Below are 274,346 nucleotides of genomic sequence, written 5' to 3' on the forward strand. Positions count from 1 at the left end.
ATCTCAAAGTCCTCTTGCCCCACATTGAATGCCAAAAAGGACTGTGGTGGGTTGTCCCCAGCTGGCAGCTCTAGTCCCCCACTCTGTCACTTGCCTTCTCCCCCTGACCCCTCCCACAGGCAGGGGGAAAGAATTGGAAGGGCAAAAGCAAGACAAACTAGTGGGCTGATATAAAGGCAGTTTAATAAGCGAAGCACAGCTGCATGTGCAAGCAAAGCAAAACAAGGAATTCATTCACCAATTCCTATCTGCAGGCAGGTGTTCAGCCACTGCCTGGCAAGCAGGGCCTCGGCACACCTCACAGTTACTTGGAAAGACAAACACCATAACACTCAAAAACCCCCCTTGCTTCTCTCCCTTTCCCCCAGCTTTTCTCGCTGAGCACGATGTCGCATGTCCCAGCTGTGTCCTCTCCCAGCTTCTTACGCACCAGCAGCCTGCTGCTGGTGGGGAAAAAAGAGAAGGCCTTGGCGCTGTGCAAATACTGTTCAGCAACAGCTAAAACATCGATGTGTTATCAACGCTGTTTTAGTCGTGAATCCAAAGCACGGCACCGTACGGACTGCTATGAAGAAAATTTACTCTGTCTCAGCCAGACCAGGTGCACAAAGTGTTTTCAAATGCAAATGGGGGAGCGAATTCTTGGTCCATGTTTACAGCAAGGAAGATGTGAAAACCTATCTGTACTAGGTCTGCTAAACGAAAGGTAAGTGAGGATTAGTGAGCTCACAGATGACTGGAAAACAAAGAATTTCTATCAATTTTATGAAGCAGCCAGCTTAGATTGACTCTGCTAATGCTCTTGGAAATTTGTAGTTAAACCAGTCTTGCACAACCTTTCCCACACTGTGGAATTAAATTCTGTATATGTTGAAATTATTTGCAAAATACACAAGGAGAGCAAGAATTCCTGCAGTTTTCTCAAACCAAAGAATAAAGACGTACATCACAGCATGAAGGTTAGCAAACGCAAGCTGGTTCGGACTGAGGGAGAAATGTGGTGCCAGTGTTCAGAGTATTCACATCTGGCCAATAATTTCTTCACTCGCAAATCTGGGTGGATGCCTTCACGCAGGCCTTTTGATCCAAAGGTCCAAAGTTAACTGCCTGTAGCCTCAAACAGCATTGTAATGGAGTTGCTGCCCTCTAATGCTCGTTCCAGCTTCCAGGAGGCCTCAGCGTGCCCAAAGCTGACTATCTGCAGATGACAATAGCATATGGATGGCTGTGCTTGAAGCCTCGTGCTTTACTCGCTAGGTGCCACAAAGCGTTTCCTTTTGCTTTCCAGAGGTGGTGGCTGTACTCCTTCGTGCAGAAGTTGTGAAACTGGTTGTGTCTGCGCTTGGATTGGAAGTGAGGTTGAAGTACACGTGAGGACAGTTGAGTGGCTCTAAAGTAGTTACTGACAGCAGCACCCACCACAGCAGTTTCTTCACACCCTGGTGCGTTAGTCCAGTACTCAGCCAGGTTTGTACAGACTGCCTTCTGAAGTCTAAAGCTGATTCAGGCAGGCTTATATGAATCAGGTAGCAAACCTCTTGCTTATAGAGAAGATGTAACCTCCGTTTTTGCTAATTTTTCTGCTTGTAGTCCTGACCATAAGGGCTGTTACTGCAGGGGTAGCTGGACTGAAGCTGAGTCAGCCCACCTTCACCAAGGTTTCCAGGAGTTTGCAAACTGGGTGGTTCCCGTCACACCACCGGCGTAGCAAAGCGTAATGGACACATGAAGCTGTTTAGTACCCATGGATTAAAGTCAACACGGATCATGTTTCTGTGCTCACTGTCTCAGAAACCTCCTGAGCTGTGTGCATCAAAAAGATGCAAAGGTGAATCTGGATCTTGGGGCACTTCACATACTAGATCAGTGAGCATGCATGGGAAAAGTACGCACGTGTAAAGCACCAGGAGAACTCTACAGAAAAAGCATCGAGTAGGAATCTGGTCAGGACTCCAGACAACTATCCAGTGTTTTGAGCACCCTCCAGCACCCTCTGACACGGCCATGAACAATGGTGAGTTGATCAGAGTTTTAGGACTGTGCTGAGACAAAAAGAGGGCTTGCAACCTCACAAGAAGTGATGCTCAGGAGGTATCTCTCATGACAGGAAAAGATCTTTTGGACAGATACCTGAAGGAGGAAGGTAAAGGCTGTGTGCATGGCCATATATGTGCTAGGAAAGACTGCTTATTAATATGTTACTGTTTAGCACCATAGGAATGAGATGCAACGCTGTCCTGGGGTGACTGACTGCCATTTCGTGTGAGTCAGTCGTGACACTTAATCAGTGTTGAATATTCCTCTTCTTGCTCTCACTCCTATGTTTCGTTTTGTTATGTTTAGTCACGCTAACTGTACATCATAACCTGTTTCTCCACCTACACTTTCCTATCATTGCTGTGCCCCGTTCTCCATTTGTTTGTTACACCCAGTACTTGCATCATGCTTTAACTACAATAATGTCCTCCAGGTAGGGACTCCATCTTCTTGAATGTTTGTACAGCACTCTCCAGAACAGGCCATGGGATCATTCTCAGCGTTCCTGGGCACATCTGTAATACCGTTCCTAATGGAAGCAATGCTACGTTAAGCCCACTGTGACCTAGATACGTCTAAAAGCACGAACTAATTCAGACCAACCTATGTGCTTCTACGTTTAATCAAACGACAGGATATGTTTCTTCTAGTCCAGTGGGAGGTGTCCGTGGCCATGGCAGGGGGGTTGGGACTAGATGATCTTCAAGGTCCCTTCAAACCTAAACCATTCTATGACAAGTCTACTTGATCCACTGCTTGCTTTTCTTTATAACACCGCTATTGTACTTTCTTTTAGCACTTCCCATGAAAATTTGTCCACCAGTGACCCCTATTTAGCAGACTTTTCCATTTTTTCCCTATGTAGCCTACTGCAAAATATTTTTAAATGCTACGTCCATAATGGAAATGTATAGTGCTGTAAAACATGATCCATCTTAGACCAAGAGTTAAACTGATATCCTATGGCAAGTGATTCCACAAATTCAGCCATAAATGCCTTATTTCCAATGGCTGTGTGCTTCAGCCTGCATTGTGCCAAACACAGAGCTTGCTATGGTGTGCAGGGCATGAAGAAATTCTCTGCCAGAGGTTTTTGGTAGCAGCCTGCCTCCTAATGACTCCTATAGTTTGGAGAGTTTTTCCTTAGGCTTCTGCAGGGCTTGATAGCTTGGATTTTACACTGGCTTCTCTATCAGCTATGTTCCAGTACGCTGCAGTACTGCTTTTTTTCCCCCCACGCACCACTCTCAGGACACACTTGATTTACCAGTCTTGTTGAACGCGAGAGCTAGCATGTATAGAGCTAGAGGTGATGAAAGCAGCGCTGGAGCAGATACGTGGTGGAACGCGTGGACATCAGGGCATGAGCTACAGGTAAAAAGCAGTGAAGTTTCTGAAAAATGAAAAAGATTAATTTGTGTTGAACTAGAGTACCAAAATACCTTGAACTTCCAGACTGTGTATAGTAAAATAGAAGCAGAAAATATGCTCTGCCCATGCTACAGAAAAGAGCTGTTGCATTCTTTTAGCAAGGGACCTTTTCATACAGGGCAAGGACAATCGATCAGATTATAGCCATACAGTTATGAAAAGGACTGATGACCTTCCCCTCACCTCTCTAAAATACAAAATTAGAACATACCCCTGAGAGTTTTCTTGCTTTCAAAAAGCTGGAATGGCTCCAGAATGGCTCCAAAAAAGCTGTGGCATTCAAAGAATATCCCAGCAGAATTTATACCTGTTTATTTTTTTAAGAAGGGAAGGAATTTTAAAGGAATTAACAAGAAGAGATCAGCGAGGAAACCGAGTCAATTCTGTTGTCTTTCTTAACGCTTTTTAAAAAACATTTTATAAATAGTTTTTTACTAAATTACATAAATAGTAATTTACTATTTTAGGAACTGATGTGGGAAAACACTGTATTCTTCCCTCCAGTGAAATTGCTTTGGTCAATTGACTTTGGTGCCAGGGGAACATAAGCTCTGTGCTTGCAGGACAGGGCTATCCTCTTGAAATTGGGTTCATATTTACGCAGCGTGTGGCATCATTGTCTGTCACAAACGAACCCTAGGAGAATAGGACGTAACAGAAATGAAGGCATACTATCTGAATAAATTAATCAGTGCCAGAGCCTTTAAATTAATCCTTTGTGGCTGCATGATATTTCTAAGTCTCCTTATGAGAGCCCCCAAATTATCAAAGGATCAATCAGAGGAACTAGAAAACAGACCTTCAAGGTTGTATCCAGTCTTCTGTTCTTACAGATAGCTACAATCTCAGGCTTTGATCTAAACTAATCATGTTTAATATCAGAAATAATATGGCTTTTGTTCTTACTACTTCTGTTGCATTTAATAGAGTCTACTTCCCCAAATTAATTACAAAAGGCTGTTATGGTTTGAAAAATCCATAACAATTTATTGTCGTTTAGACAATTATTCTATCACCCGATGACCCCTCCCCACCTGGGAAGGAGAATCAGGGAAAACAAGGAAACACGAGGGTTGAAATATAAATAGATTTAATAGGATAAGACAAAATAATTAACAATAATACTAAAGAACCAGTATTGATCCCGATAATAATATAAGATATACAAGGATTATACTCAGACAAATTCTATCAGCAGGAAACTGCACTCCCAGCAGTGGACAGCAAATGTCAGACACTGTGAGCACTACGGCTTCAGGAGGAAGGGAGTCCGGCACCGGGGCAGGGAGTTCTCTGGATCGCAGACATCAAGGGAGAGAGAGACCTTCTCAGCAAACTTTCTAATTTATATTGGATGTGACGTTCATGGTATGAAATAATCCTGTTGGCCAGCCTGGGTCAAATGCCCAGGCCTCGCTCCTCCTCATCCCCGCACCTGGCAAGGCTCGAAAACACTGAGACCTTGAATCCCGCATAGCCTAGTTGGCTATGAAGTAAATATTTTCACAAATTCAGACACCAGAGTCTTCTAAAAGTGCAGTTTTCCCAAGCACTAGAAGAGAAATTAGTCCTACGTGGCTCAAACTAGGACACAGCCAAAATCATAAGAACAAAGTTGCTGCCTTTTCTCACATTTATGTGCCTTTTTTCCTTCCACGCTCAGCAAAAGGCAAATTCTATTTTACTTTCCTTCTGGAGAGTTCCTGAGGTATTTGTACCATTTGAGTGCGCTCACATACTGAAAGCGCACTCTGAAGAATGGCCTCATGAGAGTGCAGAAAGTTTCTAGCTTACAGAAGCTTTTCTCCAAACAACTTGGCAAGATTTTAAAAGAACTTTTCTTGCACATGTTTTATAAATTTCTCCACGATAAACTGCAGGCCAGAACTTGTTAAAAATACTCCACTCTGGTGCATTTTTGAGTGAAACCTATCAGAGTTCATGGTGTGGATAAGGTGTGATGTTAAAATACTGTTGTCTCTGAGACTGAAGTGTGCATTTAGATGAGCTGCTTGAATCTCGTGCTGAATCAAACATCCTCCAGCGGTGATTCCACTCTAGATTCAGGCAAAAAGGGACTCGGTCATTAGCAGTAAGGAAAGCAGCAACAGTGCTGAAGGGCTTAGTGGCATCCTTTTCTTCCAAAGTGCCAGCGGTGATTTTTTGAGACTGATCTGAAAATCTGAAGAGTTCTGGGCAAGTACAGACAGATTTCAAGCTTCCCTTTTGCAACAGAGGAGCAGGAAAACACAGCCAGCGTGTCCCTTGGCCAGCAAGAGAGCCTTCTAGTGTACAACAGCCCTGAGTTGTACAAAGGTGAGGCTTTTGATAAAGAAGTTGTTTGAGGAAACTCATACCCTCTGAAGACTGCTTAGTGGTTAGTAACCCAGCACACAAGGGTTTTGTCCAGTACTACTGCATGAGCTGTGTCGTTATATAAAATGTTGTTCGTTGGGGTGTGTTCGGGAACATACAAGCGAGAGCTGCGTGTGAGGCCTGTCACTCGTTGAGTTCGGATCACACATGTGCAGGTGGTGCCTCTCTGGCAGACTTGCACTGACTGTTAAGATCTTGAAAGATTTTACAATTATTTCCATGTAATGTTATTTATGTGGAAGTGTTCAGAATGTGAGCAATCACTCAAATTGGTCAAATCTATCTGGTAAGAATGATTTTCTCTGGAAAATAGTTTCATCCTGTGTGGGAAGCAGTGATTTTCAAAATGCTTTTCACATCACCTGTCTAGGAAGCTAGACATGAACAAACACGTAGTTTTGGGATAAAACTAATTATTGTTTAATGCTAACGTAAAGTGTAAGGTTATTTTGGTTTTGGAATTTAAAAAATTGTAGTTGAAGGGTAGGATATTTTCCCCTTTTTCTTTCTTTTAAAACTTCCTATTACCCCTTTTTTCCACTGAAAAAGGTTTGTTCTTGTTGAGAGAGGTAGGGAGCAGGTAAGATTAATGGAAGAAAATGTGAGAAACCCTGCTTTTCACAGCTTATATCTTCTATCTTGGAAAAAAATATTGCAAGTTTTGAGGTTTTTCTATACTGTCAAACACCCTTAACCTTGCCTTTTTTTTCCTAATTGAGTGGTGAGATGGAGAGAGAAAATGAGGAGGAAGGCTAGGGAAGGAAAGTTAGAAGTAAAAATTCAGAGAATAAAATTTTATCTTGTTTCCAAAGGCTGAAAATGTTCCACGAAAACAAAATAAAATGAGTTCTTTTGAAGACAAACAAACCCTGAGCAAACCTGGAGTACTTAAATCAAAATGTTGCAGGTTCTTTTTCTTATGCAGTTTTTGGAGGAGAAATCTAGGTTGACTGACTGACTGTATCCGTTCAGGGAAACAGGTTGAGCTGACGTAACTCCTTCTACCCCAGCCAATTCCCTGGAAACAGCAGTTGGGCTCCAGGGGACAACTCTAGGGACTGCTGTTTTGGAAAGGACCAAGCCACGCATCAGATCCTGTGAGCAGCCTGGAACTGCTGCCCCTAGGCAGAGCGTGCCATGGGAACTCCAAGGTTTTACTTTTTCCTCCCACCTCTGCTCAGATCGGTAAGAAGATGCACTACGCCTCATTCTGGCAGGGATATCCTCTTATTACCTGCTACTGAGCCATGTGCCAGCGGTACTGAGGGGCTGCTAAGAGCTAAATGAGGGGGAACTGTGTGTTTCTGTTTGCTTCCCCATGGCAACTTGTCTATCGGTTGTTGTTTCGGCTCATTTCACTCTAACCATGCTATTTTAAGAGACGAGCAGTTCCTTGCAAATGGCTGAGATAGGTGCCAATATTAACGGGAGCCGATTCTTTCTACTTAGAGTTTTGCTTCAAGCTGAAGTGTGGTGAAATGGCAATTGTCATCTTTTTTTCTTCTTTTTTAGTAATAAACCTGCCAACAAAAGAGAACGTGGAGATGCTGAGGAGCGACAGCCTGAGAACAATTGAAAGGAAATTTTGCTAGACCCAGAAGATTACCAGAAAGCAGCAAACCACTGATGCCAAATAATAGGGGACCAAAATGTTTAGCTGCGTTTTACAGAGAGATGAGTAATGTTATAGCTTTTGTAGCTATGTTTATTAAGCTGTGATGATGAAGGCAGTAATAAAATTCTGTGGTTCAGGGAATCTGTCCTGGGGCTGAGAGGAACCCATCCTTGCCCACCCAACTGTGTGTAGCCAGATGCCTTCTGAGGGCTTTTATTTTGCGTCCTTGAGCGCTGACCCCGGCTAGGAGGCAGAATATACAATTGCACAGGTGGGAGGTGTGCATCAGGCCATTTGGAGAACAAACTGTAGGTGTAGAGTAGGAAGCCCTAGCAGTGATAGCAATGTGCTGGAGATGAAGGGAGTGGAGCACAGGGAAAGGGAAAGGCAAAGCAGGTAGATAGAAAGACAGTGTGGGATAGATTGAGTAGCAGAAGAGCAAATAGTTTAGAGAAGGATTGGCAAAGCTTTAAGAATAGTAGCCCTGAGTGAAGCTTTAGATAATTACTTGGAATGTAATAGTTTTATTTTCTCCTCCTGTTTAACATTTCTTCTGGCTGGACCGCAAAGTGCAGCTTTTATTAAACCACAGAAGTGGCTCCAGCTCTTATCTTGCTAGGGGAAAGAAAGTGGCAGAGGTCAGCAGCTGAATATGTTTGGGCCAGGAAATTAAAAATAAGGACAGCACTGCAGGTAAAGGATCTCTTTGTCAAGATGGTTTTCAGGAAAGGCTGGGGCCTGCCCCTCGAGGGTAGTGGCAATTGGGGAATTCTGTGGGGAGAGCAGCCTGTGGGGGGAATGGACACCTCAGCAGTGACTGGAGCTCTGCCACGCTGCTGCGAGTACACGGGAGGGGTGTCAGTCTTGCTCTCTGCGCCAGGTGCACTTGGGTCACAACAACACCATGCAGCGCTACAGGCTTGGGGAAGAGTGGCTGGAAAGCTGCCTGTCAGGAAAGGACCTGCGGGTGTTGGTCAAGCGTGCCCAAGGTGGCCAAGAAGGCCAGCAGCATCCTGGCCTCTATCAGGAACAGTGTGGTGAGTAGGACTAGGGAAGTGATCGTCCCCCTGTACTCAGCACTGGTGAGGCCCCACCTCGAGTACTGCGTTCAGTTTTGGGCCCCTCACTACAAGAAAGACATTGAGGTGCTGGAGTGAGTCTAGAGAAGGGCAATGAAGCTGGTGAGGGGTCTGGAGAACAAGTCTTAGGAGGAGCAGCTGAGGGAGCTGGGGTTGTTCAGCCTGGAGAAAAGGAGGCTGAGGGGAGACCTTATCACTCTCTACAACTACCTGAAAGGAGGCTGTAGCGAGGTGGGGGTTGGTCTCTTCTCCCAAGTAACAGGAGATAGGACAAGAGGAAACGGCATCAAGTTGTGCCAGGGGAGGAAAATTTCTTTGCCAAAAGGGTTATCTAACACTCTAACAGGCTGCCCAGGGAAGTCGTGGAATCGCCATCATGGGAAGTATTTAAAAGACGTGTAGACGGGGTGCTGAGGGACATGGTTAAGCGGTGGTTTTGTCAGAGTTAGGTTAATGTTTGGACTCGATGACCTGAAAGGTCCCTTCCGACCTAGGCCATTCTATGATTCTATAGCCCATAAAACACGCTGACCCTTCCTTTGAGGGGCCTCCCACTACACGCCCTTCAGGTAAGGAAGACAGCGCGCAAACTCAATGGAGAACCCCATTTCCAGGCGGCACTGCGGGACGGGGCAATGTCCCGCCGCACCTCCTCCCGCCCGCCCGCAGCTCCCGGGCCCTGCGCCCGCCGCCGCCTCCGCGCACGTGTGCTGCGCTCCCGCCGCAGCCCTCCCGCTGCCCACGCTCCCCCCCGCTCCTCATTGGGCCGGCTTTCCCGGGAGGAGGCGGCCACACCCAATCAAAGGGCAGGTCGCAGCCCCGCCTCCCGCCCGCCGGCGAATGGCCTTGAAGAGCAGCCCCGCGGGCCGGTGGCTGGAGGTGCCTTTCGGGAGCGGCGGGAGGTGACCCGGGACGGGCCTGCGGTCGCCATCCCCCGCCGGCCCGGCCCCGGGAGCGCCTCCGGCCGGGCCCCGGCGCAGCATGGCGGGGCCGTGGGGGGGCCGGCTGACTCGGCGCTCCTCCCAGGTTGGCGGCGGGTGCTGCTGGGCGCTGCCCACGGGGCTGCTGTGCGCCTACGGTTTCTTCTGCAGCGTGCGACCCTCGGAGCCCTTCCTCACCCGGTACCTGCTGGGGCCGCACAAAAACCTCTCCGAGACCCAGGTACTGCGTCCCGGGGCACCTCGCCCCCTTGGCCCGAGTGTTTTCCATTCGGTGCGTGGATTACCGCTGGCTCTTCCCTCCCCCAGGTGTTCAACGAGATTTACCCGGTGTGGACTTACTCCTACCTGGCGCTGCTGTTCCCGGTGTTCCTGGCCACGGACTACCTGCGGTACAAGCCCGTGATCCTGCTGCAAGGCCTGAGCCTCATCGTTACCTGGTTCATGCTGCTGTATGCCCAGGGGCTGTGGGCTGTCCAGTTCCTGGAGTTCTTCTATGGGATGGGGACCGCCACCGACATTGCTTATTACTCCTACATCTACAGCGTCGTCGATATCAACCTGTACCAGAAGGTCACCAGCTACTGCCGGAGTGCCACCCTGGTGGGCTACACAGTGGGCTCGGTGTCCGGGCAGGTCCTTGTGTCCGTGGCAGGGTGGTCCCTCTTCAGCTTGAACGTTATCTCCTTAACCAGCGTATCCATTGCCTTTGGCACAGCGTGGTTCCTGCCAATGCCACAAAAAAGCCTTTTCTTTCACCATGTCTCAAGTCAGCAGCTCGGTTGGGAAATGAAGGTCATGGACTGTAAAAATGGCTCTGCTGTCCAAGATCATCCTGCCGTGCAGAGGGCACCTGGCTGGGAGGATGAGACAAAAGTTCCCTTAAACGGGGAGGGTCATTCAGCAGAGAAACAGGTGAGATGTGCCCTGGGTTTACATAAGTAGGAGATACAATACTGATGTGGCTGTTGTGCATGCTTATGTGTGTATATGTGTGCATACATATATGTGCGCATATGTATGCGCATATGTGTACACAGCAGTAGAGGTGTAATATCCAGTAGTGAAAAGTATACTTTTGCTTATCCCGCTTCCTTATTTATAGCACAGGGAAACTTATTCCTGGCTTTGTTTTGCTGATGAAGTGTGATAGGCTGCTCCTTAGATTTATGAGGTTGTTCTGCATATCTCACAAGGCTGTGATTAAAATTCTCTGGGCATCAAATTGCCGTTCAATGGTACAAACCAAGGGACGTTTCTAGGGCACTAAAAATTGTTTATATGTTCAAATTCTGTATGTGGTTCTGGATGCGCCCTGTGACTTGCAGAAAAGAGGCAATTCTTCCTGCACTGGCATTTTGAAAATACTTGTTACTTCAACTGTTGTGCAAGTCATACACTAATAAGCTATGTAGTAATTGGGTTTTATCTTATGATCCTGGAAGGAAACTGGTCCAGGAAGCAAACTGCGGTAGTCCTTGAGGGCACTTAAAGGCTGACATTGATTAGTTATAAATGGATGGAATACGGATAAATTGCAGGAAACACCTTTGCGTAATAACAGCTTAATGCAGCCCATGAGGGCACCCTGACTCCTGGCTTTTGTTGGCTGCGTAACCTCTAACAAAGTCACTTGTGTGGAAACAAGCGTGCAGGTGCCTTTGTTCGGTGGCAGGATGCGTTGGGTCCCAGGAGGTGATGAGGGGGCAGCCTCCGATTTTGAGGCCTGATGCGTGTCTGTAGTCGCTTGCTGGGCAGGTCTCTGCCGCCCTGCTCCAGGTTGTGCAGATGTACGGAGAGCCTGTCACGGGAGGGGGATTCGGGGCCCTAGGGGAGAGGTCAGCTTTGCTCTTTGGTCAGGAGGAGGCTGTGCTCGTTCTGAGAACAAGCCAGAAGGCAAGTGTGGCTGTTGGTTTAGTCAGCTAATGGGTATTTCACTTAGCAAGTAAGCCCCAGTTAGCTCAGTTGGGGGAGGCTGCATCCGGCACTGCTTTCAGCTTCCTTTCGCTACAGCTGGGAATTAAAGGTATTAACATTCCAGGGACCTAATCCTGCCCCATCCAGCCCAGTCTTGTGTGGGCAAAAGTATCTTTAACCATGTTATACTTGCATACTGAACGGTATTTGTTAAGACAAATTCTGTACCAATAATGACTAAGGCATTAATATCATTTACCTGTCCCTTTTGTTTATCTTACTCCTATCCTGTGAGAGCAAGGGTGGTTCCAAACTCATGGTGAAAACTTTAAAAAAGGAGTGAGTACACTTGCATAACTATCCGGAGTTCAGTTAGACCAGGTGCTAAAGCTGAGAAGCACTGGAGTGTGATGATAGTCCTTCTTACTAACATAACTGCAGCCATATTTCACGAGCATAAATGAGTGGCTGTACGAATAATTGTACTGAAGAAGCATTGCCAGGTGGTGGGAGGGTGGACGGGCTTATCAGGCAAGTGCTTGGGTTGAATGTGGTAAATCAGTTTTTGCAGCATATGTGACAGTTCCTTTCCCTGGTTTTCCTGCGCCTAATCTTGAGCTTCGTGTGAAACCTTTGGTGTGGGAGTTAACATTGCTAAACTCACATTGCTGCAAGCTGACCTCTTCACAAGTTGTTCTGTTGGGCTTTGGAGGAGCGGCATCCACGCGCAGAGCAAGCCTTGTGCCATTGGCAAAGCACCAGCAGGACTGTCTGGTGTTTAATAAGGATGCTCAGAAACCAGTGACGCTTCAAGGGGTGGAAAAAAGGGTGTTCAGGACAGAGTTAGGTGATGGTCTTTGGGGATTTCAGTAGAAACGCCTTAAAATTAGTTTTATTGTTCACGGAGTATAGTCTTTCCCGTGCACTGCATGATTCCCTCAGGGAAAGGGCGCACTGCCAAGATCCCAAAGTTGCTACAGCTGTTTGGAAACTGCTCCAGAACTGGTGTGGAACAGCACAATGTGCAGTGGCTCAATCCCGTGACAGTGCTGTGTGTTTCCATGCAGGGAATCTAAGTTCACGGGTGCTAGAGGTGATGAGTGGGCCTTGGGGCCTCTGCCCAGTGTCACATGAAGTAACTGCTGCTCTGACTTAGACAAGAAGGGTCTTGCCTGTCTACAAAGACTCTGTACATGTGTACATGCATCTAATAAATATTTTTTTTTCAAACCACTTCAAGGGCGTGCCCCCTCCCACACTCTTTCTAGAAAGATTTGGAGGGGAAAGGTTCATTTTTATCTCATGCCATTTGTCAGAGGACATGTATATACGGGAGCTGCCGTTTGTGATAGCAGTGTGTGGTGGAAGAAGCTTCTATTTCTCCTCAGATCCCCAGGCAACATCTCTCACCTTCTCAGAGCCTTGGTGAACATTAACAGGAGTAGAGCAGGGCATAATGAGATTGCTTCCTTGAATATTTATAATCACTGAATGCTAGCACTAAAGAAAATTCAGTTATTTGTGGGGAAATATACTCATCAGGTGGCTTTCATGTTCTCTGCGTTACCAAAGTTGGTTGAATTTGGATCAGGACTTAAAAGTGTCAGTAATGCTTTTTGCCTTTAGGATTTGAATGACTGGCTTCTGATCCCATCTTGTTAAAGTGGATATCATGTCCCATTCTCCAGTGTCTCTTCTCACTGGTAGCCTCCAGTGGCTCACTTAGTACTTCTAGCATCTAGCAGTTACTGCTCTCTGCTTGAGAGACAGAGATCAAGGGGTGCTTGGGGCCGAACCCTTTCTCTGCGTGCATGGGGACAACCCTGCTTAGGGGAGAGCCCAGCTGCTGGGACCATGGGATGGGGAAGCTTTTTATTCATTATTCTGTGGAGGTCTGTGTCCAAGAGTGGTACTTCAGTCGCCAGTGATCAGAGCACTTGAAAGAGGCAATTTTGCAGAGCAGTGTGGAGTATTTATAACCAAAGACTAACATTTTTCTCGCCTTCCTTCTCCAATCTATGCAGGAGCAGAAAGTAGACATCGTAAAGGTGCTCAAAGATCTCTGGCGGGACTTCCTGCAGTGCTACTCCTCCCGTACCATGCTCTGCTGGTCCGTGTGGTGGGCACTGTCCACCTGTGGCTACTTCCAGGTCATCAACTATGCTCAGGGCCTGTGGGAGATGGTGCTGCCTTCTCACAACGCAGAGATCTACAATGGTGCCGTGGAGGCAGCCTCGACACTACTAGGTAAGCTGCTGGCATTGGCATCGCTCCCACTCTACTGTGAGAAATGCCTTGTGTCCCTCAAGGTCACCAGAGCGTGGTTTGCAAGTGTCTTGCATGCAGGAGAGGCGACCTCAGCATTCAGGATGAGTCTTCCCCGACACGCATGGGTACGGTACTCAGTATTGAGTTTGCTGATGCATGCAGCCCTCATTCCTGTAATCCCATGTGTAGGTGTTTAAAGGAGCTTCCCAAGTCAATCTTCATTCTGAAATATTTGGCAGAAGGCTCCAGGCATGTGGCTGAGTCTGTGTTCTTGGCTGTCACTATGGCAGTGGCATTATGCTTGTTTTAATCACTCAAAGTCAAACTAAGGTCCTGTGTGTTTATTGCTCTTTTTCTCTGGCAGCATAGGGAACACAGGAGGGTTTCCTGTATACATGTAGCGTGCAGTGAGCCACGCTTAGTCATTTCAGCACTGTTAAACAGAAAAGCTATTAAGATGAAAGAAGTTGCTTGACTTGAAAGGGCCAGGTAGGTCAGTCAACACAAACATTTTTTTTTTTTTTTTAAGTTGTTTAATACTGTTCCATTACCAGAACTAGGGCGATACCTTTCTAATATAGCTAACATACCCTTGCAGAGGCTCTCTAGGTGTTGCTGCAGTGTGTTCCTTTTCTTTGATGGAGTCATTGTTCCACTCTCCTCTGTGGGCATCACCTACTCGGGGACAAAAGAAACCAAGGTGCACAAACAAGGAAGGCTTAGTACTTTCTTGGGCATGCTCAGCCCGCTCTTGGAGTTCACTGGGAAGCCATGGATGTTTTATAGTTCTAAAAGCAGTCTGAATTCATTAAGGAGCAGTTTATTTATCTCTGACTTCATGCCAAGGTTGCATGTTAGCACAAAACTGTCTCATTCCAGCTGATCTATAGATATGTGTTCTTTCCTCTAGGCCAAAGAAGCCAAGCTTTTCTAGTTGTTCTTTGGTAAAGTTAAGCTCTTCATTCACTTTGTCATCTTACTAGCCCCTCTTTGTAGCAAAGCTGGTTTGAGCTGCATTCTTTTTGAAGACGGGTGACCAGAGCTGCACTCAGCTTTATACAGCGAGGCCTCAGACTTTGAAGAACAGACATAGAAGAACATTAACACTCTTTTCTCCCTTTACTAGAAATGCTTTTCCTGATGCATCCCAGATCTGATTTGCCATTTTCATGGCTCTTAGTCATTCTGTGCTCAGTTATGAGCAGTATTTGGCAGCATTCGGGTAAGATGCTGTTGCCATCCCTGCCTGTACCTGTGCTGCCCTGAGAAGGGTTTGAGTAGAGCGTGGTGACTCACGTGGCTGTCAGCTTCCTGTCCCAGGCAAGATAAACAGTATTGCTTCTAGTGAGGTCAACTGACTGTTAAGCTGCATCCCTGCACCTTCTTGGGAATGTGGCAATCCTTTATCAGGTTGGGATGTGGAACCACTGAGTCAGCTGTAGGTGTCTAATTGCAGGACACAGATTGTATATCTTGTCATAATTACGTGTCAGGCTGCTATAACCTTGAGACATAGGGGGAATGAGATCCCCAGAGAGTGATGTCTGTTCCCAAATTTCAGAATTGCTGAGACAGTAGAAAGAAGGCTCTAGGACTTAGCTTGATCTGAAAGGTCCCTTCCAACCTAGACAATTCCATGATTCAATTTGCATCTCAAGGTTTTGCTACTGGGGAGACAGCCTTTCAAAGAGCAAAATGTGAGTCAGGTAGTGTCACAGCAGGCACTGGAAAGAAGAGTTCGGTGAGGGGAAATAAATTCATTTCCCTTGGCATAGCACAAACTTCTTCACTGGTCTGCAAGATTGATGTGAGGTCTGACAGGGTTGCAGGCTTGTACACGCTGGTGCTTCATAAGGAGTCTTCGTGTTCTTGAAGGATTTTTAAGATAGCAGGCCAGCTGAGGGCTACAAAGAGCTTAGATGCTGCACTGTAGCACTTCTGTACAGTGGTCAAATGCTGAATACAATCCTGTTTTTCAGAGATCTCCAGTAAACCTCCCTTTGTCAGTATGCTGTTTGTGTAGTTTGCTGTGTACAGCACCATCGTTATGCTGTTAGTTGCTCTTTGACTTGTTCTGCAGAACAAGGCCTACTTCAAATGGGAATTTTCTTGTAATGTAACATGTATTTGGGCTTCTCAGTAGTTACAACTGTGATAGTGCACGAAACACCCTAGTCTGCTTGTTGACTTCCATGAAATATCACATGCCTTCCACCTTGTGATCTGTTTTCTCCTCTCCCCATCCCAGCTTTATAAAATCCAGCATGAGTTAGAGACCTGTTCTGCCTGTAAAGGATTGTTCTTGCACAACCAACAACACATGATTGTAGCTTGTGACTATGCATCCTGGGAGACATGGATTTGGACTCCTGCTCTTACTCTTACAGCCTCTCCTGGCAGAGAGCTCTAACAGCTGTTTATCAAAGTGGGTGGTGTCTTCCTCTATCCTAACCTCCTAAAGCACCACAAATTAATAAGCTGAGTGCTTTTGAGAACCATGGTTTGCATTTCTCTGTTGCCCAATTGACAACACTGCGAGGGTCAGGCGCAGAGGACTGAGTGGCAGTGGTCTGAGTGCCGGGATTGTTGTTCTTCTGAAGCCAGGGAGGAGACTTCAGAGGCAGTCAGCATTGACCTGTTTAGTTGTGGTTTTTGTCTGTTCCTGTAAAAGTGGAATTTATAGCAGGTTTCCAAGTTGAGGGAGAGGTCAGGAAGGAGAGCTGCTAAGGTGTGCGCATTAGTGTCCCCCACTTCAATCATGTTTGGCTGTTAGGGGCTGTACAGCTTCTAATACAGTCCCCAAATTGCTCCAGTTCTGATAACTAACAGCTATGCTTTCCTTCCCCTCACAGGAGCTGTTGCAGTGTTTGCTGTGGGTCACATAAAAACATCCTGGGCAATGTGGGGTGAGGTGGCACTTGCCCTGTTCTCCTTTCTTATTGCTGCTGCTGTATATATCATGGACACTGTTCGTAACATCTGGGTGTGCTATGCATCATATGTTGTCTTCAGAATTATCTACATGCTGCTAATCACAATAGCAACGTGAGTATCTTTTTAATGTAAATTGCTCTCAAGGTTACAGCTGGTGCGAAAGCTGGCATATTTTCCATGTAACTAGGGTCCTGCCTATCAGGAATTTGGAAATGTGTTGCAAGGGTTTGTGTTGTGTTTCAGGTTGGAAACTGAGGCACAGAGATCTGTTTGGCTGGCAGCCTCAACCAGGCTTAAAAGTCTTGTGATGCTGAAGTGACTATTTCTAAATACTAGATAGTGCTGCTTGCCAGGGGAATGTTTTTCGTAAACATGGCTGGAGTGAAGTGTTAACAGATGATGAAAGGATTATGCTTTGCCTGTAAAGTGTAAACTTTCCCTAACCTGTAAGGAGAAAAACTTTGGTGTTATTTGTCACTTTGGAGAGGAAAATACAGCTATTTCTGAACCATGCATAGATAACCGCTATAATACAGCTCAAGCACCATATGAGGAGAGATGCTGAAACTGGTAACTGCAAAGGCAGCTCTGGTCAGAAGGATGTGGGAGGTTACAGACCACACTGCAGTAGGCCGATGCTTTGAGATTGCCAACAGCTCTCCGGGATCAGTGAGCGCTGGATATTTGTGTGACGAGCACCTTTAGCTGCATTGGACAGGAGCACTGCTTCAGTAAGACTGAATCCCACAGAGCTCCTAAAGGGGTGTCTTTATCCTTTTGGATATTTCTGTGGGGGTCTCGTAGCCTCTACGCTAGTCTGTCGTGAATGTATTTAGAGAAGTACACTGTCAGTGTGAGGTGATCTAGCTGTGGAAAGTACTGGACCAGTCTACATAATTCTTCAGGTTGCACAGTCTTCTTGTCCAGGGATGTTCCTCTTATTCTTGCATTTCCCAGCTTTCTTTCCTGCTCTTATGTTTCTGGACATCCCTTTCTTTCCAGGTTCCAGATTGCTACAAATCTCAGTGTGGAGCGGTACGCCCTGGTGTTTGGGGTCAATACTTTCATTGCCTTAGCACTTCAGACGGTGCTCACTTTGATTGTTGTGGATGCCAGCGGGCTTGGGTTGGACATCTTCACCCAGGTATGACAGGCTCTCTTAGCTTTACTGATGGGAGGGAGGAAGGTAAACCAGTCTGTAAAGTTTCTCAGCCACCTGCTTCTGAGTCAAAGGTTTGCTGAACGAGAAATAATCGCTGATTCCTAATATTTTAGAAGAGGGAGTTCATGTATTGACCTTCTTACAAATTTGGTAACTGTTTGGTTTAACCACTCTTTTTTTTTTTTTTTTTTTCTCCCTCCTTCTCTGCAGTTCATGATTTATGCCTCTTATTTTGCGGCCATCTCACTGGTGTTCTTGGGCAGTGGCATATACAGTATTATGAGAGCTTACAGAAGACAAAAGCAGATGCGAAGTAGATCTCCTGAAAGCCAGTAGTGCGTGAAGTGAAGACTCACAGTGGCTACATATGAAGACGTAGGTCTGTTTTGGGGTTTGTGTTTTGGTTTTGTGGTTTTTTGTTTTTGTTTTTTTTTTTAAATCTCTGCCTTTTCTTCCCAAGGCAGTTACCTTAATGGTACTTGATCCATATTTATACTATATTAGTAGCACATTTTAGAAGGTAATTGTATTAGCTCTTACGTAAGTAAGAACAAATACCTTCTTTCTAAAATGCCTTTCATTTTTCTGTTGCGTATATGGGATGTGCAGCAAATAACAGTAAGCTTTCTCAAAGAATGAAAGCCTTGGGAGGTTTTAGTCCAAGGCTATGCATTTGGAGGCTGCCGTTGAAAAGGCAGCTTCATGATTGTCTAGTCAACTGCTACTCTTTGTCATTGAAGTGCTGCTGCAGGGCAGAAGTGAGGGCATGCTAACAGACCTCTATGCGGAAGAGCCCCAGGCCTGGGACAGGAGGTGGCCTTAGGCCTGTGCTCTGCAGCGTGGCTCTCCTCTGCCTGCCTCCTGATGCTGGATGATCCATTTTGAGGACTAGAAAACTTACATTTCTGCATCTGCACGTGCTTTCTTGAGTTGCTTGTAGTGTTTCTGCTGGTTCTTTCTGTCGCCCCTGCTGTCAGAGCTTTACGATAGCTGATCATGGTGCTTTCCCAAAAAACTAACTGTGTCCTGGGGCAACTTGTGACACTGGTGAATTGGCTACCAGCAGCGCTACTGGTGCCATGAAGGCCTGTGCCCAAGGGACTGCAAAGTTAGAGTGAAAACTTAGAGGGAGTTTAAGTAGACAAAATGCTAATCTGAGGGACCCTTGGACATCCCTGCCTTTGTCCTTTGGGACTGCAGATTCCTGTGATTACAGGAATCATCGCCTCACAGCCCTGGAGGCTGGGCTATTTCAGTGGGATGGTAGATGTTGGTATAGCACTGAGGAGGATTTTAGGCTATTCTTTGTGACCTCGGAGAATCGTAACTAAATAGACACCTTCGGTTATGGTAGTTAGCAGGTTGACTGCCTGAGGCTTTGAAAAATGCTGATTTCTGCTCTGTCAGTTTTTCCTCTTATTTTAAAATGCCTTTATGCCTCTGGTGAGTCTCTGTCCACTAGTTCTACCTCTGCTTTCCACCGAAGCAGGACAATGAATGTTTGGAGTGGGTAGTTCTTTTATTTTATTTTGTCCAGTCTAAGCAATTTGGGATTTGCCTCATACCTGGTTTTAAAAAATAATTCATTTTTTCCAAATTGCTTCAGCACTGGGAAGGAGTTGCACAGAGTTGTCCTGGGCTTGGGCACCTGGGTACTCATGCACCATGACCAGTACAGCAACGGATACCTATAGTACAATGTGTGGAAATGGCCTATGGGCTGTCCCTGTTGCTGTGCAGGTTGTGATGAGTTTAAGTGTACAGGAGAACCGGTACGGGAGAAGACGCAATGCAGCATACTTCCCCTCCACGCTTTCTCTCTGTGTACTGGTTAGAGCTTCTTCCAGTCGGAGCCTGAAGAAGAAGCTTCGGTTCATTGCTAGCTTTTAGTGCCACGGAGACTTCACAGCATTGGGGTTGGGAAGGCTTCTCTCCCCTGGCTGGGACAGGTACGGCCTTTCTCATCACTTCTGTGAGCCTCAGCCTTTACCAAGCAAGGTGAATGATTAATGTGTTTGGGATGTGCTGTCTGGGGAGCCCTTCCAGGCTGGCTGCTCAGGGGAACCCACTCCCCAGAGCTTCTCTGTGTTTGCAGCCTGCCTCCTAGAACATCCCCCTAAACGTAGGGGCTCAGTTGTACTGGCATTTACGCGTGTAAACTTAACTGCCTTATCCTGAAATGGAAACTTGAAGCCACCCGTGTATATATTCCTTTCTTTACTGTTTTTTGTTTTTCAAAAAAAAAATCAAATCTGAAGCCGTGAAACACTAGCTGACGAGCTGCCTTGGGAAAGGGATAGTAAGTGCACATCCTGCATGTCCTGTCCTTTGGGTTCCTTGGTGTGATGGCAGTTGCAGCAAGGCATGAGGAGTGGGTGTACAGCACTTGTGTCGAGCGACCAAAAGAAGCAGCTCAATTTTAATCACATTTTTCAAACAAAGAAAAAAAATCTTTGATGGGGAACAACCCGGTTATTTAAAAGCAAGTCAAAAATTAACTAATGAATTACAGCAATAATAATGATTTTTTTCTACCAAAGTAATTGAAACTGCAGCAACTGCAATAGAGAGGCATGCCACACTGTGTACTCCTTCAGGCCTGTTAATGCATGGAAGCCGGACCTGGATGTTGCTCAGGTTCCTACGCTGTGCTGTTGCTGTGGTGATGAGGTGACTATAGAGCCTGACTGGAGCTCTACGCGGAGTTACTGATGCCTATGAAATTCTGTAAACATGTTGACATCGGTGGTTTCTAACTGAATAATTATTTTTTTATTAAATAAAAACACTCTGAGAGATCCTGTGCGGCCAGTGTTTGTTCTGCGTTTTGATACCTTGCTAATCCACAGCACTGCTGATGCAGTTGACTGATGTAGGATGTTCAGAGCGTCTTTGTTAAAAAGAGAGAGAGAGGGGGAGAAATACAGGGTAAACCATGCAAAAAGAACCAAGTCTTAAAGATTATAGTCGTGGACTGTTTTGCGTAGGTTTGCAGAACTCTCTGCAAGTGTCTTGGTTCTTGCACTGAGGAACCTTAATTGCTGAGCAGTTCAGGAATACCACTCTATAGTTCCAGTGTGGACTGGCCCAACAGGGGAGAAAATTACTTACTCACTGGTGCAGGGTCACCCTGGTCAGGAAGCATCAGTCTCACTGACGGTGACTGTAAGGGAAAGCAGGTAGAGGTTTGTGATGCAGGAGGACCTTTCTATTTACATTGACCTAATTACAAAATTGAGGCCTTAAAGAAGAAACGCCGTAAACTTCCCCCTGCTGGCACACCCACACTCGACTGCCTTGGAAAGCTCTGTCTTGTGCATCTAGAAGAGGTGACCTGTGCCTGATGGTACAGGCTGGGCTGGAGGGGAAGGTGCTCTCTGAAGATCTGCTGCCAGTTTGATGTAGTTCAGCGTGGGCAGTACCTACCTAAGCCCAGTAGTGGGCTACTACCCAACAAGCCCTCTGCACAGCACCAAAACCAAGAGAAAATGGGTGGTCTGCGGTGGAAGGGAGGTCTAGGAAAAACTGCCGTTCTTGCAAGTGTTGCATTGGGAGTTTTATTGCTGAGGCAGAAATGATAGGACTGTCAGCATGTCAGGCTCGCTCTGAATTTCATTCATCTGCCTTTTCTGGGTGACCACAGGAGTCAGCTGTGTGGGGATGAGCTTCTTGACAGTGTGGGGGTTTAAAATCCCCCCGTGCATAGGGGATTATGCATTAATGCTTGCATAGGGCAGGAAGGTAACTAGTAGCTCATACAGGTATAGCGTTGCCCTTTAAGGCGGATTCAGGCATTTCACATCTCTGGTGCTGGTGAAAGCTGCTGTGACAAGAATCCTAAGCCTGCTCTTGCCTGCGAGCGAAGCAGGTCCACGTGAACCATGGCAATCCTCCTTGCTCCTCCCATCGCATCCTGCCACTCCATGTACAGCTGAGAGTGCTGTAAAGGGACACCCAGCTACTGTCAAGGATCTGAATTCCCACATCTGCAAAACAGTGCATGGTGCAGCTTGATGGAGGTGAGATAAATACTACGCGGGGCTGGGGTGCCTCCCTGGGATGCTGTGGCTGTTTCTTTGTTCCGGTTGATGCCGGGGGCTGCTGGAGGTGAGTGTTATCGCTGAATCTGTGTATCCTGCACTGGGCTTGCTATGATGCTGGTGAGACATGGCACAGTGTTAGGGGGAGAGGCCAGTTGCTGGGCTTGTTCTGTCCAAAAGGCGAGGGATAGTAAGAGCTACCAGAGGCTGTTTCAGGAGCAGCACCCACTGCTGTCCCTCTGGGCTAGCATGGGTTTTGACAGCCCACCAAGGCATGGCAGGGTTACTCCCAACCACGCTGTAGCTCTGTGTGTGTGTGTGAAACAGCCGACTGCTCTGGCAGTGCTCTTGGGGAAAGGGAAGGGCTCTGCGTGGATGTGATTATATTTTCTTCTCTACCAGTGTGATCGTAGCCAAGTACTGGGAAGGAAAGAGGGACTTTGGTTATGGAAGGGGCAGGAGACTGGGAGATGTGGACCCTGTTCCTAGCAACTACTCTTGACAGTGTCAACTGTTTCCTGCACAACAGGCAAAAGGTGTTAAGGTGCTTGTTTGACATCGCTCTGGAGGCGTTAGGCAGCCTTTCTCTGCCAAACATACTTGCTCTGAGTAAATCAGTGTTCCCTAGACAGTGTCTGAAGCATTAGTGACATAGAAAAGAGCAACATGTCGGGGCCTGTGCTCGGAGCCCTGTACTGCTCAGCTATTTCCATTGCATTTTTTCAAGACCGTGTTCTGTAGCTCCCTCACAGGTGGGGACATCTGAAAACCTAAATTTAATGACATACGGGTTAATGAATGCATGCATGGATTTAGTTTGACCTTAAGGTATCATTACATTATCATTATCAAGCACCACAGCTTGGTCTTCCAGCATCGGGGTCTAATCCTTGTCATACAATCACACGGATTTGTAATTAGTTGAACAAAGCATCTCTTGTGAATAAAAGGGGTGGCACTGACTTGCAAGATGAAGCATAAAAGCTGTAGGATAGAAGTGGAGCATAAAGCTTTGATACTGCGCCCAGCCCTCTTTGTTTCATTCTGCTATGAACTTGTCGAAGCCACCCGTCTGTGAAATGTGGAAAATCAGAAGTTCAGCAAATTGTCTTCCAGCAGAGGAGAACTGCGTGACCCTGGGTGAGGTTGCTGGTTGAAGTTTTCCCAGGTACAGCGGCAACCATTGCCAAGCAGGTACCTGAGAGTTACCTCAGGAAAATATCAGGGAGCGCTGGCAACCTGCCACAATCAATGTCAAACCCCGTTTCTCTTTCTGTCTGTAGGGTGTGGGATTAGCAGAAACCCCAAGGTCGTAGAGTCCAGCCTCCTCCTGTGATGTGTGGCCTATGACAACTGCCTTCAGAGACCTCCTGAACCCCACCTTGAAGGGGTTTAGCTTGCTGCCCCGCGTTACTTTGAGCGAAAGGGTGACTCTACCCGCGTTACTCTGAGGGTTATCAACGCCCTGGCTGAATGTATTCACGCCTATTTTCTGCACTTACTCTCATTATCGTTAACCCTTTAGCGCAGGGACCGTGCTGCCCTCTGAGGTGTGCGGCTTTCTGGTGCATTTGTAGGCTGCCACCCTTCGCTTTGCTGGGCCAGTGTATTCAAAACTGGGGGCCACAGCCGGGTGTGGGGTGGTGCTGCCAGCAAGGACGACTCCCTCCTTCCCCCCGGGAGCGCCCCCCTCTTGGAGACGCGGCGCTTGTCTTCACCCACGAAAGCTCAAATTTTGATGCCGCTGGCTCTCGCGCTGATCGAGTTGCTCGTTGCCAGCCCGAGCATGAATAATACAACACAACAACTGCCGATGCGCAGGCCGCTCCCAGGCAAGCGCATAATGTAAACAGCATCAAAAGGCTCTCGGCTGGCCCCGGGAACGGTGCCCCTCTCCCGGGCACTCACGGCCGTCGGGTCCCCGCCCGCCGTGATATGCTTTGCTTTAATTTCCGAGCGTTACGTGACATTTTCTAAGGCGATGGGAAAATAAAGCGCCTTCTGACGGGCCCTCACCCCTGAAAACGCAGGACAAAGACTGGCGGGGGGGGGGGGGGGTGGCCCCTGCGCGGAGGCCCGTCCCCATGGCAACAGGCTGTGCCGACCCGCCAGCGCGCGCGTGCCCGCGGCGGAGCGGGGTTTGGTCCTCGGGGGCCACCGTCGGCGGTGACCGGCGCTGCGGGAAGGTGAGCGGCGGCGCGGGGGGCCAGCCCCCACTGCTGCCATGGCAACGCCGCCGAACGCACCGGCGGGGCGGGCCTCGGCCGGCGGCGGCGGCGGCACCTCGGCCCCCGGGCCGGGGCGCGGCGAGACCGCGGTGAGCGGGGTGTCCGAGGCAGGCGGGGTCGGTTCCCGTGGGGAGCTGTTAGTGCCGGGTGAGGCGGCCGGCGGCCTCACCTGCCGGCTGTGCCTGGGGAGGCGGTCGCCGGGCCAGGTGAGAGGCTGCTCCGCCCGTATGGCGGTTGCTGGTAGTAGCGGCGGTGAGGCGGAGTGTGTGGGGCGGTGGGTGCCGTCCGCCGGTCTCCTCGCCTTAAAACGGGGAGCCGGGGCGGTGCCGGGCCCACCGGGCGGCGCTGAGGGCCGGCCGCGGGGCTGGGCGGCCCCCGCCCCAACAGGGCTGGGTTCGGTCTTCTGAGTCTGTCTGTGTGTGTAGATGTTGGTACGAAGAGGGCAAAGTAAGCAAAGTCCAGTCCATCACTTTGACCCTCTCCTTGTGACTGTGCCTGACCGGCGCCTGGGTATGACGGCGGAGAGGCGTTACTGAGCTTTGCACAACAATCCAGCCACAGCACACGCCCCCCCCTCCACCACCCCACCGCCCCCCCAGTTAGAATTAGAAGCAGGTGAAAACGAAGGCTTGGGATTTTCTGAATATTTTTTGGTCCCTGTTAAAACTGAAGCACTTTGTTCTTTACTTCCTAAGACCCTAAATAGAACAGGAGTTGATTCAGGATTTTCTGAAACAAGGTCATTAAACTGAAATTATCTCTTCAGCCATGACTACTTTATGTTACAATAGAAGAGGCTGATTTTTATGCTGCTCTCCTTTATTAGACATATCCAAAATAAATTGAACAGTTTTCTGGATTTGTGTTGAGTGTCACAGACTGATGTGAACGTGTTTTGTTAAAGGTGCAATTCAGCTTTGTAGCTTTTGCATCTGCTTACCATAATTATGAAGTTAAAACAAAGTACTTTTTTGTGCTGAATACGTACTAGAGCAAAGTAATCTCCACTAAGAACCCAGGTACATGTCACCACCCAAACCAAGGATATTTGTGAAGGAAGGGGCATTTCCAAGCAAAAAGGATGACATGTCGTATGAGAAGAGGTACAGAAAAAGCATGATGGAAATAGACATGGCGTGGAAAGCCAGGGCAACAGTCTGAACAAATTTGAAAATTTAAACTCAGAGAAATCTAGAGTGATTCTTGCGGCAGGTGATGGCTAAAAAATAAATTAACTAGGAGAAAAAAATGCCAGATTTTCTTGAACAAAATACGGATCAAACAAAAAGAAGAGCTTTTATAAAGTTTGCATACAAACAAGGTTGCAACAAAAGTGCCCAGCTTTATTACTGTTCTTTCCTCTTAAAAAAATCTTGACTAAATTTTGAGGTCTAACAGAGCAGCGCTCTTGTCAAGCATGAAACAGTTTTAAGAAGAGGAGCTGGTATTCATGTGAGTAAATAACTGAGAACTCCTGGATGCTCATCAGAATTTAAAACAAAAGCTTGAAGGAATTTAAGCAGCATCTTCTGGATGAAAGGGTTTTTACAAAATGTATGGCAAAGTGCTAGACAGATTGGGAAGTCCAGGTGCAACCCTTCTTGTCTGGAAGGGCAGGATCGTCACACAGCAAGTGCTGTCCTGCTGTTCCAGGGCCGTCCAGGGTCAGAGCTAACTCTTACATCCCGTATTGTGTTGCCATATGCTAATGCTCGTATCTGGTTCTTTTAGTATGTTGTAAATAACACAGATTTGTCCTACTAGAGAGACACTTAGAAGTGGCACCTTCTAGCCTAGGGCAGAGGGAACAAAGAGAACAGGAACTTTTGAATAATCAACATTTCCTTCTTTTAAGTTGCTTTTGTAAACAGTATTAAACAAACTAGTGAAAGAATGATGAGTGGCTGATCTAACACTTAGGAGATCATGAGTTCTAGTCTTAGCTGTGTCAGAGACACACTGCAAGACATTAAGTCACCTCGGTTTGCTTTGACTCAAATTTTGCCCTAGTAGTGGGAGCTGGAAGTGCCCAAACTTTTCGTGTTTATAAACCATTAGTGATCCTTAGTTGTGAGGTGCTGTGGCACTACCCAACATGGTTGTATTGATACTGCTCACAAGCTTGATGTGGGTGCCATAAGACATATCAATGTTCTATATTTATGTGTCACTAGAGTTTTAAAACAATCTTGTTTTCTCTTTATAGTATTGTTCTAACACATCGCCAAAATGAGTGAAAAGGAAGACCAAGGGGATCCAGCAGATATGGGTGATTTAACAGAAAGTGGAGAATATGAGGATGACTTTGAAAAAGACCTTGAATGGCTAATTAATGAAGACGAAAAAGAAGACCTTGGTGAAGGAGAGGTATTTGTTAAATTAAAGGCTAGTTGTCATATTTAGAAGACAAAAATGAGTACTATTTGGAATCATAAGCACAAAATTCAATATGGTTTGAAATGTGTAGGTATATTCACTGAATTTTGACAAGGAAGTTTATTTGAAATTATAGTGGAAAATAATTCAGTGAACTGGTTAGTTTGATTATAACTGTTTTAAACAGAAAATTCAGTGTTCATTGAAAATAATATGTTTGTTTCAAAAGTACTTCTGGGTTCCTTTAAGTGTCTGTGCAACACACGTTCTGTTTTTATGCTGTCATTGATTGCTGGTGGTTAGTTAAACTTTGTGCAGATGTGAATGTGGAGAAACTGTTAGTGCCAAAAAAAGCTATTAATTATGACATGCACTATTTGACAACCTTTTTAGAATTAGGGTAGTTAGTACTGCTCTTCTCTCTCGCTATTTCTTTTCTCTTTCTCTGATACTGTTCTTTGTTGGGAGAATAGACTAGTTTATTTTAATTTTTTTAGAATCCTGAAAAAAATGAAGAGGATACTGAAGCACAAATTGTTAAAGTTGTGGACAAGTTTGAGGAAGACAATGAGGAAATGGAAGAAAATCCAGATCAGCATTCAGAGGCAGATGTAGATGCCAAAGTGAGACCCTCTAATGAAGAGAGTTTGGAATCCAGGCCTGATACTAAACAGGGTGACCGTGTATCTGATACCGATAGTGAAAGCTCTATCCAGGAATCCAAGCTGGAAAACCAGCAGGAACTGGATGAGGAAGAGGATGAAGAAATAAAGCGTTACATCTTGGAAAAGATTGAAGAAGCAAACAAACTCCTGGAGAATCAGGCTCCTGTGGATCAGAACAGAGAACGAAAATTAAAATTTAAGGATAAGTTGGTGGATCTTGAAGTTCCTCCTCTAGAAGATGCTGAAGTTTGTAAAACTGACCTTGGAAGAGGAGATGATGTTTCAAATAGGCTATCTCGGTTGCACATTTCTAATGAAATGGGACAGGAAAGCACATCAATTTCACCACGTGCTGGCAAGGATGAGGAAAGGAAGGATGGCAAAATCCTAGTGGAAAAAGATGGGAAGTTTGAACTCTTAAGTTTACATGACATTGAAAGCGAGGGTTTTTTGCCCCCTATAAGTGTATCTTTTACTGATATTGAAACTCAACATACGTCTCCAAAATCTTCACACTACGGTCCTTTTGCCACTGTCTCTGGAATGAAGGAAGTACCTCCAGTAAGACCAGGAGCACATTCTGTTGCTCATGGTGGAGAAGAGTGTGTGTATTTCCCTAAGCCTCCATCTAACCCTAAGCGTCGACCAAATTCTGCTATCAGTGCTGCAAGAGGACTGGGAAGACGGAAGACTCCACAGAGAGTGCAGTCTGCAAATGTGCCTGTGAGAAGCTCCACTTACTGTCTTTCTCCCAGGCAAAAAGAATTGCGGAAGCAGCTAGAACAAAGGAAAGAAAAACTGAGGAAAGAGGTAAAGGCATAGAGGCAACAAGTAGATCACAGTGACCATACAGTTCCTCTGCTTCAGAGACCACATGTTCATGGCATTTACTCCGTTTTTCCATGATAAAAGAGGCAATAATAATAATAATTATCATTATTCTCCTCTGGAGTTTGTACAGAATCTGTCAAAACTCCTTTCCTTAAAAGAAAAAAAAAAAACCCACAGAGTGGCATAGGATCATGCCTTGCTTACAGGAGAAATCAAGTATTTATTCAATATATCCTTCATAAATAGGCTGCCTTCTGCTATATTGTACTTACTGCTTTTGCTTATTGACTCTTTTTCTACCTAGGTTCCGTTACAGCCCCACTGTTTACTGGAACGTAGCACATGGTATCGCATCTCCATAGATTACACTGCAATGTGGGAAGTTAACATTAACCACAGTAATGCAGGTGCTCATTTGGGTGCTCGTAAAGTATGTAATAGGCAATTATCATATGTGAGAGTGTTCAGTCATAAAATAAGATTTATACAGGAGGATGACTGTGAGAACTATGAACAAAGCGGGGTGTGTTTAACGTGTATGGAAGATACAGCTGACTTCAAAAGCGGCGTGCCTTGTTGCTTGCATAAGATGCATGCAGGTGAAGTCGTGTTGACCGATAATATAACTGGATACTTTTTTTCTCTAAAGGTTTTTGCATGGGTGAGCGTTGTAACTTTTCTCAATTAGTTTGTTGCAAAGTAGGTTATTCTCCCCTTTTTCTGCTAGTGGATACTACTTTTCCTTCTGATTTGGTTTAACTGGGCACTAGGGAGAGGAGAAAAAGAAGAAAATACTCCCAGTACTGCAGCTATTCTTCTTCTATCTATAAAGGGCAGTAATTTAAAAGAAAAAAAAAATTCTAGAAAATCAAATCAGTACCTTATGTATTACTGGGAAAAAACCCTTTTAATTCTTTCTCACCTCCTTATTAAGAAAAAAAAATATTTAATAGAGAGGCAGCCTCTGACAGCAGTAACAGGAACTTCAGAAATCTTTACCAAAGATTTAAAAAACTTAAACATTTGCTTAATTTCACATTATGATGATACAATTGCAAAAAGGTAGCTTACTATGCATGTTGCTCTATAAAAACAGCATGGAAACATCTACCATTTTTCTATGCCACAGCGTTCTAAGTAACCTGGATTAAGTGGCTTCAAAGTTGCTTTCTACCCATGGAAGCAGGTCTAGCCTGCTTTATTTAAAAATTTTGCTGAGCCTTAGCTCAGTAACCAGGGGTATGAAATGTGAAGAGTTACTGATGTGTTTTCTTTGTACACAAAAGACTTGATCTCTTCACACAATGCTCCGCCTATTTAAAGTAAAAAGGTAGCATGGTGGAGGTAAGGAAGGTTATTTTCCTAACAGTGTGTGCTAAATCTCTTCCTCTTGGCTGATTTACGAAAAGGTAAGAATGTATTACTGTATTTTCTTCATTCTTGAATGGAGTTCTTCCATTCTGTGATGGATTTCACAGGCATGAAACATTTCTTGACATTACTAGAATCCGTTTCCTTCATTTTGGTGGTGATTCTTTCATTTCAGTAGATCACAAATTGTAAATTTGGAGAGTAGTCTGAAAGTTGTGTGTAGGTGGGAGGAACATCATCTGTTTGCAAGAATAGATTTCTTTGAGTGCTGAAATTAGTGGGGATTGTAGCTTTTGTGTCAAAGAGAATCAAAACCTGGCAAAATGTCCTCATCAGCTTTCTGAACTTGTTTGAAGCCTTTCTCCTCTTTGTAGGTACTTGTCATTAGCTAAAATGTGAATAATATTTACAAAAAACTTTTTCAATTTTGTAAAAATAATTTTTGTAAACTTGAAAAAAGTGTTAAGCTGTTAACACTCCTTAAGTAAATACATTACAACTTTATGTCCAGAAAAAAAAATCCTTATTTATAAGGTAGTGCCTGCAGTCCATAGGTAGTTAAATATCCTTTAGGGTTTAGTGGTCCAACAAGCCTGAGAGTTTTGTTAATTTTTAAAATGCATCAGTTTAATCTGATTTTAAATCAATCAGAGCTATTGGGCAGGCTTAATTTAAAAAGTCTTCACCTGTTGCTATTCAAATATCTGTGAGTTGAGTTGTATCATGGAAATGGAGGTAATCACAAAAAGGGTTAAACAGAAAGTATGTGAACATAACCCGAACCGCAGAAGTGCTCAAACTTGTTTCTTCCTAAAAGTAGTATCAACTATGATGCAGTCATTGAATATTCTTGTTTCATCAGTATTTTTGTGTCTCTCTCATGTAACTCAAATGGCTTTTGTATTGTCTATTGTGACAATGAAGGCCTTTGCAAATTAAGACGATTCTCTTAAAAACTACCTTAATTCCATTCAAGGAAGAAGAAAGGAAAAGGGAACAAGAAGAACAGAAAAGAAGAGAGAATGAGATGGTTTTTAAAGCTTGGTTACAGAAGAAGAAAGAACAAGTGCAAGAAGAAAAGCGAATTCGTCGTGCAAAGGAGCTAGAAGACTTGAACAGCAAAGTAAGATATCCTTAGTGTAGGACTGGGATGTATAGTGCTCTTGTTAAATAGGAAAACCAAATTCTAAGCCTGTGTTCTTGGCTAAGTCTTATGGTTTAACCCCAGCCAGCAACTAGGACCATGCAGCCTCTCACTCACCCCTCTTCCTCCCCAGAAGGGTAGGGAGAAGAGGGAGAAAAGGAGGGGAAAGGGAAAAAACGCCTTGTCGGTTGAGATAAAGACAGTTTAACAGAATAACAGAAAAGGAAAATAACAATAATAATAATGGTAAAAGAATATTGTGGATTGGTTGCCCAGCCCAACCTAAGCAGAGATCGCGGATTCTGCCCCCCAGTCCCCAGCCAACCCCCATTTATATACTGAGCATGACATCTGTGGTACAGGATATTCCATTGGCCTTTCTATTGTTCGGTCTAGGCTCCTTCTCAGCTTCTATGGGAAGCTGAAAATAGTCTTTGACTAGTATACACATCACTTAGCAACAACTAAAACAATATGCATTATTGACATTCCTGTCCTACCAAATCTGAAAACACAGCAACCATTAGAAAGAAAATTAACTCTATCTGAGCTGAAACCTGACACTAAGCATATGACAATTTAGAGTTACACGAAATGTTTTTGTTACGTTAGTTTTAGTGAAGAACTAGATTGACTTGCATGTTTAGCGTTGTTCTGCTTGTCAGGGTGGCTTGCATCGTAGAAACTGCGTATATGAACTTAATAGCTATAAAATCACAGGAGATAGTGATGCTCCTTTTTATCAAGAGAATGACTTGATTGAATCCTGCAGTGAACAAGCAGCCAGAAAATCCTTTGAAGTGTGTTCCTTACATCAGAACTTCTTGACAAGCAGTTAATGCACATGACCTGACCAAAACCTGAGGGTTCAGATGCCCTTTTCTAAAGTTCCTCTGCCTTGCAGCAAAGGGCTTGAAAAACTAAATTCAGGATTTCTTAAAACATACCACTTTGAATGCTTGCTCATGTTTTGCTCTAGTTTGTTTATAAAGTATGTTTTGTGCATGGGAGATGCCAGCAGAGTTGAAAAAAGTATTGTAATGTGTTAAATATAAAGGTCATTTATTGATAAGCCTTGTGTATATATGTCTTTTTTTTTTTTTTTTTTTTAAATAGGAGCGGAGCAGGAATCCAGAAGAAGCCTTCAAGTTATGGCTTAAAAAAAAGCACCAAGAACACATGAAAGAAAAACAGATTGAAATTTTGAGACGCCAAGCTGAGGGAATTGCTTTTTTTCCTAGAACAGAGGAATGCAACAGAGCCTTTAAAGAGTGAGTAGGGTTACTCCTAGGGAATCATATTTGAAAATTTTGTAGTCTGTCAGCTTAAGACTGTGGTTATTTTATGGTACATCTTTACTGCTGAAGTCCTTATTGGTTTGGAATTTTTTTTTGCATAAACGTGCCCTCATGAACCTACACCCTATAGCAGAAATGCATCAATTCCTTGATGTTGTTTGTTCACTATTGTGAAATTACTTGTCAGAAGCTGAGCCAAAATAGTGAATTGCTTCTGCTGAAAATGGGAGATCCTTGTCCTCTACCCCCTTTTAGCCTGTTCTGGAGCTGGCTTGGGTTGATGCAGTTCATTAAACAAGCAGGAAGTTAATCCAATAAAATGGATTCACCTCGAGTCCATGAATTGAATGAGCTCAACAAAAAGGGTGGGGGGAAGGTGCAGAAGCAGGAGAATTGGGATAGAAAAGTGGTGCCTCCTGTGTTGAGGAGCAGCAGGTTTTTAGACTTGGCTCAGCCTAACTTTATCCTATAGGACAAGGTGACTCTAGTTAAATGGGAGCAAGTTGCCTTTGAAGAGATGAAGTAAAATTTTCAATTGCAACCGTACTTCTAGTCCTGTTTCTGTCTCCACAGATGGCTAAAAAGAAAGAGAGAAGAGAAACGAGCAGAAGAACTAGCTGCTAAAGAGAGAGCAAGGCAGCTTAGATTAGAAGCCAGAAGAGCAAAACAGATGCAAAACATCCACTGCATTAATTCAGAGCCTAAATCCTTTCGCTTCACAGACCATTACAGTTGAAAGTTTGATGTAACCTCAGAGTTCTTGGTGGCAAGCCTCTTAATTTTTATGGCTTGACCTTTTGCTCTTTACAGTTACTGACTTTTTGTGGTGTTTTTAAAGCTTTTGCGCAAGTTTAATAATTCCCTTCACTGACAATGATTTTACTATTTATTTGTAATTTTGCTGAAAAGCCTGCTTTTATGTATAACTCAGGGATCTTCTTGGTTTGACCAAATCTAGTGAGATCTATATGCGAGGGTGGCAAATAAATACACAGTTCATGTCTTTAAAAGGCACTTTATACTCAACTCCACCATGAATTCCTGGATGCAGGCTATTATGTAAAATGTTGAATTTTTGCTGGATTGATATTGCTATTTGCTGCTGCTTGTGATGAGGACTGTGCAAGGTGTTATGTTGTTGGAAAATGCTGTTTCTTGTACCACTTCTTATTGATCTGTTGACCAGCTGTTCATTCTGGCTAGACCAGAGGGCTATTTTATTTTAGTTCAGGGGAAGTGGTCACTGAAGGCTAACATGTCTGTGAACGTGCAATAGTTTTTGAAACTTATTTCTGTGAGTCATATTCAGTAGTTTTCTATTCCATGAAATTAGAAGTGTTGTGTGAATTAGGACCTTCACTAATATCAAGGAAGCTGGATTCCTTGTATACTTGTCCATGTTTGCTAAGTCTATTAAAATAAACTACATCACCTTACCCAGCTAAATTTTGAACTCTTGTCAGAAAATAGGCTGAGGTCACTCATAAAATCAGTAGAAGATGAGGAACATTTTGTCCAGCTATGTGTCCAACAGATTTGGCAGTGATCTGGCATTGTACTTCTACTTTTCCACATTCAAATCATTTTCTGGAAGTACTGTAACAGAAGGAAGCGTAATAAATGCAAAGCCAATTTGCCTTTGGTATTTTTCTTTTACCAGTTTGGAGATAGAGGCATATTGAGAGAACACTGGTGTTTGACTGGAGGGGGTGTGTTGCAGCTTTTATCAGCATAGATAAAGGGCATGGACATGAAATAAGAATTTCACATGCTAATAAGAAACATGAGTAACAAGTGCATTCCTCCTTCCTGTACCTTCCCCTGACATTCAAGGTCAAGAAATGCTTCGTGTATCTAGCAAGCAAAATGCAGGGGGAAAGTTTGCAAAAGTTCCTGCTATCCCCCTAATTTTAGTAAGGTACAAAGGAAGCATTTCTTGGTTCATTACCTCAGACCAGTACAATGAAGGATTTCACAGTTCAATGTCACGTAATTCCTTTTATGCTGCAGAGAAAACAATACAGCTATATTTAATCCAAAATTGTAACCTGAAAGCAAGCAAAGAAAGTTTATTGTAGTTTTCTTCATGCAAACCAAAGCACAACCAGCAACAGCAAGAACTTATAACTTAGATATTCTGATGATAGTATGAGATTCAAAGGAAAACTAGATAAAAGTAACCATTTCAGAAACACTTTTTCCAAACTAGACAGCTACATATGATAAGTTTGAGATTGAAACTAAGAAATTAAATGCACATTTGCATCCTCCTATCTTTCCCCTTTGCATTTGCAACGTAAATAGGCTTCTTTGGATTTAGCAGATTATCTGCTAAAATTTCTCTTCAAGCCTACATCAAGATTATAAAACCATACAAGTAAAAAAATATATTTTTTTTACCAGTACCTGTGCAAACTTAGTGCTTATCTTCAGCTTCCTCTAACACCCAGGAAAGACCTCCAGGAAGGACTGAGTTCTAATTCTAGGTCAGGTTTCAACACCACGTACTAAAGGAGGTGTATCAACCTATCTTTGCTGAGGATCAGCTATGCAACAGCTTCACTCTAGAAGCCGAAATAGATGGAAAAGCCATTATTTTGGCTTACGGAAACACAAGTACCTCACCCCACACAGTTTTCCAGAACCCATTTAAAACCAGTTACTATTTATATATTATAGCTAGAGTTCATTCAAGCTCTTCCACCTCCTTGCCAGGAGGGCCGCAACACTGCATATGCTCTTACTTTCAAAACTTACATCTATGAAAAATCATTGCACATATTCCATTTTATTACTAAATTTAAAAGGCTGAACATGGACTTGGGGACAGTTCATCACCTCGGCTAAGATTAAAAAAAAAAGAAACAAAAAACACATGGAGCTGACCATTTTCCATTGCCTTTTTTTTTTTTTAGCATAACCTATTAGCACTTCATTTAGAGTTACACTTTTGTCTCCCTCTAATGAGAAATTCATTGAGATTTGCTAATAAGACTGTAAACCTTAAGTAGTCAAGGACACCTCTATGCCCTACAAATTGGACCAGCGTAACATTTTTCGTCTTGCCTTTGTAGAAGACAAGAAGTAGCTTTCCAGACTGAGAAGTAGTAGAAGTATCCCAGAGGCTAAGGAAATCCTGTCAGTCCCTAACTTCAAGAGATAGAGAAGCAGAAACTGCATGATTTTCAGTGTTGAACCCAGCCATTATGGAAAGAAACAGGAAAAAGGGAAGCCTGCTGAACATCGACTAGCGTAATTCTTCAGAAAGAGTGCATGTGCGTTGCATTGGCAGTGCTTTTAAAGGGCTATCAGCTCTCCTTGACAGTGATTGCAACAATTGAAAGTTACATCTTCATATCTTGTATATGGGTGAAACCTTCCAATATTCTTCTTTGTGGAAAGGAAGGAAGATGGAGAAGTCTCAGAAAAAGAAACTTCTGCTGACGTTTCTGTACGTGCAGCTGGATCCAGTACACGTAGCACCTAAGGATAGAAAAGTTGAGAATGAAAATATATCTATTAAGTTTAATGGGGTTTATCCTTATCGAACAGCTATGAAGGATTTCTGTTCAAAAGCAAGTTTTGTCAATTTTTTTTTTTCAAGTTGAAAACTAAAAATCCATCTATCCAGACCCTCAATAGAAAGGCATTAAGTACTTTTAAAAAATTAGTAACGTCCATCAGAAATACAGAGTATTGTATTGAGAATTAAAAAAAAATAAATCTAATTGTTTTAGCAGAGTTGAGCAAAAACAGGCAAGAACACCACAGATAACCAGGCAACATGAGCCTCCCGCTGCTCAACTATTATTCAATTGCTTCCAGGCTAAACTGATAGTCTAGTTTGCTATTTAAATACCAAGCTTTCTGCAGTGGAACCCTATCTTGAAAGATAATCATACAGCTTCTGTGTTTCCACCCACTTTCAACAGAACCGATTTTTAGGGCAATAGAAACTACTGCTGAAGTGTCATGACTTATTTCTACCTGAACAAGATTTCTTCTCCCACTTTGTTTTTAAACTCAACTAAGTGTTTTCACTTGGCTTCCTCCTGACACAGTAATTCTAAACAAATTTTGACCCAGTTATTTGTGGTGCTAGGGAGAGAGAAGGAAACAGTAGGTATCATCATATTACTTATGTTGTTGTTCTTATTCTTCCAATTTTACTTTTTGGTGTTTTTTTTTAAGTTTTTGGTTTCTTTTTTTTAAACTTTTTTTTTAACAAGGGAAACAGCTCTATTTAGTATGTTTCCCCTGCATATAGTTTTAAAAAAAGGCATAATATTAAGCAGTTGGCACAAAGCAAGGAGTTTCTTTCTGGAAAGAAGACTCTGTTGACAGACTGAGACATATGAAGAGTTCTTACCATTTCAGCCATTTTCTCAGCAGGGGTACTGCAGAACTCCAGAGCTGTTGAAGTCTTTTTTGGACTGTTAGTGCCAACATCTCCAAGAAGACGCGAGCTTACAGCTTTGGCTAGCTTACAATTCACAGTTGCTAGCTCTGTTGTAGTGTAAGGCTGGGCACTGGGATAGTATGTCTGTTGTCTCCCCCACTGAAGAGAAACCATCAGCTCCTCCAGCAGCCTGTGCAGAAAGGAAAAAGGCACTAATAGTGGTTTTTTTTTTTTTTTGGTACTCGCTACCATCAGTACACAGCATACTTAAGAAGAATCATCTCCTCCAAAGACTTACTGCAAAAGCCAAATGTTAACCAAAAAAGGAAGTTTTAAGTGTTTAAAAACAAGGAGGCAAACAGGCTAGTCTCCAAGACAAGGCCTCACCAACACAGTATTTTAATACTGGTAAAATAATTTTACATCTGTCATGATAAGCGTTAAAAAGCCAGTGTGGGTAGAAGAAACTGTATGTTTTAGGAAGAGACAGGGGAGACATGAAGTCAAGACAGTAGTGATTGAATAGAGAAAGTCTGAGGATATGAGAGATGTCAGTTCCAAAGTATATGACCCCTAACACCTCCAGGGAACAACGAAGAAAGAAATACTGCTACTTTGTTTTTTTCAGCTCTGAGACTGAAGAGTGACCATACTATCCATCAGCATAACTGATTTTTGTTGAATATCACTGGAACAGGGGAAAGTTATTTGATTTTTCCCTGGGCCAGAATAAACTGGCAGAAATGAAAAGTTTGCACAGACGCAGTCTGGATTAGAAAAATCATACTTCTGTGTATCAATCATCTCTTGACGGAACTGATCGCGTTCATTCAGCAAGTCCTGGATTGCGCTTTGTGCATCCCTGGTTTGACGCTGAAGAATTGCTCTGGTATTGGTCAGCTCATCAGCCATAACCCTGCAAAAGAAATCTCCAGTCAGCAGTGTAAGAAGTGAGCAGTTTGAAAGTCACCTTTATTCTACTAAAGACCATAATTTGTCAACCCAAACTAAGTATTAGGTTGCTGTTCTCACCTCCCTTCCCCATGCAGGACCTATATCAACCTGATTACAAAGGACATGCATTAACAGCAATTTCTGTTCAACTGCAGTTAATACAAGTGCAAGATTGCGTTTTGACTTGCTGAGTTTAAGCAATCTTATGTCACTTAATACAAATCTAGTAACAGACATTTTAAAACACCTCGAGTACGTAAACATGGTAGACAAGCATCCAGACAGATAAAGCTAATTACATTTTGTTTTACTAACACAGTTCTCACAAGTATGCTGTAATCATGTCTTTTCCTAGTCATCTCTAAAGATGACAGCTATGGCTACAGACTGCATTCATTCACCTCTTTGCCTTTCTCAGGGGCAGAAACTAGACGTTGTAGCTGACAGATATGAGTATTGAAGAGCTACAAATGAGACAACTGTTGTCATATTTTGTTATGCCATGAGACTTGGCACGGACCCCTCAAGCAGATATTTCAAACGCCTGCAATACTGCAAATGCAAAAGCCGGAATGACCTTTAAAAAACAACCAGTTAGAAATCTGAGATCTCAACAAAACCAGAATGTTACAATATCGAAGGGTGTTACTCTAAGCATCATCACACTGTCATTCCTAGAAGAGACTTGTATCCCTGGTCTCAGAACTCCTATTAATGCTAAAGAAACAAGTTAAATTAGGATAGTAACAGTTGCCTATTTACATTCACTCAATACCCTGAAACTTTTTAAGACCAGCAAATTAGAGAGAGGACACCGTATTCTATTACCATCTCCTTCAAGCAGTAAGGCCTTTTTGTAATCTGTACTAAGCATCATAATTAAAATTAATTAGTTATATCCAAGTCCAGTAAAGGATTAAAAATCCTAGAACACTATTTACAAATCTGGTAAGTCAACTATACCTAACAAGTTAAAAGTCTAACCCGTTATCAAATGGGATTTTGACATTCAGACCAGCTTAAGATTTACTCCCTACTTTTGCTACCCATTATTTTATGGTTACAGAAGTAACAGTAAGATTCTTAGCAGGAACACAATCAGTGCTTAATGAAAAGGTGCCCTTACTCTTTCTTCCACACTGAGCTGCCCTTCCCAGTAGACCCCTGAATCACCGTAAGCAGAGTACTTAACCAAATCAACTTCTTCACACATTGACGATTGCATCATACTTGGGGGGTGGGGATGAAAATCAAACTAATTATCTTTAAGACAAGTCAAGACAGCTGTCCTGGAAGACATTTTTAAACCCTAAACTCCACACAGTCTGTTGGAGTTAGGAACTTCTCTTGCTATGTTGACAAGAGCTGTACCTAAGATTTTAGGAGGTTTAGGACCCACTATTATCTCTGAAAAGCAGAACTACTCAGATTTACGAGTAGCTTACTTTCTTTGTACCCTTTCTGTATTCTCAAATTTCATAGTAGATGTCAGTGTAGCTGCGTGGCTATCCTCTACATATATAAGCACATTGCCAGGCATTGTAATGGGTGTATGTAATAAAAAACTTAAGGAGAACGCTCTTTTAACAGTTCTGTAAGAGGGAGTACCTGCTTGCCAGGAATTTGCTTCGCCACACATCACACTGTATAGACATGCGCTCTAGTTGTTCAGACAACTGAGACATATTCCGGCCCAGGGCTTCATTTTCTAGGATTAGCTGATTTTTTTCACGAGCCATCCGTTCAAAGTGATACTGCAGATCATCCCCAACAGAGGCAACAAGCAATTTCTTCAGCTCCCGATTCACCTAGAATTAGACCAAACTGTCTTGTAATTACCAATATAGAATGCAACACCTGCTTCCAGAATGCAGTGCAAGTTATTGCAAATTGCTAACAATAAATTGCCTTTCCCGTTCCAGAATGGGACAAATCCAATGCAGAGACAATCCACTCCATTGAGCATAAACATTGCTTGAGACTAATGCACATTAAACACGTTTTTGTTAAAATTCTAACAGAGGCCAAAGAAGAAGAATGAAAGCCTGCTATAAGAAAAAGAAAAAGTTTCAGTAGTATTCACGTCCTGACTCAGTAATATAACACAGGATTAGACAAGACATCCACAAGTTATATGATGTAGAAAGTTACCGTCACCCCTTCTATGGCATAACATTTTGAACTTAGCAGTTGAGATGAGGAGCTTAAATCTTTTTCTCATGAAAGATACATTTCCCTGCATCCCTCCAATGTGTTTCTCTTGTCTTCAAGCCTTTGATACTTTTATCTGTTGTCAGAGAAGCACCACTGGATTACTTAGATGTACTTCTACTCTGTATCATAGCTAATAAATTCAAAAGGGAAACTATTTGTTTCAAGGCTAGTGTCATAACAGTTCTCTTTGGCTGCATTCACAAACTGTCAACATAAACCAAAGCAGCACAGCTGTGAGAGAAAAACACCCTTTCATTTCTTACCTCTGTCTGTACACGAAGCTGATTAGAGAGACCTTCTTTATCCTGTAACAACCGCTTTTCTGAATTCTTTAGCTTTTCAATTGCATTTTTCAGCTCTGTCTGTTCTTTCTTGGGATCTGCAGGTCCATCTGACTGATGGAACGTGTCTCCTTTATGTCCTACTGATTTAGCTACCTTAGCACTTTTAGTTGGAACAACATGGGTGATAGCTGCTTTGGGGACTAATATACGAATAGCTTCAATCTCCACTGATTTATCAGCAGGTACTTTCCCTAGCTGCAGAACTCCAGGACTCAGGGAAGAGACTGTCTTTTTATGTGGGCTGTGGTGGATGTGATTGTTCGTAGTGTTGGCTCCAGTGATTACTTCCACCGATTCAGCTGTCTGCTCTGTTTCCATGCCATCCCCAGGTCCTCGGATGGGTGATGAGGCATCATCAGCTAAAATTAAGAAACAGTGGAAGGGAAGTTTACCACCTTTCACTTTGTTATAGTCTCATTGTAACTCTTCACTTAATTTCTGTACTCCAAAGTTACAGATTTTAATTGCACACTGCATGGGTAAAATAGTCCTTTGCAGCAGCAATTATAAAGCACGCATTAGAAAAGTCCTTATTCAAGTGTGCATCGCTCATTAATACTAACAGTACAAGACACAAACATTGATCTGAATTGTATTAAACCTAATTTCCTGCAGATTAAATGCAGACACAAAAAAGAGCTAGTACAGAGAAAATTCTTGACAATGTTATTCATAGGTTGAAAGCAAAATCAGGTTTTGGGAGTTGACAGAATCAGAGCAGTCTAATTTTAAAAGCAAGAATTAAATGAAAAGCAGCTGTTAGCTACATAGCTACTAATATCTTAAGAAGTCTTGCAGACCTTTAGAGTACTATCTACCATGTGTTTTAGTTGTCCAAGTGAAGGTTTAAGAAAAGCCAAGAAGCCAGTTTGGCTTCATTTCTAATCAACAGACCCCAGTATTTCCAGTAATGCTGCTTTCTGCTCCGAATTCCCAATATGCATGATAATGTTTACTAAAATCAATTTTATTTAAGTTCACTAAGTTTTCAGCTGAATGAAATATTACTGTAGTAGTTTTCACACAATGGGTGAAAGCAAGAAAGTTTCTTAGAAATAGCTACACATACTGCTTTTTTCCTCATACTGCAGGCAGTAATGTGAGCCTGCATCCTCTATCCAAATAATGAATTTCAAAAATGTTGTAGTAGCACCATTACATTGGCCTACTTTCAAGTTGGCTGAACCAGTACCAACAGGTTCAAAATACTAGAGGAGGACTGACAGACAAGCATACAGACAGATTACAGTACCAGTGACAAACGTGGTTTTCAACACAAAGCTGGATTAGAAAACCACATTCAATTAACTGTTCCATCCAGGTGGCTCCGGTTTTCACTGCAATAAGTCACATAGCTACTTCCTAATAGCTGCATAAAAGGAATAAGTTTAAATGAATGGAGTCTGGCACACAGTGTAACTCCGGTCTTTAGAATTCAAATTAAAGTGCTGTTAATCCAGTCTGCTTAGATATCATGTGAACCACCTACCTTTTTCTACAGATGTCATTTTCTCTTTAGCAGCCAGCTCTTCCTATCTACATATGTCTGAGGAGAAAAGGAGAGGAGGGGAGAAAGAAAGTCTTTAACAAGGTAACAGTGATAATTAATCTTGGATTACCCTATTTTCTAGTACAACCTCTAGACTCCAGGTCAGTAGCATAGTGGAAAAAAAGCACACCAAAACAAACCCCAGAAAAAAACTCAGATTATAAAAACCACACCAGGAGTTAAAAGGAGAAGGCCTGCGAGCCTTCTGGCACTTGTTTCTTCTTTCATTAAGAGGTGGCCTTCAACTCCTATCTCTTGCTCCTCATCCAGTTCCATCTTCCATTCCTCAAATTTTTCTTTCTGGTCTCCCTCCATTTTTCAGTGAGCCTTCATCTTACTCTTTAAAACTCTGTGACACTCGTAGAGTACAACTGGAAGCTGTATCATGCCGTGCAGAGATAAACTAAGATCATCACAGAACCACAACAAAGGGAAATCCTACACTGTCCTTAAAGAAGACCAAGAGGTGCGGAGGAAACAGCAGCAACTGCACAGTTGCACAATTGCTTTAGCCCCACTTGCTAACACAACTTTTTTGCTAGAGCCAATTCCCCACCAAAGCAGGAGTCAGTGCCCTGAATAGCTGCATGTGCTTAGTTTAAGCCACCAGAAAAATTTTATCCTCAGTTTGGCCCAAACTGCCATCCTGGCCATTTTATCCCTTATCCACCAATACTATTGACCAGTGCCTCCTTTATCCAGAGGTCCATCCACATCCAACTCTCGAGGCTACTTTCCTCCCTCGTCCAGAGTCTGACACTAACTACTTTAGTTTGAGATAAGTACATCCCTGGTGGCTGGTTTTTTTCCCCTTCAGTTCTCACTGTGTCATTCATTTAGTGGCTAGTCCAGCCTAAACCCCAACAGGGAGAGATCAAGGGAGATCTCCCAAAGCCCTTGCTTCCTTTCATTATACCACTAACCAAAAAGATTTAACTACAACTTTTTTGACTTCCACTGCTACAGCTCTCTGCCCTGAAAAGATAAAGGTAGCAGCAAGCACATTACTGCCAGCTTTCCAGATTTTGTTTTTGTTTTGTTTCATAGAAGGTAGGTTTATCTTTTGTGATGACCAGAAGACAAAAGAAATTACTTCCCCTCAAGTTTTCTCAAACTACAACTGTAGAAACATCTTGCTATCTCTTGCTTCAAGAGTTATGTTTTTACTCATTTAATATCACGATGTGTTAATCATGACTACTGTTCATTCATTTCTGATTGAAGATTTCTACTCATTCAAGGAGAATGAAAATACGAGTATTCTTGCCTCTTCCTGAGCAGCTCAACAGAAGACCAATTATGAGCATTTGGTCTTATCCACTTCATGTAAGACCACCTGCTGATGATCCTGCACCTTCACTGTTCGTGTTACAATACTGTTCTTACTGTCCTGTTACTTGAAAAGTCTCAGTCACTTGAAAAAGCCTTTGCACGCCGCCACCCCTCCCCCCCCCACTTTATTACATCTCTATAGGCAAAAGTCCTTCACTGGTCGAATTGTTAACCGCTGCACTTCTCAGCTAACATTGTGCCATACAGAATCCCTCACATGACAAACAACGCAAGGAAATCCTGTATTAACACGGCTGAGTCACGACCCACGAAGGCCCCGGAAAACCAGCCCCAGCCAAGCCCCGGCCGCCCAGCCCCCGCCGCGCCTGAGCTACCAGGGGGGAGGAGGTGCTCCCCCCCACCTCAGCCCCGCAGCTTGCCAGTAAGAGAGGGCTGGACGTTACCCACCGCTCGGGAAAAGAGGTTCCTCACCCCACCGCGGCACCGGCCAACACGGACCAAGACCTCCCCCGGCCGCTCTCGGGCTCCGGTCCTGCTGCCACCAGGCCGGCCTCAACCCCCGGCCACCCCAACCCCCCTGCCCCGGCACCGAGAGACTGGGCCGCCCCCCGGGCCGGGCAGAGGGCCACAGCGGACGTTACCGGAGCGCGCAGCACCACTGTTGCAACAGTCCCTGCAACTGCCACAACCGCCACCTCCCCCAGCTTCCGCTTCCTGCGGCGGGTGGAGCAACGTCACATCCCCCTCTCCGTCTCACCCAATCGCTAGGCCGTGCGCCGGGGGGCGGGGCTTCGGTTGCCAGGGCGCGGCTTCGCGTGGCGTCACGTCGCGCTCGCGGCAGCAGAGTGAAGCGGGCTGTCAGCTGCCGCCGCCATCGCCATGGTGAGCGCCGCCGCTGGGGAGGGGGTGGGAGGTAGGGACGAGCGGGGTCGGGGCGGGGGGGGGTCAGTAGCCGTCACGCCGGCCCCCTTCCGCAAGGCGGCTGCCGAGGCGGGCGGCGGGGCGAAGCTCAGCCCCGGGGCGTGCGGTGCTGAGCTGCCGGAATAACGGCGGCGGGGCCCGCCCGGGGCTCCCCTCAGGGGCTGCGCTCCCGTGAGCGGGGAGGGGAGGGGGGTGCCGCCGCTGCCCCCCGCCTGCTCGCCCGGCCCGGTGTGCGCCGGTGAGGTTTGGTCTGGCCCTTCCCCTCGCTTTTTTTCTGAGGGATCTTGCGAGGCGCAATGCGCGGGTAAATTTAAACCGCCGTTAGGTCTCGTTGATGCCCAACTAGAAGGCGGTTCGCGCGTCCCAGCTGCCCTGAATTAGGAACAGGCCGGTTCGGAAGCTGGCGAGGGAGCCAGTGGGAAGGCAGATGGTGGATTTTTAGAAGGGAACGCGTTTCAGGTGCGACCGTCTTTATTCTTGCCCGGATCGTCTGTTTAGTAATGCAAAGAAGATGACAGGATGTGGTTGCCGGGGCACTAATGAAAACACAGTTTGCACTGATAAAACAACTGACTGAGTCCCCTTTGCCGAAGATGGTGTGTAAAACACCGTTTTCCAAAGCTGATTAAAACCCAACAACTTTGAATCAAATTTTGTACTCAAACACGATACATAAGAGCCTGGCTGACGCACCTGCTAGCGTGCTCAAGCAGCTCAGATTTGCCCCGGCTCCTCCAGCCTGTGTAGCAGCTTTGTGTGCACCTTGCTTTCAGAACATAAACTCAAGATCAGCATTTGCCACTTAAGGAGGATTGCCACTGTTCATTTTCAAATACAGGGTTTATAGGTCTTTTGTTTAATCCAGTCAAAATTGTAATTTTCTGTTCCCATGTCGAATTTTTTCACGTCGGTAGAAGTCATCCTTTGTGAGTTCACACAGGTGTCACTTAGGTAAAACATTCACTGTGTTGTAGTTGACTGTGACTATGAGTGTGATCTGTTTCTAACCTCCCTTTATTTCTGAGGTGACACCAAGTTAACCAATTCATTAAAGCAGTGTTGAATTTTACAGCAACCTCTAACAAAATGTTTCATGGCGAATTTGTTTAATTTGTTTTGGAAAGCCTTCAGTGACAGGAACTGCATGATCTGTTCACATAATGCCATTACATGATGATTTTTATAGTTCACTGAGTTTTTTTCCTAATATATGCTATGCTGCAAATGATGCAGTGATTACTTGTCCTGTCCTTGGTGGGTATGAAGATATTCCATTTTTGTCTTTTTATGTGCAGAACTTGAAGATTATAACTTTGCCCTCCTCCTTTCACATTATTCTACACTAAACAATTTTTGTTCTCCTAACATTTTCCTACTGATCATGTGTTTTTAAAGTTTAGATTTTTTTCCCACTGTCTGCAGATTTCTCTAAATGTGGTGTTTGACCTGTACATTGTTTGCCAACTGCTGTGTGTTTCACTGCTGCTGAACAGAGCAAAATACTTGTTTCTTGTGTCTTAGATCTTCATAGTGCCAAGTTTGCCATCCTTTTTTTCCCAACTGTACTTCATTGCACTCTCTAATGGTAGTCCACTGTAACTTTCGGGTTTTTTTCCTGTGTTTTTGTTGTCTGGCTAGTTTTTCCACTTGCATTTGAATTTGTTTTCTTGGTCATGATGGTCATCATTCGTGTCTGTCTCTATAGAATTTTCAGATCGTTATTTTGCGTCCTGCTTGTGTTTACTAAACTGCTTGCAATCTTTCCCACCTTAGTTATCAGCCCAGATTCTGAAAGTGTGCTTTCTCAGTTTCGTTGTCCGTGTAATAAGGACAATACGGAACAAAGCTAAGGTGCATAACAGATCATTGTGTAACCCCATTTGACTCCCAGTTTGCAAGAGAAGTATTCCTAATTACTTCTTCATATAGTAGTCATAACTGCTCTTCAGTTTAGGCCATAATTCCCTACTCAGCTTGTCAGACTCTCAGGTGACATAGATTAAAAGGCCGATCAAAGCCAAGTTTGTCACATCTGTGGCTTCTCCTGTGCTTACTGTGTCAGAAAAGGATTTGTTCTTGACAAAAATTTTGTTTTTGACAAATTCATGTTATCTGCTTTTTATTATCATACTGTCGTCTTAGATGTTCAATGACTGACTGCTTAATAACTCGTTCCATTATCTTCCCAAAGACTGCAGTTAGGTTCACTGTCTCTCTTGTGCTTCTCCAGTGTCCTGGGACCTCACTCTCTTTTGGTTTGCTCTGGCCTTTCAAGTGTTACAGAGTCCTGCTTGTTTCTTTCATACATACAAAGCCACCGATTTTCCCACTCATGTACACTTCCTCCTTCCGGTTTCCTAAAATACAGTAAGAATAATTTGGTAGCTAGAAGACGACGGGAAAATAGATATTTCAGGAAAGTGTGCTACCCAATTAGGTATGGACACAGCATCCCAGGAAAGGGATAAGTTACATGACTGTTGGACGGTACAACTTCACACACCTGATCCATCTCAAACATTTTCAAAACATTATTTCTCAGGAACAATGAATCAAAAATGGATTCCAATGGATTCAAATATTGATCTACAAGCTGTATTTTAGCCTCAGGAACCTAATTATCTTCTGAAAGTAATGAATTTTCTGCTAGAAAGCCTGGCCAACTCAGAAAAAAACTGTTACAAGTCATATCATGGCCACAGAAAGAAAAATGTAATAACTTCTAGTGGAGTCAGTTTGGAATGTATTTGTGTTAGACCCTGTACTTCAGTCATATGGAAGCAGCACACTGGAAGTAGTTGTGTGTACTGTAATAGTGGGTGCATAACTGTGGTGGAAGCTAAGGTAAGGGGAGAAATGTTCTGAAATATCCTTCAGTTATTTGTCTTTCTATGACAGCACTTTGGCTTAAAGGTCTGCTAATCATTGGAAAACAGTTTTCATTGTCATCAGATGACAGTATTTCAAATCAGCTCTCATGCATTCTGGTGTCTTGATTGTACATGTATGACACATGGCTGCTGTGCATGGTGAGCAGTAAATTCCCAAAGGGAAACTTGCTTATCTCCATCTGAGATGTGCTGTCTCACTTGGCTGCTGGAATGCATTATTCTGTAATGGTGCCTTTCATGTAATCACCTGCACAGACATATTGGACCGTGATGTTAACAATGTTATTTTCTTTTAATTAATGAGTTTTGTGCACCCTGACACTTGGAAGTGTTCCAGATACAGCATTTGCCAGAGAACAATGGCCTTGGTATGCAAGCAGCGTGTCACACAGATACAGAGCATTATTGCACTTGGAAAGGCTGTACATAGGTGCAGTTGGGTAATTTCCTTTCCTTCCACTCTTTAAAACAATTATTCTTGCCCCTGCACATCTGACAACTGCAGTCTACATTACAAAAACCCTTTAAACAACAGGATAGAGGAATATTATTTCCATCTTGCCCATAAGAAAATCAAAGCACATAAAAGCCAGGTGACTTGTCTAATATAATGCCATCTGGCTTTTATTTTGTTGATGTAGAAGTGCATGGTTAGTGGAATTTGAGTGTCTAACTATTTTAGTTATTTTTTCAAAGTTGGGGGAAAATATATATGAAGTAGAGTTTCCTGGGGTAGGTTGCCAGAGCTTGCAGTCATGCAATTTGGACCACAATCTTCAATATATCTGGAGATGAGCAGTTCAGCTCACTTCAACAGAAAATTTTGCAACTTATATGTTTATTGTTGTTATTATTATCATCAATTCATTGGTAAAATCCCCAGCCTAGGGAATAACAACATGGAAATCCTCAGCTTCAGGAGGAAAAATGAGGAATTTTTTAAAACTTCATTGTTGGAAAAGACTTATTTCATGTTTTGGAAAATGGAAACTTCACTAGAAAATGGGAAGTGAATCAGCCATTTCTAGAACTTGACAATGTTGAGTCCTGGGTTCCTCATGGTCCAGTATATCATGATGGGATCATATTTTCAGCTGAAGACTTTATAAAGGCAATACAGCTCATGGGGCAGCTGTGGAATATACCTTGGTTTATAGGAGTTTCATTTGGGAACCAGTAATCTCAACCATACTGGATTAGCTGGTAAAATGGGATAACTTTGGTGAAGAGCTGTCATTCAGAGCTGATCATATAAACTGACAATACTCTTTGCTGCTAATAGACTTTCCTGAACAAGTGCATTTTAAGCTCTTCCAGCAAAAGATGCAAATATCCCCAAAAGCCACTTTCCTAATGCTTGAGAAGATTTGCTTCTTTGGTCTTAAAACAAGACTCAGTCTCGCTAGAGTGCGAGCTGGTGATGACACTGATTTTTTTTTTTTTTTGAAGCTGCTAAGTGGCCCGACCCTTTCAGTTGTAAGCTTGCATGACAGAATCAATCACAAAGACAAATTTCCTTACTTAATGGCTGTCAGTTGCAGCATTTCATCACAGGGAAAAAAACCCAAACATTGTATGCAGGATGAGGAAAAAATAAACAAAACGCTGTCAGGTAGCCTTTAAATGCTGATTGCATAATGAGTTTTCCTATGAGCGTCAAAAATATGACATGGTTTCTTCTTGAACTAGTGTTCCCAAATACTGCTAATTTACTTCTTGAGCAGATAGGCTATGTACGTTGCAGAAGATGTAGCTGATAAAATAACAATCTTTGTCCCTCTGTCAGCCAAATGAAAATTGCTAAAAAAATAACTCCTTTGTTCCAGGAGCTTATTTTGGGTTTGACACTGCCATCTTTATGACACTACGTGCTATATAAAATACCACCCTGCAAATATAAAGTTGGCAGGTTCAGAATCCATGGGATAAACTACCTCCTACTCTAGCCAAGTCTTGGCTTTGGCTTGCAGGAAGTGCCACCTCTCTAAAAGTAATTTAAGATGCGTTATAGGTCTTCTGATGGAGTGGCTCAAATAGTTGACAGTATGATAGTCAAAGTTATCTAGCATTACCTAATGATAAATTTGACACGTCTCCCTTTATCACCTAGAGCTGTCTCTCCAGATTCAGTTCTTAATATCTTTGACACATCAGTTCTAATTGTTTGTTGTTTTTTTCTTTTTTTATATATTGTCAGAAACTGAAGAAATTCAGGAATTACTCAGTGAACCATTGCCAGGAATAAAGAAAAGTTACAAACTTTCCTTTCAGTTGGCAATAAAAAACCAATAGGATTTGATGACAGAGACAGTGGTTATTTAGAGAATTGTTCCAGGCAGATGTGATGTGGATAAAATTTATACTTAAGAATGTTGTGTCAGAGCTCTTGATTTTTCGAAAGGACATCTAGACTATTGTTAATATATGAACCCAACAGATCTGCGTAGGCTCTGGTGAAGCTTGGAAGGATGGACATTACCTTTGGGCAAGGAGTTGCCAAGCTATAGTAAGAATCATAAAGTTATCATTTGGGTTGGATGGGACCTCCAGCCTGCTCAAAACAGGTCTAACCAGACCAGGCTGCTCCAGGCCATGTCCAGGCAAGCCCAGAACATCTCCAAAGATGGAGATTGCACACCTCCTCTGGGCAGCCTGTGCCAGTGTTTGACAACCCTCTTGGTAATTTTTTTTTCCCTAATATGTAACTGGAATGTCCCATGTTTCAACTTGTGTCCTTTGCCTTTTTTGCTATCACCATGCACCTTCAAGAGGAGTCTAGCTCTGTCTTTTTGGTGTCTTTCAGTTAGGTAGTTGTAGACAGCAGTAAGGTCATCCTCAGCCTTCTCCTCTCCAAGCTGGCTACCAGCCTCATCTCACGTGTCGTGTTCTCCAGCTCCTGACTGGAGAGCCAGGTCTTGGTGGCCAGTGGCTAAACACTATGAACTGAACCTTTTGTCTTTTTCTGTTCAATAGTGTCTGTTTCATTTAAGCCAAGGGAATAGTGTGCCTCTGAAAAGTGTTTTTGGCTGTTCAGTTGAGCATTTTAGTGTTGGTTTATAGCATACCCAGGTGGGATACTCTGTTAATCATTAACTGGCTGGTGAGAAACAGTGGTAGTAGGGAACACCTATTGCTGTGAGTCTGAAGGTGGCTTTTCCCATGAACATTGACCTTTAACTGTAATTGTGGCTACCAGGAATAATCACCAAAAGTACTGCTTCCTGGAAGTAAGCACTATGCTTGGCCTAATCCTCCCAAACTATTTTATGTTCACTTGTGTCCTTACACAGATGGAAACCAGAGGCACTGGTGCCTAAGCGTCACACCAAGGTGTTTTGTGAGTGGAATCCAGTAGTTCTCTCCCAGCCAACAAGATGGAAAGAAAAAACAGTGTAAAGTTTGATAAAGGGAGTAGATTTTGTATTGCTGGGCTTTGGAACACAGTGCCACAGCTTAATACTAAGAATGAGAGCGTAGCCTGTACTTGCATTTATAACAATAAGAATATTCCCTGATCAGATGAGCACATACAAAAGGTAGAAATTCTTTTTTTCTCACGCTGATGCCTAATAAGTATGTTCCCAGTCTGAGAGAAACTCTGTGAGGTGGCCCTTGCAAGTTGTGCTGCAGTGAACTGCTCTGATATTCAATTAAAACATGAGTCATTGGCATTTTTGGAGGCTGGCTATCGAAGAGGGCCACGTGCCCCTGCATCAGCAGTTTTCCTACGTGGAAGGGCTTCATCACCCAGGCTGTGGTGACCTGTGCTTCATAATTTAATAATTTCTACCTCCTCTTACAAGTTTACTAATTTTGAGGCATAGTGCGCTAAGAAGAGATAGCAAACAGAGACGGCTTCTTACTGGTCGTTTCAGAAGTTAATTCTTGAGGTTTAAATAAGGTGCCCAACCTGTCTTTGGGCACCAGAGCGTGCTCCTGTATTTGCAAAGAAGTGGCTCTCTCCGGAGATGTGTTCCAGAGAGTCTGTTGCATGTTCTTTATTTGCATGGGATTCTTTAATAGTTATTGAAGACCTTAATTATTACCTTAATTTTTTTTTTTTAAAAATCACACTTTTTCTGCAGGATATTCTAACACACTTGGAAAGAGAGCCACATATAAGAGAGGTCTACACATGGGAAGGGAGGAGATGTGGGCATGCATGCTTGTGGCTGTGTGCCTGTTCTTCCATATGACCACATGCACATTTAAGTATGATCCTTCACTTAGTATCCCTGCTAATTTTATTCTTTATATATATTCTTTCTCTTACTGTAGTATCTAGGAGCAGGACTGTATTATGCTGTATGTTTTCTAGTTACATAGTAGCAATGCTGTCCTCACCCTGTCTGATGTTCTCTGTTTTGACACGCTCTTTGATAACCATGGCCTCTAAGTCTGAACATCCCCAAATCACTGGGGAGGAGGAGGAGGGGAACTGTGGTCTGGGTCCAATCCTTGCAGCTACTGATGTTCTGGACTAGCAGCGGTTCCTGGTGGCGACTGCGGAGGCCACAGGCTGGGCAGCGTTAGCAGCCCTGTTCTGACTCTTTACATGGGTGTCTTGTTCCTGTGCTGCAAGGAAGGGTCTCCAGAAGCAGGAAATGAGGATGAACTAACTGAGCTGCCTCTGGCGTGTTTTTGGCAAAACTAAGGGGGATTTATAATGCTTAAATAGCATGGATGATTTAGCTATTAAATCTTGCTCTCCTTCTGTGAAAGGAATGATGATGATTATTCCCATTTTACAAATGGATAAAGTGGTAAATACGACCTCCTTTTTCTAAAAGTGCTGAACATCAAATGCAGTAATGCAGGGGGCAGCTGTGAAGGTGGAACTAAGCAACTTCACCAAAACTGTGTATGGGACTGGAATCTCTTAGTCACTGTCTGCATCCAGCAGAGACCTTCGCATCTCTGGGGAATAACATAGCGTGCTCAAAACTGTGATGACAAAAGTCCCATGCTCTGGGAGAGAAATAAATCTTTGAATTGTAGAACAAATCTTCATAAGATGAACCTGTAAAAGCCTGTTAGGATTGGCAGAGTTTAAGAACATGATTATACTTACGTACTTCGGTTCCTCTACCCCACAGAAGTTTTTACTTTTTGACAACTTTACTAATAGGAAGTTGCTGAACAGTTTTTATCATGAGAACTTCTGCTCACATGTAACTTGTCATTAGCCTGACTTCAAAATAAAGGATATATGCCCATGACATCTGTACTAGCTGAAATCTGGATCTAGTCCAACTATCTGAAAATTAATATTCGACACAATCTGAGAAAAAATAGTATTTTAACATCAACATTTTGTTAAACAGTAATACAGACAAAATACTTGCTTGAAGTGTTTACAGTGGTGAAATAAGAAATGTGTCGGCAGAGTTTTATGTCTGCTTCATAGGATCATAAATTGTTACTTGACTGTTATAAACTCTGTTCAAGGTAGATGCAGCATGTGTGGTCTTTACAACATTCGCACAAACTCCTGGGCGCTAATGCTTGCAGTATCGACTGGCTGAAAAACCCTCTTTCTCTTATCTGTGATTCCAAGGCAACCAACCGGTTCTTGTTAAAAATGCTTTTCAGAAGATTATTATGATCTGAGATAATCTGAAGATGCTGTAGGCACTATACTACTTTGAAGGGCTGTTGACAGCTTGGTTCAGGATTTGTAGGTGTTTTCTTTCAAACTTCTACTTTCAGCTCCTCATAACTTTCTCAAATTTTAATCATTCTGCTTGAAATATTCCAGACAGATTCTACTGGAGATTGAAAATTTAATGGAAGACTTGAATAAGAATGTTTGGGGAAAAAAATTGAAAACATTTCATAATCCAAATTAAAAAAAAATAATAAAATTCAGTGTTCCTCTGAAGAGCTTTAGATCTGAAAAGGTTGGAAATTGAGAGCTGAAATTTTGCCAGAGGAACACTCTCTATAAAAGGAAACTACCTTTGAGTATTGCCATCAACTTTATTGTTGGGACAAGTTTTGAGCCTTTCAAAAATGTTTTTCCTGTAAGCACATTATAGGTTGAATTGTGTAATGGGATGTGCACAGCTCAATGTATGTATACCCCTGTTTCCTTTTCTGGGATCACATGCAGACCTAACCTCATAGTTCAAAGTCAGAGACCCAGCATTCAGCAGCTGACCATGGCAGCATTAGTTCTGCCACTATTGACTGATTAGGTGCAAAGCACCTAAACTTTATGCTCAGATGTAATTATGTGAGATGACTTGTGTTACAAATGCTGTTCTGAGTCAGGGAACAGCTCTGCTTTTGCTAAAATCACTGTCAGACTCTTCTTCAATTAGTGGAGGCAGATAGGCACGTGCTGAGCAGTACTGACTACTCTTAGAGGAATTACCTGTGATCATGTAATTAAGATTACAATAATATAGCTTATGATCTGCAGCTTTATAAAGCATATCTTGTAGCATGCATCAAATGGTCACATAATCCCTTAAAGGCAAGGCTTATCTGGTGTTTTAAAACTAAACCTGTCTTCACAGACCAGTAAACAGCAGTATGGCATCCTTCATGTGTTTTAGAGAAGTTATCTTCCATAATTAGAAAAATAACATGAATCCTGGAACTAAGTACTTAACTATAACATGTAATTGCAGAGGACTGAAGTTAATAGTTGAGGATTTGAATTCTGGATTCTCTTATATAAGAGACTGGGGAAAAAAAGGAATAGGTTACACTAATCATGCCTACACGCTTTGTAGGAAGCTTGCAGAATTTACATAATCTAGTAGTAAAAGAAGATTTCTTGCTTAGTAAACTGACAGAACAGCCAGGTAATTTCGCTGATGTGAGGTGGGATTGCAGATTTCTAAATCTGAGAAGAAAAATTCAACCTTCAGCTTTCTAGAGCTGTGTTCATCATGACCCCTGTGGAGATGATTTCCTCAACGGAGATCCCCATCCACAAGGAAGATTGACTTGGTTAGTGCTACAGAGACAGAAGTATCCCCATGTTACTTGGCAACAGGTGGTCCAGGCAGCAATAACCATATGAACGTATATAGTCCAAAAGGCATCTCTAGAAGCCTAGGTACCAATAACGTTAGGATTCAGATAACTGCGGATCTAAAAGAAGTAGCACCTATTTGCAGCAGGGAAAATATAAATGTAAAAATGTAAGTGTCTGACTCAGTAGATTTCCAAAGACGATAAAGAATTTTAATAATTTAACCAATACTTAATTAGTTTGAAATAGTTGTGTAGAATTTGTGTGAAATTTTCAATAGGCAGGATTTGTTTTCTACAAGGAGAGGATAAAAAGAGATATGCTTGCAAAATTCACCAGTGAGCTTCTGAATATGAAGTTTAGATTGAGAATCATCTGTAGACAAGACATTGTCATGGAAATTGCAGTTGCCAGATGCTTCTCCATTTGAACAGTGATCTTTTGATTTTTTTTATATTTTTTTCTTTTTGACTAAAGAAAAGCCTATTGAGAAAGTGGTGGGAGGTCCAAGAGCAGCGAGGGGGCTGCAAAATTGGAGTTCTAAAAATTATACCAGATCGTGTGTCAGAAACATGAATAGAAGAGGAGGAAGAAAATGAGTTTTAAGAGACAGAGCTAATTGAGTGCTCTATCTACACAGTGTTGTGGATTTAAGTTTTGCCTGGAAAATATCCTGTATTACAGGAACTGTGAAGGTAGAAAATGGGATGAATCACACAACTTAATAAGCATGCACTGCCGAGGATTCATTTTGGGATTTGAGGAGCATTACAATGCTGAAAAGGAGAGCACTTTCTGCCACTCAGAATGTTATTTGTTAAATACTACCAGTATGTCTGAAGTCTCTTGCTTCTGTCTTGCAAAATTGCTGATAACATTTAATGGCTTAGCTACTTCTGCACTTTTTTCCTTGCCTTTTCTTTCACAAATGGAGATTTTTCTTTTAAACAATTATTGGTGATGGAAGATTACTTGTCATGTGCAAATAGAATTTTTCATACAGCTGCTTTCAGCCAGTTTGCCTCAGAAAACCAAAGTTTGTGTGATCACAATCTGCTTGGGTGTATATGACCACTATCTTGTGTCCCAAGTTCCACACCCACCCACCCCAGTAAGTTTGTAATTTACAGACAAATTTCAGTCAGATTTGCAGAGCAGTAATGATGTTCCTCCAGGTTTCATGAGAATGCTCTAAAGCATCTTTCAAAAAAGACTTCAGTGTGAGCTCAACCCTAGTTAGACATCAGAGAATCCAGGTGGTTATGAGCCTTTATTCAATGCCTGAGCTGAAGAGGGGCTGTGGCCAAAACCGTCACAAAATAGAGAACCAAGCCTCATTATTTCTTGTGCTTGCAGAAGTACTTGTCATTTAGTAATGACAAGGAGTCCCAAAGAAAGGCAGAGAATAGTGGTTGGGAAGTGTATTTGTTTAAGATTGTTGCCTATTTTAGTTAAACATACTGTCCTTGTTCAGTCAGACTGAAGGGCATACAGTGCCTGGAAACTACAAAGATGGACATGTTTGATGAAAAAGCAAGTGGTTTGCTCAGTGATAAAGTGATACCGTACATTTCGCTAACCATTCCTTTGCTCTCTGAGATGCATCTCGCTGTAGCAGTCCAGGCATAGATTGTATAAAAGGAAGTTAAGCTGTGTATTTTGTATAAGCTAGAATTGCTTTACAGCTTTTGCAATGCCTTTTATTTACTAGTGCTCAGAGTGTGGCAAGCCCTCCCATAATAAGTATTTTGTTACAGCTGGAGAGGAGGAGGCACAAAATGTTAAATTGGCGTGTCAGAGATTGCACAGAAGTCCATGAAGAGCTGGGAATGCAGGAATCCCAGTCCCATTTTCTATTTTCCATCGACCTTTATTTAGCAAACCAGAAGGTCGTTCATGATTTCTGCTACCCCATCCCCCCCAGGTGAAAATTGATTGCACAAATGGAGAAGTGAAGCTCATTAAATATTTTGGCATTTATTAATGCCATTTAGCTTGACATGTCCTGTTTGATGTCTTGACTTCATCATTTCATGTAACTTTTTTTAGAGATACCAATTGTTTTAAGTGTTTTTTCCTCTTTTAGCTTTATAGACTTATCTGCAGGGGACTGTCATATTTAAGATATCCTTACATGACAGAAAAGGACTCCTAACCCACTGGTTGAGACAATCATTAAAGCAAATTGAAGTTACATTTTTTTTTATCTGATGTTCTGAGTTCGCGAGCACTCAGTGCTACTTGGAAAGCTGGGCATACTGCCGGGCCTGCGGTTCCCTAGACAGATGCACCTAAAAGCATTCAGCTGAAAATAAAGCAAAGCTAGCCAGACATTAGAGTGGGAGAACAGGAAGGCTAATAACAGTGAACCATTTAAAGCAATCGAAGTATTTCTGAGTCTTAAGAAAGCAGATGATACTGTGACAACGCTTTTACCTATGGCCTGCTGGGGCAGTATAAGACCGTGAGTAGCTGCTTTTGTGGACGGTGGAGATAGATCTGGCTGAAATTCGTGACTTTTGCTCCTCAGACTAGGAGTTTATCAGTGACTTTCTTTTCAGTTGTGCTGAAGTCCTCTCACAGTAGAGTTAAATCTGAGAAGTGGTGATTGGTCTGGAAGATGAGTGATCAGTGATTTGTGAGCTTTGAGGAACTGTTTCAAATAATTCTTAATGGGACTTAGGTACCTGCTGTTAGAGGTTGATCATGCATGTACAAGAATAACTTCTCGACTCAATTCTGAGAATAATGTTCTTGATGAAGGCAGCTGGTCAGGTCCCCCACTTCAGCCTACTGTCTGAAGAGCACGAGGCCAACATCTGCCTAAGGAATGCACCAACACATATGGCAACAGTTATTTTTTGGTAGAACCTACAAAGAGGAAAGACAAGGAGACAGATACCTGTTGACCAGCCATTTCAAGAAATTATATTTTTTGCCAAAGAGAGTGGTCGGCAAACTCATATGCCTTTGTGATTTTTTTTCTAAAAGATTTTTCTAAAAGATCTAAGATTTTTTTTTTTTATATTAGGAGAAATACCCATTCAGTGTGAGAATTGATCCTGTCTGCTGGTCCATCCTGTTCCCAGTAATTTTCATAGAAACAGCCTGATTCTTAACATCAGTGCTTCACTGCAGGTTTTCCCTGTGACGCACAGTTTTACAAAATATAGAATACGGATATCAAGATGGATCTTTTTGTCTCTGATTCAGCTTTTACTGAGGTTTGTGCAGTCTTTTTATTGCTTCGCTGGGAGTTGATTCCGGTCCTTTCATTCTTTTTCTTTCTGGTCTGATTTCAGAGTCACTGAGAAAATCGAAGGAGCAGCAGACACTAAGCTGCCCACTTAAAATGTAGCAATACTCTTCATGACTCCTAAACTCGTCCATATGTGGGCAACAGGCCAAGAGCCTGTGTCAAATATGTCATGCATACTGAAGTTCCTGGTAGCGTATATAAGCCTCATAGAGACCAGATTGCTAATAGCATGTAAAGATGCACTTTCTAGATAACTCAGGGCTTTACTAATTTTAAGAACTATTTTGATACTGTTTCATGTGGAGTTTCTTGAGTAGTAAGCTACAGGGGTTATGATACATTGCAGGCTGCTAACTAGTTTAAGTTACAGGTGGTTTTTTCCAGTCAATTACAGATCACAGAGATTACAGCTCAAAAGCATGAAGTGACACACTGGCAGAAAAAGATTAGCTTCAGGCTTACTGATGGGACAGAATTATTTGCATAATGGAAAAAAGAAACTCATGCAAACGGCCAGATCTTAGTAAAGATATGTTGCATGTATAATTGTGAGGGGAATAATCTAAACTACCCTTCCCTTAGACTGTGGTAAGTCTGAGAGTGCGTATGATCAGCAGAAAAAAATTCTCTAGCTTCTGATTCCCTGTGTTCTCCATTGTAAGGGAAACTCTAGGATGAAATTTCTAGTCAAAACTAGAGGAAGAGGACAGAAGTACTCACCCCAGAACAGTAAAATAGTGTGGCAGTCAGGAGGTGTCTTGAAGCTGGAAAAAACAAATCCATATGTATGTTATGCATGGCTCAGACCAGAGGGATAAAATTGTTTTTCTGCCTTCCCATGCAAGTTCCTTAGTCCCTGAGCTACTGTTCTGCTACTGTTGCTTCTCATGAAAAATGTTGGAAGATCTGCTTTTGTTTTATTGCAGAACAGAAGCCCTTTGGAAGTCTGAAAGGTTTACAGGACAGGACATTTTCTGTCCAGCTTGCTAAGCATCTGCTTTTTGGTTATGAGCTTCCTTGGCAGCTACGTTCCAGACAAACAGTTTCCCTCTACAGCAGTTTTTTGTGAGCACAGTTCTTTTATAAATGCTTGGATTTAGCTTCTAGAAATTAGTCTCATGCTAGCTAAAGATGACTGCTTCCCCCATCACTTTCAGAACTAAGTACAAAATTTAATTTTTTTAATTCAGCTGTACTTCAGTAAATGTTTCTCATGTGCACAGAGCCATCCTACTGCATATTAACACATGCTAACATAAACAAAAAAGCATAAGCTAGCAAAACCTACACATGCATGCAAATGTTTTTCTGTGACATTTGTAGAAGAAGGAAGAAAGAAAAAGGTTATTCTTTCCATATTCACAGTAGGTGAACTCTTGACATTACAGATTTCAGTGGCCCTAGATTTTACTATGGAGGGGGGCTGTAAAAATTGAGCTGAAGACACCTACTCTAAAACTATCATTATGTAAATATAAAGTGCACAGTCACTGATGGATTTTTAAGTGCTGATGATTTTTCCACTGATGTGAAAAGTTATGAAAAATTATTTCTCCCCCATTAGGTATTGCTTGGTTAACTGTGTAGTCATGAGAGCAGAGGCTATGTGTGATTTTAATGAGGGTACAGGATAGAAATTAATGGAAACTAATGCTTTAAAGTAAGAATTTTCTGAGTTATAATGTATTTATAGATTCATTTGATTTGTTATTACTCGAGCTGTGCACAGTGATGTGATTTCACTAGTGACTCGTGTGTTTCAGCCATTTCCTGGGGGAATGAGGTGCCGGGGCTCTCTGGTGAAGAGCTGTGAAATCTTCCTCTTTTGGGACTCAGTGCTGGTCTGGAGCGGTGTGGTGAATTGAACATCACACCACCTGACAGGTCATCGCTGGTCTCTAATCACTCTCTGCTCTGGACAGTTGTTTTCTCTCTGAGTTTCCTTTGTTAGGAGGATGCACAGGAGCCAAGGATGAAACGTAGCATGTCTCCCATAGATCTTTCTCATCCTTGAGACTCCTTCCCACATTGCAGTCTAGGGCACACTAGAGAAAGGGTATGTAAGAAAGTTGTTTGTCGTACCAGTTCCGTTGATTAAGCAATAAACTGATTGAAAGTAAATGTTCAGGAAAGATAATTTCAGGGCGGTGAAGACTTAAAATTTTATTGCAATCCTTACGATATTGATGGGAAATGGACAGGTTTTTATGTTTGGTTTTTGCCTTCAAAATCCTATTCCTGCATTAAATAAGTAAGTAAAAGTCTCAGTTTTCATTTAAAAAGATGTATTATGAGCTTCATATGTACTCATTTTTTAAAAATTATGATTTTAAATTGGTTGGTATTTTTGATGACTTGGAGTGGCAGTTTTACAGTGGTGCCTGGCAAGGGCTCACCAGAATATATTCACATTACTCCGTGTCAATGATTGTATTCAGGATTGCCTTCTGTCTGTTTTAAGACTATTTGCATGAATCGGCAATAGTAAAATTGCAGTCCTATTGTGTTTCACATTATAGTTGTTTGGCGGGGCCTTCAGTTTGCTTTTAATATTGAATTTCTTCACTCTCCAGTGTGCGCCTCTGAAACAATCTACCTGTTCACAAACATAATCCGTTTCCAATTAGTTTTACAGTATTTCCCATAAGCTCTTAAGTTTTCTTCTGATGTTGTTCTCTGCATTTAGAAATATTTATTGTGAAAATTTTATGTCCATAAAGCAGAGGAAGTTCTGGTTATGGCTAGGAGAAGCTTCACAGACTGTTTTGGTCATTTTCGAAAACTGTTAGCTCGCCATATTTTCCAGATTCAAAATGATAATCGATTCAAATTTTCCTGCTTACTGAAAACATTACTGGGTGTTTGGGGGTTACCTCTGCAGTGTTTTTCAAGTCTAAGTACCATTTATTACCTTGCCTTTGCTTACAGTGCTAAAAGAAGATAATACAGAATGGTCATTTCTGCCATTTGGCTGAATAAGAAACAGTGGCCAGCAGAGCTTGCTGAATAACAAATATGAATAGCTCAGACATTGAGTAAGATCTTATAAAATGGATTTCAAATGGATCTTAAAACCAAGGTTGCGTTAAAAGAAAAAATAGTCTGACCAATTCCTCACCAAACAAGACACACAATGTAATTTCTCACTGTAAACATGAAGGTGCTGGTGACTGATACTGGTGACTAAGCGAAAAATCTAGTGGTGTTTTCTTTGCTGGTTCACATAAATACATTACTTCCCTGAGACAAGTAAGCATTTGGAAATTTTGGAAGTTTTGCTTAAATGAAAATTAGCAGCTTCTCTGGCAACTGCTACCTAGAAAATATATTTTAAAGTGATGATACAGTATGAAATAAGTAGCATGAAGTAATGCAATTATATATGTCTTCATGTTATGAGGAGGCATTGATTAAGAATGGTGCATCTTTTTTTATTTCATATATCACTAGTCAAATTGTGGACGTAGTACTCTAGAAGCAGGGCTGTTTTTCTTTTTAGACAACTTCTTTGGTAGAGAACTTCCCTCTAACATCCATCCTTGACATGATGATGGTCAAATTAATCGATCAAATCTTTTGTCTTGTCTTCCAGCAGTATGAGTGTATTTAAGATCAAGGTTGAAACCAGTCATTTACTATTGTCTGCCAACCCCTATTATTGCTTGTTGCCAACAACATGCCTATATAGAGAAATTAAGGTGCGAGTTTTGAAATAAGAGAGTTTGTTCTGGCTTACATATCTCCGCAATGACAGCAGTAGCAATGAAGACACAAGCATGTCTAGCTTAAGTAAGGGCCAGAAACCAGGGTAAGTCCCCAGAGTGTTTTTGTGCTGGATGCAGCACCTAAAACATGAGTTTAAGTGTTGTCAAAGACTACAGTGTGTAGCGTGGAGATAACACAAAAGCTATAGTAGCTCATGTAAATAAAGTTTTCAGTGCTGTACAGACTTCTACAGTTAGAAATGAAAGCTTTGCATCCTCCACAGAGCCCTGTGCTGCCCCCACTGCCTTAGTCTTTCTGTGACTTTTTTGTGTGCAGTGTAGGGGTACCATAAGGGCTGACAGGAGGGTAGGGCACTTGCCATGATACTTTTAACTGAACAGGTACAAGTATTCATCACATTGTAAAATTCTGAAATTGTTCTTTACTATCTCGTTCTTTCCCGCTGCTGCTTGTGTTAGGACTTCAACCTGCAAAAGCACTTAGTCCTAAATCAGTTTTAAGCTGAAGGTGCTGAAAGAAAAAAATGCACCGACAACAAAAGCAAGATTACTCTTGTTGTTTTGTGTTGGGGTTGGTTGGTTGGTTTAGGGGTTTTTTGGTTTTTTTTTGTTTTGTTTTGGTTTTTTTTAATGTGTATATCTATAAGCTTGCACTCACTAGGAAAACGATTATGATTCTTTTCCTGCTGGTGTTCCAGAATAGTCATGGAAGCCCATGGGAACTCTTCTGTCCTTACTTGTTGAGCAGTCTTTGAAACAAGCTGAAATGCTGCTGTTTTCTAAAAGCTGAAGGATTAAAAAGGCCTACGTGGCTTCAACTTGAACCCCCAGTGATACCTAAATGTTTAAGATGAATGAGAAGAGTACAGATACATCTAAAGAGTGGAATCCTGTGACAAGACTTTGCTTACCCTCGGGAGTAGCAATCAGATTTAGAGGAGGTGTGAAAAATAAAAATTTAGAGCTCCATCTAACAGCTATCAAATAACTGATATTTCAGTATCAATAGCTAATGAACATATACCACTAAGAGGTGCTAGAACTGCACAACCACATGCGTTGCATTGCCTTTGTGCTTACTTTCTGGTAGGGGGTTATCCTCGGAAGGACGAGGAGTGGAGAGGAGCTATGCATGTAGCTACAGTTTTAGAATTATGGCAATCTAGCTTTCTTGTCACAGTCCTTAGGGTCAGAAAATGAGTTGTAAATGAGATTGGCCTATCTATGCTTAATGTAAATTTCAAGAAGTTAATTAGTGAATCAAACTAATGTCCTTAACTTGAATATGTTTATCTCATCATTAACAGGAGTTCAGGTATGACTGCTCAGGACAGGAAAGTGTTCTCGTTGTTGTGTGTCCTGTTCTTGTAGGATATGTAGAAAATGTGTTAAGATTCTATAATTTAGTTGTGAGCAAACATGTTCTTTTTAACAAATGAAAGCAAATCAAATACTTTCATAAAGTTAAGAAGTCCAACAACAACTTCCACAGCAGTCCATGTTTCATGACTGACGAAATCAGAATAAGTTGAATAAATGGAAAACTGCCATGCCGTTTCCATCATACTTAAAAGATGATAGCTAACAAGTGAAAAGATGCCACCAGCTGTGGTAAGCAGATGATAATATGCAGAGTATGCAAGTGCATTTACTACTGTTTTGTTTGTTGTTTTTTTTTAACTTTTCTGACAACAAATGCAAGGAAGTGTTTTATTTGTGTGTTTTTACATGTAACACACGTATACTTTCTGTAATAGCCCTTTCCCCTACACTTTTTCTTTCCAGAGTCAAGATGACAGATTTGCTTTCACTGCTGAATGGTATGACGCAAATGCTTCACTCTTTCGGCGTTATGAACTTCTGTATTATCCAAAAGATGGATCAGTAGAAATGGTAAGAATAAAAGAAAAAATCTATTGTCATAAGTGTAATATCCAATTAAACAGTTTGTAAAATGGTAAGACACTGACGATGCCTATTAATTTTCCAGGTAAGGAAAATGTACTTTGAGACGTATCTTGCTCTGTTTCTAAAACTAAAAGAAAAGCAAAAATACAAGTTCACAGTGAAACATGTGGAAGAGCTTCCATGTTTATGATTATTTTTTGTTCCTTAAAGCTTGCTTTGGCCTGGATTCATTTTCACAAATCTGTTTTCATTCAATCTTTACTTGGGTTTCAGAATTGAAGCTCAGCAGCACTGACCTACTGCTTGAGAAACATAAATTGAAGCTGAATTCAAACAGGGGAATAAGCTTTCGATGGAATTCCAGAAGACTCCAAAGAGTAAAATGTAAAAGAGTCTTATCAAAGTAGAGGAAATGGTAAATAGCTCTCAAATCGGTTTTAATGAAAGTAAGGATGTATCAGACAATGGGATCTAAATTTTTGCATTAGTAGTGATTGCACGGACCTTTCTGGCTTGTGGTTCGTACAACTAATACCCATTGTTTATTGATAGCAGGTTAAACTAAGCATTTTGCAGTAGCAAGCACATATATAAAAATGTAGTATGTACTGTAAAGATAATCCTAGTAAACCAACCAATGCCTTGTGCTTCCTTTTAGGAATGAGTGAATGGTTTGGACTAGTCTTTTCTGATTTTTAATGAAGACCTAAGGGTCTTAGAATAGCCTAGATTTGGATATTCACAGTTAGTAATTTGATTATTAAATTTTAGTTTTCCTGCTATAAATATCAAATGCAGAAATAAGAAAGCTAGTGGAATCTGCCCAGACTACTTTTCTTACCCAAACTACTACTCACTGAAACCATGGTATCCACCTGTGTGAGATGCACTTTGTACATTTTACTGATAGTCTCTTTAAAAAAACTCTGTCGTGATGTTTCCCCTGTTTAAGTTAGTTCTTTGTATCATGTCTGTGTGTGAGGATTTTTATTTTTTATTTCCCAGAGACAGTTTAGCTAATCAGTCAGGAGCTGTAATAATCTTCCTACACAACCATGTGTAGGCTGGCAAAATTGTTGTTCATTTCACCTACACGTCTCAAAACCAAGAGCTTTCAAGGTGTTCTTGAGCTTCATAATGCATTCAGCATGAAATACCTACAGCTTGGTAGAACTGCATTTTTCTAATGTGTTCTTAGGTTAAGATAGTACAGTGTGTACACAGTCATGAGCGTATATGGACTGAGTGTGATCACGACAGGAGTTAAAAAAGCAAAACCATATGTAACATCTCTATAGAAAGAATATCTCAAAATCACTTTTGGGGGTGAGTTTGTGGACAGAGATTAAATTTAGAATTCTTTTCTGGATTTTTTTTTAATTTCTGCAGAATTTGGTAATTTATTGCTGCCTAATTCTTCTGCATCTTTTGGTATTTTCCTGAGAATATGAGAGCACACTCTTTCCTCTAATGTATCTCAGGAGAAGGGAGGTAATGCGTTATGACCCAACTTCTCCCTGCTTATGAGAAAGATGATGAAACCCCTTTCCCACCTCCCTGACAACAGCTCTCCTTTAGCACACACCTCAGCTGAGGGTGAAGCAGAGCTGCTGAAGGCTTGTGTTACGTGAAGTGTTCAGCTTTCCTCTTCTTTTTCAGTCCTTCATGTCTTGGTTCCTGTGAAGAAAAATTACAGTGGGAATAATGAGACAAGTTTTCAGCTTGCTTTGCAGCTGGAAGAAGACAGCATAGGCTTTTCTCCAAGGACAGCAAGCAGCTCTTATGATCAAACTGGATCTCTTGACAAAGAGATGCCCCATTCTCTGAATTTTCCATAGTGGTTAACTCTCATGGGGAATTGTTAAAGCCTGAACAACTTTTCTTTCTACAGGAGATTTCCTAAACAGAGAGAAGAAATCTTTAAAAAGGACAGATTCTTAGCAGAGTACTATGTTGTTTTGGATAATTCACTTCTACATGTACATGGGCAGGAGGGGAACAGTCCAGACAGTCTTAGATTTCTTCTGCTGTGGCTTATCATTTGCTTTATAAAAGGGTATTTTAAACAGATCCAAAATTCCGCCCTAAAGAAGTATTCTTTAACACAGGTAGATGCCAACTCCCCCCCCATCCCTTTCTGCTTGAGAAGAGAGAAACAGCTTGGGGTGCCTTTCTAGCAACTGTTAGTGAAATAACCAGGTTTTTAGTCAAGTTATTGAAGAACTTGAATATGGTCAAGTCAGTTAATAGGCTTCCTGGCAAAGTCCAGGAAAAAATAAGTAACTGAATTCAAGTGATATTTTTTTTTTTGCATGTTGTCAGAGAAGGTTCCAGGAAGGCCTTACTTACAGACTTAAGTACCTTCCAGTACTTAAAGGGGGCCTACAGAAAAGGTGAAGAAGGGCTCAAGGATTGTAATGATAGGATGAGGGGTAACAGTTTTAAACTGAAAGAGGGTAGATTTAGATTAGATATTAGGAATATGAGGATGGTGAGACACTGGAACAGGCTCCCCAGGGCAGGTGCCCCATGCCTGGAAGTGTTCAAGACCAGGCTGGATGGGGCTTTGAGCAACCTGGTGTAGTGGAAGGTGTCCATGCCCATGGCAGGGGGGTTGGAACTAGATAATCTGTAAGGTCCCTTCCAACTCTAACCATTCTATGATTCTATGAGTTCATTCTCTACTGCACTTGAATAGAGGACACTTGGTAGGAGCACATATGAGGGGCTAAAAACATTTCATCAGGGAAGGATTCTTCCTTAGAAGCTGCCTCAGCAGAAAGAAGTAGCAAAATAATTTATATTCTCTGATCTGAAAAGTTCTGACTATTCTGGAAAAACTTACAATTCTTCCATCCTTCTAACAGGAGAGAAATGTATTCATACATTTCAGAACATGAAGGAGTATGTAATTTTGCTTTTAATTTTTTTTTCCTCCAAAGTTTGTGGGAATGATATTCTGTCTTTTAATGCTAGTCTAGTCTATATACCGTTGCAATGGAGGACAATACATGTAATTCAAGACAGAGAAGGGGAAGTTTGGCCTGAGGAGTACAAAACTCTTCCTAGGATTCCACTTCCCTAGGAAAATGAAGGCATCTGTAATATCTAAATGCAGTGAAGAAACTGTTCAGCAGGTTGCCTTTTATGCTTTGTCAGCCCACCCAGAAAGCTACACATTAACATCTTGCTTCTTGCTTGGAATGATGATATGTAGCTGAATTGTCTTGACAGGCTTTTGAGCTTGCAGCTCTAGGCAGTGAGAACGTCTCAACCTAGTGTCGCAGTCATCCATCCATCCATAATTCTGAGTTTTATGCAGTCAAATAAAGCATAGTATCACTGGAACAATGCCCTGAAGAGGAGACCTGCCACAGTATGTATCTTGACCACTCCTGGTGGGAGCCATTGGTCTGTGAAACAGCATAGATCTGATGTGCTAGGGGGAACTCTCAGTGAGACTGGGCAGAGGTATCCACTAGGCACCTGAAACATTTGTCACAGCCTGAATTAGCACAAGCAAACAATAAAATAAAAACTGCAAAGATAGCTGTAAGCCTGAGACTATTTGAATAGAATAAATTTGTAATTGTGGTTTGGTCTTCTAAGCTTTCCTGGTACGCCTGCAAGTTCAAAGGTTTAGGAATTAAATCGATTTAGTGATCAGATTCTATCCCACAGTGCTATGGACATTTCTGAAGGTAGAGTAAACATTATGTTGAGTTTGCCCACAACTTAAATTGCTTGTTATGGTAGGTTTAATCTTCTTTTCTCTCCAGTATGATGTGAAGAACCATCGCACCTTTCTGAAGCGCACCAAGTATGAGAGCTTACACCTTGAAGATTTATTTGTGGGCAACAAAATTACTGTTTTTTCCCGTCATCTATCCTTAGTGGACTATGGGGATCAATATACAGCCCGCAAGCTGGGGAGCCGCAAAGAGAGGTAAGAAAGCACATTCTTTGAAGTCTTCCTGTGTGGTTGGGGTTTCAAAGTAGTTGTTCCTGCTGGAAATAGGTTTCCTGTACTATGGGAAGAGGAGGACATAGCTACAAGTTTTTACACAGTTTGAAGGCATCTAGCATACTGACAGCTGGATAGAACCAAAGTGGTCCCTGCTTGTGGGCAAACCTATGATTGCCATTTTTACCTGATAAATCTTCAAGGCCAGCTTCTCCATGGTGTCAACTGTTGCCTCCTCTAGGCCTCTTGAGAGAGAAGAGGGGGAGGAGGAAAACAGGGGTTCCTGTTTGGCTTTGTTACTCCTCCAGGGCAGGCAGCAGTAGGATTCCTGTGATTTGTGGATACTCTTGGGGCAGAATTGTTATGGTAACTCTGATGTGTGCTATGTTCTTGAAAAACTAGCACCTGTGTCCCTGGGGTCTGTGCAGAAGCCTCGTGCCTTTCCAGTCAGATCTACTCTGTGTTAGTAGTAGTAACCGAAAACAGTAGGAACAGGAGTGAGAGCAGCCCATTCCCATTCTCCATTGTTTTTCCCACTATGGGGGATTTTTTCTGAGACTTTTTTCAGCATCTCCTAAACTCTGTATGCATAATAACAGGAATTATACAGTGAGAATGTCAATAAAGCTTACAAGCTTGTTTGTTAAGACAAATTTCATTTATAATGGAGGAAGATAAGACTCATCATCTCTTTTTGTCTGAAAGACTTGCTTTGGAAAAGATTTTAAGAGCCACTGCAAGAACAAAAATACCAGGAGAGACTTAATAAAATTACAATAAGATTAATTTACAAGGAATTTAAATCTGGTTTGACTTCAGTGCAGGTAATCTCTGAATTTGCAAATTAAGAAATTTTGATAATTTGCTCCATCTTTTTTTGAAAAGAGCACAGAATATTTTCTTAGGTATGATGTCCTAGTGAGCCCTATTCACCTTCTTTCTTGCTCCCTCCCACTAACTGGGCTTATTTTTAACTCTCTGTGGAGAGTTGTACGTAACCAGACGTACAGGAAGAGTTGAAAGTTTTAACACACGTCTTTGTCTTAACTTCACAAAAACATTGCCTTGGAAATGACTGCCATAACATCTTTCCAGAAGGATTTCTGCTGGTACTTTTTCTCCAAGCTGGGGTTGGGAATGGTGGAAGAGTAGCAAAGGAGAACATCGGAGGACGGCATATGAGTAGCATAAGTGGCTACTCTCTCTGTTCCTCGGTAGAGCCTTGGGTAGATTACGTCTGTCTTGTGTATGGTTCTTATACCAATGTAACTTTTTATAGTTGTGTATTTCCTGCTCTGCCTCAACCAGCATATGCCCTGGTGCTGATGCGGTTATACCAAGAAAAGGCAGCTTGTGAAAAAATGGCATTTTCTTCTTATGAGGGAGGTTGCTGTCTATACAGCAGCACTATAGTTACATCAATGAAGTTGTCCTGGGAGGGGGTGAGTTTTTGTACTACTCTACAAAAAGAAGGAAGGGAATTTATGACATGTCAGCTGTTTGGAAAACATTTTAGGAATGTTGGATGAAAGATAACACAGATATGCAAGTGGTGTTACATATTCAGAATAGCCCAAAGGAACACAGTGAAAGGTGTCTTAAACAGACAAAAGATCCTCAAAATCCAGTTTCTTTACAGAAGCTTTCACTGGGTAAGCAGGGTCATACTAAAGAGTCCTTGGGCAAAACAGTTGCATTGGAAGTATTTGTCTTTTTGGCCTGGTCTGACCAGTTTTTACAGCAGTTATTAGTTAAATATAGCAAGATTTCTGCAATATGTGATAATACCTAAAATAATCTGTAGTTGTAATTCTGTTGATAATTTTAAGGATGTTTGTATGAGGCAGAATGTTTCCATCTTTTTCTTGCCTTTGTGCTGTACAGGACTATCAGCAGTTTAGTTTGACTTTGGAAATGTGTTCTTTGATCACTGAATATGTATGCAGATGGACTGAGCAAAGGTCTTTGAGGGAGGCTGAGGACTGTCATCAAAAATCTTGAACATTTTGAATTAGGGACCTTTGTTTTTGCCAGTAAAGCAAGTGAATGTGACTCTAGGTACATGAGGTACAAAACAGATGTGTAAAAAGAGGCTACATTTGCACAGGCCCTTTCTAGAATTAGACTAAAATTATTAAGACAGTTCTATGGAGTTTCAATTTCTACACCTACTTTTCTTCTGTCTTAGGACAATTTTTAAATGTGGCCATATTTCAGTGTTGTTCTTCCCTGCTCCCCTCCCCGTGCACTGTAAGGAAACCGTCACAAACATGTGCTTACTTACAGTGTACCACTTAAGGAATCCCTGCCATGGGACAGGGATTTCTGTTTCACTAGTCTTTCACTTGTGATCCTGGGTGGTTGCAACCTGAGGTAAACGTTTGTCTGAGTAGTGTGTCCTGTCTAGGTAGACTATACTTAAGAGTCAGTTAATATCACTGGGTTTGAAAATGGTGTTAGGAAGCTTGTGTCTTGACCAGAAAGATTTGAATTCTTTTTTGATTGGATATGTTATTCTTATGCTTCCAGTCATTGACATAATCAGTGTTTCTTCTAGTACAAGACGTAAGCTACTGTACATGCAACAGTCCTATTATTAGAAATAAATAGATGTCACAAGCATAGCCGCAGCATGCTTTGTGCACCGTTCCTTTGATCAGTTCCCATCTTCTGATGTTTCAGTACTCATTGGAGAATTGTCGTACAGTCTCTCTGAAAATGTAAGCAAATGAGCTTAATTTTTGTTCTTTCTCCTTTGTTCCTAGACGTTAAAACTGTTTCAAAATGTACTTTGCAGACTGCATCATGTCAAACCGCAAGAAACATATTCCTAATTAAAACTAAAAATAGGGCACACGAATCAAAATCCAAGCTCAGAAACAGGCTTTAGCATCCTGCATACCACTGAGAAGCTCACACCGAAATGTTGAAGTTTATATATCAGTGTTAGAAAAAAGATGTTATGAGTTACTCATTGCAGTTTGTATTAATATCTTCTAAGTAAATTGCTTCATAATGCAATATTTCATTACATATAGCTAGGAATTACATTTTTACTAGAAAGCTTGAAATTAGCAAAGTAAGGGACAGTTTATTTCTTGCATTAGCAGTCTGTCTCAAATAGTCAGTGTAATAACGTAGATTCAAAAAAGTATTCCTCAAGGAAATGCAAACAGCACTGGAGATCTCGTTCCAGTGTTTCGATCCTTACCGTTCATGTTAAACGACAGAGTTGAGAACCTCTTGTTCCAGAATGCAGGTCATGCATTGTGTGACCGGTGGGTACGTGTCATCAGTCAAGCACGTAGCTGCTCCCCCCTCATGTGACTCAATGCATGTGGTACACCCTGTCATATGATAAATAATATCACAAAATGAGGTGGAGCTGTGAAATCCTTGGGGAAAAGGGGAACAGGCTATGGCCCATAGGCTGCATGGAGAATGCTGGCAAACTGTGCTGAATATTGGCCAGAGCTCAGCCCTTCCTAGTCTGAAGACAGGGCTAAACCAACTTTAGTTTGCACTGCAATGGACTCAAGCATAGGCTTGGTTGACTGTTGTGCAATTTCTGGCTACACCTTAGTCCATCAGTCTTTTTGTGTCATATTTCCCAATGGATCTGGGCCTAAGCTGGTCCATGTATATGAGCTTCCTGATGCTTGAGGGAATCTCTGTTTCTGAAGGTCATCTATGTCTCTCCCTTACTTTCAGATGAAATGTCACATGCTTTCAAATCTTCCTCTTTACATTTCCTGGTCCTAACACCTCCCTTCCTTTAGATTTGTTGTGAAATAGGTAAGTCTGTCTCTTCCCAAAACATCTGTCAATCCAGGGTCACTTAAAAGTTCAAAGTAAAGGTAGTGGGAGTTCATCCATGTCCTGTAACCTCAGCATATTTGCCCTGACTAGGATATATTGCTGCTAACCTAAAGGCTGCTTTCCGTGCCATGCTGGTGTATAAAATCAGAGATTTGCAATTATTTGCTTTATGTTTAGGGAAGTACTGCAATAAAAATCTGTCTTGGGTAGCCTTCATTATTGGAAACAGTGTAAAAGATGGAAAGAGCTCTTTAGGGTTGTCAGAGACGTGGAGTTTCTGAGATACAGGGTTGAATAAATCTGTTCATTTGTAAGCTGAGCACATTTGAAGCTGACTCACCACAAGATGAATGCAAATAGAAAATGCCATTTTACAGACCTCCTTTTTGTGCTTGTTATTTTTGATTAATAATATGTTTAGTGCTGATGGTGTACTTGGTGCTACGCAAAGCACACTAATAAAACAGTCCTGGCCTAGGGGATGTATAGTATAAAACGATAATTATCGAGAAGACAGGATGTACTTGGAAACAAAGATATGGGGGAGAGCGTAGAGAATTTTTTGATTGATCTCCCTTAGAATATAGCTGTCAGTCAGTATAAGAGACGTAATACCTCCTCTGCCAACCTTTTATTGTGTCTATTAACAGTGCCAGCTATTTGGCATGCATATTGTATAGCATGAAGTGTTTGTACTGTACCAAGCGCAACAGGATGTTCTTCTCACTAAGGCCTCCAACTATTTTAAAAGTAATAATAAACAATCATTTCACTTTGAATTGCATGGAAGAGGCACATGTTTAAGTAGTATTTTCAAACAGGGAATTCTAATTGCTTTGGTTTTATGTATATAATGATTAATATAAGGAAGAAAGGGAGCTGAGCAAGCAAAGGAAGACATTAACAAATCAGTTGTGTTCTAACCCCAAGCCGTGAGTGAGGAGCTGTAGAGATACATGCTAGCTAAGGAAGAAGTGGTCAAATTGTTTGCTCTGAGAGTGAAGGGAGAAGCCAGTAAATAATGACTGCTGGTGGAGCACTGTGGGCTGACTTGCGTTGGAAAGCTAAGGAAACTGTAATGTGAAAAGTTCCTTCTAATCAGAATAATGTCTTGTGCAGGCATTCAAGAACAGCGTGGAAATTGATGAGACACTGTGACTAGGATGTTTGTCTGTGGCAGAATTTCTCTTTTTGATGTAATGTTTTTTAGACTGAATATAAACTCAACATGCACACCAAATGCTCTAAGGAAAGTAGTGTTGGCTGTGTATCTCTACTTTTTTTATTTTTTTTTTCCCCAGAACGCTGGCTCTGATTAAACCTGATGCAATGCCCAAGATTGGAGAATTAATTGATACCATTATTAATGCAGGATTTACAATAACTAAGGCCAAAATGATGGTGCTTTCAAGGTAAGGAGTTTTTAAGGTTAGCTCTATTGTATCTAAATATTATTTTTGCAGTTAAGAACATTCTCTGAAGCTATGCTGTGTTGTTCCACACATCAAATACATCCCAGTGAGTAATAGAGGGAAGACTCATCTGTTTCATAATCATGTAGGTTTCTGAAAGCATGTAGAAAATTAAGCTAAGTATTAAAAAGTTCTGTGCAAGTGAGTATGGGTGATTAAATATGTAACATCTCTGTATGAATCCAAGGTGACTACCGTAAATTTAGCAATTCAGCAGTGTTTACTACTGACATGTCTGTATGTCCTCACCTCACGGCTTCCTGATACAAACCATATTGCTCATTTTAACAATGTTGTCTTTAAAGTAGCTGGTTTGTTCACTCTCAGTAAATCCATTGTCTTAATTTGTGCTCTCAGAACCCAAACTTGTTTACTTTTAAATGTCTGGAAGTCCTAGGCAAAGCAAATGATCTTCTGAATGTTGTTGCAGGGTTGGACAGATTTTATTCATTCATCTTCCTAATCCCCCCCAACCTTTGCTGTTCTCCACTTACCTCATTGAGCCACAAGATTTTAAAAAAGGCAGGCTGTAGTGGAAAGAAAACATACTTAATTTACCCTAGTGCAGTAACTTTGGGAAAGTCTTCTAGTTCTCTGTTGATGCTTTGCCAAACCTGTTCATATACAATGCGTCTTTGAAAAGAAAAGCTATCTGTCTTACATAATACCATATTCATGTGTTTTTATGGTTTCTGTGTAAGGCCAGGAAAAATTTTCCCCTACCTCAAAACCTTTTTGGCTTTCTGAAATACTGATAAAACAACTATGTGACTTCCTCCTCTTGTCTCTGCATTCACCTGCTGCAATGTTTGATTATACTGGTCCCAGATCCTCCTTCACACAACTCCACTTTGTGAGTTCAATCAGATTTCTAATACTGATTTACAGTTCACAATGTCTTTCAAGCCAGCTTTTTTTTGGCTTGCTCTCTTGCAGTCTGAGAGACTTGATCCTGAAGTGTTAACGTTGGGTGGTTCTTTATTTCAGCGTCTGTCTGAGAACTTGAAAAACTGTTGAGCCAAGTCATGTGCTTTAGAGTTGACTCACACTGAAGGGAATAAACTTTGAGACTTGAACTTTTATTGCCTATTGCTATATAAAAATTTATGCTTCTCTTGCATAATTAGAAATTATTATTTTTAAGCACAAGATTGGGCTGTGATACTGGATATATTTAAAATAATGTCTTGAGTATTTGTGGTTTCTCTGCATACTATATGCTCTGTTTCTTGGGACTGTTCCATTTTAAAATGATAGAACTATGGCTTTGCCAAAGTCTTCTACCCTTAGATCTCTGCAGGCAGGCTTGTTCAAACCAGCATCATCATCTACTGCTTTCTTTAAAGGGATTATACTGACATTTGTCCAGCAATCACTGTTAAATAGATTTATGCCTTCTGTAAAAATTGTAGCCAAGATATGAAAGTGAGGGCAGGCACCTACTTTGATGGGTCAGCTCTCTAGTTTCTTCATTTAATTATGTGTCAGTTTGGTCTATTATTCCCAGATGAAGACTGTTTTCCATTCTTTAAAAGCAGAGAACTAATGAAAGAGATGAAATGAAAAAGGAACTACATTGTACAGCACAACTGCAGTTTTATATTTATTGCAGTAGGAATTCTTAACTGAGTCGTAGAGCTCCATTTGTTTCAGAAGTATATCCATCAAATATTTCTTTGCATTCAGAAATGGTAATACTTAATCTGTTTTCATACTTTTTTCGTATTTGCTTTCCAAAATTATTTGGTAAATTAGTTTCAGAAGAGGATTTTCTGGTGAAACGGAATTGTAAACAAAAACTTTAGGCTATTTGCAGAGTGTAGGTTTGAAGCTGAGATTGCAAGAGTTCCTGTGACTAGCATCATTTTTAAATCATGTTTCTGCCTTATTTATGAAATGGAGGGAGAGCATATTAGTTGTATGGTCAATGAAAATCTTTTGAATTTTGAATGGCTCATACTTGAACTGAAAGCAACAAACCAGGAATTATTCAGTTTCAATGAGCAGGTGGTCATTTCTATTAAAAAGCTAGAGAAAGCTGTGACTGTTTAAATATTTGTCAAGGTTAGTAAAATTAAATTCTTCTTATGTTCTTCTAGAGGTTATTTCTTTCCTCTGGCAATATTTGGCTTAAATTGGGGCTGCAAATGGGAGAGAGATGTGAAAAGTTGTGTTGCGGATGACAGAACTGTGCCTTTGTTCAGACTTGGAATCTGTTATTTTAAAAACATGCAGGTAATTTCTTCCAGTAAAGAGGGCTGCTCAAAGTGAGCAGAATCAGAAGTCTGTTTCTGCATGTAAAAACAATTTTCCAAGTGGAAATCTTTCAGTCTGCCTGCAGCTCTGCTTTGATTATGAACTTTGTACCCAGACTAGAGGAGAGCAATATTGCTTGCTTTCACCTGTCAATGCTCCTGAAGAGCTTGTCCCTCTCCACAAATTCCAGCTTCAGAAAGTGGTACACACTGGGATTTGGAGCAAGCCAAGACCAAGCCTGCACTTCTGAACTGCAATTTTGAAGCTGCAAAATAACAGGGCTAGACTTGCAAACCCCCACGGATTTTCCTAGCTGCTGCCATGCTAAAAAAGCAGTGCAGTAAGCAAGAGTGAAACATGAGAAGCAGCTGGAGAAAAAAGCATGGAAGAGAGTAGGTTGGCTAGCTGCGGGGGGTGGTGGGGTGAAAAACCACAGAATGGTATGTCCTCTGGTCGAGGGATGGGGGGTCTGCACCGTGCTCCCTGAAACTTGTGTAGTTGGGTAGCTGAGCCCCGTGCTGCTAGCAGCATGGCTGTGACAATGCAGAGCTTGGAGAGGGCCACCTCCCTGTCTGAAAAGTGTATCTTTTTGCTTCCAGTGCCTGAGTAAATGCCTAAAAAAAGTAACAGCTGTGGTATGGACATACTGTGTATGCCTGGTGGCCTTTATTTGCCTGGCAATCTAAGGAGCCCTTCTCATTATGGGAAGCCCATTGCTTTGAGAGAAAGCAGTGTGTAGTATCTGCTGTGTTCCTCGAGGGAAAGTGCAAGACCAAATTGGGTTTTCAAGTGGGAAAGTATGGGAGAAAGCAAGTTTTAATTTTGAGGGCATTTTGCTGCCTATGTGACTTGTAACGTGTGAGGATACTGAATAGAAACCAGGTTATGCAATATTGTGTTATGCACCAGTATAAACACTAGCCTTCATAAGGAAATAAGTTCTAGCGAAGCAGATAAATTGTTTATTTATGCTTTAAAACCAAACTTCATTAACCAACATACACACAAATGTGTGTATGAGATCTTTGAGATGAAAGATGAAAACAACATAACAGCAAGTGGCTTGGCAAGAAGGTGACTCTGCTGCATTTATTTCTTAGCCTGAGAATGTGGGGACCATCAGTGACCCTGAAAGTTCATGCTACGGGCTTCAGTTAATTACTTCCTTCCCAGAGGAGGAGCATAAGGAGGAGTCAGCTACAAGCGACACCTGTAGCCACACAAAATATTACAGAAAGTTAAACGTAGTTTCTGTCATTGGACATGAACACCTCACAAGCTGTCCAGCTTGGGAAGACATTACCTGTAGAAACATGTTGATGATTGGTAGTTTGTGGTTTTCAGGGGGGGTTATATATATGTGTGTGTGTATATATTTGTATCTGTACATCTATATCTATGTCTTTTTGCTCTTTCAGAAAAGAAGCAGCTGATTTCTACATAGACCATCAATCAAAACCTTTTTATAAGTAGGTATATCAATTTCAATGTGACATGTATTAAGCTTATTGAATGCACAATATTCATTTACCATATTTGGTACTGCAGGACCATGGGAAAATCAGAACTTGTCTTAGTTGAGTGGAGCTCTTTGCAAAGTATGCACCCTGTTCATCTTCCTCCAGGGACAGATCCTTATTTCAGCTCTCCAGGGTTTTAACTCACATTCTTTACAGCCTGATGATATCAGGGGACTGTGTTTGATGTCTCAGAAGTGAAAAAGCAAGGTGAAACTTCAAAGCCAAGGGAAGGAGCATCTTCAGGATCAGGGTGGAGCTTGCAGATAATGAGAGTTAGGGAGGAACACTTATCTGTGAGAGTTGATTTGGTAGCAAGCACCCCAAATCATACATAACTTAAAGGATAGTGCATGGGGCAGTTTTTTACTGTACCGCAACCCTTGGACAAAACATGAAACGGCCATGATGCTAGACTGCACCACCTAACATGAAAAACCTTAGACTTTCCATAACTGACCAGATTGATGCTTATGACCCAGAGATTGTGTCATGGCTACTTTGCCTATAAGTGCCAACAAACAAAGTTTCCTCCCTCTGGACTTGGTAGTGTGCCTCTTCTAGGAAGAGGCTGGAGCCATGTTGGAATGTGGGTTTGCACTGGCTTGGTCAAAAGATGTGATTTCAGTAATGTCATGAAGTGCTTGAGTATTAGGATCTGCCAGCTGCTCTCCTGCAACAGCAAATGATTTTTTGTGGGTCCAAACTCAAGCCTTTCACAGAGACGTGTCCCCAGGCTATGTCTGACCATGTTGGAGATCAGAGGAAGATTTAGAATTGCCTTTTCTTTGCTGAGTAAGCCTGCTTGAATATGTTGATAAATAAGCAAGACTTTTGCCTGTAGTGTTATTTCACAGATGTATATCTACACTAATAGTAATTATCTGAGGAACTGTAACCATTGTCCACTGTGATGTGCCTGTTTCCCATCTTGCAGTCCTGTTGGCTACATCTTCTGTATAGGATTTTTCTCTAAATTAGAAGCAATTAGTTATAAAGCATTACAAATCAAGTAGAACAAGGATCTTCAAGGCAGTGAAATGTAAAATCTCTGACTCATTTTTATCTAGCCTTGTATTACTTGTCTTTAAATTCAGATTTAGTTTGCAAGTTCACTAGTCAGTGTAAGTCTAGTGAATAGTAGGGAAAAATAGCAATTCTGCTTGTTTGGAAAAAGTGTTTTTCTTATTAAAGAATTTAGTTTTAAAAACTTATTTAATATTCAGGATTAGTCTTCACAGTAAGCAGTGTTGTAGAAATTGCTTTTTTCTTGGACGCATGTATGTGTAAGCCATGTAACTGTATCATAAAAAGCAGTTTCTCACCTACAGAACCTGAGTTCCAATAGCTTTTCCCTGTGTAGTTTCTTTATGTTTATGTAACCTTTCATGGTTTTAATATCGTTCCTTTAGCAAAGAACTAGCAGGATTTCTTTTCTCTTCTTGCCCACTTATCATTGCATAAATGATCATTAGGAAGAAGATGGTTGGAAAAGTACACACATCTGCAATTATAATTGTGTAAAGCTCTTTTCTTAAGTAGTACAAAAAGCATGGAGTCAACTTTCTTCTTTGTTAGTTCTGTCCAGACTACACAGGGAAAAGGGAGGCTTGTTTGTATGCATGTTTTTTAAAGATACGGAATTACAGTTGTGGTGTTTTGTTTAGTTTTTAAGAAGCATGTTTGGGTTTTCAGTTTTGGATGGTTGTCTTCCATGTAAGTGAGGTGGTTGGGTAAGAAGGCAGGCCTGACAATTTCTTCTTCTTTCTCAGATTCAGCCCATTAAAATCACTTCACTTCTGCTTCAGCCAGGATATGATAACTCACTTTGTGGTTAAGTCCCCTCTCCCCTGCAAAATTTCCAAATCTTTCTTCTCCCTTCTCTCACACTTTGCATTTTGGCTGGGCAAAATCTGTGAGAGAGATCCATGGGGCAGTGGAGCAATCCATCCTGACAGCAGTGCTGAAGTTGTGTCAGTGGGGAACAGACACAGGGCACGTGTGAGGATCCTGAAATCCTGCTGCGCAGAAGAGGCATGTTTAGGAATCGTTCCTGTCAGACAAATAGTTAGCAGGGTCTCTTTAACTGTTGCCATTACTGATCTTTTAAATTATTTTTTTTTTAAATCTAACATACTACACAGTAGGCTGAGCGAGTTTGTACCATCTGGTTCTTTTTCTACAACGATAATAAGAGGGGAGTATCTGCACATGACTTAGTCCAACCTCCTCCTCTAAGCAGAGCCAACTTCAAAGTTAGATCAGGTTGCTCAAGGCCTTGCCGAGATGAGTTCTGAGCATCTCCACTGGATCGTATGTTTTTGTTGGTTTTAGTTTGTAGCGTGGATTACCATGTGCTGTTTCCATTTTGCAGTGAGCTACTCCACTTTATAACGAGTGGTCCCATTCTTGCTATGGAAATCCTAGGAGATGATGCAGTTTGTAAATGGAAAACATTACTGGGGCCAGCAAGCTCTTCAGTGGCTCAGACTGATGCACTAGACAGCATTAGAGCAAACTTTGGACATGATGGCCTAAGGAACGCAGCTCATGGCCCAGATTCGGTTGCTTCAGCTGCTCAAGTAAGTTTTTGACTGTGTTTCTTGACTTGAGGTTTATTTTTACTTTATCTGGTAACAGGGGGTCAGGAATTCATTATTTTTTCCCCAATTGTGTTCATAAGTAGTTTAGATATTCTTATGGATCCTTTTTAGCATGGAAAAATAAACTGTGTGAAAAAAGAAATCTTGTTCATCTCTGTCAGAAAGGGGAACCTTGGGCACTTTGTTTGGGAGAGCATGCCTGGTCATTTTTAATGTCTTCTGTGCATCACAAACGTTGAGTTAATTGCATATAGTCTGTGTAATCTACCTATAGTCTACCAATGTTGGTCATAAAAAGAAAGAAATTAAACGATTAAATCCTTTTGTGCCCTCCTGTGTTTCGCTTATCTTGTTCTCCTCCATAGTCCTCACTAGTCCTCTGCCTGCAGCCTGCTTTCTTCTGCTGTCATTGTTCAGAATGAATAATTATGAAAACAGGCCACTTTGTATTGCTTTGTGTTTTAAGAGGTAATACAGTGGACCTGGCTTTGGGGAGTTTGCTTCCCTTTTGCTTTGTTTGCAGTGTGTCTTTCCTTAGTGTTAAGAAAAAGCCCTGGGACTGAGTGATAAATATGACCAGCATTTCTGCAGAATTGGGGTGACTGTTTGTGTGTGTTGTTGTGGGGTAGAAATGCTGATGTATGATGGCAAGAATAAAGTTTACTTCATGATTGATTGGTATTGTGCTGTGGTGTCTTAGCTCTAGACCAGTGGGGAAAAGATACCAGTTGTTGCTTCCTTGATCGTAGTCTTTTCTCTATTTCAATTGGAATAGCTGCAATAACACAACTGGAGAGACCTGCCCCAGGATACCTAATAAGCTGACGAGTACTGTATACTAGAAAATATACATAAAGATTATATCCTAGTGGTGAGGGCAGAGTTGGTCAGCCTCTTCTGGCTGGCTGTTAGGCTGTGTGGCATAGCAAACTAACTGCAAAGTGTGGGTGGTTTTCTGCTGGTCAAGGACTCATCTCACTCACACCTGCACAGTGCCTGGACTGCTGGATCTTCTCCATGTGGCTCTGGTTTTGACAAGAAATCATATGCTGGACCCGAAATACTTTTTCTGCTGGCAAACTTCATGAAGATGGTACATAGTCAGAAGGAGTTTGGATGAAACTGATTTTTTCTGATGAAGGAGAATTTTAGTCAGAAAGGTCTTTGTAGTTCTGGTTAAATAGCTAGATGTTTTCATATATAAGGGTGAAAGTTTCTCTTTGTTCCTGTGTAGTGCCATGACAACTGTGCCAGCTTTTGAACTGAGAGTGTAGGAAAGAGTATCTATTAGCATAAAATTTTGATTAGAAGCATAAGGATGTGCTTTGGTTTAAGTTTGTTGGTCTTTTTACATTTCATTGTTTTTGAAATGCTGTTTGAAGGCCCCATTCATTTGCAGTATTTTTATGACTGTGGGATTACTTTGATCAGCTTTTGCAGGTGTGTGTATCTTTTGTGCTGTTACTGATGCCAATCTTCAGTAAATCAAACAAAACCGTGAATTTAATATCCCTGTGCCTATTTTAATTTGGTAGGCTCAGTATTTTATGGCTGTATAGCAGTTGCCATGGAAATTAGTTGGCTGCACCTTGCAGAAGCTTTGCTGAAAAGAAAGACACGTAAGATAAAGGGACCTAAATGAACTCTTCTGAAGGAAAACCGAAGTCCCAACCGCATCTAATGAATGTATTGTAAACTGAACAGTTAGAGTGGAAGACTGAATTGTTCTTTTGGAGGCTAAATGACAAATGAAAGTATGCCTCTGGTATGCTCTAAGCTGGTGTCTCTCTGCAGGCCAAATTTCGGAATTTCTTTAGATCAGGAATAAAGGGAAAGGAAAAGAATTCTCTTTTTAAGGCTCCGCTTGATTTTACGTTGGCATTTCTTCATCCTAGTCCTTCAGCATTATTTAGTTATTTTCCTTTTATGACTTTGAATGGATAAAACAAAGTGTTAAATATTGTAAATATTTTGCTGCCTTTTTCTGGCTGCTTCTTTTAGAGTAAGCATGAGCTAACAGATTGGGACAAGGTCTTTGAAGCATGAAGCATTTTATCAGTAGAAGGATGTAGGAAACGAACCCTTTTGTCTCAGATATGTCCACTTAAAGTGTGGATCATTTGCTAGGAGAAAAACAAAAAATGTTTTCCCTTCTATTGAAAGATCCATTATTTTGAATTGTATAATTGTTCAAGTAAGGATCACAGGAATCATCAGAGTGCTAAGGGCTAAAGACTGGAAGATAGCTAAGTCTGTTCCATCTGAATTGAGCTAGTAAATTAAACGAGACAATTTCAGTAAATGGCACTGCTACTGTTACACAGGAAGAAATCAGATAGATGCAGTAGTAGTATCCTCAGGATATTATTTCCCTTAAATAGAAATTCATCAATCCCCTTACTGAATTTGACCAATAGGTCTAAAATGGAATCTGTGTTTCGAGCATTTGATTAATGTTTATTGTCAGATTGTTTAACATATGTGAACAAATGGTATGGAAAAAGTGTGAAGCTTGCAGTGAAGAGTGAAAAAATATCACTGAGGAAAGAAGCCTGGCTGTCAAGCTCACCCGTGTATGGTCTAAGACCCAAGCTGTGTGATACCTGAATAGTGATGGTGGGAAGGAAGGAAGTGATCAGAGGAAAAGAGGTTCTTTTGATTCATCCCAGAAATCAGAGCACTTGAGTTGATCAACTTCAATTCAGTAAGATTAAAAAAAAATTATAAAATAATAGGGTCAACAAGGCATGAGGAGTGAGCCAACAATTCTAGACAGAGTTTAGTTGTTTAAGACAAAAGGAAAAAAACTTGTAAAGAAATGGGATGGAGGTCAGTTTTGTATATGGAAAGAAAGCATACTGAGAAATGGCTGGTAGTTGCATTTTTGCTCATGTAGTGGAAAAGATGATGTGAAAAGGGGGAAGATAAAATACATGTATATGGGAGTGGATTTGGGAAAGCTACTGAGGAGAGAGAGGGAGGGAATTCAGAGAGCTGGGAACACCTCTACCAACTGATTGTGGCAGCAGCATTTTGAATGCTGTGAATGGGAATGGGTTGCATTGTGGAAGTGAAAGGGAAGACATTGCAAGAAATATTCAAATCACGTTTTTATGATTGTAGCAGTGGTGCTAGAGAGGGAAAGACATATCTGAGAGAATATTATAGGGAAAAAGTATTTGCAGCACAAAAATCTATATCTAAGGTTTATCTTCTGTGTCTGTGGATACTTTGGATGTTGTTACTTATGATAAAAGCTGATGTATGCAATTACAATTGTTTGTATTCAATTACAATTGTTTTCAGGAGCTGGAGTTGTTCTTCCCCTCCAGTGGAGGTCGCGGACCAGTCAACAGTGCAAAATTCACAAACTGTACTTGTTGCATTATTAAGCCTCATGCAGTTAATGAAGGTAAGCAATGCAGAGAGTGGAGAGGAAAGCAGTGTGTGCTTCATTGTATCCGTGATCATTCCTGTGCACTCTTTTGGGAGAAGGAGTCTGCAAAAGCATAGGGTATATTTCATAGTACACACAAAAGTATGCAAATACGTTGTCTTTCATACATCTTTAGTATTTCTGTGGTTCAGTTCCATGAAGAGTGGGTCGTGTGCTTTCCATGTGGATACTTGTTAATTTCAGAATAAGAAGTGAGAGGTGAAAAAAAGAAGAATGATAAAAATATCCGTGAGATTTGTTGAATTTGATTCATCAGCTGTGACAGCTTACCATGTCCTTGCTCCTGTCTTCCCACCACCTCATCTGCTGGAGGCTGGCATCCTCACAGCAGGGTGAAAGCAGGACACCTGGCCATATTGCAGGGCCTTCCACTCACACACATTATTTAAAACTACTCACAAAGGGAGATATGTGCTGATAGGAATCTTGTTCTGCTGAATGCAGTGGGGACGGAAAGTAGGAAAGGCTTATTTGCTTTATGAAAGTGAGCCGAAGACCTAAAGCATTTGTTGGACTCCGTGATGCTTTCTGTGCTGGAGAATGCCCTGTGAGCTCACCATATGAGTGTTGCAAACGTTTAATGCAAAAATAATCTCACTTTTGTGTCCTGTACTTAGGTACAGGGCCATGTGTAGGAGAGTGAGTGCAGCAAAATATTTCAGCTCTGGCACTGCAACAGTATTTTTGAGTACAGAATAAATATTGTCATACCGAGAGCATTAGGATTTTTCTTAGTAAGATGCAGAGCACACTGCAACATTTTAATCGCTTTGCCCTGGATAGCTGAAATGGAAACGGAAGAAGTGGCTGTAGCCGTTTCCAGGCCTTTCACACCTCAAGTGGGATGTCTGGAGAGCTTTCTGAAAAAAAAAATGGCTTTCACAAGAAAGGGTCTCGCACTCGCTGCTGATAATACGCCTGTTATCTCTTTGAGGCCTTGCATGGTATCTGCTACTGATAAGTCTGCCATGTAACAAAGACAGTGATGTTCCTTTTACAGAAATATGGGCAGCAGCTGGGACTATGATCTTACCTAGCTAAACATTTGCAGAGGACAAATTTTTCCATGGCAGGATTGTTAGGGTCCTTAATTTGATTGTGAAAATAGCGAAGTGGATAGCTTGAGCTATGCTTTCTTATACTTAAGATATAATTTTTATTACATATGGGGGCTCAGACTCTCTCTTAGTGAGCTCAGGTTGTCCCTTCCTACCTTTAATTTTCTTCATTTCTGTGGATTTCATAGTGCCCTGTCTGTTACTTTCTTCCTTTTTCTTGAACTTCTCAGAATTTTTCTAAATCACCAAAGGACCTGGCCCTGTTTGCACTCCCCTCTGAGAGTAAGTGTCTGGGGGAGGTGGGGGTGGTGAGAGACAGGTACAGCTAAACAGAAAATGTAAGTGCACACCCAATGTGAGCACTAGAAAAACAGGACTGAAGTTGAGCTTAATATCCACTATATAATCCTTTTTCTCACACCACAGAAGGCTAGAAAGGCAGACCACAGCTGACAAACAGCAACTAAACTTTGAAAGACGAAGTGTACCTTGTGTGAGCATTCTCTGTCCATACAGCTTTCATTACTACCCTCAACAGAATGAAGAAATCAAAACTGAATTTTCTCTTTGAAGTCAGCAAAGCATTTTATCAATTTTAAATTAATATCAAGAATGATGGAATGGCTATGCTTTTACGTTACTAAGCTCTGTTGTTCCTACCTGTTCTCTCCAATGTTATTTTGAATGTTTCAAAAGCCACAAATGCTGCATCTCTAAAAGAGATTATGAGACTGAGGCAGTCTTGTAAAACTTTCCAGAAGTCTGTCTTCTGACGGGGAGTTGGGCTTAGGGAAGGGAAGAGTCAGTGTAGCTGGGCGGTGGCCTCCCTCTTTAGCTGAGAGCACCGGTGTGGCTTCGTATTGTAACTGGGCTGGTTCCAGTCTGCAGTGTGAGGCAAGGTGAATCCTTCTTCATAAGGGCTGCAGGAACTCTCCATCAACCCAATGGGCCAAGAGTGTTGCAGGGGAGAGGATTGGGCTTTCTTAGCCTGACCTCTTCTGTCTTCCTTAGTCTTTCTCGTATTTTTCTTCAGCCTATTTTTGTGAGTAACAACAAAAATATCACTGAGTGGCATCTCTTTTGGTATGCTTGGTCTTCTTATAAAGCACTTTGTGTCATCATACTTGAAAGAACCATGCACAACTGAACAAAGAGTAGCTTTGCATCAGTTTTTTGATGTCTTAATTCTGAAATTATTATCTTACAATCAAACTGCCTGTTTTAAAGTTTCAGGAATATAGCCTTTGCCTCCTATAGATTTTAAAGTTTTTCAAGTTCTGAGCATGCTGTGTATCCAGTGGCAGGCCATCTCTACAGAAGTGACACCATTCCTCCTTTCCCCTGCTGAGTGTTTTGGACTTATGGAACAGCACACTGAAAGGGTTTGGGGGGACCAAACAATCTGCTCAGGAGAATTCCCAGCTGCTGGCCTGAAATAGGCAGACAAGAAGGGATAAGCTTGGCTTTAGGGTTTAGAGAGCAGAGAGATGGCAGCGGAGCAGGCTGGCCCCATGGGATTGCACATCTGTAGGCAGAAAGTTTGAGAAAGGAAGGGATATGACCTATTTGGGCTCAGCGATATGCAACAGAGCGGGGAGGCCCTCCTCATCTCATCTCATCTCCTTTTTAATGGCTGATAGGAACTGCGTTCAGTGGTACCTGAGACATTCTGGTTATGCCAGCACCATCTCCTGTATCTCGGTTGAACAAGGTGCTGTAGCAACTAGTGAGCTGCCCTTTTGGCAGAATTGCATGTAGGAGACTGCGTGGTCTTAAAAATAAGCAACTTGCTTACCTGCAGCAACAGTGTTTCTGGCTGTGGCTGGCTACCTGCTGTTTCTCGGGGGGGAGAATGTGAGTGGAAACTTGGCAGCTGGAGAGAAAAGGAAATCCTGCGTGGCCATCACAGTGAGGAGGTGGTTTGGTGGAGGCATGGAGAGGAATTTTTGTGGGTCAAAGCAGCAGAGCCTCTTATGCATTGCAGATTTGATGTGTGCTCCACAAATTTTCAGTGTTGTATATCTAAAAATAAACCTTTTTGCAATTTCCTATGCACTGCTGAGGCTTTGAACTTGATTATCTAATTACCATGAATATAATCTGCTCATTACACATGTATAATTATGTGAAGTTTCACTTAGATGCTTGAGCTTACATGGAGCTTTAGTCTTTATTTCTGCAGAAACATTTGACTCAATTTGTGATTTGAATTTTGCTTTCCAGTCCTTTTCCCAGTGTTTATTTTTCCTTCAGAGTCCATTGCATAACTGATTCTTAGAAGGAAAAAATCTTTGATTTTTCCATCCTGGAAGATGGTTTGCTTTAACCACAGCTGTAAGCTAGGAAGCTTTTCAGCAAGTTTACCTGTCTGTCAAAAGGCTGGATCTGATCTCTAGTTTCTGCTAGTTAATTCTCGGACAGAGTCCTTTCTTAGAAACTGGCTTTGATTACCGTAGAGGGGTTTTATAGGGTTCCTATCCAGTGGCAAAGCAGTGGAAAATCACTGTTGGTTTTATCTCTGGCCTTGCTGACCCTCTCCTGACGGTTGTGCAGAAACATGTGTTGCTAGGCAGCCCCAGCAGCGCAGCTCCCACCACCTGCAGCAGGACCTGGCGCAGTGTTCACCCACCTGATAAGTCCTGTAAGGGAGAGTACTGAAAGCGTCTGCCAGGCTGCAGAGGAACCCTGGGGCCTGATAAAGGGTGTCGGGGGAGTTACGCGAAGTTTAACTTCAGCTGTCAAGGGTGCTGGTAATGCTGGAAGGGGTGGTATCACTGGCCCTCTAGGAATGTTTATCATACACGCCTCTTAAAGAAGTAAGGCAATAGCTATTTTGTCAGTCTGGTGTCAGCGTAATGTGTTCTGTGGAGGATCAGAGATGGGAAAACAGCTGGAAAGGCCACTGAAGCCAGTGTAGCCCAGCGCTCTGAACTAGACAGCCTTAGCTTATTCTCTAGCAGCTTCTCCCAGTGCAGATGAAGCACTTCCGTGGCTGGCTGGAAAGTTGGCAGTGGCGAGGTTGTTGTATTTTAACTCTGAAGAGGGTTTGCAAGAGCAGTCCAGTTCCTCTTTATTGGGAACTGAAAGAATGCGAAAGCAACCTGATGCTACTCCATGCAGACTTGTTCTGACCAGGGGTGTGTCGGGGAGACACAATGTGGTTTCACCCCTCTAGAATTTGCCGTGCTTTTCAGTGTCTTTTAGCTTCCTTCTTCTCTTCTCCTGAGATCGGTTTTCAGTTGAGCAGGGTAGTAACTAGTAAGCACAGCTCCTCAGTGTGTTGATTAGGATTGTAGGGCTTAGTTGTTTAATAATTGGAGAGTTTTAGTGTGGATCTGCATTCTGTAACTCACTTGCTTCTTGTTCTTGGAGCTTCTGATAATTCAGATGCAAGGTCACAGTTGCAATCATTTAGACATCCTCTTTTTGTAATTCCCCCCATGTTATTAGATCTGGGGGTATTAGCAGTAGTGCTCAGAAGCCAAAATTGTAAATGCACCAAAATGGATGAACTTCAGTTTCATGCCTTGAGGACAGTTATGACTCGACTGTTTTGTTGGCAGAAATAGCATTTTATAGATCACTGGGTGGGATTAACTTTAATGTATTTATGTGTAACAGTGTAGTCATGTTTGTTGTAGGAATTAGAATTTGGTATTTCATGACTGATTTAAAGTTTCTTTGGTGTGGCTTTTACTTCATTCCTTTGAAAAACGAGCAGGGGAAAAAATGATGAAAAAAGTGATGATCGGGCTACAAAGGCTGAGGTCAGAAGTGTGTTGTGTTTCACATTTTGTACTTAGGTTACAGCACAGAGCTTGAGAGATGAAATCCTGCCCTCCTTTTCTGTGTTCTGAAGCTGAGACATGGGTTCTCCTAACCTCAGAGTTTTGCCAAAACCAAATATGCGGCTAGAACTGTGCCAGAAACTTGAAAAGCAAAACTGCTAGTCAGGAAACTGAAAGGCCTGCCCCGACATAAGGAAGCCTCTATGGTCTTGAGGGCTCCTACATGAGAGACTGGCTACCCAGACAGGTTTGTTCTCCTGATAGGTGTTAAGCTTGAGGTTTTGTTCTAACATTGCTGGTAAGTTAAATCTTTGTCCTTCTTTTTCAAAAAAAAAAAAAAAAAAAAAAAAAAAGTGACGAGTGCTGTCTTCCACATTATTCTTCCAACTAACAGGAACAGGAGTGGATTCTTTGCAAATGGAAAAGATGTTCTGTGGAAATGTGGTTTTAGACATGTTCTGAGTGGATGATAAATCTTAGAGAGTGCTCCTATCTTAATACCAACTGGACTGCTTTAGAAATTCATTGACCTTTATATTGATTAACAAAATGCTGCATGACAGGTAACCACAAGAATCATATTTCCTTATTTATGCGAAGACTTAAAAAAATTTTACTTGAGAGCGTAGTTCCTTGCTGCAGAGACAAACCTAACTTGGACAAAAAGAATACCAAGGACAGTAGTTCAGTCTCAAGCAGGTATAGAAACAGGATAGCATGTGGGATCCAAATGAAGTGAAGAGAGTGGGGAGAGGAGGACTAAAATACAGCATTTTAGTATTATATGTCTGTCTGCAAACAACTGAAAAGCTGTTCCTGACACGACCTGTTACTCTTTGAAAGAGAGAAGGCATCACTGTGAAAATGTCCAATTGACCTCTGTAGCATGCTAAATATAGTTACATGTATGTAGTTAGGAAAGGAAATAAGCTGGAAAATAAAAAGAGGGTGGGATAGAAGAGGTGCAAGTTTGTCATCTTTCTCAGGACTAGATATCTGTATCATTGTTTTTTATCAAGATGATTTGTATTCATTAGATAAGATTTTTTTAAAATTGTAAAAAAAATCTGGACTCTTTTTTTCACCCTGGGGTTTTAGACCTAAGTTTAATTAACTCATTATTTTTATTTTCAGGAAACTTAGAAGTAGAACAAGTTTTTCAGAATGGTGTTTTCTCATACTTGAGAAAAAATGAGGAAAGCGATTTTCTCATAAGTAATCTGAAAGTATATTTTCTGTCTGTGATAAGTATGCATAATAGAAAGTTGAAGTGCAGAGGCTGTGGACTTCAACTTATCATAGGCAGAACTTTTCTTTGTATCTTGTCTACAAGGTTGAGCAGAAAAGGACATCAGTGATAGTCTTGATACACTTAATTAGAATCATAGAATCATAGAATCATTTAGGTTGGAAAAGACCCTTGGGATCATCGAGTCCAACCATCAACTCCACTCTACGAAGTTCTCCCTTACACCATATCCCTTAACACCACATCTAAACGAGTCTTAAATACATCCAGGGATGGTGACTCCACCACCTCCCTGGGCAGCCTATTCCAGTGTCTGACCACTCTTTCTGTGAAGAATTTTTTCCTAATGTCCAGCCTAAGCCTACCGGGCTGCAGCTTTAACCTATTCCCTCTTGTTCCATCACTAATTACCTGTGAGAAGAGACCAGCACCAACCTCTCTACAATGTCCTTTCAAGTAGTTGTAGAGAGTGATGAGGTCTCCCCTCAGCTTCCTCTTCCTCAAACTAAACAGTCCCAGCTCCTTCAATCGCTCCTCGTAAGATTTATTCTCCAGGCCTTTCACCAGCTTTGTTGCCCTCCTCTGCACTCGCTCCAGCACCTCGATATCTCTCTCATATTGAGGTGCCCAAAACTGGACACAATACTCAAGGTGTGGCCTCACCAGTGCTGAGTACAGGGGGACAATCACCTCCCTCCTTCTGCTGGTCACACTATTTCTAATACAAGCCAGGATGCCATTGGCCCTCTTGGCCACCTGGGCACACTGCTGGCAGTGTCCAGAAGTCTGGAAGGAACTATTTGAAGATAGAATCTGTGAAAAAAACAGTGCGATGAACACAAATCTTTGCAGATGCTTCAAAGAAGTAGAGTGGATTGTTTGAGATGTGACCATGTGACCTCTGGATATTCCCACATGCAATATGGCAATCTTAGTGCTGCAATTATGTGAAAACTACCTAGTAAAGCACTATCCTTTCACATGCAGGAGCTTTTTTGCAGACAGATTTGTCCAGGCAGAAGACATATTTATGCAAAATTGAATATGCTTTGTTTCTTATGTTTTGCTTGAATATATTATAGATAGGTTGTTGAAATGTTTGGTGGTGTCTGGTGGTGCAGGGTTGGTTGTTTTTTTTTGTTTATTTGTTTGCTTTTTTCTCTTTAGATAAGCTAGGAAAAATGATTAAAATAAAAGCAACCTACATTACCACTTTATCACCAGTTTTTAGAAAAAAATTTAGCTTTCATGAGTAGACCATCCACTTCCATCTGTGTTTTAAATTCTTTGCTGTAGTGTAATGATGAATATTCCTTGCTTGGGATGTTTGTTTTTGAAACCAAGCCTATGTTGTTTCTTGATTATTTCCTGCATGAAGTTTTAGCAGCTTGGCATTGGGTTCACAACTTAGACTGACTTTGGATTTCAGTGGCTAGTGGGGAAATGACATTTATTTTTTCGAAGTATGAAAAATATATTTTACATTTGAATTGATTAAGGTAGAGGGGGAGGTGAACTGAATCTGGAAATCCTTTCTGACAATTTGAGACTGAAAGGAAGAGGCGGCGGTATACTTCAGAGAAAAAAAGCAGATCAAATGGCACAACCAATCTTTGCTGAAGGTTATAAGTATCCTCAGACTTCTGGAAAGAGAGTGTTTCCCAATAGTGTTCAGTAGACTTACATTAGTGGTGCTCTTGCTGCTGAAAATCATCTCTGTGCAGGAACGATGGTGTTAACATTAAAAAAAACAAAACCAAAACAACCAACAAACAAAAACCAAAACCCAACATAGACATTAGGAATGAGTGTTTATTGCTGCATTTTGGGATTTTCATTCTTAAACAGCAAAAAGTTAATTCTCAGAGTGGTCTGCGGAATTTCAATCTGATGAAACTTCTTTCATATCAAGTAAACTGATGAATCAAGAAACTATAATTTCATTTAAACCACTTAGATAGTGGTGATATGATGGACGTTTACCAGCATGTCTTTTTTGGAGGAAAATATGCTTTGCTGATCTCTGAATTCTCTAAGTATGCTTTCCCTTGCTGTTACGAAACTAAAATTTTCCTTTAGTGAAGTAATTTGTACGTTTAGAGCTGTGCAGCACAAGCATCTGCGAAGCGTTAGATGCTTTCCTGAACATTGAACTGGATGTGAGCACGTCAAATTAAAAGGGCTTTACAAGTGAAGTCTTGTCATCCATCCTCAGGCCAGTTCCTGTCAATATTGTCAGTAATGACTCGGACAGGGAAAGACAGAGCATGCTTGCAGGGTTTGCAGATGGTACCGAGCACCCACTACAGTTTTGGAGGATGTGATTAGAATTCAGAATATTCCTGATGAACTGCAGAAATGAAGCAATGTGAAGAAAATGAAACTGAATATAAACAACTGCATAGCACTACCACGAAGGAGGGAAAATAAATGCACAAATATAAAATAGAGAAGAACTGTCAGGATATAAGTGAAAAATCTGTACAGAAATGGTTGGAATAGTGATATATCATAAGCACAATCAGTGTTCACAATGTTGGACACACACTTTATTTAGTTGGCGCTTTTTTTCAGTAACTAGTTCTACTCAGTGCTGGTGAGAACCCAGCTTGTGTACCATGTTGTTTCTGGGCACTCTGTTTCAAAAATAACATAATCAACAGAGAGCAAAAAGAATAAGAAATTTAGCCAATGAAGACTTGATGAAAACTTGAAGGGTTTCGTTTATTTAACCTGAGGTGGAGAAGACATGGATATACAACTTTCTATATGTAAATTTAGAAAATTTGTGCGTATTTACTAATTTAGATGAAAGAAGATTTAATCTAATCATTAAGGAAAACTTCAAAGTATGTCACTGGCCTGATATCTGGGGATGTAATGGAACCTTTGTTACCAGAAATTTCTGAGAACATTTTAGAAAAATTAAAAAAATACAGCTATGCATAGTCTTAACTTCACTGTACCTTGGAGCAAAAGCTAAATATCTTGAAGTCTCTTCTCTTACTGCCCTTTTCAAGGGAGAGCATAAGAGCATAAGGAGAAAGGCAGGTATTGAGTCTGAAAAGAGCCAAGACACAGAATGTAGGAATATGTGATAATATTTTGCCAAGTTGAAGATAAATGATAGAGCTTACAGTGTATTTCTATTGATCTACGACAGTGAGTTGGCAAACCTTCCACAGGAAGTAGACTATAAAATTAGTAAAGGCTGGAGGAGAGTATAGGGGATCTCCTGAGGGTTTTGTCTCCAGAGTTAAGTTAATTGACAGTGCAATAGTAGATTAAAATTATTGTTTATAATTATGGGCTAATGCACAGTACAAGGCATAATTTTAACCACTTCCTTTCTGTAACTGTAACCACTCATGAAAAGTCCCATGCACAGTGTTCAGTAGGGATAACCAGAAAAAAGGAAGAAGTATTAATAAGCAATGAATGGTTTGAATTATGATACTGAATGACATCATATAAACCAGTGGTACAGCCTCAACTGAAATATGTTTAGTTTTGTTCACACTCGAGAAAGAAGCAGAAATATATGAAAATCATTATAGCCATAGAAACGTTCTCCTAGCCAGAGTGATTGACAATAATCTTCTCAAGTGAAAAAAAATCAGAGTGGATGTGCTAAGGCAGTACAAAATAATGAACATCTTAAAAAAAAGAAATAAAAAGAAAAACAAACTGGATATTTCTTTTTAAGCTTTCTTTTAACACAAGAACAAAAAAAAGACAGAAAGACAGAAACCTAAGTCTTTCTAGGTTATTTTGTAAATATACAACCATCAGTTTGCATTCAGCATAACTGTTGCAGAGGTGTTGATCTTTCCTTCTTTATCTTTCTTTCTCCTCAAAGTCCCTTCTCAAATGGCACATGCTGCACAGCCAAATTGCTGGATACTTTCTGTAGCCTGGCTGTGATCTTTGACTTGAATTTCTGTATGGATTTTTGTATATGAATGTTAAGTGTACTCTTCTCATCTCTTCCCATGCATCAATTCTCAGAATATGGGGGTTTTTTCCTACAGATTTTCATCATTTTGTATCTTAATGCCCTGACTGGCTTTCGCAAGTGTGATCTTGCCTCGTTCATAGCGGTTTGGAAAGTTGCAAGTGGGATAGAGTAATTGAACCTTTCACCCCTTTTGAATCTTTCTATCGGTGCCTGTTCTCAGTCGCATCAGGTGCTTGGCCGTTTCAGTTTCAAGGTCCCCTAAGGTTTACTCTCTGTATGCATAATTTTTCTTATGCTAGCAAAATACTGACTTTTATTCTCCAGTAAAGCACTGGTGATATCCCTTGTCTTCACCCTTTCAGTATTTTCAAATGAGTATTGTTTGTAAAGATTTTCACCAGTGCTGCAGTGTTGATAGTTCTACATAAATATCTGTAAAGCCGCCCTTCAAACTTACTGATGTTCTCCCTTAATACAATGCCTAGAGAGAAATGGGGAATGATGGAAAACCTTGGATTCTGTCACTATGAACAATATTATGTCACATTTCCTTACATGTTCCTCTTTATCTTCTGTTTGCATCCACTTGTCTTTTTTTCTCCCTCATGGTTAGGCTGGATAGCTTTTGAGCTCCCATTCTCCTGTTGGCCCAGTGTGTGTTGCTCAGGAGACCCTCCATCCCTCTGTGACTCACTTCTTGGTGCTCCAGGCTACAAATACAAAAATGGTTGATTATCGTTTTTCATACAGTACACAGCAAGACTGGGAGATCAATCGTTGCAAATTATCACTATGGCCAAACTTTTGGGGAGTCTAGAAATGGTGTATTTATTTTCACAGTAAGAATGCCTAGAGTTGCATTATTTCTAAGTAGAAAAAAAAAAAACAAAAGAAAAGAGATAGTTAAACCTTGTTCTTCAGGGGATAGGTTGCCCAACTGAGAGGAAGAAGTACACTTTTTGAGGAGGACGTCTGTCAGCTTCCTACTGCATTGTGTTTTGCAATGTTGTCTGAATCAAAGATTAGTGAGAACTTCAACTGAAATACATTGCAGGAGGGCCCAGCTCTGAATCACACTTCTTCTTCTTTTGGAATCCAAAAAGGACTTTTCTTGCAGTCATTCTCCTGATCGTGATTCTCTGGAGTTTTGGGACAGGACCTTTAACGCTTGTCAATAAGGAAACAGATAATTTCATTATACTGTGAAGCAAAATTGTTTTTTAAAATGTCAAAAATAGATATGAAAGGAAATTGCTACTTATACCTAATGCTATAAGCATCTGGTACCAGTTACTTCTAGAAATATGTTACCGGACTAGGCGATCATTGATCTGATCAGTCACGGCAGTTTATGTACTCCTGTCAAAAAACAGTTATCATTCCAGAGGAATTATTTTTAATGATTGGAATGGCATTAAAAAAATGACATATAGAGGTTGATATGAGGAACCTAGTTCTTGACTTGCTTTGAAGGCAGTCTGCTGTCTTGCCTAATAAGCTTTTAATGGTGGAATGGTTAAATTGGGAAACAGGCCAAGAACAAAGGGAAGAGAACGTAACAGCCCTAATCACAGGGTTGGTGGTTTGCAGCGCACTGGGACTGGCAGGTCCCGGTAACACATCTGTTACATCCCGTTAATTAAAGTGCTGTTAGGTTAAAAGTGACTTTCCTGAACTGTTTTATTTTATTCCAATCCGTAATTCTGCAAACAGTTGTAACATTTTTCAGTCTGATATCTTCCCTGCTACTTTCTGCTTCTTAATGAAGTACAATTTTCAAATACTGTGTGTTGTAAAGCAAGAAATTATAGATCAATGTAACCAAGGAAGTCTTGATGCCTTATCATTTTATCTGATTAAAATATGTTGGAAGATTATTTGTCCTGTATTAGGTGTGTAGTAACATAATGCTGCCTAGGAAACATAAAGTGTGTGCATGCTTGTGCTCTGTCTCTCTCTCTCATATTTGTTAGGATTAGTATTAAATTCCTCCAGATGTATTTGGTAATGCTTGTGATTCTTTTGTGCTTTGTGACTGAAAATGTACCATAACTGGTGCCTAATCTGCAGCTTTGATTTGGGTTCTTACTTTAATCACATTTTAAACATGCACTGGCCCTGTTTGAAGGGTCCTTAAAAATTTGGTTTTTTCACTACAGATCTGGATTTTTAAATTGAAAACAAATTGTTGAAAGCTGCTGAAATAGCACTCTATCTAATTAGTTGTTCTTTTCCTCAGCCTTGTCTGCCCACAAAGGAGAGGACATGTCCCAGTTCAGTCATGCAACTGACTGAAAGTCTGAAACAGATCCCAAGCGGAGACTTGAGCTTCCACTGTTCTGTTGCTTGGGGATTGCCTCCATGCTTTTTGTTTCTATTTTGGTTCAGGTAGAATTAGAAAAGAAAGTATCCCTAGGAGAAGTGACACATGTATTGCCTAAACTGGGACAAGGGAGGCCAAGTCACTGGATTTGTAGATCTGCGCTGCCACTGGCAACGTGCTTATCCTCCTGTGCCCCAGTTGCCACATCTGGGAAGTGGAGCTAACATCCCACTTTGCAAAGATAAATGAAACCTCATGCCTCTTCCTTGAGGCATTATCCTTTGATAATTTTTTTTGCAGGGCTTCTATCTCTGTACAATGGTGACAATAATTCCTTTGGTTAAGTCTTTTGGGTGTTGCAGTCGCGGGCAATCTGTCTGGAGCAACAAGGTGCTCTGTTGCTCTGAGTGGGAATGAACTCAGGAGTACAATGTAGAGGAAAATCTTGATAAGTTTATCACAGTTAATTATTAAACAAACCTTGTATTAAAGACCTTTATGCAAAATACATTCCTACTTTGATTTCTATCATTAAAGGAGCCTGTCTCCTCTCTGCAGAGAAGAAAAATCTCAACAACTTTGGTAGAGAAACAGCCCAGAAAACTGAATATGAGTCCCCCTTTGTTCCTCTAAAACATGAATTTTGCTTACAGCTCATAAAACTGCCAAGGACAAAAGTTCTGTAAAAGGCATATCTCCATAGTACCCCAGAACCTGATACCTGATGAGTATTTTAATTAGATGTTTGCTGGCTGTGAAGGCCTATGCAAGTGTCCCGTTCTTGACTGATGAAGTGCAAAATGGATATCTGTCATGCAAAGCAGCTTTCTCCTACTAAGGTAGCTTTGTCCCTGCAGGTGGCCGTTGCCATTTGTCTGCTGCTGCCCTTCCTGCATCTTTGTTGGCTTCTGGTGAAGCAGTGGCTATCAACTGGAGTGTTGGCTCTGGAGGTCGAGAATGAGAAAATGTTTATGCTCTCTCACAGATTATTTATTCATTTATTTATTTCCTGAATGGTCCTCAGCCAGTCACTTAATCTCTTTATAAACTGGCGATTCACCTCTGAAGTGAAGACTGTAGGCTGACTGCCTCGCTGGAACCTGTGTGTGGAAGCGTCCGAGCTGCTCAGCCTTTCCAGCAATGTGGACAAAAAGAAACAAGAGCTCTGCTTTCTCTCTCTGACGTGGTCTTGCATCTTCTGGGCAAACCTGTCCAAGCCCTTCATTTTGCTGCTGCAATGATGTTTTTACATCTTGAAAAAAAGGGGGAAATGTATTTTCCCGGTTTCATAGGAGATTTATAAGGAAACTTTTATCCGTGCTAGCGAGCCATGGATAGTCCAGTATAGTGGACAGGAACTGCACCTGCCTCTCCTTTTTTCTGCATTCTGTAAGCTCAAAGAGCTACATGGCCTGAGTATGTATCAAAATGTCAGGTTTTCCCTTTAGTAATTTGAAGATTTTTGGAACAAACACACTCTGTTGTATATGGGGAAAGTTTTTCTACATAAACCTTAATGTGAAAGTACAGTGGGAGATACTTCAGGGACAGCTTTTTAATTTTCGCCTGTAAATACAATTTTTGAAAGCCCTCCAACTCTCCGTCTCATTTACTTAGAGCTTCCACTGATCTTTTAATATGGGAGGAAGCTCACCAATCCTATGCTACAGTTATTAGCAGACTGTGTACAATTCAGGTCTTGAGCATCCTAGAACCTAGATGCTAGCTTTGTTTTATTCTCATCTACGAAATTTATGCAGTGCTAAAAATTCCTGCGATTTAAAGACTAGTTAATAAAATTATTGAATGACCAGAACTCAAATCCTGCCGTTGTCATACATTATAGGGTATTCTTCTGTGCTTAATTCTGTTCTGAATAAATGTCCAGAAATTTGTAGTTTCTCACAAATTGTACTAGAGGACAGGCGTTTTCATTCTGTAAAAATGGTGATTCTATGAAAATCACTGACACAGAGTACTGTGCTTGGCTGACGTAATCTTCAAAATGGCCTGATCTTGTAAGCACAGGCAAATCTAACATACACATTCAGTGGAAAATCAGTGGTTCTTGTTCTCTGAGGTTTAGTGTTTTGTTTTACAATGTCATTCAGTCTTTGAGGATACATTCTGGAGAGAATAAAGCAAGCACTAAGATCACCAGTAACATATTTGTCAGTACGTTAGAAGCAGTAGGGTTTTTTTGCATTAATGTGCTTTTCCATAGAAGACGTGAACTTTAGTGCTGGTTTATTGGCAATATTTATTATCATCCTGCATTGTTTCTAGCTTAAAGTAGGACCAATGCTCTGGTGAACGCTGTATAAAACCAGCAAACTAGGCAGCCTGTGCCCTGAATTGATTACTGTTTAAGCATCAGTAGTGCCAGTGGAACTTCATTAAAAATATAAATCTTGATCTTGCATTAACCAGGTGTTTTGCAGTTGATGTGAGAAAAGCAAAGGCTTTGCTAATTACCTTTTTTTGGTAGAAATTCTTTTCAACAGCTGCTTGGAATGTAGTTATTTGAAACCATCAACATGTCGCTTTACATAGGACATGGAATATGTAAACTCAGCCCTGCTCTCTGCTTCCTCTCACAGCTTTACACAAACACTGGTGTTTTGGTTTGAAAATAAGTGATGTATTGGCATAAATACCGTCCCGTTGTAAGTTCTGCGTTTTAAAATTGATTACTGTCTTTTGTGTCTTTCTTCAGGCCTAGCTGGAAAGATTATAAAAGCCATCATCAGTGAAGGATTTCAGATCTCAGCTTTGCAGATGGTAGGTTTCCTTTTGTGTATGTTTTTCTGATAAACAGAAGTTGGAGAAGTGCCGTATGCTCTTCACAGCAATGCATGGGTGTCTTCCTGCAATATAAAACCCTTGTGCAGACTGTGTAGCAATGTTTTGGGATCAGCATTGTCCTTGTGATATTTGTGTTTTATTATTTGATTGATCAGGTGATCTGTTTCTCATTGCTAGGTGACCTTGAACCAAAACACTTTACCTCTCTGTATCTCAGTTTCCCTATAGTTGGAAGGGGGATAATGATATCTGTCTCTTCTAGAGCAATTTGAGATATCTTTACAAAATATACCATCTGAGATTAGAGAAATGATTGTTAATATCTTAATATCTTTCCTTAATTTTTAAAAAATATATATTTAGTATGAATTTAGGGGAAGGTTTTTAAAGATACTTAAACGATTTTGACACCCTGATCACCCTCAGCAGTTAAAGGAAGTTGGCCCAGAGACTGTTCCCAAGACTGGTGCTGTAAGTCCTGCCCTTTGATTTTTGGGAAAGTCTTGGGACCTGAAATCCCCTTTGACTCAAATCCCCACCACAAATGAAGAATAGCCCTGTTCCTTTACTAGGCAACAAACAGATCCTCTTGCACGTCTTAGTGGCATCAGCCAACATTACGTTGTCTACTTATATATAAGGTGGAAGAAGATACTGTGTGCTGTGTTGCCTGTGGTGTCATTGGCTAAGTTATTGACCAACTTCATGTTGCAGCTGTAAAGCCATTCCTTTTACCTAGTAAGCTTGAGTATTCTGAATGTTTGCTGCTTAAGAAGGGGTGCCTGTCTATTTGTTGTTGTTGTTTAAGGCAGACTGGCTAACATTTTTGTTTTCTTAGTTCAATATGGAACGTGCAAATGTGGAAGAATTTTATGAGATTTACAAAGGTGTTGTCGCTGAATATGTGGTAAGCATAAGTTTGAGAATAATCTGTTTAAAAATAAAATATGGTTAAACAAGGAAGTGGTCACACCTTTCTTCTTTTAGGATTGTGATAGGATTTCTTTTAGGAACCTGGTATTGACCAGTTCTAGCTTGTTCTTCAATAAACTACCTCATCTTGTTGTGCTATCCATGTTGTAAGAGAGTCTTTTGTGAAAATCGTTCACCCAAGGAATTTTTAAAATACAAGAGTGAAAAAAGACATCCTCAGATAAATTATTTTATTGCAGTAGAGCTATGAGAATGTGTCACATCTGTACCTTTGTTTGATTTGACATGGCTATAGTGGCTTGGAGCAGAATATATATTTATTATTTTGTTTACAATGGGGCTGCTCTATTTGAGTGCTTTCTTAATCACATTTTCAGTTATTCTGAAATTTATTGATCTGGCTTTTGTGGATCTTCAGAAAACTTAAGAAGTTTAAAATATGCTGTAATCCCAGTGGATATCTAAGACTGTATATTATTATGCCTTGTTGTACTGTCACATAAAACTTCCTGACTGCAGATAGAACAATGGGAATACAAGAAGGTGAGCAGGCATTTCTGTATCAACTTCTGGCAGGATTTTGGTTCATTTTACAACTAATAATGAGTTTAGCTTCTCTGCCATGTTATGTACTATGCAAATTAGCCTTAATTTTTAAATGGTTAAATTATTAAAGGTTTTCTGCAGAGTTACTAATATTACTCCAGACACTTACTAATATTACTCTGATAATGACTTCCCCCCCACACCTTTATGATTGTTTAGTCCAACTTACTTCAACAGGGTTTGTAGATTTGTCTTTAAATAGATTAGGAGTACTGACAGTTCACTCTCAGATTGGGGATTACTCTTAAAGTCTCCTCTGATAACACTGTTTTTGACAAGGACCAAAGGAAGATTGGACAGGCAGACTTGTAGGTACATGGCAGATTTCAAATATGGTAATATGTGACCAGTATATCAGGGCCCAAAGAATCCCATGGTACTGCAAAAGTCTCTACTTTGAACCAAATTGGAAATTCTCCGCCATCTTCTGCAGCTTCTGTACAATCTCTGACCCTCTAATAAATTGCAAATTTTAGTTACATAATTTAATTGGAGAGTTACTCAGAAGGGAAAGTGACATTTAAACAGAGTAAGTAAATAAAAAGGTATGTTTTATATGGGATTTGAAGAAAAGTGAGGATCTAGGGCTCTGTCCTGCAAGCCGTATGTGCTGGATGCACTCAGTTGAATTGAAATGAAATGAAATGAAACTAAATGAAATGAAATTAATCTCTCCTTGCACTCCGGATATCTGTGAAACAGGAAAACATGTGAAAACAAATCATGATGCTACAGGGATCCAGTGAAGGCACATATGGGAACAGCAATAGATACTGTCAGCGAAGGCCAAATAGGAAGAAGTATGTTGTGAAATAGGATATTGAAGAAAGAATATGACCTCTTAGATCTGTGACTCAGAACCGTCTGTTTTGATCTGAATTTTATTGATCATTCCAAAATAACTCAGCACAGAAGATACTTGGCATCCAGAAATCCTTTTCAAAAACTGTACTCCCGTTTCTTCTGGTTACCCCTTGTCAGTCAGATAAAGGCTTGACATTGTATGTAAAGCACTTCTCTCTGAAAGGAGAAAGATGAAAAATGGCGCAAAATTTTTAGCTTTGTTGGGATCTCCTGCAGGGGATTTTGCATACTATTGATTAGGTTTTATGCTGTTTTCTTTGTATTTCCTGCTGTAGCAAGAATAGAAAATGGGAAAAAAAGTAGGGAGATTATGTTAGGTCAACTCAGAATCCACTTCATTAATCAAAAATGATTGATCTTGATCCAGCTTCAGGAATGGTTTTGGTTGACCGCAAGCTATGTTATTTGATGAATAAACTATTTGCTAAAGAAAATTTCATTTAGCTGTAACTGGGAGTCTTAACAGAGAAACAGTGTCGGCTATTTGAATTCAACTCTGGACTTGATGAGGCTGCGTAAGGTAGGCCAAGCTTGTCTCACATTGTACCACATGCCTCCATGCTTTAGTTGATGGCAGCTGGTCTTCAGTCCTCAGCTTTGTGTTGTAATGAAGGAGCCAGGAGTAATTTTGCTCATGCTGTTTGCTGTTGCTGGTGGGATGTCGCTGCTGATATGGAAACAATAGAGAAGGAAGAAAGGAGCAAGAAAAAACACAGTTTGCAAGGAGGAACTGAGTTGATTCAACTAAAGTCAAAAGCCCATTTATTCTCCACTTTCCTGTTAACAGTTCTTTAGACGAAAGAATTCAGTGAAATTGTACAGAGTAGCGACTTTGTGGCAATTTATTGTTTCTCAACAGAATGAAACATATTGTACTTTGACCTGTTCTTAACCGAGGATCCATCAGTGATAAGACAGTTTTTGGAATTAAAATGTCTGCTCATGTTGTACAGCATGTCTGCACTCTTTTCGTGTCCTCTCAGGAATACTTCTACCTACATTTCGTAGATCGGGCTGATGATAGAGGCACTTGGCTAAAATTCTGTCCCGTTGACTTCAAAGTGGGGAAATAAAGCACATGCTCTCAGCATGGGATCCATTATGAAGATACTAGGTCTTTGGAACAATACCGCTTGACTTGGAGTCTTTGTTTTTAGTTTCCATCACAATTCATAAAAGGCAGAGAAGGACTTAATTTTTCTTTTCCTATTGCCTTTTTGCCCACTCTGCGTGCTCTTGTTCTTTGCCGTGGCTCATCCTTGACCTTGCCCATGAATGGTGGGTGCGATTGCAGTACTTGCTTATTCTTCCCTATCCTCCCTCATTTCCTGTGAATGTTTTACCCTTTCCCATTTCCTCATTTGTTTTGATTCTTTTAATTGTCCTGATTTGTTTAAAACTTGTCTGCTTGAATTTCTAGACAAGTATGCAGTTATAAGCGCATGTTTTAAAAAAGGAAGTCAGACTAGAACATCAAAATATGTTCTTTCTGCTTGTGAAACCTGTACCTCTAATTAACAAAGTCCAATTTGGCACTAATGCCCAGACTTAATTTAAGCTTATGAAAACTGAGACCCATCTTCCATCACCTGCTCAGAACTCACAATGTCTGTCTACTCTCCAGGAGGCTCTGGGGAAGCAGATGATTTCAACGTAACTGAGATTCTGGTAACAGTACACCACAAGAATGTTATCAGATCAAGGACCCTTTCCCTAACAGGTTGTGCCACAGGCCTGTTTCAATTCCACTCTGTTGGCTTGTGTGTTTCAGCTTCTGTAGTAATACCTGAGGAAAAGACAGTGAAAACCAAAGGCCAAAGAGACATTTTAATGACTTAAAGCCATCAAATGGGTGTATGTTTGGAAACAAATATAAGCTGTGTACCGTGCGCCCTGTAGGGAACACTGCAAAGTACATTGCTGCCTGTGGAACTGGCTGAACATAGTGTGATTTATTTTTTTTTTTTCAGGCTTGTACTCAACAAAGTGTGTTCCATTGAGTCAGTCTAGTTTGACAAGTTATGGGATACTTCTGTGAAATGCAGGTCAAGATCAATAAGGATGTACCCACAAAGAACTTAAAGTGTTGCGGATGCTGTTGCATGCTATTCAGTATCTTCTTGAAGCTGAATATACAATTTACTTCAATCTCCACCTTCTAAACCAAGTAGCAAAATGGAAAACAATTATTTTGTTGTGAACACTGATTACATCTTTGTTTCATGTCTTTACTTTCCTCAGTGCACCAGTATTTCTTAATTGTTACTGTCCTGTAAGTTTGGGTCTAGTTTTGGGGAGGAATACAACCCTTGCTAATGCCCAAAGAACCTCAAATTTGTTTCTGTCTTTTTTCTCTTCCAGGAGATGGTTACAGAGTTGTGTTCGGGCCCTTGCATAGCAATGGAGATTATACAACCTGAGCCTCCAAAAGTGTTCAGAGACTTCTGTGGTCCTTCTGACCCTGTAAGTACTTGCTTGAGTGATAAGGAATGCTTAAAGAGTTGATGTGCTGTCTATGTGAATTAAAATATCGCAGTGTGGTATGGCTGCCACGTACCTGCTGCGTTCCTTGGAAACATTTAAGCATTATCTTATGGAGGTCAAATGCTAGTCTTAGCGGACCAATTTGTAAATCCTCTAGCAACTCTTCTGATCTTACCTAAACTAGACGATAAAATACTGTTATATGAAAGGAAAGCTATCTAGGCAAAAACCTTTGTTGAAGATTCATAAATATTCTAACACAAGGCTTCAGAGCCCTGGAACAAATAGTTTCTGCTGGTGCATGCCAGTGTAAATCAAATGTTAGACTGCTGCAGTCTGTGGCATTCTCCTAGGGTGAAACTGTAAAAGGAGAATTGTTTCCTTTGTTTTTTAGAAAGAAGCAAACAAAAAAGGGTGTAGAAGTTCTTGTGCCTGTTTGCTATGCTAATGCTTCTGGCTTTAATTTTTCATTTCTTGAGGTAACTAATTGGATATGTATGATACTGTGTGCAATTTGGAGACAAGCGTAAGTGCTATCTCAAAAAGTTTGCAGTTTTTTGTTAAACAATGAAGCATACTATACCCCACAGAAGCCATGAGGTGAAATATCAAGATGGAAGCAATGAGGTCAGTGTTTGTACATTTTTTTGGTTGCGTTTTGATGTTTTAGTTGCAGACTGAGTGGGTTTACTAGTTTCCATAGAAAAAATTCACATAGATTAATATTTGAAGGGGAGAACAAGTTGTTGAGGATGTTTCTTCAGGTCCAGAGTTTCCATTACAGAAAGCACAAGTTAAGGGCATTATCCAAACCCTTTTTTCCCCCTTCTATTTAGTGACATTCAAATGTTTCTCTGCTGGGTTAGCATCATGTAAGCAGAGCGTAACCTGTTTATCTGATTTAGTTTTAACTGCAGGATGATGTATCAGTAGTAATGTACACAATATGGTGGTTTCAGTTTTGTTTCAAATTATATGTTTAAGGTTTCTGATCTTTAAAACTTTCAAAGATGCAGTTGTTTTATTTGGGCCTGTTCCATCCTTTTCACATTTCTGCTTGTTTAATGCCTGATACGTTAAAATCAAAACATGTTTGCAAACATCACAGCTGCTTTAGTTTGTTAAAGACAAGTGTACCTAGACGATGGAAATGTCTCTTTTCCCTTACTGCATCACATGAAAAGCCCTGTCATAGCCATACAACATGTGTGTGACCGAAGGAAGTGTTGATAAGCGGAGGAACTGACTGAGGGATGTATAAACTGATGGTTTCTCTGGGTAGCACAAGAAAACAGCAAAGGCAGGAAATAAATTCCTGTTCCCAGATCACTTGCTAGTACCTGTGCTGTTTGTGTTTCCTTTTTAATGGTTAGCTGTGTGATTTGTTAAGTGAGAATGAGTACCCACCTGCTTCTAATGGAAGTAGACGGCTGTAAGTTTTGGACACTGACTTCATAGTAGTTACACTAACAGTATGTTTGGAAGACAGGTAGCTATATTATATATATCTGTGAACTGTTTTCTGTAAGAATCGCAAATTAATTGCTTCTTCAGGAACATAAAGCATATATACAGTAACTACAGCTGCTCTCAAGAGTGCTCTTTGCTTGAAATTTTTCTGTCTCTTCAATCAGTGTTTGTAGCTTGTCCTTGAGGAAGAAGGGACTAAGGTACGTCAGTGGTCTTTTGTCGTTCCCAAACAGAATTGTCAGAGAAGCTAACTGAACTCTGTGGTTACAGTATCTTTCTCAAATAGGGGTAGCAGAAACCATAACAGCAGTTTCATTATCTAGCAAGGTTATATACAGACCATGAAGATACCATGGACTTGATATTCTAGTGGTTAAAGTAAATTTAAGTGTTGTGCAAGTAACGTGTTTGTTTGTTTATGTACGCTAGGTCCTGATGCGTGTACAGCCTGTTTACAAATGCAGGTGAAGAGCAAGTTTACTATAAAACGTACCTGATTGGGTCACTGGCCCCTGTTAAATAGTACCCTATTTGGCAAGTAATGCCATTGAAATCACTGTGATTACTCTCAAAGCAAGGTGCTGTTTGAAATGAGTAAAGGTGTTGGAATTTGACTTATATAATGAATCTCTCCCAGTCACGTGTGCTGTTAATTATATCTTAGATACATAGCAAATGTAATAATTACTTTGTGGCAAGTCAGATATCTAAACTGGGTATGAATGTTAACATCCCTTTTAGTCTCCTCTTGGTTTTGCAGGGAGGCAGTTGGGGTACACATCAGTAAAAGGCATCCAAAAAGAGGTGTCAAAAATTTTCCCAAATCAAAGCGAGATGTTAGCACTGCAGGTCAGTAAAGCTCTCTGCCAAAAACATCCTTCATTATTAACTAGCTTATAAATACTTTATTAAAACCTCTCATGTGGTAGTAGGGAAGACTACTAACCAAAAACCTGTTTTGAGCCTCTTTGTAGTAGTATACGGACAGCATATCAAATCTGGAAAGCAGGCAGTGGGTAAAGATATTTGTCTGTAAGGAGTTGTGCCGGACATGCTCACTCTCGAATTACTGTGACCTGATTGAAGGGCTCAGTGTCACAGATTGCAGGCTTGTGGAACGTTTGTCCCTGCTGGATAGCGTATACAGTCGGAGAAATGCTGTTCTGCACATCTTGCTGCTGCTGTTTGCATTCATCTTGTACACTGGTACTTTTCTAGGGAGTTGCAGGTGAGTCACTGCACTCTTGCTAAACTGTCAGCATCTTCACACTCGGCTTAAGCTCCTGGAGTGCAGCTGGATTTTTTTGTGTGTCATTGGTGGTATCATCTGAGGCCTTTCTGTAATCTTTCAGATCAGCCATGATGCTTGTTTTTCTTGTCTTCCAGTTGCAGCCTTTAGCTTAGCTGTTCCACACAGTCAGGTCACAAACTACTTGTATGACTTGCTCTTGGCGTTTCTCTGCACCTTGTTCTCTCTGTCCTGGAATGCCTCTACTTAGGGCTTTGAAGTGGAAAACTTTCTCCACGTCTACTATAATAAAACGGTATTTACACTTTACTTATTGTTGCAGCACCCCTATAAAAGTCCAGCAGTCATTCTAATGCCCTTGAAAATAATTTTTCTTTACAATGTTAAAAAGGGCTGTGTAAAAAAGGTCTCTGAATTCCACACAAGACTATAGCTTTTCAAGGAGGGGAAGCACCCACAGCCTCTGCTGTGCAACCAAAGCTAGGAGGTTTGAGATATTGAGATCCTTTGAGCAGCTGAGCAGTTTTATTTAGATATTTAAATTTCAAATAGGAATGGTATTTCTGAAATGACTTTGAGTTCCACTGATTTTCCATGGCAGCTCTGAATCATTTAAGCCTTTTTTCAAAATATGCTATCAAATCTTGTAATGCAGGTTGTTAAATTGCATTTTTTGTGCTGGGTGCTATTTCACTCAGTTTCTACTGGTGCAGTTCTGACATCGAAAGAAAAAAAATATTTCACCTATGGCAAAGAGGTAACTGCTCTAGAAAGCTAGGAAAGGAGTTAATTAAATCAGATTACTACAGAACACAAATCTTTTGAATGTCTGATGCACACTATCACTTAGAAATTGGAGTTGCTAACTGCAACCAAAGTTTAACAGAAAATAAGCTATGTTTCTTCTTCATTGTAAAGAAATAAAAGTGTTTGGAGGCATAAGGATAAATGCATCACAGTGTGCGTTATCGAAAAAGCTGTTTTGTTTAAGTGCCATAAGAAAAAAAATGTGCAACGTATTCTGCATTAATTTGACATTGTTTCACATGGATCAGGAAGTAAAGGCTACAGTGGAAAACCTTGGAACAGGGGGATGGTGGTCAGGGAATCCTGTCACGGCTTGAGCTTGCCGACACTGATGTTTCATTTGATTGTTTGTGTATTTTTGGCCTCTGGAACACTTGGAAGCCTTTTGTTATTACTTAGGTCTGAAGCTACAGCTTTGGTTTTCATTTCTTCTTTGTGCAGCTTCTGTGTTGATATAGCTGCTGGTAACGTCTTATCATGGAATTGTTGAAGTGATTACTTACTATTCGTAAGACATTTGAAAAATGCTGTAGAAATTAGATATATTGCATTTATTTTTTTTTATTTTTACTTTTCTTTTGAACTTTCTTCATACACAAATGAAAAAATTGGTTAGAACATGTAATTCCAGGAGGCTACATCAGCTACATGTTCCTGGCTGATTGCATAACCTTTAGTAGTCTTAAGAGCTTTTAGTTAGGATTGGCAGTACATTAAAAGTGACTCGAGTACCTTCTGCTGTGAGTTATTATTAAGGTGATGCTGCAATGTTTCCACATCCAGTGGGATGAAAAGGGATTTTTGTATACTTGCTTTAGATCCTAACCTTCATTCTTCAATTTTAAGGGTAACAGTGTATTAACAGCTTTTTGTACTTTTGCATTAATGCCAAAGAGCTAAAAGGGAGATGAGATGATTTAAAACAAAGCAGTGAACTGAAAGAGCTGGAGTCTGCTTTAGCTCCATTCCTGACCTCACTGTGTGACCTTGGACAGAAAGTTCAATATGTTTCCAGCTCAGTTATTACATCAGTTAAACAGGGATAACAGTGTGAGCCAAAGAGACGTTGCTGGCTGCTCTAAGAGTTTTGTCTGTATAGACCTCCTCTGAATCTCTAGCACTGAAAAATACCTACCTTTGAGGCCAAAAATGTTCATGCTCATTCCTAGAACTATATTAGCAGCACAACATCTTCATATTACATCACATAAAAAATAGTTCAGTGGAACATATAAAAAAATATAAAAGAAATATGGAAGACTATTTTTGAGCTCCCAAGTATTCACTTTCTGGTAACACCTTCATATCTGTTTCAGTGTGGATTCTGTCTATAGCCTAGTCAGCCTTGGTCAGAGTGTTGACAGCGAAGTACATAATGTGCTTCAAGAGAAGTAAGATTTATTAATCTAATTCTTTGATGAAGAAGATTTTCCTATAATTGATTATCTGCTCAGATAGCCTGAGTCATGTAATAATAATAACAATTTTCATTCAGTACCAGACCATTATCAGCTAGCGTAGCAAACAGATAGATCGATCAATACTAGTTACGATACCCTGCTGTCTAAGCCTGCAATGGGAAAGACATGATTGAATTGCTTGGATGTTATTTAGGGTCAGTCATCTGACTCTGTCCTTTCAGTTTTTAATTTCCACATCAGCCTCTGCAAGTCTGATGAAAATGTATTCTAAATAGTGCTCAGACCTCTTAGTTAGGGGACATAGAAACTTTTTGACTGTGTAAGTGTCTGTGGAGAGAGATTCTTCCTTCTAGTGCAGCCCCCTTTTGCTGAGCTGACACTGCGATTCATAAAGCCCAAAGTCTTGGTGGGTTCAGGACTTCTACCTTCTGTGTTCTGTGTCACCCCACTGTGCATGGGCAGGGGGCTTATTAAGACTGGATCTAGAAGAAAGGAAGTGTTAAGGCAGCTGTGCTCTAATGACCCACAGCTATAATGTGAGTTGCCACCACCACTTTAAACTGTTAATATGTTGGTGTATGGTTTGAAATTTACCTCCAAAAGTGTTACAGCTTGTTGTCAGAGACAAGCCTGTGTCTGTGCGGATGCCAAACACCACACCTGTGACAGTGAGTTTTCCCTGGTTTAAAGCGAATGGAGTCTGCACTGGCTGCGCAGGAAACGAGACTAGTACATAAAAGTCATATTCGTTCTTCTTGTGAAAGCTGTGTGCAGCCCTGGGAGCAGCCGAGAGTCAAGAATCCAATAATTAATTTTTACAGGCATGAATTGAGTGTTCATAGTAAGTTCTCCTGATGTGTTTCTCTTGCTTCTGAATGGGTATTACAGAGATCTGCCAGCCCCTGGCACCCTCCCTCTGCCACCCCGTTTGCTTTTGTCATGTGTGTGTATGTGCTTTGTAGTGGCATGTATGCATGATCTGGTTACAATTTTGAGGTCACCTGCCTAGAGCTCTGTTTCTTGCATACTGTCCTCTCCAAGCCACCCTTTGCAGGCAATGGGAAGTCCTTTGATAGGAAGAGGGACTTCAGCCTCGCTGAAACATGTCTTTTTGGGGAGATTACAACAAAAATCAGAGCACTAATAGTGGTGGAGGAGCCTTTTGCTTGCAAGTGGCTTGCTTTAAATGTGGCTTGTTATTGCCTGAAGGTTGCTGTCATATGATGTCTGTTCAATGTCATGTGGGGCTGGAATTTGTAGGCTCACTTTGATTCTTGATGGGTAGGTGCATATGCGCTGAAAAATGCTGTTATTAGTGCTGACTTGCATTCTCCACCAGGAGACTATATACTGACAGAGCCCTCAAGACTGAACTCTTTTTTTAAATCCAGTGTGATTGAGGCATGTTGGCAAGGTTACAGTTTGAAAAAACTTTTATCTGACACTCCTCGTCTGAGGCTCCAGAGCTACCAGACTTAATAGAGTCTGCCTAAATAAGTCCTGGGTGGGATTGAATTTAGATTCATTGGTCACAAATTACAATTTTTTGGTAAAGCAGGTAATAAAAGGTATTGTATTTCTGATATCGAGCCCACTACCACCACAGAGGCATGACACTACAGGAGTCTGCTGCTTTCATCCTCTGGAGAGAAGGTGCCGGGGACTTCTGAGAGAGGACTGAAACTGGAGTACATTTGCATCTTGTTTCTGGTTGCTGGAATGCTTTTTTTTTTATCCTCAGTTGACTCCCGAAGCCCCTCTAGCCTATGGAGGGCTTTTTTGTAGTTTCCTCTGCTTCCTGTCGCTATGATATTTTAGTATACCCTCGTGACAAGGCACCTTCTTAACTGCAATTTCTGGGCATTTTCAGGAAGTTATCAACATTTTGTCAAAAATCCTGTATGCCCTCCTGGAAAGTAGCATCAACTTCAGAAGCCTCAGGGTTCCCATCTGTGTTCCCATCTTTCCCTTATATCGGCTGTCTCTGGCTTTGAACTGGTTCTTCCTGGGCTCCTCGTGCCTGGTCCCAGGCTGGAATAGCTTGCCTTATTTTAGCAAGAGGAGAGAAGCTGAACGTGAGCCCAGAGACTGAAGGAAAGCAGAGATTTGCCACAAGGCATTAACAGCATTGGTTTGTGATCTTCCTTGACTTGCTGTGCTGCCACAGAGACCTCCTAGCTGCTCCCCAGAATGGATAACATGCTAGGGTATCCTGGAGCTAGATTTTTATGCCTTTGCCTGCAAAGCATCATAGGGCTAGCTATTTTTTGTAAGGTTTTAAGCCACACTTAGAACATTTACTTTTTAAGAAAACTCAATTTCTTGATCAAGGACTTTGTACTGTTCAGCTCTGCAGACACATGAAGACGTTTAGCCTAATCTGAAATCACAAAGACTAATTGTATCTATAGGTAGGTGTGAAAGAAGTCTGAAAGACTGGCTTAGGGATCATAAAGGCTTCCTTTGCACTCAGGCTGAGTGCATCCTGAAGTAGTAGGTGGGTGTTATTAAAAAGTGGTATTTAAAGCCTCAAAGATGAACACAAGATTCTTATAAATGCTATTTAGTTATAACTGTCCCTCTGCAGGTCTTGTTTTGCAAAATGAATGCTTCCATATCCTGTTTGTGTTGCATCTTCCTGTTTAGGTTCTCTCCAAACTTTGAATACATGCCGTGTTTTAGAGGGTGGTGTTACAGATTTAGTATCTCATATAGATAGATCATATTTTATTTAAAAGGTGACCACACAAAGTTTTAAAAGTGCTTGCTTGCCTGGTTTCTTTTAGCATTTCTCGGTTTGATTTTAAATAATGCTAGCTAATACTTTTCAAAATACCATATCTTTATTGTATCTCTGCTTACATATCTTAGATGGATTAAGCAGAAAAGTTTTGTTTCTCACTACTGTAGAAAAAGAGATAGGCTTCTAACATATCAGGTGATCATGCAATACCAGCCTGGTATAAACAAATACACAATGTAATTTTACACAGGTAGTCTGATCAAAGGTAAACTGCAGAGTTCTCTAGGGCTTGTTTCTCCCAGCTGCACTGGATTAAAATGCAATTTACCATGCCTATGGAAGGGTTTTAACACTTTTTAAAAATAAAAGTATTCTTCCCCCTTGTGAAAATACAGTCTTTGTCAGTAAAACACAGAGGTTGTAGTCTGCCTGCGGTCAGAGGAGGTCTACCTTCCTTGGTGATGCCCTTTCTTTGTCTTTTTTTTTTTTTCTCCCTCCTTCCTCCGTTGGACTGTTCTATTATGGTTTTGCTGTAGCTGATGAGGTTTCTGAGAATAGATTCATTAATATATTCAGTCCATAAAGGCACAAGGTAAGAGCCTTTTCAAGAACACAATGGTTCTGGGTTAATTTCAGTCTACATGGTTGTTTTCTCTGCTTCCCTTGTGTTCTGTTTGGTTACAGCAGATAGAAAATCACTCTTTTACGTTAGACAGTGATGTGTTTGAATATAGAAAAGTTAATCCGTGAAAAGAAGCATTCAGGCAAAACCCAAATTATCTATAGCTTCAGTCCTTCCCTGGGAAAAGGGAGCAGTGTTTCCAGAAGACATGGGAAGTGCTGAGGTCACTCTGTCTGGGAAAGAAAATGTTACCGTTACTGCACTAAACCACCATTTTCTCCTTCTGCAGTTTCCTAGCATCCTGGTCACACTGACCTTGTGTGTTTGCAGAATCGTAAAATCATAGAATAGTTTGGATTGGAAGCGTTCTTTAAAAGTCATCGAGTCCAACTCCCCTGCAACAAGCAGGGACACCTTAACTAGATCAGGTTGTTCAGAGTCCCCTCCAACCTGACCCTGAATGTTTGAATCTTTGATTTTAATATATTAAGAGCATTTGCTTACATGCCTGACTCAGATTTTTGTTGACTGTAGATAGCCTTGTCCTTCACTTGAATCTTCCTGACTTCTGATTGGAATATAGTACTTTTGTAGTGATGTTACATATATTTCAAGTTATGAAGTAATACAAATGATATCTCGGTAAAAAAATATTATGAAAATAATAAACCAAGGTAGAACTTGGAAAAACGGGCTGCAACGGCTTTTTCTAGAGCACTGTAGAAGGCAGTTAGCAAGAGTCAGCACACAAAGGTGCTCGTTGAAAATGTGCAATTGAGGAAGTTATAAACATGTACAAAAAGGGCAGTAGAGCACTTTCTTTTCCATATAACCATGATGATGTTGTGGTCTTGAGTATCCTGAAGTTGACTGTAGTTGTTCCAAAAAGTTTCATGTCTTTCAGTTGTCAGTTTATGAGTAGTCAGTTCTTGGGTGTGCGTTACTTTTTTCTCTTATCCCAATGGACTGCTTATTCAGGCTCTGCTTGGTTAATAAATTGGTGGCAGAGCTAATAACCAAACAGAAAAGGAGCTGCAGATCCCAGTGTATCTTACGTACTCTTGCTGATAAGAGATTGATCTGAGGGGAACTGATCACTGCTGGAAGATCTATCAGTTTCTCAAGTGGGTTTCCCCTAAGAGGGATCGGTTGGCTTTCTAGGTGGCTAGGTGGTATCCTTGTATTGTACATTGCAATAGGGTGTTCATGGACTGAAATTCCCTAGGTGCTTTGTATGCCATTGTAGTAATGCAAGAAATACATGCTGTGGCCAGAGCGTATCTGCAATTATTTTCTGCTTGAGCTATGTTATTGAAGGCCTCAAAGTGGGTGAAATCAAATACTGTGACCTAAGCCTTCCCTTCTGTAACAAAAAGAACTAAGTAGTCTGGATTTGCATTTCTGATGGTGATGATGGATTTTTTTACTTTTATTTTTCAAAATCCTCCTCTCTGCAATTGCTGACAACCAGGAGAACAGCTGTAGTAATAGTTTTCATTCTGTACCACTGGTCTGATTGTCTGTAGACACTATTAACTAAACAAAGGCATTTGAAAAACTGGATATAAAGGACTAATTCAAATGCTGAGAACCTGCTGAATAGTTTGAGATGCAGCTTGCTGGTCTGTTTGGTTTAGGCTGACATTCTCTGTTCTACTGCAGGGCCACCTGAGCAGAATTTTTAGCAGCTTCTTTCATTTACAGTATGATAGACTGCATATGATATGCACATGGGACTTCCCTTGGATACTCCTACTAAGAAGTTTTCCCTTTCTCTGCGACCCATGACCTCCCAGATCAAGGGACTAGAACAAGGTCAGGGTGGAGACGGGGGAGTAGCAGTTCTTCATGTTCCCAGTGCTGCTCTCAAGTTCCCATAGGTGACCTGGCGTGACCGGAGTTTTGCAGACAGTGGCTTATCGTAAAGAGTGATACACTCAAATTAAAGCAGCATTAAATCAGGGAAGGAGAATAGTTGAGGAACTGGTCTGGGATTCAAAAGATCTGAGATAAAAGTTAGACATTGAACTTGCTATCCTTGTGAAATGTGTATTTCTTTGTGCCCCTGGGAAATTACTGTCTCCGTGTCTTGGTTTCCCACTCTGAAAAATAGGGTCCATTCTGCTCCTATTTTCTGTTCTTTGTGACTCTTCCTGTAAGTTTTCCAGGCCAGGAACTGTCTATTAGTACATATAGGAACACTGAATAGTACAGCCAGTCCTGAACACAGCAGGGGCTTTTAAAAAACAGTTGTAACACAAATAATGAGTGATTCCTTCCGTCAGAGCAGGGCTGTTCACAACTGCGTGGGAAGAGATGGCAGCACTGCCGCCTCCAAGGAAAAGCTTGCTGTTGGGTTGGAGAGGCTTGAGGGCAGAGTGGAAGGGAAAGCTCTCTCCCATGCTAAGCCCTGAATGAGAAGGATATCTGGAGTTTGCAGCAGACTTGTGAGCTTTGTCTTTCAGTCCATCTGCATCTTCTGTTGAAATGGGTGGTCCAAGGTTGGTTCAGCTAGGGAAGTCTCGGTAGAATTCTTAAGCATTTTTTTCTGCTTTGCAAAGTGTAAGGCTCAGATATCTGGACTGCTTTTGCAAATGTAGAATTCCACCGTGAAATTTCAGAGGAAAATATAATTTATAATTATTGTTCTTACAGGGGAAAACTCAGCCAAGCTATCTGTAGACCAAAAATAACGTCTTGCAACTTCATAGTGACTTTCACTGGAGGCTCTCCAGATATTTTACTAACATGAATTAATGAAATCCCCAAATATCCCTTGCAGCTTAGTATTTTTTTATCCTTGTTTTATAGGTGAACTAATTAATGGATGAAATTTTGGATGCCTTGAAGGCACTGGAAAAGCATCACCTTTAGGTGATGGTAGAACCAGTAGTTCACCTTTAAAGCTTAAAGTAAAGCCACTAATAATCAAATTTACGTCTATACTGTGTTTTCTGATGTCTTGTGGGGTTAGTTGCTTTTCAGTTGTTAAATGCTTCCTTTTTCCAACTTGTCAAGTAATGTAAATATCCCTTATTGCGGCCAGGTAATACAACACGATAGCTAGATGTTTTATCTTTCTTCCTATTTTGTGACCAACTTACATTTGATATGTCAGTTATCCTCAAGACTTCACTATCCAATCTAGTTTACACTTAACTCAGAAGTGTGGCTGCTTGCTCTTATCTAAATTCATCCCATTGGCAATGGCAGATAGGCACACATATATGGCAGTAAAGAAGTTTCTGAGCAGGGCAGTTATCATTAGAATTGCTTAAGCATCAACCAGAAGCGCCAAGACCAGTAAAAATGCTATCTCAGGCTGGCAAATGTGCCACATTTGCTGCCCACAGCAGAGAGTCTGTGGAGAGTTGGTGCGTCACCTTTGGGCTGCCAGAGAGGAGGAGTGGTAGGGAATGGGTGGGAGTGAAGCAGAGGGAATCAAAGTGCCTCAGGGGATGGAGGGTGAGAAGGAGACAGTGTAACAACTTCTACAGACTTGTGAGCTTCCAAAAAGCTGCCAACACTAGAGTATGGAAGATAATTTTAGGTCCGTTAACAAAACTTCCAAAAGATACAGGGCTTGAGACTGGTAGTTCAGAGGTAGGCTGACTTTAAAATAAACAGAAAAGCAGACGAGTTTGGTGTTTTTTGGGGTTTTTTTTGTGTTTTGTTTGTTTTTTGTTTTTTTTTAACACAGATCAAAGTAGGCTTTTATAACAAAATTAACGATGGTTTGATTACTTGCTGCTACTGTTGCAAAACTATTTGGTTCTGGAGGGAGGTGAGGCTCAGATGCACTTTTTTACAGCCTTGCAATTGAAAATTTGGCTACTGTTGCCTGGATCAGATCACTTAGTTTGCTGAACAAACCTTTATAGGCATGCTGTTTCAAGTACGTAACTACATGCGCACAAAGTTGGCTCAGTTAAAGATATAAGAAACTTGTCAGGACGGCTAGTAAGTGATTGGAGGCATAAATATTTTACCATCAGTCAGGAGAAGGTAACCTGAATATCTAGGTCAAATGCACAGTGCTGAGGGGATAGAAGATTAGGCTAAATATTATAAAGACTTTCAATGCAACCTTTCCGGGTTCTTGAGAACCTGTGTATCAGTTTGTTTTGTGATAAGGACTAAAAGATGAGGGGTGTTTATTGTGTGTGTTTGGAGGGGGTTGTTTTGGTTTGATTATTTTTTTGCGATATACGGAAAGTACAAAAGACTTTGTGATAACTCTGGCTCCCTTGGAAGTGTGTGTAAGGCCGTTGATACTGACTCCATATTTGTACATGACGTTGCTGCAGCTCATGTGGAATGGAAAGAAAGAGAAAATATGTCACTGTCAACAAGAGACTTATGTTCTGGATTGGTTTGTGAAATGTAAGCCGAAGGAAACCTACTGCATTCTCTTTAGCCTTGACCTGGTTTTGTATTTAGAAGCTTTCTGAAGTACCTTTCAACAGGCAGGCCCCAGGTTTCAGGGCAAAATGTGTTCTTCCCCAGTTAAAGACTTTACAGTGGCAACAGCACCATCTTATGTAGATTTTTCTCTTTGTGATACAGGCAAAAGGCTTAGCGCTGCATTTAGTGATGATTAAACGGACCTCGGATTGATGCAGGAGCAGAAGATTGTTGTGTTCTGCAGCAGCTGATGCTGAGTGCAAGATGGCTTATTGTATGAAACTGGGGAGCATAAAGCAGGTCAGAGATGAGGTAACTAGAGGGGAAGCACACACATCAAAATTGGTTGGCTAGAGTTTGGAAGGAGTATGGGCTGCAAAAGAAAACATGTGAAGCAAGCTGAGGGAGCCAGCCCTTGTGGTATCGTGCACAAGATCATCCATAACCACAATTTTCATTTTGACAGTTAAGCCTTTGTCTTTGGATGGGAACTTCTGTGAAGGATATATCAGACTGATCAGCTGAGGTTGTTCCCACAGTAACAATAATGCTAAGGCGTTTCTTAGCTTGAATAAGCATTACAGGAGATGCTTGTCTAGTTTTGTATTCTGCATGACAAAGAATATGCTGCTTTTATCATTTTACCTCTTGCTGATGGCTTGTGTAGTAGGATTGAGTGTTTTGTGCAGCTCCCTGCTGCAACCAGCAGTGTGTGATGTGACTGGTGCTAAAATTCCCTGAAAATAACAGCCAACTGAAGAGCTGTGATGATGAGAAGAGAAGTGAGAGGCACTTGTCTTACCTACCTTACATAGCTGTTGTTTTGCAAAAGGGTCCTTTTTTTTTTTTTTTTTTTTTATTTCCTGAAAGGGCTTATCACCCTCTGCTAACTACAGAGGAAGCTCAGGTGCCTGGCTTAGCTTAGACCAGGCAGTCAGCTTTCCCATGGCTAAAGTTCAGCCAGATAAATTCCAAGGTGAGTGGTGGAATTTACATTATTTTGTTTGTTCACGGTTAATGTGTGTTCTGTTCTCTTGACAAGGGCGTAGGTTCTTAAAAGGAGAAAGGCACTTGCTTGTTTGCCTGGGGCTGACTACTGCCTTCTGAATCAGTTGGCACCCTCAAGGGGAAAGAGGAACCATGTCATGACAGCAGTGGAGCATGGCGAACTGCAGAAGAAAAAAGCTTTATGAGTGCAGGGTGGGGAAAGCAGAGGTGGGGAGACCAAGTCAACGTGAAGCCTTCAGAAAGAGTGATGAATGAGAAATGCCAGGAAGAGGAAGGAGCGAACATGCAGTCAGGGCTCGGACAGAGAAGAAAAACAAGGTGTTTTACTGGGGGTTTAGAGGGGACTGTGCAGAGTTTGTTGCAGCCCAAGAAGTCCTCTGAATGCTGCTGCCTGAAAGCAAACCTAAAAGAATGAACCTGCCCTGGGAGCACACTGTGGGTAGGAGAGGGGTTGATCACAAGCTCTCTTTTTTATTCTGCTTCTCTCAAGAGGGCCAGTAAAGAATTTTCGAGGTTCCTGTGTTCTAGTTCATGTTCAAGTAGAACAAAGTTTTAGGCTGTAAAAATTCCTTGGTGTGTTTTTGATCCATTCAGAGTTTGTGCTGTTTCCCATGGAGGAAGGAGGGAACAGTTGCTGCACAAAGTCCGTGGTCACCTCTTTGGCTTTTCCTTGAATGCCATTTAAACAACAACAAGACATGCAGAAGTGTTTAAGAGCGGTGTCTTTTTGGCCTTCCTAGATGCCCTATTAAGTATTCAGGGCAAATGCTTTTAAAAACCCAGAAAAATTTTATTGAAATCTGAAGTTTGGGCTGGAGTACATGTTTCTGTTCTATATAACTTCCCATCTAGCCCATGAAAAAACATCCATTTGAAGGAGAAACAGTTAATGAGCTTTGCTGATGAGTATGTTTATGAATTTTCAGTCTGATTTTGACATATTACTGGCATTGGTGACATTTTTGTTTCCCTTCACTTGTATAGAAATAGAAAGATCATAGAATGTGCTAAGTACTTCATATAGGCGGTGTTGCACTGCACACAGTTATATGATAGAGAGGAACATGAAATATATGCATCTGTATCTTGTGTAGGACAAGGATCTTCAAAGGGCTAGCTATAGATCAAAGCCCAGCCTGTAAGGTGCAATCAAATAGCCTGCTAAATAAGGCCAAAGAAGATGAAGCCTTTTGGTACAGCAGCCCTGGTTTGTTTTGCCACAGACAGTGTATTCTTTAAGTGAGGTGCAAGTTCATGGCATCCCCATTTACGCACGCATGTGAAGTTCCAGCGCACACATTTTACTCTCCTCTTAAGTGTATCGTAGAGCGGTAGCTGCTCTTAACTCCTCCATCATCCCACTCTCAACTCCTTTCAAAAAGGTTTTGAAAACCAGTACACAAAACACATACTCTGGAAACTAGACTCAGCAGAAATCTTAGGAAGAAGAGGTTTAAAAGGGGATGAAGGGTTGGGGAACCAACCCAAACCCCGCTATTATATTTGTGTCTCCCTGTTGTTTCAGATGAGGGCCTATAAATAAAATATTTGGCAAGCTTCCTGTCGTGGAGCATAAGAATGTATATTAATATGTGCTATGAGGAATAAGTTCTATAAGGAAGGAACTCTCCTTCTCCTTCCCTGAAGCTTCCCAAGATTTCCAGCCATACATACACAAGTACACCTATCTATGCAGCTCTTTGTATCTCCATCATCTACAGAGGCCTTGTTCCCTGAAGCTTCCTCAGTGGTGTAGTAAGAAAGCAACAGAATAGTAAACTTCAGAATTGACAATTGCTATCCTTTTTTGGCTATGTAAATATAAGCAGGACTGCTTTACTTCTCATCCTGTTTGTTAACTGGTGGCAAGAAACGCTTATTTAGATTCTTATTAATCAGGTGCTAACAATGTGAAGTGCTGGAGGACCAACCTTTGTGTACTTCTGATCTAATGCAATCCCAGGCAGAACAGAATGAGTCCCTTTTTGTGCCAGATGGCTGATGAGTTTTAAGAGGGCAGGAGAATGTGTGGCAAGCTGCATTGAAAAACTGAAGGAAGAACAGGAGATTGCATACAGCAACAGCAGGAGCTTTTGCCAATGTTAGTGAGAGAGAGTGAGTCCGAGAGAAGAAACATAAGGTCATCTGTTATGAAGTTGTGAAGTAGAAATGAAAGCTTAGGACAAGTGATAAGCCAGGAGGCCATAGCTGCTTTTAAAGAAAGAAAGAAAGAAAAAAAAAAAAAGGGAAAAAAAAAAGTGGGTTTGGTGACGAAGATGGGTCAAGGGAAAACTAGGGAAAGTTTCATAAAAAGCAGCATTTTTGGACCTGTTGGAGGATAAAACAGTTTGAGCAAAAGAGTTTGATGGGTAGGAAATAAACGGAATATGAAATGCCAGGCTTTAGCTTTTTGGATCTGAGCTGCTTCTTGCTAAAATGTTTCCAAAGGTTTCATGGTCACAATAATTTTTTCTAATATTCCCAAACTCTCCTAAAAAAATTGAAAGCCTAGTGCTATTGACGGCTTCCTGACAGCTAGTTGTTGCTGGAATCAACAGTTGTTTCAAGGAAGGCTTGATTAAACTGTCACATAGCTATAGTTAACTGGCATGTGACTTCTGTGCTCCAGCAGACTTTCTTATCGCAAGCCTTTAATGAGGACCGTGGAAAAGAGGGGTTTTTTTTCTCCTTGGGGCTTTTTTTTTTTTAAAGTGAAACTTTTGAACTTCCCTCTGAAGCAAAATTTGTTTAATGTTGAGTGTATCTTATTCAAATATCCTTAACATCCATATCTAAAGATCCTGTATAACCTGTGACATATATGCAGTAACAATGGGGAACTGAAACTTCTCGTAGCATGTTTTGAGTTAGACACACTGCAAGCGTTGAAGCAATTTAATAGTCTTTCATGTGGGTAACAGATCACCATAGGTAACAGATCTAGGTTACTAGGTAACAGATCGCCGTAAACGTTGATTGTTATTACAGGAAAATATCTAGGACTTGCCCTTAAAGTCCAATTGTCTTAGTATAGTAGTGAGACATGACAAGCGAGTGAAGCTGTAAAGTGGCTAAAGGGTATTTTCAGATAATGCTCTTGTGAGGTCTTTTGGGACTAGCTTAAAACATTCACTGCCATCCCAGAAGAGACTGTGCATCATGTGAGTGGTTCTCATATGTACCTGTGCAAAGTTTTCCAGGGCAGCCAAAGAGCCACTGCGAAGGTCACTTTGAACCCATTTGACACTGAAAGTTAAGAAATGCTTGGATGATCCAGTCTGGTGACTAGGCTGTGGGGGCAGTAACTTCCAGCTGTGACACCAAAACAAACACCTGGGAGTGGCACAGTGAAACTGTGTTGGCCGCTTCCAAAGTGATTACACCCTAATGTACCTGGTGCCTTTTCAGAAAGGGGCTGATGTAGGCTGTATTGGCAAGGAAGAATGCTTTTTTTTTTTTGTTCAGTAACTGTAGTTTGAGCTTGTCATCAGCCTGTCCCCTCACAGGCAGCAGTGCTCAGGATTCACTCATGGAAGAATGTCCAAAGGGTTTTAAGGAGGAAAAACTGGTTTAATGCCATCACTGCTGAATTTTAAAAGGAGGCACAGTGTGTATGAGACAGGCTTGGAGAAGAGCTCCAGGGTGCTGGGAATAGAGACCAAGAAGGTATAGCTCAGGTGGCGTAGGAAAGGGGTTAAAAGACAACACTGAAAGGTGGTAGTGCAGAGAAGTGCAGCAGGACTGCATTATGCCTTGAAAGAAAGAGCACGGTGGAGGGAAGAGCCAATGAAGGCAGTCCTCTGCGGTATAAGATGGGAGATTTATCATAGGAAAGAGGTAGGGGAAGAATGTTATCTTAGGACCTGAGTGGTATCTGCTGTATCAAGAGCAACACTCTGAGAGGCCAAGGAGGCGTTTGGCATTGTAGCTGAAGAAAAGTATTGAAATGTCAATTTCAAAGAATAGAGAGAAATGTAGAGAGAGTCTGGACTGATCCTCAGAGGCGATCAGATGTTGGCATTAGTTATGGTGTGAGAGAAGCACCACAGAGAAGATCAAGAGGCTAGATTCAGTATCTGCGCTTCACAAATGTCAGGTTCTGAGGCAAATAGTTCAGTGTTAGGGGAGGCAGTCTGCAAGGTGGTGTGCTTGCGTCTGCTCACTGGGTGCAGCACGTTCAGTGCTTGAGAACTGAACAGGTGTTAACATGAGCTAATATAAGAGCCAGGAAGGTGTATCTGTAATAAGAAGGGTCTTGCACTTCACCCGAGGTGGCTTTGTTGGCCCGATTTCAACCAGTTAGTTTTCACAGTCTTGGTCATGGTTTTTCAGCAGTTGTGTATGTGTGTAGTGCAAGCTGGAATTTCCCTCTTTGTTTTCTTTTATAGTGTGACACACATATATTAATGTTTTACTTTATAAGATTCTATTGCATCCACAATATAAAGGAACAATGTAGTTCACAAAGGTCTTCTGGTTTTCTTGTGTTCAATAGGAAATAGCCCGTCACCTCCGACCTGGAACCCTGCGTGCTGTCTTTGGGAAGAACAAGATTCAGAATGCTGTCCACTGCACAGACCTACCTGAAGATGGACTTTTGGAGGTAAGACCTGCTAGACAAACATGTGCTTTTATATCATAGGAAGTTTTAGAGTGAAAAGCTATACTTGACACTGTTTTAAGCTGTTTGAAGTGTTTTATATGTGGAGTACCTGTGTTGGAGACCAGTGATCAGGTAGAAACAAAAGCAAGGGCATTTAACTTCCTTAATTCTGATCCTGTAAAAAATTAATCCATGCAGTTTTCTTGAGTGAATATAGTACAATGAAGTATTTTGTGAAATGAAAGTCAAGGGTCTTCTCTTTGGCCGAACATGTCCTTGGGACTGTATATCAGGACCTAACAGTGCTTCTGCAGAGACACCTTCTTAGCCCTTTCTTGGATGACCACCATGACTCCTGGTCTGGATTGTCTCTACAGTGAGCTGGTGTGGGGCTTGGAATATTACAAGCACTAGGGATTCAAATTCAGATAGAGTCCAGGTTTATTTGTAGACAGTCATAATTATGCACATCAGGTGGTATTTCCTGTGTTTTGTGTTAACTTACTAATTATTATCTGACTTTGGCTTTGTATGCTTTCATTAAAGCCCAATAAAATGGGAAAACATTAAATTAAGGGTGTTTATAAAGACAGAAGTACTCACTATGAAACCAGAACAAGCTCACTCACTTAATTCCATGCCACAAAACTAAGGTCCTGTACAAGGGGGTTGAAACAGTGTGGAAGCACATCTTAGATGGATCTCTGCATCCATGCAGATGGTTTTTCCAGCACGTGCATATCTTCTGGTTTACTGTCTATATGTATTTGTGAGTGTTTTGCTGTCAGACTATAATAGAATGATGGAGCAGCAAGAGTTTTTGTAGCTTGGATTATTTTATGCTGCCAAAATGGTGTTTTCATTGAGGGGAGAGGAAGAGCTAACTGCGTCACCATCACCCTCATGAAATAAAATCAGATCTGTAGGTTAAAGTGCTGTTTGCCAGGGAATTGCGTCTAGTTTAAGGAATAGAGTGAAATTCAACACTGAGAATGACAGCCAGGATCAACAAAGTTCTAACTTTTTAAACCATTTCCAAGCTGTCATTAAAAGTTGGCAACTTCTACTTTCTGCCCAAAGGGACTGGATTTAAACAAGCAAACAGGTATTTGTCACCACATGCCTAAAATCCCTCAGTCGCGGCTTTTCAATGACAACAGAAAAAGGCATAGCCTGCAGAGAGAAATGAGTCTCACCGGCACTCAGAGAGCATTTTAGTACTTCAGCAGAATTCTCTCTCTCTCGTGTCCACAGTCTGTCTCCTTTATGCTGGCGCAAAGCAGGTCTAAATGCATTTTGCTGGTTATTTAAATTGAGTTTACAGCTTCTGCAAAACAAAAATTGAGGCTGGAGTTCTTTTTCAAGGTCTTCACTACATGCGTTTGTCCTTTGAATCCCATAGCTGAATCATAAGTGAAGTTCTTGATCTAGACTGCACACTAGACTCTGACTACACACTTTGCAGTTCCCATTGCAGACTGGTCATTTTAATAATCATTTATCAATTGTATTGTTTGGGGAGAGGTGTCTAAAATCTTTTTTTACCATAGGCATAATTGTACACAGAATGTGGCTCTTCATCTGTCTGTAAGTTTCTTCTGTAACAGTCCAGGTTAAGCCAGCAGTTGTAAAGGGCATCGGTCAATGTTCTTTAATGAGTAAATAAAGCAGTGAATGTTTCATTGTGATCGTTTGGCAAATAAGCATTATAATGTAAACTATAGAAACCTTTTTACTGCTAACACTTTAAGTCTTGGAGTGTCTTTAGATGTCTTCTGTAAGAAATGCAGTTGCCTGAAAACTTAGGTAAGCAAAATAAAAAATAACCTCTGGATTTGCTTAGGTGCAAGGGCGTGTCACAACTGATGAAAGAGAAACGATACAGTATACGTGGAGTCATCCTTGGGAAGGGCTTTTTCCTCAGTGAGCTTTTCTGTGAGAGGAGCTCAAAGCCAGTCACAGAGGCCCCATTTGCTGGCAAGCAGAAACCAGACCTTCCTCCCGCCTCAGCCCCAGTAACTGTAACAGCGCCGTTCGTGCTGGGCTAGAGCAGAGTGACTGCGTGGCGTGCGAGACAACCATAGGAGGAAACTGAGCCAAACTAATACTTTTAAGAAGTATGCTCTTCAGTAAATGGTAGTGAATATTTTCATTGTTTAATGGATAACTGAATATTTTTAATATACTGAGTTTAACTGAGCAATTATTTTCAGCCTTGGAGGAGGTGAATTCAGAGATAAGTAAGGCGCTTGTTATTGAGGAGAATGACCTTGGCTATGTTGGCACTGTGGAACTTGCTTCTTTCAATGTGGAGTTAGCCTATGTTCGTTATGTCCATGTTTCAGTAGGAGATGTTGCTGAGATGTTAATACTGCTGTTGCTTTAAAAGCTTTACAGTACCATTGTAGGACAACTGATTAGTAGAGGAGGAGTCTGGAGTAAATTTTAGGGAGAAATCTGACCTATTAGATTTATAGTACAAAGATGAAGGATCCTTTTTAAAACCCCAAAGAAAGTTAATTCACCCATAGCAGTCTCTTTCCTTTCTTCAGGTGGCATTGTTTTTTGTGCAGTGTTAATACTCTGCTGCAGTTACTACCCCAGTATAGCTCCAAAAACGAGCCTAAATGCAAATTCTTGCATTCCTGTTTTGCTGATGAAAGGTAAGTTTGGCAATCTGAATTCAGGCACAAGAGCTAGGAACTCCAGAGTTTCATTTCTAACTCTGGTGCTGATTTTGTCTGAGCTTGGCTAAGCCCCTTTTCACATTTTGGCATGCAAGTGTTTGGCTCTGAAATTCTACGTGACGATGTTCTGATTTATATTTCTCTTCTCCAAAATAAAATCCCAAATGCAGCAAATTTTAGAAGGCAAACTGCAGAATCTTTATTACAAATAATGGCACAAAATTTCTAGTACTATTTTTTCCCCCAATTCCCATTACATATATGTTGTTGGGGGTTTTTTAGTTTGGTTTGGTTTGTGGCTTTATCAAGCCTTTGGCTTGAGGTTGTTTTGGTTTTGGTGGTAGTTTGTAGGCTGCTGCTGTTGCCACTTCGTGGATGGGAAGCTGATTAGGTTGGTCCATGTGTTAAATGGTTTTGTGACTTCTGAACTTCCAGAACCAAATAGAGATGGAAAGGGGAGATACCTGGTTGACCTGCTACCCTATGATGGGCCTTACATGCACAGTATTTATGGAAGCACAATAAAGGCGTGTTCCTGTGTAGAAGGGAACACATTGGTGCTTTCCTGAGGACTCAGTTAAGTATCCTTAGTGCCAGATACTGCTTATTTTAAGATTTCTCCACCCTTCTCTGCAGTTTTCATCACCCACAGTTTAAGATCTAACTGAAAATTGAAGGGTGTTTGGAATGGCAGCTGCTGCCTGATAATCCACAAATGGAGGCTTCTTAGAGGAGATGAGATAGGTAATTGAGGGCTAGATCAAATGCTTGCTGAAGTTAATAGCCAAACTTTAGGTGACTTTGGTGGTTCATACTCAGTTGTCAGTCACTAGGAAGGGCAAGGTAGTGACCTTTCTCCCAGAAATCATGATCAAGGAGTACTCGGGGAAAGGAGAGAGAACAACACCGTCTCAGGAACAGCAAGGACTAATTAACTAAGTAAGGGTTAGCTTGTGCACCTAGTTTTAGAACACTGTATTTCATTAACGTAGTACAGTGTTTTTTCAGTGTTTTTTTTTTGTTAAACCTCTTTTCCATGGACCTGGAAAAAGGAAACTTCACTTTTAATCATAAAAACCGCTCAAACAAACAAACAAACAAACGCCAAAAGCAAATACCAGCACCTGCTTCCACCAGTTTGACCCTTAACTCCTATCTTTGTTCTACAAGCTAATTCACGTTTTAGGCAGTGACTAACGCATAGCAGAATTAATGAATAACTCACTTTGGCTGAAGAGGGGAGGGGAGATGCAGTTGAGCCTAAAACACAACTGGTAACAATGGAAAAAATCAGTGTATTTTCAGTTGTGAAGCTGTAACTGGTTTTTTTTTATTCCTAGTTTAGTGATACAGGAGGAGAGTGAACATTGCCCTGAAGCCTCTTGGATGAGCTCTTTGACTTACTGGGTCAGGCACTTATTTATTCACTTCATAGACTTCTGTGTCCTCATATCAGTACAAAATGTATTTTCACAAGTGACAACGAATAGACACGAATAGCTCAGAACAGTCCGTTTTCTCAGCCTTGTCATCAGTTTCCCATTTTAATGGGGAGAGGAAAGAAAGGAGGAAGTAGAGAAGGGAGTCTGAAAGCATTGGAGTATTTATGAGATAATGGGGTTTCATGAGTGAAGGCCAAACCAGCAGTTTCTTGATTTTTCTGATCAACTGATGGTGTGTAGGACATTCAGAGCAAGGGTTTGCATTTGTTTCCCACAACCAAAGCAGGTACTGCTCTACCTCTCATCAGGTTTTTTTTTCTATTTTATATAAAGCAGGTACTCTTTATATAAAGTTACTATATATATAAAAGTTATATAAGGTTTTATTTATATATATATGTAAAAGTTACTATGTATAAGCTATTATATACTGTCTATATAAAGCAAACAATTACAGTACTGACCTGCATTCACGTTCTTTCTGAGTCAGGTGGAGCAAAGACTGAAACATGCATGTTTATATGCCAAGTAAGTTCTCTATTTAATAGACTAGAGACAGTTTTGTGTTTGTGTCTTTCATGTACACGCGATGAAAGATGATTCTGTTTCTCAACTCACCGTCTTTGACCTGAAAAACATTTCTGATAAATATCTTGTTGAAATAGAAGCTTGCAAACCACTGGATCTAATGAATCATCATTCTCTAGACAAAACAAGTTTCCTTGAAATTAGTCATTCCTGTACTAGTTTTAGTCGAAGTACTTGACACAAGGTGGTGTGGCTACCAGGCTTCACGGTTTATGTGCCTCCTTAAAGAAATGAAGGCAAATTAAAAATCAGTCAGTGAAGGCCTTATTCAGTCATTGGAAGTACAGTGTGTAAAACTTTCCACAGGAGGTGGTGCTGTACACACACCTCACGTCGTTGGGTCTCAAGTGGCTGAGTACCTTTCAGATTATGCAGGAATCCACATAATCTGCAACCATTAAAAAAACCCATAGCCTAGACCTGCAGTTATAACAAAACCAGTGTTTCTGGGGTTTGGCACGCTCTGCCTATAAACGGTTGCTCATACTGTGTAGTTCAAGGCGGGTTTGGGGGAGATTTGGGGTTTTTTTTGGTGAGCAGTTCCATAAGGGCATTTGTACTGCAGCAAAACACCCTAGGGACGATAAACTGCACATGTCTGGGGTAACCTGAAAGGTCTCTCCTTTGAGGTGCAGCCTGCTGTGTCTGAGCCGTCCACGTTAGCTTTATGTTCCTATGCCATAGTGTTTGGGCAATCAGTCAGTCTCATGGGGTTTCTTTGCATGATTAAAAAATGCTTAATAATCATACACGTATATGTGTGTGTGTACTTATACATAGAGGGAGAGGATGCTGCCCTAAGTAAGATACGCATGAAAAAGGATTTGCTGTGGGATGGGTAAAATTTTAGTTCTGGGTAAAATAACCTTCTCTGTGTTGCCAAGGAAGACACTGTTATTAGGTGACTACTACTTCTAGTGGACAATAATGTGGCAATTGCTGTGGGAACGTGCTTACATGTACCTTTGCATGTCTGGTAGGCTATGTGTGAAACTGCAGAGTGGGATTGGCTTTTAAGCCAGTTTTCATGGGAGTGAAGGATGTGCCAACTGCCGCCTCAGTCTTGTGTCCCCACGGGCGCTCTTTCCACTGACTCCTCAGGGTGCTGCCTGTGTGCCTCCGCATGGCTGCTGGGTGCCGTCAGGCTCCGCCTTGGGCATTGGGACCGCAGAGGGAAATGTGTCAGTTTTCAGTGTTGGCGGCAGCTTTCCAGCCAGGCGGTAGCAAGGACCTCCTTAAGTATCATTTGCTGGCCTTCTCCCTTGCCTCAGAGCTATTTGTGGCATCCACAGACATGAAAATAACCGAATGAAGGAGGATGATTTTGCTGTTATCAAAGAGTGGGTTTTGTTTGTCTTCTGAGAGAGCTGTCATGATGGTTGGATTTTTTTCCTATCACTTCTTTGAATTTCAGCTGTGCAGTGGTGTTCAAGAGGAAGGCTGGGGACTGGCAGGCTGTGCAACATACTGCTGGAAGATCTTCTTTCCCTTGCTCAGCCTCGCACCAGTGAGACTGGCTTACTATTTCGAAGGCATTTAAGCAAACAAATAATATTGTCTAGCTGTACAAATCAGCTATGGCAGTCCAATGGATGGAGACTCGCACAAGTTCTGGCACTGGAAGTTCATCTGGCTGGATTCAGCCTTGGGGAGATGGGAGGTGATGTCGTGTGATAAGCGGCAACAGGACAGGCCAGTTCAGCAGATGTGTTTTGTCCAGACAAGTGCTGTGGGCGATGAAAACCAGCATCGTTTTCCTCAGATTTGGTATTAACTAAATGCTCTGACGAGTGTTGAGAGCTGTGCTGCTCCTGGGCTTTTGGTGCAGCACGTCTTCCACCTGCTAGAAGCCAGCTGTCCTTGGTCTGGCGTTCTAAGTAGTGCCAGGAGAAGCACGCCTTACGCCTCCTTTCCCTTTGCGTTTATTCAGGGAGGCTGGGGGGAGGGTGGTGTTTTAGCAAGCTGTTCAGAGCGGACAGGGGAGCCCTCGCCTTGCAGCGGGGGGGCACGACAAATGCTTCCCATAACTATTTCCATAAGAACAGAGCTCTCTTGCAGAAGTGCTCTGCTGGCTGCCAACTCGTGTTTTTGTGTTCGCAGCTTCCTTGCCCGCCCGCTGCCGTTGTCTCGACATGTGGGCGCGCTGCAAGGTGCTTTCTGTCATCCACCCTGGAAATGCCTTCGTACCAGTAGTGAGCTGATCCATGGGTTGAGGTTATAGTGCAACAGTTTAGGATGGAAGGCACCGGAGGGATGCAGCTCTGTTCAACTAATCTTGTTGGTGCATCAAGGTATAGTCCAAGCAATTTAATAAAGCATGTCAATGAGTAACTCTCAGAAGCGTCAATGTGCTTAGTGTGGAATTTGTGTATGTCACACTCGGAACAAAGGTCTCCTGCATTGCTTGTTACCGATTAACTTGTCTGGTATTATGCAAGCTGCCTCTACCAGCTGAGAACTAACTCTCCCCATTCACAGGGCAGCGCAGCTTGTAAAACATTACACAGCAGAAGTGCATAGCATGGCAATGAACCTTTCACTGAGGGCATTTCAGCTGTACAGCATTTCCCTCAGGAGTCTTTAAAATATTAATAAAGAAGCCATTGTTTCACTCAGTCATACGGCAATTTTGCAATGAAGTCTTTTATTAGGGGCCCATACTGAGCTGCATAATCCAGGGTAAGATGCTTTTAATCATCTCCAGTGAGAAGAAATAAAAAATAGGAGGGTTTGGGTGAGGTTGTTTTTTGGCGGGGTTTTTTGCAAGTTTTCATCAAAGCAATAGCTATTTTTGTCTGTCGGTTAGAAGTTTCAGTCTCTCCTGGTACAAAATGGTTTCTAGAAAGATGTGTCAGATAATGGTTATTATGATTCAAGGGCTTCTCCATTTTAACTTTCTGAGACTTTTTATTCAACAGCTGTGGGAACAGGTTGAAAAGAATCTGGAGTGTAGGAAAACTTCATCTTATTTGGTGCTGTTTTTGCATATCAGAGGATGTTAGCCAGCACTGGAATTCTGTCTCAAAATTTTTCCTGATGCTGTATATATACTTGTACAGAGAATTAAGTAATCTTTCAATCTGAAATTAAAATTAAAAACAGCAATAATAGAGGGATGGATTTTGGACACGTTGATGATTTCTCTTTTTAAAAAAGATTAAATTATGGTATTATTAGGTCACTTGCAGCCTGATTTTGAACACAGGTTGTATAATTATTATACTTGTGGGCCAGACAGGCAAACTAAACTAGAAACTTGTTTAAACAGAGTTGTGAAATAGTTCAGCTCTTGTGCTTCCACTTCTGGGTAAGATCAGAGGTCCAATCACCCCTTGTTCTGCCAAGTCTGAGGTTTATAAGTGCCAAAGAGAAGTTAACGAGTGTGAACCAAGCAGCTCCCAAAGCTCTTTAAGTTTCACCTGATCCCAAAGGTAACCTAACGTGATAAACAGGGTTTGGCTTTTGTCATGTGTTCGAGTTGCGCTGAGCGAGGTAATTTTGTGGAGGGGAGGTCAAGGCAGAGGGAAGGCGTGACACTTCTTGATAACTCATTTGAGGCCCAGTTTGCGTCTTTGAGGCTGCTGCCTTCTTTCTTTCCCTCGGCACGTTCTCACTTTGAACCAAAAAGCCCAGGTCCTCTTTCCTTTACCCCTCTTCATCTAGCTGAAGCATGGCAACAATTTAGCTGCAACTCAGCTGCATGATGGGCAGACTACAGCAATGAAGAGAAAAAAGCTCAGGGAAATAGCTTATACAGCAAAAGCAGTAAGAGGACACGGTAGTTACACAGTTATGTAGAAGCCCAGAATCTCCTTTCATTCCTTGAGCCAAGGGGTCCTGCACCTTTTCTGGGGTAAGAGAATCTCTGTTTTCCTGTGGCACACGCTGCTGTGTGATGCAAATACATTTTCACATGGCTTCCTATTATTAACCTCAGCCAGTTGTACCTCCCACCTCTCTCTCAGAGGTCAAATAGGCAAATGATTAGCTATATTGATACTTTCTGTGTAGGGTTTGCTCCTTCCCTCATCAGTGTAACCTCCTTGACTGACTGCTGTAAACTAGCAGGAATTAAGAGGAGATTTTAAGTCAGCTGTCTGCATACATGTGTTGAAATGTATGTGGAACATGGGAGGGAAAAAAACAAAGCCAAACATGTTAATATGGATAGAAGACTGAATAAGATTTCCTGTCTCTCATAGGTGCTAACACCATGCGATATCTTGAGTTAAGGGTTTATCAAGCTCTAGAAACCACTTCTTCTTTCACAGGTAAAGAATAACTGATTATTCGAAGTGTAGTGTCATATCAGTATTGGTTTGGTAGTGTGGTAATACTGAGGGCTTAGACACTGGCTGTGATGATTTGTGCTAGCAGCGGTGCCAACACAGAACTAGATGGCAGTTGTCACCTGAAAGGGTGTTGGCTGTAGTCTAGGGGTCCTCCAGATCACCAAGTATCTTCTGGTTTCAGTAAGAGCTGGATTCTCCCTCTTCATCTTTAACCCTAAGTGCATTGGCATTTAGGCAGGAAAGATATATCCACAAGTATATCTGAGAGATACTGAGATACGTAGGCAAGTCTCTGAGCAAGAGGCAATTCTCTTAAGTGGCCAGAGTTGCCGAGTGGGCAAGTTTCCTTCTGCATTGGTGTCAGTGGTAGTTACTGCTGTTCTGCTGGGGAGAGATGGTGTGCTGAGACTATCCAGCCACAAACCAGGAACTGTGGGATTTCTCTGGTAGCTACCTTATTCAGTCCAGCTATTGAATAGGAACTTGGTCAGTCAGGTGTCAGGAGTCTAGTCCGGTCATGGTGGTACATGGTTTAGCGCACAGCAAGAGCATTGAGATCACAGAGGACTGCTGAGATTTGAAACAAGCTCTTGGCCTCTTAACACTGACCCATTCCACAGGGGAATGGAGCTTTCTAAATTCAGTGACATTGCTCAGAAGGTACTTTGAGCACTGCGCTGGGGGAATTTATGCCATTAGTTTGGTGGGATGTTTCCTGTCGGCACAGGGAGCCACATTCTACACAGGGGCTTATGATGGTGCATGCAAGGCCACTACTTGTGGACTGGGTGGTGCTTTTGTGTGTGGTTTGGTTTTTTTTCAGGATATTTTGTTACTGTCTTACCTGTCATAACTTTTACCCTGCTGCCAGGTGTAGCCTGTTGGGTCCCCTGGCCCTGCAGAACATCTTCGTTGCTCAGGAAGAGCTTTAAATGCTGGCTGCCTTCTACTTCATTTATTTGCTTATAGTTTCCATCCTAGCTTGAGTCCCTGATGTGGGTGGAAACACGTTCTTGTTCTCTTTCTGTGACCACTTCCTCGTCTATTGGCCATAATCCGGTAGCTCGTGAGGACCGTGACTTTCAGTGCTCTCTGAGTAGGCTGGAGAGCCTTAGCTCAGCATTGGCAAGGAGCCCCCACAATGACTGTAACTTGTATGAACACATCCAAACCAGGCTTTACTTAGATATTTCAGGTACTAGCAGCAGGGGTCCTTTTCAGTGTTTTTATCCAGTGTTGGGGACATGTTTGCAGCTTGCATTGACATCTGTGGTGGTGCGCCTAGCATCTTGTCTCTGTATCTAAGATGACTGGTTCAAGGGCATCATACAAGGGCTCTGCAAGACCTCCTGACTTTGAGGCAGTCAAGTGTCCCTCAAGATAAGTGTGAAGTGCAGAGGCAGTGATCCTGGTGACTCAGCAAGCTGCTCGGGATCCTTGGGAAATCAGTGCTCACTGTCATGTTGGTTCTTCACGTGAGATGGGTGCCAGGACCTTTCACTCTGTTTCATTCCAGTGGCTCTACCAGGCCAGTGATCTCTTCTGGTGGCGACCAAAGATGTTCCTAAAGGAGGAGTAGAGCTCCTGGTGGGAAAGTCCTGGGCTAATATGTTCAGCCCCAACTACTGGGCAGTTGGCTTATGCCGTGGGGTGGGGAGATCCAATGAACCTGTAGTATCTGTACTTCAGAAATCAGTGGTCTGAGTCAGCACAGTAGTTATGTATGATGAAAAAACAACACTTTGTTATTTCAAATAAGGTTTTGGATTCACTTATTTTTCTTGTAGTGATACAGATTAAATAGCATAAAACTCACTTTCTTAGTGTTTTGATTGTGGTGTAACGGATTATTGTCTTGTCCTCTCATTTACATCCTGTTTGGAATTCAGATTTCTCTAATCTTTTATTTTATGGTGCAATTTCCAAATAGCTTCCATTGCCCTTCTCTACTGCTGTGTTTTCAGAGTTGATCGTAACCATACACAGTGTTTGAGGTGGCTGCGTTAACAGCATGTAACATAAAAGCAGAATATTCTCTATGTTATCCTGTAGCATTTCTTCAATAAAATCTTCCATTGCAAATTTTTATTTTTTGGCACATAGGGGTTTTTGTTCCAGCTGTACTTAGTAAATTAACTTGGACAGTTGAAGTGCATGTGTACAAATTGTTCTGCCTTGGGCAGCCTGACCGGCTTTATTTCTTACAGTGCGTGACGCTTGAGAGACAGGCAGGAGTTGACTAACTTTCCTTTTTTTTGAACAAACTTCCTGGGACTAAACCCTCTTCACGTTCATGTGGGAAAAAGAATTCTTTATTTTCAGACAAATAATACAGTGAGCAAGTAGACCCCCTTCTTTTGACGACCATTTTTATTTCTGGACTGCTTGTGGCTGGAAGGATGGTATGAATCCATGGGTTTTCAGTGTGTTGATCTAATGATTTAGCCTTGTGAGTCAGCTGAGCGAGCTGTGGCTGAAATGCGTTTTAGGTGTTAGCAAGTGCACTTGCTGACAGAGATGACACGTTCATGCTGATGTACAAACCAACATTAATGGCCAAAGAGAGATTTTTGGTTCCTACTAGTGACCTCAAACTGAGACACCTTGTAAAAAATTATGAGACCTAAGTGTTTAGGGAGAGTCTACTGATGCCAAAACTTTAGGTCAGCAAGGACTCTCTGGATCATGTGTCTGGATACCTACGCTGAAGCAAGGAGATCCAGTTAGTTCTGCTGGTTTTGGGGAGAGGGTGCTGGTGAGTATCTGTCCAGCTGCATGAAAAGCACTGAGATGACTGACAAGCTCTAAACGCATCCAGGGATGAAAAAGCTTTCCATCTCCCGGCTGGCAGTTTTGGTTCGGCAGAGCTGATGACAGACTGAAATTGCCGTCGTCTTTCTGGTGATGGATGAGCAGTGAATCTGTGATCTCAGCATATTTCCTGCACTGGTATGTCTCCCCGTCAGCCCCCTTGCTTCTGCCGCCAATGATAGGAACAGGGTCTCTTCTCAAAAACTGCCAGCCCAAGGGGACAAGGGGAACGGACCGTGAATGCTGAGGTACCCTTTCAGTGCCGGGCTTTTCTTTGAGGCGAGATGTAGGGAATGCTGCCTGTGTGACATGCTGGTACCATTCAAGGGGTACCGTGGTCTGTGCTTATGTAGACAAAAGCTCTGGCTCCAGAGCTGCCCAGCTGGCACCTCTCATCAGCACTGCTTTTTGCTTTGTGTTCTAGGCGGGAGGAGAATTTAATTGTAGGTGTCTGTAATTCTTACACTTGAAATCTTCAGGACACTTTGTGTCTGCGCTGGGTCCTGTGTTATTACCAAGATCTTTTGCTCTCCCTTAGAAGACTGGCTGTCTCACTTGGTTTGCTTCCTTCTTTGTTTTTTTTTTTACTTTTGCCTGGCCTCTCCATGCTCTTAAGGCACACGCTGTTCAGATGATAATCGTTTGCGCTCAGCCAGGGCATTGGACTGGATTTTGTTATTACCTCCTGAAACGTTCTGGTAACCTGTGGAAGAGCCCAGAGGGAGCAGCCGGCTTCATTAACGTGAGTTTTGTAGAGTGCGTGTGTGACTGAAGCAAAACTTCATGGAACTGAAGCAGCTTTCAGCTCCTCCTTGGCGAAGCATTTTGTAGGGTCAGAGCCAGAAGGTCACAGTTACTCACCTGTTATTACTTCCTGAGCATTATTGTTATTTGTCCCTGAACAGGAGCTAGAGCAGGCACAGCTGCGTGCTAGAAAGCAAGTAGATGGTTCCTGGGATCTGTAAGGAGAGTACTGATGTTAAATTTAATCCTGTTCCGCATGTGGTAAGGAGTGAGCACACCTGAATGTTAGTATCATTTGAAGGGCATTTGGGTGGCATTTGTGAAATGCATTTGGATGGTTTCAGATCAGTTCCTGGTGTGGGTTTGTCCTCTGCTGCCTTTGGGTCCTGTAAAGAGACCGGAGGTGTGCTTGGCTCAGGGAAGCTGACCTTGCCCTAGGTCAAATGTGAGGCTTGTTGAGAGGTTTTGTACAGGCACAGCTCCTTTTTCTGTGGTTTATACTGCACTCGGACCCTGGGGAAGAGGGAACTGTATTTCCTAAAATACAGTGTGATTTGGAATACCCGGCCCCCATCTGGATGGTTGGTGCGAGTACCTCCAAGTCCTGGATCTCCTTGGAAAAGGACCTGCTTCTTTTAGAATGGAGCTCTTCAAGCTGTGTCCAGCCAGGGTCTTATAAGATGGGGCACCCCGAATCTCCTGGTACTGCTGAAATCCTTGGTCTTGGTTCTTCTGCAAAACACTCTGTGTGTTGTCATGTGAGTGGGGTAACGGAATGGCCTGTATTTCTGGTGTTTCTCGTCCAGCACTGCCGTGCTCTCGAGGGTGAGGCTCTGGGAGAGAAGGATCATTTCTGCGTACCACAGGCATGCCAGCTCTTAACTGGTTTTACTGGGAGCTAGGTGGCAGCTGACCCACATAAAGATAATTATATATGAAGAGAACGTACCGGCACCTGGTTTTGCACCTTATACAATACATAGCGTGCTTGTTCTGATGTCCGAGCCTCGCCAGTACAGTCTGCGTGGATCTTTAGCAATCCAATAAAAGCTAATTGAGGAGGAAGATGTTTTCCGTAGGCTGTAAGCAAGCTGAGGTTGTTCAGCCTGGCCTGGGAAAATTGGTTGCACAAAATCAGGGGCTTTCAAGGACTGAAATAGCGCGATGCCTTTTGCTGCTAACACCAAGTGAGCGGGAGCTGGGTGAGGACAACACTCACCTGTGTCAGCGCGTGCTGTGGGGGGGGGATCGTCACCCACCCTCCAGGGAGGCCACGAAGCTCCGGCCAAGGCAGCCCAGGGGCGGCAGGAGTCGGGGCAGCTCTGCTGAACCTCAGCCTGCCCCAGCTCCGGGGAACGGGGCCGGCGGCAGCAGCAGCTCCATCAGCACCCCAGGCCAGGGCTGCACCCGCAGTTATTGCCCACAAAGGAGCAGAGGGCGCTGCCCTTGGCGTTTCTGTTTGCTCTGGGCACAGCTCCCCGCACACGCCGAGGGTCGTGCCTGACCCGCGCCGGCCAGTCGCCCTTGGCCACACTGGGGAGAGGAGCCCAGAAGTGCCAGCGCTCGGAGCTGTAAAACTGGCGGCGGGGGTGGGTTAGCGCAAGCATTCGTGCAGACACAGCCAGAAGTTCTTGTCCTTAAATGTCAGTGTGTGTCTGTCTCTGGTTTTTAGTTTATTTGCATTTTTGGGTGTCTCTCTAACCTTAAAGTCCAGATGTCCTATATCAACAAGAAGGGAGGAAAAAAGTTCACTTTAATGGCTGCAATTCTACTTAATTATGTTGAGCCAACCTGGCAGAAAGACCAACATGTTCAACGTGGCAGTTTATAATGTAGTGTCCTATTAGGCAGTAAGGAAAGCCGTACCTGAGGAGAATAGATTTTACATAGGCAATACAGCACAGATATTTTTTTTTGTTTTAGCAAAAAAAACATCTTGCAAGCAATGCAAATTTTAAATTGGGTTGATGAGATGTCACACCTTGAACCCCTGCTCCTCCCTCTCACCCCAGGGCTTTTGACCACTTAGTACAGCAAGGCCGGGGCCGAAGCGTTTTGTGAAACGTCATTGTTAGTATCAATGGTGCTGTCTACCAAAAGTTCTGGTGCCGGGGAGCTGGGGAGTGAGCGGGCTGGCGAGGAGGCTGCATGGGCTGGCCAGAAGGGGTTTTTTTTCGGTTTGATGGGGGTTTTGGTTTTTGTTTTGGGTTTTTTTTAACCATCCTGCAGCTATTTAATGCTGCATCTCTGTTCGGTCTGACAAATTACAGCAGCATTTCTCATGGGGGAGGGGGCATGCCCAGCCAGGTGGGTTGTGGGGGTTTTTTTCATTTGGGGAGGGGCGGAGGGTGCAGCCCGTTGGTAGCAGAGCTGTCATGAGACCTGTGACGAGTTGGGTCTTTTCAGTGGGTGGCTGCAGGGTGTATGGCCAGGGTAGCTACTGGGTTACTGCCTAGTTAATTAGTGATCACCACCCTGCTTTCACTGATTTGGTACTAGAAAGTGATTGGGGTGAGGTGGGGGGAGGGTGAAGGGTTTGGTTTTTTTTGCTTTAGTCCATATGCTGTTACTGAGTACATGACACCAGCTCCCTGAAGCCTGCACGGGCACCACAAGCTTTCTAGTGTTTGTCCCAATCCCTGGAATAAGCCATTATCTTTATTACCAGTTCACGCTTGGACTTTGCACTCATATAGTAAATCAAAACGAGATAAATTATCTAACTGCGCGTTGGTTCTTTTATAAATAAAGCAGTTCAGGGGAGGGTTTCATTATTGTATTGGGTTGGGTTTTTTTTTTTTGTTTTGTGTGGTTTTGGTTTTTTTTTTGTTTTTTTTTTTTAACCATCACAGGCTGTGTGTGCACCTGAGAATTTAATCATCAGGGTAGTCAATCCTACCAAACCATGAGCGGTGGCAACCTGTCCCAAACGGTGGCAGCAGCGCATCCGGCAATTGCTGGGAGCCAAAACGGCTCAGTTTTCCCGCAGCTCTTGTGCAGGTGGAGCTTCCTTCAGGCAGAATGGTAGCGCTTTAATCCCAGCGTCTCTGTTAAACCCTTGCCTTGCTATAAACATGCAGCAGCAAATGAAACAGTTGAAGGCGAGATTTCCACTAGCTCCTGTTCCTTGGGAATAGCAGGAAGAAGCCAAATGCATACACTGGCCGCCAGTGCATACCGTAACTATGATTTTCCTTCTAGCAGACGGCAAAATGTTTAGCAGCTTTTTCAGTATCGTGCATTCCAATTAGGAAGGCTTTATCAAGCAGCTTGCTCCAGGATAGTCATGTTTTGCGGCTTTACACAGAGAAACTCTCCCCGGTACTCTGCATCATGCAGCATAAAGTGATCTTGACTCCGGCAGGACGCCAGCTGCCACATGTTGTCACATCTGAGCAGCCCTGTTGGGCAGCGCCTGTTCTCAGGGCCGAGCTGTTGGCCCAGCAGCAACACAGCACCAGTCGCTGCCATGAAACACCGTTTCTTTTGCTTGTGACTTCAGCGTGTGCCCTCCCCGCCCCCAGGCCAGCTTTAACCAGCACTAAGGCTGAACCATTTTTACCAGTCGTCGCTGCTAGAATGTGTGGCCTGTGCCTCCAGAGGTGGAAAAGGTGTGGTAATGGTGACTACGTTGGAGATTTTTTTTGATTGCTGAGGTGCGATCAGGGGCATGTGTGCAGCAGCAGCCGCAGCTCAGCTCAGCTCAGGGAGAAAAAACAACTAACACCAAACCACGCTGTCCCAGAACTGGTGCGTGACACGTTTGCTCACAGATAGGAGCCGCTGCATGTTTCAGCTCCCTTCAGCTCAGACTTTCTGTGAATGACAAAGATGTATTTTCTGTTTGAAATAGGTGCAGTACTTCTTCAAGATACTGGACAGCTAACAGCCTCCGTCCTCACCCAACGCAAGAGACGTGCACACAGAACCGTGTGTTCATTCATTTATTTGTCCAATGTTTCAACCTGACTGAAATACAAGATCAACAAGAGCACTGTACTCCTGGCTATTATTACATGTTAGAACATAGAGTTTTGCACTTTAGACAACATTTAACACCATTCTATGGGGTACTGCATTGCTTTTATAAAGTTTAAAATAAAGATTTATTTTCAAACATGTGACTTTGGTTTATTTCATACATTACACTTTCTTGCAGAAAAAATAAAATTGTACAACTGCATAAATATAAAATTCTTCCACCATGAAAATGGTTAAAACATTCAATAAAGACATTAGCACCACAGTGTGCGATGCCTCCAGCAGGAAAAAAAAAAAAAAAAAAAGAAAAAGAAAATATACAAAGCAAAGAATTGTGCCTATCACCGAGGAGAGTGATAGTCTGACCCAGTCTTTCACACAACATACTGGAGGATGAGGGAAAAGGTGGAGAGAGAGAGAGAAAGACAGCATTCGCTACAAAGCACAGTACACAATCATCTATTCTCTTTAACTTCACTTAAGTTAGTTTCCCCTGCCACCCCTCCAAATAAAATACCCTAACACCACAGAAAAGTCAGAAGCCGTATGGAGTGCTGTTAAATAGAGTCTCACAGGTGGGCCTTTCTTTGAAAAGGAACAAAATAATGAGAAGTATCATGCCAGTTCCAGTCCCATTGAGTATTTACACCTTGGACAGCAAAAGTCTTTGCTCACAAGAAGTAGAAAACAGATACGATACATGGCTTGAAAAATGACCAGAGTATGCACCTATAGTACTGTACACTAAATAAAATACACAAGGCAGCAATACTTAGGGGCCAGAAACACTGCTTACTACAAGTCAGTTATGGAATCATAATTTACAGTAAAAATGGGCATGTCCCAAGGCTCAATTTTTGTTTTCTTTTGTCATTTACAGTAGAATAAATATTTGTCGCTATTGCTACACTTTGTTTACATTCTAACCTAGTAAATGCAGAAAGCTAGTGTAAAGCATATAGATTACGTGTAGGTCCCATACGTATGACAGTTTGTTCAAGACTAGTAGGTTTTCTTTTTTGTTCTTTTTTTTTTTTTTTTAACCTTTTTAAATGGCTAGGAGGAAGAGGAGGAGGAGGGGGGGAGGGGGAAGAGAGTTGTGCTTACAATCAGCTGCTTTTTATGTCAAATTTAATATCAAAGCGTCCCTGGAAGCGGTCTTTGTCGCTGTACAGGATGTTCTGCCCGTAGGCCCTGCATTCCACGCGCACCTCCATGTCGTAGGTCAGGTTGGTGAACTGCACGGCCACCAGCGGCTGCAGGTACCGCGGTTGCAGGAGCTTGCCGTAGTAGGGGTAGTACTGCAGGCCAAAGCCAGGGTTGCCGCCCATCCCGTAGTACTCCACGGTGCCTATTTTGTCAGCATCCTCCTCTCTCTAGGGAGGCAAGAAAAGGAAGACAAAACGATGACAAATGGCCCAAACTCTACCTTTGGCAGCCCTTTTCCCCAGCAGCACCTGTTTTTCCACCAAGATGCCAATCTCTCTTTGGTCATCCCTCAGCCTCGTCTTGCAGCGCACAGACGGTCCCCATGGCAGGAAGGACGCTTCAGCCCTGTCTAACCAGCAGCTACACAACAAGCGCCTCCCAGCATGCACCAGCCAGGAAAGGGGCTTTTTATTTAAAAATTCAACCACTTCTTTACGCATTTGGAAACCATCACAGCTTCCTGCTGTACTATCTTTGGACAAAATGAACTATCTTTGGGCTAAAAAAAAAAAAAAAAAAGAGTTTCCTGTTTCTCAGCTGCTTTACCATGCCTCAGCCACCCCTGCTAAGAGCTCCATCAGAGAACTTTGAAGGAAAATAGCTGCTTTTGAGGCTCCCCCCTTGCTATCTGGCCCTGCTTTTACCCCTCCCAGTGAGGGCAGTGCCAACTGTCATTTGTCACCAGTGGGATTTTGAGAAACCCCTGTCCCGAAGGGGGAGAGATCCCAAGTAAGAACCACCCCGGCTGCCAGCAGAAAAGCAGAGAGGGGTCACTACCCTTGGACAAAGACAGAGACAGTCGTCCCCTGCAGCTTCCCAACTCTGCTCGACTGTATTTCAACTTACCTTGGCAGTGCAGTGGACAGGGATCAGAAACGGGTTGTATTTTGCCATAATCTCTGGAGGAAGGCTCTCATTTGCCGGAGGCTAGAAGAAACCCAAAACAAGGGGACATTACACACCCGACACATCTCTGCAGACGGCTGCACCTTTGCAGCAGCAAAGCTCAATGGTGCCAAACACGTGCGGTTAAGCAGCATCCCTTCCAGATGCACCAGCTCTTGGCAGTGGTTCTTGGGACAGACACGCAGCTTAACACAATTAGAAGCCGGGGAGCTTAACCCAAGCAGAGAGAGCTGTTGTCTGTTCTTACAGCTTTACTGCTGCGGATACCAAGGCAAGCGCATCAGGCTATTTTTAATTTTGTGGTGTCACTGGGGACAGCGTTTCAGAGTGCTGGCGAGCGGGGCTTGTTTGTGCAAAGCCCCGGCAGCGGCAGGAAGAGACGCGCTGCTGGAGGATTTGCCACCTGCCTGCCAGGTGTGTGTAGCCAGAGCTGGAAACACACAAGAGAAAACAAAAAGCAGCCATCACACCCTGATGTTGCTGAACTTCGACACCACCTACAGGGAAGGACAAAGGCTCCAAGTATGCCAGGGAAAGGTGGGAGCGCCAACTCTGATGTCAGTCTTTGGTCTCCTAACAAGGGCACTAGTTTTGCTTCATGCCCTTGCAGGTCTCAGACGTGCTGTACACACCTTGCCCAACACAAGAGCTACAGGGTCTCTGCTGGAGCGCGGAACAAGGAAAGCAAGTACTGCCTTGGATACACACATCATTTCCAAATGAAGGGTGTAAACTCATTCCTTGACCAGACCCTGCTGTCTAGTGCAGCCGGGAGCTCTTCTGTGGCAGAGGGGAACACACCAAACCCTTCTCTTCCCCAGCCGTCAAACGTGCCCATTTTATGTCATTCCACAGCCACCACACACCAAGCACAGCACATTCCTCTTAAACACACCCACGGTTTCCACCCCGGATCAGATGAGCCAAAATTCAACTCATTTCTTTTAGCACAGGGCAGGCTCCCTTCAAAGAAAAACGTTCCCCAAAACACATTAGATAGACAGCACCGTTCCCCGGCCTCGACTGCACTGACGGATGGTGGCAAGGCTGGCTTAGCACACCACATGCGCTGTTTTTCATCCCAAAAATGGAGTGGCAGGTTTTGCACGCCACCTTATTCAATAATGTGTGCTCTGCCTCTGAATTCTTAGAGGATTTTTTAGCATTTAAATGTGTTGGGTGAAAACCTAGCCGTAAAAGCTGTTCCCATCCAGATTAACATCCTTCAGCATTACCGCAAACATGCCTTCAGGTGCAGCACAGAGCAAGCGGGTGACAGAGAGACCCTACGGCTGCATTAAATAACCTAAAGATCTCCTCGCCTTTCTTGCGGCGAGAGCTGCGCCTGACTCTCAGATGTAGTTTACACTTTATAGCCGATGTATCAGTCTGATAGTGAATATTAGCACTACTTCATTTAATTACGTGGTTTTAGCAAGGCAGGCAACTCTACACTGCCTGAGGAAAGAATGGAGTAGATCAGGGCATGACACCATGTACTGATCTTACTACAGACAGAGTCGGTCTGGGGCGCTCCCATGGAAGTACACAGGAACTTAAAATGGGTTTTAGCATTTGAAGAAAATACCCCGTTTGAGCAATTCGGTTAGCAGGCTCAGAAGTTACCAGACAAATAACCAGGAGTTTGCACTGTGAAGTTCATCGCTACTTGTTACCAACTTGCAGTGTGCAGTTTTCATTGCTTTTTAAATGAAAAGTATTTTTAAAGCCAGTTACTCAAAGCATCCCACAGTTTCTCCTCTGCAGAAGAGGTTTAACACTGATCTCTCTCAAGAGACAGAAAAACAGGCACAGCAAATCTGCAGCCCACTCCCCCTCCTTATCAGTAGCCTCTGCTAGAAAGGGGAGAGATACTTGCCTTAGGTTTGAAGCCGATAATTCTGTTGAGCTTGACGAGGATGCATGGTTTGCCATCCCTGTACCCAAAGGTGGGATCATTTATTCCAGAACAGTTTTCTAGCCATTCACGTTTGAATTTGCAGACCTTCTTCTGGCCCTGGGCATCATTATATGGTCCTCTCTCTTTGTAATCACTCGGTATTTCTGTCATGGTGGGGGAATGAAAAGACAACCGTATGCAACACAACCTTTTGCTTGTCAGGAACAGCAAGGCTTATGCTTCACTGTGTAGTTTGAATTTCCCCCTCGTCCAAACTGGTAAGTGATGCTGCCTTCTCGAGGCTGACAGCACGGACCTGCACCCAGCCACCCGCTACGTGTGGGCTGATGCCAGACCAGCAAGTTTGCAGGGGTTTTGTTTTTTAACTGAGGATTCTTCTCAGACTACAAGAGAACAAATGCCTTTGTAGTCCACTGGCTCAGAGATTATTTTTTTGGCAGCTTTTACAAGCAGGTTCTCCTCAGATTTTACATGCACGTATTATGAGGTGATAGCCATATTCCGCATGATTACATATACTCTATTAAAGGTTAATACCTCCCAGATGTTTTGCTGCATTGCATCAAGAGGATCAACACTGGCTTTAGCAAAGTCGGCAGTAAAACCCCTGTGGCTTTCAGAGCGGTTAAGATCAGCACCACCTCATTTTAGAGTCAACTGCAACTTTCTCCAAGTGAAATTTGGGAGTTCCCAACCATAGAACCTCTACAGTAAACTTCCAGGTACATCCCTGGCCAAGTCTGGTCTGTCCAAACTGATCATTTAATGAGCAGACGTATGACTGAAACCAGAGCCTACCAGTTTACCAACATGCCGTTGGTTATGACAGAAGGAACAAAGACGGAGGCCACCACTGCTCTCCCTCAGCTTCTGATGGACCTGACGCAGAGCCCTCAGCTGTGGGAAGCAATCGAGACTTACCCCCACAGTCCTGAAATACTATGTTTTCGGTTTGTTGATCAGCGCTGTAGTCCTTCAAGAACTTCTCAAGATTCTTCACATATGGCTCAAAACTTTTGGGATCAGAGGCAGAAAAGGAAATTTCTGTCTTCTGTACCTGGGGGATTTGAGTCAGTCCTAAAAAGAGCAAAATTGGGAAGAAAACATTTAAGTACATCTCAGAGTTGCACAGCCTCTGGGCAACACAATGCACACCAAGAACGTAACTCATTCTAATAATCTCTATTTTTCAGACTTCAGGGCTTGCACAAAACAGCTTAAGCTTACTAGAGGGGAGGCTCTGATGAGCTCGTATCTCCTCTTTCCAACAACTGTCTGGAATATTCATCGTGATGTTTGCATCACTAAGCAGATACAAATCACAGAATCCAGAACGGAGGCTGTAAATCAAAGTTTTTGTCAAGAAAAACGGCCAACCACAGGTCCCCTGCTCACTCCTGCCTCCTCCCCAAGGACAGAAGGGAAGCTGTCTGCCTGTGAGACCAACCACGCACAATAAAGTCCCACGGAAGCCTGCTCTTCGGTATGTATCCCCAGTAGGTCAAGCTGAAAGTCTGCAAAACACGCTGCGTGTTTAGGATAAAAAACCAGAGCTGCCCACTCGTGAACCCTCACAATAAAATGTGAGGGGTTCTCCAAGTCAGGTACGGTCACGCTCTGCTGGTTGTAATCCACAGTGCCTTTGCGTAGTCTCTCTGGTAGGATGCGGGGCAGGAGACATTTTCTCACTCAGTAACTTCATCAGCCCGATGGCTTTCTCTGGTCTTTCCCCTCCATAAGCAGGTATTTCTGAGCTCTCGAATCAGCAGCTCATCACTGAGTAGGAAATACCAGAGAGATGTTTAACGGACCATGCCAGATTCTGGGCTGTGTAACTAGCTCCACTTTTGACTTTAGGAGGATGAATAGAAAAAGAAGGCATGGGGAAGAGATGAGACAAGATACAAGTAATGCCTACAGATGATGAAAAGTGCCAACCCCTTCGCTTTTCATTACGAGGCTTGGAAATAGTTGCTCCTGTGTGATGTTTAGGTCACATTTTAATTGAACGCACTGATGCATGGCTAACATTTTAAATTTAAAGTAATGGGAACTGAGTTCATGCTGCTTTTGTGGTGGCCACTGTAATTATTGTGGTCTTGACTTCTGTTCCATTTGTCATCTTCATTTTAGCAAAAACAAGAAAAAGGAGCAGGGGAGCAGCGCTTGCTTTGACAGCTTTCAGAACAGGCCCGTTGCCAACAAGTTCCCCTGGTGCCAAACTCAGGCAGCTTAGCTTGGCTGGCCCCAACCCGCAGGAGCTTGTGACTCCAGCAATTTTTCCAAAGCCACTTGAGTGCTTCTGCTTAGTCCCTCCTCAAGCCAGCTCACCACCACCCCCCCCGCCCGCTACCCACCGAGTTGGAATTTGTAACCTAGGACAAAGATTAGCTTTGTTCCTCTAAACGCAGCTCCTGGTCGCCAAAGATAGCGAGACACCCAGCGAGCAGCTCAGGGTTTCAAGTTTTATTCCAGGAAGCAGCTTTAACCACTCAAAACTCCCTCTGGTGCAAACCGACCAGGTTGAGTGTGACAAGTTTAGAAGCAACTTACTGCTTCACGAGCAGAACTGCATCCTACTCTCCAAAAGTCAGTGGCTTTCAACCCCTTTTCGAGCAATAGTAATTGCTTTCTTGCTTCACAAATGGTTATAGTTAAATATATATACAATAAATAAGCTGGGTTCAATTTTAGTAAGGGACCTCAATCCCATCCTGCCAAACCCTCCTCATGTTACCAGCCAGCTGGGAAGCAAGAGGCTGAGTCACTTGAAGTGGCTAGCTGGAACTGCAGCAAAGGCAGACCTTGGTTCCTCTCCTGGGTCTGCCTCTTCCAGAGTTCAAGTTACAGGTGTGTCATTCAAGTGTATAAATATAAAATTCAAGAAAGCTTGCCCAGGCTTGTTAAGCCACAGTCGGGCAGTTAAGCTGTTACTTTTGCTGAGGACCTTTAAAATGAAAGAATTCTCCAGCCCTGTTTTTTGTCTTGTCCAAGGTGATGCATAAAGACACCCATGGAGGTGTGGCAAAGGTGGAGGGAAGGTCGGCAATATTCACCCTGTGCTGGGTAAAAGCCACCCACCCAGTAGAATACCCCTGTTCCCCGGTGAGGAGAGCCTGGCCCTGACAAGCACAGTCCAAAGCCACCCCTCTGCCCGTGAGACAAGTGACTCGGTTGGGAGAAGAGACTCCTCTCCCAAAGCATCCCTGCCTTGCAAAGCTTTGCAGAGCAGCACCAAAGCCACTCGGTGCAGCACCTCTGTACAGCTGCTGCGGTGGCCAGCCAAGAGAACAGCCGCTCCTGCCAGGTATACTCAGCTTGTGGCCACAGCTGGGCTGCTTTCAGCCAAACTTTGGGCTTTTACAGGTACTTGGATGAACCAGACTGGACTTTGCTACGGCAAGTGCTTTCTTTGTTTAGAACAAGAGCAAAGTAGACACCAGTCTTCCCACTTAAGAAGCAAGAAAGCAAATCTTTATGAAGATGAAAGGCTTGTTATGAAATTTTTTAATCAGGATAAAGCTGTTTTATTACTGGCTTCCGCCACAACCTCCATTCTCACATGCCTACAACTGGCCAAACACAAAGCCCTAAGCACAGATCTATCATTTACTTCTTTGTTTTCCAGCTGTACATCCCATAGCCAAAATAAAAGCTTCAATACTGTTATCAGAGCAGCACTATCACCAAACCCTTCTTAAGCAATCTTGGTTGTTGGATTTTTATTTTTTTTTTTTAAAGAAAAAGTGTGTTGATTTGGTATGACGAGAGGAAGTAAGCGCTGCAGAACACTTGTGTAACCCTTCTGAAACCTTCTCTCATCCCCGTTAGGGAAACCGTAGCAAGTAGGGACAAGAAGAAAAAAGTTAAAAGCTGTGCCATTCCAGTGCTGCCTACCATGGGTTGCTAGACACCTAGGGAAGTATGTGGCTCAAAGTACAGGCTGAATAAGCCTCTTAGGGGCTTCATGTACATGAAGAAGCCATTCATGAGCAAGCCCTATGGGGGAAAAGAAACAAAGCCTCAAGCGCTTTCATAACCAGGAGTCTAAACAACCCTCTTATCTTCAGACTACGATCTGTTTGCCACGGTTCTGTGTCTCACACTATTAACACAGCGATGCACCGTGGTGTCACATGTGGTGATGCTGTTCTTCACACATGGAAGAATCAAGTATTGCTAAGAAAATACCAACAAAATACTTTCAACAATTTACACAATTGGCTCTTAGAGCGCATTGCTAGGAAATAGGATTACTGTCTTCATTTGACTGACACTGTCCACATAAACGATGAGAGATGCCTTGACTTGGTAACAGACACCACCTTCTGTTGGCTTTCTAACTCTGTGGATGTACCAAGATAGATACCTAAAACAAAACAAAGTGTGTGAAGTAGATTTTTTTTTTTCAGCTACAGTTCCACTTCCAAAACAGCACTGCAGATTAAAATCACATTTATTCAACTTCATTTAAAACCAGATTTTTCACATAGGCTTTATCATTCTAACCTGCAGGAGCAAGACTTCAGGAAAAAGTGTCCTGAGGGTAAAGAGGAAGAAACTAGAAGTGGGAAGTCAGGCTTGTTACTAGGAATGGTTGTGTAAGTTCATAGTAACCACTGTTGCTTCATCATGCAATGTTCCTTTCCAAGTACCATGTAATCTTGGTTCAGAATGAGTCTGAACACTCCCCTGGGATGACTAGGATGGCAAATTCAGTGACCACTACACCATTTCTATTTACCACCCCCTCCAGCTCACTAGATGAGGATAGACTTTAAAAGCCTCCATACCAAGCGATGTCCTTCCAAGCTTCCAGTCACCCTCTACCTCACCCCCAAAGTGCAAAAAGCAGGTGCAAGTTTTCTACCAATGCAGCAAAATCTGCTTGGCAGATAACATTCCTGGAGCTTGAGATTCAAAGATTTCTTCCAAACATAGATGCTGAGATGACAAGAGACTGAAGCGGAAAAGGGCAGCTTCACAGGAGGTGGCACACACTCCTTGGGGCTTTCCTGCCACCTGCTATCCAAGCTAAAGCAGCCACGTAGAGAATACGCACCCCAGCAGCCTCTTCTACGGCACGCTCGCTGTCCAGGCACATCATGGCCAGGCAGCACTCGGAGCGGGGACACCTGAAATCCCCTGGCTTGAGCAGGGATTCTTCCTTCCAGCTGCCACTTAAAAAGAGCCTTCGGCAGCAGCAAGCTCTCTCATCCCTACACCAGCCCCAGTGACAGACAGGATGCTGCACTTCACAGGATGCACACCACAAGATGGCAGGATACACAGCCCAATTTATATTGGGGTGAGGAAGGAGAGGAGGAGGAGAATGGAACGTTTTTTATATTTTTTTTTTTTAATCACTCAGTACGTTGTGTTTAAGAGGCAACAGCCCCATCCTTCCCCATTAGCAGGATTAAGTCCTCTGTGCTTAAAGCAGAGTCCGAGCCTGCAGCACAGGTGGAACTGGGAAGCTGGGGCTGTCCTAATGCCAAGGCTGGAGGAGAAGGTCAACTGCACTGTCCCTTCCCCCACCTCAAGACAAAAGAGGAGGAGGAAAAAAAAAAAAGTATCATGGAAAGGTACAAAACTCAGCTTGCCCTGAAGCCCTATATAACATTCCTGTTGTGTTCAATGCAGAAACCAATTAGCATAGTAATGACACTTGGGTACAAAAATAGCACTTTATGGCTTTCAATGTTATACCCATGTCAATAACTCAATAAAACATCCTGTAGGTTCTGTTGCTGTTATGAAATCTGTTGTATTTCAGAACAAGAATGATATTATAGCAGCCCCTACAGCATTTTATCCTGCAAATCCTGAAGGGAAGCGTAGTTCCCTCTTTCCCAGCTGTTTTGGGCTGACACAGCAGTGATTTGCCCATGAAGGACAGAGCACTGTAACAAGAATAGAGCCAGGTTCTCTAGCTTCCTCAAGCATCCAGGACTCTATCAAGCTGCCAATATATTTACTTGGCTTGCAAATCTCCCCACAAGAACCAGGAATTAGAATTGCACAACACCCTATTTTATGTAGTTCATAGTCTGCAGGGGTCTCAGATCCCAAGAAATCGGAGTCTGATGCCCACCATGCGCAGGAGTGAGCATGCCCACACGGGTGTTTGTTGTCAGAAGCAGAAGAGCAGCTGTGCTTGCAGCGCAGGGGAACGCAGGGATTGCTGCCCTCCCAGGCACAGCAGTGCAGCAACTCACTACAGTGTCAACCTCTCTGAAAGCCTACATTAAAAGGCTACTTTTGACTTGATTGTGGTCTAATGGCTGCTGTGCTCCATACAGACCGAGGAAGAGATTTGACATTGACAGTCAACCTCCACTGTGCCTTACCCCCAGCTTGTCCGCATCTGTAGAAAGAGGTGTCACATGATGCCCTGAATAGGATCCTGGGCCATTAACTGGTAATTATTTCCTTGAAGTTGTATGCGTGCCGTTACAACTTGGTTCAAAACCCTTGTTTATTGGGCTGCCTGCCGTCCTGTATTTGAGGACCTGGATTTTGTTCCCCTTGATTTCAATATGTGTCCTGAAAGCCCATCACAAAGATCCCTGACGACCTTTTAATTCTTCCTCCATTTTGATTTATGTAGTACACACTACAAGAGCATCTCAAAATTCAGTTCCTTTTTTTTTGGTTAAAAAAAAAGATAAGCCCCAGAAAAACTGGTGCAATATACAAGTGATGAATAAAAATCCTCTGCAGGCTGAAATCTTACACAGAAATTTTACCACAGAGCTGCTTTTGAAATTTCTGCTATCACACAGAAAGCAAACAATTTACCTAGAATGAGTAATTATGTGACACCAGGCTAAACAGCAGGTCTATTTAGATACAACCCAAGATCCATGGGCTTCTTCACTAATTATTTCACTTCTGGTGAGACCACTGGTCTTCAGCCGGGGAGAAACACATTATTAAAATAACTACTCCACCGTTAGCCATGGTGGCTTTTCAGATGCAGCTAATGGCTCTGGGCAGTATCAGCGACAGTTCAGTCCTTCCTGCAAATGTCAGAGCCCATTGCAGAGACAGAAACAGCCATATTCAGTGCTTAAGACAGCGTTTACCCCAGCCATGCTGGTACATTAAGAAGTGCCGCACACTAACACAGCAATTCCAGTTTCTGTTCCCTCTTTAAAAAGTGACAGTGGAAAAACAGTTATCTGAAAAAGACTTTGCTGAGATATAACACCATTTGGTGATGGTAGCATTCCCTGTGTTGTTAGAGCAGGGAATAATCACAGCATAGGACTGCAGACAGCGGGGCTATAAGACGCCATGCGACACCAGAGCCAACTTCTGTAGCTACAAGCCATCAGCCTCACAATTGTCACTTAAATACCACTGTTATTAAAAGCTTCTGAACTGTTTTACAGAGCAACTGGAGACAGATCGTTACCATCCCCAGTGCCAAGCAGCCTCAAGGTCATTTGTAATGTGGGAAAGCAGCAGTTGCGCAGCTCCCCCCCACGCTCTGAGCTGCCGCTGGCTGCGGTGGGAATCGGATAGCGCGGCAGAGCCCAGACAGGCGGAGCGGGGAACCTGCGGCAAGGGCTACTTACTACATTTGTCCCTACCAAGGCAGGCTGGCCACAGACACTGCTCAAGCGGTCATTTTAATTTTGATCAGAGACTTATTTTGTCTAATAAACATAGGTCATGCGTCAGCAACTACAAGACCCATCTTTAACCTCCCACGACACATTCAATTGAAATACCCATTAGTAAAGTAAATGCTACTGTTGCCTCTAGATCACACAAGGAGTTCAAGTGTTGGCTAATACAATTCAGTAAGCACACCTAGAAATGGACCTGTCACCTTTCTCCTTGCGCACCCCAGTTTCACAGATAAAGCTAACATTTTACCTTTGTCCCTTCACTTACCCATGGGAACACAGTGGCTATGAATAAAGGGAAACTGAACCCAGCTTCTTCATACAGCTCATTGCCAAATGAAGCCTCTTAGCCTCACTCCATCGCTTCGGTATAGGGGAAGGGAAGAAGAGCAATCCAGGTTCGAGCTCCTCTCAGATAGGAGGCATATTTCATGTGATGCAACATTTAATTCTAGCAGGATTGCCTTCAAACCCCAGTACTGTTAACACAGAAGGCTGAGAACATACCCACCCCCTACAAATATGTGTTGCAGCAATGACATGCTTATTTCATCCTCCTTCTTGAGGTGAGTAACCAACCCGCCTCCCCCGAACAGCTTGCACCAAGTCAAACATGAGCCTCCTATTTAGTTACCTGGAGGTGCCACTCGATCCTGGTATTTGGGCTCAAATTCACTGACAGTGAGCAACATCACTTGGATGGTCCCAATGAATATACCTGCCAGGCAACCGTAGAAGATGACATAGAAGAGGAGGATCTTAACTGCAAGAGAAAACAAACAGAAAGAGGAATCAAATCAAGCCCTCAAGGCAGTCACATCTCAGGACAAAATTCCCAGCCTCTGCCACTTGCAAGGCAAAGCCCAATACACAGAATTCAGATGGCAAGCCCTGTTGCAGAGGCATATATTTAACAGTGAGATTATGCCCTGATGCAAACAGAAAAATATAAGTCACTCCAGTTGTTTGGGGGGCTGGAAGCACAAGCCCCTAAAACCTAGAAATCCATGAATCAGGATTTGGGATTGTAAAACATCACGATTAAACCATCTTCTCCCCTATTTTAAGGGCTCTCTTGGCTGACACAGCACTACCATCACATGCTACCACAGGTGACAGACTTTCTTTCAGTGAAGCAAGTGCCCAGCGGCAAGAAGCCACACTATGGGTGTGCTCTGAAGGACACCCGTTCCACAAAGCTCTGAGCCTCAAATTTCCAGGACAGTCTATCGTAAATGTTTCATTCAGGTTCACAAACAATGGTAAAGCCTGATCTCCCCTAGTAATTCAGGCTATCACCTCTATTAAAGGCAACAGGAGCAGAATTTGGGCCCAAATTAGCTCCAATACTCAACCTTAAATGTAGGAAAGTACTCAGACATGTCACAGTACCACACATTTAGCAGCCTTGTATGTCTACAGAGGCACTCCAGCACTGCTCATACCAATTAAAAAGTGAATTACATAATAATGAAAGACTGAATTTAGTTTTGGTCTAAAGGGAGATGCCTAGAATAATCTTGGAGGGGGTGGGAGGGTAGAGAAGAGCCTGGAGACGCAGCACAGCTCAGACTCTGGGTATCAGTTACCCGTTTACAAGGATTATCTCAACTGATTAACTGCACAGTAACATGCCGTACTAGGCATCACCAGGCCGCCTACGGGAAGGATAAGCCAGCCCATGCCAAGCAACTATATGCTAATCAGCTGCAGGAACCAGCAGGCCAGCACAGAGGCCAAAGAGAGCCTGCTTGATCTCGGACTGTCCTCATCTACTTGCCAAGAAAAAAGGAGGTGGTTTATTTGAAGGACTTGAAGTGATGAGCTACACAAAGGAAGGGGAGGAAGCAGTAGGTGGAAGTATTTCTCCTCGTTCCCCAGCCCCATCTTTAAGAAAAAACTCCATCACTGGAGAAGCCTCTGGATGAAAGCAGGCAGTTCTGGTTGTTTTCTTTTCACATCTATGAAAGACAGGCGAGCAGGTGGGACAGCCATTGACGTGGAGGTTGAAGGACACTGTCAGACAGGCACTCCATCCTTTTGTCTTCCTCGCGTGCACCAGAGGCAGGGGAAGTAACCAGGGCTGGAGGGCAAAGCTGGGTGCGGTAACGTGGTGCTCCAGGAGTTAAAGGCACTCTTCGGTATCCAGGCAGCGTAAAGCAAATGGCTGTGACGTCAGGGACGTGTGGAAATTTTTTCCAGAGCACGGTCATAGGAGGTGCTGTTGTAACAAACCAAACACTAATGCTGTTGTCTGCAGCGTAACGCCTTTTGAGTTTTGTAACATCAAAAGGCAAACACTGGGAGGTAGCTTATTTAATCAGGTTCCCAGCCAGGATGCTCTTAATGCCAAAGACACCTTAAAGGTCAAAACCACTCTGAGGTCTCAAAAAAAAAAAATCACACAGCAGGTCTAGCAACCAAGCACAACTGGGTTGAACAAGAAAGCTTCCTGCAACAGGTAGGTTTATGACAGATGAATCAGATCATCAGCCTGCAGATCGACTCCACAAATGGAAATCAGTCCTAGGCGGATAGGTATAGGCACTCTGGGAGAAGGACCTCGTTCAGCCTCTGCATTTGAAGCACTGCGCAGTTGCCTGGTGCCTCAGGAGCAGAAAATACCTATCCATGCGCACCCACAGCCCAATTCAGCTCACGTAAAGATACAGCAGAAGCCTGCTCTAGTCCGCCCGCCTGCCAGAGCTGAAGCCGGCAGCTCAGGATGTGACACCTCCGGCTTATCCATTACAGCAGGAACCGAATTCAACATCACAAGGGTGGCACACCAGCTGTGGTTGGCAGCAACTGGAAGACTGTCTATTTGCGTAAAGAAAATGTTAAAAGCCTCTTAGTCTAAGTGCTATTTGTACAGCACCTAATAAATACATCATGAGCATTTAATCACAAATGCACACATAGCCACTTCCTCCTTGCAGAGGCATTAAGAGCCAATTGTTCTCTCTCGACGAGGTAAAATTATCTCGGGTTCCTTCATCCAGAGAAAAGGGGGGAAAAAAGGAAAGCCACCCTGATGTCCAAGGCAGACGATGGTTGGGAGGGCAGGCTCCCCCGACGGCGATGCTCCCGGGCCGGGCCAGCCGCCGGGGAAGGAGACCCAAGGACGAGGCGCCCTCGCCAAGGTCGGCCCGCCCCACGCTCCATCCCGGTGCCGGGAGCCGACCCTGCCTCACCCCCGGACCCACCTGAAGTCACACCTACGCGGGCAGCGCCCCACGGACCCCGCCGGTGCCCCACAGGACACTGGGGGGAGGGGGGGGAAGAGGAACCCCCCCATCCTCATCCCGAGGGGAAGCGTCGCGCCAGCCCCAGCCCCGGGCCGTCGTCGCCGGGGGCCGCAGCCCCGCCGCAGCCGGCGGAAGGCGGGGCACCGGGGGCTGTGCTGCAGTGCCCGCCGCATCGCCGCCGCCGCCCCCCGACCCGGCCCCGCCGCCCCCCGTCCCGGCACTCACACCAGCTGCCCCCGGTGCGGCCCAGCAGCTCCTTCTTCTCCGAGTTCCAGATGAATTTCTTCCAGTTGCCGTCATCATCCTTGGCCTTCCCGCGGGCCATGGCGAGCGGGTGGTGGGGCGGGCGAGTGGCGGGGAGAGGACTAGCCCTGGGCGGGCGGCGCCGGCAGGCCCCGGCCGAGCTCCGCGCCCCGCCGCACCGGGAAGGTCTAGATGCGCCCGCCCACGCTGCGGGGCGAGCCGGCGGGGTGGGCTGCGGGGGCTGGAGGGAACCGGGAGCGGCGAAGGGGGAAAGCGAAGCGCAACCCACCGGGCACAGAGCAACCGCGCTCCCCGCCTGCCGCGCCCCTTCATATACACCGCCGGCTCCGCCCCCGCCGCCGGCTCCGCCAATGGGCGCCGCCACAGGGGCAGAGGGGGCGGGGCCCGGCGGGCGCGGGGGCGGGGCCTAGCGGGGCGCGGAGGGGGGGGCCGCCGCGGGGAGCGGCGGGGCTGCGGCAGACGGGCCGGGGCGGGCTGCGGCGGGCGCGGGGCGGGACACGCGGGCACACCTGCACGCGCGGGGAGGCGCACGCGCGGTACCGTAGACAGCGCCCCCCCGGCCCCCGACACACACACGCGGTTCCGCAGCGGAGGGTGGGTCGGGGTTGGGTCACGCGTGAACGCGGTTGCGTGTGGGTTTAAGGCAAAGCGACCGTGCCTGCAGCTCGGGCAACCGGTCCTGGCCTGTGTCACCGGGTGTCGTCGCCGTCGTCCCCTGCCTCATCAGTCCTCCTTTGTTGGAAAACGGGGGGGCGGGGGGGGGAAGGGAAAATGGTATAATGGTATTTAAGGCATTAAGGCATTTAAGGCATTAAGGTATTTAATCGTTAATCTGCGCTGCGATTGCAGGTAATTAGCGTGCCTTGATCCTGTGGTACCATGGCAGGACAGGTAAAATTACACGGATTTACCTCCAAATTTCCTATTTGGTTGCAATATTGTATTATTCCACATATTTTCTCCACCCTTTCCCACCCTGATACATTCTCTCAACTTTTAAATCCATCCTTTTTTTTTTTTTTTTTTTTTTTTTTTTCTTGGTCTGGGAATCGGGATGAACACCTATGTAAGATGGTCCTTTCCCTGGCACCACCTAGCAGGTCGCCCGCAGGAATGGCCTGGCCTGAACTTGAGGGCCACCCAACCCACCTCAGCATACTCTTCTCGGGTCTCAAGAAGAAGTAGTCTGGCCACCATCGCCTCCCACCCTCCCAACGCCATTAAGCTCGCCATCAGGGGACGAGTCACGACATGGCACCCTTCTCCAAGTGATCCATGGCTACCACCCAGAACCAGCCCCTGCTTTTTTAGGCCATCAGCCTTAGCTTGCTGGAGCCACACTGGGTCCACACAAGCCGGACACCCTCAAGGTAACGCCACCATTCGTGTCAGCGGCTGAGCGTGGCCTCCTGAGCTGTAGGCTTCTCAAAGCCTTGCGGGGTAGAAAGAGGAGGGGTATCATGCAGGAGGTGTGGAGAGCTCGTGTGCCTGGGAGGCTGCGTGTGTTTAACCGGGAGTGTCCAGTTTGCGAAAGGCTCCACGATACGTTGTGCACCATCAAAGGGAGCCAGCCAGGTGTCCCACATGGATTTTCATCCTAGGTTGGGAGAATCAGCTCCCAGTGGCATTTGTGTGATGGGAAAGGGCTGATCAGTGGGAAGGGAAGAGAGTAAATGGCATCTTTCTTCTCCTGGGTGTCTGGTCAGAGCTGGTCTTTTAAAGAGACCTGCTGATGGTGGGCGATAACAAAAGCAAACACAGACAGCAGTATCTGATACCCAGGAGAACATCATCTGCGCAGCAGGGAGGACAGTATCAGTTACAAGTTAAGGTGGTTGTGATTGCAATCAAGCCAATAAGTAGACGAGCACTGCTGGAGGAAAAAAAGCACCCATTTTTAACTCCCAGACCTCAGCGCAGTGTCCGCTGTGGCCAACTAGGCAGTTTCTCTCAGCCGCTGGGCCGCCAAGTCTGCACTGGCCACTGGGGAACTGGTCCTGCTCTCCTTCTAGTGCCCTGGGTGCAATTTATGGCCTAGGTATGCTACAGGGCAGCAGGTTGGGAGTTAGGTGTGGGTGCACAGTGGTGTCACCCACGCATGAAGTCTACTCACCGGGCAGCCTGCCCTTGGATGTGGTGGGCCAGGACTCAGCTCATCTGGTCTGCAGAGGAAAACAGCACACAGGTCAGGACAGGGCACGTGCAGCAGCAGTCGGTGCAGCCCTCCCCTCCTTGCCTTCTGCCCGAGCCAAAGTCAAACAGGCATGGGATATGCTGGCAGGTTCACGGCAACATTCCAACCCGGGAAGTTTTGAATGGGAGTCCACTCCCCCACAGCATTATGTCCTAATACCAGGGAGAATGAGTTTGGAGAAAGCGGCTAGAAAATATCTAAACAATTGTATCACGATTACACAGTAAATGGCCACCCAGAAACATCATCTTCCTCTGAGCATGTTCTCACTGTCGCTGTAGGCTCTAGTGGTGCTGGTGGAAGCTGAGCTGTAGGGGCTCCTGGTTTCATCGGTGTTTGTTTAAGGATCATCGTGAAACTCTCGCCTCTTCCTGCAAGCTTCTGTACTTCTGTATAAATACACAGAGAAGTCCCGTTGGGTTGGCCATGGCCAGCGATACCAAATCCCCATGACTGTACAGGATGGGGCATGCAGGATCCAGAATGGAGAAAAGGCCCTCCATGAGGGTTGGACACTATTCCTGCAAACTCTTCCAGACACCTGAAGCCTCAGCCCCATGCACACTCAGGACACACGCTTCACTTGGGGTTGGTGAATTATCCTCCCAGAAGCAGCAGAACTCATAGGCAACAGGGTGCCAAATTTTATTCAAATTTACTGTTTGTTTGGCTGCTCAGATATCAATCAGGCCGTCTCTAAGGCCACCACTATACGATCTGATTTTTTAAAGCGATAAGGGCCTGAGGCAACATTTGAAACTGCCAAGAACAAAATGTGCAAAGCTATCCATGTCCAGCAGATTAGCTGCGGGAGGAAGGACAGCGCTGGGGAAAAGTGAGCAGCACCACCTGGGAAGGAACAACCTGCAAGATGGAAGCTATTAAAGGTTTATCTCGCTGCCCTGAGGCGTTAGCATGTGAAGAGCACTCTGATTTTCTCCAGTGGGTTTGGGCATAGCCACCGGTGAGATCCCAGCGTCCTCTGGGTCTCCTGCCTTGCAGGCTTGGGACAAAGCCCCTAGGGCAAGGAGAGGTGTCCCACTACAGGGCAGGAGGGTGGACAATTCCTTTTGATGTAGGGTTGAAAGAGAAGGGCCTAGCACAGAGCAAAGCAAAGCGAGCATTTGTCCAGCTTCGTGACTCTTCTGTTCATTAATGCCATTTGTGGGGGAAAATGAGACAGTCACATGCCGGAACTTTGGGTGATGTGTGATCTAGAAACACCTCTGAAGGAGGCTGTGGATGATGCTGCGATACACAGCAGAGGAAGGGGAGAGGGACGCCGGGGCGGGGGGAGGGACTCTCACAGACTGTGGGACCGAGTGTTAATTATAAGATGACAGAAGTGTGCAAAATGGCCTCAAGTAGTTACTATTTGTGGGCTGCCACCGCAGACAAAGGGGGCTGGGCCTCCTGGGGCTGGCATGCCCAGGAACTGGAAAAGGGCAGCTGCTCAAGAGCTTGGCACCACGCCGGCATCACACACAACAGGTGAGAGAGGGAGAGGAACAAAACGGGCGGCGAGAGCTGCCACGGCCCTGCAGACTGTGAGCAGGGTGGCACACGGGCATCTTACACCACTCTGGGAGCGGCAAAGGGCTTTGAAGGGGAGAGGGAAGACCCTCGGGAACTGCCCTCATTGTCCCAGCGAGGCAAGTATGGTCCCCATACCGGCTTCCCAGACCCGCCTTCAGGACTGTCCTCCGATTTTCTCCCTGGGAGGTTCGGGAGAAACACAGCCCGCTCAGGGGCTGCGGCACATTACCCTGCCTCAAGCAAGGTCTGTAGTCTCCCAGAACACGGTATGACAAAAACAGCTTTCAAGTCTTCCTCTCCCCCTCCTTGTCCCTGCCACAGATGTGGGGCCTAGGCTTACAGACATGTGTGGTTGATCCTCTGAGCACAATGACTGCATTCAAACAGATTAATTGCATATGCGAGCTGAGGTAAGTAAGTTAAAAAAATCGTCAACTTGTAGGCACTGAGAAAGTAAATATGTATAGAAATAACCTCCCCCCAAATCCAGTCATGGGGCCAGTATTCTTTTCTTTAGTATCAATTTGATAGTTGTGTAATATAACTTGTGGAGATGCCTGCGCAGCTCACCCTTGGCAAAACAATGTGGAAAACAACAGCTGTTAAGATAGATAAGTGACTGTAAACAGCATTTGTGGATGGAAAACCCAAAAGTGTCTGAGAGGGCATTTGCCCAAAGCTGGTCTTGCTGAAGGAGGGAAACAACCATCAGTCCTCAACTGATCATGCTAAAGAGGATGGCAGCCATCAGCTGGATTAAAGGGTAACCAGGGAATGAGAAAGACAATTTTGAAACAAAGAATGAGCTGGTCTGTAAAGCTGTATAAAGAAGCCTAACAATTTGTAACAGAGCAGGGAGAGGCTTCAGCCTGGGACCAGAGCAGCAGTCGAAACCCAGTCTGGCACATCACGACCTCTGCCGAGACCAGATGCAGCAGCTTCCCCACCCATGAGACACTGTCAGCAGCCGGCACCCAGCGCGTGGCCTGACCCCGTGGGGTGCAGCATGTAGGGACCCACACTTTGGGTGGGTGTGGGTGACCTGCTGGGGTGCCTTCCCACCAGCAGGAGCATTAGCTGATTGTAGGGAGTAGCGTGGGCACTCCTAGAGCTGGAGTGTCCACAACCCCAGTGGGAGCAGGATGTAAGTGGGAGGACCCCCCATCCCTGAAGTGACCCCCTGCCAGTGAGACAAGGGTGGGTGCCTGCATCTGTGGGATGAGAACTTCTGGGGATTAGCTACAGAAGTGTGTTTAGGAGCTTGCAGGAATTCATTAGTGTTTCATAAGTGTCTAATGTTGCAGTTGAACTGCTGTATTGCTGACATAGATCCTGAATGTATAGTTCACTGATTGTCAGTTAATTACATGTCCTTAATAAATCAATAAAGCATTTCAATCCTGATTTGGTTTAACCTACATGAGCTGAGCTATTATTTCCTGCAACAACAACCAATTAATACAAGTTTTTGAGCAGTCCTCTCAGGAGAGGCCTATATCCTCAGTGATCAAGGAAGGACTCACTTCATGTTGAACTGGAGACTAGGTGCAGGACAAGGGATGGTTTTTGGGGTGAACTGGCTTGTAGATGGAGACAGTGTGCTGTGTGCCTGGTGTTCAGTAACTGAGATAAATACTTATGGTGGATGGTATAGAGTTCCTCTGGCTGACCACAGCCACCAGAAGTGAAGCCTTCCAGCTATCAACACTGTTCTGATGGAGGCAAAGACAACTTGTGAAGGCAGAAGTCAAAGTATATTGCCAGAATTTCTCTTTTTGCCTGATGCAGGAAAAATGACCCTCATCTCCTCACTGAAAATAGGATGAAAATACTTTCTTCCATGAAATCCACCCTGTTTTCCTTGGCACATCTGGAAGTGACCGCCACACAGGGACGCAGCATTACCCAGGAATTAGCGATGAAGCTGGCAAGAAGAGCACATGTTTTGTGACAACAGGCACGGCACCTGGAGCCCTTACTGGAGCGTCAGCCAGCTTGCTGGTACACAGCCACCGAGCTCAGGCAGCTCTGGGAGTTCCCGATGCAGGCAGCAGCTGCAAGTCTGGGGGACTGATTTGGCTTTACCCCTACTGGTCCAAATAAAATGGTCCCCATTCGGCTCCTACTGGATATAGCAGCACTATGCACCATTAAAACAGGATGTCATTGGTTTTCTATCTTGGCAGCAAGATCACAAGGCTTCACTCTCCACTCGCTCCTAACCATGGTTAGTAGGGGGTTTCTGATGGCAGGTTGTATTTGGGCACCAGCCTGCTCAGCTGCCCCAGTTAGAGCTCTGCTGTGTCCAGGGCCAGCCAGTCTGGGACGTCCAGCACGAAACCAAGTGGAAGAACAAGAACTAAATAAACTCCAAAACTATTTTCAGGCCTGCTCTAACAGAGTTTTAAAAGAAAAACAAAATCAGAGTGGAAAAACATTTCTATCTTTAGCCATCAGGAGCAAGACTTATCTAAGCAGCACCACACAGGAGCTGGCAATGGGAATGGTGAGTTAGGGTTTGACTTGTTCCTAAACATCTTTTAATTGTTCAGTCAGGGCCATAGTGGGATGCTACATGATTTACAGTGCCTGCCAGAGGCCTTTCTCATTCTCCTCATGGGAGGTCCTTTCCCTGAAACAACTCACAGATGTCTGATAATTTTAAAGATTACTGCAGCATTGTCCACACTACAAATTCTTACCAACTGAAGGTAGATGACACTGCAAACTGGGAAGCCTGCTGCGTACTGTGGGCTTCTTGGTGGTCTTTGATTTGGTTGTCTGGTTCCACTGTAACATCCTGCGATGACCAACACTGCACTCTCACCTGCAACACAGTAACACAACGTATGTAAAATAAAACACATTGTGACTGGAGGTTCTTTCTCCGGTCCTCAACATCCAGTTATGACAAAAGACATCAGGCAGCCATAATGGCAAGTGCCTGTCTTCATTACCCTGATGTAAATTTGGTGCTGTTGTCGCCACGCTGGAGTCCGAAATTCCCTTTTCTCTTTTAACAAGTCCTGTGCAGACTGCAGCACATCACACAGCCTGAGAGGCATTTGCATACAGGCCAAAGGAGGCAGACACGCATCCAAAAGGAGTTTAAAAAGCACTGAAGCCTTTCTCATTATAATCAGTAGTAGTTAAGGACCGGACCTGTGCAGATGATTTGAAAAGCTGGATGGGCCTCAGTTTGTATTTTTAGATGCTTGTGTACCTTGGAAAATCTGCTTTGAATTTCCACAGTTCAGCCTTTCTGCTCAGATAGCCAGGGTACATTTGACATGGACATTTGTACCAGACCTGCATCAAAGCAGATCCGCTCTGCAAAGGAGCTCAGCACTTGTGCCACTGGTGTCCACAGATCCATCACGTTTTTCTCAAAAACTATCAATACTGGCTGAATAAGACACCACAAGTTACGGGCAGAGGGAAGGGAAGACCATAAGCAAATCACTCCACCACGTCTGGTCTAACGATGGGACAGACAGAGGAAGACAGCGCATGCGGCAATGCTGCTATTATTTACATAAGGCGATACCTTTGTTTTTCTGTTATTCAAACCCTATATATCAGCTGAATAACACAAACCGTTGGAGGATATAATCGTGACAAGACCCGCAAGTCAGCTAGAGTTTTGAGTTGTACTTTTTTTTTTCCTCATGGGAAACATCCCCAAAATACCAACATGCAAATCTGTTCTTCTGCATGTTAAAAGTATTCCCCAGGCAACCAGGATCGGGAGCTGAACAGAAATTCCCTTTTCTCCCCACCCGTACTTCCTTTTGAAAAAGCAGTCGCTACTGGTAATCAGAGATCAGCTACTATCACCCGATGTTCTAAGCACTTCACAAATGAACACTCAATACCAAAATGGCCTTAGCTAACCAGTTTTATTACAAGCTTTTTTTGTCAATTGTAAGAACATAAGACCTGCAACGCACCAAAGGTCCATTTAGTTCACTATGTCATCTCCAGCTGTGGTCAGTAGCAAATATTTAGAAAAAGGGCCTACGAACAGGTCAAGTACAGAGTGACCGATGTGACCTTCCGGGTGCCAGCAGCCTGCTGCCTTGGCATTTCCCAAGCCAGGGAGTACAGTGACAGCTAAGTAAACTGGGCGTAGTCCCAAACCTAATCGGTGTCTCACTTTGGAGAAGCAGTTTGCATCCGGCACGTTGCACCTCACCCTCCAGCTCGGTGGCGTGACTGCAGCCTCTGAAAGTTCACCTGAGTGAGCTTTAGAGGCCAGCAACCGCACAGAGGCGAGAGCAGGTCTCAGTGCCAAACACGTGAACAGCTGTAGCCTGCGCTGGGCTTTGCACTAGTACTTTTCATCATGGTTCAGCAAGATGGTTTAAAGCTGCTTCTGGTCTTGCCAGGTAAGTCACCATCAGCCTCAGGGGACCCACAGATCAGCCCTCCCATGGGGTGTGCAGTAACAAGCGGACCATAGACTTCAGTTGGACACATGCTAGTGTCTCTGATGAGTGAGGTACCTAGCTCACCTAGAGGTACACCTAGAGGTGTTCATCTTACTGTCACGGTCGTATTTGAGCAGTCACCCACACGTCAACACCACCAAACAACATACTAGCCTACAACATATGAGTATATAGAGAGTTCTGAATCTTCAACTCTGAGATGCTTCTTTAGATGTGGCCTCCTAGCACATGGATACTGCCTCTCATTTTTCAGTCGAGATGACCAACTAACTGAGGTGGCCTGCCTGTCACCTGTGGTGACCCAGTGACTCATAGTCCTTCCTTGCTGCACTGTGAGAAGAGGCCTGCCACATGGATTGATGCACTCTGCTAGACACATACGTAATTTATAAGTGCTAATTAATTGAATAATGGGTTGGTTAGGAAAGGCCCTGGTCTACATTGTATTCAAAATGCCCTCTGGAAAAAGGCTGGTATGGTTAGTAACACGGGTACTCTGTTAAATCTGATACCTTTGTAAGAGAATCTGTCCCAGCATTACTGATGGGCCAGAATTTAACAATGAAGATGTATATTTTATTCTCCAGAAGAACATCTTTCAGATGGCAAACGTTTGGTCATTGGGAAGAGTGTGCTTCGTTCCCGTGACAAGCAGTGGGATGAATATCCTGTTATAAATGGAAAGCAAATAGTTTACTCGAAGGGCTTTATATGTCATCAGTCTCTTAGAAAATGCATGTCAGTAGGTCTCGTGACTCTGAAAGCAGCGTGGCTGTTCAATGTAACTTTTGCCTCCACCTAGGCCCACTGGGTGCCTATGATTGAGAAGAGCTATCTTTATACTGACAGCCTTGTTCCAGGTCAGGGAGGCTCTGGCCTGCCTCTGAACTGAAAGTCTGAAGCACTGGACAGATACCGCTGTTTCAGTTCTTCCATGTTTATCTCAGGGATCAGGTTTCCAGGAATCTGCTGCAGTTGAGTTCCCATAAGGAAATGGCACAGGAAAGTCACCCACATCAGGTGCTCACAACAGGCCTGCAAATCCCTCTCTCCCCTCTCGGCTTCAAAGCACATTAAAGATATAAAGCATATACATTGTTATGGTAGGTACATGTGGTGCACGGGAAGCTGGTGGCAGAAGAAAGAGTGGAACCAGTGCTTTGCCACCTCGGATATGGCTTCATGCAGGTGATGGCACCGTCCTTGCTAGTTGCAGGCGCCTGGGAGAGGGGCGCAGGTGGGAGCCTCGCACAGAGCCACGTGCAGCTGCCCAAAGCCTGTGTCTGCTGGGCTCACGAGAGAGAACTATGCACATCTTGCCTTGTGCCTCCCACAGAGCAAAGTGCCTTCTAGGTATTAATGAACTGAGTCTGGCAGCGTTGCTTTTCTAAGGTAGAAAGGCCCCCATTTCACCAGCGGGAGAAACTGTGGGTTTGCCTGCATGGAGATGCTCTGGAAACCTGATTTGAATGAACTTTGCAAGCTAACAAAACTTTAAAAAACTTAATTGAATCACATTAAAGCCCCACGTGGGCATTTTAAGTGAAAGGTATGTTTATTCTCTGCAGTATACTTCACCTCCAAAGCAAATTGAAGAACATTTAATTTCTTGCCCACCCTAATTTTTACTAAAGGCGTGCACTTTAATGCAGTTGGTTTACCTATTTGAAATTCACACTTGTAGTTCAATTAGATGACTTTACTCCTTAGTTTTCCTTTGTAAAGAAGCCCTTCAAGAGAGAGGAGAAGGGACTTGTTTAGGATCATCCAAAAGAAGCGCTGAGAGCAGAAGTGGGGGAGCCCAGACATGCACAAGTATTCAGGGAAGTGGCTTTCCTCGTCACTACCCTTCTATCACTGCTGGATATGTTTTCTGTGGACCTAGCCCTACTGCACTCTTCTTCTACCCCTACCACATCAGGCTTTGCAACAGACCCGAACAGCAGAGGCAGGACAGGAAGAGAGAGCTAGCAGGTGTCTTATCTGGCTGCAAGCAATGCTGCCTAGAAAATTCATGAAAATGCCACAGCCTTCAAGACTGCAAAGTCTGGGGATCATTTATTCTGCCCTTCCAGCACAACACAGACAGTATAATTTCATTCCATTACTTCTTCAGTCAGCCTGATAGCTTATCTTTGACTGAAGCATAAAGTCAGGTATTTGCTGCAGTCAAATTGTTCCAGGCATTTTGCTGGATGTGTTTTTTCCATTGAAACCAATTTTCCTTTTAGTAAACTACTTTTTTATAATCTTTTCCCCTCTGACAGACATGCCTTTTTGTGCAAATTCATAGTCATTGCTTTCTTGGGGATGCAGCTTTGTTCTATAGCAGTTAAAAAAAAAAAAAAAAAGGAGGAGAAAACCCCATTCCTTTCCAGAGGTCTGAAATTATTACACCAGCGTGAATGCAAATTCTCCTAACCTCAAATACATCTCTTACTGTCACTGCTATATCTAGCTTCTTGAGCACATACAGTGGCTTCGTTTGTCTACCTCACCATGTCAGTAATGAAGCTGGAGCAGGAACACCAAAGCCTGCGAGTTTTACAGCATGGTCCCAGCCTCAGGCACTCCACAGGAGCCAAAAGGAGAACCCAAGGAGGATTCTCATCTACCTTGAGGAGCTTCAAGGTAGTTACTTGAGCCATGAATTTAGCCTTTTCTCTTCCCCCAGCCCAATGGCAGTGTGAGGTTGGGCAGTGCAGAGAGATTCAAATACACATATGGATAAAGCATAAGAATGACCAAGACAGAAAAATGGAGAATAGCCTCTATAGCATAGATAATTCACCCACAAATATTTGAGTCTTATGGGACTAGACTTACCATGCTGCATTGTCTTAGCATTCTGGGATCATCAGTAACACTCAGAATATATATAAGAAGTTTTCCAGTGCTGGATTTTAACATGATATTAAGGACAAGAAGCACTGTTTCTTACCTTTTCCTGATGCAGAAACTGAGAGATGGGGAAAAGCAACTCGGCCTTGGTCACATTAGACAGATGTTTACTAGAGAACTGGGCACAACACCCAGAAGTCAAATGATAGTTACAGTATGTTTGGCACCCTGATTCATAGACCCATCTGTCCAAAGCTCATGGGGTCCACAGCAGAGCTGGGTGCAGTCATTAGGTAGAGATCTGTGGACGTGATCGTCTCTAGCAACATTCATAGACATCCACCCATCCCACTCTCTCTATACCAAGATCCCTTGGACCTGGACCTTTCCTCAGACTTAGAGTTCTCCATCTGGAAAACTACAGCGCTCTGACAAGCCCTGTAGAAACAATGTTGGAATCATCATTAACCTGTCAGGGACTTATGCCCAGACCTTTATTATAGTACCCTTACAGGAAGCTGAATAAAACATAGCGTATTCAACAGAGACTATGACAAATGCATCACGTTTGCCCATTTTCTCATTTGCCCCAGGAGAGAGTTAGAATTCTTTCTGAGCAAATGAGTTTTAGCTTTTCCCATTAGCTTTTCATAATCTTTAGTGCACAGATTGGGAGGAAAGGGCTTTCAGCAATTTTGGCTGAAAGTAAAATGACTAAAGGTTAAAACTGAGAGCAGGAGGGAAGGTGGCACTGTTCCAGAGAAGTTCCCAGCCTCCTTCTACTGGTCTTGACTGCATGAGGAGTTTAAAAATGGCAAAAAATGACAGAACCAGACAAATCCTTACCGAGGTAGTGGAATGGGCTGTTCAGGTCAGACACTGTGACTCACAGAGGCTGATCTAATGCAAATAGCCAACTTAAAAATGAAGAGCTTATCTGTACTGAACTGTCACTTTTAGCCTTGGTTAAGTCAATTTAGATCTCTCTGGTGAGTTAACCTTATGGTGACACTAGACCTGTGAAATCTCACACGATCTGAGGCAGGTAAAGGGGCATATTACATAGCATGGGGTATCCTGCGTACATGCTTGTATCTATCATCTGTCCTAAAGGACCATCCACTCTCCTCCAAACCACTGTGCCCTCCACGTTGGAATTGAAATAAGCAGAGGTGAACAAACACTGAGCACATGGATGCAGTCTCCTGCTGATTAAAAACGCTAAATTGGAGGCAGATCAGGAGCTTCTCGAGTGTTCTCCTCAAGCCTAGACTTTGCATAGATGCATGCCACTCCTAGGAGTTGCACCAAGGTCATCACACTACTACCTACATTGAGTAGCTGCCAGCACCATACAGCCTGAGTCACCGCCAAGCTGGACTGCATACCCTATCCTCTATCCCTTGCATGATCTACTCGAGATGGGGCTTGCCTGTACAGCAGTGGAAGCCTCAACGAAGAGCACCAAAGGAATGCGTCCCTCAAAAGGAAATTCATTATCTAGACACAAAAAATTTTTTTCTGACAAAACTGTGTCAACAGCAGGGCTTTCACAAGCTCTGTTTTTTTCACACTCCTATCCAGCTCAGCTTCACGAGGAATACAGTGAAATATAGGCTAAATGCTCTGAGCTAGCTAATCCTTTAGCATTTCTATGAGAGCAATCAAATACATATAATTGATCACGTGTCGAATGTTGCAGCACACAATAGCCCACGGCTAAAGGAAGCAGACCATACTTCATTTTGTGCTGTTTTCAGGGAAGTGGGAGGGAGGAGTGTTTGCTTCTCCACAACCCACAGCGTGGGCAGGGCTTCGGGAACTTGAAGGTCACCCTTACACACTTCCACACAGCATCGCCTGCCTTGCCCTAGTCTGCAGCTACGGGACACCGGCCCAGAGGACGTTGGTCGTGACTGAGGCAGACACACGAGGTGCACAAAGAGTGGGAGAGCGGTGGGGGAAGGAGAGGGCCTGTTGCAGCCCTTCCGCACAGAGGCACGTGCGGCACATGGGTGCCCGGACTGCTGTTTGTCACACCATGTATGAAGGAGAAAAATGAGACTTAAGGAAGGTGATGCCACTTGTGGTGTATATCCTATGGCAGATGAGCCGCAATTCTTTGTCTGTACGATGTTAGAAAGCGGGGGTGGTATTTTTAAAGATATTTTCTATACTGGAGCTAAGAACGGCAGGTTTCACAATGAAGCTGTTGTTCAATTAAACGTGAATCAGTGTGTTTGCAGACCTGACAGAGACAGGGAAGTAATAAAACAAAGACACTAAAACTTATCAGTATTTCTTGCCATTTCTTAATGATATTTCTAATCTATGCCTTTGACCCTTTGGTGATTCTACTTCGTTCTCTGCTGCTGTAACATTTAGAAAGTAACTGAAATTTTTATGCCAGTTGTTAGCTTATCATGTTTGCTTTATGACAGCACAAGACAAAGGCCAATATATCATAAAATAGAAGTCCAACTCCATATTTAGACTCCTGAGTAAATGGCTTGAATTTCAAATGAACAGATCTCACAATCTCTCTCACTGCTTTTAATAGAAACTCGAGGGTTCCTGAAAAATCAAGTATTTTATCAGACTGTCAGATATGGTCTGGGGACATAAATTTTTATGCAAATCATAGGCACAGGCCTTCAGTGAACATCGTGTCATTAGTACACTTATTGGGCGGGAAGACTCCTTAGTATAGGTAGGGACCTCATGAGGATATTTGTGCTTTTTCTTTCAAATGACTTGAGGGACAGCTTTGCGTCCTGTCAGGCTGGTTTAGCCCCAAAGGCTGGACCACCAAAGACTTCTGTTGGCCTACGTACCGGTCAGGACAGCAAAGGGGTGAGCTGCCTTTCTGGTGTCACTCTTGCAGCAAAGGCCTGTTTTCTGCCTGAGCACAGCCTTGACAACATGCCATCTCCACAGCAGAAACACCTCCCTGGTAAAACTCCCTAGTGCTGGAAAAGTTGCGGCTGACCAACCTGCTCTTTTGACTACGTTTGCTCACTGAGTGAGTGTGGTCACACTAATGTATGGGTGCTTTACATTGGCAAAGCTTTCACTTCCAAGAAGAGAGAAGAGTTAAATCAATGGCAGACCTATTCAGCCTATCGGAATTTAAATTTGGGAGTAACATTGGTATAGACTTGGTTAAGTGAAAAACAACCTCCCCTTGACACATACGCATAACCACAACAGTTGCGCAGGCATGCAGCTATACATCGGACATTAGCCTGAAAAGATTCTTGGTGACTGAAGAAAGACTTCATAGAATAGAATCATAGGATTTGTTTAGGATAGGACCTTTAAAGATCACCTAGTCCAACCCCCTGCAGTAAGCAGGGATATCTTTAACTATATCAGATTGCCCTCGTCAAGCCTGGCCTTGAATGTCTCCAGGGACGGGGCCTCCACTTCCATGCCATTTGGTCACGTGTCAGGATTATGCAGAAGAAATGGCATAAAATGAAGTTACAAGGTGGCAGATTCAAAGCTAACAAAAGGAAAGGCTTCATCAAATGCATAGTTAAATTCTGCAGCTTGCTGCCAACAGTCCTGTGGAAGCCAAAAATAGATTTCGAAAAATGATTTGACAAAGTTGCGGTCAGATCTATTAAGCGCTATAAAACAGCAAGATTTTAGGAAGCTTTCAGGAACCCACAGCCTGGCAAGTACACCAGAGAATGGTATAACATTACATGCCTGCCTTTCCATACAGTTTTCTCTAAATATCTGCTACTAACCACCAATGAAGAGAGGATGCTAGACTAGATGGACATTTAGAGTGATCCAATACAACCATTTTTCTTTTAAAACCCTCTATGCTGGTGCTAATTAACCTTAATGATGAAGGTTGTTAACCACAGTGGTTCACCAACTGCTTCATAAGCAGCTGAGCCACCCCCGCAGCCCAGGCAACGCCTTGAAGAGACAAGCTCTAAATCGATGGGGAGGTAGTCATGCCATGTTCTCCCTGGGTTAATTTATCCAGCTGCTGCCTACAAGAAGGTAGAACTTCTCAGGCACTTAGTTCACCTGGTGCAGACGAGCCCTAAGGGGTTTGCCCAGCTGAGAGGCAAAGGACTGTGGCGGGCAAAGATATTGATTCCAGGTCTCCCAAGTGCTTTTCCAGCACCCAAATACCTGATCTGTTGTGCTTCTCAACGCAGGAGACAAGTGCAGGACAGGGAGGAGGTGGTAAAATAGGCAAGAGATAATAATTATGCATTTGGTTAAAAGGATATTGCAAACTTTTATAGATCAGCACATCATTCCCCACTAAAGTTTACAGCGCACACCTCACTTTGGCAGCCTTCTTCATTGGTGTGAGCAGTCCTCCCTGTGCAGAAAACTGAACATGGCTGGGAACCCTGCTGCAATAGTGGTTATTACTGCTGGTACACATAAGGTCAAACTCTGTTTTGGTGAGGAATTTGTCCCCTGAGCTGTAACATGGATTGGACTTGCGTACACAGGTGAGGCAAAAACATGCAGTAACACAACATGGTTAGCAGAGAACTGGTCTGTAACACGACCCCTTGGCACAGAGATCTGCCTACGTAAATGCCATTCCATTTGGCATGGCAAATAGATGGGGGTGATAGATGGGGGAATGAAGTTTCTCATGCCGCTGCATTATGCTACTGCTCCCAAACCTAACAGAGCCCAGACCCTTGTGATTCCTAGTCTTTTGCCTGAACCACTGGGCCCTCTTACTATCTGCTACCAGCTATAGTCCTGTCACCATGGGCAGGAAACCCCTGAGGTACCTCCCTGAGGAACACCAATGGGAAACCCAGGTATAATTCCTGCTTCTGCCCCAGGATTTCTCATTGTTACTTAGGAAACTGAAAAGGTGACATCTCTGTACCTCCACTTCTCTTCTGTAAAGCAGGGTGTAAAGCAGTTTTAAACCCCTCAGGAACATGAGGGGAATGCAAGGATGCAAGGGAAGCTGAGACCACCGCAGCATGGGAGACAGGCAAGCCCTGTGGATGGTGCCTGGCGGACAGAACCTGGATGAGCTTCTTCCCTGACATGCAAGGCAGATGGCTGCAACCAAAGCTCACCCTGCCTATGGAAGACCTCCTGCATAAGTTGAGGTAAATTCAGACTTGTTTTCTTCTGGCCTGCTCAAGTTTTGTCTTAGGAGGCCAGCAGAACAGATGGCTGACCTGTGGAGCTTTGGGTCAACCAGTCAGGACCTCAACTAGAAGAGCACGCTCCACCTCCCATCCAGAAACCTCTTTGCGCCAGCATCACAAGCAGCTTGTCCTGGCACAGCTGCAGAGCCCAACACCAAAATCTCCCATCTCAACACCATTGCTGGGAAGAATCACAGTTTCTTAAGACTTCCCTGTATAGCCGTACAACTGCATATCCCAGAACAGCTTGTTCTACCTCAAGCCATGTGGTTATTTCATTAAGTGGTGGGCTTTGGGGTAGCTACTTTATCACCAGCTGCAGTGGGCTGAACGGTTTCCCGCCGTTGATTAAGGAAATAAAGGTCGTCAAGCACAGATTTTCCTGAAGTCCTTGTGTGAAGCTCTTCCCCTCTGCATGCTCTCCACTGATTGTATTGCTTTGCCAAGCCTTGTTAAGGCTTCTCCATTGTTCTTTGTATGCTGTCAATCAATTGCGGTTGCCGGTACACATTGGCAAGCTTTGCAAAGACCAATATGCAATTGAAATCCTTAATTAACGCCACGTAACATTCAGATGTATTCACTAGGGAAGGGACATGTGAAAGAAATCAAGCAAGAAACCTAGCAGAATGGGGGGAGGGGGGTGGACCTCTTCCAAGGATTTTATCTGCAGAAAGATCTAATTAAGCTAGAATAATATGCAAGCTCGCTTAAAAAGAAAATGAACATCAAGAGAAGCTGAAGCTAACAACCAGCTGTCTCGTCTTTGAGAGTTAAATGCATTAGCTCCAGAGGCAGAGAAGAAAGAGAAAAATAGGCTTAGGACTTGTGTATCTTAAAACAAGTGAAATCTACACCCACTGGTTTAACACTGCAAATCTTCCACTTCATTTGCATCACAGGGGCAGGTCTATTCACTAAAGGGTCCCTCTATTTGCCAGCTAAAAATCATAGGCTTTGCTGCCTGTTGTTGACAAATCTAGTCCTACCCTTCCACTTTCTCTCCAGACCAGCCCATCCCAGGCTTCCTACCTCAGCTTTGCTGCCTGGGGTATGTCTGAGAGGCAGCGCTGAAGGCAGGGTGACCAACAGGCAGGCTGGATTTGGGATTGAGGGAAGATGAGGCCATATTTCTCATAGAGACCTCATGGGGGTGGGGGGAACATGGAGAAATGTGTTAAAACATCATTTCAAAAGAGAAAAAATAGACTTTAGATAGTGATTTCAAATGCGTCTAAGAGAGTTAGGTACCTGGGTGACCTTCTCAGGGAGGTGGACGCCCAGTCCCTCTAGGGTGTGTCTGCACTAAAAGGAGTTTTCCAGCATATATATATATTGCTAGAGCCATGACAAAAATATTTCAGTAATGGAGATGCCATTCATACCACTGAAGGAGTTATTTTCTCAGTTACCTAAATAGACTAAGCTGTGTAATTTTTTTTTTTTTTTTTGCAAGCATAATTGAAATTATGTTAGGGCCAGCACTGATATGAGTTTGACGTGTATTCTCCCATGTGCTCCCAACTAGTATACCCCATCCAGACAGCAAAAATTTTCAATGCAGAATAATCCATATGCACATTATCAATATCTCCATGACCCTTTAGCAAGGGAAAAACAAACCCAGGGGAAAAGTATTCACTCTAGTGTGAGACGTCACACAGCTCTGCTGAAGAGCCACAGCAGTAACTCTGATTTTCCGGCCTTTTATTTAACTTTTCCATTCAGTGGTCTGTCCTCAGCTCTCAGGACCCTGAGGATGCCAAAGGTTCCTTTATGGTTGGGAAGTTTCTACCTCTCTCTAAGCATTACCAGAAAACAAACTTATACCCATCAACCAAAACCATCATGAAAGCACAATCCAATCTGCAAACTCTGCAGGACGATGGAGAAGCTGAGCAGCCTTCAGACCACAAACCAACACAAAGTGCCTGGACTCCCTAGCAGTGATTGTCAGCCATGCATAAATTTATTCCCAAGAAGATACAGTGTTGTTGGAATCCAGATGAAGAACTGGATCAAAGAGCTTTCCCTCACTGCTGTAGTTGTCTATTAAACAGACATGTAAAATATTACACTATTATAGACAGATTTGCTCAAATGTCTGTTCTCCCCTCTTCCTTAGCTGAAAGGTGGAAGGGAAAGTGTGCATTTCTATAGTCCAGGAATCAAGATACGTTTTGCCTAAATGTGGAGTGAATCAAAGATCTAGTTTTTCAGTAGACTGACCATTTTTCAAAGACCAAGCATGCATATATTTCTATGATTCGACTAAGACCAAAATGGGTGAAAGGCTATCATCCTGTGCCCTTGGAGACTCCACTTGAACCCTCTCAGCTCTGGCTGAGATTTAACCACTCTTTTGACAACTCTCCAGCCCATTCATGTGGGCAATCCACTGAGAACTCAACAGCAAATCAGGGAGTCAGAATTCCCAAATGCCAGTGTTGAGACCTGGTCTAACTAAAGACATGATCTATCACAATTTCCTCTTGTAGCGGGCAGTGAGAGTGGGCTGGTCAATATCCATCAGAACAGAGACAAAAATGAGATTAAAAATTTAGAGGTGTGGAGGTCTTAATTATTTTGAGAACAGGAGAGCCAAGCAGCTTTTGAATACAAGGATGAGGACTTACAAAGATGATGAGAGGGCTGGAGCACCTCTGCTATGAGGACAGGCTGAGAGAGTTGTGGTTGTTCAGCCTGGAGAAGAGAAGGCTCCAGGGAGACCTTACAGCAGCCTTCCAGTACCTGAAGGGGGCCTACAGGAAGGAAGGGGAGGGACTTTTTATCAGGGAGTGTAGTGATAGGATGAGGGGTAACAGTTTTAAACTGAAAGAGTGTAGATTTACATTAGATATTAGGAAGAAATTCTTTACTGTGAGGGTGGTGAGACACTGGCACGCATTGCCCAGGGAAGTTGTGGGCGCCCCTTCCCTGGAAGTGTCCAAGGCCAGGCTGGATGGGGCTTTGAGCAATGTGGTCTAGTGGGAGGTGTCCCTGCCCATGGCAGGGGGCCCATGGCAGGGGGGTTGGAACTAGATGATCTTTAAGGTCCCTTCCAACCCCAACCATTCTATGATTCTATGACTCCAAGTGCTGGAAGATTTTGAAATAGAAAATTAATAAAGGAAAAGCAGGATAACGATGCATTATCGTATACTTTATATGCACATGTATAACGACTGTGTTATTCTTTAAAAAGGGTCAAATAGCATATGAAGAAAATGAGCAGCTAAAAAGCAAGATCTGGATTCATAACTGATGCACCAAGACAATTACCTCCCCTTACCCCAGTTTTATTTGAGAAAAATGATTTAAAATTTCTTGAGTTTTTAATTGTGTTTTCTCAGGCATTTCTAATGGGTCATATTTCAGCTGCAGCATAGTGTCTCTAGCCTTCTATTTAAGTAATACTTTGTTTTGGTGAAGAGAATAAACATGGCCTGGGAACAGACTGCAACTTCCTCCAGTCAAATTCACAAATGTAATTCTAGGCTTTTACGTCCTGCTGCAGTCTTCTGCTGAAAAATATATATTATTATATATGTGATTATTAAGGTAATCATAAAACATGACGTATTGTTTGACTTTGTTACAATAACCCCCCCTTCTCTGATTGGCAAAAAACATCTTTGTCTACATCACATCTTTGTCAGCTCTCTGACTGGCAAAACACGTCTTTGTCATCAGTGGCATACCAGGCTACTTTATCCTGGATTTTACCCATATACTCAGGAATGTTTGACATGACTATAAATACTTCAGTGCTGACACATAGTTTTTAAAAAATATTTCATCTCGGTTATAATGCAAAATAAAGCCAAGTGCCTGGTAGAGGGGAGACAGCATGAGAACCACGGTCTAACCATTTTCTTTACCTGAGTGACTAAACCATGAAGATGGCACTTCTGAGACCGTGTCTTTGTGGGAAAATGCACCCAGCTGAGAAGCTGGAACAGGCAGAGCTGGTGGAAAATCCCCGGCACAGCACACAGCCCCTGATGGGAGAGCCAGCTCCAAACAGTTAACACATTCCTGGCCCAAAGAGATTTCCTTTCCACAAGTCCTGGCTTGTGGAGGGCAGCATGATCTGAGACATAGCGCTTACAGGACACATCTCTCACTGGAATGCATTGCGGAAACAGGGGTTAAAAAATACAGTCTGTGGTAAGAGGGTGTGAAGTTTGCCTGCTCTGGGGATACAAGCAACAGGCGAAAAAGCCCAAAGAGGAGCACAAGGGGAAGTTTCTTACTCTTGTCGACAGCATCAGGGCCTCGAGACAAAAGGAATTCACAAAAGAAAAGGAAATAATCCAGTCTGGCTTCGTCCTTACAGCCTGATAACGGTGAAGACCAAGTCTCAGCTCAAGGCTTAGGCTTCGGTATTTCTGCTTGTTCCAAGGAAGCTTCCTTGACTTATGACCTCCAGAGCAGGAATCTCCTGCTGAGACCTTGACTGGTAGAAGAGAGGGGCTAGCTGTCCTTGCCTGATGCCCTTTTCATCATTTCCTGCCAGTCCTCAGAGCAGGAGGAGCAGAAAAAGCTGTTAAGGCTAGGACCACCTATCTCCAGCCTCCTGTGTGATGTTTAGGCAAAATCCCTGTCAGCCACACAGAAATGCCTCAGTGGCGAAGCGCATTGCTGCATTTACAGCAACATCAGCTTTTGTTCTGCAGTTCAAGGAGAAAATGCTGCAGAACAGGACTCCCCTCTTGGCTTTTTCCGCTACCCTTAAGGGCAACTTGGGACAACAAAAGAGAGTGACTGTGAAAGTCATTTTTCTGCAAGGACACTGCTCCCTTGCAAACCAGCCCGTAGCACATGGTGGCGCCCGGGGCGGTGCCGTGCACTGACCCCGTGCACACATGGCCGGAGGCTGATGTAAAGCACCTCTGTCCTTCCACTCGGCCTTGCGGAGGCACCTAGCATGCGATAGCTGTGCTGCTGCTCGGCCAGTTGCCCAGGCTGACCCGTAGCTGGACCTGGGGCTGGTACATACTCTTTCCTGCTCGCTCTGATGCCCCCGCTGGCTTTCCACTGCCCACGTGCCAGCACGGGGCCCTTCATCAGTGGAAACCTGCTCCCTCGCCTTGTGTCCTAGCCTTGCTCCGAAAAGAGCCCAAGAAGGTGCAGGGTGCTGGTACCCTGCTGCTGCCGTGCCCTGGGGAGGCACCGGAGGAGCAGCCCCGGGGCTGGAGAAACGCTGTCTGGCACCAGCTCTGGTCCGGTATGCTGACCAAACCAGTTACACCAGCACCGCTGTCCTCCCAGCCCCCATGCCGAGCTGGCTGGGGACACAAGGAGGCTTCCAGGTGGACAGGGGTGGGGATAGGACCTGTGGAGCTGCTACAGCTCCTTCTTGGGTGTTAGCCAAGAAGGAAAGCCACGTAGCACCTCGACCCACGTGGTTTGGGGCCAGCCATTACAGCCACTTGCTAACATTGCAGGTTAAAGTTGTAGCATAAGCAGGGCTGTGCTATAAGTACTGGTACGCAGCATAATTAAGCAAGGGGCCACCTAAAGAAACAAATATGAAGCTCTCCATAGAGCCATAGTTATCCCTTATGCCTCCCGTTTTCCAAGATGAATACTGTTTTTTCTCCCTGCTTGTAACAGCCTTTTGACATCTCTTCAGCCTTGGAGACCTTTCCGGTAAAATTTCCCATGTCTCCCAATTAATTCCCTTAGAGCTTCTCTAGCATGTACAAAAGCCCCATCCCTTCCTTTCCTTCACATACGTACCCTGTAGGCTGGGATCACACATTGATCTCGTTTTTCCTGTCCATTTCTTTTGCTGCCTCCCTGCCCCATCATCTCCTCTCATTTCCCTTTTCTACTGCTCTACTTTTTCCCCAGTTCCAGGGAAGGCCAAACAGAGATTTCTGCTGTGGACTCTGTGGGGCTGCAACAAATGTGCTTCTGGCTGGGAACAAGGTCAAAAGAGAGAGAAAGAAGACATGAAGCCTGACTTACCAGGCTGATGACCAGGGCAAGCTTTTCTGAGGACTGACACCGTAGGTGGGTAGAAAGCAAATGACTTTCAGAGAAAAACACCCGGTGTTCCACCAAAGGTGACATGGATCATGCATGACTGGGCCAGGCCAGGTGTGTGGCTCCAAGCTCTCTCTTACATCCCAGCACTCGTCCACTCCACTGTGAGTCACACACCGGCACCGCAGGCTGGAAGACATCTGGTTTATAATACAGAAGGGTCTCCCCCAATCAGTTGTTGTGTTTGTCACTGTTTTTCCTCCTCATCCTTGCAAAAGAAAATATATTATTCTTCACTAGTACTTACATGTGATTAGAGCTTGTCTTGGGTGAGAGACCGCTGCTTGGGTCAGAGCTCCTGGGTAGATGTAGAGCAGACATCTGATATGAAGGGAAAATTTCCAAAATGCCATAATTTCACACCACCAGGTCAAAGCCCTTCTCTTAAAGCCATTTTCTTTCTACCCACCTACGGTGTCAGTCCTCAGAAAAGCTTTTTCTAGGTGGTGATCCACTTAGGAATTTTCTACAAACATAAAAGCAACATAAGCATTGCTGAATGAACTGACTTTACGCCAGGCACACATTCCCACTCATAACTGGTGTATTAAAGTCACAACCGTGCTTATCCCTCCCTCCCCTCCATTTTGACTCAGAAAGAGAAAATTGTCTTCTGGGTATGAATGACACAAAACGCCAATATCCTTTGCTCATCCTTGCAACACGTGTGGCAACACTGCTTTGACAATGCACCTGCCTCGGCCTGCAGCTCACCTAGTATCGGCTGTTGTGCAAGCGCCTTCTGGAAACCCCACAGCATTTTTCCTGTGAAGCCGGCAGGGGCTGAAATTGGGTCAAGTTCTGAACCTGAATCACTGCTTTGGTGGGCACAGTGTAAGCAGCTGCCCGAGCCAGCACAGCTCCGATGCTTGCCCTTTCCTTCCCACTCACCACTGATCTGTTCTGCTGAAGCGGCCGTCCCAAGCTCTCTGGGCAAGGGCCCCAGGCGGGCAGGTGTGTAGTGGAACATCTTGGTAGGGACATCTCAGTTCCAGTGAGCTTCTGCTTGATGCAATTCGGGTTACAGTGGGACCAAAGCTAAAGCCCTGCTCGCTGCCTGGGAGCTTCATCCAGCCGTTGCAGCCCACATTGCTGGCGTGCCTGGGACAGCCCTGGCTGCTCGCGAGACAGACCGTGCAAACATTGCAGACAAAAACGTGCTCCAAGCCGTAACTTGTTGCAACACTTTCAGGGTTATAACCTAAATCCATGGATGTGCATTGTGAAAACCGGGCAACAGAAGGGGAAGAAATCAAACCGCATGTGAGTGCCTGGGTGGCTCCTGGGTGCTGTAATAGCCTCTTCACCTCCCTGCACTACTCCCACTGACCTTGACTTCAGCAAGGTGGCTGCCAGCTTAAATCAAGCACAGACTAGCAGTGCTTAGCTGTCAAATTCCAGTCAGTGACCTCTGGCAGGCTGAGCAAAATGAGTTTTAGGCCTCCACGGCTGACATCTCACTTGCAATGAGCCCAAATTAGCTGTTCAGTTATGGGGCTGAGATGCAAACAGGCAACTGAAATTGCTCTAAACCGAGAAAAAGAGCAAGGACTTGGGAGGCGTTGGCATAACAGCTTGCCTTGCCGCAAACCTGTCACTTAACCATGCCCAAGTCACCTAGCTTTTAGTCCCCCACCTTGCTTCCCTGAACTCAGTGTAATGTAAGTGCTGTTTCAGCCAAGTACTAGGGGCTGGCACTCTGAGGCCTGTATGAAGTTTGGCCATTATAGGTGACAGGCACCCCAGAAGGGTCCACAAGGAAGAACTGGCTAGCCCCGACACCCACCCCTTTCTTGCAGGAGATCACATGCACTCTCATGGGCACAAGGTCCCAGTCCACTTAGAGCAAGTGCAGGACAGCCCTGCCTGTTCTTCATACCTCTGTGTGTAAAACAAGGCTTCAGGCTCCAGGGCTATGAACAAGTTACCCTCATCAATGCAAAATTCCCTTTAAAAGGAGCAGCAGCATTTTTTTTCTCACCTCCTCCCTCCCCACAAGTGCATGTACCTTTCAGGTAACAGGCCATACCCAAGGATTCCTCAAGAAGTTAACACAGGAAATGCTGGATTAGAGAAGGCTGCTGTTAGGACAACATGTATCAGAAATGCTTCCGTTGCTGCGTACTCCCTGCCTGGTCCCAACCACTCTCCTTATGCTTCACGGCCTCTCTCCCACTTGACAGGCTGCAAATGAGGTCAAAAGCTCTGGAAATGGTTTACAGCACTTTTTTCTGTATATAATAAAAAGCCCCAAATGAAAGGATTTCTCAAGTCAGCGCTATATGAGCAAAGATGCCTAAGCTGCAGCGCTGAATTAAAGGCGGTGTTGATCAAACTGCTGCAGTTGACTGGCTATGCAAGGACAAACCAGGCCAGCCAAGTCTGTGAGGCAGCCATTCATCTCTGGAAGGACTGAGGTGCCCTCCTCTCACACACCTGAACAGCAGATTCAGTTAATGATCGCTCACGACTTACATCTGCACGGCGCGCCCATTCCATAGCAGCTTTCTAGCTGCAAATAGCACAGCTACACGTCTGGCCCTGTACTGCTGTCTGGCAAAGGAGAAGGCTGTATATAACCTATCAGATATGCAACCAGAGGGCATGGAAGAATTGAGGACTAAGTCATAACATCTGGGACTTGGCAAGGGTGCAAGGTTAACACACTGCAAAGAAAATTAAATCCATGCGATTAGAACTAGTACACAAAACATCCAGTCCTCACTATTACACGTCTCACTGAAGACATGGACGGTAGCACAGATTTTTCTAGCACTGTGGGGGCCTTTCCTGCTTCAGATATAAGATTGCCACCTGCTGACCAATCGTCCCTACTTTGGGCAATAGCCTAAGACTCTCTGTTGCCCTCCCATCATCAGCAAGACTCCACTTTTTTAGTTTGTGATATCTGATCAGATTGCAACCAGAGGTCATATAACTGTACAGACCATTAAGCACCAGTTCACTTGGGCAGAAGCAAATGGCTCCATTACACTGAAGTCCCATTACTCACACAGCTCACCTTAAACACCGGGATATCTTCTGAGCAAGGCTGTGAAGGCAATAAAAATGCAATCTGCCCAAGACATGGTTCTTGCTGGGGAGATCTGGATGTGGGAAGTATTTCCAGATACTTCCAGATCTGTGCTGCTTAATGTACAATGGGAACACATTGCCAGCAGTTAGATTTACATATCTGGGATTTGAATATTTGGAGACGTGTTGTTGGTTTGTGGTATCCTGCCTCTACCTGCCAAATGCAGATCATAGGCTTTTAAATGACTTCTCATCCAAATACGTGTGGAAAAGTATCCCTGCTGGAAACTTCTCACTCTAGCACAGTTATGTTTGTGCTGGAAAACCCAGCTATCACCACCCAATAACCAGAGAGTGATCTTGGAGGGATTCTTCTCAGGAAATGTCCAAAAATAGCAGATCTTGCAAGAGGGTAGAAGGTCACGTAACACCCATACTACAGCGCTCTTCTGAGTCCCGTTTGTTACCTATGACAAGCCGGCCACTCCTTTTTTCTGCCTGCTAGGCAGTTTCTAATTCACGTAGTCTTTCTTTAGCTGCTATTTTGATGAGTATCTCACGTATTTTTTTGAGGCCCAGTTTCCCTTCACATAGCTGGGGTAGCCCCATTGGGCTAAAATCCGTGCATTTCCGAGTTTTCTCTTTCATTTCAGTCACAGCCTCTGCCTCTGACTCAGACTGGTGTTTCTGATAGGATCCCAGGGAGGGAGGAAATAAGAATAAATAGCATCACGCCCTCCTCACGTGGGTTGTGGTGCAGAGCTGAAAGAGAAGATGAGGAAGAGCCTGGGCCAGCGAGGGAGGGGGTTCAGCTGAAACTAACCCGCATTTTGAGGATTCCTTCACTTTAATGGGGCGCCGAAGCAGGGGTATTACCAGCCTCTCCTTCTCTCATACCAGGACTCAAACTGGCTATTACTAGTTCCTAACTATCGGAAGCATGAGCTGTCTGGCTTAACCTCCCAGAGCTGGCGACAAAGCTGCCCTAAGAGGCAATTAATGCTGTCGGGCAAGACGAGGGCAGGTTAGCATGGTAAAGGTCACAGATCCAGGGCACCCAGCCCTGACCGAGGTTTACGCTGTGTTTGCTTCTCTCTGGAGAGAAGCATTACGGAGGAGTCAAGCACAGGCCACTTTGAAAGAATAACGCTTTGAAACAGTGGCAGAAAGCTAAATAGCTTTACTGGCAAGGAGGGACAGAGAGCTTAAGGATTTTGATGATAAACAACTGATTCTCTGACCTGATTCGAGACCTGGTCTGGTGAGAATGGATAGTGACTCAGCCTCGGAGGACTGATTAGTACTCTGCATGCCAGGATATGCTGGCCTCAATTTGGTTCTTTGGAGATACCTGCATGGTGAAGAGCTCCTTATATCTGGCACACATTGAGAGTTTCAGGAGGCCACTAGGCTGATTACTATTACAGTCAGTACCTTTCAGCCAGAAAGGCCTGATGGTATCCCAACTGTGGATTCTTTGGTATCCCAACAGAGGCAAGCTGGGATGAGAAGCCACACACATAGAGTTTTGTGAAGCTCCCCTTAGAATGGCCCCAATTGCTCGTGGATGTCCTCAAAACATTATCAAATGCTTTTCTTAGGTGCCTACGACTTAGTTCCTTTGCTCCTCAGGGTGCTGCAGCTTTTAATAAAACACTTTACTGCCTCACTGGTTGCACAGTTTCAAATCTCCTTCTTTGCCTCCACCAAACAAGGTACAGCTACAGAGGCAATGTTGTAAGTAGCAAACCTCAATATTGCATTTGCAGCTTATTTTCTCAGAGAGTAATAATAAGGGCACACCAGTAAAAAGTCCCCTGTTGCTGCTTTTGCCTCCATCACTGCATTTACATTAAAGCTTGTGCTGATTGCCATTGACTGGTGGGAGGAGAGGGAGAGAAAAGGTATTTTCCGCATTCCTAATAGCTCTATAATTTCCTAGTACGAGATAAGGCTAGGTCATGTCACTGATCTCTGTAATGCAGGACATCCCAGGGCAGATAGGAGGTAGGTAGAGGCAGGCTGCCCATTCTGGGCGAGGGACAGGGCCTCGCAGAAGAAAGAAGAGCAACAGCTCACATAGGACCGAACCCACACCAGGAGATTGCTCTCCTCTTTTCAGCAGAGCTACTACGGTGGAAATGAGCTCCAGTATGAGGCAGGAACAGCTGTTTTTTACAGTGTGTGTTCATTAATATCTCTTCAATTGAAAGGACAAAATAAACTGTTGGAAAGAAATAAAGTCCCAGCTACTTTCTCCAAGAATTCAGAGATCTCCTGGTCAACATCTCGAATCCACCAAGAAAGACCTGCAAGAAACTGACTAAGTGTTTGTGACAGTTCTAAAGACAGAAAATATTTTTCAGAAACCTAAACATTTTCAGACTTTCCCTACATGCTCTAATGTGACAAAATAAGAGGAAATTTCTCCTTGCTTCTACATGACAATTCTCTGTCTCAAAAGGGGAATGAAACAAGGAGAGGAACACGAAATACAGTACATTGGGAAACACTGAATGTAATATTTACCTGTCTTTTTTCTTTCGATACTCTTTGCCACTTAGGCCTCTCTCTGCTGGTTAGCTTTCCGACTAAGTTCATGCACAGGAGAACTTGATTCTTGATTTGGGAGCCACAACTGTAGCATATTCTAGTTTTGCCAAGGCCCGCCTGGGGAAAAAGAAAAGGAACAGTGTGTCATTTTACACCTTTGCAGTATTTTTCTTGGGCTTTTACTATCTCAGCCTGTTGCACCTCACAGTTTGAATAACACTGATTGGCAGCGCAGTGCAGCCGTGGGGCAGGCACGTGCTCTCGAAGGGATTTTCCCTCTGCGCTTATGTGGACATCTGGGTGCCTCTTGGTTTACATAACTCTGAGATACATCTGGGGTTTAAAATTCCTAGTACCTCAATTTGTTATGGAAATAAAACACACGCTTGTTGGATAAGGATGCTGTTTGCAGCTTACACCACTTGTTGAGTCAGAGGGAGGAGGAAGAGAGGAGAGGCTGGGTTAACGTGTGCAGTTCTCTGTCCCAATTCTTTTGATAATGGTCCTGGGCAGCTGATTGCGCCCTTCCTGAAGTACACAGAAAACGCCAGGAGACTGCTTTCTGCCAGCCCAGCCGAGGCTCTCTGCATGGCTGTGTGCAGAGGAGGGCACGTTTCCGAGAAGTATTTTTAGTGCTGGGGAGCTGACAGACCTGGAGAGGGAAGGCACCTCTTCAGAAGCTGAGCTGGGCAAGTGCGGGACATCCACCCACCCCGTCCCCCTGCCAAAGCGCTCCTGATCTGGGAGGAAACTGCCTTCTTGCAGAGGTGAGCAAGCTGCTCGCCCGCCTTCCCAGGCTCCCCCTTCCCCAATGCCTCTCCACACCGCTGCAAAGCACCCTGCCCGTTTTTTGAGACACACATACCTGTCTGGCAGGAACCCAACCCAGCCCAGCTAAGCAGGAGGTGGCCCCGCAGCCGCAGGCGGCCACCCTCGCTGCCCCCCAGCCAGCCTGTGCAGGGCTCGCACCAGAAACCAGCTCCGGGTCACTGAGTAGCAACCATCCCTCCCAGGAAGAGAGTTAGTTTTTTTTAATACAGTTTCTATTGTTCGGGAGATTAAGGGCATAGTTGAGGCTGGTGGCTCTTTTCCTCTGGGATCTAATTAGGGAGGAGGAAAAATGAATCCTTATATTTATTAACTCTTCCAAATCCAAAATAAGACGTAAGAAAGGCCCCAGCAGAGCAGGGCAAAGGCTTATCTAGCCATTGCGCTGGCTCTGACAGTGGCTGCTACCACGTGTCCGGGGAGATGGTAAGACATAGGAAAATACACACTGATAATTGCTGAAGGCACCCAGTCAGCCTCCAGCACTACTCTGTGCCAGTGGCAGTGTGCCAGTAATTGGATGATAAATGTTACAAAAAAATCTGCATACTTTTATACAGGAAAGTTTTGCACTATTTTCCTTAAAGCTGCAGTTCCCGGTGTCAAGGGGTTGCATAGGTGCTTTGATCACAGGGAAACAGCATTCAAGCTGTCATGGTTGCATAGAAAAGCCTGAAAACAGAACTTCTCTGTACATCAATGGCACCCATATCTAGAGGGCATAAAAAAGGAAATTTTTTACTATTTATTTAATAATCCTTTGATTTCTAAATTTCTAAGGCCTCTTACTTGATGACTAAACACCCGAGATTAGTAGCAGTGCACAGAAATACTTTTTCTTTGCACAATGATAAGCATTTTTCTTGACATTCAAGGCACCCTGGCTCTTCTTTTCAGTGACAGCAAGCACATGGCACTCCCATGACCTCCGCTGAGCCCTCTGCCTACCTTATGAGCAAGTCTGGAAACACTCATATTCCAAAGCAGGTCCAGGAAAAAAATAAATTAAAAAAAAAGCTTTGTGGCCACCTACAGATGTATCTAAACCCAGCTAGAAGAAATATTGCTGACATGCTGTGCAGTAGATTTCTCTTTCATGGCCCTTAGCTAGCCAACTCACTATAGGTTAGATATAAAATGCAAGGTCTGTACAGAGAAGACTGCAATAAATTAGATTTCTCATGCACCTTGAACCATCTTATCTGTCCCAACTCTGGTAAGGACTGCTAACATTGTAAATCTTTTAATTAATACAAATGAACGTTTAGGAAGAACCAGCTGGCTAAAGAAAAGTTTCCGTTGTGTCCCCTTGCAAATCACACCGACATGTAGTGTTTGATCTTGTTCTACTAGCTGGTTTAGGGTACTTTGTCCCATGAGAATACAAACGGAGCTTCTGATCACAGGACATAGGCTATGCTTTTAAGATCACAGACTATAAAACCGCAAGGCATAGAGAGATATTTTACAGGACATTAGTACTACTAATTACTTTTCTTCTCCCGTAGCCTTTGATTTACCTGAGGGTTTTTTTTAAAAGGGAGGGAGTAAATCACAAGGATACATTTTGGAGTGCTCTACAGTAACCTTTGACAGAGAACACCTGCTAATGTACCAGCGAGATTCACTGATACTCAGTTGAGAGTAGCCACGTACATTATCTCCCATTTTGCCGTTTCTGAATGATGCAGTTACTCCCCTGCCCGCCCTCAGATCCCAGGACATACCAGTTTTCAAGCACCTGAATATAACCACACATTTTTCTCAGGGCGGGCTTTTGTGTATTTTAAAATGCATCTGGTTGAACCAGCACCAATCAAAAGCTCTTATTTCTTTCAGTAGATTTCTAGCTGGGTGCCCTTCTCTGTGACTGGGCTATTGGAAGCCAAGTGATCCCTGGAACTCAGAAATACTAGGGAACATGAGTGGGACAAAGAATTTTCTAATCTTAAAATCATTACATTCAGGATTCATTGATGCCTGAAGTTTATACTGGCCTGTATTTAAATATTAAAGCCTTAACTATGACCTTTTCCAAAACATGGCCAAAGTGAATGAGATTCTCCGCCCCCCGTGAAAAAGATGTGACATAAAACTTGAATATTATTTAGCTTAATTAACCTGAGTACCAAACTTTTTCCTTTCTAATTACATTGTCCAACTCTGGTTTTGCAAACTGCTGTTTAGATAAACCAACTTATATGCATATGTCTGCAGTGTCAAGAACTAGAAAGAGAATTAAAATTCTTTCTTTAAATTGTAGAAATGAGCTTTTACTATTTTTTTCTAGAAATCTTGTAAAAAAAATCTCGCATTGAAGAAAAGGCAAGAACATGTCTTCAAATAAATGCATTTATAATGAGAAATTCTTTTTGAGCATAAATACTCAAAAAATCTGCAAGTATTCTTTGTGCGAATGCGATACACAGGCAAATGAAAGAACACCTATTTGTGTTATCTCACATAACCTTAATTTAAGTAACAGTATCCTCCCTTATTAATATAGGAAGAGATTGGAGAGGAAGAGGTTAAACTTTTAATTGGTTGTTTACTGTTTCAGTTCCAGGCAGCATTTATGTATCTGCCCAACACTGGGATGGCTTAGGAATAATAGTGGGTGTACTGACTGTAAATAAGCTGCGAGTTACAAGCCCATGAACAAGCCACGATCTGATGTAATAAATCACAAGTCAGACGCTCTTGTGGTTTGTGACATCACAGGCACTCGAAGAGCTATTTATAAGCTCTACCGTGCACTGTCAAGAGTATTGCCAGTTCAGAAACGCCTGCGAATTAAAATGTTTAGGATTCTTTTCTTATGGTCCTTCTTAGATAGGGTGACCTATTTGCATCAAATTCAAACCAATACAAAGACAGGATCGCTTGGGGACACAGGTCAAGCAGGGCCAGACACTTGCATTGGAGGGGACCTAGCTTAGTTGAGTACACAGGAGACGTGCCGCTGAGCTGACTATCACTGTTGCTCTTTCAACAGTAGTTTTTCTTCCAGCTCCACTAAGGTGACCTGAAACACTGCAAAAAAATACTTGAGGAGTGCAATGAGGGAAACACAAAGAGGGTCAGTGAGGACAAGATGACGAGAGATGCGATGGAAAATCATCTGAAGGGTCACAAGGCTGGAAGTCACTCCTGCTATTGTCCTGCTATCAGACGACACAGTTTGTAAACGTTACCACCCACGCTGCTGCTTGTGGTGGCTTTTCAGGTGCAAGATGGTAACGGTCAAAGTCTTCCTCTGATACAGTACAGAGTTAATGGTTTTGCCTAAATCTGCTTTGGTTGTAGCACCTTAAGCTGCTCTGATGTTAACTGCAACAGCAGGTGAAGCACCTCCCTAATTCAGAGAAAAGCTGAGCCTTCATTCCTACGTGTTAGAAACTGCTTTATGAGTAGCAAAGCATCGGCTGCTTCTACTGACGAGCTTATTCATATCAGGATCAACTTATTTCCAGGATCAGTCGCTTCCACAGAGGTCAGGGCAGCAGCAGAGCAGAGCAGGCGGCTGCTGGTACAAGGGCACTTCTGAGGCAGACGAGGAACTTCTGCAGGAAAATTACCCTGTGTGTGCAAGGCTTTAGAAAGCAAGACAACACAAACATTTCTAAACTGACCAGAGAGAAACACTGCAAAACCCTCAGGCATAATAACTGATTGATAAAACAACAGGAAAAGAGATTTAAGCAAGAAAGGGAGAGAGAATAGTAGCAAGCCTTAGAGGCTTCTTACTATTTAATTCAATCAAAGAAAGGTAACAGCTGTTTAGTTAAAAGCAGAATCTCCGTAAAATTAGTGCAATTATGCAGAAATACATTATCTTGTGTACGTCAATTTGACTGCAACTTTCCTCAGTGTTCAACACATGTATACTGCTAAGCAAGAACGCAAGCGAAACACGTCACCAGCTGCTCCTCCCCACCTGCTATGCCAGCCCCGTTCTGAGGTCTCCGCTCCCCTGGAGGGGCTCTCACAATGGCCAACACATTGCTGTCGGTAAGAAATGGTCAAAAAGTCCCATTTTTAAATTCCTTAGGGAAAGTAGGGGGCCTTCCTGGTATTATGGTGCATGAAAGTTTACTGTAGTGTTTATTAGCAGTACTGCCATAACCAGGGTGATCTACTGTTATCAGCAAGGTAATCTTTGGATACCTACCAATACAGCTGGGGGAAAATGGACATCCCCAGGCACAAACGTTTTCTGTGTACTGAGGCTGTACTGACACAATGACCTATGCGTATTTTGTTTGCCTCTGATTTTCATAAGAACTGAGCTTGCCAGCAGACACTATTATTGTTAAGCTCTTCAGAAGAGGAAGCCCACTCCTCTGGTACAAAGGCACTGGTATTGCCAACTGAAATTACAGGCAAAAGGACTAACAGCAGGTGCCAAAGAGCTAAAACCCAGAATACTTAAGTAAATCCTGTATGAAATATGCATGATACAATTTCCTTCTGCTTTCAGGATCAGGTGACTAATTGTAATTTGTTGAATTGTTAAGGTAAAACCCATCTCCTAAAGGAAATTGCAAAGGATTTCCTAAAATAGCCCTCTGAAATTTCCAGGTCTCTTTTATGTCCTACCAAACAAAATTATAAAGCAGACAAATAGTCATGAACTGAAAAGTGTCTCCTCCCTTTTCCCGCTTCAGAACGGTGGAGATGGTGCTCTCTTGACCTGACTGACAGCTGCAGTTTTACCCTTGAAATGACCCCTGTATTTCCCTGGAAATAATGCTGGTGTAGAGCAGGAAGGAAGCAGGAGCAACTTGTGGCTGCTACGATAAAGAAACTCTTAATGAGCATCAATGCTGCAGGGAAGCTTTATCAAGGAGGTCTGCCCTGCTCTTGGGCTTGAACTCAGCCCGTCCTAGTTTCTGGTAAATGTTTCCAGTCGGGATTGAAGTCTTGAAGCTAAAATTCCCTGGTACCCAGCGGTGCTCGGTTTGGATTTGGCATTTGCTAAATGCATTCATCCTGGTAGAACAGACTCTGTTATCTCAAGGGCTCGAAAGGGAAAGCAAATGCCTGGGACCTGCAAGGTTGGCAGGTCAGGAGTCTTGTTAACAGGCTCCAATCGAGCACCGATGACTGGAGATAGTGACCAGAAGCGGTTCCCAGCTGGCAGGGGTTCAGCTTCCTGTGTGACATGAGTCAGTGGCGCCGGGCCAGGGACCAGCAAACAAAGTACCCTCAGTACAGCAGAGACGCCAGGGACTGCGTGGCTTATCAAAAGCTGGGCTCTTCTCTGGGTTTTTAGGGGCAGCCTCCTACACCTCTTAGTGCTGTTCAGGCTTATTAGCTACTGGGACCATGAGCAGAGGACTGTGTGGGTGTGAGGTTATTGGGAAATTTTCATTAGGGCTGAGGTGGACATACGGAGAAGCAAAACTCTACTCCCGGCTGCTGATACTGCTATCCCATCCTCCACGCAACTCCACCAGAGATTTATAAGCAAGTGTCACCACACTAGAGGCATCTGCCCCTCACCTCAGCAGGGAATCCCCTACAAGGCTTGTGTTTCGGCACGGGAACTCAGCACAGTCCTACAGAAAGCAGCAGAGCCACCTCTCTGGTCCAACTGCTTGTGCTCTCCTCTCTGTTATGCATGGGCAGAGAGTTCCAGGTCTGAACATGAGACCGGAGACACTTTCAACTTTAAGCAGCTTTCTCATTTTTCTGAAGTCTAAAATGCCACACCTAGAAATTTCTGAGACAGGAAGAGTTAGCATTTCAAATAAGCAACCTGATATTCAAAGCAGTTGTCTCTGACAGATTCCAAGTCTTTAAAACAAGGTTGTGCAGGCACACAAGTGAAGAGAAAATACTTGGATTAATGAAAGAAGTAAGTAACAATAGATTTAATTAATCAATAACCACAGACACCCTTCAGAACCACTGCCAGCCAGCTGGAAAGTTTCTCTCTTGCGTAACAAAGTCAAACTCTAAGTGTTTTATTGCTCAATGGAGACTTTTTTTTTTAAGCCTTAGGTTTGCATTTCATCTGGAATTAGTGACCTTTCAAAAACATTGACCCTTTTGTGTGCACTCAGGTGTTTTTTTTCTTCTGGTGAAAGGATGAGAGAAAATGTCAAATGACACTGAACTGACAGACGAGGCGTAGGTGTCTCAGAAATACCTATGGATGATTTCTTCAGAATGAACAATGTGTCCCAGAACACATTTTGAAACGCTGACTCTGAGTTGATAGCTCTCAAGGACATATCTGCTGCATGTGCTCATGAACACATGCTGGGAAATGTCCAAAAAAAATCTTTCCTTTTTCTCATGATCAGAGGCTGTTCCAAGGACTATACAGGAAGAGAGCTGGAGACAGAAAAACTGTCAACCTGAAGAGACAAAACCTGAAGAGACAAGATGGCCATGAAAAAGGAGAGTGAACAGTACTGAAGAGACCAGTCGTGGCAGGGCCGAGCTGAGCCAAGGCTCCTTCGCATATCACTGCAGGATGCTGCTACGCTGATGTACCAGATTGAATACGGATGCGGTGCAGCTACTTTTATGCACTGCTGGGACACAACATACTGCTTTCACACCTGATTTAGCCAGGGAAGGAGGTCATGGAAAAAACAAGAGGGAGACTAGGCAGCAGGGAGTAACAGTAAGTGTCATCCGAAGATAAACAGCAACATAGCTTATCCTTACAATAGTTACACCTGTGGTAAGAACATCTGCTGAAGGCACTTATGAAGTAGTTTCCTCATGATGACTCTACAGCTAAGAAGCCACATCAACTTGCTGTATCTCAGGGGATTTCTAGAAAAATATCATCTGTCTACTCACATAACAACGCAGGATGCAGGGAATCTGGAATTAAACTTGTAATCCTTAGCAGGCTAGCAGCCTTAGTACACTGCCTCACTTTAAAGTCTCCCAGCTTGAGAAGGTTTCCAGAATGAGTCCCTCACTCAGCAAGGATGTTCTTGTGGGGCAGCTATGGGATTGACCATTGTCTACCGTGAGCTGGACTGAGACTTATCAATTCACACAAACCTGGCTAAACAGTCCATCCTTCCAAGCCACTAACAATGGCAGCATGACAGAACCTGCTCCTTTTGCCACTCTGAGCTTTAGACATGACTTTTAGATGCTCCAAGCTTAATCTTCTTGGAGGAGATATGTTAATTAGGTTCCGTTAACTCAAAGATAAAGAATTTTTACAGAACCTGAGCAACTTCTTCCTGTCATAAACCAGTGATAAGTATCTATTATCTCAATTAACTGATGTTACTCTAAATGATAGAGATCATGTTGAAGGCTAGAATCTAAAGTGAGAAAGCATCTTATGGATCCAGATCCCATTTCACTTACCCTTACATACATCAGAGGAACTGCACCACAGACAAGGGGGGTACCATTGCTATGATTAGAACTACACTGATTGTCTTTAACCCAACAGGTCCTGATTTAACTGCTCTCCTTCCTGGTGCTGGGATTGGAGCATGCAAATAGTCCAGCTGAATCAGACTATGCCCAGGACAAATATAGTATGTTGGACTGGAGCCACAGTTCTTATCATCTTCCAGAGTTAAGCCCACAGTGTTTCAAGTCTTACGCATATACTTGAGAGCTTAAGGTAGGACCATCGGTCGTGGTCTGTCACTGTTTAAGAATCTCTATATTTAGCACAGAAAACCATTTAAAAAAAAAACAAAAACAAAAATATTGAGACTACAGAAATATGAATAATCAGCAAGTAACTTGGGATGAAGAAAGAAACCTAATGAAGCTATCTCAAAGCAAACAGATTCTCATGTATACAGTGGCAACTCATATGTAGTTTTATTAAGGAAGAGAACTTACACTTGAGTAAATCTAATGTTTCAATCTAATGTTTCAACTCAAGCCCAGGGGATGCTGTTTAAAAATACTGAACAACCTTAAATGTAGTTCTTATACCATAGGTTACTGATAAGGTAATTTAAAATCCATCTATTTTACCTGTGTGCTGTTCAGCTTTTCCCCCTGACTTTGGATAAGGAACACAGGCATCTTAATTTCAAATTCCACTCCTACTGCAGCTCTGAAATAGTGAATCACTTTAGCTATGTCAGGGTATTCCCATCAATAACATTTTGTTATTGTGAGTTTTGTTATTTGTACATCTGTGAGTGTAGTCACTGGGATGCAGGCCGGATCCCACAGCCAGCCCTGAAGTTGCCTGTTTAAACACAGGACAAGCCCATCTCCTCCAGTTCATTGCATCACAAAACTAAGGACAAGAAGTAGGGTTTTTTTCTCTCTTTAGCCCACTCAACGCAGGCCCCACTTCACTGATGCTCCTGAAACTACAGGGTCAAATTACACCTATAAATCTTCAAAGGTTCTTGTAGCACTTGTTTTCCCCAAACCTCCTGTTTTCCTTTCCAGGGTTGGTCATTGGGAACCCAATGGCGATTTCCATTTATCTTTATTTATAAAATGAGACTATAACTTGCAGCCCTGATGTTAGAACTGTAGACTTAGTAGAAATCATAGAAATATTGGGCTGTAAGGACCTCAGAGGTCCCTTCCTTACTACAAAGTAAATATGCCTAGACTGCCATTGACTGACAAAGCTTTGTTCTTGAAGGACTCCATAAACAGGGACTTCACAGCCTTCAAGGCTGCTTCTCTGCTTCTCTCTTCCTATTTTCAGAATAAATCTGCTTCTGACACTTAACCAAAATCTTTGTTTATGCAAACAAAGCTGGCCACTATTTGTTGCATGCTCCTCTTGCCATGGAAGCAGAGAACAATTAATCCCTGTTCTTTTTATAGCTCCATTAGAAGATAGTTTTTCATGTTCCTCCTCAATCTTCTTTCTGCTACACCAACAAACCCAATTCCTTCCATCATTCCACTTTGGCCAGGTTTTCTAGACCTGTGACAGTTTTCGTCACTCACTTTTAAACCCACTTCATTTTGTGCCTGTCACAGAGACATGCTCTAGATAGGCTGATGTTTTTTCTCTGATGTTAGCAGAGAGCTTCTTAAATATCTGAAATATGTCAGATGATACCACAAACTGGATCAGGTTTTCTCCAGCAAAGAGAACAATTATATATAGACAAATTCAGTAACTTTCTTTTTAGAAATGTTTTGGTATCATCATGAAAGCTTCCCAGTACTGCTGTATGTCCAGCACACCATCACTAAAATCATCAGAATGAAAATGCCACAGCTCTGCACATCATATTACTTTTGTTACCCTAAGTCTTGGTCTCATCTCTTTAGTCTATTTGCTTCATTCACTGGTTGTGTCTTGTCTTTGACACCTTGTGAGCATTTTGTGGGAATTACTGTCCTTTACTAGATCTGTAGAGTTGCTTAATACGTTGGGACTTCATGGTAAGACTACGTGGTAAGATTGTGGGCATTCAAATAATTTTTTTTTTAAAGTAACATAATAATGTATCAGATGACAAAGCACCCAGCAGCATAGAGGTCAAGGAGACGTAATCTATTAGCAAGACTAATGGGAGGAATTTAGACCAGAGAGGAGCAGAGCAGAGCACTTGGGACAGCAGGTCCTTTACCCTCCACTGGCTCAGAGGCCCAGGGAAGAGGAGGAGCTCAGGGAGATGCCTGCACACTAGCATGAAGAGCCCCATGAAATCATCTGGTAAGCCGGAAGGGGAAGAGGTGAGGTTATGTTCAGCACGCGGATGCAGGCCCCTTGACAGAAATGGCTTTGGTCTTGGATTCTCACTGAACCTCTTTGTTCTCCTCTGATTTTTTGAACAATGTGGTTCTGTTTCCCCCCATGAATGTAACTCCTTATGGGTAACTGCAGTTTTGTTTATTTTTTACATAAAACTTAGGAACTGGCTTTTTTTCTTTCTTTGTAGCAGATGAGCTTGTCAGCTCTTTCCTAATTGTCCTGTGGCTGTCCAGATCAGCAGAGATAGTTGGGTCGTTCTGGATCATTACCATAAAATATAGTCAGGAGGAAAGCTAAGGGAAGTCAGGTTGTTGTATATAATGCCATACAATGTAGGACAGCTATTTAGGTACTCACTTCTCCCCTCACAGGGGTTCATGTTGTCATCAGCCTGTTCTCTAGCTTGCCAACACAAAATCACCAGGTGCTACAGAAATTGCAGGCAAGCCTGAGTTTAACAACTGTTGTGCTTACGAACAGCATCTCAGTGAGATTCAGGGAGGCGAGTGATCTGTTTAACAGCAGAGGTGACAAGTCACTCCACAGTTAGTAGCCTGCCACACTTTTTCCCAGCAAGCCAGCTTTATAGGCCTCCTGTTCATCACTGTCAGAGAGGCTGGGAGAGTGTGTCAAAAATGTGTAATGGAAGTGTGACGGTCTGGGGGGACGATTAGGCCATTTAGTCCAATGTGCTTATCCATTTAAATATTCTGCTTCCACTCAGCCCTTCTTTCTTACTCTTTCCTGAGAGCCTGTGATTCTCCCCTTCTGCCTGCAGACGCAAAGCTCTAGCTGTTGCTTGATCTCATTTCTGTGACATTTCAGGCTCTCTTCCTGCTGACTTGTTCCATCTGGTTATTACCCTTTGAGTGAGAAGTAGCTCTGCCTGCATCTCTGCTGAGTCTCCTCGTCTGTGTGCTGAGTGTTTCGGCTCCTCCTTCCTGAACAAGCAAGCTTGAGCAGGTTTATAAATAGGAGTTTTCAAGCTAATGAGAGGGGGTGCGGGGGTGAGGAAGAGAAACTGCACTGAAGTCGCTTTGGAGGCAGATCCTGACGCGTTTCAGAACGACAGCTTTGTAGGTACAGTCACGGAAGGACATTTGGAGAGGGGATGGTTAAGCACTGAAAGGGGGAAGGGGTTTAATTCTTGGCTCTGCTACAAGTTTTAATATGACTTGGGAAAAGTCATACCTCCTCTCTGAGGTATCAGATGATACGAGCTGAATCCTTTTCCTGCTTTCCTCCCAGCAAATGTACTCTAATGCCTGTGGGGCAGGAATGGTCTATTCCTATGTATTTACTTGCATATCAGTAAAATAAGGTTTGCCTTTTGCTGGGATCTCCCGGTATCGCTATGATAATGCAAACTTCTATTTAGAGGCAGTGCCCTGGCTCCTACATACGACATCCCTCGCTGGGGCACAATATGCACCTTGCACTTTATGATTTTTTTTTCTGCCTTTGGTTTTATCATCCCCACTCAGGGCTGGTAAATAAAGCAGCACAAGTCCTGCTGGGACTAAAATCCTTGTACTGACTTCCAGCCCACTTTGCAGAAGGATAAGTCATTTCCCTTATCTGTACTACGAAGACAAAACAGCCAGTGTGACCTAATTTATACAGATGGCATGTGGGTCAGCAGCTTCATATCTGGACAATGCTCTGCATAGGCTACATGGTTTTGTAAATGCCAAGTGTCACTGTATTTGGTCTCTGAACCAAAAAGCAGGGACCTACACCAAAATGACAGCAGAGCAGTGGCTGTGAGGCAGTCCTCTAATGCCATATGAGTATGTGTGATAAAAGAGAGGTGGGGGCCAGACACACTAAAGGCAATATCAGACCCGAACAGCACGTCCTGCTCCCGAGAAGCCTTCCAGGAGTAACAAGATCGTTAGACAAGTACTCTCCACTTGCAAATCTTAGGACTCAGTGTGACATCTGCAGCGCTTAGCAGATATATGGAGAGGATGTGAGGTCAGACGTAGAATAAAAACTGCGTACAAATGCAGTGGGTCATGGGTTATTGTCTGTGATTGTCCCTGATTGCCTCCAAACATGAAGATTCAGCTGTAAACTGCAGGATGTTCTGTCTCTCTGTCTGCAGTGGAAAGAATCCAGATTCATTCTGGTGCAGGACAGCCTGAATGCAGACATTATGCTTGAAATACTCAGTGTACCTACAAAAGAAGTGATGCTCCTGCCTCCTTTACTTCTGGACCTCACACAGACTAAATCTCAAGCATGCTATTCTCTTCATCCAATAAATTAGGACTAATTCCTTGGAGAGATGATAGAACACAGTCCTCTCCTCCTTGGATCTCCTCATTCAGAAAGTCCTTTCTGAAGAGGTTTGGAAGCTTTCATTTCCAACCATGTAAATGGTTCAAGATATTCCTATATTGTCTCCCCTTCTGTAAGACACCCTTGTTTAGTCCACAGTTAAAACTGATCACTAATAACAAACTCTCTGCTTTCCAAACACACAGCTGCAAGAACTGGCCGTTCAGGACAGCAGCAAGAATCACTTAAAACATTCTGGCATCGTGCAATATGAAGAATTAGCGGCAGCTTTGCAGGAACGCGTTCAGCATTGTGAGGCATATCCAAACAGCAAGAAAGCAGCCCTCATTTACCTATCCCAGCTTGGAAAAGCAACATCCAAATCATCCCTATATTTCTATCCACCGGGCTGAAGGCATGTTTAGTAGGAAGATGAGACTTTCTCCTACTCCCATATATTCACTTCTCCACAAACCGCTTGCAAAAACTTTCACAACCTCTTACAGATAGCTTCAGCAGCCCAGTAGCTTACTGAGGAGATGTAAGATGTGGTAACGATGTCCTACCAGCAGGTTGTATTCAGACAGCAGTTTGGAAGGGGAATGGAAAATTTAGCCCTTGTATTTTATTAGCTGAATGCGATGCTCTTCCAAAGCCTATTGGCAAAGTTAAAAGGTTGATGGAATTTTGAACGAGCAGTCTGAACCGCAGCCAGCTCATGCAGTTTTAACTGGAGACGTACCGAACTTCTCAATGAAGTACTATGCTCCTACTTACTCCTGCAATACAGGAGAAACAGGTCCTTTACACACTGAAGAGGAAATTTGTTCTGGTGGCACTGGGACATGGAAACACAAAATCTTCAACACTATTACTGCTGTCATCACTCTAGGAAACCTGCTTTTGTTAACGTCCCAGAAAAATGTCTCTCTGTAGTAACACAGTATCTCAGGAAAGGTCCACTTCAGAACCTCTCCCATCCAACAACTATGCTTCATTACTTGCCCTTTTCAGAAGCCATTTTTACTATCCAATATTGCTTCTATGTCTCTAAAATATCGGGCTAAGTACCTGTCTCATCTCTCCACAAGCATCAACCATGCTTTCTGCTTTGCGGAGCATGTTGCACAACTATAGGTCCTGTTTGCTACCCAGTCTCCTGACTGCCAGCCCAGTGCCTTATCCACAAGAACACATTGCCTAACAACAAACAAATGAAACAGGACTAACTTCGCACCCTACTTCTGCACTACTTGCAACCAGGAATAGATCCGTTCATTTCACCAGTGGATCTGTTCACTGATGCAGTACTGTGATTTCCAACCCGCAGTATGTGAGAACCCAGGGGCCTGCGAATTATTTTTAAAGGAGTCCATGGATAAAGACCAAGAAAAGCAAGCTACTCTCCCCACAGGAGCCCACACCTCAGCTGGAATTTTCAGTGACTGGCAAATTGGAAAAAGGTTGAAAACCATTTGTCTGGTAACAAGAGACGATGTGTTTCCACAGGCATAAAATTTTGGGGAACTGCTGAGGAATTCTGCCAAGTTGTAACAGTTGCAGTGCCTAGTTGGCACCTGTCTATGAAAAGCAGTATTTGTGAAATAGCTAGGGGTGCACTGAGTATGCAGAAACTATTCCTTATTCCATGCCTGGATGAGACATCCCATACAACTGATAAGCTTTCCTTTGGGTCATTTTAAGCCAGTGCCAGAATCATATGATCATAGAATACCAGGTTGGAAGGGACCTCAAGGATCATCTGGTCCAACCTTTCTTGGCAAAAGCACGGTCTAGACAAAGTGGCCCAGCACCCTGCCCAGCCAAATCTTAAAAGTGTCCAATATTGGGGAATCCACCACTTCTCTGGGAAGATTATTCCAATGGCTGATTATTCTCATTGTGAAAAATTTTCCTCTTGTCTCCACCTGGAATCTCCCCAGGAGTAACTGGTACCCATTACCCCTCGTCTTTTCCATGCGACTCCTTGAAAAAAGGGAGTCTCCATGTTCTTTGTAGCCACCCTTTAAATACTGGAACATGGTGATAAGATCTCCCCTAAACCTTCTTTTCTCAAGGCTAAATAAACCCAGTTCTCTCAGCCTTTCCTCATGTGTCAGGCTTCCCAGTCCTTTGATCATCTTGGTGGCCCTTCTCTGGACCCTCTCCAGCTTGTCCACATCTTTTTTGCATAGCAGGGACTAAAATCGAACACAGTGTTCCAGTTATGACCTCACAAGTGCTGACTATAATGGGATAATGGCTTCTTTACCTCTGCTGGTGAAGCCCTTGTTGATGCAGCCCAGCATCCTGTTGGCTTGCTTTGCCGCAGCAGCACACTGTTCACTCATATGGAACTTGTTGTCCACCAGGACCCCCAGGTCCCTTTCCACAGAGCTCCTCCCCAGCCGGGTAGATCCCAGCCTGTGCTGCACTCCTGGATTATGTTATCCCAGGTGCAAGACCTTACACTTGTCCTTGTTGAACTCCGTAAGGTTCTTGTTAGCTCTCTCTTTCTGCCTATCCAGGTCTTCCTGCAGGGTGGCTCTCCCTTCTCAAATGTCCACTTCCCCGCTGAGTTTGGTATCATCAGCAAACTTCTTGATCCCAGCACCCAGATCACTTATGAAGACATTAAACAGCATTGGGCAGTATCAGTCCCTGGAGGACCCCACTTCTGACAGGTTGCCAGTTTGAAAAGGAGCTATTTACCACCACCCTCTGGGTGCAGCCTGTCAGCCAGTTTCCTACCGCTGCGCAGACGACTTGTCTAGACTGTAACACATCAGATTCTCTAGGAGGAGGCAGCAAATTGAATCACATGAAATCTCCCCAGTGCAGAAAACTGCTTGTTGCATGGGGAACTACCGCAGGCTCCTCTGACCCTTCCAGTTCCCCATAATGCAACCAAGCCTTTCACAGGGTGCGCACGAGCTGTTCACAGCAAAGTCACAAACATATTTCAGCAAAATGTTTTCCTTGGGAAAATACAAGGTAAAGTTGCACTTTCTCTGCAAGATCACACACTGATGATGACATTGTGTCTAGCAGAATGGAAAAAGAGGATTTTCCATTTTTAAAATTTCTCTGACGCAAAAGGTCAACAGTGAGAAGGAAAAGCACCCTGAGCCACTCCGGATGCTCCAAATGAACCTAAATAACACATTTGAGAAATTACACTTTAGGGAAAACATTATGGTTTTGTTCAAAAACCACACACGAAAATTAAAATGTTGCAGAATAAAATTTCTTTTTTACTCTACTCACCCCAGTTTTAGTAACAGGTTACTACCCCAGAAGTCTTTGCAGGATCACCCCTTAACTTGGCTGGTTCTCCTTCCCTTCACAAGTATGCTGCTCTTTGGTATAGCGCTGGATGCCCACTCAGCACCTTTTACATATGGATCTTCCTACCATGCCTGAAAGGTTTCCCCCATGCACACATAACCTCTGTCCCTTTTCATCATGGCCCTTTGCTTTGGCACAACTAGTCTGTGTCACCTTGGAGACAGAAACGCACACACCACAGTGAGGTACATGCCTTCCAGCAGGGCAGGTAGCTGGATGCAAAGGAGGACCTAGGAAGCCAGGGAGCTCTGCAGAGGAACAGCTTTTCTCTTATTAGGATAATACTGCAATCAACACCCAGTTGTTCAAGTCACAGAGTTAAAAATGAGCTGATTATAATACCCATGCTCTGTATAGGCCTCCTGAATGGTTTTGCTGGGCTGTCCAGACTATTCACTGTTTATATCTTTCTGCCTGGGGCAATTTTTGCCATTACAACGGGGGGGGGTGGGGGTGGGGGGAAGCGCTGATGAGGAACACTCCTCCTTCAAAATCCTGCCTGTATTTAGTTTTGCTCACACTCCAGGAGGTACCTGTTATCCGGAACACAGGAGACCTATTTTCTCTGTGGCAATGCACGTTTAGTAGTCTTTTGTGTCTGATGAAAAATGCACACACTAAAATATCATCAGATGATAAAAAAGCAAGAGAATACTACTAGGATAAATAGCTAGTTTCCAAGTTTATCCCTGCATTGTGGCACATTAAAGAAACACTAGATAGAATCCATACAAAGCCACTGGTACATAAAGGCACAGCAGCGAGAGAACCAAACCCAAGCTGCAAGCTGGTTTATGCAAAATCTAACTACGGATTGTGGTCGGAGTAAGGTATCTATCTTCCCTGCAGTGCCTGGTAGCAGCTTAAAGTCCTATTAAGTGCCTGTGTCTTTACATCACTATATGTCTTGAAAAAAATCTGGTCCTGCCTGTAAAGTCAGAGCTATTTCAAAATTGATACACATTCAGTGCCTTAATGAGGACTGTTTATCCTTACTTTCCCATCAGTTAAATTATCTGTCATAGTTTCTCAAGACTAACACAAAGAACCAAGCTTTACTAAATACCACAGTTGAGGATTTCCTCAGCAGTGTTTTCTCCAACAGACAACTCCTGCCATGTGCTATCAGTAGTCTGCAAGTATCTGGCCAGAGGGTATTGCTTCAGTTTTTTGGATGCATTTCCAAGGTCACAAGGATTTTCACACCTTTTACAGCTGGCTGCTCAATGGCAGGTAAAGGATGTTGCAGCTAATGGGAACACAGATTGGAGCTAATTATAGAGTGATTGACTTGCCATGGACTTAATTGCTTATTAGAAGTCACACTGATCTCTGAAATGGAGGCTATGAATATCATAATATGCAAAGAAATATCCACCATGTGAGGAATAAACATAAAAAGCTCATTCAGGTAGAAGGAACAGAGTTTGTAAGCAAGAGTTTGTAAGCAACTTCTTTCCGTGTGTCACATATTTCGGCATCAATGCTTGGAAGCCGAATCTAAGTGTTCAGGTGTAAATGTCAGCAAATGAATTTATACAAGAGCAGCTCTAGGGCCCCAGTCTTGCCAAGGACCGATACCAAGTCACAGTGCCAGCCAGTTACTGCTAAGTACTTGTATAGGGGGAGCACAGTTAGGAAGCTGCATTTTCAGGAAGCTCTACTTGTATTAAGCAACTCCGCAAGTTCTCCTTTCACTACAGGTCACCAACTCACACCACCCTCTCTTCCTGTCTTGCAGCATGTGTTGCTTGCTGAGCGCTACCCAAGCCAGAGACTGCACACCTGTATCAGCAGAAGTACCTGCAGAAGCCAACACAGAATCTGGGTCCTTGCTTAGAAAGCTTTTTATGCGCTTTTTAGGCTCTGCCTAGTTTCAGGACCTTTCCTTCAGTTTCCTTCCCTATTCTTGCCCACAGGCACCAGCTGTCTCCATTGCCTTTTCCACCATCTTCTCCTATTTCTCCATGGAGCCCTAGCAGGCCAAACTCAGTGCAGGCCTAAGATACTACAGTGGGTACCAACTGTAGTATCTTACCCACCTTGCAGTCTGGGCTCAAGAAGGTACCATGTTTGCAATGTACTGCAGTGCAGTTAACAAAGCATCCTTATTTTTTCCCTCCCAAGCATCCCTGTTCATATTTTTAACTCTGATAGTGGTGAGCTTTTTCTTTCATTTAGCATTCATGGCAGTTCTTTCCTCGGAAGGTCCCACTGTCTTGAACATCACATGGGAACTCCAGGCACTAACTTACATTCAGGGACAAATTTTGCATAGGTGTCTGACAGTTACACCACTTCAGCATCCAGTCCTGTCATTCAGAAGCAGGGGCATGTACCTGCTTTTCAGCTGCTGCATTTCACAGCTGAACACGTGAGTGCAAGTTTAAACTGAAACCAACCAGCTCAAGGTAATCATAGAGTCATAGGATCATTTAGGTTGGTAAAGATGCTTAAGATCATCAAGTCCAACCAAATGCATGTGTCTGTAAACTGCAGCAGCTCAGGAGCAGAAATGTGATACCTCACACGGAGGGGTAGACCCTGCTCTCTGCTCCCACTCGCTTGTTGGATGTCTTGCACCAAATCATAGCTGCGCTCCATTGGTTCCTTCTGTGTCCTCTGCCTTTGGACATTGGCCCTGCTTGCTCTCCCTCCTCTTCAACAGGCTCCAATTTGCTCCTTTGTCATAATTTCTCAATTCATACTTCGTCATAAACAAAAGTCATGCCAAAAGGGACAGCCTTTGTACCTTGCGCTGTACAAACACGAAGCTGTGGATAACATGGTTTCCCGCTTAAAAAAATACTCCTTTGTCTCTGAATGGGAGCTCTTTCCACTATGACGTGGTAGCACAATGAATTCCCTGCACTGAGACATTGCTCGCAGCCTTGAGACAAGGCACAAAGGGAGCGCAAATAAATGAACAATACGGTGGAAGAAACAAAGGGCAAAATAAAAGCAAGCAAGTGATAAAGAAAAAAAATAAAAGGAGCACCAGCCTGCAATGTTTAAAGCTGTGCCATGCAAAAACACCACCATACAAAATGATGCAGAATTTCTACAGAACTGGGCTAGCAAAAAGCCTATGGGGAGTCTAGTCAGAAGAGCATGCTGACTCCACAAGCAAGGACAGAGCTGGCAATTAAAGGACAAGTGCTGCACAATTTTCCGATGGGCCTAGTGCATTCCATCCCCCGGGATCCCACAGGGTGTTACAAGGACTTTTCCCACTTCTGAAACACAGCTGTATTTGGGGTAACAGGTTAGCAGTGTACAGCAGCAGCATGCAAGTAAAGAAAAAAAAAAAGAGAGATTTTTGCTCTTGCACGGGTCCTCCCTTCTTTCGTCCCCCCACTTCCAAAAGCTCCACTAAAAATATTCCTCCCACCCACCAGTAACTATACCAGATTGACTCCCTTTAGAGAGACATGGGGAGTCTTCTACCCTAGAGCCATACCAGCTTGTGTGGAAAAAAGAAAAAAAGAAAAGATAAAATACATATTGCAAAGACCCAGGTGCACAGGTCTTTATATTGGAGGTTGGCAGGAACTGACACATAACTGTATTGGTAAGCTCAAAGCTGTACTCACGATGTTATCCATATTCTCTACAATTTTAAATTAGGCATTTCTTCTTGAATAGCAGTTTGCTCCTACATCCTCTTTTCTGATCCCCTCAGACCAGCCTCCCTTCACAACTGTTTCTCACTTCTCTTCCCTCTTTTCTCCATATTCTTCCCCAATTCCTTCTAGTCATAAAAGCAACTCCCTCCTTACCCAGCTGCCATCTCAAATCCCCCCCAAAAGAGCATCAATGTCACTGCAGAGGAGTTCTTACCTGCTGGATGCCAAATGGTTCCTTGCAGATGATAACCTTTCCCACCATATCGGAGCTGTCTTTGGAGGCTTTAGAGGCTTTTCAGAATAGAGACACTCTACCTCAGTCTCACGTACAAAACATTTAATGCAACAATACAGTGATCTCAGTGTTTCTGTAAAATAGAGCTATTGCTTGGTTGTAATCATCTGCCTAGTATAATGTATAGTGCACTACATGGCCAACTGTGTTCACTAAACACTACCTTCTTGCTCCCACATTAGCTATCCTATGGGATGGGGAAAATATAAGTCTCTGATCTGCACCCTGGCCATTTCAGAGTTGGCTTAAACTCCTCAACCCCTGGGCTGCTGCATGGTTCAAGCCTTTCTTTTGTGCTAGATCTAGTGATTTCTACTGAGCAAGTTTTCAGCCAGATCAGGAAGGTGATCCCGAAGTAGAGCTGGGCTGCGCAGCAGTTGGTGCAGGGGTGCAATGGTGAATCTCTTCAGTGGGGGATAAAGAACTTTATGAAAGCAGTGAACTTGCAGGCAAATCAGGGGACCCACTGAAAGAAGGCTGCCTCTGTGTGTTCCTTTATAAGCAGATTTCTGCAACAGAAAATGTTTTTATAAGATCTTTCTGCTCAACTTGTTTATGTTTTCCCTGCCTCCTTTTCTCTCCTGGCTGTAATTAGCTGTCAAGTGTTGCTGCAGATTTTCTGTTCATTTGCCTTTTAAAAAGGCAAAAGCCAAGACTTCCAGAAGATAGGAAGAGCTCATTTCCCTTTTCCACTCTGGTTGGGCTGAGACACCACTGCTGCTTAACTCGGCTTAAAAAGCCGTGCTGTTTTTCACCTTTAATCATTCATTCATGCTCCTGCACCTCCCTCTTGCTTGAGCTGACCCCAGCATTTGTGCACCTGACTGCTGAATTAGCTCAGGATGAAAAATAAATTTCCCCTCAAAATGGCTATCTATCTGGTTCACTAGCACTAGAACTAGTGTTCACAGCACAGCCACAGCTGGAACACAGCACATAAATTCTTGTGCCAGCACCACAGAGAGGACAACTGAGTTGAGGGAGAAGAATGACAACAAACAACTATGGTGGAATGGGAGAATTATAACATTCCAGTTGGTAACTGCAAATTATAGCTTTATTGCTCTCAATAGTTGCAGACAAAAGTTTCTCAGCCCACTGCATACTGAATAGGGTCAAAAGCTTGACCCGTAGCTGTGAGTCTTCTCTCCACCTTCTCGCAATTAGACAACAGAAAAGTATCTGCAACCTAACAACCCCTCTTCCCTCTTTCTCAAAACATGTGATTCTTACAGAATCCAGGCATCTTCTTCCCAAGCGGGAGTTCAAGGCTAGCCATGACCTGCAGCGATTCTTGTTTGTTACTGTCTGCCTAGGAAATCATGAGGGTAAGAACAGAGATGTCTGTTCTTCAAGGACATTTCTCTGCAAGGTATTGGTAAGGATCTTAAAACACTTTGCAAACATCCTTTAGTGATGACTCACAGCACCTTCTCTCGTTGCTGTTTAATGCTGAAATGGAGGCCATAATTTGTCAATATGAAGAAGGTGATGGCAGCGAGGCCTTCAGCGACTACTGCTTCTGCCTCTTCCTCACTCCTTCCTTGTGCCGTGGCCACCTCCCAACAGGCTGACCCTCAACTGAGCACTACTGCATAAACCAGATGGTGTAACTATTCCAACTGAAAAACAAACAAACCTAACAAAGCTTTTGTTGTTGTTGTATTTTATAGTCTCAGCAGTTACGAGACAGTTACTGCTGGGAAAATGCTGAGTGATGATGAACACAGTAGTAACATGCAGTGGCACAGGAGCAGGAATGAGCTCTGGAGGAAGAAGAAAGTGAAGGAGAGGGTGATGATGATGGGAATTGAAGTAGCAATACCTGAAGCCTGTATTACCAAAGAAGACTCTGTGTCATCAAGACACCATCCCAGGCACAGAGAAACTAAATGACTTGTCCACAGCAAAAGAGCAAGTTATTGGTAGAGAGCATATGCCCTCTCTCAACTCCAGGCGTGCTTCTGCCCTGCTGGTCTTGTTTGAAATCGTAATGAGAAGGTAACGAGTACAAAGCCAAACTGCGGCTGTCCCACTCAAGCGTATTATCAATAGTTGGCAGCTCATAAAACTTTCTAGACCGGTTCCTAAAGAGAAAAGAAACATCAACATCCAAATGCCTAAGCCAGGCCTTGTTTCTAAAGGCAGCATGCACATACACACACAGGTGATCCACCTCTGCCCTCTTCCCTTCCTTTCTTCTCTTTGCCTCTGCTACCACAAGAAAATTGCACTAGTTAAGTTTGCAGTGGATTTTAAAAATAAATTTTTAAGTAATTTCTAAAGATTAGTTTTAAACCAGTGCAAAGAGCTGGGCAACCACCTTTTCATTTTCAGAGGGGTCTTTCAGTTTAGGGAAACTCAGTAGCGTACAATCTATCTCAGGTGTGGATGTAAACTGGCACAGTGGAACTGGTGAAAACATCAGCATGGATGCTCAGCTTTCTGCGATGAAAGCCTGTATGTATGAAGATGGAGGGAATCATTTGCAGTACCCAAGCTATTCCACACTTGCTCCCTGAGTGCAAGCACATGGTACCTTCTGTGTGGGAGGCTGCTTGGACAGCAGGGTGCACGGGAGCTGCAGGGGCACTGCTCCAATCCAGCCTGCCCACAACTCTCTGTGGGAAACTTCTCCCTGTTGTTCTTCCAGAGGATCAGAAACACCCCTCCTGCCTTTTATGAGATCCAAATAAGCCTACCAAATGTACTTTACATATTGGAAAATGGGGAGAGGATAGGAAGCTGCATTTAAAGCTTTGGAACTCATACTCAACAGCAAGGCCTAGCAATTTAGTAAGCAATTCTATGCAAGCCTATGATACAGTTAAACTATTTCTTGGGTTTTACTCTGTGAGCTGGCTTGGCTTCCTTTATTGCTGCACTTGTTAAGCCTAATATTCTTTCTAACCTTTGGGTCACAGAACACACTGCAATCTCCAAGCCAATGCCCTCAATAAGCTAGCACTGTCCCCAGGACAACTATTCCTGAACATCAACCACTTTCCCCAACATACGATACCCTCTCTGTTTCCATCTGCCAGTTCCTTTCTGTTCATCGTCTCACTCTGGATGATGCACATATTCCCTCACTCCTGCGGAAGCTCTGCCTTGGCTCCCAGCTGCAAACAGCTGGCAGGTCCCCAGGGTCCAGACGAAACTGTGGCTGCCCTGCTATCACATTGTCTGGGTCAGAGTCGGTGTTGATCTGCCGCTAGGGACAAAAGTGATGCTGCTCACTTTTCTTGTGCCTTGCTGCCGCTGTTGAAACACAGCTGCAGCTTCCACGCCAGGGATATCTGGGGCACCAGCCTTCTGGCCACACTTCCCTCTTTTGCTAGTTTGCCACCCCCCTCTCTCAACACTTCTAGCATGAAGCTTGTGTAGCAGGCGTGTGCTGTGCTGGAAGAAAGTGGGTTTGGCTGCAACATGGGGGAAAATCCTTCCCTTGCCCTCCTGGATTGCGGCACATGGGTTGTTTCCCAGTCAGCATGGCCTCAGCAGTTAGCAGACAAGAACTAAAGATGATGCAGCAACACTGAAATTATGTGCTGGCATGAAAAAGAGAGAAATTCCCACTAATGAAGCTAATATTTACCCTTGTTGGCAGTTTGGGGGAATGCTTATTGTCCTTTCATATGCTTCAGCCATGCCTGCTGCGAGACAAACCATCATGTTACTGTTAGACCTGAAATGTGTACAGTAGCCCACCCTGCAGAGGTAGGCAGGAGGAGATGGAAACAAAGACGTTCAGTACAACCACACAGACGGCTACCATTTGAATTAAAAGAGCATCCTTGTTACAAAAGGGCACTGGTAAGGTCTTTCCCTCTCAATGGGCCACACACAAGAATGGGCAGGGATTTAGCAGTGAGCGCGAAAGAGCAGTGCAATGCAAACATAAAGAGAAATAATCGAGGCCATGCGCAGACAGGTGCAGGGCTGGCTCTAGGAATCAATTAAGCACTTAGCTTCCCACAGCAGGAAACCAAAGCACACAAACCAGCTATGACCCAGCTGCCTATTTTGCCTATTTCAGGGTGCTGGAGAGCCGGATTGTCTTCTGCTGCCGCCACGTCTGGTTGACTGGGGTCAGAGTGCATGGACAGCTGCTATTTCCAGCATCAGGGCTAGCAGCATGATCTGTCCTCGCTCCTCTGATCTCTGCACAGGGTCACCACCACTGCTCCTCCCAGCCATACTGCATCCCTTCCTTCCCTTTTCTGTCATAGCAGATCTCAGTATCTGTTCCTCATACAGCAGCTAAATTCACTTTTGCTATGTTGCTGGAAAACCTGACACTCCTCTGGAGAGGTGCCGCATTTATTTAGAAGTGCACTCAATTTGCAGCGTGAAGGTTTTTCATCTTACCAAGGGCAAGCTCCCCTTTGAAAATCAGGTTAGCTGCTGTAGCTCCTAATGGGACGACAGCCACCAGCAGTTCTGGTTAGGGACACAGGGAGCAGCCTCACAGCGAGGAAGGCTGCTCATCCCTTCCTGGCAGAGGCATGAAAGCAGCCCCACTTCCAAGAGCCCTGTAACAACCCAGCTCAGTATTCATTCCAGGTTGGCCCCAGCACCTGGCATCTGACACAGTACGTAACTGAACTGCATTCTGGTGAAAGTCACCCTCAAGTTCAGACGCAAAACTGGCTTCTAACACAGCTGCGTTATTAATTTGTTGAATGACAAAGAGAATCGCTAGGGATGCAGGTAATAAAGGAAGCAGTATGTTTTGAAACTTAACAAAAAATACTGATATGAGATTTCAGTAACTTCCAGGATGAATCCATCACAAAGAAAGCTCTGTTTACAGCGGCTCCTCAATGCCAAAACATCTAGTCTCATTATTGTAGATGCTTAAGCAATCATGTCTTAGGCGGCTTTCTTTCACAGCAGAATTGATCACTAAAGATTATAAACAGAGTAGTGGCAGAAGTTCTGCAAAGGAAGACACAAAAGCACACTGTTAAAGAGTAACAGACAAAATATCCAAGTATTGAGTGGAAAACGCTCACAAGCGTAGACTTACGATCGTATGACACACAAAAAGAACATCACCAAGGGCACAAAATCACGCACTCACAGGTAGGAAACGCCAGGATTAGAACTGCCTATGAAACCTTTGTTCCCTGTTGGAGGTAAGGCACTGTATCCTCCAATCGCAGGATCACAAGCTGTTTTGCCTGAGGAACCCATACCACGCACTGCACAGGGAACTGATGAACCTGAACAGCGATTCTACAATCATTGATATGTGGCCTGTGCGCTACTGGGTCACTGCGCTACAAATTTCATCTGGACCAGATACATGCATACAATCCCATTTTAATAATCTCTTCAGCTCAACCTCACAAGATGGCATTCAGGAAGCTTTATATTCATATAGGGGACTTACACCAGCTGTGGAAGGACAGACCATACTTGACTCATCGTGAATTCAGTGAAGCACAGGCAGACTGTGCATGATATACAGTCTGCCAGAACAGAGTGTCCCTTCACTTCTTTAAAAAGCATTTGACACACAGCAGAGTAAGTATGTACTGTTTCACCACTGTGCACCATGCGGCCATGGTACGTTTGCTCTGGTCCTAGAATTGGACTTACCATCTCATACGGCCATGGATCAAATAAACAAACATGTTCATCCTTACTGACCTCATTGCACATGAGTCTCTGCACCTTGTCTCCTGCCCACAAGCTGAATCCTGCACTGAATGCACACCTGGTATTTTCCCTGGACGTATTTCTCCCCACTACTCTCAGCACAGTATCATAGTCCGCAGGTCTCCACGGCACAATGAAGCACTAGGCCAACTTACCGTGGGCAGCTCTGAACAATGCATGTGTCCTAAACCCATGTTATATCCAACTAAGTAGTCTTAAGTTGTGCCATGAAAAAACACTTTTTCTCTGTTACCACTTAACGGACATATCCTCAGAACAACTCTGAGAGATGGTGGGGAAAGGATATTAACCCTGCTTTGCACACGTAGGATTGAGTCTTAGAAATCACAAGCTCTAACTCTTTCTATCTGGCCAGTCTAAGATCTAAAGGAAATTACTTTTTTTTCCACAGTCCTTCCAATAAAATTGGTCAATCAATGCAATTTGTAATCTTCCACAAAGTGGAATTCCTTAAGAAAAAACCCCACAGTCTGTTATAGCTTCATTTAGCTATTTAGCTGGCACACAACTTCTATCAGCAATGCTTGTCCCTCTGACGCAATTCTTTTCTTAGACTAGGATAGTGGTGGGGCCTGTGTCTCACAGCTGTGCCACCAGCTCCCAGGAGCAGGTGAAACCATTTGACAGCAGGTGGCTGATTGGATTTTATTCCTGATTTCTCTTCTGCTTTGTTTCTCTGCAGCTGAGAGCCTTAAATTGAGGGGGTGGTAAACATTAGCTTTTGCTTCTTTTGACATGATTTTCACAGCTCACTGTGGGACTAGTCCCTGGCACTTGTGTCTCTGTATAGGAGATATTGTGTCCTTTCTTCTCCAGACCTCCCCATTAACCTGCTGACATATATCTGCAAATAACAGAGGATAAATCTGCCTTCAAAATTCAGCCATGAGTCTCAGAGAGAAGTCCTGCCTGATGTCTGCAGGGAGAAAAGTAAAGAAATCCAAGGGATGCTTTGAGAACTAATAAGTATCTTTGCTGGAAAGGAGATTTACTTCATGGAAATCACAGCTGGTCTCCCTCTTCCAATTCTCACATCAGACTTAAAATGACTGCAAGGCCAATAGCTGTGAGGGCAGAAAACAGCCCACTCCACTCTGGAAGATGCTCTCATTTACCTCAGCTTCAAGAGGTGAGTGGTATCATCCAGTCTTTGCAAATGAGAAGCAGAGGTTTAACGAGAGAGATCATCCGGTCTCGGATGCAGGCATGGACAAAAAGTACCCTCCTGACCTGTAAGTCTTCTGTATTTATAATTAGCAGGTTATTTCAAGCTCCATTAATTATTTGAACTGGAATAACCCTTAAAAAATATCTTGAGTCATCTTTTGAATCTCCTCCTCAATCCTAAACTGAGGTCAAGCTAAGAACAAGTCTGCACTTTTTTCTTGTCTTAGCCCAAGTTTCAATTAGAAAACCCTTTTGATTCTGAGATCACTTTCTTTGCCTTGGAGATTTATTCCAAGATCCACAATTTCAACCCAAGAATGATCACTAAATATTCATGTTCAGAAGAATTTGTTCAGCACTGGGATAAATCCTCACATCTCCTCCTAGGTTTCCCTGTCCTCTGGACCTAGTTTTGACTTCTCTTACTTTTTCCTTCCAGCACTGCCTCTTAGACTGCCTGTTTTTCTCCGTCTTTCCTCTTGGTGGCAAGAAAGGTAGTTCAGAAGACCACCACATTTGCACAACCGCCTTTGATTCTCCCACTTTCTCCAGGCTCTTCGATAAAAGACAGACAAATCTCATCTGTCACCCAGGCAATGTGCTGACCTCATCACTGACTTCACAGTTTTATAAAGACAGGCTGACATCACAGACCAACTGAAGATTCTGGGTCTGACATGTTTTTTCTCTTTGATGGCGATCTTATTCCTTCACCTTTTGATGGAGACTAATTCTTTACTAAATCCCTGTTGTCTCAAACAACAGAGCAGAAAAACCTTTTCTGAGCTTTAAATTTTCTTCCTTCACGTTAATTGCACAGGTATTTTTCTCTAGATTCCCAGTGTGCTTTCCATTTTTGTTCTGCAATTCCAGATATGTTTTTTGGTGTGCCTTTCTTTGGTTCCTGCGTGACTTCCCATAATTAGGGATCTTGCTGGGACAATTAGGAACCAGCAGAACAGGGTAGGTAGTTTGAATTTCTGGTCCCTCTCACCCATTAGCTCTTTAGAAAACCTTGACCCAGGCTACAAATACACAAATCACCCCCTCTCTGTCCTTTTTATAAGCTGTTCTGTGACTTCTTACAAAATTGCTGGATGTAGTAAGATTGCTACTGCATTCTGTCCCAGCACTGATTGCACCTTTATGTCAGGTAAACTTGGATATGCAACCCAGAGCATTTGGCAATAAAGTGTGGCTATCTAAAGGCAACAATTAACATTTGAAATTTAAAGAGTTAATGACTGTTTTTTCTCAATTCTGATCTAACACAAAGGATCAGATTTCTATGTGTGCTTTTATTCTGCAGATTTTCAAGCTTGTTAGGAGCATTGAGGCATCCTCTGCTGAAGTTCTGTGGCCTTTAAAAAAGGCTAGAACTTGGGAGATGCAGGTTCAACTCCCTGACTTGTCCAGATTTTCAGTGTACCCTTGGCTAAACCACTTAATACTCTTGTCACTCAGTTTCCCATGCATCACATGGGTACAATAACAGTCTCTTTCCTCACAAGGCAGCAGGGAAGGTATTTATAATGTAAAGTGCTGAAGTGAAGATGGTGCTGAAGGACTTGGAATGACTGGTGAAAGGGCAGCAGGGGAATCTTCCCAGTCTCATTCTAAGAAGACAGAAGTGAGGCAGAGCCTGGAAGACACGTCATGTGTGCCTGTGACTAATGCAGCTGTGCCTGATACGCTCAAAAACTAAATCAAAGGCCACAGGAACACAACTGGCACTGTCTTATTTTTTTGTTATTCAGCTGTATTTCTTATCCTCTTAAGTGTTTCTGTGGTGTTATCTGAAAATTAGGAACATATAAACGTTATCTCTTCAGCACAAATGCAAACAGACCCTATCTTTTCATCAGAGCTTGTGGCACTAGCAAAAAGGATTTTTTAACTCAAAGCTGTCCCCAGCAAAGGATTTTCCTGAAACTGCCCCAGGATGAATGGACAGCTGTAATGTTTTACTCGTCTTGCTTTTTTTCTCTTCTGTGTTTGTAAAGATCTTTACTAGAGAGACAGTATTACTGTTATTATTAGTGAAGTATTCCTAGCAGCGTGCCAAGCATCTTCCAGACATAAATATTCACTCAGCAAGGTCCGTTCTTACATTTGCGACTGAATCAATGGCAGAGCAATCTCTCCTTGGAGGAGCTTGCTGCCAATGAGCAAATAAACTCTCAGCAGGAGTAAGGAGTTGTGACAGGAAGATGAGGCGAATCACCCCGCCGTGGACCCCTTCAACACTAGACAAGAATCACAGGGCTGCAACCCTTCATTGCAGCTTGAGCTCCAGCAAACCTTTCAGCAGAACAGTGCTAATGCAGAATGTAATTATAATCAATTGGTGCTGGCAAAAGCTAGGCTATACAGATGATGATTAGCAAAGCTAGCATGTTCCAACACACAGCCACAGGGCTTGTGCTCAGCGTCACCAACTTCAGGGCCCTCTGTGTTCCCTGCCCAACCCAGGTCTTTGCTGCCCTTTCTCTTCTATGTGCCCTGAGTCTCTTCCTGACGCAAAGGATGGTCATCTGCCTTTGCCTCTCTCACAAACGCTTCCAGGCAGGCTGCTAGTCTGCCAGCTCTTCTAGATTCATGCCTTGGTACGCAAAGGATGGTCATCTGCCTTTGCCTCTCTCACAGACGCTTCCAGGCAGGCTGCTAGTCTGCCAGCTCTTCTAGATTCACGCCTTGGTTCAGCCTTGTTTTATGGAACAGTGAGTTCCCTCCCCAGGGGGAAAGGAGAGGCACTGGTGTCTTCTTACTTCTTACTATGTCCGGGTGAAAACAAAGTAGCTGTTGCAAGCCTCTAAAAGTTTTGTCAACTGCCTGTCTTCAAATTGGAACAGGCAATGCAAACAGCCACTTCAACGAGCAGATAAGAAGCCCTACTTAAGAGCTAAGCATTATTTCAATGATCTACTCCTGGGCAAAAATCCTAAGACATCAGTGACAAATCAAAAATAAGTAACATGCCAAATTACAGAGGCCAAAGAGCACTGCAATATCATTTTAGATTTTCAGATCAACTTTTAGTTCCAGAGTTAATATTTGGGAACATCCTTACTGTCAGGAAATTCACATCTGCCCTGAACCTCAATGCTGCAAAGCCTCTATTTTCATGTATGATAGTCCTCTATTTAAAAGAAAAATCAGGAAAAAAGCCTGAAAATTATGACCTCTTCCAAATGTTGAACTTTCATCAGAGCTGAACTATATGTCTTGACACTAGCTGACTATACACTGCTTTAATCAGGATCCCTCAACCCTATGAACCATGACTGGCACAACTATAAGTTAAACTGCTTAAATCAGTCTAAGCCTTTAGAGCAGTTTAAGATAACTAAGCCACTTAAAACTCATTAGTACTAAGAGTTAAGCAACTTCAACAGAATATCAGAGATCTCTGTTGAGATTACAGCCGCTCCAGTACTGTAACTTTCTCAAACACGCGCTCTTCCAGCTTCATGAACTCATTGCAAGTTTTTGTAAGTTGAGTGCATCTGGAGATCTGCCTTGCGATCTTGCCTTGATGATCAGTCCTGATGTAGTTCACAATACAAGACAAATTTGAAGCTGCTGTGGTTATCCATCTTTTAGTATTTATCCCAAGAGCCAGTCTGACCAGAAAATATGGAAAACTGTCTTGCTGGTTTTGTTCATATACTTTAAAAAGTTAGATGTATATTATTTCTTGACATCACTTGTCTCTGCATGTTTTATAACTTTTTACATAAGTGTGTTGGAGAGAGAATTAAAGAGCATGTATGATGGTGTGAGACCCGTGAGATGGCTTAAGGTTGATATGACTGCATTACTCATGAGCGGCAAAGCCTCAGTCACGTATGTAGCTCATTCCTAGAACTCAGTGTTCTGCATCTTATTGGAAAAACTCTTAAATATTTTTAAATAAGTAAGTGAAGCATTTTTCAAGAATCTAATTCTAGTATTTCTTCAGCAGTAACCCCATCTTCCCTTACAGAACAAATTAGCTGAGCAGCACAGGCAAAGTTACCGCTGCTGCTTGGAGAGGAGAGGCAGGTGTCGGGGCAGAAGGAGGGAAGGAAGAAAGAAGAGAACAGGGGCTGAATCTGCCGAGGCCCTGTCCTTATGCACTGGGGCCTACGGCAGATGTCGGGGAAGGACCCTGGCCCCTTCTGCAACAGCAACAGCTCCAGCAGTAGCCAAAGCTTTTGTACTGGCCAAGCAGGCACTGTGGCAGTTGTCACTTTGCAGCCCGTAGCAGTCTGCTGCCCCAGGCAGACCTGCACTGTCTGTGCTTGCACTAGACCTGTCTCCAGCTGCTCTGGACTTGTGGCAGTGTCACAGACCTGCTCCTACAGCTTCAGTCAGAAGAGGAAACATGTCAGACAGACAGTATATGCACCTCAAAAAACGCACTTTTGCCTTTTCTTTCTGACACCTAGTTGCTATGACAAAAGGTCTGACATCTGGCCATAACACTTGCTTTTAGCCACATATGTGCTCTTCATTCACAGTGTAGTAATACTTTCATTAACATAAGCCAGAAGGAGAGGGGATGAGAGGGAGAAGACTGACATAAAGAAAACGGCAATACTTTGAAGCTTCTTATAAGGAAGAGTCATAAGTCGCAGAGGAAACAGTTTAATGAGCAGAGTCTGGAGGTGGATGTATCTCTCCAGTCAGTCAACTTGAATCGTCATTTCTCAACTGTTTCTCTATACTCTTCACACCATTCTCATGCCATAAAGGGGAGATGAATACGATTGCAAGGACAGTCATGGCTTCTGAATGGCTGCAATGTTAATGGTGTCGTATGAATTACATTCCACATTGCTTTCGAAGTATTAAAAGAAAGCTAAACGGCAACATCAAAATTTCACCTTAGTCCTCACAAGGTTTATCATATATAGCTGGAACATCAGCTCCTCATCAGTCTTTCCCGACCTGAAATAACAGAGATACTACTCATGGCAAAAAACTCATATCCACAGACTTACCCTAAGAAGAACCCCCAAGTTTGTCAGGGAATTTCGAAATCATGTGCTGAACATGAACAACAGATCCAAAACTAAGTTCTGTATCTGGAGAGGAAAATCCTCTGCCTGTAGCCGACCATCTTCTCTCTGGTGCCTGTGCTCTTTGCCTGAGGCCCGGCAGGTGCTGCCACTGCTGTGACACTTCAGGCTATGCTGGTTTCCACGTGAAAGGCTGGCACATTTTTACAGAATTTAGTTTCCAAATTCTAGGTCCCTTCTAACCAGGCACAGCCTGAGTGCTTCAGTCCTACAATTTTTTCAGATTCCAAGAAATACCACAGTAATGACAAAGGCACTTCTAAAAAGCAGGGCAGCTTTGTATTGACCTCAAAACAAGAGGAAGGAGTGAATGCACCAGAGCTTTTCAACTGACAGTAAGATTTCTAATGTGGGCAGATGTACACATTTTGCATCATCTTGTTCTCAGAAATGGGTGATATTTAAGTTGGTGGATTTTTTTTCAAGTTAAGCAAAAGAGGCCTGAGGTAGACACCTGGCATGGAAAATTTCAGCCTGAATGACGAGAGTTTAGCAAAGTTGCAAGGAATTCCAGAAAAAAAAGGTGGGGGGGACAAAAAAAAAAAGAAAAGACTCTTGTAATGGAAATGATCGTGCAACCTTAACTGCGGGTGAAGGTAGCGATCGCTGCCTAAGACGAGTACTTTTGAGAGGCTACCTTCTCATATAAAAGCTGCAGAGCAGTAATAGGGCGTTGTTTGGCACTGCATTCTTGAATAGCTTTAGCAAACACAGAAGACCAAAGACCAGGAAAAACAAGGTAGATAAAAAGCAAAACAAAACAAAGGCCTACATAAGTTCAGAGAACCCTTGTATTTTCCACACAAACTGTATGACTGGACATTATAATTTCTGGAGCAGGGCAGGGCTATGTTTCTGGGTTTGGTGCGGAACGGTTATAAAAATGGAGTGACTGAGTTTCTAGGTCATAATGCAAGCTGTCACATATTCCTCTTTCTGCCTTTCAAAGTGTGATGCTCTCCAGTTTCACACAAGTTTTACTGAACTCCTTTTAACTCTCTGGGCATGCTCTTCATCTGGGTTAAGTAAGTGCAATACCACTCAGAAAAGGTCAGGATCTAGTCCTACTTACCATCCTCTTCACTGATAGTTTACAAATAAAATCTGGAGTTTAAGTCACTCAATATGTGCACTCTATCACTCTCCATCCAAGTTGCCATAACTGGATAATTAAACAGGACTGGAGATTAAAATGTTCTTGAATTAAAAGGTTTGGACTCTTTGCTACAGTTTTGTCATTAAATGACTCATTTACTATTGATCAAGGCCTGCAATTACTATAATACTTTTCCCTAAGACATAAAAAAGATGGATAATTGGTCACCCTAGGCATGAATGCTGCACTTAAAACATTTAAAATTACAAAATCTCTGTTGTGTGTGTGCAGTAGGGTTTGGATTTTTCTTTTTTTTTTTTTCCAGTAGCTATACATATGTGAAGGTTCTTTCTATTTCTGGTTTTTTTCTCCCTCTCTCAAAAAGACATGTACTCCTGTTCAAGCTTACTGTTATAATGGAAATCCTGACATGTCACAATGAATTAAATAATATTGTTCCTTCTCACGAAGAAAAAATTTATGTGTCTCTTTAGAGCACATCCACTTCTGGAAGCTGGGTGCACATCAAAGCTTGAACTTGCTAATCTTACTTCAGCAAAACTTCTGTTCAACCTGCCTAGCTAGGTTTACAGTCAAGTTGTTTCACAGGAGCCACGAATGAAGTGAAGGTCTGTGGCAAGTCAGGAGGCAAAATTGCTGAATTTATTGTTGGCTGTGCTCCTGGGAGCTGGAAAGGTTTGTTGCTGGCCCAACCCTGGACACTGTGTATCAAAGCGATACAAAGTCCACTGTGGATCACGAAAGGTGGGATTCAAGAAAGTGCAAGTCTCAGGTTGCACTGCCATCAAGACTAACCTTCTAGATATCTGAAGAGGGGCTGAACAAATCCTCTTTGCTCTGTCCCTGCCCCGGGGAAGATTCATTTCTTGTGCAATGTTTTTCTGCACCTGAGTGTTGGTCTGAAAGGCCTTCCACATAGAGTAGTGAAGTGTTGTGGTTTAACCCCAGCCATCAACTAGGACCACGCAGCCACTCGCTCACTCCCCCCAGGTTGGGACGGGGGAGAGAAGCAGAAGAGTATAAGTGAGAGAACTTGTGGGTTGAGATAAAGACAGTTTAATGAGTAAAGCAAAAGCCACGCACATAAACAAAGCAAAACAAGGATTTCATTCACTACTTTCCATTGGCAGGCAGGTGTTCAGCCATCTCCAGGAAAGCAGGGCTCCATCATGAGTAATGGTTACTTGGGAAGACAAAACATCTTAACTCCAAACATCCCCCCTTCCTTCTGCTTCCCCCAGCTTTATATAGTGAGCATGATGTCATACGGTATGGGATATCCCTTTGGTCAGTTGGGGTCAGCTGTCCTGGCTGTGTGTCTTCCAAACATTTTGAGCACTCCCAGCCTACTCACTGGCGGGGCAGCATGAGGAGCAGAAAAGGCCATGACTGTTTAGCAACAACCAAAACCATCAGTGTTTTATTAACTCTATTTTCATCCCAAATCCAAAACATAGCACTATATCAGCTGCAAGTAAGAAAGTCAACTCTATCCCAGGTGAAACCATGACAAGAAGGAACAGCACAGAAAAGAAGGTACTGTACAAGGATTTTGCTTGCATGGTACGTGTGTTCCCAGAAATAAGAGGACAGTGGTGCCACCTGGAAGAGACATGGCCTGTGAAGGCCACACAACTCTTGGGGAACTCTGCATGTGTGGTGGATACTGGGGGAAGCTTGGCTTGTCAACTCCTAAATCAAAGCCATATATGCTGCTATTCAGTAGACTGCTTCACCCATGCTTAGATCTGCTGCATTCCTAAATCTCTGTAAAAGGCAATATTTTTCATTCAGATTGTATTTTCTTGCCTCAAGGATTGCGAGGGATGTGCATTTGGTTTAGTGGCCTCTGAGGGCTTCTGCAAGGATACAAAGAAACTCACAGGTACAACGCTCCCTGGTATTTCATTCCTTCCATGCCCTGGTTTTATTTAGGAAACCTGGGGCACCTAGGACGCCTGTGCAAGACATTCAGAGCCACCAGTGCACTGGCTCCATTTGCCCTGGGACTAGTTTTCATCTCTTGGTTGTATCTGCTGCATCACTGGCACAGCTGCCATCAACAAGCCGTGAGGCATCCCTGCATACGCTCCAGCATTCACTATCATCCTCCATCCAGCAACACAGCAGGGCCAAAGGACTGTGAACTCAGTGCAACCCATCTGCATGTTGGGTAGTCTAAGATTGCCCCGGGCTCTTTAACCATCTTTGCCAGGACTCTCCTTTCTGCACTGCTGCCCAGTTTGCCCACGGCTCTTAAAAACACACCATTTCTTTATTCTGTGTGAAAATAAGAAAGCTTTTGAACTTTGGTATGTTAATCCTAAAAGACAAAAGAAAATACAGGACCAGTCACCTGAAGAAATGAAAGCCACTGCCTGTCAGAGATCAGTAAGAGTGCCTATATTCCTTCTTGGACTTGGCCATTTGCCTGACAGCGCTTACCATCAGACTTAGTTTTTCACCAACTGTTTCCTGCAGCTCACAGTGAAAGCAGACTCCCACAGACTTCCACAAGGGTTCTGCCAGCGTAAGGCCATCCTTTTTCAGAGCAATCCTCCAGCAACGGTGAGAAGGGATTTGGTAGAAAGCCTAGGCTGGGGAATTTCTTCCTTGAATAATTAGATAATTTGCAATAGCGTTCTTAGTGTTGTTATTAAAATGCCAAGACTCAGATATAAGTGTGAGAATGTTAAGGATCTGATCCATTTTTCTGTTAGTAGAGCTGATTTGTGTGCTTGGGATTTTCTCTTTGCAGGGTCAGAACAATTCAGAGTCTTTATCTTCACCATTGCCTCTAGCCAGGTTCATTTTTTGCTCTCCACAGTAGCGGAATAGTTTTAAATTAACACATAATATACTCAAATTGAGAAGAAAAGCATACTGGATTTTCTTTATTTTCAGAATCTTAGATAAATTACAGTGAAGTTTTGACCTTGCATTTAGGATAGTTCTGTAAACAAATGGATGGACACATGCATGATCTTAGCAAACAGCTGCTTTAAATATATTTTGGGCCTCAATGTGACGTTGTGGGGTGCTGACTAGCTTGTCAAAAACTGGATTACCTGAATCAGCACTCATTTGCAAATTCAGAGCCTGAGCCCTGATCCTTAAGGGCTCTCTTTTGCTGGTGAGCACATAATTTATTTTTTTAAACTGACACAAATTTTCCTGCATTTTACCTCAGAAGACGTATTAGGTCAATGGTTTGGGCTGATGAGAGATAAAAATAGTAACACGTTCTAGCTAAAATAATACAGATCTGAAAAAGCTTGGTATGGAAGAAAAACCAACCAACTAAAACCAGACCACACCTAGAAAAATGATCACCCTAGCTCTAACAGCTTAACTCCTGTTTTTCCATAGGAAAAACTGTATTTCTTCTCTGTCCCACTGGCAAAAAAAAAAATAAGGTGATTCTGGCTGATTTGCAGTATTCTGGCCAACCACAGGAGAACATAATTTGAAACTTCCACAATTCAAATGCCAGAAAAGCATGGCAATACCATGAAGCCGTAAGGCACTCATAAGAATGAGGAGCCAGCGAGATTTCAAGGAGAATGGGATGGGTGTTTCTTTCTCTGCCTCTACCAGTTTCATGCCACTTCTCTGCCTTCTTAAGATCAAGCTGCCTTGTCCTTTAGTGAGCCTGCTGCCCTTCCTAGTCTTCTGCAATCACCTGCTCTGACAAGCATATAGCCACTTGCTGCACCACCTTGTGTGTTAATATAGTCAAGAGTGGTTAACCCAGCGGTGACATTTCTGGACCAGCTCCATTTGATACCACTGATACCGCTTCCCAGCCTGAACATCAACTGGCACGGTGGTGTGCCCTCTGTAGCCGAAACTCACAGAAACCTGACAGAAGTGCTGAAGTCCCCACTGCTGCCTGCAAAGCCACCTGTGCAACACCAGGCAGAACTGGAGTGAAGAGGCATTGTCTTGCAAATACTTGGACTCCTCCACCCTCCCCTTAACCCATTCCCACCCACTCAGCCACCACTGAAGGTCCATTGCCCCGATTCACTCCCCCAGTCACTCTTCATCAGCTCGGTATACATTCAAGGAGATCTCAGTTGCTTCTGGTCTCCCTGTGGTGGGTCAGTGCTTGTGTGCTCCCCTGTGAGAACCCCTGGGGCAATCCCCACAACCGAGCAGGACTCAGGACCTTGCCCCTAACTTGGCATTCAATCTCTTCTGCTCCTTTGGAAAGATCAAGGCATGTACATATAAAACTATGGCAACGGCATCAGCTACAAGACTTTGTCCTCTCATTCCCTATGAGTAAGAGCTTCCTATCCTCTTGTCACAAATCTGAGTTTAGTTTGTTGCATGCTGTTAGACAGTAACTACGATTGATTCCTGCAATTGCTCCATATCAGAGGTGGGTAAGTGAATGTTTACCAAATACTGGTACTTTGGAGTTTGCACAATATTATTAGATAGATCAGCATAATAAAACACTTAGGGATCCTTTGATCCAAAGGCTGCGCGTGTATTGCAGATCTGAAATGTCCATGGTACCAGAATATTTGCTTAGGTGCACAATTCCAGATTACCATGCACGGCACATATTCTTCCTGGCTTTCCCTTCAGCTCTGCTAAGTCAGACATTTTAGAATTCAGTGTCACCTGGCTTTGCCCTACACATTGCCACAATCTATTAGTGAAGAAAAAAGCCTACTAACTTTTTACTTAAATAACAGATTAGAATTTAAACAAAGCAGCACTTCCAGCAATACCATGTACAGTACGGATCTTCAAGGATCTTTAATGTACTTGCTTCAAGGTGATCGTAGTTGTCCTCAGAGAGGAAGTTCCATGTAGACTATGATATTACACATCACCAGCTATTACCTTTGAACCAGGCTGGACCTGCTGTTACAGGAAACAAGTACTTGTACTAACTGGATAGTTAGTTCTCAGAACAGAGATTTTATAACTAGGGAGAGTACTCAGACTGCAGCCTTTCAAATCTCTGAATATATTATAATTTAACTACTTGGCAGCATTCAGGGGACAAAAAAAAAATCTGAGTGCCACCTTAATGAGTTCTTACTAGCGATACAAATATTTGGGCTTCTGGACAAAAGACAATTATAGGTTAAATGATATTTGGATAGCATCATGTGGCTGATTAAAAATGGAATAAACTGCTAATGCAGTGAAGAATGCGTCTGTTTACAGGCCTGAAACAACTTCTAAAACAAAAGAAGAAAAAATTCTGAAAAGTTTTCTCATTTTATGTGCTACTGTGTACAAGTGACACATATGGTTTCCAGTAGGCATTTTTCCAAAGGAAAATGAAAGGAAAAAAGACAACAAAGGTGAAATACATCTTACTTTAAACACAGCAATTATTATTAAGGGTTGGGGTTTTTTTTTGGAATTGCAGTTCTAGTATGAAAAACTGTTATGCAAAAATACTACTAACTCAACAGAACTGCTGCCATGGAAATGGTTCTCCAGGAACTCTTCTCACTTCAGTGAAACGCAGTAGGGTTTGTCGCTCCCCCATCCCTTCTGCCCTTGCCTGCATTTATTCTGCACCATGAAGGCAATATAATAGACTTCCCTTGTCAGGCATCATCACTATGGTGTTTGCCTTCCAAATTAGCCATACAGTCTGAGGCCCACCAAAACCTATGGGGAAAAGCATTGAGGAGGCAGGATTTGACTTGCATAGCCTTTAAGAAGGTTTATGTGGAAGACTTGATTCAAATCGAGTAAGGGTTTTAAAGAACTGTAGGACCATCTTATTTTTTTAAAGATATAATATAGACTTCAGTGACAGAGGCCAATGCAGCTGTGCTCCCATAATGATATCCCAGAAATCAATCTGACATGATGTTACTTTTGGCGTGAGGTGACAGACTGAGAGGTCTGGCAAAGAGGAAAGCTCTGCACACCCATGGGGCCAGGCACAGTGCAGTGCGAAGGGGCTCCGCCTTTCTTCCTGCCCTGCACTGGATAATAGAGGAAAAGGAGATGGTGTGGAGCACCTGGGAGCACTGTTCTGTCTCTGGTCTGCCATTTCTTTCACAAGCCAAGTCACATCTTCAACCTCAGCCTGCACAAACATGAACAAGGAAGTTTTAAACTGGCCAACAAAGCTACAGAAAAAGGCAGGGTGATGGAATTGTACTACCGAGTACCCTGCTGCCTCATCTAAAAGTGGCCTACGTCCATCTCTATGAGCCAGTGTTTTCTCCTTGGCTTCACCTTTAGCCCCACCTTTGTGTTGTACAGAAAATGTCCTCTTTACCTCTCTGTCTTTCAATCTCTTATTCAGAAATCAAGTACCTTGTCTACTAATACTGCTGTGGAGAAAAATGCTTGAAACAGGTAATGTACCTTGGATGGGGGAAAACCTGGCACTTAGCTGAAATGAAATGTGAGCGCGTTCTGTCCTTCCGTCCTTTACTCTTACTGCCTTTCAAGTGCTCATTTTATTATGTGATCCCCCACAGTTTTCCCCACAAAAGAGAAAGACAGAGTGACATTTCCCACCCTTCCGCTTTCCAAACTGGCAGCAGTTCACCTCCATAGTGACTTGTTTTTCCCCCTTGTAACCGGACAAGTACTTTACAAACAACAGAATATGTGGTCTGGGCAAGTGATGAACAAGCACCACAGTGGTCAGAGGAAACATCCGAAACTCTAGATACCATTCTGAGTTTCAGAGGGCATCCATCTCTCTTTCTAGCAAAAATAGGCCAGTAAGAATAGACCTCTCTCATGGGGTTTTGGTACATCAGCTCCTGTTTGAGGCCAGAGCTGCCTGAAAATTTGGAAGAGAAGGTTAAAAGAAATTGTGGTGCTCATAGGAGAGGAGATTGAAAAAGGAGAAGAAGAAGGGAAGGGAAGGGAAGGGAAGGGAAGGGAAGGGAAGGGAAGGGAAGGGAAGGGAAGGGAAGGGAAGGGAAAAGGAAAAAAGGAAAAGGAAAAGGAAAAGGAAAAGGAAAAGGAAAAGGAAAAGGAAAAGGAAAAGGAAAAGGAAAAGGAAAAGGAAAAGGAAAAGGAAAAGGAAAAGGAAAAGGAAAAGGAAAAGGAAAAGGAAAAGAGCTTGGTGTTTTAAAGAAGAATGTGGTTTATTTTCTTTGGATTTATTTGTTTATGCCCAAGAGCTAGTAAGTCTCAGTGATCAGGACAAGCACTTCCCAAGGCCCTAGCAATCCTCCTCACTGTCCTGCATCACATGCAGTCCCCTACAGAACTAAATAAGGTACAAAGGTGTGGCAAAATACGTGAAATGAGAATGGCAGGACCTTGTACTCCCAATGTTATGCTACAGCAAAAGGATTACACACAGCACAGGGAAATGAGACAAAAATCTCCTCTAGCCTCAACACAGGAAGGAGATCCCTGCTGAGGGATCTGATGCTGCCATTGGCAAAAAGTATCAGCACCCAGTAAAACTGGTGGGAGTTTAGGGCATGCAAAAGAAAAGAAAGTAGGACTGGCCCTGGACATTCATGTAGAGCCCTTTGACAACAGCGGGAATCCCTTCCTGAGTTCAGCTGTTCCAGACCAGACTGGAAATACCAGCCAGGAAACAAAGCAAAGAGATGCTACTATTGCCCTTCATTTATTTAGCCTTATTGCAGTGTAAACAGAGATGAAACCTGAGAAAGCAAAAGCTCAGAGCACACAATATGCTTTGGGGATGTTTACAAACTGCCAGCCCTTTATGAAAAGAACAAGCAGGAATTAAGAAAAAAAAATCCCTTGAAGATATTTCCTGGTTCCTGCTTAAGCATATGAAGGAAAAAGGAAGACTTACTCAATCTGGACAAGTTCCAGGTGCACACTCTCACCTCCACATGGAGCTTTGCTTTTGGTAATGCTTGTATCTACGTTTGCCATTCAAACTGACGGAGCCATGAACAGCTGCAGCAAGGCAAAAGAAAAGGTTGTCTAGTGCAGATGGTGGAAAACCAGGCTTGGCAGCTAGTGGGCTACGGACAGCCCTGAGTAGTGCATGTGAGGTGCAAAGGGAGGAGGAGCTTTCACCAAGATGGCTTGGTGGCACGGGTCCTCAACCAGAGCTGGTAAGAGCCATGTTTCTCTGCCTTTTGTCAGCTTTTGATGGAAAAATAACAGCTCTTACCCAAAATCTATTTGGGACTGGTCTGCAAAGTCAATTGCTCTTTATGAAAAGCTGTCATTCACTCAATAGCATGGCATTTATGAGAGGTTCCTTTTTCGATATGCTTTCCTCATGCTTGTGGTGGTGTAAATCTAGGGGCACACGAGGGCAGGAATTTCCAAGCAGATGGTTGCCAGGGTTTTCCCTTCAACACACCACAAGATCTGCTAGGCCAGGTTGCATTAGCAACCACCAAGTGTAATATCTTGTCTGAGCCATCAGGCAATGCCTGCTTCTCAAGAGGCAAATTCAGAATGCCGTGGATGGTGCAGCGCTGGCTATGAGGGAGAAAAATTCCTTTCTCTTAAATAAATCAACTACCCAGTGTCCCATATCTACTGCCATCAAATTCCATTTTCTCTTCTGCTTTGTGCTTCACATACACTTCCCCAATCACATGATGGCTTTCCTTTCCAAATCTTGGGCAAACTCTATCTCATGGGAGCCCACACTCTTTCTAAAAGGATCTACCAGATCCCCTGCCTTTGGTATTCCACACACCACAGGGCACAGCCCAACAGTCCATACCAAACTGCAGCCAGAAGCCAGGCATGTTCAGCCACCCTGGGGAGAAAGTAGGCAAGGGAATGGATAGTCCTACTGTCTTAGAATTCGAACAGGATTTGAAATGTTGCAGGACCTGCCAAACAAGTGAATGTAGCCCTTCCTGAAGGTGATGTGGAGCAAGTTGATTGGACTTGTGAATAGCACAGAGCTTTGCAGGAGACACAAATGCTTTGATGGCTTCTACTGGGACTATGTAAACATATCACACTTGATTTTCCAGACAAACCCAGGCACCTAAATGTCTGTTGAAATCAATGACAGCTCACCATTGCATGACTGGAATCATGCAATTCAGCAATTTTGTTCAGCATTTCATTCCTACCCAGTTATTTTCCTTCTGATTTATCTACATTAAAAACTTATGAAATGGACCCAGAAAATACCCAATACATGCAAAGTTGGGGTTAAGAATAGCCAAGGAAGAGGGATCAACTTGCATAAATACCTTCTGGAGAGGGATCCAGCAGCCACCACACTCCAGTTTCTCATTCATGATGAGAAATGGCAATGCCTGTCCTGCTCATTCCTGGCCCTCGCAAAAAGCCAATACTAAGGGTCTGAAGGACTAAAAGGCAAGTCCTGAGACTTGGCAGCCCCTTCTGCTCACAGATTTTCCCACTTTTCCTGGGGCTAGTGTGACATACCTACCAGCTGGTGCAGCTGACTCTGACTGCCCTCTAGTGCAGGGATCAAACTTGCTGAATAATTTAAAAGACAGGGATAGCTTTCAATGGTGCGCCAGCTCTTGCTCAACTACAGGAGGTTTAAGGCTGTCAAGGAGACTCCCGAGTTGTATTCCAGGTGGCACACTGGCTATGAATACGAGTCTACCAATCTGCTTTAAAAGTGCTGAGCAACCAATTACCCACTCTGCTGCCTCAGGCAGAAATTCTCACTCAAACCACAGGTAAATCAGTAAAGTATCACCAAAACAAAAGCATCACGTCATAATTTTACATTTTAGAAGTGTCAGAAATGGCCTCTGTAGGTGATATGTTTAAGAGAATACTTGGCTAGTTCAGTCTCTGTCTCACATGTCGGTAGTTGACTACTGAACCAATTCATGAACCTTCTCATCTTACAGGAGGTTTTAGAACTTCTTTTCCATAAAAGAAGAAAATATAGTTTTGAACTACTGAAGTCCATGAAAGCCAAAAAAAGAAAATATCCTTCTGTGCAACACTGGAATCACTCAGGACAACTTTAAATAATCTTGATTTTTCTCATTGCTTCAGACTCTAGAGATATTGTTAAGACAGAAAACAGAGCAACCTCATCATTAGATTCAGCAACTACCTGCAATTAGATACAGCAAGATAAAATTACATTACTGGAGAGAAAAGATCTACTTACAGTGGTTCCAAATAGACATCTGAACTATTTATCTTCTTCTGTACAGCTGGTGTATTCCGGCTATGGTTTTTATCGTGAGATAAATGAATTTGAATGAGCTGGGTCAGAATGGCCACATTCTTCGGATCCATTTGATAGCTTCCTGTTGAAAAGAGGCATTATAATGAGATGAATTTAATAATGTGAAAGATTCAGAAGAATGGTAATGGACTACAGAGCCCTTTATCTTTCAAAGTCTTTTGTAGCAGATCAGTTCATGCAAGATCATCCAGCCCATGGTCCTTTCTCTATGAGAGGCCAAGCTCTGGGCAAAATACAAGAAATGGTATAAATTTGTCCTTTAATCCATAATAGATAGAACTTATTTCAAAAGTATGGTGCTAAGGAAGAACCATTAGACAGTCAGTGGTAGTAAGCACCTTGGCTCTGTGACTGCATTTAATTCATATGGAAGTCCCTACCTGCCTTTAGCTCCCCAGTAGTTACTAATACGCATGCATACTTGCACAGATTGGCCAGCCTGCTGCCCATCCACTTACCGTTGGCTATATCCCTGTGAAGATTCTCACTCTTTGAAGATTTATCTAGCCTAAAAAAACTAATTATCTATCTGCAAACATTACCGTCTCAAACCCATCGTTCTTCCCAGCTCTTCTTACACATATAAATGGGACCCACCATGCTTTCACCTAACTAAAAATCAGCCAAAGGTACTGCGGCCAAAACTTATTTTCATTTCAACAGGCAATTAGAAGTCTGCAGAGCAAATTAACATCCTCATCTGGTTCCTGATGGAGAGTTATCCATATAAAGCCACATTGCTACAACCTGCATACCACGACACAGAGTCTAGTTATGGTCAGAGCTTGAACACATTGGTAGAAATTGTTACCACTGCTGCACCTATTGTGTGACTAGTTAGAAGATTTACTTTCAAGGGCACTTTTTAACCTGCAATAAATGCATCTGAGCAGCTCCTGGTCACCTGAGTAACTACTTCTTTTGAGAGTACTATCTGTACCAGTCTTGCTGGTGTATCTTTTGTGATGCCTCCACCAACTACAGTCAAATGATCAGGCTTCAGCAGCAGACCCAGGAAAAGAATCCCAGTTTTATAATTGTTTCTTGCTTTCAGCACTACACATCCATATTTTCAAGTTAACAGCTGCAACTTCTGCACACAGATAGTGTAACTTCCCAGTAATAAAGACATGCTGACTTCTCAGTGCTAGTTCCCACTGGCTGAAAAGAGCTGGGGACACAGGGACAGACACTCAGGGCATGGAGGTGAATGTTTACCACTGGGTCAGCAAACTGACTGACAGCAGACAAATAAGGTGAATTCTTTTAGCAGTTCTTTCTTAAAATGAATCTCTTGCCAAGCTCAAGAGGTCTGGTTAAACCTTTGCAGAATCAGACAGAAGGATCTTCAACTAACGCTGCTATTTTCCAGCTTAGTTGTCTTATTTCCTCAATTCCTTTGGGAGGAGTGTCAGTGTGCAAAGTGATACATACAAGCATACTTGCTCTTCCTCTCTCTTCCAGAGGTATTCTTAACAAATACCCGCTGTTGCTGCCACTGCTTCTGCCATTGAGAAAGAGAGATCATTTCAGACCTATTGGGCTTTTTGTCCCTATATATGCAGTCATATAAGAGCATAACAAATGAGCAGTTGTGTAACAATTCAGTGTATTTGACAACAACTGGAGGAGGAAGATCATCTGCAAGGACAAACCACCAAAAATGCCACCTCCCTGAGAAAAAAAGAGAGGTCCCACTGTAAATGGGCTTGAAACAAGCCAACTCGTACATCTGAGAGAACAATCTTAAGCGTAACACTGCCCAGAGCTGTAAAAGTTTCTCTTAAGCCCTCCTCCAAAATTGCATTTCAACTCTATTCTGCAGGGACACTTTCTAAGAAGTATGCATAAATTTCACACCAAAATATGGCTCTATCTAGCTTCAAATCAGTGTCATGGGAAAGACTCACACTGGCTTCAGTAAAGTTAGCTCAAGCCCTCCATCTAACCTACGTCTGATAGTTATGTGTGTCCCTAAATGGCCCAGGTGTCCCGCACTGATAGCATGTGAACAGTATATCATGCTGATCATAGTATGGAGCAATAACTTGACTGTCATTAAACTACCCATTATAACGAGGAATGCAGAGATAAGCACAGCACATGGTACTTTCACATGGGTCTAAGGGAACTTCATGAGCTAGTAGGTCCTGTCCCCGCTCCATGCCCTGTTGAAAACTCCAGTCTGTGGATCCCAGTCTCATCTCCTTTACTCTCAGGACTAGGCATTGCTCTTCTGAAGTCCGTGCAGTGCTGCTATTGCACAAGCACAGGAATAAGTTAATATTATCTATTTTCTTAATTTTGTGCTCTTATGCAGCAGCACATAAAAGCCTGAAGTAGCTTACACTTAGTGAAAAGGGAGCAAGCTGGCCAGGGTCAGAGCATGCACACAGGCTAGTACTCCTGCTAGCAAACGAGCTCCTTCCCTAGCTACCCTGCTATAACATCTGCACGTATCTAGAGACAAACAAGGGAACAGTCTACTAACATTACTATTTCAGAACAATAAACGTAAATATAACACGACACAACTGCTTTTCAATTACAATTACTGTTTCATAGAATTGTGCAAGATAAATGATCCCTCTCCACCCTCCCACTTACCCAATATAGTATTTGTTAAGATTAAGATTCAGATTTAGTAAATCAGACAATCTTAAATGCAGTTTTCCACAGCACTATTAACCCCACCCAACAGGGCTAGTCAGACAGCAGGATGTGACAGACTATAAATCTGGCAAATAATTTAACACTGTACTGTTATTTTGCCTTTCACTTTAGGAGTACACTCACATTTATGCCAATGGGAATACAAAAGCAGAACTCAAAGGAGAATTCGCTAATGTAACTGTTTTAAAAAAATCTACTTATACCACTAATTAACTCATAATTATTCTTTACAAGCCCAGTTCTATGCAGGTAGTATCCCATCAACCAATACCTTCCATCAAATGTATCTACATTTAGGTATTTCCTACATAATTGCTTTCAGTAGGCTCTAGCAGTTCTTACTCCCCCATGTTTTAATTACTTAGCCATCACCAGGATTTTTAATATAGAACATTGTGACTTTAAAGATGCCTCAGTCACATTGTAGTTACGTTGCAAGCACGCTGTGACGTTGAACAGCATAGTCACAAACTTTCCCCACTCCTCTGCTGGGCTAGGAACTATGCTACTGAAATCCGTGCTACATTATTGCCCTGAAACTGTCCTGGAGTTCCACCTCCTCCAATATCTTGTAACTAAAAATGGAGCTCTCAGCTCACCCCCAAGAGGTCGCTAATTAAAATGAGTATTTTTAGATTCTAGGTATAGATAGATACACTGCAAGTGATACTATAAATATTTTGTGGGTTTATTTTATTATACATCTAGTCTCTAGAAAAAGGACAGAAATTTTACCTTCAATGTAATGACAGCCCAACTTATGAAAATATATACTGGATATAAAACAGAGGAAAGAATAAATCAGAAGGCATTCAATGACTTCAGTGGTTAGCCTTTCAACTACATTAGTGGGTGATGGCAGAAACAAACAACTGCAAAGCAGCAACTGAGTGGCTAAATTTACTGCATCACTGGCTCTGACTACATTTTAAACGTAAGTTTATTTTCCCACTTTTTGCCTTCCCTTTTTATCTTCCTTCCCAATGAAGAAAGCATTCTTTGCTATCTCAGCTATGGCTAAGAGAGAGGCTTCTGGGAAGAGGAGACGAGGATATCTGCAATTTCATCATGCTCCTAAAAGCTTAATGTGAGAAACATATCCAGAACTCCAATGCTTTGAGTTTCCTACAGCAGACCAGGTGGACAGAGACATCAGGTGGAATTTCCTCCCCCTTCATGGGTCTGTGCAACACTTTCTCACCACCTCTTCACCATGTCCTGATGCCTTACATCCCATGTGCAAGGCAAAGAAGGCACACCTGAGTCACCTTCTGGCTTGAGAAGGAACCTGAAAGGTCTACAGAATGCTACAGAAATTGCTAAAATCCTGGGAATCAATGGAAGGGGAAAATCACACTACTCCATCATTTCTAAGACTCATAGTTTTTAATATGGCATATGGAAAAAATGGTTTGTTCAATACACTGTTCAATACATTGCTTAGATTAATAGCTTACACAGCTGTATTGTACCTAGACATTTTCCTGATGCTGATGCATCCACTTTCATAAGACATCCCAAAGAGAAAGGCTACAGCTATTAAAAGTGTTTTACACTGAGAGACTGAAATTACATGACAGCTAAGAACGGAATGCAGGTCTTTCTTTGAATCCTGGACTAATGCTTAAATTATATCTTCCTTGCCTTTTCATCTGTAATTCTGATTGTTAAGTATCCACTGTGACACAGAGTAGCATTAAGAAATGCATTAAGATTTAGATCTGTGTATTTCTGCTGTTCTTCTCTGCTAAATTCCTCAAACATCAGAATAAGCTTAAGTAAGAAAGGGCCAGTGGACAGGCAATTTTAATGCAAGATCTTTGAACTCATTTTCTGCAATGGACCCTGTTTTTATGCATTGCACAAAATGAGGTTTTGTATTCAATGATGCACAAGGGCTGACCTGCTCTCTAAAGAAGGAAGAAGCAGTAAAGAGACCTAAAGAAGGAAATAAGTTGAAATGCACATTAATCAATTGGGAAGCCCTTGGTAGCCATTCTAAGCTGTAGTAAATGTATTTTGCTCCGCTGTAGTTTTGCAGAGGATAGGTGCTTTTATAGGGATGAATGCATAAATATTTCAGATGATGAGCTGCTTATTTTGTGGACTTCACTTTTCCTAGTGCAAGCAAGAGAGCTGCTCTTAACCTTTACAATTATAGCAGCTGCCTGTCATTCAGAAAACTGTAAGCCCTTGACAGGAGCAGGTCTGGTCTCATTACAGGGAAGAAACTGAGGCACAGATGCTACAGTCAAACACAGCAATTCTTTGTGGGAGAGTTAAGCTATATTTCTTTTCCTGCATGTAGGTTACTCAGCTACACAGATCCTTGTTGTTCAATATAAAACCAGAATAATGTACAGTTATTGGCTTCCACACTCAGACTAATACATAACATCCTTTTAAGTAACACAGGCTAGAGGAGAGATCTGGATAAATTTAGTAGCATTACTGTAAACTGGTTGCAACTTTGCTAAAGTAATACAGGTTTAAGAAAGATGAAATTTAGCGACTATACAGGTGGGGTGGAGAATGGCTTGAGAGCAGCCCTGAGGAGAAGGACTTGGGGGTGCTGGTGGACGAGAAGCTCAACATGAGCAGGCAATGCACACTTGCAGCCCAGAAAGCCAACTGCATCCTGGGCTGCATCAAAAGAAGTGTGGCCAGCAGGTCGAGGGAGGGGATTCTGCCCCTCTACTCTGCTCTTGTGAGACCCCGCCTGGAGTACTGCATCCAGCTCTGGAGTCCTCAGCACAAGAAGGACACGGAGACGTTGGAATGGGTCCAGCGGAGGGCCATAAAGATGATGAGAGGGCTGGAGCACCTCTGCTATGAGGACAGGCTGAGAGAGTTGGGGTTGTTCAGCCTGGAGAAGAGGAGGCTCCGGGGAGACCTTACAGCAGCCTTCCAGTACCTAAAGGGGGCCTACAGGAAGGATGGGGAGGGACTCTTTATCAGGGAGTGTAGTGATAAGACAAGGGGTAACGGCCTCAAACTGAAAGAGGGTAGATTTAGATTGGATATCAGGAAGAAATTCTTTACTGTGAGGGTGGTGAGGCACTGGAACAGGTTGCCCAGGGAAGCTGAGGATGCCCCATCCCTGGAAATGTTCAAGGCCAGGCTGGATGAGGCTTTAAGCAGCCTGGTCTAGTGGGAGGTGTCCCTGCCCAGGGCAGGGGGGTTGGAACTAGGTGATCTTTAAGGTCCCTTCCAACCCGAACCATTCCATGATTCTGTGACTATTTAGTGACTTTACATATTTGTGTGTTTTATGAAAGGTGTGGAAACATCATGGAGAAGCAATACTGAAACTCTTTGTTCACCTGTTAACCAGACAAGGAAACTGACAGTCAGGCAGTCAAAGCTTCCCTTTCAGAATACCAGCAACTGCACCAGCTGAATTATCTATTCGGAGACCTCTACCCATTCTACTCATAAAGCGTGATTCAGTCACTCAGCCAGTCACTCATCTGAATTTTTTCCCCTCTTCTGTTAGGTCCTTGTGGGACACTATTCTTTTTCAGGGCAGCTAACTCTGTAACATCTATTTGTAGGAGATATCCTCCCCTGCACCCCTAGATGATGGCACGTGGAAGTCCCTTGCTGTCACTGCTGCCTAGAATAATGTTTTCTGAATTATATTTGGAATGAGGAAAATGAAGTCAATACCAGCTAAACTAGGAATCTGCTGAAACTCCATTATCAGCTGATACGTCACTGAAGTGGAGCCCAAGCCCACGTCCCCATGGCAAGTGGCTAATAGATATGTATCTACAGAAAGGCATATACCTCTAGAAACTCACACCATCTATCCCCAGAAAAGCTGCTTCAGTTCAGAAGATCTAAGAAAATCCAGAATCAGCTCATGGTCACATGAGAAGCCAAGGGACTTGAGCAAAAGTGCTAAGAAGTTTATCTGGGTAACTTTCAACCTAACAAAATCCACTTCCATGTGAATTATCAAAGTTACTATATATCAAGTTGCCAATAACAAATTCCACAGCTGTGGCTGCTGAGAGGCTGGAAAAATTGGGAAATAATCCCTCCTTCAGGCCAGTTTCCTCCAGCCCCTTAGTGCTAGCAGCTGTAGCAGAAGCCAGGAGAAGGGATAGAATCAGTTTACTCCAGTCTCAAGTCTAGTCTTAGTCAAGGATATAAACTTCGTCTCCTAATGACTATAATGCAGCCTTTTGGAGCTCTCTGGTATGATCCACATATTCTGCTTAAGTTGTTTCAAGCCATGTTTTTCTACAGGCATAACTATTCCAGTTGGGAGTGTGTTTTCTTTTTTCTTTTTTTCCACATACAGAAATGGTTGTATTGGCATCATACACCTTTATACAAATATAATGTTCATTCACAGTAAAGGAGAGATCACAGAGCTTTAACTCCATCAGGATATTTAAAGCCCCTGCAATTTCTCTCTGTAGACAAACCTCATAATTTCCAACACTTGGAGATTCATCTATCACAGTTCTTGAGATTTGGCTTGTCACAGTTTTGGAGAGCTTCCCAAAACTCGCCGTCCTGAAATACTGTCACAATATGCAGGATTCTTCCCTGCAGTCCCACTTCATAAAAGCAGGCAGAAGTTACACCAGGAGCCACCAGCCTTCACGGTCTACAGCCTTTTGTTTCTCTTCCACAAGCTGACCTTGAAATGTACTTGCTGCAGTTATTCTCTCTCTGCTTTTGCACTGAAGAGCTTGCTCTGCTGTGTCTGCCTGACATTCCTGAGTCATTATCTGTGTCTCAACAGCCATCTCTGACTGTCTCATGTGCAAATTAAATGACAGAAATAAAAAGCTCCACTTCTAATAACAGATCTTAGCAAAAAAGATCCAAAACTGCCCTGCAACGACCTTCTTACAGACTTGTGTTTTCTCTGTTGTGAGAAGCTGGAATGCACTGCATCAGGTTTCAAAGACCTGACTGCCTGTGGAAGATGCTAATCTCCTCTCAGCAGAGAGAGAATTACACTAATTTGCAGTGCTATCAATTATTTTGGAACAGACAGTCAGTGAATCCAGTCCCAATGGCTCAAAACTGCTCCCACGTGCTTTGATCCTTTAACCCTGGACCTTGCAATGGCACTTCTGCTGCCTCCATCTGCTGAGGACTCCTTTCCACAGCCTTGAGGAGGAGCTCAGCTAGGATAAATGCTGAAAGCAGGTGGGCAGTAAATGGGCTGGGATGAGCTCTGAAGCATCTGCTCCTGCCAGCTCTTCGTTAGCCATGGGGGAGATGCGTGAGCCACAGCCACCTCTCTCCACAGCAGCCAGAGCAACAGTTACTGTCACATTCCTTCACTTTTCTGCTGGGACTCACCTTATCAATCTTCCCTGACGTATTGCTACAAGCTGACAGCTAGGACCACATGGAAAATTTGAAGCTCAGCAATTCCACAGATGGGCAAAAACGTCCGTGCATCTCCCCAGAAGGTTATAGAAAAGGTTTAGCAATCAAAAAAGTAACTTCTCCTCTTGACTACTGGTATAAATCTGACAACATCTCTATTGTCTCTTTTTTTTTTTTTCTTTTTTTAAACTGGTCTCTCCTATCAGTGTGTCCTTGAAATGCACAACCTCCCTACCTAGTTTTGCCAGATCTGGACCTGAAAAAAAAACCCCAAGCATGATGTAGACTGTGTCTTAGAGCTCATCCTATCCAAAAGTTTCTGGCTAAGGAAAGAGTAATCCCATAAGGGCAGAAGGTAAAAGGATGACCTGCCCCAGCAGAAGTTTGAGGACGGAGGTGCACTGGGACCTCAAGACCTTCAGAAGCAGAAAAAACACAGGTGTGCCTGCTATAATGAAGCAATGCCTGAAAGGCCTTCTCCTTGTCCTCCTCCTCTTCAGAGGCAACCACTGTCCAGTGGCATTTTCCTGAAACCATGTCTGGTCTTCTCAGTTTGCATGATCCACTTGTACACCAGAACCAAGACCATTATCATCCTGAGGAGTGACACAAGAAACAGCAGAGATTTACAAAGAGGCTAAAACATTAGAAGAGGTGGAAAACACATAGTGGAAGATAGACCCAAGGGAACTTGATACAACAGTCCCACAGTTTACTGAGTGTTGCAACAGCCTCTACAATTGCTCTGCAAAGATGTTCCGCAGGGCACTGTATCAGGCTCTGAGGACAGCGCTGGCTGACCTTCCACTGGGCACTTTGACTTCAGCCGACAAGCCACACTTGGGGAGACAAGTACCATCTTTGGTGATATGATAAAGGCACTGCTTGCAAACCAAGAAATCTAACAGCTGCAGAACTTCTGACTGTAGGCATGGCACAGATTGCTTAGGAGCCTAATTTTGCACTAAATGGCAATTAGGCTCTTAGATCACTCGAACTGGAAAAATTCACAGTGGACCATCTGTAATGCACAGGAGCAGTAGTCCTAAGCCACAGATTTTTTTTGCTCACCTGTAGAAACTCAATTGTCTGGGAGCAGGGTCTCCCTTGCTGTTCTATAGGGAGAAGCTGCTTGTGACTTTCACATTCCAGTGATGACCTCACACTGGCTCTATACCAGTGATTTCTATGGAATTATTCCTGGTTTACCACACCGTAGAGAGGAGAATCTGGCTCACTGACATGAAAGTGTGAAAACTGGCAACCCTGAGAAGATGCCACCATGCCTTGCCCCCTGCATCTCCTACGCCTGAGAGACAAGCCCTTAAGGAGAATACCTGCCAAAGAGCCTCCACCTCACATCACGTACCATAATAAAAAACTCTGGTGTTTTATTTATGTTGCCAAATTAACAGAAACGGTCATCAAAAAATTATCTTGGCAGCGTCTAATAACAAGTTTTTTAGAGGCCTATATTTTTCCATAGCTGCAACTCTTCAAAAATGTAATGCTTTGTTTTGACTTGACTAAGGGCTGGGGTGGGTAGGTGGGTGGTCTGAAATCCATATGGGCCGCTTTAATTACCTTAGTCACACCAGCAGCTTCAAGTTACCACAGCATCCTCTCTGTTTTTTCCTGTTAGTAATGAGAGAACCTTAAATTGAAAAAAATAATTTTTTTTCCAGCTTAATTAGTTACAAAACACTTTTATACCACAATTCCCTTTCTAGAGATCCTCAGCTTATGAGGTGTTTGCTGCCTGGTGACTGGTTTCTCCAACTAAGTTTTTAGAAATAAAGAGCTCAGCATGTTTTGTTTAGTTATTCTCTCACTGACTTGAAATAATACTTTTTTATTCCACTTTTTTGTGGTCTTGCTTGTTCATTCTTATTGAGTTACACCTTTGAGTACTTGGATGGGAGACCTTAAAGAAAACCCTGCTCAAGGGTTGATCCAATACCCTCACATGGTATCATGCAGTCTCACACGTCTGAAGATGCTCTCTGATGCACTGCAAAAGCAACAACAGACCAGCTCTTTAAAGATGCCTTTTCTAGAGGGTCACTATTGGAAATGGTGTACCTCAATCAAAATTCCTAGTACTTCCTCCCACCATGAATGTCCTAGCAGCATCTGCTTGACTGTTTTCCATTTCCTGAAAGGATTTGGTAGATCATGGTGTCACAGAGTACCCAACAGCTGCTGCTGAACACAGAAGTAGATATAGCTCCGCAGTGGGTGAAGTTTGTTTTGTGCAACCCTGGAATCACCACATTCTTGCAGTCCTGAATAGGGTTTCCTGTCCTACAGGATGTATCACTTTCTTTTGATTACTGAAGTCAAACTTTTGCCAGGCAGGCAGCATTTTAAGACTCCAGGACTGCACAAAAACCAATTGGGAATGCTTGAGAACAGAGTGAGATTTACTTGGGTGCAGTACAGCCCCATTATTCATGCAAATCCACTGCCAAGGGAGTCTTGTCATAATATACAGCCTATGTGGGAACAAAAAAATGAGGAAAATAGTCCACCTTTCTCATAACTGGTGGGACATCATAAATCCTGGGTTCCAAGAGCTTCAGCTCTACATCATATGACTGCCAATTCCTTTATGCCTTCCCTCTCTTTACTGAGGCTTCTGTATACCCACCAGGCGCTGTCGCTCCCTCTCTCTCTCCAGGCTTGGATGGCTGCACTCCTCCCCCTTCTTTCAGGCCACCACTGCACTCTCTGTGGTGGCAGCTCTCACATGCACCAAGGGGAGCCAGAAAAACACCAGAACGGGCCAGATAAGCATCTGCAGGGAATTAGTGTGGATGGCTGTAGGGCTTCAGTCAAGCACATAGCAAGATGACCATTTAGATCTGTCCTCATATCCCCTTTAGGCCATAAATCACCTTTGTCTCGCTGGTAGAGCCTTTTTTAACCATTTTTTTCTCTGCTGGCCAGCCTTTTACTAAGGCTGGAGACGACGTGAAATGAGAGAGATGCTGTTATTACTGCACTGCAGCCTGTAAAGCCTGGAAAGAAGCCACCAGAATGACCACTTTGTCCTGACTACAGCTTGTGTGAATGCTATTGCGATGGAGACTGCACATGGTGCAAACTAACCTGGGGAACAGCGTCCAACAGATGAACCCCTCAAACTTCAGGCTGGCAAAGTGGAGTTACCATGCATTTTGTCACAAGGGGCCACTCCGTCTAAGAGGTCGCCGTCAGCCAGGTCCTTCATACACCTCCTTCAGCCAGCTTCAAGGCATACGTTAAACTCAATACGCTGAATTATGAAGACAGCTCACAGAGGAATTGGAAGCTTGGGGGACTTAAGTTTCTTTGAAAAGTACTTTACTTCATGGGCTGAAGCAGAAAGACTCCCATGAAACTTCTTTGTTGACCTGCATGTATTTTAGCATGGTATAAATACTTGTGTGAGTGCATATTTACTTGGCAGGGTTGGTGAGGTGGAGGCTGCAGGATGCCCTGTGTGGGATGAGATCAGGGACTGCCCAGTGCCAATCCCAGGAAGGTCCAGCCAACCCAGCAATGGGGGACACCAACCCACCATGTCCCAATGACACAGCTAGTCAGAAGAGGATATGGAGACTCTGTGAAAATATATTTAAGAAAGGGCAGTAGCTGCTCCTGGAGCAGGAGATACCCGAGAGAGAGAAGGAGGCACAAGTGAAGATATACCAGGAAACACCCATGCAGGAGCACAAGACACTCAGGCAGGGGTAGAGCAAGATATGTGTCACAGCAAAAGGAGGCACAAGAGGAGACATACCTCTGAAGGGACTGCACTCCATGGAGAAACCCAAGCTGGAGCAGTTGAGTAAGAAACAAGGAGCAGCAAAAGCAAAGGAATCACAATACACCGACTCCAACCTCCTGTGCCACCCCTTGCCTCATGGAGGAGAGCAAGCATAGTGTGTGGCTAGGGGACTGGAGACCAACAAGGAGGAGGAGGGGTATCCAGAGGGAAGCTGGGATATGTTCCTTATTTGTCTTCTTTATTTCTCAATCCCAGAAACAGTAATTAAAAGTTTATGTTAATTGGCAATATTTGTTGTTAAATTCCCCAGTCCAAGACTGGTTTTGCCCACAACTGCATGCCACTTCACAATAGCTAAGTTTATACTTATGTCTACATGCAAGTGAATGTATGATTGTGTGCTGTAGGACACACACTTGCACATGGCGTACATAGATAAGGTTTTGATATATGGACATGACTTTGAAAATAATGCAGTTCTTCTTTGCTAGTGGATGTAGTCTTCTAGCTGAGCAACTATATCTATTTTTGCTGCCCAGTGGGTTTAATTTGTAGTTTTGCAGACTGCACAGCCATACTGGCTATGGGTTCTTCATAGATGTGGAGTATTTGATGTGGTGCCTGACCATCTACAGTGACCTCTGCACAAACAGTGAAACAAGAGAGAATACTGTGTTGTCTATATTGTGGAACAGGAGAGGGTGACAGGGAAAACAGACATACAGGACAGATTATTTTTGTACCCCTGCTGTTCTGGGAAGTCCCTTCTATTGCTTATATTACCATACACTTGATGTTAGAGGGAAGGAGAAAGTGCCAGCCTTCATCAGCCTTGTGTTCAGAGGCTGGTATGTTTTTATCAGAAACCAGATGGAAGTGGAAGAGAAGCCTTTGAGAACTTATATGCAGGAGAAATAGTAACACAGCAGTCAACTTGCCCTTGCATCAAGGGCAGCTAAGCTTCCCTGATTGTGTTAGCAAAATAAGAAAGGCTCTGCCGGGCCAAGTGCCCCAGTATCGCAACGTCCCAGCTCTATGCCTCCACTACGCTGCAATGTCCCCGTCTGACAGCACTTCACGCCTGCCCCAGGGCTCATGGCTGAACACTGTGGCAGCAATAGGAGAACTGCCCCTGGGCTGCTGGCAGGTTGCAGGCAGGTGAGAAGCCATCGGCTGGCTGCTCCCGGGGGCTCAGTGGGACTGCTGATGTGTCTGTGGGGGGAAACTATGAGAGTTCCTCGACACTGTCTGAATTTGAAGCCAGGCTATATTAGGTGTGGTGGACAGAGCCAGGACTCAAGTTATATGCAAGATTGTTGTTCTGCACTTGTATTTCCATAATCTGTCTGCAGTGTAGCCTGTACTAGCCAGTGGGGTGCTTTGATAGAGAAGGCTCTTAAGGGTTATTAACGAATTATGTTGTGGCAAAATCAACAGTAAATAGAAGTTGCTAATTTAGTTGAGGAAGTAATTTTAGGGTCTGATTGGTTTTGCTACCACACTCGAAGATTAAATTAAAGAATTGGGGTTGAGCATTGTTGCTTGTCTGGAAGGTCAAGGAAAATGCCTGCATGTGTCGAGCAATGTTGTTGTGCGTTACCAGGGGACTCGGCAGGAATCAGAGGCAAAGGTGACTCCCAGGGCTGGGCAGCACAATTTCTGACACTGTCACAGCATACCACAACGTTTTAAGGCTTGTTTAAATGTGGAGGTGAACCAATGGAAATGCCAGAACACATGTGCAATCCCCATGTGATCCATTCTGACAACTTTATAATGTAGTTTTTATCTATGCAGATTGCCTAATGCTAAGAGGCCCCCGGCTTCACGTCCATTAGCGAGTTACCTTTGTGAAGTTTCGCCCTTGTTTCGGCCACTCTGTTTCAAAAGGCACAACTTTTGAGAAGAAAATACACTGAAAGAAATTTACCTCACAGTTTGCATCGCACCTTTCTTGCCTGAGCTATCTTAAAATCCTGCAGAAATTTATTACACAAATGCACTGGCTACCATGTCATTTTCCCTTTTCAGAATCTCTGAAAAACTCAATCTGTTAAAAAATCACAAATGAGGCAACTAGTAATGATATTCATATAAAAACAATTTTTTCAAAATCAGGAATTCTTTTAAAAACTTTTTTTGTAGTTTTTAAACCTCTAACTTTCACATTTTAAAGCTCTTCTCAGCAACCATCAGGGAAACACACTCTAACTAAATAAAAAGAAAGCTGACCCTTGCTTAAACCCATAACTCTGGCACAAAACCTCTGACTGCTGAGAAACTCCCCAGAAAATAAGGAAAGCTGGTGGTAACTTCCATAGCGAGCTCTTGAGGAATCAGTGACGGCTGGTCTGGGAGAAAGGCTGAAGCAAAGAATAGCTTCACACTAGATCTAAGCCAGCACTGAGTCTCAAACTGGCCTACCGAAATAACAGGAAGAGACCGTAAAGTTATTTCCTGATGAAAGAAGACCTCCTTCAGGGCCTAGGATATCTCTGTAAAACTGTCTCATTCCCTAAATCTGCCTTTGCTGTCAGCAAGGTATACCTGAAATCACATAGTTTTGAAGGGATTATTCGAATCAGAGACAGGAGTTTAAGGAATTCCAGGCACTGAAAAAATGTTACTCTTTATAAGTGTGTTTGGAAAACAGCTTGATTTTAGCTTGCTCTGATCCTCGGGGATCCTAAAGAAGAGGTCTGAGCCTTAGTAATATTTTTCTCCCCACCTGGATCAAAAGGTAAGAGGAAAGTATAAGACATTCCTCTCCAAGGCCTACCAGGAGGGCCACAGATATATCATTCAAGGTGTGCTCCAAGGTACACCTGGCTCAACAAATGCGTCACCACATGCCCGCTAAAAATCTTCTGCCCTTTCATCTCCCCTCAATTTTCTTTCATCTTTCCTGTTTCTTTCCCAAACACTCACTAACTCCCCCATTTCGTTCCTTCACCCTGTTCTCTCAAACCTCCTCCTATTTCTTTTTTCCATCTATTTTCTTCACAAGATCCTTCTCTGTTGTTCCTCCCTCAATTTCTCCTTCACAATTCACCTTGTCCCACCCCAAAGCTCTTGTTCTGCTCAGGATGTAGAACTGTTGACCCAGGTTTGGATTCTGAAGCAGGATCTTACAGGACTGCATCCTCAAACTATTTTTTCTGGTGCCCATTTATACAGGGCTTTACCCTCCTGTTGGTTTCTGGCAGCATCAAGTCATTCTCAATAGCTGATTTAACTTGGGATCATATGGCCCAAGAAAAGAGCCCACCAATAGGTATGTTCTATTGCGGAAATGTCTCTTCTGCATGGGCATATATTCTCCCTTCATCTCCCACGTGACTTCTGTGTGCTCTCTGTCTTGCAGAAGTGGCTTCCATTTTTTAGACATGCCGCTATACAATTATAGGCATTTTACATATAATTTCCAAAACAGCCATTGCTTTGCTGCAGTCATCTCCTTTCCAAATACTGTCAGGCATTTGGCACTTCTGTGGCCTTCCAAATGATGGCACACAAGCCTCTGTCATGAGGGTTATGTAGCTTGATTTAGCTTAGCTCCTCAAGTCTGTGTCAGCAGAACTGAGAGCACATCTTGACATGCTGGATGAGGTATCCAAAGTAGGTTAACTATCTGCCTTCACTTACAATGCAGCATCTGACAGTGAATGTTTAGCATCTGGTGTTTATCCATTTGAGGCTGTGGTAGTTATTTGTAGCTCAGACCAAGGGGTTCACGCTCAAGAGACTGTGACAGCCTTTACTGAGTCAAAATGTGCCAAGACAACAGGACCAGCAAGAAGCTGTCGGGATCAGTGCATTGCCCACGCATGCCCTAGGCTCCACTCCTGTTCCTACTCAGGGATATCATAATAGCACCTAAAGACTCACCCGGAGTGAAGGGCTAACTGTGCTAGATGACACACAAGCATATTGTTGAGGACAGTCTGGCACAAAAAGTTAAGGACTGACACAGATTAGACAAAGGAAAAAGGAAGCAGTATCTTCCCCAGATCAAAGATGGGAACTGAAACAGTAGCTGTGACTTGTCAAGGTCACTCAAGAATTGAGCAACAGAGATGAGAACAGAAATTTTTATTTTTCTGAGTCACAGCTCAGTTTTTCAGTCACAAGACCATCCTTCATCTTTCACTCTTATCCCAAGGGAAGAACATGTCATTCCTATTTGCTTACCTAGCAGCGGTCCTATCTACAGGCGATAGGGTCCTTCTAAGCGAGCAGGGTACCAGCAAGAGCAGAGTCTGAAGTAATAGGGAGACATGAGAGCTTGCCTCCCTGCTGGAGGCACATGACACAGCTGCTGTGCATTAGAAAGGCCGCCTGATTCATACTGCACCCTCAGATTTCGTGCCTCATGAAGCCAACGGAGACAAGGAGAATTCGCAGCCTGATCCCCCTCAGATTAGGTTTCTGAACATTTCCTTTATGGCATGTGGAGAGAATCTGAAGGAGAGCTCAACAGCACAGATATTTTCCTGGCAAGGGGACGGACCTTTGAAGCTCTCAAGTGGTCCCAGAATAAACTTCATGACTTGGGAATGAACGCTATGTGCTGACAACGTCATCAGTTCACAGCTTTAAAGGCAACCTTCAGGGCAGCTTTTCTTGTGCCCACTGCAGTGCTGTGATCCAGACAGATTTTCTGGAAAGAATGAAAAGGGTTGGGTGGGATGCCTCCCTGGGATGCCTCCATGGGCATGCACAGTTGTGGGGACATCAGGTAGGGCATCAAGGGATGGGTGGCACTCACCATTGAGAGGCAGATGTGAGTCAGGGCTTTCTGGTAGGCATAATCCTGTCAGGTTTAGTGCCTCTAGATGGGTACCCCTGAGAAACCTGGAATCTCACTGCAAAGGGAATGGAGGGATAAGGAAATCACTGGGGCACAATATGGGAGAGGAGTTGCAACAAAATTGACACAGTTTAGGCTGCTATAGCATAGACAGACAGATTATGGAAGGCCTTACAGGTACCTAAATAACAGCATAATGAAAAAGCAGTAACTCATATAAAACAATTATTTGCAGAAGATGGACAGAGACTTAAATGGGAAGAAGGCACTGGACAGATCGATGGTTTGGGATGCATGCTGGCTAAGCAGCAGTGTGCAGGACTAAAAAAGGTTATTCTGATGAAAGTAGATGTGGGTGCAAAATCCTGGCTCTACTGAAATCCAAGACAGAAAGATTTTACTGGAATCTAAGTCTGGCTGTGGAGATCTGTTGTGCTTGTGAGTCTGCAGGAACCATTTTTGCTCATAGTCTCAGCATGGTGGATGTACTGTACTGCTGTGTACTTCAATGCCATCTAGACCCGTTGATGAGGAAAACCTCTGCTAGCTAGAAAGTATAAACCTCTAGTTACATCATACACCCCATCTCCAAAATCTTTGAAATCTTGGAGGAGTTCCTGGTTTCAGACAGATAAGCTGAACAAGCACAGGTTCCCCTGTTCCTTCACGTGATCCTGCAAACAGTTTCTTAAATATCTTGAAACAAAGCTTTTTTCTGCATGAGAACAGGCACCAGCCCATTCGAGACCAAGTTTCATGATCCGCCCTTCTACTGTAATGGAAGCTTCACTTCACACTCCTACCAGATCCCAAGCAGCGGCTGTGCAGCAGAAGCAATAGCAGGAACTAGTGTCTGCCTGCAGGGATGTTCCTGGGCTCAGGACATTTTCTGACAGTGGGAGAGCAGAAGCAGACAGTCTGTCTTCAACAGCGAGCCACACTCAGCTCCTGGCCTTGCCCGGTTGGATCTCCAAGTTCGTGACCATTTTTCCTTCCTACAGGGGGAAGAGGAGTAAAGGCATTATTACTGTCTTACTCATATCTGCCCCCAGTTTTAGGAACAGATCAGTAATTGTGATCAAGGCTACAAGCAAAAAGCTGGTGACAGATGAGCTGGGTAGGTTTTGTAATTGATAGAGAGAAATCCCGGGGTCTCCCCACTGAGATTAGCTTTTATCCTTGCAGATTCTCCCACCTGGTGGAAAGCCGTGTAGGAGAGAATGACAGAGGAGCCACACATAACTACAGACAAACACATGTTGCAGCTGCCTGCCACCACATCCTCGAGCAGACACAACCTTTCCTGGAGTTCAGTTCACTACTTGTTCCCTTCCACTTTCTTATGCTGTGTCCCCATACTGTAAGGTGATGCATTGCCACATCACCACATACTCATTAAAGCCTGTGATGACAGTCCCCAGAGCCAGTGAACTCCCACAGCTACTTTAATCACACGTCAGAGAAGGGGAAGCAGGAAACCGTCAGCTGGAAATCACTGACGGAGAAGGGGACGTGACAGCTAGGCCGCCTGATGAAAAAGGCCAGGCAGGAAAACACATGCAAGGGAGAGAGGATCACATCATGGAATCACCGCTTTCGACCACTGGACCATAGGGTTAGAATCTCTTGCTGTTATTACGATGTGGTGCCTCAGACAAAAGGGGATGAGCCCACACCAGTCATTTGGCTAACAGGGAAAAGGAAGAATCCTCCTGAACAAAGCAGAAAGCTTTGCATGAAGCTTTGCAAAGGAGCAGCTGATGTATGAAGTGGGCTTCCCTTTAATTATCTTGCCAATAAAGAAAGTGATAACTCTTCAGCAGGTAAGATTGAGACACGGTAGTGGAGATAGTGAGATCTGAGCCCTCAAGTTTTCAGTGTGAGCTCCTTAGCTAGGAGAGGGGATGGAGAGAAAAGGGAGAGAGCGGGACAGATCTGTGGCCCAGGTTTATCAAGAAGTCTGTGGTACAAAGCAGGCAGAAAGCTGACCAAAAGGATTGCTCTGAGGCAGAGTATAGCAGCATTTCTTAGCAATCCAGTTGTTATGAAAAAAAAAAAAAAGACACAGTGCACTGCTTTTCCTTTATAATCAACTAAAAATTAGACTAAAATTTTGTATATGCCTTTATTTTTTCCTCCTGTTTATATAAATTAAGTAGCATTTACTTTCTCCCTCTCCTTTTTGTTGTTGCTTGCAAGCAGGAATGTAGGTGTGTATTTTTTTTCAGTGTGTATTTTTACAGTATTTTGTAGAAAACCTTTCATGTCTTACCAAGCACCTGTGATCTTTGGACAACAAGTTCATAAGCGCTGACATGAAAGACCCAGCTTTATGTATCTTTCTTCTCTTGTTATTTAGGAGCAGATAGGGGAGAGCACATACAAATCTCTGACCACTATAGCAGTCTCCAAGGAACACATACCTGTGGCATTGGTAGAGCAAACCCTACATTTCTTTTGATTACATTCTCTTTGGATCCATTTTAATATCTCTCTCTCTGTTAGCTGGGTAAAATGTTAGCTTCTGTCATCTTGCCCTGCACGCTTTTCTCTGAGACAAATATTAACTTCATTCATCTGAAGATCTGGTCCATTATGACGAATAATTTCTCAAGACACTTACGGCACTAACCACATTTATACATAACTGAGTCGTTTCCCTTGTAAGCAATTGCTGCAATTGCACCAAAAGTTACATCCATATAAATGGGACAGTGACAGGAAGATTGTGAAAGGCAAGAATCTCTGTACTTAGCTGTATAGTCCGATATCGTGTTCACCATATCACAGTTGCTTTTGAGACTCCCTGCTTGGAAAGACACACATATGAAGAGAAAGGTCTCCATTCTCATCACAACTCAAACACATAAAAGTTCTGATATTTCAGAGACACTCTCCCTACTCAAAACACCAGGCTCGTACAAGCTCACTCACCCAAAGGGCTGCAGTGGCATTGACAGGCCCTTTCAACAGTGCACATAAATTTTGCTTCTGGAGACACAATAATTATAATAGAGTGTGAATGATATATAATTAGCTGTTTTTCCAAATGAAAGCACATGTAGAGATGAGCTGCAGCTCACTCTGCCTGTTGAAGGATGCACACATGTGAGTTTCCTTGCATTATAGATCCCCCCAGAATAGCCATTTCAGATCATTTCAACAGTCTTGCATAGCAACTGCTGTATCCACTGTCTTTGCTTTCTTCTCTGCCAACCTTTTTCTCTTCCCTGCATTATACTGATGGGATTTGCATGTGGCCGACTGGCTCACATGACAGTGAGCCACTGTCACATCATGTCACTGTCATGTCAGTGAGCCATGAGAGGTCTGTGTCCTGCTCTGTGGCACCCCTGTTCTCCCAGATGGTCTTCAGTGGATCACACTCACCAGCTGTGCTTGGCATGGGAGGTGGGACACAGGGGAGACAGAGGCTGCAATGCTTCAGAGAAAACACAGAGCAAAAGCTGTCTGCTGAGGGGAGTGTGAGGTGGGAATTAATTGCATGAGTTTTACCTTTGATGAGCAAGATCTGGCAAGTCTGTCATATTAGCTTCTATCCACTGTATAAACCAAGAAACCTGCCCAGGGCTCTCCCAAAGCCCTGCTTCCCATTTGTACGTGCATATTGCCTCAGTTGGAGTCACAATAACTCATTTCTTTTAAGTTCATCCCAACCACCCCTGTGCTGTTGCTGTGGTGATCTAAAACTGCGAGAGCCGTGAGAGCAATGGATGGACCAAATGGAGAACCATGAGCAATCAGAGGGCAAAGGCTTGCAGTGGGGCACCCGAGCCATGTGCTTCAGCCGGCAAGAAGAAGGGAGTGAAGAGCACATGAGTGAGCTTGACGGAAGCAGACTAAAATTGAAGGGGAAAATGAGACAAGGAAGAAAGCGGTAGCAGAAGCACTGGCTTTGTGGTTAGGCAGGGAGTAGGGATTTGGTAGACAATCTGTTCTACTATGGACTTCCCAAGTGACTTCAAGCAAGTCATCCCATTGGATTGAACATCAGTTCCTCTTCTGTAAAAAGCTACTGTGAGAGGAACTGTCACAAAATGTCATGAGGAGCATAAATACAGCATGGCAACCACCTTGTAAGTGATAAAAACCAGGCTGAACAACGTCTAGGAAAAAAGAAGGCTTCAACAAAGTCACAGTTCCTGGGGGAAAGCAAACAGAAACAGACTGCGAGAGAGTTGGGTCTGTTTTTGACTGTCTCCATGGTTCTATACACAGTGTATGCAGTTACTATATTTTTAGGAAGCTATTTTGGCTCACCTGTTGGCTTCAGCATCGCAGGACTGTATCCCCAGTCTGCAAATGTGGTGTTATCTCATGCCCCTCAATACCAAGGAAGGATAATGGCTTTCTGCTGAATAGTATTTTCCTTTCCCTGCTGTCATTCTCTTCCCACCAAGTGTTTTCCAGCGAATGATTGTTTTGCACCCTGAGTTGTACTGGTATGGCTGAAAGTATAGACTTGAATCTAGGTAAAGTGGAGACCTCTCGGACATGGGTGCCCTCAAATTGATTTGTGGTTAGGCAAATAAAAGCCCTAGAAACCTCTCTGTCACTGAGTGCTATCACAGGACGCCACGGCACAAAATGTCTTTCATTTGAGTGAAATCGTCTTAAAGCGTGCTGGCCTCCTTTCCTCGCCTCTCCCGTTAGAGACCGTTCCTGAACCTAATTGCTCTGATGGCTAGAATCTTTCTTCTAATTTCCACGATAAATTCCTTTATGGTCAGTTTATATCCACTTGTTCTTGGGATACAATTGTCCTTCAGCTTTAATAACTTCCTCTTCTGATTTTTACATGCCGATCTCATCCTTCGCTTTGCTGGCTGTAAAAGCCAGTCTCTCTTATTCTCTCCACGTAGGTTACGAGTCTCCCTGCTCCTGGTATCATCTGCTCGCTCTTCTCTTCACCTGGTCCCATTGGAATACATATTTCTAGTAAGTAGGCGACAATAATTGCACTCCATTTTTCAGAAGAGATCTCTCCTGAGTCATGCATACCACTATTCACTCTCCCTTCACTCTCTGGATGCACTGTAGGGTATTATTTGCCTTTTCACAGTTGCAACATGTTGGGGCTCACAGTCACCGTGTGATGACTGTGTAATATATTACTAAGTACAAACTTGTGTCCTTCTCTGGCATTTCCAGTTGTTGAGCCACCACAGTGTTGCTGTTATGGATGCCTATACATTTCTGCATATTAAAGCTAATGCATTAGCAAAGCCAATTAATGAATTCCATTCTTCCAACCTGATACCTTCCCTTTCCATACAACCTACCTTTGTCTCCCCATCAGCCAGCTCTTTATCTGCTTTCTAACTTTTTCATAGCTTCTATTTTAGCTATTAATTTCACATATGGCACTGTGTCAAGTACTTTATTGTAGTCTGGACAGATAAGATGTCTATCATTTCCCCTATCCAAAACAGTTATCTTATCAAAGAGAAATATCAAGTTATTCTGGCATGCTCTGCCTTCTACAAACTAATATTGCATTGCACCTCAGTGTTCATTTGCCTCTGTGGGTTTTTTTTATTATTACCTCCTACAGATTGGCTCTAAAGTTGTATGTACTGTGGAGGTCAGAAGAATGGGTCTGCATTTCCCTAGATTACACCCTTTTTTTTTTTCTTAGAGATAACAGAAGCACTGCATCTGTTATTCTGCAGTCAGACAGTGCCACCACCAACTTGATAGATTAATTAAAAATCCGCCCTGGAAGACTTGCCATTTCATGTGCCAGCTATCTCAATATTCTGAGATATTCTGGTCCCTGTGACTGGAGCTGCTCAAGATGCTTACGTTCTTGATTCATCTCAAATGCAGTCATTTCCTTTTCTATACACATAGCACTTGCCCTGTGTTCCCCATTGTCAGAACTACTGAAAACTGAAGTGTTACTCCTTTAATTCACGCTGGCCTCAGGTCACACCTATGATCCTCTCATTACTGTCCCCAAGCATGCACAGGTCCTTTCCACATCATGTCACAAAGGAATCTGCTGTTTCTTTTACTTGCCTTCACAAGGCCTGTCTCAGGTTGGCCTTTGGTCATTCTTAATTAATCCCTACAGTTTTAGCCCCCCTGCCCCCCAACACACAGCAACCATTGCTGTGACCTGCTGCTTACTTCTGATGCAATCTGTGCTTTCTGGGCTCACATTGCTCTAAATGTACCATCGACAGAATCAGTTTGGAGCCAATATAAAAGAGATGTCACAGGGGCTTGCATGGGTTTAACATTAGTCATGTTCTAAACTATTAAAAATTAAACTTATGCAACAAGTGTATACAGATACAACCTAAGTTAAGTTCTTCACTGAGATTTAAATAAAAGCATTTCATGCCCACAACCCAGTCGCCCTGGGTCAGGGAGAAAGAAGTATTTTCTCTCCTTGCCTGTTCTACACGTTCACTTATTTTGTAAATTGTCTCTTTTGTATTTTTAGAAGTGGATGTTGCTAAGGCAACCAAACTAGCTGAACATTTTGTTTCCCTAAGAACAATACATGTTTAAATATTCAGGCAATTTTCCATTGTTCGGCAGCAATGGTGAGATCAGTCAGATTATCCAGACCAGATGAGGGAAGTTTAGGTTGGCTTTCTATTATATTTAAAAGCCTTCAGTGTGCTGACAGCCATTCAACAGCTCTGTCCAAGGAGGAACAATATACAGGAGACATATTGACTACCCTCCATAAATGGGAGAAATGTTTAGTTTTATTCAGTTCTATTACACTCCCCACAATAATCCAAAGCACATATGTATTTCCTGGTAGCTGAGCTACAGTCACGTTTGTGCTGAGGCTGACACAAGGCCTGCTCATGCTCTGAAAGCACAGCATCAGATAATGTAATATCATACAGGTCAGAAGGGGCAAATAAAAGATCTATCCAATTTATCATATCCTTCCCTCTTGCCTAATCCGTGGCTTTCAGGCACGTGTTTCAAGCATGTGGAAAAGATTTAGAATATTCCTGCAGAGCCAGCTGCCTGCTGGTATCCCCAAAACTGGGATGGTCATGGGATACTGTGAATGACTCTCACCTACCTGTACAAAGCTCACCAGCCTGGCTTCCCGTCTGACTTTGCACTGGAGCAGATTATAAGGGGCTGGCACAGCCCATCCCACTGGTTGATATGTGATGGTGGGAACTGTTACCTCATGAGTGGCTTGGAGCAGAGTGCGGTGTCCGTGCCCTGCAAGAGAGCCAGAAACATGCACTGAGACTGAGATACCTTGAAGTCTGCTTCTGATTTTGACATGAAAATTTTCTGGGATGACCACTAAGTGTGCTAGCTTCACTTTCCCCACTGCCATTGTGAGATGGCTAAAAATATAAAAACCTGAAGAAAATGTGATTATCGCTTAAAAATGTTTTTCAAAGAAGTGCCAAATACTATTATAATGCTGAAAACAGCAGGGGGAGAAGAGGGCAGAGAAGAAATAAAGGAGATTAAAAGTGTGAAAGTGGTCAGCATGTGAGACTGCAAAAAGCACAGAGGCACAAAAAGCATGGCGCAGTCAAGAAAGCGGACGTACTCCCAGAGCTGATTGCTAATACAGAAGCAGGGAGCAGCCTGATACTAAAGGATGGAAGGTGCAGAGGAGAGTCACGACGGCAAGATAAGTGAGGAATACAGGACTGAAGCTACTGTCAGCGACAGTAGAGATGCTGTGCAGTGGAGCAGGCACTCCTCCACTGAGTGACACAGCACATGCCTGACTGACTAGTGTTACTATGGGATGGAACTATTTATCCTTTCCAATACATCTAGCTCCGGAAATGTGCAACTCCCTCTTCTTTCTAGATATCTTTTCTGGAGATGTGAGCAATATGCTGTTAACACTGGATTGCAAGTTATCAATCTGAAAAGAACTGTAGAAACCTCCTTGGTTTTCATCATTTGGTAGTTTCTGTGCGTGTATTTGTGCTCTTTTCTGTCTTTGTTTTTTTAAAAGTGGAGCATATCACCTACAGCATTCAAATACTTTAGCCTAACAGCTGATCAGTGCAAAGTGGGTTGTGCTGTTCAAAGAGTCTTCTAGTTTATCTATGCCAGATCCAAGCATACCAAACAGTCAGAGGAGTGTCCTAGTATTGCCAAAGATACTGGGTTGAAATGGCAGTGCTGGCAGGGAGAATTAGTTTTCAGGAAACTAGCTGGTTCCTAGGATGATGAACAGCTAGGCAAAGTCTGAATAACTAGATAAGTAAGTCAATGAATTGTGGGTTTGCCTGACATAGCCATATGAGCCATAGAAGAGCCATACGAGCCGTAAAAGTCCTATCCCCAACACAAGCTAATCTGTTTGTCTCTTTTCTACCCCATGATTTTTCCTGAAAGACAAGAAGAACTGGCAGATTAGATGTGGCCCAGGATGGGTACACATCACATCATGGGTAATTAAACTGCTGCCAAAACTAAACTGCTGCCAAAACTATCATTTGGGATGATTTCCATTGCGTCTCTCCTTTACAGCCCTCACTCTCCCTCCAGACTGGAATGCCTATCTGACCAGTCTCCTCAAGCTCGGGGCCTGGCCAAGCTGGAGAACTAGGAGGAAAGTCAAAGTCCAAAACAGGGCTCATGGGTGAGAATATTCTTTAGTGAGAGACAGGGGTCTAGCAGATGCTTAGACTTTGGCAAATGGAAAAAAGAAATTGGGCAGAAAATTACTCAGAGGTCTAGGAATGAGGCAGACTGGTCCACCTGAGGCTCCCAGTTAGAAGAGAGAGAGCCCCAATCCATCACACTGCGATACATCTGCAAAAAAGGTGATAGTTTCAACTTTTGCCCATGGTTTACTGAAAACTCTGTGCAACCAGGGCATGGAGCACATAAGCTTCACACTCCCGTGAGGCAGACAATTGTAAGGAGTGAAGGAGGGAAGAAAAAAGTGGAAATTGCAGACTGGAGAGGATTGGGAGGGGGACCAAAGGGACCAAAGGGGAAGAGGGGAAATACAAGGTTTGCTTGCTCTCAGTGCAGCCTGTTCTTGAAGCATCAGCAAACAACAAAGCCTTTGTTTCATCCTTACTGACTCTTTAAATGTCAGTGTCTCTGCTCCTGCCAGGTGGTACCTATAAATTATTCAGTCACCCAACTACATCATGTGCCCAAAAAGGGAAGACTGAGCTGAACAGGACCAAGACCCAGAAGGGATTTTTTTAATTTAAGAAAGAGCACCTATTGTGTAAAGAATAAGCTACTTTCTCACCATAGACACCCTCAGGAGAAAGAAAGAGGAAGATGCCCCAGTGGTGGCACCCTCAGGAGAAAGAAAGAAAGAAAGAAGAAGGTGCACTGTGGTGCAACCACAGCGTCAGCTGCAGCCAGCCATCTGCAGTGAGTCTCTCTGGGGCGAGAGCGGGGATCCCAGGGATGTTGCAGTCCAGTTTATTCCACATTACACAGAACCTGGCCTGAGCCAGGATTAGTTTCAAGACTGGGCATTGCCAGTGATATTACTCATACCACTTTGAGCAATTCACTTGCCTTCCATCTGTCTCAGTTTCTTCACCTGTGAAACAGAGCCCGATAGTGGCTTTGCAACACGTGACTGCTTTTCTGGCCCTGGCTTCTTCTCCTGTTCTACAGCTGCCAGTACAGCAGTCTGCAGGTGGGTCTGCTTTCAAGTCTGTAGTCTTAAGGGAGGCAGCTTTCGCTACGGGAGTCGACGGTTGTATGAATAAATGAACAGTGCAGTCGGTGCTACTATGATTATTACAGACAGCAGTAGTGGCTGATACAACCTCTCAGAAAAGGTGATTATGGCCCAGAGAAGGCAGATGGTGCAGACATGCCTACCACACGCCTACCACTTTCAAATCCTATTTGCATTCATATATGTGAGCTCACTGCAAAGTGGTTTACCCCTACCTTTCTGTTACCCAGGTAAAATCCCGTCTCCGAATATGACAGAAAAATATCTGAATAGTCCTCTTGTGACCATTCCCCAGTGTACCTGTCCCAGGATGAGGCTCTGCGGCCTCTGCACATGGCTGTGAGTCCTCCATCTCACCTGGGAGAATCACCTCTGTCACGGTGCTTTCCATAAAGGAACAACCTGAAACTGCACTGAGAACAGACATTGTTCTGCACTGAGCAGTGAGCCTCCCAAATGATTTTTATTATCTGTTTTCTGAGGACAGCAGCTTTCTATTTGGTTGACAGAAGAAACACAGCCATGGGTTTAGGGGGTTGTATGGATGAGATGATTGCCTCTTTCTCTTTTTTACACACCTTCTCTTCCAACTATTGCTCTTAATAAGCATTTAGGGAGCAGGAGGAAGGGGACCAGAAGAGGGGATGGAACAAACAAGCTGAAGGCAGATGCTCATGTTAGTCTTGTGAAGCATCTAATCGGACTTTCTTTCTTCACAGTAACTTGATTTTTGCAATGCAAAAGCAAGAAGTTAAAAATAAAGCTGTGACCTTATTGTTCCCACCAATGGACCAAGTTGTCTGCAAATCACATTAATAAAAAAAAAAGTTGCAAACTTAAATATGAACAAAAAGTTTTTCAAGAGTGAACAAAAAGGGAGATTTGGATTTGTCTCTGAATTTCACCTCACTACACGGACATACTCCTGATTTCGGTGCAGTGAGTAAGAGGCGTTGCATAACTATGCAAAATGCCAGAGATAGTGGGGGCAAGAATCCTGTCGGGGCTCAGGTATTAGACTGGGACTCTGAAAATATTGCCGTGATTTCCATCACAAATCCACAGAGTCACATAAATGTTAGGGATTAATCACAGTGCGGGAGGAGCCAAGGGAACACAGATCTGGAAGGACACCTTTCGCACAAGCCAGCTTCTGCTTAAGGCAAGCAGGGAGCACTTTCTGGTCTACCTGCAAATAGCGTAAATGTCCTTTTAACATTACACACCACAAACAAATGTTTTCACACATAGACCCCCACCCTTCTATCCTATGTAGCTGTGTACAAGGATTCCTTTGGTATCACCCCAAGCTATTCAATCAGTTTGGCTCTCCTAGAGCTTTTATATACTACACTGATGCAAAGAATTGGCAGCAGATTTATCCGTACATTGGCCAACCAGACTGGAACTTCTTGACAGCAGGCCCAGAGCTGAGGACACAGACAGACGAGAGAGGATCTCCATACATGAGGGGATCTCCACACAGGCACAAACGAGCAGCCCGTTGCTTTGATTTCAGAGCAATAATAATCTTCTCTTCAAAATGACAGCTTAGAGCTCAGCTGCTGCAACACTGTTTTTGGAATCAAATTACTAGAAAGGTCAAAATCATTAACATGTGCTTTAGGAAGAGGGAAAATACCAGGCAAAACCTGTAAGCTTCCACTGCTGAAAGATGCCCCCTGGACTCGCAGATGCTATTATTTGCTTCATTTCACTGTAGGCAGAAGGGTGTCCTCTCACCAAGGGAACAGAGAAGGAGGTCAATCTGCTTGGAGGTCTTTCAAAAATGTGCATAGCGGAAGGAGCCTCTTGTGACTTTGCAGAATTTAAAAGGCAAAAAACAGTGTTAGAGGGAGAGAATGAATAGATTATGTCCCTCTTACGTGGCACAGCCCTAACCTGTACACTCTCCATAGAGCCCCTTTTGTATTCTGCACTGTTGGGGATGGTTGTTCCAGTGTTAACAACATATGAACTTATTCTTGCTCCCACATGCAGCAGGAGAAAGTGAATATGGAATTGGTGCTACGCTCAAAGGACAAGACCCAAGAAGACAATTTTGCTCATGCCTCGATTACTTGGGTTGGGGCAAAAGCATGATAATTATTACACTACAATAGTTCTTCAACAAGAAGTGTTAATGAATTAGAGAAAAAGAGCAGGCAAAGGTTTCCACAATGTTTGAGCTACAGCTTTTTCTTTCTTGTTTACCAGACACCTCTGTGAGGCCACCTGAAGACACCCAGGGCCTCAGCAGTGCATTAATCATTGAGGTAGCCAGCAGATCAGGGGCGTTCAAATGAAAATTTAAAACATCTACCAGGAAACAGTGTAGGGTTTTTACAAGAAGATGAATTTTGGGTGCTTCATGCACTATTTGCCTCCTTGAGCTGGGCCTCACTAAGTAGAAGCCAACCCTACATTCTCCAAAATATGACAAAGACAACACTGAACACAAGACAGAGACAATCTCTGCCCTAAACTCTTAAAGTTTAACAAGTCAGGCTTCTCTCCCACTCATGCCTTTAACCATCTCCTCCCATGTAAGCAAGCTGCCTCTACATTTCATGCTCCAGTGGTGCTCTCATATTTGTCATATATACTCCTGGATGGATAATAGGATTCACCTTGATATGATAGTGCCAATGTCTCTAAAGTAATCTGGCCCATGAAAAATCATCTTTCTAATCCTTGAAAATGTCATGTGTATTAGCTGCAGCCTTTCTGGTATGAATCCTCTAGAGTGGATTCAATTTCACACAAGTCCTAGCAAGACGGACCATCCTAGACCAGGAACTCATACCCCCTATAGCCTCTACTCTTCTGAGAGGCAAGCAACCACTGCTTTTCCCATAGGATACACCTTTAAACCAGAGCACGGAGGTTCGATCTGGGAATTTGTATGCCAAATGCTTTGGACTATCTCCCTTTTGTATTTGTACACCTTTTTGTGCAGCACTGCTTGTTCACATTCAGTGTTCACCTTCATCTGCAGCATTAAGTTAAGCTTTTCCACAGCGTTTTTCCTTATCCATTTCCCCTTGACCCACAAAAGCCTATCGCCTGAGTTTAACGAGCCATTCAACTTGGCTTGGACTCAGGTTGTTAGCCACAGTGTTCAAAACTGCTAGTTTTCCAGTGCTTTTCCATAACTTCCCTTGGGCTGCGTATTCTTGGTCAGTTACCTACTCACCACTTCCACATCAGAAATAAACCCTCTCTAAGACAGTATATACCAGGTTTAAATCCACCTGCAATGCAGTCTCACGGGCAGGCAATATTTCTAGTATTTCTATGGAGACAACCAGCTTCCAGCTACCCAGAAGAAAATGTATCCCCAGGGTACTGCAGGGCTGAGGACCTGGGCGGTGACTGCAGAAGTCCTACAGCCTCACCTGAGTGAGCACACCTTTTCAAAGGACATGCTCCAGCACAGCTTGAGACACTTGTATTTGCTTGGCCTGGCTTAATCTGACCCAAGGTCATGCAACAGCAAAAATGTACCCTTCATGCAGTGTACTCTTGTGAGCATTCACCTTTGCTGTATGCTTCGTGTGCTCCTTGTTGCAGTTGCCACACGATTATTCTCACATTCATCATAGACCACTGTGGCACAGTCTGACTTTTTTGTGGCTTTTATCACTGCTTTGCATTGCCTTCTGTTGGCTACAACACTGTCACTGAAATCAAGTATTTTGGTTCAGAGCAGAATAAATGTTTGAAGATATGAATAATTACTCTAATTTACCCTATTAACCCTGTACACAAAACTTAAAGGCTCTTGCAAGCATCCCCACTGAGAGAAAAGATATGTCAGAAACAGAAAATATTAGGGAAAATGTTGCTCTGTGCTCAGGAAAGGCAATTCAGGAAGGTTGCCTAGAGGTCACATTTAGTTTGCCTTTAATGTTTTGGAAGGGGAGAGTGTTTTAAACTTTCAGAATTGGGTAGCGGCCTCGGGACAGTGCCTCCTTGACCCCACTCTCTCTAGTGAAGACCCCTCACTCTTTAGACCCGGACAGTTGTTTGGGCCAGAGTGAAATAGCTGCAGTCATGACCTTGCTCTCACCTTTCCCTGAACCACAGATTTCTTTGACAGCTAGTACTTTTGGGGGCGTGAGGGCAGTGGAAGGATTGTGCTCACCCGATGATGAAGTCAGGACTTGCCTTTGTGCAGAAATAGAACAGATGTAGTGAAAACATGAATTCTCTGCTCCTCTGGGGACTCTGGCATCCAGCACCTCCATGCAGAATTTCCTCAAGGGATGGGAAGGGCTCAAAAATGAAAGAACTGGCTTCAGGCCAGCACTTGGTCCTTGGCTTGTTCAGGCAAACTCCTGAGATGCCCTATATGTGAAATGAGTTGCAGACCGCTACCTCTGAGGGAATTAGAGTTAATAGCTTAATGTTCTCATAGGAAAAAAAAAAAAAGCCATGCAGGCATTTTGAGCAGCCTCACTGCTGGGCTGTGTATTTCTTTAATGCGGTTTCAGGAGAGATGGTTGTTAGGGAGAGGGAACAGGATCCCATTTTGTATGCAGATTTCAGTGCTGAACTGAAGGTCTTACAGTCTCATGATGCCGGGCAACAGCAGCAGTATCTGGCCATTCCTTTTGCAGTGATCATCAGATGACCTTGAGATTTACCCAACTGGGGCAGTACAGTTTCTATAAATATCCCATTTTTCCAAGATCGTGTTTTCAGCTGTATCAGAGACAATCCTAGTGAAGAGTAGATTCCGTTGGGCATACCCTCCCTTCTCTCTTGCCCTTCCCCTCCCCCCCAGCCCTCCCTTACTCTGGGTTGTAAAAAAAGCCTCTGAGATTTCTCTTTTAGCACTGACCTTCCGAGCTATCTAATGATGAAGATAGGAAGAGGCTGCAACCAGACAGTGAAAAAAGAAAAGCCTTTTGCTAGCAGGGAAATGTGTGAGTAATATACACACCGTTGGACAGTGGCCAAATCACTCTAGTAACGGCTGTTAGTTCCCCTTACCAAGAAAATGATAAAATGAGAAAGAGAAGCTGCAGTCGGATGTCAGAAATGCTGAGTCGCAACAGGAGAGTGCCGCATCCGATGGAAATTTACCCAGGAGCCAGTGACCTTCACACGCTGGGGACGAGGACCGAGGGCTTGCAGGGATATCCCGCCCTCACTCACACGCTGCTGTATGACCTCCATGTCACCGCCCAGGCACAAAATACCCTGAAAAAGGAGGCCAGGAGATGAGCTCGGGAGCTGTGCAAGCTTCAAGACAGAATGGGCTGCTAGGACAGCCTTCACAGCACAGAACAGTGTACTGCTTACATGGCGTGCGAGGATGTCTGGCCCCACAGCACTGCCTGGTCTATGGCTATTACTTGCCTCAGGTGATAGCTTGCTGCTCATCTGGCCCTTCCCCTGCTGCTTTGGACACGTGGTCTTGAAATGAGACAGTTGGGTCCAGCTGACCCAAGTCTGGGGCTACCCCACCTGGAGGCAGCAGGTAGCAAAGGTGACTTTGCAGCTCCCTGCTTTTTGGGGCTCATGGACTGTGCCTTGTGTCAAGCGGGAGCTTCCCCAGGAGCTGCTTCAACGCGTGCCCTGTAGCCATTTTCACGGCGTTTCAGGCACTTAGTGTAAGCAGAGCACAAGAATACTCCTGTTTCACCCTTGTCAGAGGGTCTGAGGTTTGGGATATCACCCTTCCTCCTCACTCCCAAGTACTGGGACATAGTCAATGGCTTTGCCCACAAGTTTGCAGCCTCTCTCTGAAAGACAATGGGGAGTGGGGAGGATGTGCAATAATGCCCGAGCACAAAGGATACGATGCAGTAAATAAGAGCTGTAGCTGAAAATAGAGGACAACTACTTGCATCAGCTGGAAGATGAAAAAAAAAAGGGGAGAAAGAGGTAACTGGTGATGCAATGATGGGGATGCTGGCTAGATGGTGCTAGCACATACTCCTGTGGTTTTGTCAGGGACTAATACAACACTGTTACTGTTTTTCCTTTAGATGGGGGTTTCATTTCGATTGCAAGAGCCAGAGAAACTACTGTCTGTTGATGGTACTGCTGATAGAGAAGTGGTAGTCCCCAATGAAGTTCTTGTGCCTTTCAAAGACGAAGGGCTTCTGGAATATATGAAAGATAATGCTGTATTTGCAGCACAGGGGAATGATAAACAGCCAACTGTCTCAATCCAGTACTCCTGTGTTGGCTAAACATGACAGAAAATACGATATCTGCCTCACGTCATCCTTGAAATGACCCCTTCTCATGCTGTGCTGCAGGGACTCGTTCTTAATCCTCTGGACTATACTGGATTAGCCTCTCCTGGTTGTGCTAATAGAGCCGGCTCCAGTCACCAAGGCAACAGCAGGCTCCTCAGCCCCAGAAAGGAGTGTGTCTATGTGGTGAGGTGAAGACCGTGCCCCAAGCCCACCCAGTGCCACGATCCACATGCCTTCCTTTTGTACGTTGTGCTTGTGGTTTGGCTATGTATTGCTTGTGGCACAGCATCCACACTGCCCTTCAGAAGATCCAAGTCCAGATATGAGAGATTCTGTGCCTACTGTGGTGACAAACCAATGGGCTTCTGGGACACCTGCTGGTGGACTGGTGCTTGACACACCAGGTTGTGTGAACTTCAGGCCTGCAAAAGGACTATACCCAAACTCCAGGGCTTGGATTAAATATCTCCTAGCCCTCTTAGTGAATGTCCGTGGTGAACAATACAGGTTGAGGGTAAATTAGATCCTGAAAGTAGGCTCAGACCTAAAACAAACTCCCTACAGAGCTATGGCTTACAGAGAGCCCAGCCACCACTAGAGGGAACAGAAGGCCACAATGAATGACAAAATTATAAGATTGGTCTCTAAAATGAGTGCAGTCAACCAGAAAATACTAGCAGACATTCTCAATTAAAACTGTATAAATATACCTGAAATATAGACATCTCCTAATCTGGTCAGAGGAGGATGTGGAGACCGGAAATGGAGAGCAAGTAGGAATTTCATATCTTTGCCTGTCCTCTAAGCCAACCAACAACTCTTCCTACAAGCAGAGGAATAAAAAGGGACACCTTACATCCGAGTCTCCCTGAAGCTGTTGATAGGAGGCCAGAGTCAGTGGAGAACTAGGCCAATGAAGGCTAATCAGTGTCATGGAGGGTCATAATACCACAGTGCCAACAGGTTTCCACCAAGGTCTGGGCTCCTAGGAAATTAAGCAAAGCTACAGCCTAGGACAATGTACATTTGGGGGAGGAGAAGGTATCATCTTTGTCATCTGTATCAAAAAGTAGCTCCAAGCATCCCAAATCCTCTCCTTGCAGTGGGCACAACATGTTGCACATGGAAGCAGAACCAGCTGTTTGCTGTCCTAGGCTTGCCCCTGGATGCTCTGTGGACACATGGTGCTGCGCTGGGCTGCACTGTCCAGCCAGACTTGCCATGCGCAACACTGTGAAAAGAAAGCAGCAATCTGACCAGCTAGAAAGTGAGAGTAAAGTTTTGCCCAAGAGGTTAGAAATAACCTCAGCTTCAGCAGCCATTTATCCAGCACTGAGAAACGGGAACAAACAACAAAACTAAACAGTGCAAATCCTTGCAAGTCCTTGCCCGTCCTCAGGGTTAGCAAGGAAAGGGCTTCACCAGTCCCTGCTGCTGACTGTTCCTTCAGAGCTATTCATCCTGCCACAGGTACCCTTTGGCCCGTGCTGGGACAAGAGCAGGGCACCTTGCTGGGTACCCTGATGCCAGGCACTTCACACCAGCCCTCCTGCTGGCTGATGGTGCAGAGCAGCCAGGAGCCAAAACGGATACAGTGGCAGAGTAGTCCTCACATAGTAATTCTGCCCAAAGGTCAAGGTTGGCTGAATAGTGCTGTGGGAAGAAATTGAACTCTTACTGCCTCTAGTGCCAGTCATTTCAATATATCTTTAAGTCTTCAGGGCTGTCCCTTTCCTGGCTGATGGATTTATGTGTCTTCATGCTCCTTTTCTCTATGTCAGGACAACTGCATGGAATTAAACAGATTCACTCATGATTCATACTGCTATAATCACGAGGAGCGGCAGGCCTCCATGTTATTGTTCCTAGGAATTAATGTTGAAGGTCTTTTTTGACCTGTGCAACAGCTACAGGGATATTTGTAGTAGAAACTGTCCCATTGCTGCCCTTTGTCCATATGACTCGTCTTGATCCTGTTATTAACCATGACTAATGTAATTCCTAATACACTTTTTTTTGGCTTTAGGCTGCCAGTTTTAGTTCCACCTCCTTCTTTTGCACAAGTTTTCCTCTAATTTCTGTTGGTGCTACCCCGCACAGAGTGAACCTTTTAACCTTTTCCCCTCGCTCACACAAGCAAATCCCGCGCAGCCCTGTGCAGTGGGTATCGAACAACCGCTGGTCATACTGCAGTGAGAAACTCGGTTCAGAGGCCCTCGACTGAACAAGAGCTACAGCACAATTGCAAAGCTAGCTAAGGTATGCAGTACTTTTCTGGTCCCTATTGTCCCCTGGAAGAAGAGGAAAACCTTGGGTTAAATATGGCTGTGGTCACTGTGGCTACATGGCACAGAAGTCAATGGAATGGCATGGTGTCAATCCAGTCCAGTTCCCATGATGGCACTTTTCAGGTCTGAAGTTGCCTTTACACTTTCCTGCCCTCCTCAGGGCCAGTCCAGCTACCCCTGTTGCCTGACAAGCGCAGCAGCGGTTCTGCTTTCAGCTTCTTACCCACAGATTTGCTCACACGTGTACACACACAAGTGTATCGACACCCGCACTCATGGCCTGCCTTTCCTTCTCCCTCTTCATCTTCAAATGTCAGCCTCACAGAGGTACCGAGGCTGACTCACTCCAAGGTTACATGCTTTCTCCTCCTCATGACCTGCACATCTGAGCAATCCTCCTAGGCCAACTTCATCTCAGAGCTTGGCTGTGGGTGGGAATGATGTGTCCGGGAAGAAAGCCCAACTCCTTTGTCATTGACAGGGAGGCTGCTGGGTCTCCTTTGGCCTAATGCTGCTGGTGAGGCGGGCTGATGCCACAAAATACAGTAGTGGGAAAAACTCAGAGGTCAGGCAGATGCCAGTCAGCAATTTCAGATCTTCTATAAGGAGAGAATGACCATTCACCTCTATTGGGATCACAGTTCCAGCTTGGAATCTGAACCCTGAAAAAACAGCAGGGTAGATGAATCCAAGATCCGGAATTGGGTTTCTCCCTAGTCTTGTCAGAGAGATGCTCCAGGATTTTTCCATGAGACCCCACGCTGCCCAAAGAAAAGTGTTATGGCCTCATCCTGTATAGCTGTAGACTCTTATGGTGGTTGTGATCCCCTCCTGACCTGGTCACCACGGGAAGACTGTTTCTAAAGCAAAATGTATTTTCACAGCAAACTAAGCTAAGAAAAAAGATCCTTCTGTATAGCAGCCTATTGGCAGTTTAGAAAAATCTGGCCCATCTAGACTCCAGCCATTTCTAGAAGGCCAAGTTTTGCAATACTTTGGCCCCACAGATGTCATTGGGAGCTTTGCTGTTGATTTCCGTGGGGCCAGGGTTTATTTTAAGGGCATTTCATCTCATCAGAAATCAAAAGCACTTCATACACTCCGCACATATAGGCCTTAGCTACTCATTCAGGGAAATGCTGTAACTGTGGGATGACCATGGGCTGACAAGACATCCACATGCATATAAAATCACCATGTCAAGGCCCTAATTTTTCTGAAAATTTTTGCCTCCAAGAGCTATGCAAATTAAGCAGTTCACCTTCCCTCCCCTCTGATGGAAAATAGGCTGAATCAAGAGAGGAACTACAAATGGGACTTGACAAAGTACGTAATTCTTCAGAACAATTAGGGCCACAGCATGGGATAGGAGCCGCGCACTTCACCACTCTTCCCTGTGTTCACATCTTAACATCCACTTGAGAAGTTTGCTACTGCCCCACAAACAAGGAACGGCTGAAGCACTTGAAGTATGCAAAGGCCAAATGAAAAATGTCTCACAAGCCATCTCTGTAGCTCTTAAGCCAACCCTCTCTCCCTGGAGCCAATCTGATGCCAAGATGATATTGCCATACCTTTGGCAGGAAGCCACACCTGAAGAAAGGAGGGGAGACGTGAAACAATGAAGCCACACATTACCTTAGCATAACCATATTTATGCAGGTAAGCCTTAGGGATGTGGGGAGCCCATGCCTTGTAGTATGGAGAGAAACTTAGCATATGCCCAAGGGCCTCACATGAAAACGGCCCACTTTAATATCTGCACTGCAGATAATCACTGACAGTCCCTAATTTTGAAGGGATATATAAATATATATATATACACGGAGGGGGATATATAAATAGGGAGGGATATATAAATATATACGATATTTTACTAAAAAAATAACTTTTTGCACACCTGTTACCTCATGAGCATATCTTTACCTACAATGGGATAAGAGTTGTGGTGTCTGGCTGTTCAAAAGCTCCAGTAAGAAGTGCTTCTGTTTGTTAGACAATTTTCTTGTCACTCTGATGTTACAAAACCAAGGCTGCTGTGGGTTACGTGGCGATAGTCAGTGGACCTCAACAGTGGACCTCAACGCTCAAGCGTTGCTGACTGGTGATTAAGCATTAACAGAAATCAGTCAAAAGTACGGCAAAAGAGGACATCAGAAAGCAGTGAAACAAGACCCTGCTGCAAAGCTCCAGCAAGGTACAGAAAACTCCACATCTACATGGCAAGCCCTTTTCCCTTCCTACTCTCGGCAAACCCTGCCACCTCTGCAAAAGAGTTCTCTTTGCAAACAAACAACAGGGGCGAGGTTTAGACAAGGGCAAAAACAAATTGCCTTCTTGAGCATGAAATGCAGAATGCAAAAGACAACATCAGCCTGGAGAGTTCAGCAATCCATTAACTTAAGCTTACATGAGCCGTATTTTCCATGTTTCTAAAACACAACCGAAGTAGCTAACATCTCTTATGTGGCGGGAATCCAGAGAAAGAGGCAAGCCAAAGCAAGGCCGGGCAGTCCTCCAGCAGAGTGGTTTAGCTTCAAAAGCTGAATTGCACTTAAAACTTTAAGGGGGAACAAGAGGCCGACTTTAGGTGCCGTTTCGCCAACCATACACGGATTTGCAACCGGATGAGAAGTTCCTCTCTCCAGATTAATACTCCACCATTAGGCTATAGTTTAATACATATGAATGACGCTATTTAAGCAACTGGGATAAGTTTCATCATTCCATCAATTAGCAGAGCTGACATTGCCTGTTTCCAGTATATTCTCTGCTCAACATACAGGGCAAATTTCCCCCCAACACAGTAAAACACCTACTTATTTAGCAGCAGTCCAGGGCAGAAAGTAGGGAGGACTGCTTTTGCAAATAAAGAGTGCTTGGGAAATTCTGAGTAAGGCAGAACGTAACTAGCATCTCGTAAGAAGTGGCACAGACATGTATGAATGAGTAATCATGTGTTTAGAATAAGGCTGTGACAGCCTCTACTCTCGTGGAATATAGCATAGCAGGGAGCTCATTTTTTGTCCCGCCTGAAAACTACCATTTCCACCGGTACCAGAGCAACTAACATGAGGCTGTTGATCCACTTGGTATTGGCTGAATCCCTCGAGGCTCTCCCATCCATGTTGTTACTCCAGTCACTGATGCTTTTCTTGGGTAGAGCTAAATGGAACATGCTGCAAAGTTGGATCAGCTGGTAGCTAGCTTATCAGCGTGGGGCTACTCTTTCTTATGGCTGTTTTGCCTTGCCTTGTTCATACAGATAACTGGTGATGTAAAACAAGTGAGAAGAAAAACAGATCTTTAAAATCAAGAATTTTTCCTCTGAGCACACCCAGATGAAAGACACGGTTTCAGAGATCTGGCGGTGCTTTTAGGAGAGAGACGGGTTGAAGTCATTTTAGGGAAGATATGTACAGCCAAATAATCTCAGCCTTAGTGATCTGCAGTGTGCACGTTGCATTGAGCAGGCTAAAGGGGAAAGGGGCTATAAGCCTGCTTATATCAACCCTGGATAGAGAAGAGAGCACATAGAGAAGGGCTACCCACAACAGAAAAACACTGTTATGACACATAACTCTGCTCTGCTGACAGCCTTAGAGTGAAAGGAGCAAGAATTGATTCAGTTTGGAGACTGAATTCCTACCTCTATCCAGGAGCAAAAGTGAAGGAGTAGGAGCACTAGAAAAGAGTAGAGGAGTGGAAAGGGAAAAAAAATGTTCTTCTCGTATTCAAATTGGCAGACAGCTTCCTTGTTGCCCTTACATTCACAAAAAGACTCCCCTCCTCCTTGTCAGCTGCCCGTTGTTTCAATGTATTAAAAACAAGATAACAAATCTATCCAGAAGAGCAATTTACACAGGGCCTAAAATACAAAGAGTGCCCAAATCAATAGAAATCAGAACTTTGAACTGGCTATTCTTACTTCACAGAGTACATTGCCCAGAGCTTTTTGAAATAACCATGTGCAGAAGTTATGTTATTTTTTGGGAAGGGTAAAAAACCCCAAACAACCCAAAAAACCCACTCAAACCCTAAACACTTCCCTTTATCCAGCTGCATCATACATAGATTATTGTGTTTTGGGGATGCACTGCAGGGCAAACACTGAAAATTTCATCCAGGAAGCATTTGGGTTGGGCTTTTTTTGCAATGTGGGAATAACAGAAAGAATATTTGTATTAGGAATATCCGTTGAAATACAGGCTGGGAAAAAATGGCCCTCATCCCCACATACTACTGCAGATAGTCATATGGCAGACACTGAGTTCAGAACAGCCCAGGGAACACCGTTTTCCAAGTCTACACACACTGCGGGCTCCAGAACACTTCAGAATTACCTCTTTATAAAGCAAAATACTAATGGCCTATAATACAAAGTTAAATGCCAGCACTGTAATGGGGCACAGGAAAAAAGCAGGAGAGATGAGAATTACTGCCAGTGTTCAAAGCCCCTGAAATAGCTGGCCGTTTACTGTGGAAATTCCTAGCTGTTAGCACATAAAAGAGAAGCAGGACGGGATCGTGTGAGTACTGTATGGCATATGCATACACGAAAGGAGTGGTTGGGGATCAGATCCAGATTCACAAATCTGGAAAACAAACCCCACTTTTAGGGATAAGACCTGCTGAAAAGAGAGGATGAGACTGTGGCAAAATGGTAGTGGAAAAGAAGACAGGAGGGATATAAGGCACAAAGCAAGGGAATGGCTAAAAACAGGGGAAGAAATGGTAGTGACCTGTTTTTTTAAATTGCCAGTTTTGCTATAAACTCAGTGCATTACCTTGATGAAAAGTTAACCTTACCACGCTTTTCCTCATTTTCCCACACCTGTAAAATAGATATAACATTTCTGTACCTCATAGGTATAAATGCCTCAAGATCCTTAAATGGAAAGTGCTAGAAAGCTACAAAATATTACAGTGTAAAAAAGCACCACATAGGCATAAAAAGGAAAAGCCAACTCAAAATAATCACCAGTACCTGTGAAAAAAATGTCATTTTGGGTGCCATAAAGAGCTAAGCCATTTGTATTCTTAAAAGGAGGCACGGCTGAGAAAAGCAGTGCTCTATCCTTATTACCACTATGGTTCCCAGCAGAGCTTCCTACTGAAAGAACAGACAGTGAAAACAAATAAACGCCGATGTGATGGTGATAGTGACTAATGAAGGAAGATCAGGATCCCATTGTGTTCAGCACTGTGAATGATCCTTGCTCGAGAGTCTCATAGTTAGACTGTAAGCAAGAGACAACAATGGATAGAGAAAGCTGGTAAGAGATGTACATACTGCAATGAAATTGCTTTTTCTAATTAGGCTTCATCTTGGTGAAATGATAAGCAATCCCATCATCCCAGCTTCATGTTTATGGGAATCTGAATCTGTCTGTTATGTACGAAGGCAGCCAGCAATTCTCTGCTGCGGAGGGCAGAGACTGTATCAGGTAATTGGTAGAGCAGTAACTATATGCAAATTATTTTCTCTGCAGTGGATGACAGCAAAGAAGGAATTTTTGGCAACACCCTCTCCAGGTTTTTCGCTGCTCCCCAGGCAATCTCTGACTAAGTGAAGGGCACTTACGAGGTACATTATTTCCTTATTCCTGCAGCTTGGGCATTATTTTGCCTGCAGTGCTACAGGGATCTTAGCACGCAGCTTTGGACTTTGCCAGTCAGCTCACTGGAGTACTGAAGCAAAGCAATGAAGCCAATGCAGCAAAAATGCTGATTGTACCACAGTCCGGGAGAAGCGCTATTCATATTCAACTCACAGCAAAGCCTATTACAACGTCATAAATCCTCCGTAGCAGCAAGAGCCGGGCAAGGGAGAGAAGCCTGCTGTCTCTGCTTTTCTTGCACAGACTATTCTCGGCGCTGTGCGTCATGCTCTCCTTCATCACCCTCCATCACTTTTGCACAGTTCAGGCAGACTCTGAGATCTGATTTTGCAGGGTTTTGAGTCAGCAAAGGCCTTTTCCACCATGGCCCAAAGGCCACAAAAGCCAGGAAGTTTCTTGCTCTCGATCCACATGTTTGTGCTCTGAGTAAATTTGACATAAGAAATATGGAGCCCCCATGGTGCCAATATTAACAACAATTTTCCGAGTACAACAGCACTTTAAGTGGGAAAAAGAGACAAGGCTCTTGGAAGAAATCAAAGCAGACGTAAATGTCAAATTCATTCAATGACAGGAAATCATGTATCTAGAGAGACAGGCTCATAGTAGTCCTTATAACTGCTGGGTTTTCTGCTGAATAGTTGAAAGCTTTTTTCCCCACCTTTTTCCACAATAGGACAACACAGAAACTCTTGTGAGTTTTCCTGTAAAGAGTCAGAGAGCAAGAAGCAAGAAACAAATAGTTAATAGCTGGGGAATATGGGCATTTCTTGGGCTTGCAAGACATCGATTGTCAAATCCATAGTAAGAGACAGTAACTTAACAACTGAGCTTACAGCATCAGGCCAGGAAGACCAAAAATGAGCAGAAGGCCAAATAGGAACATGAAGCGGCAAAGTAATTTGCTAAAGGATACAGAACAGTCTAGTGGCAGAGCCAGCTTGAGCTGTGACTCAACGCAGTGTGTCAGGATTTATTAACCCAGGACTCCAGGATTTACTAAATCAGCACCTCCTGCTGAACTGCTGAGATTCTGAAACTTAGGTTTAAACACACAAAAATATTGTTGGAAGGAAGATATAAAAAGAGTTTCAAGCAGTTAGCACTGTTCTTTTATTGGGTGCGAGATTGCCAGGACATCTGTAGAGTTGCAACGCTACTGGGCTAGGGACAGTGACAGTTCCCCAGGCAATTGGTCTAGCCCATTGCTGACATAAAAGAACATTGCTGCACTCTTTTTAGCTGCGGGGGTTTGCATCCTTCATAAAAATAACCAGGTGAGAGCTGGCAAATGTGCCCCATATACGCTGAGAAACAGCCTTTGACTTTTCCTGCATGTGTGGCATGCATCTGCGCTGCTAAATATTCTAAGGTCCCAGACGCAGGACATGCCTCCAAAAGTTAAAAATATACTGTTTTCAGCATAACACCTTGAAGGGGATAGTAATAAATACAGGTACAGAGCAGAGGAGTGCACAAGTAGCAGAATAACAGCAGCTTTGATTCTGTCCCAAGTTCCTCTGGTCACAAAGATATTACACTGTAACTTATACTTTCTGTTTGCTGGTGGAAAAATGAGAGGTTGCGCATTCTTTATCCTTAAAGGTTTTCAAGACTGGATAAAGCTGTGAGCAACCTGGTCAGACTTTCAGCCAACCCTGATTTGAACAACAAGTTGATCAACCTCCGGAGGTGCCTTCCAGCCTGAACTATGCTGTGCCCATTGCAACATGAGGAAGGTGAGGTGTTCCTGGCCATGGTTGGTAGAACAGCAACTTCTGGCCCTTATTTCCTTCAGCTGTTGCCAAGTATTTGATGGCTACTGTAGACAAACCCTTCCATTTTCCATGCTTCACCAGAAAACTTCACTGGGTATGGCTACAGAGGCAGCTTAACCTAGCAGTGCAAGACTTATCCACACACATTTCTAGTTCACTTAAATCATGAGCTCCAGAACCAACGGGTGCTGACACTTTGCATTGCACTGCATGGATGTAAAATTTAGACAGGCATTTCAGTAATGAACAGGATTTTTTCTTAATCGTGTCATATTCCCTTGAAGGCAGTCACAAAATACAAGCACAAACTATTCCACTAGTGCCTGTCATGCCTGCTTTTCTAATGACTCATCTTATGAACAACCCAAACACATAACTTTGTTTCCAGAGATTTTTTAGAGTTCTGATTCTTCTGCCTTCTTCCCATGTCTATCTGCATTTACTGGCAACTATTTTCTCTTCATTTATCCATATAAAGCTAATAATAATACCAAGGTTACGCAGTCTCCAGGCTAGCCTTCCACAGACCCACAGTGTTCTCTGATGATGAGCAGTGGCTGTAAATATGCTCAAGATGAAAAGAGAAATGGGGAGTCTGCTGCCCTAATAAAGCTGTCGGGGTTCTCAATGCAATAAAATAACCTAGAGCATAGCACAAAGCAAAGGAAAGGATGCATTAGTCTGTGGATGTAGTTGACAAGCCATCAGAATTTGATGTGATTAGAAAAGCTAAACACAGTAATAGCTATGTAGGCATTTTCCTACTTCTTGGTGAACACAGTTACTGCTGGGATCTAGCACGGTGTCAGGCACACCAACAAAATACAAAAGTCCTCTTAGAAAAAATGGCCTGCCATGTGGATGGGCATAAAGCATAAGCTGCGTGGTGCAACTCTGTGTGTTTGGAAGCTGAGAGCAGGCTCAGGAATTTCATGGCTCAAACATGTAAAGACCAGATGCTGAAATCGTGTTTCAGGGGCTCTCAGTTACATTTCTTGTGGTAACGAGGAGGGTCTGATCTGCTCGAGCCTCACAGAGAAGCTGAACTAAGAAGTAGGCAATTGGCAGCAATAGTGATCATTGTAACTGCTTGCAACAACAAGCAGGGGGTAGGGGTGGGGGGAAGCTCATCATGGATTGGTACTAATTACAGCAGCGTGGAACTACTGCAGAACAGGGTATGGCCTTATCCTAAAGGACTAGGGGTACCAGCTTTTATGATCTTGGAAGTAAAAAAACCTGTAGCTATACAGGAGGGTGCAGAATAAGTCAAGCAAATATATTTTTGGTTGCATGCGAACTCTATCAGAATGGTACCTGAGTCAGGGCAGCGTCAAACCTGCCCTGAGCAATGCACTGAAATAGTTCACCACCCTGTTGGACTGCAGGACTATCAGGATCTTTGTTACGAGACTGTGGTCTATTTGTTCGAACAGATACAATGACTACAGAGACTTGGTGTCAGACATTGTTGCACCCTCCATATTCCATTTTTTTGTTTGAATCCCCAGATATTTCCTGGGGCAAGGCAACCTTCCTTTGAGCTGCCACTGTGCTGTCACCTCTGCACAGCAGGTGAGCAGGAGCTGCTCCTAATTACCTGAACAGAGTAGCAACAAGGATGACCTCCAGCCACCCCCTGCTTACAAGATAATGAAGCCAGATTTGTAAATGCCATGTAACGAGGGCCTTGACAACAGCAGTTGCCAGTCACACTTGGAGAAAGTCTATAATCCCTTTACAAAGGTGAGGAACTTGTAGCATGAGGAGGCAGATCTGACCTAGCTTTCATCCACCTGGCTGAGGTATCCACAGCAGCGAAGACGGCGAGTCTTAGCCAGCAGCATGAACCAATGGCCACGTAAACGCACAGGGACCCAGGTGGTTTTGTAGTCTGCGGTGCTTGCACAGGGGGAGGAGAAGTCCCAGGCAGAGAAGGAAGGAGAAGAGAGATGTGAACAGAGCAGCAGGGTCTTTTCTGAGGCTGGGCAGAAAGACTTCATTTGGCACAGCCACGGAAAGCCAAGTTTATCATCCACCCACGTGGACTCCAGGACTGTTGGCTTGAGCGCTCTCATTAGCAGCTTCACGTCTCACAGCCAGCAAAAAAGGGTGGCCTGTGGGGAGGAAAGAGGGTGAAGCAGCCCTGGGAGCCAGGAGGACACAAGGAGATCAAAGCAGGGTGAAACAAGGGAGCTGGATTACAACAGCAGGAGCATGGGATTGTCTCAGTGCGAATGCTAAGAAGCAGGACGATCTGTCCTGCAGTGACAGGGTTAATTTTAAATTGGCAAAGAGTTTCTCAGACTTTTTCATTTCCACTGTCAAATCTCTGGGGCTGGCACTTGCTAATTGCAATAATGTGAGGTGACAGTCACATGAGGAGTAGTGTATGGCTGAGGAGGGCTGAAAATCCAGAAGGTCAGATCGCAATGAATTTCAGTGACAGGGTGCAGAAGCCCCTTCCCTTAATTTTCTCCTTCTTTCTCCCTCCTTCTTCCCCTCACCATCTGCAACACCACAAAAGCAAAAAAATAAAGAAAAGATAAATCATTCTCATGACTAGAATGCAAATGGACAAAGGGCACAGGGAGCTGGGCCGGGAGCTGCATTTCAACGGCTACGCTGTCACTCCAGCTATTCAAACTCACAAACCATATGGCCAAGAGGGACCAACTAAGCATCTCTTTTCATTTCCCATGTAAAGTGGGCTGCCAGACAGCACCTGGCTTTAGTGGCTGTTAAAGTAATATCATTCGGAACTAGTAAGACTTTATTTGACACAAAGAAGCCTGCACAAAGAAAGGACGAAACCGGTTTAAAACATCACAAGCTCTGGGTGTTCCTACTCAGCATTTGCTTTGCACTGGCCTGAATGATCATGCAGAGGTAGGGTCCTTGGAAAACTGAGACGCTCCTAAGACACACTCTCACCCATTCTCACCCTTATCTAGCTCAGAGAAAACTGGTTTTGGCTTAGTCCCATTCCCATGACCAGCAAGTGAATTACAGCTACTGCCATTCTCACATCAAAGATCAATTCAGGCCTGACCTCAGACTTACCCCGTGGGTCTGTGCAGAGTTATTATGAGTGATTAGTTCAGATTTTCCTCTCCAGCATTTCTCAGTGATGTTATGATCTGTAGGTCATGGTCTATGCTAGAGAAAGCCATGTGAGAACTTTCTAATGATACCAAAATTCTGTGAAGGAGAAACCTGCTCACCATCCACAATGGTTGGTTTCCATGACAAGGATCACAGCTGACTGACCTTTTAATGCTGTTCAGTTGGACGGCTACAGTCACACCCCTGGAAAAGGGTGGCCCATATTAAGCCACAGGCCAGTAGTCCATGGATTTTGAAAATGCTACAGCTGGCTGCTGTGGCCTTTTCTAAAAAGTTTCCCATGGATTAAATCAAAAGAAAAAGCAACTGAGCCATACATGGAAACAAACTTTGTGTGAGACTTACAAAATAAACAAAATAGAACTTGCACCTCTTTTATATCTCTTCTCAGATTATGAAGATTACATCAAAAATACTTTGACTGCTTTTCCTAACTTTTTCTGCATTAGAATTCAACACTTTTTCCTACCCATTTTATCACAACAGACTTCTTCAGTGCTTCAAGAATCAGCTGAAGCTACACATTTTGAGGCCAAACTTAAGTTGAGAGAGGAAGAAGGTAATTTTTCATAGACCTATTCAAAACTCCTTATGCATTATGTTCAGTACCAATTCACTCAAATGTCCAACAAGCCCACTGAAGAAGAAATCTCTTTCTGAAGGAGTCATATAAAGTTTTAGAACATTTCTGCCTCTGATGATCTGGTGATGACTGCTCTTCCAAGAAAGCTCTCCAGCTATATCCAGTAGGAACCATCAACTTCTCGACAGCACAGAGACAGCCAAGCTTGAATTTAGCCCAAAGACTAAATATAAATCTATTATATTAAAAAAAGATTAGGAGATCTTTGATTAAAAGGGGGATTCAGTTACTCAGCTTGTGTATAAAAAGGTCCTGGTGAAATGCTGCCTGCTAAATCTGTGAGGACGTTCAGCACTGAATCAGCCTGAAACATTTGGCTCTCTCCTGAATCAATGCCACCTGAATTTCCTGTAGCCTTAAGGCTTTTTTTCTTTTCTTTTTGGCAGCTTCGCCTTCAAACACTGCACCCTGCCTGACTAGGCTTAATACAGGACTGTAGCTAAAGACCTGTTATGGATTTTAAGCATACATGCTAAATGAAAGAGAGATAACAACAACAGCTACAGCAAAAAGAAAAGACCTTTTTTAGCGAAGAGTACTAGGAAAAAACACCTAGCTTTTAGCAGTGACATGTAATTGGAAAAATACCATGCCCTGTCCTGACATTTGAAACTGCAATTGCAAACACTCATCAAATTGGCTTTTCCTCATTGTAATGATCCTGGAAGAGTCACTGTAATTACAACAACTCTGTAATTTGCAACAACTTCAGGAAATGAATTTATTAGCACAAACGGTAAGAGTTATCAGAACAGGGCAACTTTTACGGCCTGATGTGCAAAGTGGGGAGGAACAGTTATATCACTGCTCTGACAAAAACCTGTATTACTATGATTAAACCATGCAGGAGATGAAAGCAGGAATCACGTAACTTTTTCACTACTAGAGAGCAAAAAATGCGTCATTTTCTGTTCGTAAGCTCTGCATGACTTCTTACTATATGTAATAGTCAAATTACACAGTTCCTCACGCCCAGATTTGAGGAATGGCTGTATCAGAACTGGTTAAATATCCTCTAGTAAATCCATTTGATCTGTGGAAGTCAGTGATGATGGCAATAGGCTCCTGGGTTATTTAATGGCAGACTATTCTGTGTAGACATTCTAGGTTGTCTGCACAAACCCTGCAGCTGATAAGCATGTCTCCCCTTTCACAATTTAGCTCTATTCCTCTCTCCAACGTTTTCCTGCTCAAAGATTTGTGTGAGCAGGGAAAGGTTTGTCACAAGGGTTTGTGACTGTCACTTTTATACCCGGGTTTTCGGGGTAATCTGATCTAGGAATGGTGATCAGTTGTTCACTGATTACTTGAAAACTACATTTTCAAAATATTAGATTTCAGAGTTGCAGGTGGAAAAAGATTTATCATGGCATCTAACTGGTTCCCCAGACCAGGAAAATTTGTTTCAGTTTTTTCTTTCCTCAGAGACTTTATGACTTAAGTTTCGCATTTCTTGTTTGCTTCTATTACTTAACCCATGATTTAATACTACACATGCAGGCAGGAAGCTATTACAAAAGTAATCCAAAAGGCTTATGATAACCTTGGAAAAATAGCACTGCAGCTAGCACTTTTTTTCTCCACAGCAACATTCCAGGTGGTTATCGTATCAGAATTTTCTACAGCTACTTCCAAAGAGAAAAGAGCTTTGGAATATAGTCTAGTATCACAGGATCTTAAGTAGTAGCTTCCCTTTTACAAAGAAAGAGCTATGCAAAGTAGAAGCTAAACCGGCATCTCTGTAGGGAAGCGGCAAGAAGACGGGGCTGGGAAAAGATGTGCTTTACCACGGTGGAGTCTGATGCCAACAGTCTAGATGCTAGAGTTTAAAATCTGTTTGTAGCCCTGAGGTACTGGTGGACATTGGGCAGATCACTGGACTTACCATGTAAAAGAAGGGGGTTTTAACCTTTCCTACTTTTCAAGAAAGTGATTGAACATAATCAAAGTACTTTGAGAACTTCAAGTGAAAGGTGCTAGAAAAAATGTCACAAGCAGTACGGAAGCCTTGACAAATGAACTTCAGCCTTCACCATATACATTGCTCTGAAAGAAGGTAATAACTTTGAGCTAAAAGGCTGACAAGCATAATCTTTGTACCTTCTGAACCACAGCTTTCTAGCAGCTTCATCCTTCTCCACATAACCAAGGCTTCTGTAACCTCATTTCAAAAACATAATAAAGGCACCCCAAATCCTCTCACTTTTATAAAAACTGACAAGGCAGGAAGCTTATTTAAAAAAAATTTTAAAAAGTCACGCTGCAAAGATGGTACGGAAAAGTAATCAGGAACCAAATTCAATTTATTCAGTTTACAGCTCCCAGATCATGCAGCCTCCCTGACTCATCCAAGCCACTCTGCCTTATCAGAACTGCCAGCATCACTCTGAAACACTGTGCAATAAAATACAGAAAATGTGTTCAGAATGTGCCTCACTGATGCAATGAGCTGACATGAAAAACACTTTCTTCTCACTGTGAAATGCCATGATGTGGTTGCATTAGCTTGGAAGCAGACATATATTGCTGCTGCTACTGTCACTGCTTCTGCCAGACCTGTTTTGCGTACGGAGGACTTCAGTGCTCAGGTGATACACACTCAGCCTCCTTCACCAGCACAAAATGCAAAGCTTCACTTCTGGCTGCAGTCCTGACCAATTTCAGACGGAATCACTCTTGTACATCTAAAGGATGAAGTGCTGTGAGATAACATCCTTATATGCTTCTTCTGCCCTCAGAGTGGGGCACAAAACTAGTTGCCCATGAGTCAGACCTTTGCAGACGCAGGAACCTCAGCAGCATGGCTACTCCAAAAAAACCACACGATATTACTTTCATGCAACCCAGTTTTGCAGACACAGGTCTAGCTCTATCTGTCACTGACCAAGTCTGGACCCTTGCTATTCTTATTGCAGCCTAGTGTCTCTGTGTTTACCAAATAATAAATAAAGCTTTTCTGTTCTTTCCCCTATTTTAGTTTAGAGCTTGGATGCTAAAATAAAACCCATTAAGCTGGCTACTGTTATTCATTTCAACAGTACTACTGCGCCTATGACGTTGGTTCAAAGCACTGCAATCTCTCTGCATTTCACGGCTGTAACATGGCATGGTAAGAGAATACTGCAGCATTTCTCCTAATGGCTCCAACACACCAATAATGCCCGCAGCACTAAGTAATGCTGCATCTAGTATCTGCAGCAGGAGAGAAACACAGAATAATTCAGGTTGGAAGGGACATCTCTCCTAAGGCCTCTAGTCCAAACTGTGCTCAAAGCAGAACTACTTCGAAGTTAGGCCAGAGGTGGGGGTATTGAGAATAATCATTTTCATCTGCCATCACTGGGCAAGACAGAAATTAAATACTCGTCTGTATGGATTAAATGAAGCATTTCTAAGATGTGATAGGGAACAAAATTACCAGCCAATGTAGTAGATTCCACGGCAAGGAACTGATAATGAAAGGTTGGACCCAGCACCTCGTATTTGCTACTTCATTGACACTTTCTGCTTTTTCAAAGATTGGATGAGCAAGGCATGCAGCTGACATTTTTTTAAGACAAATTAAAGGGTAAGTAATTTCAGAGAGGGACTGATTTTTAAATATTGTTGAGTTTTCTCCTACTGCAAACTCTAGCTGAAGCAAACCAAAGTCATTAAGCTGCAGACTGGTTTGCAGGCCTTCTAGCAGTCTTTTCAACTGCTATGTTTGATCCACTGCTCAGAACAGAGTAAGGCACAGTGGTTAATATGCCAGTGAGTAAATGGAAACACAGCTAAAACTGCAACTCTCAGCACTGGCAACATCAGTGGAATTAACTGGGTTGAAGCAATAGTGTTAGCGAAACAAGTCACCTGTAGCCTCAGCTTTGCTCCATGAACCAAGCAGCTGTGAACTGCAGAGCTGAATGAGCATTACTCAGAAACAAAATTCATGTATGTATGTACACTATTCTCTTTTTTTAACCCCTACAGGAATTTTCACATCACAGTTCCTCCCACTCACAAATACCACCCTTCTTCATGGTGACTAAAAACCATCATGTCCCTCCTGTAAGAAATTCTGCTCTCTTCTGTTTTTATTCAGCATCAGAAGGAAGCATGAAGTTTAATACGAAAAGTTCCCAGAAAGCATTGAATCCAGAAATTTAGAACTGTAGATGTTCAGGCAGCCCCTGGTCAGAACACGTCTGTACTGCCACGACTGCCACAGGGCACTGTAGTTCCACATCTCTTGTGTTCGCTATCTTCCCTGAACAGCTTTTTGCCCCAGCCAAATCACTTCTTGATCACCATGCAGCATGGAAGTGCCACCCTATGCACTAACAGGAATCAGGCAGGGTAGACTGTATGTAGGAAGTGACAGCAGACACCTTGAAGCTTCACACGCATGTCAAAGGCAGGCAAAGGAAGACTGCCCCCTTCCATAGACCCATCCTCCCCCTTCTTATCCCCTCTTGGCCCTGATTTTGTGCGGGTTATGTGAGGACTTCCTTCCAAGCAATGGTGCTTATATAGGGTTATGTGAGGTAAGGATCATATATATATATATATATATGATAATGTGGTGCTTCCTGCTAAAACATCTTCCAGAATGCCTCTCAGGCACATACAGCAGTGCGCAGTGCTCCCAGATGTTGACTACGTTGTCTAAGGAAGTTAAGAGGGGAAAAAACATAAGCCATTGAATTAGCTGAAAAACTCATGTGAGATTGTGCAGTTCAAGTCTGCACTCTGGTGCCCATTGGACAACTATGGGTGTTTTAATCTTAAATCTCCTCTCTCTTCAGACTTTGTCTGCCTGTATCCCCTGCTGTTACCTAAGATCTAGAGGAGGGCAGCTCCAAGGAAAGGGCTGTTCTGTACTGTCTCCATAACCCTCTTCCCCAGGCATCTGGGGTTGCTACAGCTGGCGGTGAGGCACTGAGCTACATCAGCAGCCCTCAGCTGCCAGGTTCATGTGGATCTGCGCCGGCTGTGAACACGGACAACTGAGATATTGCTACACTGTGCTCCTGGCAAGGAGCTCAACCCCCACTTACAGTTTTGTCAAACAAGGCTCTGCTATAAAAAAAAAAGCCATTAGATAAAGGCACAAAAGTGCCTGGTTGAGGAGGCTGAAGGCAACTTTTGAGATCTAAGGCTGTTTAATAAAAGGCACCCACCTCCTGGGATGCTTATGCTCCTGCAAAGCAATGACCAGGCGTGATGGCTTTGGAGATCCCTAGAGAAGAGCAAGTGCACTGTTACCCATCACAGATCAGAACCCATCACCAACAGAATAAAAGCTCATACACACTAGTTTGTTTTTTTGCGGGGTGGGGGGGTGGCGGGGGAGGAGGGGGAGGCGCACAGCCCAAAAGGGGAAGAGGGGCAGTGAAAAAAGTGGAGGAGAAAGTTGCAGCAAGAAACAGTCTCTGGACCTTTGCAGTGATTTCACTGGAAGAGGCAGGATCTGAATTTGGAGCCAATCCAAGGGTCACACATTTCACTAGTAACACAGCATAGGCAATATATGCATCTGTCGACTATGTTAGACTGACTTTGGTCTCTCTTGCTTACTAAAACATGCTCACGTCCCCCAGTTTTGTATGGCTCAAGTACACAGTTAAGTAAAGCACACCGCTCCACTCTCTTCTGAACAAGGTGGCTTCCTTACAAAGAAATTATCTGAGGATGTGGCATATAAACACATTTCCAAGTGGCAAGCCAGGTTTTGAATTCGCAGCGCAGCAGTTCCTCAGCAGCAGCCCCATGTTTCTAGCCCACGATAAATGCAAGGTAGCTTAAAGGGCCTTGCTCAAAGATTTCAATAGGCTGTGGTGACGCATGAAGCTTATCTCATTGTAACTTGCTTATGTGCTTTATTCTCACATCAAAACATCTGCCAAGTCCACAGTTTTACAGTGCTCACACACAGTCATAGCAAAATCAGTTC

General features: G+C 43.4%; 5 protein-coding genes and 1 long non-coding RNA gene across 13 annotated transcripts; 3 read left to right on the plus strand and 3 right to left on the minus strand.

Moving 5' to 3' along the window:
- Positions 1 to 9,405: 9,405 nt before the first annotated feature.
- On the plus strand, positions 9,406 to 20,562 carry SLC19A2 (solute carrier family 19 member 2). Its single transcript, XM_074594901.1, has 6 exons — positions 9,406 to 9,699; positions 9,786 to 10,391; positions 13,418 to 13,640; positions 16,514 to 16,706; positions 17,598 to 17,739; positions 17,968 to 20,562. The coding sequence occupies exons 1-6, from the start codon at positions 9,520 to 9,522 to the stop codon at positions 18,091 to 18,093; spliced, it is 1,470 nt and encodes a 489-aa protein (XP_074451002.1). The 5' UTR covers positions 9,406 to 9,519; the 3' UTR covers positions 18,094 to 20,562.
- A 966-nt stretch (positions 20,563 to 21,528) lies between these two features.
- On the plus strand, positions 21,529 to 33,347 carry CCDC181 (coiled-coil domain containing 181). 5 transcript variants are annotated; one of them, XM_074595029.1, is made up of 6 exons: positions 21,529 to 21,776; positions 26,232 to 26,392; positions 26,899 to 27,876; positions 30,245 to 30,391; positions 31,529 to 31,683; positions 32,284 to 33,347. In XM_074595029.1, exons 2-6 carry the CDS (start codon positions 26,255 to 26,257, stop codon positions 32,444 to 32,446), a joined length of 1,581 nt encoding a protein of 526 aa, XP_074451130.1. In that variant the 5' UTR covers positions 21,529 to 21,776; positions 26,232 to 26,254; the 3' UTR covers positions 32,447 to 33,347. The 5 variants fall into 5 exon arrangements, with proteins under 5 accessions (XP_074451130.1, XP_074451120.1, XP_074451138.1 ...); XM_074595019.1 differs by having other exon boundaries at positions 21,609 to 21,864; XM_074595037.1 differs by lacking the exon at positions 21,529 to 21,776 and adding an exon at positions 23,923 to 23,983.
- A 1,132-nt stretch (positions 33,348 to 34,479) lies between these two features.
- On the minus strand, positions 34,480 to 43,198 carry BLZF1 (basic leucine zipper nuclear factor 1). 3 transcript variants are annotated; one of them, XM_074595070.1, is made up of 7 exons: positions 43,105 to 43,198; positions 41,111 to 41,167; positions 39,541 to 39,980; positions 38,672 to 38,871; positions 36,897 to 37,025; positions 36,080 to 36,299; positions 34,480 to 35,193 (listed from the first exon to the last, which is right to left on the minus strand). In XM_074595070.1, exons 2-7 carry the CDS (start codon positions 41,127 to 41,129, stop codon positions 35,008 to 35,010), a joined length of 1,194 nt encoding a protein of 397 aa, XP_074451171.1. In that variant the 5' UTR covers positions 41,130 to 41,167; positions 43,105 to 43,198; the 3' UTR covers positions 34,480 to 35,007. The 3 variants fall into 3 exon arrangements, with proteins under 3 accessions (XP_074451171.1, XP_074451162.1, XP_074451180.1); XM_074595061.1 differs by having other exon boundaries at positions 42,911 to 43,184; XM_074595079.1 differs by having other exon boundaries at positions 42,935 to 43,179.
- Positions 43,199 to 43,236: 38 nt separating this feature from the next.
- Positions 43,237 to 136,496, plus strand: NME7 (NME/NM23 family member 7). 2 transcript variants are annotated; one of them, XM_074595089.1, is made up of 12 exons: positions 43,237 to 43,345; positions 62,030 to 62,137; positions 65,932 to 66,098; positions 71,237 to 71,347; positions 75,082 to 75,132; positions 77,555 to 77,762; positions 81,090 to 81,195; positions 96,333 to 96,397; positions 97,260 to 97,328; positions 101,186 to 101,287; positions 119,528 to 119,635; positions 136,053 to 136,496. In XM_074595089.1, exons 1-12 carry the CDS (start codon positions 43,343 to 43,345, stop codon positions 136,083 to 136,085), a joined length of 1,131 nt encoding a protein of 376 aa, XP_074451190.1. In that variant the 5' UTR covers positions 43,237 to 43,342; the 3' UTR covers positions 136,086 to 136,496. The 2 variants fall into 2 exon arrangements, with proteins under 2 accessions (XP_074451190.1, XP_074451201.1); XM_074595100.1 differs by lacking the exon at positions 97,260 to 97,328 and having other exon boundaries at positions 136,053 to 136,191.
- LOC141746504 (uncharacterized) lies at positions 53,730 to 69,441 on the minus strand. The gene is made up of 4 exons (XR_012588380.1): positions 69,328 to 69,441; positions 63,738 to 63,829; positions 57,240 to 57,283; positions 53,730 to 56,131 (listed from the first exon to the last, which is right to left on the minus strand). It is a non-coding gene; the product is annotated as an uncharacterized LOC141746504 (long non-coding RNA).
- ATP1B1 (ATPase Na+/K+ transporting subunit beta 1) lies at positions 136,130 to 151,692 on the minus strand. The gene is made up of 6 exons (XM_074595116.1): positions 151,327 to 151,692; positions 148,488 to 148,616; positions 141,138 to 141,293; positions 140,175 to 140,359; positions 138,236 to 138,316; positions 136,130 to 137,556 (listed from the first exon to the last, which is right to left on the minus strand). The coding sequence occupies exons 1-6, from the start codon at positions 151,424 to 151,426 to the stop codon at positions 137,290 to 137,292; spliced, it is 918 nt and encodes a 305-aa protein (XP_074451217.1). The 5' UTR covers positions 151,427 to 151,692; the 3' UTR covers positions 136,130 to 137,289.
- Positions 151,693 to 274,346: the final 122,654 nt, after the last annotated feature.

Source organism: Larus michahellis, chromosome 1, assembly GCF_964199755.1.
Source record: "Larus michahellis chromosome 1, bLarMic1.1, whole genome shotgun sequence".
In the NCBI taxonomy this organism is placed as follows: Eukaryota; Metazoa; Chordata; class Aves; order Charadriiformes; family Laridae; genus Larus; species Larus michahellis.

What these genes read in the sequence shown, in the direction of transcription:
- SLC19A2 (XM_074594901.1), top strand. Translation starts at nt 9,520, where the DNA reads ATGGCGGGGCCGTGGGGGGGCCGGCTGACTCGGCGCTCCTCCCAGGTT. An exon ending in GTCATTCAGCAGAGAAACAG is followed by an intron (nt 10,392 to 13,417) that starts GTGAGATGTGCC and finishes CAATCTATGCAG; the next exon opens with GAGCAGAAAGTAGACATCGT. An exon ending in GGCAGCCTCGACACTACTAG is followed by an intron (nt 13,641 to 16,513) that starts GTAAGCTGCTGG and finishes TTCCCCTCACAG; the next exon opens with GAGCTGTTGCAGTGTTTGCT.
- CCDC181 (XM_074595029.1), top strand. Translation starts at nt 26,255, where the DNA reads ATGAGTGAAAAGGAAGACCAAGGGGATCCAGCAGATATGGGTGATTTA. An exon ending in AAGAAAAACTGAGGAAAGAG is followed by an intron (nt 27,877 to 30,244) that starts GTAAAGGCATAG and finishes ATTCCATTCAAG; the next exon opens with GAAGAAGAAAGGAAAAGGGA. An exon ending in TGCAACAGAGCCTTTAAAGA is followed by an intron (nt 31,684 to 32,283) that starts GTGAGTAGGGTT and finishes CTGTCTCCACAG; the next exon opens with ATGGCTAAAAAGAAAGAGAG.
- BLZF1 (XM_074595070.1), bottom strand. An exon ending in AGCAAATTCCTGGCAAGCAG is followed by an intron (nt 37,026 to 38,671) that starts GTACTCCCTCTT and finishes TTTCTTTTGCAG; the next exon opens with GGTTATGGCTGATGAGCTGA. An exon ending in CTGAGAAAATGGCTGAAATG is followed by an intron (nt 35,194 to 36,079) that starts GTAAGAACTCTT and finishes TTCTATCCTTAG; the next exon opens with GTGCTACGTGTACTGGATCC.
- NME7 (XM_074595089.1), top strand. An exon ending in CTGGGGAGCCGCAAAGAGAG is followed by an intron (nt 66,099 to 71,236) that starts GTAAGAAAGCAC and finishes TTTTTTCCCCAG; the next exon opens with AACGCTGGCTCTGATTAAAC. An exon ending in TCTGTGGTCCTTCTGACCCT is followed by an intron (nt 101,288 to 119,527) that starts GTAAGTACTTGC and finishes TGTGTTCAATAG; the next exon opens with GAAATAGCCCGTCACCTCCG.
- ATP1B1 (XM_074595116.1), bottom strand. Translation starts at nt 151,426, where the DNA reads ATGGCCCGCGGGAAGGCCAAGGATGATGACGGCAACTGGAAGAAATTC. An exon ending in CCGCACCGGGGGCAGCTGGT is followed by an intron (nt 148,617 to 151,326) that starts GTGAGTGCCGGG and finishes TTTCTCTTGCAG; the next exon opens with TTAAGATCCTCCTCTTCTAT. An exon ending in CTGTCCACTGCACTGCCAAG is followed by an intron (nt 137,557 to 138,235) that starts GTAAGTTGAAAT and finishes TTGCCTCCCTAG; the next exon opens with AGAGAGGAGGATGCTGACAA.